At 35.2% G+C, this 243,793-nt stretch overlaps 1 protein-coding gene across 8 annotated transcripts; it reads right to left on the bottom strand.

Annotated features, from left to right (window-relative positions):
- Positions 1-256: 256 nt before the first annotated feature.
- KCNH7 (potassium voltage-gated channel subfamily H member 7) lies at positions 257-222,276 on the bottom strand. Of its 8 annotated transcripts, XM_084524177.1 has the most exons (18): positions 221,558-222,276; positions 219,333-219,563; positions 91,756-91,911; positions 82,933-82,965; positions 76,437-76,865; positions 72,636-72,656; positions 72,110-72,133; positions 68,507-68,721; positions 50,717-51,142; positions 42,458-42,857; positions 41,566-41,765; positions 30,959-31,211; positions 27,254-27,459; positions 24,483-24,582; positions 11,470-11,733; positions 6,616-6,781; positions 3,197-3,389; positions 257-1,880 (listed from the first exon to the last, which is right to left on the bottom strand). In XM_084524177.1, exons 1-18 carry the CDS (start codon positions 221,631-221,633, stop codon positions 1,614-1,616), a joined length of 3,660 nt encoding a protein of 1,219 aa, XP_084380303.1. In that variant the 5' UTR covers positions 221,634-222,276; the 3' UTR covers positions 257-1,613. The 8 variants fall into 8 exon arrangements, with proteins under 8 accessions (XP_084380303.1, XP_084380305.1, XP_084380304.1 ...); XM_084524179.1 differs by lacking the exon at positions 72,110-72,133; XM_084524178.1 differs by lacking the exon at positions 72,636-72,656.
- Positions 222,277-243,793: the final 21,517 nt, after the last annotated feature.

Raw genomic sequence — 243,793 nt, 5'->3', positions numbered from 1 at the left:
TAATGTAGGTAACTCTTAATTTGAGGGTCAACCAGTCAACCACTATAGAATTACTCCACGCTGGTTTAGAGCAGCGGGATTTTTAGTTTAGAATTTCACTGCTCACCCACTAACTGGGTTACATTCTTTTTTGAATTCAGTTCTCTTCCTAGAGGAATTTCATAGTAAAGCTTTAAGATTACAAAATCATGTGAACATTTTTTAATATTTAAAAACAGTAATAAAAAGATCAGTTCCTTCTAAAATAAACACAGCATTTGAAGCAGAATAATATTTTAATAAAATTAAATCTAAGTATTCACAAAGCATTATGCATATACAGTACATACTGTATTTAAAGCCTACAGACCTTAAATCATTTTATTCTAATGTAGTCAGCTTTGGACACAAGCTAAACTTACTTCTTTTGTAATAAGAAAGTTTACAATTGTTCCTCGGAGTGATCTTACATATATACATATATATAACTATATCTATACTCCTACATGTAAGTGTAGGTATATACACACACTTGTGTATATGTTTGTATATAAACATACACACACGTACACACATGTACATAATGTACATATATAATATACACACATGCACACATCCAGGAATGTGTGTGGTATGTGTGTCCACATACAGCTATACCCTATCTAGGATCATTGTAGAGGGGCCAGTCAGTAAAAAGAGAACTGCAAACAACCACCCTTATAATTATAAACCAAGATCTTAAGTATTTTTTAATTATACAGGTTGTTAATAATTTGTATTGAACAAAAGGAACACAGTCTTCTGTATTATATAGAAATTAGATTTATTGCATTTGATTATGTTTGTGTGACACATGAAGAGTACCTGCCTGCTCATGATAGCTATCTTCTTTGATGTGAATTAAAAAAATAATAATACTGGAAACAAACTATTCAATTAATATATTATGTTTTTGTGGATGCAATTTATGGTGATACCTTCCAGCACATGGCTGTTTTTCTGTATTGTTAAAGTACCGCCGTGTTGCTTTAATTGTTTTGGAAGGAGGCTGGTTTCTATGTCCTAATTGTTTTGAACCCAGAAGACTTGGTTACATTATTTGTTCTTTCTTTAGATGCATAATCATTGCCGCTTATAGTAAAAAGCTCACTACAAGAAAGATAATCCGATTTTCAAAAGTGAGCAGAAGATTTTACTTGAATTTTAGATTGGTCAGGTTGGAGTTTTTTCTGTGTGAATTATTGTTATTGGTCTCCTATTTGTTCTGAAAACATATCCACAATAAAATACTGTTTCCATGACAGCAGTAAATAGTCATCTCCATGCAACGTAAACTGTAATTTCAGGACATGCATGTTATTTAAAAAATAAATAAAAATATAAGGTGCCTTGAGAATGCTGGCAGTTTTACGTTTAGAACATACAGTTAGTGTGTGTGTATGTATATATATTTACATCAGAACTGCTCAACTTTACCTTACAAGCTTCAGATTTAGGAAAATATACAGTACTTTTGCATATAATGGTATATTCCTTGTAGCCCCTGAGTCAAGTATAGAGGATTTAAATACAAAAAAGGAAAAACAGCCATTAAAAGCACTTACATTTTTATGTGAAGTAATAGTATAAAAGTATTATTTCCCAGGAAGACCAGGATCGGAAACATGCCTATGAAGACTCAAGATTCCTACAGTGCTTAGTGAAGATTCTGGCAATGAAGGGTGCCTAACTGGCTGGAGATAAGTTTTACAACGCTGTGGGGGATGCTCTACAGACTGGTCACGTTCTTGATCTAAAAAAGAAGCCAGGTTGTCTTCTGAGGCAGTGTTAAGATGCACTCCACTTGAGAGGGATTCTTTGGATTTAAGTTTCGATTTTTCAAGGTCTAGAAATTCAGGACACTGGAAAAGAGAAGAAATAAGATGGCAATAATTGTATCAGTCTCTTCTAGTCTCTTATTTCTCCTCAAAATGAGCACAATCAGATTGTTGGAAAACCATGTTTGACAATTAAGCAGTGTGCTGAAATATTTTTTACATGGTACTGCATTTGCTTTAATGTAAGTGAATGCAATTCTGTTGATTAGTTATAGAATCTGGGAGTTTTGTCCCCTTCTCTGTCATGCTCATGTGACATCAAGAAACAAGTATATATCCTTTCTGAAGGACTAAATACTCTTGAGGCCTAGTCTAAGAGTGGATTTCAATATTCCTGAATTTGTAGTTTCAGGCTGCACCTCTGGAATTGCTTCAATCCAAACACTAAAACCATTTGGATTCGTCTCAGCACTCAGTTCTTCACTTTTAAACTCAGAATCTGTGCAAAGTGTGCAGTGTGCCTGCTGATGTTTGTTTCTAGAGGGTTGCTAGATTTCTGTTCTGACAGATATGTATTTTTTGTGTAGGTGCATACATGGTGGGTAAATGCTTCTGAAAACTGCTACTTGCATGCTTGCTGCCCTGATAATCTTTATGCATGTGAACTGATGCTTTCTGGATGATTGGACTTACTGTGCCTGTATGTGTTTCAGCATATGCATGAGGAATCTGGCACATCCAAGCATGCTGGATTTACTAATTGCATGCTGCAGTGTATCTGCAAATAACATGCCACATCTCTGTTCAAACTGTTAAATTCAAGAAATGCCAAACAAATTTGGAAAATAGAATTCTGTCTGAACAGAATTGGGGTGGAAAACATGTATTGGAAAATGCAGGTATGCAGCAGCTTTGTATTTCCAGCAGTGGCAAGGGATTGTACATAAGATTTTTTCTCCCCTCATGCTTCTATATGTATATAACCACCCTACTGCCTCAGCTGGACTTCTCTGGCCTCTGCCTTCATGAAAACAGTTATGGTGTTTCTCAGGACTTCAAGAACTGGACCTATAACAGATGCTCCTGCACAGGCAGGTCTGATGCTAGGAGAGCATTTGTGCTAGCACTTGCATATAATATTTGTTGTTTCTGCTTGTTTTTGTGAAATGCATGGTAATTAAGTAAATTGGTCTGATTATAAGATCACTTTATGAATCTCTAAAACCCTCACAGAAAACGTGGCCTCTGAAAATACGGTATCAAAGTCCACTGCAGAGGTGCTGGATCAGAATAAGAATTTCACATTCTTTAATGAACAAGCAATTAGATTAGTATGCATTTCTTCCATCATAAGCTAACAAGATTAGCAAGGCTCTTGATTTTTTTAAATGTGTACATACCTGAGATGAAGGACTGAAACTTCTGTCTGTTTTAATTGATGCTACAGGATGAAGCGTTTGTGTAAACCGAATTGCTGGCTGCTGATACTCTGCCCCTGCAGTCACCATGCTATAGGCAGGTGGAATGAGCGTTGACTGCCTTTGCAGAAGCTGCAGGATGGTTTGGATATCAGCAGTCATCTGGGATTCAAGCCTAGAGAAGTTACATAAAATCAGTTAATATGTGGTCAGGAATGGGTATGTTTTAAAATATGGGTTACAGATGCATTCAAGAAGGACTTGCAGCTTATTAATAAAGCAAACTATTGCTTTTTATGACATGACCATGCCTTAAGTAGGAAAGAACAGAAGAGGGAGTACTGAGCCCTTCCAAAGCTTGCTAGCTCTCCCTTTCCTTTGCAGAATGAGCTCATTACTGTCCTTTATTTTTGCAACAAACAGTAACACAGGGGGAACAGTTCTTTAGTTGAAATCAAGAGGAATAACTGTACTCTCTTCATTGAAACTAAATTAATTTGTACTGGCTTAGGGTGGGACTCTTGTTCTGGTGTATCTGTCAATTAATTTTGACATGCCAATGCTAATAGAATGCACCAAAATAAGCAGAAAACTACATTCATGTTCTTCCACACTTAAAAAATGAAAGATACTTTCAAGAAAATATCCTTAAAAAACACAAACAACACAACAACTGACCAAGTTTCTTTACTGTGAAAATTTATACAAACCATAGAATTAATTTCTGTGTTTCTTATGTTCAAACTCGGTAGCTTTTTTCTTTTTTCCAATTTTCATAAATTGTTATATGACTTCTGAAACATTTAAGCTGCTTATGTTCATACTTACAATTGCATAGCACTGAATTGATTTTCAAATGGTCTTACCAATATCATTGACAAGCTCAGCAATAAGGAATGCGTGTTGTTCCTCCCCAGTTCCTAGAAGGCTACAGACATGCTATGATGGACTGTGATGCAGATATACAGCCTTCTGTATTGCAACTCATCCTCTGACAGAATAAGCAAATCTTTGTCAGCAGCCTTTAGTGTTGTGAATGTTACTACTTAGGCTCTCTACAGCAGCAGAATTGATCCTGCTGCTGACAGATCTTTGTGTTTACCAGGATTTTTTTTTTAATATTGAAGTAGTCCATCACCTGTGTCACTTATTTATAAATGCATCTATGAAATTAATCTGAAAGGTATGCCCAGAGGATTTAGGTATTTAGGATGCTGTTTCTTTTTTTTTATTGGGAGAAGCAGGCTTTGTGGCATCAGCTGCTATAATGAAAGGCCCAAACCCTGAGGTTAGTCAGTTCATGCGCTATTTGCCTTCTTGGGTTGCTTGCTACTTGAAAATATGCTGATCTCACACAAGCATGATGCTGATGCCACAGGGGAAAATACTTCAGCAGCAGCATGACACCATCCAGAGAGCTTCTGTCTGCTAAACTTGAGGTTTACTATCTCAGTTGATAAAAGGGATTTAGCATTGGACTTGTATCAGCAATTGTCTTTTGCTTTGAATTAATTCTGAAAGGCTCACTTCTTTGTCGGCACTTGATAGGGATTTCCTAGTACTTCAAATCAAAGAGTACATCTGGCACTGTTTATTCATCTTTTCATTATGGCATGTATATCTTCTCCCTCCTTTCTTTAGAATTTAAAAAAAGGTCCATGTCATGCCACCCAAAGGAAAAGGCATGAGAACTTTAGGCACTTGGCCCAGAGTCTCCATGAAATCCAATGGCTAAAAGGTGAAAAACGGAGATAGTGCTAGGGTCATAGTCCTGCTACAGTGGCTTTCCAGCCTTCTATGTCCATTTAACAATTTGACTAGCATGCTGAGCTTGACATGGAAAAGGACAGGAAAATGTGACCCCCCAGCAGGTCTGATCTGACATAAGCCAGACAGAATATTGTCTGTTACATTCATAGAAAATCCAGCAAGGCCCCAAATCCTGAAAGCATGAAAAGCTTTAAAAACATGTAAAGAGTTAAAGTATAAAATGATTTAATAAAATTCACAACAATTTAAATCTTAGTTTATCAATAACAATGGTATTCTCTCACTCCAAAATATTGGGAACTTATGTAAGATTTTGGTGAAACTGTGGGTAAACTTGAGATATTATTTCAGTTTTAAGAGCTTAAGATTTCAGGAGATGTAACTGAAAGACTGTTAATTCCCACTGTTAATAGGGAACATGCAGATATTTGGCTATGTGACATTTACAGTTCCTTGGATTACTTGACTACTGCAATTAGAAATTATAGCAATTTAGGCTTGCAAGTTAAAAATGTCTTTTTAATGTACTCTATAGTATTCAGAAAAGAAAAATACTGTGTTTTGATTGGCTTATAGTAGATGAAAGAAGCACTATACCATTAACCTGGCTTTAAACTGATTGCTAAAATATACAGCACAGAATGCCAATGAAGACTACTAAAGCACAATTGGGGCTGAGTGTGTGTCATAGTACTTGTCATGGAAAAATATTGGAAATAATAAAGAAGCTAAAGACTTGAGCATAAGGCAATTTAAAATTAAGTGAAATTACCTGGTAAACTATAGTGTATGATGGATCAAAGTTCTGTAACTGTATTTTTAATATGCTATAAACTATGCTGCTTAGCTGCCAAGAAAGAGCAATATATTAAAGATAAGAGAGAAGAAAGAAGAGGCATTTTATTAAGTGAGGTAATAATGTATTCTGATGAAGAAAATGTCAATTTTCTGTTGTAACGGGTGTTAAGTATTTTGCCTTTGCATACTTCCATATCTTACTTATTATAGAGGCAGTTGCAAAAGAAGTTAATGCACCTAAAATGAAGCTTGCCTGTAATGTAAATGCTCTCTTTTTAAGGAAAGCAGTTGGTTTACTTTGGACTTCAGGAAAGAAAAAAATGCTTCAGATACTGAAGATGTTGAAAATTGCTGTTTTGTGGACATGTGAAAATCTTAGGAATCAATGCTGAAGAAAAGGCATTCCAGCTGAGATTTACATTTAGCAAGTTTAGGTGCCTCATTAAGGTTTCTTGGTTAAAAAGTTGGACTCTTAGGCTGCCTGTTAGTTGAGGAGAAAGTTTCTTCAGCATGGCAATTCAGAGTCACTAATGCAGGTACCTAGAGGTAAGTGACATTATTCTGGCAGCAATTTAAAATTTTTTTACTTATCATTCCCATTTTTTTCCAAGAATCTAAAAGGTTGAATTTAGGTGATTTTATGAATTCCTATGAATTTATATGGACAACAAAGTGATATTCCCATCCCACATATTTTTGTACTTTTGAACTTCCAAAGACATAAATGATTCTGGAAACTTTCTGAGCAAATTTATTCCTCCTGTGGTATCATTTGTATCCATTAAATTATGTACCCTTTCACAAATATATTTTTATCATATCTCTGTTTTTACCTGTTGAGTTGTTCTTGAAGTAAATCTAATCGATTCTCCACTTCCCCATATACATAGTCACTTTCAGTATCGCAGATGCCCCATGTAACATGGGGTAATGCTGACTGACTCGGGGAGTCCTGGTACTCCCTGATGTTCTCCTCCCAGTTTCTTTTATCAGCAATATCTGATGAAAACAAAACCCATAAAAAAGTATAGATTTATATACATGCTGTTAGAAAGGATTGGCACTCATCAAACATTCCACTTACCAGTGTTTCCCAAACCTTGGAAGTCAATTTGGTATGGTGACAATTTGCCTGAATTGTCTTTGTTCCTTACCACTGTTTAAGGAAAGATAATAGTGGACACATCCAAAAAATTTATATTTTTAACATAAAGATAGCAACATGCTAGTACTTTGAAGCTGTAGATAAACAAATGCCTCCTATTTCATTAGTTTTCTTTCTATTATTTTACCAGTGAACCCCCAGTTTTCTCAAGATTTTTAACAATTCATTTTTCATTGAAATTAGAAGTGTTTGTTCTAAGCTAACCCTAAATTATTTACTTGAATTTATTTGTGTGTTTCAGAGACCTGGCTAGAACCTCTTCTCTTGCCATTGAATGTGAAATGTATTTACTATTTAGCTTTTTGGTTTAAAAGGAGAACTTGGTGTGTTGCATTTACAGCATTTGATATACATTACAGTGCATTGGAATGTCTCCCCTAGAGACCTCTGCTAGCTGCCTTTCTTACTAGTAATTGTAACACTGCTTCTCTTAACGAGGTAAATGAAGTGTGATACATTTTCTCTGAGACAGAGGCCATCTAATGCAGCTCATAATGCTTGCAAAGGGATACTGGTTATTATTTTCAAAAGGAAATTGATTTTTGTTGATGTAGTTTTAGCATCACTTTTCTCCAACCCAACCCTTACATTGGTGTGTAAAGCATGTTTCAGAGACTCTTAAAGTACTGTGGTGTGAAAGGTGCCAGTTCATTTTGTTTAATAATCTGTGACTCCTAAAAGAACGAAATATTCTGCATTTCTAGGTCAGTCATAGGTCACTTGTAATACTAAATGAAGGTTCATGATAAAAAAAAAAAATAAAAAATATTTTTGAAGTACAGATAAAAAATGACAATGACTGTTCCAGGTCCCAGCCTATACTTGTTGTATGCAAATTCCATCCCTCTTGTCCCTCCCATATTTTAGGTCTCTGTTTTCAAACACTGCAACTTACTATGCACGCCTGCTTAGTTTTCTGGTTTGAGCTATTTTCCCTTCTTCTTTGCTTAATTTACATCTCTGTGCATTTATTAATTAGTTTACATTCCCAGTTTCAGGCTTTTTTTCCTGCTCACCAAACTGGTGAAATGTTAAAAAATTATTTATTGTGGGATATATTAGTTGTACATACCCTTATTTGATATAGAATGAAGATCTTGCTGTGAGCTTTGCAGACCCTACAGGTGGGGTTTATTTAGGATGAACAGTGCTTTCTCTACATATACTACTTCCCATCCTCTGTCTTTGTTACTTTGATTCAATCTGTTGTCACATAAACAGTCAAAAATTGCTTAGTACCACTCAGATTCTCCTCTGCTCTGGAAAAAAAAGGCTGTTGCAACTTTAATACTTGTCCAGTACAACTCCCGTTAGGTTCATATTTGTAATTATTTAACCATGTGAAGTTATAGAATACATTTAAAGTTCTTATTGGGCTTGGACTGGTGCTTCAATGTACAGCTAGAGAAGAACCTTGACTGCTTATAAGGCAGTAGCTTCAGTCGTATGAGCAGTTGGATGTGAATCCCACACGTCTCAGTAGTCCCTTAATGGTTTGCTCAGAGCTTCTCCTAACACTTCTTTTGGCACTGCATGCTGATAACTCTGCATAGGTTACATTCATTTCTCACTCGTGATTTTTTTCTAAGCAACCATAGAAGCCAGAGACATGTTTCAAAGAAAAGAGAAAAAAAACAACAGTGTGGGTGACGTGAGAGTTTTGTCTAAATGCTATTAGCTAATCCTTTTCAAACACATCTTTAAGCAGTGTTATCTAAGTAAAGAAATAGGGGAAAAAAAAAAAAAAAGAAAAGGAAAAGATTTCCTGCTCAGATTTAGTATTTCAAGTAGATTTAGTCAGGAAGGGGAGCTCTTACTACATGATTCCAAAAGGAGGAAGAGACTTTCTCCTCTTTTTAATCAGAGAGGTGCTTACTGCATTATCTGCTCTTTGTTTAGCAGGTGGTAGAAGGTTTCCTGGAGCTGTAGAGAATGTTTGGATTTCATGTGGCATGACCTGTAACTGATTTTATGCACTGAACAGAAGGAAGGGGAAAGAGATTTCATCTTGGCTACACAGAAACCTATTCAGGTTCTCAGCCCACTTAAGCCAACAGAAAGAGGAAAACAATGTCAGAGAAGCATGTAATTTGGATTTAGTGGGCGCACATGGCACAATTTGCAGTGTCCAAGGAAGCTGGAAAGCTCTCAGCAAAGTGAATGGAACAAGCTACAACAAATTCAGGGGTAAATTTTTCAACTGTGGTTGTGGATGTTGTAAATCCAGTGGAATTACTTTTAAGTAGATTTTCAGATTTTCACAGATTTTCAGGATTAGAAAGTAAAATTATAGGCCTTACATTTCACTGCTTTTTAATGGCCTGCAAAACCAAATTGTTGGCTATTTTACACAGTAAATCATTCAGTAAAATCTCGTATTTTCCAATGCTTTTGATTATCCCAGGGAAATCACAGATAGTTTTTGTCTCAGAATATGTATTTGTAGACTGTTAAACATTAAATTTGTGACAAAGCAAGTGATTTGGCACTCAAATTATAAAATTAGTTCATACCCTATAAGAAAGACTCTTGACATCTCTTGTGGGATACAGAATCGTACTGTTCTAAGCATATTTTCAGATACTTCCACATACACCCATATCCTCAGAAAAACTGAACAGCAGTTACAACTCTATAACCAGCTGTGGTCTTCTATGGCTTGAAGAATTCTAGACTGAGAACTAAATCAATACATGTGTAACTTGGTTCATCTGAACAGTTAATGAACCAATCTTATGGCCTAAATAATGACTGAGTGAGAATAGAAATAGCATCTTTCTGTATTTAGATGAGCAGCTATGGAAAAATTATCAGATCTCCTCAAAGGAGGCATATGTTTTAATCATAGTTTTCAGGATTATGAAAAGAAGTTTATGAAGTTTTTGTCCTCATTATCTGATATCAATTAATTATTATTAGTTGTCTTTCTGTTTATCAACAGTAAGGAATGAAGCTTAAAACAAAAGCTTAAAACAAAACTAAAGATAACTAAATATGTATCAGTTACAGTAAATATGTATCATATACAGGTGCATTTATATTAATCTACATATACTATGGTAGCCTTATAAAGATGCATACATATAGTTAGTGTTTATTTCAAAATTTTATTATATTTATAACTACTTTTATTGTACAATATAACCAATCTCTTATAAGAGTAGGAATAACAGTTTAAAACATACATCAATCAAAGCTGACCTTGTTTTGTTTTATTGAAGATTTTATGAAGGTTGCAAGAAGGGTAACAAGCTTCCACACATGTTATCAGAAATGCTAAAGTACAAAATGTGTCTTAATCAAAACATGTAACCTATATACATGCTAAATTTAGCTCAATTAAAATCTGCAATAGGCTGTCTTGGAAAACATTGCTATAGCTACAAGGACACGTTTCTGGCTACTGTTTGAGAAAAGGTAAGCTTTCAAATATCAGTATGTATGCAACAAGTTTATGAGGTGCACATTTATATAGTCCTATAGTCCTAACTTGTGAAGAACAGGCTTCACATATTCATACCTTTAAAAAGAAAAACAAATACTGTTTGGCCTGCTCAATCATTAGGATACTTTAATTTTATAATTTACAAGCTTAAAGTTTATTGGTTAAATTGCTTAAATAAAGTTAAATGGTTAAATTGCCTTAAACGGAAACAAACTTAGAAGGGAGGTAAATATGTAATTCTTTCCTTCAGACTGAAATAATCACAAGCAAACTTTCAATAACACTATAGCTGTATATTAATCTGGAGCTTTTCATTAATTTCCCTTCACATCACTAAGACAATTAGCATTTTAGTATATTAGGTGTAATTTTATATAAAATTAACTTAGATTGCTTAATAATTTTTGATCATTTGTCATATACAAATGGCCAACTATTTGTTCTTATATTTTACTTAAGGAAGTCAGGATTTGTTCTGTGATGTGATAGCATTCTTTTGAACCAACATGTACAGCCAAATGGGATAGAATTCCTTCAGGGTATTATGAATTTCTTTCACTGAATTTTGGTTGTGCATTGTCAATGCGGAGAATGGTAATAATTATCTGAAAACAATTATTTTTTTGGTGTGCATGCATGACCACCTCTAGATTTATTTAACCCTCATGTAGGATTTTGTGCTGTCACCCAACTCAAGAACGTCAAACTCCTTTGGAAGTACTCTTTACTGCTCTGAATGTAGTTTTCATTCATGAGCACTTAGTGAGGTCTAGTACTAGTTGACAATTTTGAAGATTTTGTTTAAAATTATTTTCTATGGTAAGTCAGTTACAAGATGAATACATGAACCTTTGGGAGGTTCTGTAATCTGGTCCCACAGCCATTGTATCAAACTATAGCAATCCTCTTGGGAAATAATATTTTTGATCTAAAATAGTTTTTCATGTTAATCTTTTGGAAAACACAAAAGTAACTATTATGTAAAGAAGCATTAGAACCATTAAGAAAATTATTTTTGATAATCAAGCCAAATAAGACGTCTACTCAAACTCTAGAAAATTGCACCAATTATATTACCTTTGCAAGAATTGCTTCTTTTGTCAATAAGAATTTCTTCTGTTGCATGAACCATTTCTTCAAAGTCCACCTCTGTGGTTTTCTCTGTTACAGATGGGTAGTCAGCTATTCCAGTGAACAGGGGTTTTTGCTCATTTTCAATGGAGGACACAAAGGATGACGAGCCACTTTTTTTCTCCTCAAAGTGTTTCTTAATAGATTGATAATATCTGTTGTTGTCCCCTGAGGGTTCAGGATCATTCTGATCATTCTCTTTGAAATAATCTGTTAGATAGAAATAATTGTATATAATATGCAATTCATGAAACTAAATATGCAGTTTCATGAAGCTAGTGAAACTGTTCTAGATTATTCTGGTCACAGGATGGAGATTATTCATATATCAGTCACAAAGTTCACCACCTATTAGAATAAATTACGTTAAAACTTTTTTTTATATTCCTGTATCAGAGGAGATTTATATTTCTCTTAAATTCCCAGAAGACATTTGCACGTATCTGTCTTCATATGATTATCTCAAAGTAACTTTTAACATTAGCCCAAATTCCTTAACCTTTTGAATGAATTGCAATTCTCTGATTATCCAATCATATGAGTAAGGTATACAAGCTGTGATATATATGGTAGGAAAGTAACAATCACATTCAGAATGAATCTTTCATTAATTACATTCAAGGTGTGGAGTGGGGAACAGCAGGTTCAGTAGTCTTAAAAGGTGGAAAATAAAAATATAGATTTAAAGCCTTTACAAAACACGTTGTAAAAATTAAATAGGATTTAAATGCAAGAATGATCATTTGTGAATATAGAAAACTGCTGACCTCTTTTCAGCATAAACTTGAAGCTAATTTCAAATTCAATATTTGGTCTTACCTATTTTTAACTAAAATGTCAAAATAATTCCAGTTCTGTTATTTATTTAAAACACATTTTAGCAGAGTAGTCTCAACAACGTATAAATACTGTATCTAGTTTGCATTAACTTCCTGGGGAGACAGCATGATTTCCCATCTGCTTTGTGCTAATTACAAATCAACATATTTCTGGAATGTGTGTAGTCTTTACAGACCTCAGTAGTGGTTAATGCAACATTTAGTATGTTCTCTAGATTTCTTCTCTCTTTTGAGACCATATGAGTCACTTGTTTGGTGACTATAATGAAATGAAACTGTGGCATTATCTAATTCTCTTTATTGCACATGAAGAGAATGCCATATCTGTACAGACCACTCTGCAGGAGTCCAGACATCTGTGAGCAGTGAGGGCAGGTGATGGTCAACAAAATAAAACCAATACCAAGGCAGGTCTCTGTAACCGTACCCTCTGGAGTCTCCAGGAGCAATTAACACAACCCTGGACTGAAGTAATTTTATTTGGCTTTTGGTAAACAGGATTACCAGCTGTAAGTGATACTGGTGATACTCTGATACTGCTAAGGCATCAACACAAAAGCAAAGCAGCTGGCAGTGTAAAATACTTGGGCAATGTTCAGACTGTGTAGTTGTCCCATGTTCCCTGCATCTCCCTTCTCCAAAGTAGTACAAAAACAAAAGAAAGCTTAATAAGAAAATTCTAATGTAGATGTCTCCCATGGCTTTTCTTGTGGGAATATATGGTGAAATGCATACAGTCATGCTACAGTAAATTGTCTTAATTACTTACTGCTTGACTGACTTCAACCTGTGAAAAAGACCTTATAATGAAAGCTTGAAATTGCCATTTTTAGGGTAATTTTTTATGTTCATGGGATTTTGTGCACTAACAGTAGCTGTAATGAGCACCCTGTGGAATACAAATCAATCAAATCATTTTTAGGGGAGGTCATTGAGACTCTAATGAAAAAAATTGTATAGTAGCTGAAGTATAGCAGACTGTCTTATCTGTTATACTCATGGAATACTAAAATGCTATCTAGAAACAAGAAGCCAGATTTTGCTAACAATTACACTGCTGTAAAAGCAGGGTAATTCAATTGATGTCCCTGCATTTAGTCTGCATCTATTTCAGAACAACAGAGCATATTCTTTTCCAAATGCTGTCCTGATATAATGAACTCCCTGGCATTAGAAAAACATTGAAGATCTGTTGAATGTAAGGTCTTGCCCATTGAAATCAAGGAATAATTTTTAACCAGATCATCTATTTCAAAATATGCATCTTTTATTTTAGTGCCATTGCTTTATCTGCTAGCCATCTGGATATATTCAGAAAGTCAAAAGTTGCTTTCATTTTTGAAGACTCTTATTTGATGCTAGAGATTCTTCTGCCTGTAGAATAATCCCATTATACTCTGCAACTAGAACAGGAATTAAAATAGAAACTGCTTTTTTTCATTTGACTCTTCAGGACCTGATGAAGGTGCAAGCTCAGCACCTCAGATCAACCAATTAGCAGTGCTCAGTGGAAAGATATTACAAATAATGTCTAGGCAGTGCTTTATTCAGAGTGTGAATTTCTCTATTTTTTCCTTCATTTTCTAATGAAATCCAGTCATTGGTTTGGAATGAATTTTCCAGAAGAGAAGAGTTTTGTATCTGTTTATATGCATGTATGGATAAGTTCATTTTCTGTCACACAGACATGAAGTTTCAAAAGGATTCTCTTCTCCTTTTTTTTTTTTTTGTGTCCAGAAAAATAAATAAATGTGATAATTAAAAAAAAAAAAAAAATCCCTCATACTAGTGCTTCCTCTTTCCTTTTCTAGTAAGACAATTTTCACTCTCTAATTCTGATCACTAGGAAAAACATTCTGCTGAAGCTGATTCTTTTGTAACTTTCTGCTTTACCAAACATGCACAAACATCATTTGCACTCTTTATGGGACTCACGTTAGCCTGTTATGTGGTTTGGGTGCCTGCCAAATTTACAGGCAATGTCATCTGACATTTGCTGCCTGGAAATTCCAAATCCTTCACAGTAATTTTTAGAAGGTCTGTGTCCTGCTTGTACTAGTAAAGGAGGGGAAGAAACAGGGTTGTCATGAGGGCAATGAAATGCAGCTATGACATAGACTTATAGAAATATTGGCATAAAACCTTGCTTAGTTCGATGGTTACCAGCGATCAAAGAAATTTCATATATGTGCTATGGTCAGTCTGTAGTATTGAAGTTTCATGTTATTCAAACAGTTGCAGTCTTCATGAACTTAGACGACTTTCTCTTAACATATTACTCTGCTACAAGTCATATTGGTGAAAGTGTCAGTAATCTATTACATGCCGAGCAGCATTGTTTAATATTACTGTAATTTCATTAACTGGAATTTGTCATACTTAATAAGGCTGGCTATGTAGCCTAATGTTTCAGAAGAAGGCAAATTTTAACTCCTTTTTTCAGCCGTCCAATAAAAAGCCCCATAATATGCCTTGACAAATTCAATTTTGCACAGGAAATGAGGTGAATGACTTCCTCACCCCTGCAGAAAGCAATTTATATCCCAAACCATCAGACACACAATCCTTATCATTAAAATTATCTGTATAACTATAAATCTGTTCAGCAGACATGACATTGTCCTATCCTTTTGAAAAATCCTACCGTATCTTTTTACGTTACACCAAGTAAGTCCCTTGACTTACTTGAAGAAAGAAATAAATAAGAAAAAAGTAAGAAGAAATGCATGCTGTGACTTTGAAGGAGAGATGGTTGATTGTACAAAAGACTTCAGATCTTCAGATTCCCAGCAAGTATTTTGCTTCAACTGTTACTAGCTCTTTCTTTGTGATATTCACAAATGTTCCTGTGTTGGACAATCTGTTTTTCCTATGTATGAACAAAATATTTGCTAGTGAGCAAGACTGCTCGTTGTCTGTTCTTTAATTAAAAAATGTCAGTTATCTTGTCAGAGAGCAGAAAAATGCTGTATGTGCCCACTCGTGCACCAAAGGCAGGAAATATTTGGAGTGAAAAGTCAGTGACCAAACATTTCAGATAGTGTATTAAGTACAACACCACAAACAGGTTGAAAAGTTGAACAAAATCTCAAAGATGTCCAAAAATCAAAAGCTGTTGACCTACAATTTGAACACTGATGTTCAAACCATGCCTATCATACTGTCAGGAAATGCAGATGATTGCTTGATGTAGATGGGGAACAGCCTAGAATCAGACAAGGAAAATGGTAATCCTAATTCCTGGAATTATCATCTTTTTGCAATTTATAAATTGCTGAGTAATAACAATATAGTTGGTAAGTAATATTTATGTAATAAAAAAAATTAATGGTACTGTGGAGCAGTACCAATACATAATGCAGAGCAATTACAGAAAAGTCTGCTCAAGCTGCATTCAGGATGCAGTGCTCTACAGAGTGCCAAACAGGGATCTTATGATTACTAAACTGCTAATTAAAATGCTTTTAATTCATTTTTCTTGCTGTTTACTTCATACTTATTTGAATATGACTGGAATGAAGTACATTGCTAAATATGACTGTGTACCTTCTAATAGATTAGGTATTAGAAGAATATAAAAAGGAGGAAACTGCTTGTGTACATGAAAACTAAAAATGACTCAGTGTCCGGTCATTCCTTTTGCTGTGCTAAAGGTATACATTTTTGAAATCTTTTTCACATATCTAACAAAATAAACAATTAAGATTAATTTGTATTCTTTTAAGATTCAGTATTATAACAATGAAATCCACAGACAAGATGCCTGGCACTATTGCTCATGTTGCCATCCTTTCTTTGACTTGGGTATTTCAGATTGGTTCTTAACACAATCTGCGCATAGCATTTTTAGTTATATATTACATTCGTACAGGGCCTTCCAATAAGATACTTCAAAATGTTATTTAATCCTTGAGTTCCATTAAATCTTTATTGTTTAATTTTAGTGAATTTAAAATCTTCAGAGAAAAAAATGTATTGAATTGCAAACATTACTTTGGGAAACAGTAAAAGAATGTTAGTGGATTTTTTTTTCCAATGGGAGAAGGATGTGATGCCCACAAGCTTTACAAATGCATGACAAGCATAGATAAAATTCTACGCTTCGTTTTGCATGCAACATTTCAAATGAGAACTACTCCAGATTTGCTAGTAAAAACTTTATCTGAAAATCAGTTTTGGCCTTGTCTATAGATTTAATCCCTTTCAACTTTCAAAAAGTACTATAACTTACCATGAATCCCCTTAAACAAACCTAAGGTGTTTACAAATCTTGACTGCTTGAGCTCTTGCCTTCTCAGAACTGACTGGACCTACATTCAGAGTCAGAGTCCTGACACTGCATATCGTGACACCCATGTCTATGTCAAAACCAGCCACCAACTCGTGTCCTGACAAGGACCATGTCCTAGGAAAGGTTATATGAAAGTCAATTCCAGATGAACAACTTGAATAAACCACTCTACCATTTGTCAGCTGATGAGAAATTTGTCCGTTGTCAGGACAGAGTCTTCTATTGCTGTCATGAACATCTCAGGTCATGTCTGGTGATCAGAGAAACTGAGAACTGATGCCCCCATAAACATTTTTGAGTATTTGCAGAAAGCATAGCTTGCTCCAACATCTGCCCATTGCCAATGTGCCAAACATCCCTAAGGACAAAAAGCAAAAACTTTTAAGGGAATTTTAATCATAAAGTCTTCCTAACTAAAACTTGAAGTGGTCAGAATGCTTAAAAATAGTATCTCTAGAAATCTTTACTGCTCCTCCGTGCTCATCATTGATTATAGCACTGTTCAAGTTACCTGAATGTATAATTATTTGCATTAGAAAATTACTTTTTTGGATGGGTTTATGTGCATGAATGCTGAATGCTAAAACCACAGATTTGATGTGCATGAGAGAAGAAAAGTAGTTTGAGCACTGTACAAAACATGTATTGAAAAGCCTAAAAATTCAGATCTAAATATTGCCCAAATAGTCTCAGCTGAAAAAATAGAAGTTGGGTATGGTCAGGAAAATTATCTGTCCCTAAAACTTTGAAAACAAACTTAAAATCTGTAGTGTACTTTGTATAGAAAATCTCTGGAAACTTATTTATATATTACATATAACAACATAATAATGCTTAGTACTGTGAGAGAATTAATATAAAGGCTGCCTTTCACAGACACTTTATCTGCTTTTGCTAATGTAAATAATTGCATAGTATTCTAATATGATGCTTACTTGCATTTGAATTCACTTTTATAAGTGGAAAGTTACATTTGCTGCTTTTTAGTTATAATTAAACAAGTAATAAACCATGCTGCCTATTTAGTGGCAAAGATATTGCTTCACATTTGAAGACCACAAGATTCTAAATTTCAGAAATAAAAAAGAGCAATGTAACGAACCGTGAAGGCATCACATATTCATTAATAATTTAATTTAGCAACAGTTCCAAATTTTCATGATCAGATGAGGACTAGCTATTTTACCACTGTTTTCCTTCTGTCACCATCATATACAGTTACACCCTTCTGCACCATAATTTCCCAAAAACCTTAGGTGAAGCAAAGAATAAGTGAAAATAGATTCTGCCCGTCAGAGATTTTTTAGTTCAAAAATAAACTTTCAAAACAGACACAGTTATATCAAGGCTTGGCCATTTTCAGAATGTGGCAGAGACAGGAGTTTTTAAAGGCGCACACACATTCCTTAAGGTATTTCTTCAGCTGGCAGAAAGAATTTATCTGAAGTTCCACCAGGAACATAGATTTGTGTATCCATAAGTCCTTGCTCTTCACCTAGGTACAGTGGATGTCTGTAGACCTGCCAGACCCTGAAATCTAAAACAATTCCAGAGACTTACAATGGCTCCTGAAACCTGAGGTAAAGCAATCATAGAATCACAGAATATTCTGAAATGGAAGGGACCCACAGGGATCACTGAGTCCAACTCCTGATTCCACACAAGACCCAAAAATCAAACTATATGTCTGAGAGTTGTCCAAATGCTCCCTGAACTCCAGCAGGTCACTGCCTTGGGGAGCCTGTCCCAGTGCCCAACCACCTCTGGGTGCAGAACCTTTCCCTAACCCTCGGCCTGACCCTCCCCTGTCCCAGCTCCATGCCATTCACTCAGGTCCTGTCACTGTCCCCAGAGAGCAGAGCTCAGCGCCTGCCCCTCCGCTCCCCTTGTGAGGGAGCTGCAGGCCACCACGAGGCCTCCCCTTAAGAGACCTATTTCAGTCTCTTCTCTGGGCTGAAAACCAGCTGAAGCAGCAAATCCTGCACAAATTCAGGGTTGGCTAGGAGTTTATAATTCCTACACTCACAGTCCAAATCAAGGCTCTAGAGATCCCAAGGCTCTTCATCGGTGTTAAATACAGAGGGAAAGAAGGCACTAAACATCTCTGCTTTGTCCCTAATTGTGAGGTGATCATCCTCATCCAGTGTTATCTCTAGTCCTCCTTTTGCTGTTAACGTATTTAACAAAAAAAGCACACACTTTTTATAGTCCTCCACAGTAACAGCCAGCTTCAACTCTAATTGAGCTTTGTTTGCATGGGTTATCTCTATACAATAGTGAACAGCAACTCTGTAGTCTTCCCACATTGCCTAACCTCACTTCCAGTGTCCATACACTTTCTTTTCCCACCTAAACTCTAGAAAAGTTTACATTCTTTACATTCTTACATTCTTTACATTCTTTACAGTCTTACATCTTTAGCACACACTTGTTTTTCCTCCTTCTTCCTCATTTCTACTTATTATGGTTCCTCTCAAATATCTATCTTTAGGAACCCCCTATTTACAAAATGTATTGGGAAATCTCTGTGTGGTTTTTGACCAACACTAAAGAAAAAAAATGGTATCTATCTAGAATTGATGGAGGGAGATTCCTATTCCTAGTAAGTAGGCTACTGGTGGTATCTTAGGAAAGTTAAACATTTTCTCCCCTCAGTTGTAAAAAGATCTAAAGTTCTTATTTTTCTATGACTACTTTTAATGTTAGAATAACCCTTTAATTCCAGTTTCATTCATAATTTAAGAACTTTTAAGTATTCAATGGTGAACCTAAAGATACAAACTAGTGACATTCTATCATTATAGCAAATCCTGGCAATTTTACTGAAAGGTTCCAGTAGATTGTATAGTCACAGTAAAGGAACTGAAGTATACTGGAGCTATTTGAGTTGCCGGACTGTCTTGGTGCTGCTTGTGAGAGTTCGGTACATTAATGTATATATCTTCTCCAAGCTATAAAGGTTTGGATGATATGAGAAACAGGGAACAAAACAAAATACTGAAACCTCCCACTATCCTGAACTAAAGATTGGATAACCATTCCATAAGTATCTATGTTCCTTATTTTTTTTAATGGGCTAAGATAAGAAGGAAGGTAGTTTTGAATAACTGAATAAGAAACACATTTAAAAAGCCAAGAATTTTGAAGTTAATTTATTATTTTGTGCCATTTCTATTACAAGATAAATTAGGAATGGAGTGACAGCGCTGTGTCTGAATTTCCTTCCTGTGTTGTTGTATCAACTTTAATGGTATTTAGATAATAACATAAGGACTATTTTTGATTTATACTTCAGGAAATAATGATCAACTTTGAAAATCAGAAACAAAGGTGTACAAACACATGTCTGAAAATGAATTCAGGGCAAAGGCCAAAGAAGTTCTGTCAAATTTAGAATCCTCTTCTCTTCTACAAGGTACACAGCTTTCAGTATAGGACTATTACCTTTTTTTTTTTTTTTTTCAAAGGATTGCTACTGGTATGTATGACTGCATACGACATTTTGATCAGATTTGGCCTCTGGAAACAGCCTCTCTGGGAGGAAACAAGGCTCTTGTAGAAGCTCCCTGAGGTGGCTCCTAGGCACGGTGGTAACAGCAATAACAATAACTATAACAGGAGCAGATGGAAAACTGCAGTGATGAGCTCTCTGATGACCATACACTTTTTGTTAGGGGGTTTGTGCTGAAGGTAAGATTTTAGGGACATGAAATCTTGTTCCAAGCCATATGCTGCTTGCCTAGATATTAGTTGCTCCCTGCTCATTTAACCACCTGACACTCTGGCTGAATATTAGAAACTCTTTTCTAATTAAGCCCAAGTGGACTTCATTAGCAAAATGCTAATAGTTTAACACAGTTAAGTAAGAGCTTCCATTTTTGTCCAGATTCTTACCCTACTTTCTTGCTGGGGACACAGAGCATAGTGCTTGGCTGAGTCATCTATTCGTAAAGTAAACATTTAAATGTCTAAACTGGGAGGAGGGGATGAAAATGGGAGTTAACAATGAAAATAAAATGAAACGTTTGAAAATGAATAAAGTGAAACATTGCAGAATGCATTTTATATCCAATTGCTACAGATTGTGTCAACATGGGCAAGTGCATAAGATTTCATAAGAACGTTCTTTTGTGAGCTTTTAAAATCACATCCATGGAAATAAAAATTCCTTGTTACGAGTTCCCTGAGCCAGCTGGCAAGAAAATTCAAGATTAAGTATTGTTAGCTACCTGAATCTCTGGTTCCTAATATAACAATATAACTCAACTGGAGACCATATAATTGTCTCAGCTAGAGTCTCTGAGATGATGTTCTTGTCTTTGGATTACAGCTAAAAATCCAGAGTTAGGGTTTATTTCAATCAGGTCAACATTACATTCCTAGGTAGTATGTCCATGCTGGTTTATTTAGCCAGTTTTATATTACTGTTAAAGTATTTATATGCTCTGTCAACAGAACAAAGGGCAGATGTGATTTGAGTTTATCACTAGTGTAGTTTTAGCCTCAAATCAGTTTTCTCCTGGGAAAGGATTTCCTATCTGATTGTTTCTAGGGCTTCATAAGAATTAAGTGTGAGTGCTCAGAATAGGTCCAGGGTTTTGATAGTTTTCAGCTATGGGTTTCATAAATTAAAGTTAAATGCAAATAATAGTTTTTCATGAGAATAACAGGAGACAGTCCCAAGAAGGTGAAGCTTTTAGAACAAGCATTAACAAAAAGTTAAACAAGGCACTAATCAGTATCAGTGCTTGAACTCCAGAAAAATTTTTTCAAAGCCTCAAGTTTTCAAGCTCTCAGTGAGCTTACTTTGCTAGGGTGGCACTCTGACTGATACTTTTGCATTTTTTCAGCTGTATGTTTGGATTCCATATTGATGAAACCAACTCTAGTGATGCCCTGTTCAGCGTGGAATATCAGATCTGCAGTCAGAACTAAGGGAGCTAAAGAAACTTCTTGCCTCTATGTAATGTTCTCAAAAATAGCCATCTCCCACTTAACTACTAGAGGAAAATGAGTAATGGGCAAGACAGGGCTGTATTCTGCACTGCTAAACAAAGCATCTGAATGTAGATAGAGCAGTTCATTGCCCCTCAGTTTTAAGCAGGAGACTAACTTGCCAACCAATCTGAAAGCTTTGGTGGGAGCTGCCAGGCAGAAATACTGCTTATTTCAAGCAGTCATGGAGAGAATTTCTTGGCTGACTGTCAAGCATCTATGGCAACTGGCTGAGGCTGCACCTGCACCTGTGCAAGGAATATCATCCATTATCCTGAAAGTCCTGAAATAAATTTATTTTAGGTGAGAGCAAGAATAAGCTGCTATGTAGCGTATGTGTTAATTTTTGCAAGGGACCTCTTGTGGTATTGCAGTTGTTTCTGGAAACCAGAGAACAAGCTGCCTCCTCAAGTGGCCTTATACCATACAAACCCTATAAAAGCATATTATAATAGAGCTTAATGATAGAGCTAATATCAATTTTTGTTGACACAAGTAAGAAATGATGGAAATATGTACAGGTGGACTGAGGTCTTACTTGGAATTGGAAAAGTAGTGGTACTAACTGCAGATGCATGAGCTGTGTTGATTTTCTTTAACCCCTGATAAAACTCCTGCAGGAAGAGTTGTCATGGCAACAAGGTCCAAATCAGGCTAGCATGAACTAAAGGCTGAGATAACACAATCCCATTTTTAGCACTCCAAAAGGGAGAAAATCACTGATGATCATACTAAAGATGAAAACAATACATTCCCCAACTGTGTGATATGTTAGGGGGTCAACAACTGAAATTAAAAATGTCATCAAGAAGTCAATTTTCATGAGCAACATTCTCCCCCATAATAATTACAAATAAATAAGAATTTGGTGATATGTAAAATATCAAAATCTGAAAGTGAGAAATGCTGGATGTCCATTTAATTTGTAGTCTATTCAATTACAGTTCTAAAATCAAAATATGATTGTTAAAAGTCATCATGTGAGGCATTTTTAATCTGTAAGAATACTGTGACCAGAAATGCATTTGCCAGTTCAGGAGCTCAGTCTTTTCTACTCCAGTTTTTCTAAGGCAATCTGCAGCATTATGCCCAAATATTTATCAGTTATAGTCTAACTATGTTGGATCAAAATATGATGCAGCTCCCTTCTATTGGTAGTAAATGTTGAAATAAATAGAACTTTGCATTCCAGTAGTGACCTCTAGTACTCCACAACCTCATACAGAGTGTAGGATAGGACACAGAAAAGTGACATAGAAGGTCTAATGCCTCCTTCAGTTCTGGCAACTTTCAGAGAATCTGAACAGGGACCAGAGAGGGCCATTAAAACAGTGGGCCAAAAGCATACTCACACCTTGGCAAAAGACTCTCATGCTACTATCTTCTCAGGTGGACTACCAATGTACCACACTTCTGTCTAACTCAAAAATTACGAGGTACTATACAATGACTACCAGGACTAAAGCACTTATTGCCAGTTTTGTCCTTTTTTTTTTTTTTTTCAATGGTGCAACTTTATTTTATTTGCAAAGACAAAACTGTGTAAAATTATATTCTTTCAAAAGTAATGTAAATAAATGTCTCCAAGAGGCTGTTTAGCGTAATCTAGTGTGCAAGAAGCATAAAAGCCTGGGGCCTTGGCACCACATTAACACCTGAGGAACCTATTTGTAATTCTGCAGCAGGCACAGCATGGAAGATCACTTCCATCTTATCTGGGTGTTAGCATACGTTTTCTCATAAGAAATGTGAAGGTTGTTCAGGCAAAGCACCTCTGTCAACAGATTCTTTGTGAGGAGCAGATTGAATATTTCATGGGGACATTTTCCTGACAGATTTGTTGTCAGTCTTGGCTTCCTGCCCTAAAGAAGCTTCTTTGATTGAATGGCAATGTCATTGTTCTGAGTAGCCATGCTCTGGATTAAAGTCTTCCTTCATAAAGCATTATACCTGCTACGTACCTCTAAAGTATTCCCATTTATTATCAACTACTCTGCAATGATAAAATTGGTTTTATGTATGGGGTTTAACTGTGGAGTATGAAAGACAGGCATACCAGAAACAATAATTTGTCAGACAAATCATTGGACCCTGAAACTATAAAATTATTCAAGAAATTATGCTTTCCCGTCATAAAAATGAAAATCTTGTGAGTATCAATTTAGCTTTCTTCATGACAATTACTGTCTGACCATAGCAACTGTCTAGAGTTCCTGGTATTTAGGAGTACTCCCAAAAAGTCTCTAAGGTGAATGTAAGCACAGAAAACCTGAACTGTTTCCAAGACAACCATTTACACATTGCCAAATTAATCAAAATCTGACTATGGGAATCTACTGTGTCCTGAAAACAAGTATTTTAATTCCAGGGAGAAACACTACCTAGCATCAAGTTCAGCAAAGCTGAAGGTAAGCTATTACCTTTGCTGAGGATATAAAGTCAACACTGCTAATAAATAATCCAGTAGGCTAGTTTTTCCAAACATTTTAAAGCATGGCGTCACAGAAAATAGATATTGCTTAAGAGGTGATATACATATATACGTGTATATATACACACACATATATGTTTATCACAAGGACAGTGAGGTAGCTTTGTGTTTGAATAGCTCTGCACTGATGGGTGTGAAGTCATAGGAAGGTGAAACTGATATAATCTAGTCATATATAATCATGTAGGGGACAATGCACAGAATGTTTCTGCTGCTCAGCTGGATTCTCAAGACCTGCTACAGTAACAGCCAACATGGGACCCTATTGTACCCAGCATTACCAAGTGAAATACCAATGAATAATGAAGCAGTACTGTCTAATGTAAGACATGAAGTTAATTACCTTTCTCTATTTCACTTTGAAAGGACAATTTCCGTCTTCGTAGTTTGCAGTTCTCTCCATCCGTATCATTAGTAGTTTGTGATCTTATTACAAGGTCAGACTTGATTAATGAAATATGAAACATAATGACAGATTAGTTCCACATAAAAAGAGCAGGTTTTCAATAGCTGATTGACTGTTCATGCTTTAAGAAAGGCAATATTACACAAGTCAGTTTACATCAACCTCTCCATCCCTATCTAATGGTATTGGTCCATGCTAATGCTAAAAAGTTTTTGCAGATAGTGCATAACTGGCAGTGTTGCCACATGATGGTGAAACAAAATTATCTTGATAAATTCACATGTAGAGACACATTTTATCAGCTTCCTGTGTTTTAAGTAAGTTTAGAGAAACTAAATAAAAAAAAAAAAAACAAAAACACCTCCTTGCAATACTATATACATTCTCTGATAAAGTTGTAATGTGCTAACTGATTTGTAATTAGTTTTATTTTTAATTATATGGTAATAATTATAAAGGTTAAATTTTACAACAGGAAATATAAGGTTGACAAGCACCAGGCACTTTATTTCTCATTATTATTATTCTTATTTTGACCCTCCCTTCCTTTTTATCAAATTCAGTTCATTAAGAGACATATTTCATTGTGTTTCATAGCTGAACACAATGGTATCTTTCTCTATACATCTTATTAGAAGATGGATGTGTTTTTTTGTTGCCTTTATAAATACAAGATGTATTTAATTCTTCTTTCTACTTATATTATAACTGCAGAATTTACAAGTAAGCTAATAAAACACCAGTTACACTCTGTGTATGCACCTAAGGAATTCACTTAATCTACTTCCCTTCCCTGTATTACTGATGTTTGTACCGTACTTGAGTGTACCACTCAGGAAAACAGATTTGCATGTGGGAGAAAGGCAGAGGGAAAGGTTTGGTAAGTGTTTGCATCTTTCTCTATTCCTTTCATTGTAAACCTGGTTGGTAAGGTGTCTAAGTGGTGTCTCACTGGTAGAATAACTGCAGAAGGAAAAAGGCACTTTATATAAATAAGAGGACAGAAGCAGAAGCTTAGGCAGAAGCACCTATTATTCAGATAACAAATCTGGATATGAGTGATGTTTTGAAGATCAAAATGTGTTCATTACTTCTTTTGGGGATGATTTTCTGGATTGTGACAGTGGGATGCAAGTGGAATTGCTAGAGAAAACTGTTACTCTGCAGGCTCAGAGGCATGGATGAACATGTCCTTCCTGTCTCTGTGAAATCTAGTGATTTTTTTCTTAGTGGCTAGTACAGCAGTAAGAAATAATATCTGAAAAATTTCTAAGAGATGTGACCAGCAAGAACTTTCTTTGTCTCTTCTACATCACAACGCAATGTGATTTGTTTCAATTTGCTCAGATCTAAAGAAAAAATGATAAAACATTGATGGCAAAGTAATTGCAGGAAATAATTGCTAAGAAGACCAAAGTCATTAATGTGAATTTATCTTCAAGAAACCTTTCAAATATGTGGACCTTCAGTTAACTTAAATTTATCACTAGACTGTAAGTTCATTGTATTGTATTTCACATGTATTTAATAATGATGACCTTTTCAATAAACACAAAATGATACATTTCAAAATAAAGAATAGGATTGGTATTTTTTTCAGATTTTCAGAACAATCTTTTATGGAAAAAAAAAAAAGGCTCAGCATAAAAAGAAAAGAAATGACATTTCTTTTTGGAAGTTATTTTTATTTAAAAATTTTAAACTAAAGATCAACATGTGATTAGCAAAGAAGTTCCTGTCATTTCTAACTGAAAACTTAGAGTTCTTTGTCTCTGTGATTTTCAGACAGCCTTTGAGGCCAAATTCTGCTAGCTGCTTCTCACTGAATTCCTGTTTCTCCTTTAAAGTATGGTAAAAACAAACAAACAAACAAACAAAACACTAAATGGCAGTGTCTCATAAATAATGAAATGTAAGCTGGCCATTCTGTGGGCAGTTTAGTCCATATTTGGTGGTCAGTGCTAGTGTACCCTACAGCTTTCTGGGGAAAACTTTCTAGAGCCCCAGAAGCCTCTCCTCTTTTCTGCTCAAACTTCCTCCTATTTTCCCAATTTCCCAGCCTAACCCCCTCATCATGGTATGAGGGAACACTTAGGAGAGTCACTGTAGGAAAAAGAGACCAAGAAACCCCTGTAAATCTGGAGTGAATGAAATTTTAAAAAGTCCCTTGTACACCTTTAGTCTCCCAGGAAGTAGGGTGCACTTAAGTTAAGAGAATTAACAATTCATGTTTGAAAGGCAGTTAATTTTTTTGTATTATTAGGCACAGAATGAATCTGGATAATCTGATTTATATTTATTTCATGGTGATACAATTATATTTAGTGTCAAAAGTCCCCCTTGTAGTGACCCAGGCTATAGTCATGTTCACTGGAAAAACATACTTTCCATGGCTTTAACAAAAAATCCAAAATCCCCCTGGCTAAAATTTTAATACTATTTAAATATAGAATCAAATCCTGTTAGATTAACATCATCTGGATCATTTCATTGACTTCTTCTGAGTATTACTGACTTCAGTAGGAGCAATCAGGTGAGCGTGTTTTTTTAAAAATAGGATTTAGCCTCAGGCTTTTAGCTTTTGGTTTTGCTAAACTCAGTTTTTCAGTTGCTATTTTCAAGTTTTGTTACTGTGGCATAGATTCTGCCCAATACTAAGAAAAACAAAACAAAACAAAACAAACAAACAAAAAACTTATTTTATGTACCTTTGCAGTTTCATCTCTCAAGTTAAAAGTCAGTTCTAGGTTGGTGAGGAAGAGATCAGAGAATTCAGGGTACATATCCAAAACTTCTAGTAGATCTTCTCGCTGTATCTTATGCAAGTCACAGTATGTTAAAGCTCTCACATCTGCATTTGACTTTCCTGGTTTTGCATAAAGATGTACCATCTCTCCAAAAATATCATTTTTTCCTGCAGAAAGAAAATCAGATATAGAGGATTATTTTAAACATGAATAACCCATTAAATTGGATGATGTATTTCTTTTTGATAACAGTGTAGAATACTTAATTTTACATGAAGTGATACAATCTCAGTACCATTGCATGTATGTTGGTTTAAATCAAAAGTATTCAATAGTAAAAGTAAACTCAATAAAATTATGCAGGCATATAAATGGACTAAGTGAAAGGAAAATCTAGTTTCATCACAGTTTTCCTTCAGTTCTGTCAAAATAGAATGATTAAAGAAGCTTCCTTTGTTCTTCCTAAGAAAAACTTAATGTATTTAAATCATATGATGACAAAGTTTATAATTTCTGACTTTCAGTAGAGTCCAGGACCTGTCTGGCCTAGAATCTCATTTTGTTAAATGTACATGAAGAAACAGACTTTATTAGAAATATATTTTAGTAGAAATTTACTAGTTCTTATATATATATATTTAGAGGGAATGCAAAGCTTCCAAAATGCAGAAGCTATTTTCAAGAAGGTCTTTAAACATAGCTGCTTCTGTTTTGGTACTATTACAATTCTTCCATCAATGTTGACACATTTGCACTACCTGTTTGCTGAAATTGTCATCTCTATTTAGTTGCTTGTTTTCCCCAAATCTTCAGCTAATTGTCATAAATGCAAAGCAATCACAGACTAGTTCAAAATATGCTTTAAATTAAGGTTTGCAGGGCATACCTGCAAAATGGAGGTGAGGTTGTGTATCTAGGAAAGCACTTACGGAAAAGAATACCGGTCATAGCAATTTAGCAACTGAGCAATAGTAGGCTGCTGAGAAAGGGTGCAGGTGATTTTGCTTCTCTGATAAACATCTGTGTTTTTTTATACTGGGTATTGGATTACTGCAAGTAGCTCTTGTTTCTCTCTTTTTTTTAAGGGCACTGAGAACTGGGTGAGCAAGGTGAGCAAGTAGCTAAGAGATTCAAAAAATAATTAAAGGGTAGAGTTGCTCTTAAAGAGCACGGTCTATTTAGTTTCTCAACAGGAAGATTAAAGAGGTAACGATTATATTGCATATATCCTTATGGAGAGGAAAAATTACTCAGTAGTAAATGAGTCTAGAATATAATGAGGAATGCAAAGCAAGAACCAATGGAAAGAAATTGAAGCAAGACAATTTTCTATTGGAAATAAAGCATGTATTTTTAACAGTAAAATGATTCACTCTGGAAATAAACTGCAAAGAAAAATGATTGCTTTTTCATCTTATTATTTCTTCAGATCAAAATTCATTTCTTTTCTCAACATCATGCTTTCATCAAACAGCTCATTAGACACAAAAGATAGTTAAAGATATGAAATGTAAAAGGAGTTTATGATGTAGCAGAAGTTAGCAAAATAACCTAATAGTCCTTCTGGTCTTAATATTTACGAATGGAGAGGTCCCTATCCAAGACATATAATACCTTCTCTGTAATATGACTACATTGACACAATCACAGTATTTTAATATCTTGTCTACAAAGCTGAAAGAGGTGGTAGATTCTATGAGGCCAATAGAAATAATTTTTCCTAAGGACACAGAGTCTTGGCACAGAGTTACTGAGGTCAGTACTGGTAAGACCTTAGCAGCATCAGATAATGCTGAGGAGTTGAGGAAAACTGATGGATAAACCCAATGTTTTTCAGAACCTCTGACTTCTGTGATGAAGTTGGAGTACTTATTCAGGGTGGAAATGTCAACTGTGCTATGGACTGAAGTTTTTCAACCTGGAGAATAAAGAATTGAGAGGTTTTTATGTCCTTAGATGAGGAAATAACTAAAAATGTTTGGCTAAGTATTGAGAACCTTTGTTAGGTTTTGGTGATTGTGTTGCAGGACACTTATTTTTTTAATAAAAACAGGTTCTTCAGAATACCACAATCTCATTGACTAGAGCCAGCTATCAGGCAGGCTTTTGCCTCATGGGCCATGTAACTGATGTGGGACTATAGCGCAGCTCTTTTTGGCTGCAGTTGTGCATGACTGTCTCTTCCACTCTGGACTCCCATTACCTGGGGGAGCAGACCACTGGCCTGCAGACCCTGGTGTGAGGAACCTTGGAGTGGAAGAGATGCAGTGGCATTGCACTGCTGGTGTTCTGCTGCAGGGTGAGAGGAGCACAAGGATCTGATGTGTATAACACACAAAACTCAGTCTGCATCTTTGGTCCAGTAAGAAATTCATGAGTTTGTAAACTTGTCAGTTTTTCTTCATTGTGAGAGCTATAGAAATGTACATGTATTTGATGTAAGAGAGGAAGTCCTCAGTGAATCACGCTGTTCAGAATCTGGGGAAGACAAGTGAGTAAAAATCTCAGTGTTATACTTGCATGGTCCCTAATTTGCTTATGCCTAAAGCTGGCCCAGCTGATGAAATGCAATAGCATGAGATGACAAATTCTCTTGATAACTCTATCTAAACATAGGGAAGGATTGCTGCAGGCAGGCCTTTGTATTTCTGTTCAGGTATCCACTCTGCAAAAGCACTAGCAGAAAAACAGTCACAAGTGAATTAATAGCAACATACTGCTACCAGTCCACATTTTGCTTCATCTACTTCATTGTAGCAAAATCACAGAATCATTAAGGTTGGAAAAGACCTTTAAGATCATCTGGTCCAACCATCCCCCTACCACTAGATGATGTACCTAAGCATCATGTCCAATCTTTCTGTAAACATTCCCAGAGACGGTGACTCCACCACCTTATATATCTATTCAGATGTTCCTTGCATTCTTATTACCTGATTCTAAATTGAAGAAACAAATCAGTAGTTTTATTTAGGTAGAGTTTTAGTTATTTTTCTTTTTAAAATACTATACCTAATATATCTTATTGGTTCCACATAAGAGTCATCACCAGCTGTAGGTAAACTGGACTGAACATTGTTCTTCATTGGTAAAGAGAACAAATAACGCCCCATTCAATACAAACAAGAACATGCTGATAAGAAATACAAGGGAAATTTCTAGTGTTATTACACTTAGGTATCAGTCTTGATCAGGTTAATCTGGTACTCTCTTCCTTTTCTATATGCTCAGGGGATAGAAGCAGACATTTCTGAAAACTTCTAGAAGACACTGCTTAAATTAGATGAATGTACATGTGTTTCTACATATAGTGAGTCTATGGGCCTCAGTACCCTCATACACTGTTCAAGAAAAGGATATCAAAAACTTTGGCTGATGCAGCATAATCAGAACTGGAGTAACTTGACATCAACTTGTCTCAACTTGCATCTCACCATTTACCTAAGGATAAATGTGACTCACTCCTGCTCTTATATTCTAGATTTTCAAATGACTGGAGCTTTTTGGTGCACATGGATTATTGGAGTGATGTAGACTTTGCTCCTTAAATTATTTCTCTGCTTAATTTTAAATAACAGTGACATTCACAAATTTCCTATCCCAGGAACAACAAATGTTTCTTTTCAGTCCCCTGACTTTTAACATGCATTGCAGTAATCTACTTACCAAGAATGGCTACAACAATGTCACTCTTAAGGATTTCAATGGAGCCTCTTGACACAAAATAAAGAGCAGTGAGAACATCTCCACAGTGCACTAGCGTGTCTCCAGGAGGTGCATGTGTTGTCTTAAATTTCATAGCCAAAGCTCGAAGACAGCCTTTACTGGCCCCTCGGAAAGCTTTGCAATTCTGGAGCAAATTTTGGTTGAGGTGCAGACAAATGTCAGCTTGTAAGCATTCTGGAAACCCCTTCAGGACCTGGAAAGGCAAGCATAAGGATTTCATATAGATGCTCTGAAAGCTGTGTTATATAATTGTTTATGTTTTCTTCCTGGATAGGAGGAAAGAAGTGGCATACAAATAGAGGTGGCTCTTAAGGGCTGTCGGAGTATTACAATTCAACAAGTGCATAGTGTAATCTATATTCCAAAAGTTACATGTTATGAATGTTAATAGAGTTCAAAAAGTAGTGATTCCTAAATTCATTATTAAGATTTATTTCATTGCAAAAAATGGTATCAAGATATGTATGACTGAATATACAGCAGTAAAATAGCAAATAATAAGTATTTCACCTATTCAGACTGTATGTATCTAGTTCCTTTTTATCATCTATAAAAGTAATACTTTTAATATAAGATGATTTTGTTGCTAAAACTATGTTATTTTGTTGCTAAAACTATGTTATTTATAAAATCTACCTGTGAAAAGCTATCTGAATGAGATCTGAGATTTTTTTTTTCAGAAGGGGGAATTTTAATGAAATTTTCATGTTAAATATATTCTGTTTGTAAGTGTATAATGTGTATTTTTATCAGAAAAAAACGTGTCACTGAAACAATGATGTTAAACAGATTTACATAGGCAGATGAATAATTCTTTGAACAACAGGGCTAGTTGCTATGGTCCTTGTTCATCTCTACAACAATGGGAATTTGCCTGAAGTAGAACCACAGGCTTCCTCTTGGGTACCATGGTAACATGCTAATTTTGTTTAGAAGAAAAAAAGTAACCTATTTGCAAGGTTGTCATTATGTCTGAAATGATCCTAAACAATTTAGAAAAGCTTACCTCTGTTTCTTTTAGAGTCAATGAACATTTCTGCAAATGACTTCTATGGGAGTGCTGCCCACCTCACTACTCTATGTTCTCTGTTCAGAAATGGTGCTGACACATTATTACGTACCACCCTTTCTGTCATTTAAATCCTATTGTCTTTCTCGGTGATAATGGGTCATATGCTTACCCTGGAAGTACAATGGGACAGACTATATCTGTTGCATATTTCTAAGGACAGAACATGAACTGATGCTACCAGTCATGAATAATGTGAACAGGATGTGACTTTTTGTTATTAAAGCAGATTATCAATTCATTTCTGTTTACCATGTATCCTGCACAGAAAAAAGATATATACAAGATACATTAATTTGTTGCTATATTTGTTCTTACTTCAGCACAATAAAGGTCTGTGCATTCACTCTTCTTGCATAAATATATTAACATCTCTTGCTAATGGAGAAGATGAATACATTTCTGATATGTGGCTTTTGTCCACGCAAGCCAAGCTATGATTTATAAATGAAATATTAGTACCTTTAACTGAGTTTAAAATGTTTCTATGATTGCTAAGGGAAGTCAATGCTGTGAAATAACAAACACAATGTTATAACATACATACATACAAAACTTTTGTGAGTCATAGGGCATTATCACATGAAATTAATACATCCTCAGAAAAAGCCAGCATTCAACAACAATAAGGAAAAGAAAACATGATAAATGAAAAGCTTCTATGTTACCATTCTGTTTTCGATATCTCTTACACTACTAGAAATATATTAGTACGGAATTACTCTGTTAATTTTAATGTACTTATATTTGAATAAAAATATTGTAGATTGTAGCAATTTATTTACTGAATGATAACGAGAAACTGATAACTAAATTTGTCTGGTCAATGAGACAACTGGGGAAAATTTGCAGGTGTTTATTTTGAAATTATTCTCAAGCCATGTCAGTAAAAAAGACCTATTCTGAATTATTTATTTATTTTCTTATAACCCTATCTGAATATCATTTGGAAGAGCTCCATTTTTATAGGATGTAAAATAGGAAATGCATTTTCTATTCAGAGATACTTACAAGAAATGGTATTTGAATTGTTAGGAACTCAGTTTAGGATAAGTTGTATTAATTTTTCACATCAGCTTCTGTTTATCTCATTTATCAAGGGATTGCACTTTACCATTAAGCAAAAACCATGCAGACCATGTGTGTTGGTTTATATTTCTGAAGATACTTTGGCGATATCTTTAAGAAACAATTATTTTCATAACTAATTTATGCTTAATATGAAACTGTTCTAAAATCATCGCATATTAGTTAATAGTTACTTAAATACCAATAACATCTGAAAGATGCTATCCTCTGTTTATGCTTGAAAAAGTCCCTGCTCCATGGAGCTTACACTCTAGAACAGTGTATAAAACAGTCTATACATCAGAGAGGAAGCACATTTACTCCTTAATACTACAACTGTCAAATGTTTGGAATGGTGACAGCCACCCAAACAACATTAATTTTCAATGGAGTTTTGGAGATTACTCTATTAACATAAGTTTGGAAATGCAAGAAAAAGCTGTTTTGAAGATAAATTTGTTAAAACATTGCTATATACTACATTACTAAAAGGAGCTTACCATATTGCTCACATAGAATGCAGTGATGTATTGAATCCAAGTACCATAGCTGATGATATATACAATGTTTCCAAACTAAATTTTATGTTGTGCAGTACTGACAACTTCTTATCAATCCAAGCCTTGTACATTACCAATATTCATTTTCATTACTTTGAGAAAAAAAAAATCTTATTAACCAATTTTAGCTTGTGTTAATAAGGAATTCTCTGATTCTCAGAAATATCTTTGTCTGTGTACAGCAGGAAAAATTGCATTGAAAAATCATGTTCTAACAATGTGGGAATCAACATCAGTATATCGTGTGTACATGCTGACAACTCTAAATATTAGAAAATTGTCCACCCATTCTTCAAAATCATGAGATTGTCTTAAAAATAATGCAAAGCTAAATACTGTATTTCACTTCTCTTTATTTGTTGCAAGCTTTTTGAATTTTAAAACATGTTTAAGTCATATTCCAGTGTAGCAAGAAAAATTTAATACACACTATAAAAAAAAAATAAAAGCCAAAATAATTGTGAAATTATATGAATGCAGGACTAAGTGATAAAAAATAAGAATTTAAAATTTTGAAAATTATAAAGCAAGAAATTTCACTTTAAATAACATTATTCTCAATGATGAATCCAAAATAAATAAATCATTTGAATAAAGATTTATACAACTTTAGGTTTCAATTGCTCCATTCTTTCTTGCCATGTGTCTGTTGTTACAGTCAATATCACCTTAACAGTGGTTCCATCTTGCCCTGGTGAGGAAAGTCTTAGATTCTCATGATTAGAATCAGAATTCATGCATAACTGAAGATACTCAGATGTTCTAAAAAGAAATTTAACAAAGAAGGAAAACATTCTCAAACCACCGCTCACCAAATAAAATAATAAAATAAAATAAAATAAAATAAAATAAAATAAAATAAAATAAAATAAAATAAAATAAAATAAAATAAAATAATGCTGTGACCAAAGGCTCCAGTTGTTTCTCTTTGATAGTTGTGGAGTCCAAGTTCAGTTGCCTCTTCCTTTATGAAATGAAACTTATTCCATGTCAAATAATGTTGGTTTATCTTTTTGGCATGCTTAGAGAGGATAAAAGTATCACTGAGAAGTAAATAAAACATTTAATGTGGAATTAACAATTGAAATTTAGAGATGATAGTAGGGACATGATTCATGTTGCCTTGAGGAATGTAGTCTTTTATATGTGAAGAGGGAATCCAGCTGCATCAAGTATTCTTTTAGAAGATGACAATTAAATATCACTCACACGTGTATCAGACACATTTGTGACACCAGAATTAGAAACATTTATATATATTAACCTCAGACAACTAGCAAATGTTTCTGGCAAAATATAAGATTCATGACAATTTTTATATTTGTCTCTCCTCAGTTCTGGAACAGGTATTGTCCCACAGAAAATATTTAGACAACATCAAAGGAGAAGTAAATCAGAATCTTAACTACAATACTCATCATTAAACATCAAAATATCATCACATCCTATATCAACAGGATCACAGAATGTTTGAGGTTGGAAGGGAGCTCTGGATGTCATTTGCCCCTGCCCCAGCAGATTGCCTAGGACCATTTCTAGACAGCTTTTGAATCTCTCCAAGGATGGAGACTCTGCAACCTCTCTGGGAAACCTGTGCCAGCACTCAAGTTACTCTCAGTAATAAAACCTGCTTCCTGTTGTTCTGACAGAACATTGTGTTTCAGTTTGTGCCCATTGCCTCTTGTCCACTGGGCACCACTGAAATGAGGCTGGATCCATCTTGTTTGCACCCTTCCTTAAGGCATTTATGCAAATGAATAAGACCCCCCTGAGACTTCTCCAGGTTGAGCAGTCCAAGCTGTCTCAGCCTTTGCTAATATTGGAGATGCTCCAGACCCTGCAGTCCAGTAGTCAAAGATATTTCTTGAACTCTGCATATAATCTTCAGCTGTCACCCATTTCCTCTGTTGATACATAGGTAGGATCAAACATTAAATGCCAGGAAGCAGTTAAAGAGGGCAAAAGAGAAAAAAATGTCGTGGGTCTGTTTGGGGCCTGTTGAAACTCATTTGGGCTAAGTTTTTCTTCTCCTAGGATCAAAGCCAGACTTATGAGTGAGCAAGAACCCAGCACATATACAGAATGATAAAGTTAGACTCTCAAGTTCAGATGACAATTTAAAATGGAATAAACTGAAACCCTGGTCCTTCCCCACATTACCTCTTTATTACTGCCCTATGTTGAAATGGTTTGGGAAACTATTCCAACCAAAAACTAACCTGCCAAAAAATTGAACAGCTAAAGGTGCAAAGAAGCTGGAATAAAGATACTTTCTGTCTTCAACCACACGTAATTTGTTCTCTATTTAGATCCCATCTGCATAATACAAATCTCAGGACGCTGGTGCCACTTACAGCTGAATTAAGCTCCTGAACAGTCTGAAGAAGAAATTTTGAGCTACTTACAGGGAACAAACCCATGACTTGGAGAGTTCATTCTAATGAGGATTTATATTCAAAATTAACGTTTTTTTTTTTTTTTGTGTGTGTGTGTTCTGTAAGAATGAGTGAAATTAATTGATACTAATTATTACATTTGGTGAAATAACCTATGTCTCCAGTTTTTGTCTTTCTCCCACCTCATATTAGTATTATCTGAAACTCTTTAGCTGGAAAAATTGCATAGATTTTGAATTAGGATCTCTGTCCTCTAGTGTCTGTCCCCCCAAGAGGGAAAGAGTAGTGCAGGGTTTAGTTCTGTTATAAAGATATGACTTTCAGATTTTAATAGCAGCTTCATCTAGGCAAAGCCTTTATGTAATTCAACCTAGTTGAATTATTATCCCTAGTATTTCTAGGGATAATTTACTATTTCTGTGATAGCTAATTACAGAAATCAAGTATTTCTATAAGCAGAAGGCTGAAGTACTTCCAAGGGCTTTCACCATTTAGAAAAGAATAAACAAGGTCACAGGTGGTGATAATTCTGTTTCAGCAGCTCTTGGACTCCTACAAAGAATAAGAATTATTTCTGATGATTCTTCTTTGTACCAGAAAATATTGCAGAGTCAGAATCTTTTTTTTGTTTGTTTGTTTGTTTTGTTTTGGCAGGATATGAAGTAGGTCCTTACAACAGTCGAGAGAGAAGTTGTGATGATGTACTAATTCACTTTTCAATGAGATTTGATGGCTGACAACCTTATCAAGAATTAGTTTCTTCTGCTTTCACTTATTGCCATGAAAGAGATTTGTGTGAAATTATTGGAGCTGCAGTGGATCATTCTTTATCTTACCAAACTTTCTGAGTACATCTGAAAGGTGATTTCTGAGATGTTATATTGCTGGATAAAGAGGACAGAAAATGATTTCAGCTTCCTCAGAAGTTGACTTTTTAATCAAACAAAAGGTGAATGTCTGCACAAGCTGGAAGTAGGCTAGATCCACACATTTCCAAAAATATGGTGATGATAGTTGGAAAATTATTAATTGCTCGTTTTGAGATGTTAGACCAAGCCATTCAGAGAGAAACTGATAAAAGATCACTTTGCAAATTGACATTCTTGAACCTCATATTGTTTATATGAGATCTTCTTTCCCATAACTTGATTAAATGTAGTCATGCATGTTTTTAAGTAGTCTTGTTACAGAAAAATAAAGAACAGCTTTACATAAATGAACAGCTTTACATACCTCATATCTAAGGTACTTTTTGGAAAGCTTATGTTGTATGATTTCCATGACATAGAGGGAAGTAACAGTACCACTTTTCATCATGATTACATATTCCCTCTGTGTAACCAATTACTACTAGTTTTTGTTCCAAACACTTCTAATTTGGATTACTCTTCTGATGTTATAAGCAACATTGCTATTTTCGAAATTTTAGTTTACTTTCTTGTCTTTCTGTTTCAAAGATACTGCTGGCAGTAGTTGTATTGGTAGATTTGTTTTGGTCTTAAGACCAGTAGTGGCAAAAGCAAGAATTACAAAGTACAGTGGTTTCAGTGACCAGTGTCCAATTTCTTACAAAAGAAGCCTTACCAAAGCAATGATGAACCTGCCTTTATTTGATAAAGTGGCATTGCTGGTTCTGAACTTTCAAGATAGCTGTGTGTTCTGCTGTACTTGTTTAATCGCTGAAGCCACAACTAGTTACAAGTATAAAAACAACCATTTGCCTGGATGCTTGCTAGAGAAAGGTTCCATAAATTTATACGTAAAAATATTGACTTGCTCTCTCCTTTCATACTACCAAAGCCCAAACCAAAAACGTATCTGTCCTGCATCCAAAATTTTAATTAACTTACATTTGGCTAAACACTTTCTAAACTTGTCCCAATTATTTACTTTGAACTTTTAAATTTAATTTAATTTAATTTTATTTTATTTTATTTAAGTTAAAATAAACCAATAAAGCTATTCTGATGCACAGAAGATCCATGGAAAGAAAGGGGGAGTTTATAAAAAATACATGCATAACTTAAAAAAGGATCTCAAACACTAAATATGTTATCTTTTTAAAGAAAGCTTCACAGGCATGCTATTATCAGTGCTGGACTGATAATGCTGGAATGAAGTAGGGAAAAGAAGGCAAAGAGAATTTAGGAAAAACAGAACAGGATAATTTAAAAAAAAGAAAAGTAATTGAATCTTTGAGACTGGTGAGATATTTCACGAAACAATATACACTGTAAATAATTTTCTTGGAATTTAACTTTGCCAGTGTATACCACAGGGATATGATTTAAATTATGCTTATTCTGTAGACTCAAGATTTTTATCCAGATTAAAATAAATCCCAAATCCTGTTTATCCAGTCCATGCATAATTATGTGGAACTGTTTTTTATCAAAATACATTATGCAATGAAACATAATCAAAGAGATGTAGAAATGAAGTGGAGGGGAACAAATGTACAAATAAGCAATGTTCTCAGGATATTTCAACAGCAAATTTTTAAAGCTACTTTTAAGTTTAACCATTTCAAATAAAAAAAATATATTATCTTCTGATTTTCAGTGTAAAGTGTAGGACTTTGTTTAAGAAAACACGGCTATGTAGTCTTAATACAGTATTATTCCTGAATTTATATTTTTTCCACATTTCCTGATTTCTTATGTATACTACTGATGACAATTAAAAGCATCTTTTGAAACATGGTTTCTAGTATTATTTTCATATATATATGTGTATGTGTATACATGGTCTGTACATATATATATAGTAAGTTATTCATGCATTTCATATTTCAAAGGAGAAAGAGGATTGAGTTTTCTAATTTTACTCAATTTTCAGTAATGAAATGAAATGAAAGATTGGATCAAATTCTGCCTTCAGATATTTGTAAAAAACTCCTAGTAAATATCAACAGGAGTCAAACACATTTGTCTGAGGGCAGTATTAGCCCTTTGGTGTGTAAATGCAAATATTTCATGCAAAATTAGGTTCTCAATACCACATGCAAGTCCATTCATATGCACATGGCTTATAGCCGAGAAAACTTCATTGATGCTTGTGCTAACATGCATATATGGTCAGAACTAAGAGCATTCACACAAAGGATAATGCAGAATGATCAGCATGGCAACTTTGTCAGTGACATTCCTACAGAGCAACTATCTAATGCAAACCAATATGCACATGACCTTTTTTGGGCAGAAAAGCATGATTTGAGTTGTGGGGTAAAACAGTGATTAATAAATGTGGTTAGATTAGCATTTCTTAATTCCTAATTTTAGTAGCCATTTTGCCCCACATCTGATTCCACTTGGATTATATCCCTTCGCTAACTACCCCTTCATCATGCAAAAAAATAAAATAAAATAAAATAAAATTAGAAAGCATTGAACAAGCTCTAAACCCAACAGATAACATGGATATTCTCCACACTTTATACTGGAATTAAATTTGATATAAATACCTCCTGCTCTTACCAGTGGGTGGTGTTATTCCATATATTTAGGTATGAAGCAGACAGGAAAGAGATAAATCTTTCATAAGTACAAGGCAAATCAAACAATTGTCATATTATCCTTGCACCAAGTGTAATATATTCAAACTCACATTTTATGAAAATTAAGTGCCATAAAACCTGAGGGTTAGAATTGTGAACTCAGCAAGAGATAAAACATAACAAGATGCTAAACTTGATTTTTTTTTCCACATTTTATTTAAAAAAAAAAAAAAGCCTCCATACTGCCTCACAATCATATTTCAGAATATGGGCTATTAAATCCATTTAGTTAGTCTTTCACATTAATGACAAATCCAAGACTATTTCCATTACACCAGTTCCTGCATTATGCAAAGTTTAACCTGACAACATCCAGTTTTAGTTACTATTTCATGTGAAACAGGTGTTTGTACATCCATTAGTGGTAATGAATTAGTTAAGGCATACATGATTTTGTAATATCTTCAGAAATAATTCAATAAACTACTTTAGGCTTAGGCTGCACCCACCTGCAGCTTAAGGGCCTGATCCTACAAAGTGCTGAGTATCCCATACTCCCATTGCCATCGGAGGGAATTAAGGCCTTTCAGTGCTATGTAGGATGAAGCTACTGTTGCTGCCATTCACTGCAGTAATCCCCAGCAGAGGCTTATACAAATATCCTTATTCTGAGCTGGACATAATATCCCTCTGGGGGGGACACTTGTGGAAGTGGGAGGTGAAGCCCAGTATATTTAAGCTCTTGTCTTACTTTTAAGATCTGCTTTACTTAATGGTAACCATAAACTCAGGCTGTCATTGATTCGGCTTTATAAAAGCTTTAAACCAAGACTATAGTTTCTGCTTACAGCAGAAAAGTATACCACTTTAACAGTCTTATTCACAAATGTGTGTATGGATGCCACACGGAAGCTGTTTGAATTTGTCAAAATTTGCAAGGTTGATTTCTAGTTAAATTGTCACCAGAATTTATAGAGTTTTATTGGTTTTGCCAACTTTTTGGAGAGCTCTGCAAAGTCCTTTTTAACTCAGAAAAGCTCTGGAAAGTATTCCTCCAGAGACATGGATTCACAGATACTTATGATGCTCAGTTCTCTCAGTGTCTTCTAAACTCAGTCAACTTTTCAGAAAAATAGCTGCTATCTTCAGAAAACAAACTAGAAATACAGATGCTTACTTTTGCTCATTAGAAAATTGTTATTGTTTTTTAGCTGGCCAAATATTTCTACATAAGGAGCATTTGCAGGTTTTTTAATCAATCCCTTTTTTAATCAATCCCTAAAATCAGACCTCAGGAACAGAAAGTCTTGTACCTTGCCATTTCCTAGAAATGAGGTTCTGTGGATTCCTGAATGATTAGTAGTATTGTGTTGACTTTCAGTACAAAATTACGTGGTTATGAATACAAGCAAGCTACTGTTTGGAGTGTTTGGATGATCAGAGTATTTCTCTCGAAAAGAGCAGTTGACCCATCTGCCTGATCCTTTCTTCCATCCACCGCCAATTTACCTGACATAAATTACATGGTAGGATTTTGTAAAGGTGTTGATGGCTGCGGGCTTTCTACAAGGGTAATGCTGTAGATACCAATAAAGGTATTCTTGTTTTATACTGGTAGTGGAAAATCAGACCAAAGAACAAACAAATTTCTGAATCACCTATGTATGCAGCAAGACCACTTTTTTTTTTCTTTTTCCTTATCTTAAGGTTATAATAGTCCATTGCAATTCTCATTTTCCTATGCACTATAAGAGTTCAGATTTCTGCTATAGCTTGTAATAATCTAAGCACCTAAATGTTTTAATGCCAACTTTGAAATGGCTTGATTTTCAATAATTGCTATATATACATCTTCTAAAACTCATACTGTTAAAGTTATAAATAATGAAGACTCACGATCACTTTCTAAATTCACATCCATTTATCGGCACCCATGCCTGAAAACCAGAAAAACATACCATGTTCATGTCAATGCCATTGGTGTACGTCCACGCATGCTGGAAGTATTCCTCAAGTCGCTGCCGCAGAGGATTAGGGATTTGATGAAAGCGTATAAACTCCTTTACTCTCAGCATCTGCATGTGATACCGTGCAGTTCCCGAATAGAGTCTTTGGATTATTGCAGATACGTTTCCAAAAATACTAGCATACATTAATGCTGGATTAAATAGAAACAAAATGTGCTTAAGTTCTATCATTGGGTTTTGCAGGTGATGCAACAGTGTACAATAGTGAACGTTGTAGACAGAACAGCTCAGGGAAGACTAGTAACACTTTCAGATGTGGATTTGAATTACTTGAAGCTTTTTATTTATTTGATTATATCAGAACCAACTCTGCAGAAGAAGCTTAAATATTAAATAGTAATCAAGATGGCAATATTTTTCTTTTGAGATTTGTAGCCTTGAATTTATTGTTGTAAGTTAGGTTCATCTGATTTTACAGTCTTTGGTAGAGGTAAGAATTAGAAATTAAAGCTAAGTACAAAGTTAAGAACAAAGGGCAGAAGTAAGAAAGTACACATAAATGTATATCTCCAGGTTTAAAAAGAATATTTAAAAACAGTCAGTTAGTTAGATACATGCTCATAGACCTCAAAAAAATGTAGCTTTTTTCTAATAACTGCTTTAAGTTGGTTCAGCACAATCTAAGAAACATTGATACCTCAGGCTTCCTGACACTGCATGAGTCATCACAACATATTTTCACATATAACAGTTGCTTTCCTTAGGAGTTTGCCTCTCCAGCTGCATGCTTATAATTTTAATAGCTTAGACTTCATTAAGTTATTTGCTCAACACCACGAAATAATAATAACAATAATAATAGTAATAATAATAAACTACTTACAGCCAATCAACATAACACAGATGGAGAAGATTTTCTCTGAGTTGGTGTTTGGAGATACATTTCCAAATCCTACACTTGTCAGACTGCTGAATGTAAAATAAAGTGCTGTAACATATTTGTCCTTGATGGATGGTCCAGAGCTTGCATCACTCTTATTGTAATGCTTTCCTAATTGTTCTCCTAAAGAATCCAACCAGCCAATCTTATGTGCCAGGTAAGGTCTTTCTACATTTCCAATGGCATACCAAATGCAAGCAAGCCAGTGTGCAATTAGTGCAAATATGCACATAAGGAGCATCAGAACTGCAGCACCATATTCTGAATATCTGTCCAATTTCCGTGCTACCCTCACCAAACGCAGCAGTCTTGCTGTCTTCAGAAGACCTATCAATGTTGTTGTCTGTAAAAAAAAGATATAAATTGAAAAAGATTTTCCCTGTGAGCAAACATACAATTAGTAGGCATGAATAAACCAGTGCAAATTCCATTATTTCTGGGGAACAGACAAAAACAGTAGAGTAACCCTTTTCAATGTCATCTTGATTGCATTTTCTTGCAAATTCATTGCATTTTCTATCAAATTCATTATAAAAACAGTGAAGGAAACAAGAACACTAGGTGTGTGACAATTTGATACTAACTTGGAGACTTCTTACAATGCTCTGCCATACATGTTCTAGAAGAGAAGAGGAATAGAGAAGAAATGACCCCAAAAGAATAAATATCTTATTCTGCAAATATTGTTTCTGTCTGTAATGCTCAGAACACTGTATTCAGGCAAAAAAAGGATGAGCCATTATGCAAAGAAAATCATGGAAAGGTTACTGTTGCCACACTCCAGGTTAATGTTCTCTACATCCTTCATTCTGCAACTTGCAGGTGTAGTGGTAGAGGTCAATAATAAAAGTACTACACCTTTTAAAAAAAATATGGGTCAGATATAGGACAGGAATATTTTCCAAGCATTTAAATGCTGATCAGCATCATGATTGATTACAGTCCATTTGGGGTTCTGAACTTTCTAAAGAAATCTAATGCTTAGTAAGGTAAATTCACAATTTTCAAATCAATCTGTGAAACTTTGCAATACTTCTAAATTCCTTGTAAAAGACATTGACAACATTGTAAATTATAACTACTGTATTTCAAAAATAACCTTACCATTTTCTTACCATTAAATCTAAGCATATATTAAAGTACAGTAAGTGTCAAGATACATTTAAAATATTTTTACTTCCTTTTTTAACGTGCATGTATATTAAGTGCAATGTAATATACATGTCTGTATTTTTTGAGTAAATGAGCAAGAGGATAATATACAGTAAAACTGGGTAACACTCTGGTTAACCTAACATCACAAAGAATAATTTCATAGGGAATTTCTATGAAGAAGGCTGTTTTATTGATTGTGATCTCAATAGACAGGTACACCACATATCCTTCAAAAACCTATGCCTAAGTTGAGCTTCAGCATGTGAATATTATCATTAGGTACTTTTTTTGTAAGGTAGGTCAGGCTTTAATATTTATGATCCCTTAATGTCTAGAGTAAACTTTTAAAAAGATAATATTTGTCCTAGTGAGGCTGTTGAAACCATTCTATTACAGATGTAATTATATCTTTACACTATGCAAGATGCAACATTTGCTTACAGCATCCCTTAAAAAGATCTGTAGGTAGATTGTGAATCCCAAACAAGTCAACAATTATGTTAAGACAACATTCTTAAGATAAGACTTGCTAATATTATGTAGCCTCAATTTCAGCTGCATGCTTAGATACTGCACCCGTGTGAGATCTGGTGTATGCCAGAGGTGTGTAACACAAGCAAACTCCAGGTCTTCAGGGTGAAATCAGCACTGAAGGGAACCAGATATGTTTTAAACTATCAAGAAACCAATTGTGAGTTTGTGCTTCCTTTAACTCAGCAGAAACTCTGAAATACTGCTGACAGTAGAGGTGGTAAGCATGATCCACAGTTTTTGGTGTGCTTTTATATGCTGTCCGCTTCTCAGTGTGGATGTAGAGTTCACAAAGTACAGTCTGCCTCTGATGTGTCATTTGCACAGGGACAGACGTACTTGGTGTCAGAACTATGCCTCATGCAGCTTATTTTCCTTGGTGTGTTGGGAATACTTCACTTAGCACGGCACACAAGGAGGCAGAAGTCCCACTCTGTCTGCTTTACCCATTCAGTTCCAGCAATTAACATCTGTAAATAGCAACCTGATTGATGATTCTCTGTTCTCTGAATTGCTTGCTGCCCTGTTTTCATCATACCTGGCTTTATCACTTGAACAAGTTCAAGGGTTGCTGGATACCCAGCATCAGGATTTTTTTTTTTTTAATTATTATTATTATTATTATTATTATTTTCAGTAGCAACATTTACTGTAGGCTGGAAGTATATAAGAATTTCATAACTACTGAAACTGTGAATATGGAATGCTAAAAGATGGAAAAAGGTTCATTTCCCCCTGGTATAATATATTCAGTGCAAACAGCATTCCATTTACCTAATGCACTTAACTGTATATACAAACTGGAATTCATTAAGACCACAGAATATGTTTAAGTGCTTTCAAAATCTAAAACCCCTACAGACATTGAAGAAGTTTTTTCTTTATTGGTAAGATTTATTACCAAGATGAAGATTTTAGGGTAATATCAATTTTAAATAGATTCTGTGGAAAGATACGTTGTAGATTCTCAAATTTACTTATTCACCACAAGTAAACCAAATTGTTGAGAAAAGTAAAAAAGAGCAGCGCTCTTTTATGTTATGTTTACATATCCCATTCTGCTAACCTATTTTTTTTTTTTTAATCAATATAGGCAACTTAATTTTGATATTTTTGTCCTGTTTGGTTATTGCACTACCTGTCCTTTCAAAACACTTTTTTTTTTTTTTTTTTTTTTTTGATATTTTCCAGCTACAGTACAGAATGGAGACCTGGATTAGAAGTGTATATACGTATATAGCAGTAATTCTCTATAACGATTTTCATTCCAGTTACAACTGCAGCTCTTCCATATAAATGTTCCCCAAAAGAGTATAACACTTTTTAATTTTAATTTTTTATTTTTTAAAAGGAATGAAAAATAACTGATAATTTCAGAAGGGTGTGAAAATATATAATCTTTATCTTTTTATTGTGCAGTGAGAAAATAACACAACTTCTTTAAGAAGACACACAAAGTAATAACTGTTTCAGCAATGGCTTGAAAGCAAAATTGTCCTAAATGAAAGAATCCTTATCCACATGTGTTCCTCCAGACGATCATCTTTGTGCCATATTTTGTTCTTAATAACTTTGTTAAGAACAATACTTTAAATTGCAGACTCTGTATAGACTTACAGTAAAGACAGTAAAGATTTTGACCCTATAATTGAACGTATTCATAGTGCAGACACTATAAATATGCAAACAGAACACCTCCCAGTAAAAGAGACATGATGTGCCTGAGGAACTGCTCCTCATTTTTCAAATGTTAATAATTTATAAATAGATATTTTTCCCCTAGTGTAATTTTTTTTTTTTTTTTACTCTAGTAATAGTACAAAAAATAAAAAATAAAAGCCATATATCATGTCTACAATGGTTCTTTGACATCTACATGGTTCTTTGCATGAGTTAAATAACAGCACAGAATACATTTCATGTGATCATAGAATATCCCGATTTGGAAGAGACTTACAAGGATCATTGAGTGCAGCTCCTTGCCCTACACAGGACCACCCAAAAATCAGGCCCCATGTCTGAGAGTGTTGTCCAAACATTTTCTGAACTCCATCAGGCTCATTGCTGTGACCGCTTTCTTGGGGAGCCTGTTCCAGTGCCTGAACACTTTCTTGGTGAAGAACCTTTCCCTAGGAGGAACCCTAGCCTGAACCTCCTCTCTGCAAAAAGTCATTTACAATTGGTGACTTTCTCACTGATGGAGAAATCCTTACTTTTGCTCTAGATTTTTTTTTCTTTCTTCATAACATCCATTATCATTAATGCATGTATCTTTAATGCCCTCTCTTATTTGTCTCTTTTTTCAACCAAATAACCCACTGATGTGTACAAGTAGCTCAAACTGTCTCTTCCAATGTACACTTGCTTACATGGTATTTCATCTGCCAGGGTTCTTTCCATCTTCCTGGTATTATAAGGTCCTCAGTTTCTCAATATTTTCTTGCACCTAAAATTTTTTGGTAAAACAATTACCATCATTCTACCCTTCTTGCAGACTGCAAATAAATCTATGAAGCATGAGTAGTATAGTATCAAGTACAGTTAACTCTTTTCTCTCCGATACAAATCCCTAACACATTCCAGAATTTAGCTTTTCATTTTGTGTGATGGGGGAAGGAGATATTAAAGATCGGTGGTGCTGCAGTTAGGACTCTCAGGTTCAGTCTCCAATTCTAGGACTGCTGGACTTTTCTTTTTGTTTTGCTTTATCAGATACACTATATAAGTGAAGACGTCAAAACTTAGAGAGGAACGTTTGATTTATATGTCTCCCTTTCATCCAAACCCCACCTATTTTCTTGTTCTATTGCTACCAATAGAAGACACTTTCACCCTTACATTTTGTGAGTATACTGGATATACCAATATATATCAATGTATTCAATGTATTTATTTTTATGTCCTAAGGCAGCAGTTTTCCTGTTGATGCGTTTAGTTGTAAAATAGTTTTAATCACTATTATTTGTACAAACAGAAAAAAGTGAAAACCTACATAGTTGTTTTTTTTTTCTTTTTTCTTTTTTTTTTCATATTTCAGCTGTATGTTATATCTGACCTCAAATAAACAAAAAATATGAAAATTATGTTGCTGAAACCATTACCATCATTTGTCAGTATGTTTTAATGCAGTAAGTTCTAGATGAAAGGGAAGAAATTCTGGTTTTCTATTTTTTTTCTTTATCTGTTTTTCTCTGAGATGACCAGTGTAATTAAAAATAAACTACCAAAAGAATATAAAGCAAAAAGTCTATGTATCCATTATTTTATCTTCATAAATATCAGGAATGTCACTTAATATTTAAAACACGCACACACAAAAGGCAGTAGTTTATTACTAGCCATAATACTTTTAAGAGTCTTTTAAAACAGAAAGTTCATTTTAAATTCTATTAATTCTCACTTTAGAAATTGGAAAGTTAACTGTTTTGCTCTGTTGCTTTCCTATGGCTGACAAAGTATAGCTCAAATGGAAGCATTCAGATAGTGCCGCATGTGGTATTTGGATTATTATCTCCTGCCCTTTCTAGACTTGGTTTGATATCAAGGTGTTTTAAAGCTGGGTGAGCACACACAGAGCTCTCTTTGGAGCTTATGCTATTTAATAAAAAGACTGTTCAATACAATTGTTCATAGGAGATCTTATTTGAAGAATCTCTAGATAACAAAAAAGAGCTATTTCATAAAAGAGATAACCCTCATGACAGCAAAAAAATCTATTAAATGAAAAAGGCTTCATTCTAACAGTTTTACATTTGCTTCCTCTAAGTAAACTATCAAAAAAGGATTTCTGTGGAAATATTATAGTTAGCAATATAGGAAGCAAAACTGCAGTAAGTAAAGGCTTAGAAAAAGTGATCGACGTATTTAATGCCATGAATGAGAGAGAGAAGTCATTATGGCATGATGAACTGGTCATAATGTGTATAGTTTCATTGCTGATTAGGTAAACAAACTATTTTTTACGAATAGTGAAACTTCAATTAACAGGTTTGGAGAGAATAAATAATTAATTTACTTATATCTGAAATACTGAAAATGTCATTACAGAATCATAGAATCACAGAATTGTAGGGGTTGGAAGGGACCTCGAGAGATCATCGGGTCCAACCCCCCTGCCAAAGCAGGTTCCTTAGAGCAGGCTTCCCAGGTAGGAACTTGGCCCAGATGGGCCTTGAATATCTACAGAGCAGGAGACTCCACAACCTCCCTGGGCAGCCTGTTCCAGTGCTCCATCACCCTCACCATGAAGCTCTTTCTCATGTTGGTGCAGAACTTCCTGTGCTCAATTTTGTGGCCATTGCCCCTTGTCCTGTCCCCACAAATCACTGAAGAGAGATTACTTTGTCCAATAATTTCTGATAATTCCTGGTTTTGATATTTAGCTACTCATCTGTAGAAATGCACCTGTCTTCTACTAATATTTAATATTATCTTATGTTAAAGCTATCCCTTTAGCATCAGTTTAGCACCTGGCACTGTACTGTTAAGGATTTCTGTAGCAGGGGAGGGGTGGTAGGATGATTTTTAGGGTATGATGATGATCCAAAGAGCAGTCCTTCACTGAACTTTGGAATTGACTACCATTGTAATACATGCCGTTTCACACTTCCTATAGCTGAACAGAATTTTTGGCAGTGATGAGTGCTCACTGATCAGAGAGGGAAGCAGACCACTCTTGCAGGGGCACGATATGGTCCAAGTTAGAAGTAATGCCATTGTCAGTATATTTGTTGTTCATGTGCCTGCACTATCAAAAATGCAGAAAAAAAAATCTAAAAGACTGAGATATATCCCAGACAATGAATGCAAAAGGTGAGCAAACAGTTTCTCTTGAATCTCTGAGCTTTTAAGTCACCTTCTGAATACAAAAGTTTTCTTTTGGTAACTGTCAGCATATTCCCTCTGTCCTTTACTTTCTTTTTCTTCTTATTTCATTCTTTTAAAAAACATTATTTTGACTGCATGGTATTTCCTACTTGCGTCTCCAGATTGCTCATTTACCTTAAGTATGTATACTCATGTTCAAATCAACAGGAATATCACAATTGATTGGAATGTTCTTATTGATTTCCATGACTTCTGAATTAGATAACTTTATAAATACAGGACACAGGAAAACATTTTCATTACAAAATTTTTGAGAAAATGAATTTAAGAAAAGCATGACTGACCCTACTTCTGAATTTGCTTAAGACTGAAAAATCTCAAATGAGAAATAATCTCTCAAGGTGTGTATAGACATGTGCCAATTGTTTTGCATTGACCCTTAACTACTTTCTTAAGTTTATGTATAATTTGTGAGAATAGCTAGTATACACTCAGAATTCAGGTTAGGCTTTTGGGGCAGACGTAAAAAAAAAAAAAATTGCCTTCACAGTAAATGACTTTTCTACAAAGGAATTCATTTTCAAATGGAAAAATGTTTTCATATTTTTTATATTATTACACAGACATATGCAGTCAAAGCTCATGCTAAGAATGCTGATTAATTTGGTGTTTTCACTTTTCTCTCCTCAGTTAAGGAGAGGTACATATGGTCAATAAAACTTTCTGTTTCCTGTAAGTCAATATGTGCAAAACAGTATTTTTAAAAAAATGGATTTCTGTCCTTTGAAAAGAGACAGAATCATATTTTGCTGGGTTTGCTATTTTTTATTTTTATTTTTGAAACTACTTTATTCTATGGATCATGAAAAGAAAAACTGCAATTCTCTACTTGTCAGTTCAGTTTTTATCAAAAAATATGTTATTACTTTAGACCTTCTAAAATTAAATAAAAATTCTTTGGAAGGAGGCAGAACTGGGTCAGGCTTCGAGAATACAGTGCATGTTTTATATATACCTTTGGGCAATTTTGAGATGCATATATTGGGCACTTTGTTAACCCATTCTACAGATAGGGTGAACACATTGGTCATGTGAGCTGTCAGTCTGGCAAGATTAATAATCTTTTCTTTCTTTTGGTAGTCCATATTCTTGATAAAATTGACAACAGCCAAATCTTTTTGTTAACTGGCAATGACTAGCATACTTTGCACTTCAACTACACTGTTCTACACTGAGTAAAGATCTGATCTAAAGATTTTGAACAGAGGTAATTTATTTTAGTACTTAAATGCCAACACAATACTTATGCATTATGGGCAATTTTTACAAAATTAGCAGCAAGTCAAAGGAACAAAAGTTCTAAAATAAAAATATTTAAACAAATCCTTTATACTTGTTATATATGTCATTATTTGTAATGGTAGTATCAAATTTGGTATAATAGAACAACAGAAATGGAATTGTTCAACTTTTCTCCTGCCAATGAAAGGCATTGACAAGACAATATTCTTTGACATATACAATATTCTACATTATTCTACTAAGGAGGATTTAATTTTAGCTTTAATTTAAAAGATGGAACTACTAAAAAGCTTATTAATTGAGTAGCAAAAAATATATTTGGATACACAGATTACTGCACTAATATCAAAACTTAAGATTTAAGATTTCTCATTTATTTAAGCTTACCTCTTCAGAGCCAGAGCCAAAAATCAGCAGGTCAAAAGGTATTGCAGCAACCATGTCAATTAGGAACCAGCCTTTGAAGTAGTGAATTGCTATTTTTGCTGGGTCACTTACCACTTCTTCATTCTGGTTTACATATGTTGTTCTGAAGTTGATTAGAATGTCAATGATAAACATAATATCCACAATTAAGTCTACAACATTCAGTGGGCTGCAAGAATATCCACACTCTCTTCTCTTCCGTTCCTCGCTATCATTCAGAAGGAAGGCAGCTGAGTAAGGGGTGAAGATGGCAGTATATATTACCAGCAGCAAAATGAGCCAGTCCCAGACAGCTTTAAAAGGACTATAGTGCAATATAGTAAACTTGTTGATGCGAGGTGTCTGGAGTTTATATTCTGGTAGAACATCAGCCCCTAAGGATAGAACCTAGAAAAAGAAATATAGCATGTCAACAATCAGGACAGTGTACCTATTCCCACTTTCAGTAAACTTGGCAAATACAGTGACAAACTTAAAAGGCATTAAACTTAAATTCCTTGGTGTTTTGGTAGACTGAACTTCTGTGGAATTCATCATCTCTGCCAGGCTCAATAAATTCATTGAGAATTTTACACAGTAGATTGATTTTTGTTCCCTGTACCACCCACTAAGTGCCATATCTGGGCCATATCTTCATAATTATACACATCATCAAATTCCTTCATCTACCACATGATAACCTTGCCAGTCTGTTCATGGCCAGTGAGAGACTTTTCTTGCTGTGATGTAGTGTTTTTCTCTCAAAGCAAACCTACTATCATTAGCTTAAATACACTCCAAAAGAGTCTGCACACATTACAAAATGCTTATGCAACCAGAAATCAAGCAGTTGGAGAAAGACCTGTTAGTATACTTGACAGCTATCTCCACTTTGAGTTTTGTGGTGTGAAAAACTTTCAAGCATGGACAAATTTTATTCAGGCTACAGTTAGCATAGCTAATGGTGTGACAAAGAGGGGTTCCACAGAAGTACTGCCTTTTGCTTCACTTGAACTTTCAACATCAATGACTAAAGTTTTTATCATTCCTTTACAAGTGTGGATTTGTTATTTGTTGGTGTTTTTTAAGTACTATTTCAATTTTATTTGGAAGAGATTATGTTTGTATACACTGCTTGATTTGCTGGATTTGTAAGTTGAAACGTTTATTTTGTTGCAAAGAACAAGTATAGTGTGGGCATCAGATAAAGTGAAATTCTTCTTGCTGCTCCTCCAGTCTGACTTAACTGACATGATGGAATAAAACCTTTAAGAACAAAAAGTTAAATTACATTTTTGCCTCTGCTTAATGCTTGGACTAGTTATAGAGACCATCAGCAATGATGCTAATTATTGCCTTCTGTGCTGCAAATGCTTTCCAAATCCTATGAGACTCAGATCGTCACTTAATTTTACACAGACTCATGAACAAACATTACATGGTGACAACCTTCAGTTACTTCCCAGTTGGTCAAGTGACATATTCAAGAAATCTTATGCTAATTTTCCACCAGTTACTTCTACTTATTCCTTTTCCCCTGCTAATTAAAAATAATGTAGTTTAGAAAATCAGACCTTTAAAAAGTAACTAAAATGAGTAACTATGCTGAAATGAAATTATGACTGGAAGGAGAAATACCTTGTCAGCAATGTTTTCTGCTTTTATTTTTTATTTAGTAAGTAAGTTTTTATTTTTTATATTATTAAGTAGTTCAGGATTAGAGATTTCTGTTTGTACAAAATTGAGGAATTTCATGCTTCTTGAACATAATCTTGTAAGGTTATAAGGGTCAACACACTTCTTTCTGTTTAGCTTTCTAACTGCAAGTGTTGTATAAACCTTAGATCCTACCCTTGGTAATCCAAGTTGCACTTTTTATTCAATGAAGTTCTACTCTGAAAATGTTGTGAGAACACCAGGGCTAATAACCACTCTCGTCCTTTTAGTTTGTGAAAAAAGAAACAATTAAACCATCCAGAAGATTATATGGTACCTTCAAGCAGCCATTAAGTGCCATGCTGAGGTGATGGTAGAGGCTGTTAATCTATTTTTTTATATTCCAACTGGGTCTTGCATTTAACAAAATGCAAAATGTCAGTTTTTTTTTTTTGTTGTTTGTTTTTTTTTTTTTTTTTTTAAATGCATTAAACACACTAGCTGACAGCAACCTGAAGCAGAGACATTACTAAATCTCTTAAGCATTCTTAATATTTTCAGACCCCCACCATTCTAGTCTAGTTGACTAGAATGTTTTCCTAGTATTTGAGGGTGGAATATGTGGTAAGGCAACTGGTATTTATGAAATTTGTATTCTTCTGCTGGATTTTTAAATAATGAATGAAATGGATTACACAACATGAAAAATAAAGTTTATTTCACATGTTTCTTGTAGTCATTTGAAATTTCCAGCCAGTGTGCTTCATTTCAGAGCAACATATAATGTAAATTGAACTTACTCCCCTGAAACCTGGCTTGTACTTTCAGTTAAATTACATTTATTTTTAGTTTGGTTTAGACTGAGGTAGGTGAAACAGAAAAAATATTCAGGTAAAATAAGAGAACTGCAGTATGAAAGGGATCAGGAAAAAATGGATCCAACTTTTCCATTCTGGTTTCTTAGACACACTACAGGAGAGACTGACTGGTTATGAGTTTCATATTGATAATACAATATAGAACTTTACATTTCTACATTGCTTACTCTCATGCAATGGGAATTAAAGACAAACACTCATTATGTAATTATTCCTGTTTGCTGGATCATGAGAAAGAAGATGGGACGTAGTTTCTCAAATAAAAAATCACAGTTACACATAAAAAAGGAGTACATTATTGGTTTTCTTGTTGGTAATTTCAATAGAGACTAATTGAACATGAGATGAATTTATCTTTTTGCTGTTGTGTGACATCTTTGCAAGGATCAGACACTAGTGTTAACTAGTCTATATTTACTTTGGCCAGATGGAAGACTAGTGTACTTAAAGTTGTTTTATTAACTTTTCTCTTCTGGACAGTGAAACTCTTTTCACAGGTTGGATTGTAATACTGTAATAAGATAATACTGTAATAATGGCTTAGGGACTGAAATGTTTTTAAGAATAATGAGCAGCACTGGGACATCCAGCATGTAATCAAGCCCCAAGTACTGTAGTGTCAAAAGGTCTCTGAACCTTGGGACATCATGTGATGTAAAGCCAAGCTTCCTGGCAAAGAGAAGACTGCAACACTATTGTAAGTAGCAAAAGTCATACTAGCAATAATGGTATTTCTTTTTTAAAAAATTAGGGGTATTCAACCTTGATGAAACACCATTGCACACTTGTTTTATCTGGAGAAAACAGGAATGCATTTATAACTGCTGTTTTACATCTTTTCCATTGCATTCCTGTTTATTACAGTTAAAACAATGCTGCAGCAAGCTAGAAGACTTCATTCAAAAAGATTTTTTGATTCCAGAATCTTGCTTCAGCTATTTCACACAGATAGGGCTGGTGAACATCTTTTACTCTTTTTAGGTTCATGTATTCATTTTTTAAGATCACAAGTTCAAGATGGCACTTACAAAGAACGGCTGCAACCTGTGGATTTATATTTCAGGTCCCATAAATTATGTATGGAGTGAGGTCGAAATAACTGTCATAAATTCACATTTTTAGACAGATTTATCATTCTGGTAATTTGTTTGGTAATTTTTTAGTAATTTTAGTTTGGTAATTTTTAGTTTCTCCTTGATAACAGTGGTTCATTGGAATTGAAAAGAAAAGACATTTAGGAATAACGGGATTTTACTAATGGATGCTGTTCTGTTAATCAGAAGCAAAAGAAGGGGATGCACCACAATTACTACCAGGTGACAATTAATTAAAAAAAAATAAAAAATCCATTCCACCTCAAGTAGTGTGGATCCAGTTTAAACATCATCATGCTGCTTGTGATCACCTTTTTTTGACAGTTCTAATATTTTTCCCCTCAAGAAAACTTCCCTGGTACTGGGGAACAACATTGTGCTGTGTTCAAAAGACTCTGTTTTGCATCGTGTTTCTTGGTGAAGTGTTAGGGAGCCTAACTGGGATGATGTGCAGTATATCACACTGGCCATAAGCTTCACTGGATAACTTGTTTACTCTTGTTATAGGTTCTGCAACGCCACATGCAGCAACAGCATTTGACACTTCTAAGAGAAATACTAAGATTCTTCAATTTTCTTTATAAAAGAGAATATATAGGCAAAACATCAGTCAAGACGTTGGATGATTGGGAATTATACTCTAGTCTCTGCTACCGAGTTTCTAAGTGATCTTAGGCAAACTGACATTTAACCTCTCTGACATCAGACTTTTTTTTTTTTTTTTTTTTTTTGTTACAACTCAATGGGGGCACTTTTCCATTTTTTATTTTCTGTGTGAAAACACTTTATTTTTGTTATCTGTTATGCAAACTGCACAGTTTCAAGGGACTCTGAGAGGCCCATATCACTATGTAGCACATGTATATTCGTAAGAGAATTGTGTTCTGAGGCTTTTCAATCTAAATTTATTAAAGAATGCAAATATAGATAGTCAAAACCAAAGAACTAGAAACACAAAGAAGCATAATACAGATTTAATAAATCATAACAGAAAAAATAAATGATGAGCCATCTGTTATGAATACCACCATGAACTGTTAAAGAAATACTTCTGCCAAACTACTGCACAGATTTTCAATAGGGTTGTCCAGCTATTATTTAGTGCTGCCTGTGAGGATGGACCATGCTGGACCATGACTTTCCGAGTAATTGTAGATTTCTATAAAGCCCATGAACATGGAAGCCAAAAAGCATGCCTGATGCTTTTGAGGAGCACTGAACTCACTTTGTGGACATATTATGATTGCATGGACAAGATGTTATGTTCAACTTATTCAGAAAGCGTTGGACCTTTAGCATTTTTGCTAAGAAGTCATGCAATATTTGTGCTGTGTATTTCCAAACATACAGCAGATACATGATTACAGTACACTTGCACAAACAATGCAAAGCACGTTTGCAGTCCAGGTAAGACTTTACATCGTAGATGGAACTAATACACATTTAGGAAATTTGAACAGAGAAAGCAATGTTTCCAGGTGGCAAAATATGAGGGAGAAACAAGGCACATACAGGGGATAAAACAAAAACAAACAAACAAACAGAAAACAACATTCGTAATGCATACAGAATGCTTCTATTCAAAAGGTGAATGTGGGAATTTAATGAGTGCAAAGCTTAATACATTAGGTTTTTGGAAAGACACTTTCCTATGTCTCATGACAAAGTGTGTCTCATATGAACTGTATATTATGTAGATTTGCTCAGTACTACATACTGTTATGTCACTATTGCTTTTGTCACAAAGTAAAGCTTGTACTAAAAAAGTTAATTCTTACATAGCATTTCTCACTTTAACAGAATTTCATAAACATTTAATAAAGCTCAGAATATAAATAAAGCCCTACATTACTTGAGGGCTAATCCAAAAGCTATTTGGATTACATATTTTCAGCTGTTTTCAACTATAAACAAGTTTAGTGCTGGTGACTAGGAAATCAAATAGCATCTCCTAAATTAAAGTAGAGTGAAGTTACTATTCATGTTTATTCTCTGATGCAGCTCATGGTGCAGAATGAACACTGCCACCACACCACACCCAAACCCTCAGATTTTGGGTACAATCTCTTCCTTTTAACAGGTAGCTTTGAACAGGTAGATTTGACATCATTTTACATGAACTTAATTCCCAGAAAACTGTAGAAATAAAAGGAATAAGAAAAGAATCATGAAGAATATACAGAAGCTAAAGCAATATTCCTGTAATAATTAACCTGTTTTATCATGACCTTAAACGTGAATGGTAAGTGCAGTTCAAAAAATGAACTAGTATTATTTCAGCTTTAAAAAAGGGTATGATTTTGCATTGGATATTTTATTGGATTTGTGGAACTCTCTTCTCTTAATGTAACCTCTTCTGGCTCTCATTTCTCCTGTGTATTAGCTCTACTGAAGCTACTAAGCTATAACTGGAAAGAACATCTTTTCCCCTTTCTTCCCTATTCATAACATTATCATGAGACCCCTACAGATTGGACCTCCTAAAGAGGTCTGAATCTAAAACTCTCTAAATATAAAAAGACCTAAAAATAAACACTACAAAAGCATTAAATTAAATCAACAATTGCTCACTGATGGCAGGCATTATCTAATTCTCCACAAGACTGTTATGGTCTTTCATATTTCAGTTGTCTTAATGACAGTCTTCCTTGATACTGACATGAACAACTGATAAGATTATTCTGGTACTGACAGAAAGTTGAAGTGCTTTTGATTTAGAGCTTTAGAATGTAATCCTGCATTATATTCTCCTTTCACACATCTGCATTAAAAAACATTTTTATATGTTTTTCGAAGGAGAGCTATTAAAGAACATCTTCTAAATCGAGAAATACTGATCATGGGAATGTTAATAATTGTCTTTCTGGTTTCAAGGAACTTGTCTGTTTTAAATGCTTTTAATATTTTTTAAAAAACTTGTAGCACGATACTTTGGATAAAGTGTTGGTATTTACCTTTCTATATCAGAGAGTTTGAAGTATACCTGTGAGATATTATCACGTAGTGTTTTAATGGCTTTCATATTTTGAAAATTAAGCTTTTGTTAAGGAAAATCTGCTGTTGTGTGAAAATATGTGCTCTGTATGCTTCCCATTTGGGACTTCAGGTACCAGAGGAAATAAACCTTTCTAATGTGCTCAATACATTTTTTTATGCAGGATCAGAAATTGCACAAGAGATTTTTTTTTTTTCTTTTCTTTGTAGACTATGTCTACATATTCAGCAAGTATAATTTTAGGTAGGCATTGAAACCATGTTTCTGTTATTACTGGATAAACCTGCAAAACTTGATGCTTATCTGAGCGTATTTGAATCATCTCTGTTCCAGAAGTCAGCTTATAAATGCCACTGAATAAAGCCTCTTTGAGTTAGTGAGAGACAGACTTTGTGTCATTCTCAACCTAACTGAAATACAGAAACACTGGATATTCAGTAAATTAATATTCTGGTGGGGCTGCAGTTTGGGAGGCAATGAGATAGTATGAAAGAAGAAAAAGATGAGTAAGTTTTTATTGGTAAATGGAATCTATCTGATGTAGTGTTAAGCAATTTTTATAATAAATGTCCAAGCAATTTCGGTGAAGTTAAAAGTTAATGCTGTTTGGTATTAAAATTTAAGAAAAAGAAAAATTCTAACAATTCTGATTTTAATTGCCATAAAAATTGCTAATTTGATGTTGGAAAATCAATAGGGAACAGGAATTGACATTGATTTAGACAGGTCTTGAGCACCTATAAGTGTAACACTATTGCTTTCACTGTTCAAATTATTCTTTTCATGACACAAGCAAATAATTAGATAATTCTATTCAGCTAAAGATAGTTAAATATGCAGCAACACAGAATCAACAAATTATCAAGGAAAGTTATATGTACCATGACATTAAAACAGTAGAACAGGATTCTTTTCATGTTTGTTCAGTAAATTGTGCAGGTTTGATAGAATTATTGTATCTGTTGATGTTACTGTCAAACAAAATTGCTTCAACAGACTTGAATACATGTAATAATTTAGAAAACTCACCACCTCTAACCTGTCATTTATTTTCTCATAAAGATAGACATTAAAAGAGAGGGAGTATTTTTATAGTCCATTTTCCATCCATTATTTCCCATGAAGAAAATTAAGAAATAGCTTATAGATCTTAAACTTCAGCAGTCTCCTCCTGTGACTCAGGATGCAATTACTTTCATGTTAGTTGGTAATGCATCATCAGAGCAACACTTGGAAGCATATAGATTTATTGAGTGTGCTTTACTGAGCTTTAAATCTTAACTTAGTGATTTGCAGATTATCAAAGAAGAAATTAGCAACTGATTTTTAGCAAATGTTAATGCCAGAATATGTATTAAAAGTAGTGTAAAGCTTTTTCTGAATTTACTAAGAGGTGTTATTCCAGAAGACAGAAAACACTACCCTTCAAAATGCTGAAGAGTTTGTGATCTCTTCATTGCTCTTCTGGCAACACAACCAGTAAGCTCTAACAAGCATTTATATGTCTGAACAACAAAACACTAAGGGTCACGTTTCTGATAAGGGCTTAAATTATTGCTGTGATTTTGGTCACGTAAAAGATATTTTCTATCATTAGCTCATGACATGACAATGAAACAAAGTAGATTTTGTGCTTTTTGCTGTTATCTCAACTTCCTTAAAGTATTTCTGAAAAATGTACCTTCAGACAGTTTCCTCAGCTTCCAAACACTTTGATACAGTTAAAAAAGAGCAAAAAGGTGGTAAGAGAATATCTGAAGTATACAAGGTAAAGATGAAGCAGCTACAAGCCATACTTCATTTCTATGATTACAGTATTGACTGATGAGCATACTCCAGCCTTGTTCACTTTAAGTTCAAAGAGATTGTCTTAGCATTCTGCCCAGATTGCTATTTTTATGACACCTGGGAATGCTTAGTGTATTACCTAACCTTCTACCAAATCTAATCACTAACATCCCAACTAAAAAGGCATTTGGCAGGGGTAAATAGAATGGATTACATACAATGTGATTATACAGATCACATCTTATTATCAAAACCAACCTATAAAATCACTGTCCTTTTTTCTAGAGCAATCCATCCATTTCATACTGGTTATGCAGAGAAAACGGCAGAGTTGTGAGAGGAAAAAGGCCATGAGGAGCCGATAAGAGAAACTTGTATTTCCTCAATCCATAGCTGGATCTTAGATAATATTTTTTTCTGCTTTTCTAACATAAACACATAGTTTGGTTTGGGGGAAATATGGCAAGACATGGTAGGTGTCTTATGGTGCTTCTCTGCTACTCTGCTACTCTAACAAAAAGATTTTGTTAGTGTGGCACCAGTGAACCAAAATAACTCCAGAAGCTCTACCTCACCTCTGGAATGCTAGATGAAACTCATGTTTGGGAGAGCATAGGACTCTATGGATTTAACCAAGGACATATGGGAATCTTTTTACAGTATGTGATCACATGTATGGTTGCAGGTATCAAAAGCTTAAATCTGGAGAAAAAATGCTTAGGATAAAAGCCTGTCTATAAACTCTCCTGTTCGCAGTATTCTTTGTTTTCTAGACAAATTTATCACACTGATTAAACTGCAGAATGTGTCATTTGTTTCTCAGTTTCCTTAGCTTACTTGGCATTGTTGGTGCAAAAGAGAGAGAAAATAGCATAAAATATCTACAAAAAATTGTCCCATACAAAACTTATTTTTCAAGCTTTGTTTGAAAACCGGAAGGAAGCTGCAGTCAGCATGCTATCCTAAAAAAAAAAAAGTCAAAATAAATTAGCTGGCCTCTAACGTGTTCTACAGGATGACCATGAGCCCCAGGCATGGATTTCTTGCTCACTTCCAAACCCAGTAACTAACATCATTAGAGTCTAAGCTGCAGCAAAAGGTGTTGCTTTCCTTCAGTTATAATCTGTTGTTATCTTACCGACAAACCCAGTAAAACTAAACTTCTCTGAACAGAACAGAGTGGTATAAATAGGAGACCATGCCATGCCAGCTCTTTTGTTTCAAAAGAGAGTAGATTTATTCATAATTAATAGAATTAATTTATAAAGTGAAACATATTCAAAGATGGATACCTAGATTAGAAAAAAGCTGTGAAATGAACATCTTTACTTCCCATTTAATAAATGTTTTACATTCGTTAGTAGTAGTATTCTGAACATACCTGCTCATGCCAGTTTTTAAGATATTAAAAAATAGTACCCACTTCCCTATTGGTTCTGCTACCAGTTACAAGCTGAAAGCATTAACCAAATTCTAACACGTGACTGATAATAGATGAGAAGCATGACCTTGTCATTTTGCTTATTAATTTTGAGGGCATTCTGAAACCATTAAAAAACATGTTGTTCTGACTGGGCTTCATGGTCTTTGTTTTTTCTTGCTACTTCTAATCCAATGTAAAAGCCCCAAACGCTAACAAATCCTGAATGGAAAATATTTTGCTCAGATTTCAACACATCAACACCAACCAATCCCCATGCTTCAACCCACTCCACTGCTCAAGCCAAAAAAAAACCAAACAAACCCAAACCTACAAAAATACTCCTCCAAAACCAAAAAAAAAAAAAAAAAAAAAAAAAAGCTACTGCTTTTCCTTTATATGCATATTTAAACCACCTAGTTTCTAATCAGTAGCAGAAGAAAACTGCCTTATAATTATCACCAGTTATATCATCACCTTACTATCTGCAAATTGCTGGAATATTCTGCTCTCACTTTTAGCTTGTTCATCAATTTCTTTCAGCAGTGATGTGTGGGAACTTAACTATTTCCTTGAGAATGTTATCCTTCAAATTACTGACCAGTTTTTCAGCTTGTGTATAAGCTAGTATTACACTACAAGGAAAATATGTTACTTGCAAAAAATGCTATTAAATTGTTAGCTGAACACAGCTGCATTCCTTGTCTGATGAAAATGATTCCTAATAGGGGTGAATGTGCAATTTCAGGCAATTGCTAAATGTTGTCTGCCCACATTATGGCATTTTGTAGCTAGATCCAACATTTTTACTATCATGCTTACCTGTGAGGTGTCCAGCATCAGAAGAGAGTTCAGAACCAAGCCTGTTTGCAGGTTAGGGCATGCAGGGAGGGAGGAAGGGAGTCCTGAGTCTGAGTTCCACAGTTTCTGCCTTCTTCCCTCCCTGCTTCTGCATGTCAGTTGCTATTGCTCTCTATTGCTGGGTGATTTTATCTGGGAAAATATATGTTTATGTTGACCTAAACAGAGAAAGCATTTCCTGAATTAACACAGTAACCACCTGACTGTGATCTAACTGAAGTTAACTGATGTTTTGAGTAGGAGGTTGGGTTAGATGGCCCCTAGACGTCTTTTCCATGCTACATTTTTGTATGGTTCTAACATTAAATAAAAGACATACTGTGACTCCTTTCATGGCTGTTTTAAGGTAGCTCTAACTATATACATGAAAGGTATTATTTTAGACAGTGCATGCCAAGTTGGTCAAAGGACTCTGACAGTTCTCTGGACCTTAATGGGGCTTGACAGAGGCTAAGCCAGGGCTTGACTTCTTTCAGTTCTGGTGGGTGCCAAAATGGTTGGTTTTCACTGAGCAACTTACAAAGTTTATAAACTTTCAAGGTCAATTCACCATGAAATTCACCAGTCTTGGGGTTTAGAGCTCTAGTCCAGAGAACACAGGTTTGCAAAATTGCTGCCTAAAAGTTGGTTTTGATCAGTTTTGTTTGCTCCATAGGACATTAGTTCTTACACACTCATATTTTCAGAATGAACTACAATGCAGTCTGAAAGCCTATTTCCCCCATATACTAGCATCAGAAGAAGAACATTGCTTTTGAAAAGTATTCAGTTAAAAAAATATATATATATCATACAATCCATTCCACATTAGCATCAATGAACAGATCTTAAAGTGTTTGGTTCAAGACAAGCAAATTGCTCCTACAAAATACTGATCACTTGGAATTGTTAATTCATGGAAGATACTGGATTCTTTTTCCCAACTCAGCAAAATCGGACAATCCCTTTCTCAGAAGAATAGATCAAGGGAGAAGGACATGGACAAATTAGGGATGATTCCAGGTTACTTGCTTCAAAGCAGCTGGTCTTTCCAACTGCTCCATTTCCACCATATGTTGTGAAATCACAAAACACTCCAGCAGTTGAGATGCCTTAGCCTACTCTGCTGTCACAAAGACATGAGGCTCTACTGGAAACAATCACCTTCAAGGAATATGTTATCATTCACAATTCCTGTGAATCTCTAATTACATATGCCGTTTTATTACTTCATGCAACAGCAAGCAGTTCCAATGAAAATGCTATGTTTTTCTGAAATTGATAAAAACAATGGGCTTTATTTTCTGTTTCTATGCTTTGTATAGCTACTTGCTCCAGTGCAAAAGAGCCTGTTCTCCAAATGACATCTTTGCATAGGTATAAATGACTACACTGAGACTGGAGTATTTTTATTGGTTTTGCCATCACAATGATCTTTGCTTTTCTTTTTTTTTCACACACAGATCTGTCATACCTTCTAAATGACAATGAAATTACACACATCTATTCCATTTCTATAACAACATCTACAGTAATTATGAAGCCTAATTATATAACAACAATAAAATTTTATTGTATGAGGTTGCTAAGTATGATTGCAAACAAAGGGAATAATTCCTGTATAAGTTATATCAATTGATCATTGAGAACAAGGATAGAAAATAATTGAATAAAAAAGATTCTCCTTTCAGCAGAATCAAATAATTTACACTTTCCATACAGTAAGTAGGGAATGTTGGCTCTGCTTAACCCCCAATTTCATCATTATATGTATGCCTAACTGAGTAATTGGAAGACATATCAAAGCCATTTGCCCTTAATTCAGAAATTTCTGCTTTATGTCAGCTTATGTTCCAAAATGAATAGCTTTGAAATAATGTTTGTGTGCAAGTTATTTTATGATGTTGTAAATGGTCCAGTATGTCAGCTGAATCAGAGTACCAAAAATATATAGCTCAGTAATTTGGTTTATTTTTAGGTCTTATGTTTCCCATCTTTGTTGTAGATGACTTCTTTTAGCCTGAAAACCTGAAGGTCGGTTTGAAGTCATGATCGTATAACAGTTCTTTTTATATCAACAGCTGAGGCTGGCCTTGGGGGGCACTGTTACTTATTTCTTAATCTTCTGGGACTGACAGAACAGAGTCTGGCCAGATTAGAAAAACATGGAATAATACTACAAGGTCTATCAGTTCATGTGTGACCTGCCATACACCGAGAACTCCACTTTCAGAAGAGCTGTGAACGATCAGCATGTCTGCAGATCAGAACACAATCCTCAAATCAGCAGAGTATCCAGTTAAGGTACATACTTATCATTTGATCAGCCATGTAAACAGGGTATTATATATATTTCAGGTGGGTGGACTGTTTTGAAAATTATTATCTCCAAGAAGTTTGAAGATCACAGTTCTACTTTCCCATAAGTCAGTTATTATGACAAATTATAATCAACGGATACATGCTGAGTCTTTCAATCACATGCTGTATCTGAACAAACTGCTGAATTTCAGGGGATTGATAGTAGCTGAGCATTAATGATGAGGGGCCACAAAACAGCCTTATTTAAAGAACACAGTAAAGGGATCAGTAATTTATACATTTATTAACTGGATGAATCATTGTTTGTTGCCAGTGTTGTTGCCAGTCTATGAGTATTCAGAAATTCTGTCTTTGAAATTAAGTATAGGTACAAACATCTTCACATTGCTCTGAGTCTGTTCACAATGGAGTTCTCAGCTTTGGGCCATATATAAGCATGAACCGGATGTGTAAGAGCACTTTAAAAAAAAAAAAAAGGTTGAAAAAAAAAAAAAAAAGATAAAAATGCTAACTGTTTTGCCTCTATGTGCTGTAATTTTAAGGCCAGAAGTCCTCTTTACAAACTCATCAAAAACGTTAAAGGACAGATGTCAATTTTTTGCCCCACTGCTTTCTTTAACAAAAGTCTACTTTTTGTGCCTCTGGGAAGACTTGCCTCTTTCTAGCAATCAGTGTCAGGACCCCATCTGAACCTGTCAGTGCAAAAAAGTGCAGACATGGGACTGTCTCCCTGAAGGTAGTCGAGGCTCTTCTAGAAGAGCCTGTTCTAGCCAAGCACCTCTGGAAATTATAATGTGAAACATTAAAAAAAAAGCATTTTAGTCAAGTGTAAATGGAAATGTAACTTTAATTTTAGTGGCAGGTATCTACATCGGGATATAAGAATGCCAATTATTAAAAAAGGACTATCTGGCAGCTACTGCTGGTCAACTCATTTCAGTAAAAGCCAATGTTATGCAGAAATAGGCATGCAGTAGAAGTTATGCTACTCTGCATGACAAGAGGAGTTTTGGTCAGTTAAAACCACAGAACATTCAGGACATTATGTAGATTGTAGTTACTATATAGATTGCAGTGAAGTGAGTGACAAAAGTGTTACTGCAAGCTATATAGTAACTGGAATTTTAATCTCCACATAATGTCCTGAATTCTCCTGTTAAGTAGCAAGACCCTATTCAAAAGGTCCTGACAGTAGAATTTATAACTTAGCTCTTTCTGATTAGATTTACTTGTCATATTACTTAAAAGGTACGATGTTGAGAATTTTATTTATTTTGAAAATCTCCAATGAAATCTCATTTTCTCCACCCACATTTCAAAGTTTGTATTTTTTCACTCTAATATCAGCCACTGTCCCATAACTTCTGTTCTTGTGAAATTCTTTTCCAAAATTTTGTCTGCTCCTAATTTATTCCACTAAAACTGTATTTGCCTGTCTCTCTTTCTGGAAATGTTTCCATCCATCTATACAGAATAGCCATGACTATTCTATTATTTCAGTAATTATTCTTCCTCTACCTTGTGAAGGTAGCTATGTGATAACCCCTCCTTTTTCACTATCTAAATTCCTTCTTCAGCTTGTGAATATGATAGAAGTCATACAGCTGTTATCTTTGGAAAGAAGAACTCATTCTTGGATCCTAGGATGCTGACACTTCATTTGCTATTACTGATACATTATAGAAAATCCAGAGTGCATTGATCCACCTGTGAGGCTCAGTGATATGGTGTGGTACCAGAGTCCACATTTGCATATTTTGGGTTGCAGACTGAGAGAAGCCACAGTAGTGGACATATGAGGTTATAGCAGCAGGAATAAATTTCTCAGCAATGCTGAGGTAAGGAGAAGGAGAGAGAGATACAGTGAAGAGTACAAAGAGAGGGATGGACAGATGTTTGAATGGAGCCATATGTGACTGGAAGTGGCCTTCCATGTCACTGAGTCCAGCAATGCCAGAAAAGCACATCATGTTATCTATCCCTTTACTACATTTCTCAGGCTCTGTCTAAAGACACTTGGAATTCCTGCTTTAACTTCTATTGGAAGACTATTTCAGAATGACACTACTCTGATTAACATTGACCTTTTAACTTACCATGGCCATTTTATACTAATTTTCTACTGATATCATCCTATAGGTCTAACAGGTCACATTCCCTCCTGTACATTTTTGATGCTGTTTCACAGAATTACATATCAGAGGACTGTGCCAGCATGAGCATATGCTAATTATCTCATCTGACGTTTCTGCCATATTTTATTCTCAACGCTGTGTTGAAACCTTCCAAAGCCACTTTTCCACTCCTCTGCAGATACAAAATGGATCTATGGTTCTATTACAAGTTTTAATAAGAGATTTAGATTTTAAAGACATGGGCAGACATGCAGTGGAACCTTTACCGTGCTGATTTTAATAAAACATATTGAAACAACAATATTAGAAACATAAACAGCACTAAAAATTTTAATGTCTAAATGTGTTTTTTAATCTAATTCAAAAATAAGTGCTAGATATTTGACTGATGCACATAGATATAGTACGATCAACTTCAGTAGATCTACATTTCTTTATACCTCCTAGAAATTTCTTCTTGTACCTAATCCTACAGTTCAGGCCAGAGCAACAACTGAAAACATTGGTAACTTAATACAGTAAGAGAGAAGGGAACAGCTGTGGGTAATTCCAATTATGATGACTGACATTATCACAATTTGCTACAGAAATTGCTACTCTGCATATTGGTTGATATAGTTCTGGAAAAGGACATAAAGCAATGTCAAATTAAATTGGAAGTGTTTTGTGGCATAAAGATTTTATAGAGTAATTCAAATTCAATTTCAAATGTACTTATTATCAATGTTTTGATAATATGTTTTCGAGACGTTTTAGCTGATCTAAGCAATTTTTACTTGATGTCTCATAGTATGAAGTTTGAAGAATAAAAATAGATTTTAAATATTTTTTTCCCATAATAGTGTCATTAGTAAATAGAAGCTTGGCACTCTGGCTCTAAATATCTAGTCAGAATTTTGTGAAAAAACAAACCAAACAAAAAAAAAAATATGTTTGACTCGTGCTTATATAACTTATAAAAATTTGTCTTTTTAATGTAACTTGACTCTTTGTCATATTATCTGTGAAAGTTTTCTATGTATAACTGCAATGAATAATTGAAAAATATCAAAATGGATCCAGAAGAGATTAAATCTTTCACAATTGACCAGGGAAGAAAGTACAATGGTTGCAGATTCACGTTGGCTATCACAGGCAAAATATATGAAAGATAAAAATCCAATTACATTTTAGGCACTAACTGATCTCAAGATAGAACTGATAGAACTTTTTATCTTCTCTAGGAGGGTGTACAATACATTCATTTTTGTATCTGTCAAAGGGAGAAGAAACACAGAAACTATCTGGCATAGCAGTAATATCAAGAAGCTGCAGTTTGGTCTAGGGAAGGCAGGTCAGTAGCAAGGCAAAAGCTATTTCTAGCAAGATTTTCCTTATGGAATCTCTACCTGCATTATATTAGAATGCACTTCCAACCTTCTTCAGTCTGTCAGCCTATTGACACTTGAGGAATGAACTTCTACTTACTGAGACTGTAGAAGTTTTTTGGGATAAAGACTGATGTATCTTAATTTGTATTTTTTTTTTTTTTTTATTGGCAGCCTGTCCTTCTATATGTCATTATATTACTAATCTAATACCAATTCTGAATTTAGCTGAATAATTTGCTTAAGATCAAGCCCTTAAAAATTTAGTTGAAAATTAGGTATTCAAAAAATATGCAACCCTGAAATCTTTTCCCTAGGTATACAACTAAATAAAAGGTTACATTATTTATACCTTAAAATTTCCATCCACTTAGAAACAGACCTTTCTGTACTTCAGAATTGCCACAGGCTTGATGAAACACATGAAGGTGATGAAATTTGGAGCTTAGCTCACACTTAAAATCGATTTGAACCTTTCATTTATATCCCCAGAGCACTCTACCCACTAGGTATATCAGAGGACATCAGCAACTGTGCTATTCATATAATGTAAACCTGTGGAATTTGCTTTGATTAAGACAAAGTTGCATTAGGTTGTCCAAGAAACCCTCCTGGAAGCATCTAAAGAAAAGCTGCATCCATCAAGCCAGTTAATAATAGTATACGCAATGTGTAAATATGTATATAGCTGATAGACATTAAATATCCTTGTGATATTTTAATTTCATTAGTAAACAAGGAAAAAAAACAACAACAACCAAAACACTGAAATATCCATTGGATTCTTTTGTTTGCTTAAAGAATAAAAATTCACTCCTGCAAACCACTAGCTAGAAATGAATGGCAGTATGTCTATGTTGTCCTTTATGTATCAGAAACCTAAGTAAGTGAAAAGTAACAAAGAAAATTTCAGAAAACATTGAATAGGATACTACTTTATTGTGAAGATCTTTGCACATTTTTAACTGGCAGGAATCACTGAAGTTAATAGACTTCTTCAGGGCACCCAGCGCATAATACAGCTTTTTCCTATTAAAAACTAAAACTGAAAATTTTGATTTGTTTTCCTATTTGAAATGTAACACATATTTAAGCAGAAGTTAAGCAGTAACTACATTGTAAACTACCTCATGTGCAACTGAATTGGAGGCAAAGTAAACAACAGCTCAAACCCTCCAAAGAAATCCAAACCATTTGTGAAATGGGTAACAATCTAATGACTAAATTGATAATCAGCTTCATGAAACTGAAAATGAGCACAATCGTCATTACCTTACCTGGGTAACCTTCTCTGTTACATTGTGCGTTCGATCTTTCACTTTAGGTGCAATAATTGCTTTCTCCGAAGAAGGAGGAGATGAAGATTTTTTTTCACTTTTGATATCTGAAAAATTCAGGGTGAGTTGAGGAATTTTGTTGATTGTACTGTATTTGTTGAGATTTGAATCCGATGTGGATCCCAACAAACTTGACTTGATATGGTTAAAAGGCCCTGAAAAATCAGAACACATATTTAGTATTTGACAAATGCAGATAAGTTATCATTAATATTTATGTGGGATATGTTAGAACTGTACTTAAAAACTATTTTTTACTATGATATTTTTTAATAGTAAAAATTATTGGCACTTTAAAAATAATTCTACTGTTAATGAGAATCAAATTCACTGGTGGATATTAATATGAAATTTCCTCTACTTAAAGCCTCCAATATTTTCTATAACGTCGGTGGATTGCAAAGTACATAACAGGACTGTTCTTACTTGTTTTAATGTTACCAGGTATGCCCCATGGTAATTCTGGCTGAGTATAAACACTATATTCTCATTTTGTTTATACAAGCTCAAATAGGACACACAATTATATAAGTGTCTCATCTGAGCAAAGGCTCTGTTATCACATCTGTACTGTTGCTCATGCTTCCAGGATAGTTAGTTCAAAAATGCCTTTTGGTAAACTGTAAAACTAAGTAGACCCCTGTCCTAGTCTTGTTGATCCATCAACTCCATATTAACCTATGTCTAACACTGCCCTTATAATTTTGAAGCATCAGAAACTCACAAAATATATTGGTTTAATTGTTATGAACAAAAAATATTGAAAATAATAGCAACAAACATATGTAGCATATTAATGGATTATTTAATATACACTTAAACATCTTGCATTACTTTAATGAGACATGATAAACAAAAAATATGGAGTGCACATACTTCATGAGGTACATATCCATTATAATTATTCTCTTCAATATTGTACAGTGATTTGTACAACAAGTATGCGATATAATTGAACAGTATACTTATTTTGTACTTTCATCATACAGTTTATCCAGAAAACAAAAATATATTAAGGAAAGTTTGTTTTTGAGAAAAATACTCGAAAAGGGAGCTGCATGTATGTTTAGACAATAACAATTAATTCCAGTTATGTATTTAAGAAAAACCCCTGGTCTTGCTCTCAGTTACACTGTCTAAATTATGGTATTGAAGGTTTTTTCTCAGATCCACACGAGAGCCTCACTGTATCATAAATTTTTTATTTTTTTTTATTTTTTTAATGTTTTTTTTTTTTTTTAATTCCTAGGAAGGAAACAAAAACTGCCGCTATAATTCATGAACAGCCAGTGGGACAGAATTAGGCTATGGGGTAATTTTGAGTCAACAGAGGAACAGCTGGATTGTACATGCAGTGTGTGAAGGAGTACTATCCAAAGCAACCAGCTGCCTGCAGCTAGTTGTAGGGAAATCCAGGCAGCGCTGCATTCTGTACCTTGACCGCCAGAGGTTTTACTAGGGGCTCAGAGCCCAAAGGCTGTTTTGTGAAGGTCAGTATCTATGTTTTATCTTTTCAGTTACTAAGAAGGCCTCTTTTTCTTTTTTGTTTGTCTGACAAATTCTTCAGGTGAGAGCTGGGCTTCTCTTGTACCTGGCTGAGAATGCTTGCTGAGGAACCTATCTTTTCATTTGCTTTCTTAGCTTAAAAGAATTCATGCACATGGTTTCTACCTCCTAAATTCATGATAATTTAGCAATCTGGTCCAGAGAAAAAAAATCCTTCGCTATACCAATTCAAATTGTGCCACTGTGCAGAGAAGTTTTCAAGATTACAAGGGGAGAGCCCAATGCCCCAGGTCAACAGTTAAGGTGCTCCCCTTGGGAGAGTTCAATCTAGTTTTTCTGCTCTCACGATTCTTTCTGTCTAGTGATCATTTGATGTAAGATAAACAAAATTTATGGGTGAGTGCTCTAGCCACTAAACTACAAAAATCAGTCTTTCTTTTCATCCTTAGACCAATGAACCTCGTATATTATTTGTAGAACAGCTTCACAAGGAAAGGGAAAGGCTAGAAAGATTTCACTGCCTTTCTCCCATAAGGAATTCTGGAAAGCCTGGTACTGATTACACTATTAAGGAAATAGCTAAGGTAGGACCTGAATCCATCTTTCCACCATCTAGTTGTTTCTATTAAAAAGTGGTCTTCAAAATAAAGCAGTTACAGTCACCTCAGAAATTAGCAGAGGGGCTGGTGTGTGATGGGCAGCGCTTGGCTGCATTTCTTCAACTCTACTTCTCTACACAACAGTAGCAATTAATCCTTTCTGAATATTGAATTGGCTTAAACATTAGTGGGGTATCAAGTTGGCCAATCTGTAAGATGGACAAGATTCTTGATTCCCTAAGATAAAAAGGAAACTAGGAGAATTAGGTACACGCATCTACAATTAGATAGCAGATTTTATTTTATTTTATTTTATTTTATTTTATTTTATTTTATTTTATTTTATTTTATTTTATTTTATTTTATTTTATTTTATTTATTTTGATGGTAACTTTAAAGATGCTTACATTGCATTGAAGTTTTGCTTTCTGTGATTTAAATCTTTAATTGCTTCTTTTTGAAATGGAATTACTCTCTTCTTCTCTACCTAATATCCATGCCCTAGCATTTAATACCATATTTAAGTTAATTGCACGTGAAAATAGAACCTTTAAAAAACAAACAAACAAACAAAAAAAAACCAACAAAAAACACCTTCTTTTGCTTTAAAAAGTGGTGAAAGATATATGTACCTCATTGATAATGGTAATTAATTAAAAGACATTACTAGCTTAAGTACAGACCATGATGCTAGCAATTGAGCTGCTACTTGACAGCTAGTGGACTTTTCCTATATTCTCATAGCAGGAAGCAGAAAAAGAGGGCCATAATAAATCAGAATTGACACTAATTGGCACTCTGATTGACACTTTCAGTGGAGCAGCCAAGAACTGAATAAGCAGGGAGAATGACAGGCTTCTGCCTACAATGGAGATTCTTTAAGGTAAGGTCCGAGCTCCCCATTTTTATGGTTGGATTCCATTGTTCCTGCTTACACAATGTACTAGGAAATGATTTCACTCTCCTGAGCTGTCAATCCATCATCTTTCACCAGCAGTAAATATAAAAGCTGTTTTACAGTTCAGTGACTGCATTTCTTCCCCAAGATTTTGCCAACATACACGTGAAGCAAATGCAATGATTTTGGAGTCCATGACTTGCTCTACAGAATCTGGCTCATGCAGTGCATGCAGTTTAGAAAGACAACTTTACCAAGTACACACACTTTTTGTTTCATGCATGAAATCACAAATCAGTTTTCAGACATAGCTAAAATATCACAATTAAACAACACTTTTTTTTTTTTTTTTTTTTTTTTTTTTTTTTTTAGAAATGGAGTAGTTACTAAAGAATGATATTCAAAATGCTTTTAAAAGATGTATCAGTGCTGGTGAAATAGAAGCAATTTTGTAACTGCGCTAAAAATTATTTAAACATGAAATTGGCAATGAAATTCGTGCATGCACATTTTAATACTACAGGAAGCTTGAAACCATACCCCCTGCCATCCAGGAACGTGAAACTGGTTTTAAGGAGACAAAAGAGGAATAAGTGAAGATACTTCCACAAGGCTCCTAATTACCAATTATTTTATTTTAGAGATAGTTGACTGAAAAGTAACCAACTTATAACAGTAGATTGTTTATTACTGGACCAGCCCACCTTTACATCCTTTCACAGGTAAAACCCCTGATTGCTTCTACAGAAGTTTTGCCTGCTTATAGACAACAGCACTGAGTTAAACAACTTGCTCTATGTCCCTCCCTTTAATTTTGAATTAAAGATACTTAAATTCAGTAACTGTTTAACTATGCCTTCACTTTTTCCAGGGATTGGTAGTTAGTACCTTGAGACAATAGTTAAGGGAATAACTACATGTTCAATGTACATAATTTCACTAATGCAGCTAGCCCTTGGGAGGCCAATATGAGAATGTTGCATTTGAACATTTCACAGAGCAGGCAAAGTAACATGCCAAAAAGTGTGGCTGTTGAAACACTGGAATGTCTAGATGTATACTTTACCTTTGACATTGCGACCATTGTCTGGTTTTCAGCATAATAAAAGTGAAGGAAAAGAGAGAAAAACAGACAACTAAAATCTACATCAGAAAACAAACAAACAAACAAACAAACAAAAAACCAGAAAATATTGCTTCGAAATATGCGTGGTTGGAATTAAAATAGTTTTGCTCCTCCTTGATTATATTACATAAAGTTTTAGTCGAGATGAAGTCACTCTGGCAATTGAAAAATAACCTTTAAAACTGTTTGGAGTTGATCTTTTGGTGCTGCAAAAAATGCATAGAATTGGCCCTAGCTTAGTTGCCTTAATAGTTAAATGCTCAAATAGTTTTTCCACAAGTCCAGCACTGGGTTGGAAGTCAAAATAGCCAAGCCACTGAACAATAACTTTGCACATGTAATTATGTGAGACTGAGGCACCCGCAGCTATGGGTGGCCCAGGCCGGCTGCACATGCCGATGGGTGAGCGGGCAGCCTTGTGCAGGCCCTGTGCGCCTGCCCAGGTCTCACAGCAGGAATTAAGCTTCCCAGAACTTGTTTTACCATGGCAGCAAGGTGAGAAACACCTTTTCTGAGTAAGTACTGAGGAAAGACTGAGGAGAAAGATGTATCTTAAACCTTTCTTCAGGGCTTAGATGCCTTTGCGTGAGGTAACAGTGACAAAGGTATCTTCATGAGGTACACCTGAGAGCTGCTCCTCACAAGCACACCTAGCACTGAATCCTCACCTGAGAGAAAATCCCTTCAGAGAGAAAGCAATGCACCTTTTATCATCATTATTTTTAAAAGAAGCTGCATGTGTCTGTAGGTAGACCCCACCTCTACCCTGTACTCAAGGATGTACATGACCCACAGGCTGCCCTCCCTTCATGTAGCTCACCCTGCCTGGCTGCAGCGGCTTGCTGGGTGTGAGAGGCTCTAGGGGCTGGCAGGAGAGTGGAGCCAGGCCCAGGGTACTGCCATGCCCCTGTGTGCTGCTGGCTGCCATGACCAGCTTTCCAGCTTGCACATATCAGTGGGCCTCAAGCTGACATTCACGCACGGTTTCCCCCCTCTGAGAGGCAGCCCCTGAGGCCTCAGCTTGCTCTAGCCCCGTCTGTCCTGTCCATGCTGAGAGCCTGCTCAAGAGAAAGGCTGCGGCCTTCTCCTGTGAAGGGAACTGGAGGTGATGTCCTGTGTGTGTGTGGCACCGTGTGGCACCTGCTGCCTCTCTGGCTTCCCTCAGCTTCCTGAGAGCCAGGGAGTGTGGGACGCAGTGCCAGGCTCAATGGGGGTGTGGGACACTGCTTTTCTCCTGTCAGCCTGATGCCTGTGCCAGGAGCCCACAGCAGCACTGCAGGTTTTGTAGGCTGAGTTAGGCTCAAAGCCACCATTTTTTCAGAAGGCCGCAGAGGTGTCACTGAGAACCCTTTCTGAAGACAGTAAAATTCCCAAAGTGCATGGCCTGCAAAATGTAGATTGATGGTGTTTCAGATGACAAGAGCTTGGCCACGTTTCAGGCATAGGGTGGAAGCCCTGCTGCTTTTACTGTCAAATAGGTAAATTTAAGATTGAATTCAATTGAGTACACTGAAATGAGTATAAAATCCTAAATTATCATTTTTAATGTAATACCTTTCAGTGTATAATTGCCACTAGGCCACACTGGGACCGTAGTTTGGTTTTACTTACTGTAGTTACCTTTAATTAGGGCTTTACCTTCTTCAGTACAGTATCTACAGCTTCTGCTCAGAATCTGTGAGTCCAGAGAAGAAGATTTAGGCTGAATCTTGGTTGCCTAACTTACACAGATAATTTTATCGTAACAATAGGGGTTTATGGCATACCATTCCTTAAAGCATATAGGATGTTACTTGCTAGCTAAATTTAAACATCTTTTCAGCATAAGGTGCCAAATTCTAATATGGGTTGAAGCAGATGGCATCAAAGATGGTTAATAATAATAGTGCAATTCTGAGAACAATCCTCTCTTCTGCTGTACTTTTTTAGAACGTGTATGTATGATCTAAAGTGAGGGACAGATTCTCTACTATTTTGTAGTTTATGCAAAGTGAAACCAGAGTGGCATTATTTTATCTATTGACATTGTAAATGATAACATCATGTAAGAGGCCATAGGAATTCAAATGGAATGTTTACTTCTCACAATAAAATTTATTTTACTCAGTGTAATGGAGCTAAAAATTTTTGCTTCTCTATGAAGCCAATACTAAATTATATGGCAATTTCTGCATGAGCTTTGTATCATCATGACCCAAGAAACTTAATAATCAAACTTATTTTTACACATTTTCTTAGTATAATTAACAACCAGCTGGGAAATGCTTTAATCAGAATAAGTTCTGAAAATAGAAACTGACAAAATAGATATCTTTAAATGTGTTTTATTTGAAAGGTTGATTTATATATCTGGGGAAGTTAAAACCAAGATGAAGCATATGTAATGTTCCAAAAGACATGCCTGAACTTTGGAGACTTTTGGCTCCAGATCCTTATCTTGAAATCTTGGCTTCAATGCGAATGTGACATATAGCAAAGTGGCATGGTTTGGAATGGATTTAATTGAATTTTCAGGTTCATTTGAGCTGAAAAAATCAGAGTCCAAAAGAAACAAAAAAAAAATGAGAAAAGAAGCATTTCTGAATTATATTTAATATAGGAAGAGTTTAAGGAATAATCAGTTCTGTTGTTGTACGAGTTAATCTAGTTGGATGAGGAGCATTCAGATTTATATTTTGGGAGATGTACAGAAGCAGTGACCTCTTGCTACAGACCTTCCAAAAGGCAGGAGAACTTAAATGAATTTTACACTTGGGGTTAATAAATATGAGAAAAACCCATAATCACTGAAAATAAAACCCAGTTTTCTTGCAATTTTATGAATCTGTACAGTCTTCCATGACATGTTTCTGAATTCTTAAAAATATTCCACATACATTACTTGTCATCTAGCTTGAATAAAAATTATGCAATTTAATAAATTATATGCAATTTAATAAATTAGACCATCAGTAGCTCTAATAGCATTGTATATGTGGCACTTTTCTGGGAAAGCCAGTTTCAAAGGTGCTTCTCCATTCACCACAGGGCTTCCAAACCTCTGTTGAGCTGTTTTCCAAGTTTCTCAAACTCTATCTCCAACATGAAGAAACATGGCCCATGCTCTGTTATGTTTTGCATAATTAGGTTGCAAGAATATACTAACACAAAGAGAAAATGACACTTACATTAATTTTACACTAAATAGTTCACTAAGTATTTCACCAAGCATTGTACCAAGTATTTCACTGGAGTTGCTGAGAAAATTTTTCTCCAATGTGAGAGAAAAAGTATGTCTCTGTGTTGAGTTAGTGAATATACAATGAGCATATCACAGCTTTAAGAAAAATAAACTTATCAAGTTCTGAAGTAAGATTTCATACAATCAAAGATATTCTAATCTACGTGAGTAAGGGGCCAGAACATGCATGCAATTTAGCTTGATCAGCTGATTTGTTTTCCCAAATACAAAAATTAGCTTTACAGATGTTGGACCCAGTTTCACTATATCCCTGTACAGAAGGTTGATTGGTACTCATAGAACAACCCCATGATTTCATTGGTCTGCTTAGACGTGAACAGCAGTATTTAGGGCAAAAAAGGCCTGGCATATTTGGGCCCTGAATATTTTCAGTTTGACTTTGAATATGTATAGATGTTTATATTTAATTTTGCTTACAGATTGATCATAGTTACTATGAAAAATTGTAATAATCCCTTTCTTAGGGAATCATAGAATACTGACTGATTTTTCTACCATACCTTCACTTGCATGACGGTCCCTAAAAATGTTCTTGGGATGGACGTTAAAGCCTTCTATGTCATGTACTGAAGACGCTCTCCGTATGCTACAAATGCTTTCCTTTGATCTGGAATGGGTTAGTGGATTGCTTGTCTGTATCATGTCAGGGTAAAGTCTGTCCCATTGCTGTTTAGGCGATGAATGGTCAAGAGGTCCTGATATATTAACCAAAGGCGAACATTTAGTGGGCTGAATCAGTGCTTTTGTGTCATCCACTTCTGAAGGACTACAACTTTCTTTTGTAGGTGATTTAAAGTGCTTCATAGCTACTGAGTCATCACTGTGCTTGGATGAGTCGATTATCACTGCATCAGGGTCCTCCTGTGGTAAGGACTGCTTTCTGTACGTTAAAAGTCTCAGTCCAGGTAACCGGAATCCAAAAAGTTTGCCTATGTGTAAATACATATAGAAAAGAAAAGATGAGCATTAGTTTCTTGTCATGAAAACCTGCTTTTTCACACAGAGTGCATAATGACAGCTATAAATGATAGACCTATTCCTAATAAAGTTTTGCAATGGAATGTTTAATTCTGGAGGTTTGTTAAAATCCAGGTTTGTTAAACTCATTTTTTAGAGGATTTCATATTTCAGTCAAACCTAAGCTACTAAGCTCTGAATAAGGATAACAGCATTGATTCTACAGTCTGTTTTAAAAGAGTTTATCTAATCTCACGGTCCTTTCTGACCTTCTGAAGAGAAACAAAATGCAGGAAAACCAGCAACATAGCTCTCAACCCTCAGTTGCACCTGTACAATACAAGCATCTTTCATGCATTTGCATGGATGTAGGCTTAGCTGGGTTGGTATATTAAATGATAAAGCAGGCTATTCTGAGTTCATGGAAAGTGCACAACTTTGTGTATTGGTAAGAAATAGCAGCAACTGAGAGGAAGTGTAAAATGCAAATAAAATAGCACAAATAAAGAAAACCTAGGGGGAGAAATGTAAAATCGACAGACCATTTCCTAAACAAAGCAAACCCAGTCAGCAAATATTGTGTAATACAACTCAGATGGAGGCATAGGCTCTTCTGATGCACAGAAAACACAGTAAAAGACTTAGAAGTGCTGAAGAAACAATAAGAAAATAACATAACTAAAATGGTCGGATGTCGTGTAAATGGTTTGACTTAATACATGTATATCCCTTCTTGTCACTTATCACTCTGCAACATGAGTGTTTTCTACAGTGGATTGATATCAAAATAATTTCTCAGAGGATGTCACGAATGTCTTGTTGTTCCCTCTTTATCTTATTCAGTCAGTTTTAATCACCAGTGTTTGAAGCTAGCTAATGTTCATTAATATTTAGCACTGAGATTTATCACTTCATATTGAAATGTTTTGAAATATTCTTTTATTGATGCCTGTACACAACAGCTAAAACAGAGCAATTGATGACAGCTAAATCATTTAACATTTTCAAATGAATGTCCTATGTGTTTGGTATTGAATTTCTTTTGAATTTTAAATAGATAAAAGTGAGAGTGCCCTGCTCTTAAAGTAAAAGCTGTATAAAGCCTAAGGTTGCTATACTAGATGACACTGCAGGTCCATGTACAAGACATTGTAAGACCTCTGATAGTGTAGGATATGCCTGTAAATTTCATATCATACTCATATCATATTCTGATTAATTTTATGATATCAGTAAACTCTCACTTTGCCATTTTCACCTTCTTTCTCCTAATATTTGAAAATGTACTTAACAGTAAAGAGGGGGTGGGGTTAGGGGAGGTGGGGTGGGTGGGTGGGGAGGGGCCTACTGATACCATCTTGATATTGAGAAATCTGGCCATTTATTCCAACCCTTTTTTTCCTGTGTTAAAATGTGATTCCATGTAACAATCTTCCTTTTATTTTCTTGACAATTTCAGTCAGGGATTTTCTGAAAAAGCTTGTTGTATTCCAAATGATTAGTACTGAATCTATTACTCTAATGCATAAACTAACACAACAATACAGTGTATATCAGATTCACAAACAGCACCTAAAGGTGCCAATTTTCAATCCGCACACTGATATTCAGTAGAGTGCACCTTGGGAGCATGCATATTTCTTCTGACTATTCTTAAACAGATTGCTCACAGTTGAAATCAGTGAAGTACATACAAAATGATTTTATTATTTTGAATGTACATAGAATTGAGTTGTGAAGCACTTTATAAATCAGTTCTGCAAGCATATTGAATCAAAGGTGAAACAAATAGTAAAAACCCTTTTTTTATCAATTACATTGATCTTAAAAATACCATTCATAAGATTTTCTGGCATTAGACACTGTTAAAGGCTTTTTGCTGGCACTCTCTTTTAGTTATATTCATGGTGGTGCAGATGGTCTTTTCTGCTTCACCAAGTTAATATGACCATGTTATACTGCATTACTGATTCAGCTGTCTAACTGCAGTTGAACTGGAAAGAATACTCAGTGAGAATTTTGCTTCTTGCTATGATTCTTGGGCACGAAATAGAAAACTTAAATGAGTAACTTTTTGCTACTAAACGCTAGTTTACTTTTTACTTTTTACTTTTACTTTTTGCTCGTAAACGCTAATAAATGCTCTAAAAATTAACGTCCCTAGTTCCTGCTTTTTAACTTGAATATTCTGTAGTGGGGAGGAGTATTGCTGTTATTCTTCAGGTTACACATAATGAACTCATTGATGTGTTGAACATTCAATGCTCTCCTACAGCTCTGCTGCTAAAGCTGTCAGGAGGCCCATTCAGAATTTATCTAATTTACATCACACTTCCTTGCTTAGCTCAGTAATAATACAATTTGGCATGAAGCAAAATTCATGGCCCCAGGCCTGATGTCCCAGTACAGACCAAAAGGCTCAGCAGAAGCTTTCCCGTCATATTGTGTATAGGGTAAAATATTTTGTTTGAAAGTGGACAACACCTGCACTCTGTAGGTATGATGTCAGACCATATATATCTTAGCTTATAAGACAAAAATATTTTTGAGATGTAAATTCTTATGTATTATTGAAGATGCAAACTAGATTGCCAAGTTCTTCTTAATGCTGAGTCAGAGATTTGTATAATTGTGGCTTGCTAAAAGCAATTGAAGAAAGCTGTTGAGGCTGAGTCACAATTCCAGGCTTCCACCTCCTCCTTTCAAACCTTGCTTCACTAAATAAGTAATTTGCAACTGACTTAATCTGCTGGTTGTACTTACTCCCTGTGCCAGCCCAGCTAACCCTTAGACTTTCTGAATAGTAGAGCTTGGTCAAAAATACTTTTCCGATAAGAAAGGACACTTCTAAACTGTTGGCAGATGTAGTTATTTCCAAAGTCCCAAATTCAAATAGACTTTTCTTGCCTTCTGAAAGACTTTTGTATTCTGTCTCATATTTTGGGAGCTCAGAGGGGAAGATGTTTAGAATTCATGGAGCCTAAAATATTTAAGCTCCTTCAGCATTTTCAAGGTATAAAAATTTTTATACTCATGACATATACTCATACATGTCATCACTTGATTTCTCTGCCAGGAATCTGAAGTCTTTACAGAGTTAGGGAACTTCTTATTCTTAGAAAATACAATAATTTGTAACATCAGACCTAAAGAATGGCACTGAATGAAAATATCTTGAAAATATTTGTTTCCATGTTAGAAAGATAAGATGAACTTGATCTATTAAACTAGTGCTGTGTCTCCTCTTACATTTAGGACTAATTGGACTTTCTACCCCAAATGTATTTTTTAAAAGGTGTTATTTTATTGTTCTCAAGATTAAGACAAAAGCTTAGTCTTCAAAATTGCTTTGCTTTTATTTTTATTTTTTTTATATTAAAGAATTAGAAGTAAAGTGAAGGTTTCAAATTGATAAAAAAATAAAATGTTTTGATAGTTAAGAGAAAAAAAGTGTAGGAAAAAGCTGTCCTTATATGGAAAAGCAAGACTACTGTTTTTTGAAGTGTTGAAATCAGAAATGTTAACATCAATGAAAAATGTCACTTTTTAAACACTAAATACCATCATATAGAATTTTGTGGTAGGGAAAAAAAGGAAAAAGAAAGAAAGAAGGAAGGAAGGAAGGAAGGAAGGAAGGAAGGAAGGAAGGAAGGAAGGAAGGAAGGAAGGAAGGAAGGAAGGAAGGAAGGAAGGAAGGAAGGAAGGAAGGAAGCTTGGTCCAAAAAGACTTTATTACCAGCTCTGATTATGGTTGCAAATTCCCTGTCCCATGAATACAAATTTCATTCTGAAAATGGTGTACTCCAGCAAAAAACATATCTGAAAAAGAATTTCTTTCATAAACCAATATACTTGCAAGGCAAATAGTTTTCCTATTTATTCTGTGTAGGCATTTTGTGAAGGGAACTATTTGGCCTGAATATTGCCTTGCTGCAGTGTTGTTTCTTCTTAAAGTTCTAGTGATGGAAATGCTTGCTTACATACTAGACACAGTAGTTAAGTCAAAGAAACACCTCCAACTGAGAGATCTTTAGTTTTGCTGTTATTTCTGCAGTGGTTTTAGGGTTACTGGTAGATGCTAGGTTCTGCTACAAAGTCTGTTTATTCCATTTCAATGCACGTAGAATTTCCAATTTCCTACCCTGAGTATTGCAGAAGAGTAACCCCAGATAGCAGCTGGGAGGTCATAATGACTCCTCAAAGGGGTTAAGCTAGATTTTTTAGTATCTCTAGTATTGTTACTTTCTTGCTGATGTAGAAAGGTAGAAAAGTTGGCTTCAGGTAAGTCAGCAAAAGGGAAAATAAGTGGCACCATAGCTAGATTTAGTCTATTATGTTTGTGGCTTTCTCTTTCCAAAATCAAATCAAAGGAGCTCAAATGCAGAAAAAGTTTGCATAAGATAAATTAAGTTGTAGAAACTGTCAGAACTGTTTTCTGGTGTGATGCACAACTTGTTCTAGGCTGAAGAGCCAAACTAAACTCTGAGCTGCCCATGTTAAGGAATAGCATGATACCTGTGGTACAGTGTATTTTACACTGAGAGAATTACAGAAAGAGTCAATTATGGTAGGTTTTTTTTTTTTTTTTTTTTTTCCTTCTTCTCCCCAGTTCTTTCCCCCCAAATGCAGGGAAGCATATATAAGTGGACCATTTTCTTACTCTGCTCATTAATCTTTATAATTTTTATAATTTGTATCTGTTTCTTCTCAGGAAGGAAAAAGAAGGAATAATTATTAACTTTAGAAGCATATATTTATAATTCTCAGGTACTTCAGACACTTTTTTTATACATTGGTATACATTTTATACATTCGTTCTACTTTAATTTTGGCATTTCAGTTATTATCGTTTTCTCTAAAATTTGAGGTTGCACTTGAACTCTATCTGTATCAGTAACAGCAATCTTCTTCATGTTCCCTTGTAAGTGAGAAAAATATTTTATCTTTGTGATAGTGATATCATATTTTTGTCCTGATGCTGTACTTCTGAAAAGTAGTATTGAGAATGGCTAAAAGAATAATATGATTCCAGATCCTCCTGCTTACAAATAGGCCTATGAAATGGCCTATCAAAACATGACTGATAAAGCTAAAAATGGGGAAGGAATGAAGTTTCTGACCACACACAGGGCTATGCTTGGTTGGCTAGTGAATCTAGTCTGAACAGTGTTCTCAGGGTTTTTCTGAAAAGAGAGAACGGTGATATCCTTGGATACTAACATACATTTGTATATTTACTAGTCTGTTTTTCTTCACATTTGTTAATACAGATATCATTATAGTAGATTTTATTCATCTAGATGTTAAGCTTATAGGTATAGGTGTTACAGTGGTTTTGTGAAAAAAGCCATATGAAAATATAATTTTGGGCCTCTCAGAGGTTTTACTACTTGCATTTTTATTTCTTAGACATAGTTAAAAGTGGAAATGAAGAAAAAATTAAATAACTGTAAAGAAACAAAATAGCAAGCATCACACTAGCTATTATATGCAAAGAATTTATTCAGCTAGCACAGTGTTTTGCTGTTTTGCTGTGAGAACATGGTGGTTTTTGGTAGCTGGAAGAATTCATTTCATGTATTAAATAAAGTTCTCCAGAAAGTCTCAACCCTTTATCATGTCACTTACCAGACTTCATAGAACAGATAGTGTTGTTTTTGTCTGAGACAGGAAGCCTGAAGAAGTTCTCTTGTTTTAATAGTCAATTTATATACCACTTCCAAATTCCACAATGTATTTTGTCTCATACATTGAAAGTTCTTGTATTCGGAGCATAAAAAAATTTCAGTCAGTTGTAATAAGCTGAAAAGTATCACTACATTTGAATTTTATATCTCATATAATTATACTAAATTTAATAGTTTAGCTGTTATATCCATAGTTTTGCAGAAATAAGTATCCAGAGAGTGGGAGCAAGAGCCACATTTTAACTTGCACTCTTCTAGAATTATGTAAAATGTAATGAGATCTTGAAGTAGTAGAAACAGAACAAAGCAATAAAAGGGCTTTAGTAGATAGTATTTTAGAAGGTAGATTTACCTGAAGAAGAGCCACTCGAAAGGTTGTTACCATCTGAAATACAATTAAACTAGATTTACAAAACACTTTAGCTTTAAAAGAGACAGGTTCAGAAAATAAAGAGACTATTAAGAAAAAAAGGTTGAATATCAAATTTCCACACATTTTACAAGCAAACTCAAGTATCTTGAATTCACATTCAGTATAGGTAATCTGCAGAAGTAAAAGTACATTGCCTTTTTATTTGGAAAACTTAAGAACTACTCCATAAAGAAGTATTTGGATAATTACTCAGTTTTGTAACATAGATCAATATATATTTATTATATATTATAATATAATATATATTACCAAGTTTTAAGGTTAGCTAATACAGACAGAAAACTAAAGTAGATGTATCCAGACCAATGTGCTATTTCTCATGAAACAGAAATCTTATTTCTTATGGAGCATGTCTTTGCTAGGAAATGCCTGTTTTGTTTGGAAGAAATTTACTAAAAAGTTGAATAATTCAAAATCTCCTTAGGTAGAATATGCTTTATTCACTGACACTTGTTCAGAGTGTGACCTCAGAGAAGTTTCATATCCCTGGCAGGGCTCACTTATTTCATCTCTTCATGGGATGAACTCTTCTCACTACACATTTCATGTCTCTGCCAATTGTTTTCAGGTCTTTGAAATGCCCAGCTTGTCTGTGTACTGTGCTCATTAATAGAGTCAAGTAATCATGGTAGGAATTCTACATATGCGAAATAAGAAGCGATGGTTGTAAAGCTCCTCATTTTTATCTATAGATTTATTTTGTTTGCTTACCTAAAAATATCATCTCCTCCATGTTGAATCGCTTAAATAACAGAACATATTCCTTATAACTATATTCCATCTGAGAGCTTCTCAAATCCTTTTTTTCAAATCCAACTTTTTTTTTTCCTACCTAGTAGTACTTTTAGTCTAAGCTTGAGATATGCTGATAAATGTTAATTTCTTTCTTCAAGATTAAAATATCTAATTCAATTTAACAAAATGCATAGATGTGTTAAGTTCTCTGTACTAATTCTTATTATGAATAATAGAGAAATATGTCTTAATTTAGTTATTCCATTAGAGAATAATACAAAACTGACTACCTTTATACTTTCTTATAATGGGATGATTTTGTAAAATCATTATCCTGGCCTTCAAGTTATCTCACAGAACCCACCTGTTTTCAATATCCTTGAAAAGAACAAACAGAACATCTACTAAAAATATAGGACTGTAAGAGACCTCCTGGACCTAGTTCAAACCAGGAATCCTTTTCATGCTCACTTCTCATACTTACTACTTATCTATTTAAATAGCAAAAGGAAAATTTGCAAGGTCTCTGCGCAGCCTGTTTATTGTCAGTTTGTGTTCCTTTTCCTGTCATCCAGGCTGCACAAGTCACCTCCACTGAAGGCTGTGTCATTCCCTTTGTTTGGTTTGTAATCTCTTTAAGCAGAGATTGCCTGCTTTTATTGAATGTTTGTATAAGATACAGCACAATAGGGCTATGATCCTAGCTGGGAGAGGCTGTAATGCAAACAGCTAATTACAGTGACTAGAATATAGTGAGGCTTCCTTTCTAGTCTGAATCCCAAAAATAACCACCATGAGGAAAGGAAATTTAGCCACCGCACTTGTATTTCTCTGTCCGTAAAACAAGACTTAATACAATTTATTTATCTTAATGAGCATTCTGTTAATTAGGTATTTGTGGAGTACTCTGAAGGTGAAGGTACCAAAGGACCTTCTGTCCTTTACTGCTGATAGTTGTTTGGCTATATTCCTTTGCTAAGTGTTCCACGCTGCCTCAGTTCACCTAGCATTCCCTGTAATTTACCTTGGAGACAAATACACATATTGACATTGGGTTGTCAGAGCTATGCTACTGGTTGGCTAGATAGAAACCTTTGTCCTCCTGGACACAGTTTTTCTTGACTAGCCCTCACTTATGATGAATTTGCTCCCAGTGTTGCAGCTAAAAATAAGACCCTAGACACATTTCTCATCACATTTTGGGCAAAGTCAGGGGGTTACTATTGCTTATACACGTCATGTTCAATGTGTAAAGTGCCTGTGCATCAGACAGTGTACAATATTTCATGACAATTTTGTTGTCCAAATTTGTTTAGAAAATAAATATATGCTTAACTCTCACTAAATTGCTATGTTTACTCATACAGCAGTGTTCTGCATGGAGAAACAATATATCTGTTTTTGAATTAACTCTTTTACTTAAAGAAAAGGCCCGATCTGAATTTCAGTTGTGCTTGTTTTATTTGTAACTACAGTGACTGCAGTGAGCATCCTTCCTGACATGTAGCTCCATTGCTAGGACCAGAACAGAGACAAATTTTTCAAGTATAAGCACCGTTAAGGATCTCATTGGTTGAGAAGTTTTACTAATCATTACTAATAATATTTTAAGCTGTTTTTAGAATATTATTAGCCTTTTTATTTTGTTTGAACTTGATCCAAAAAGTAGGCATTGACTGGATGTATTACAGATCCTCTCATTTGCATAAGAGGAAGAAATACAAGAAATTATTCCAGGGTGTTTAATAGGCTTATAGATTTTGAAGGGATAAAATGATAAAGGAATCCCCAAATAACCATCCTTGGCAGAATGCAATTATATGCTTAATCAAATAACTTTTGGGGCTTTCTCCCATGAGGTAATGAGCAATGTATTGGGGAACCAATATTTGCTTTTAGGTTAGTACTTCAAACTATTCAAAAAGTTTGGAAGTTAATTTTACACAAGTTTTATTCATTTATCTTATCTAACTGTGTTTATTTTAACCTATGTATTAGAAGGATATTTTTTTTTTTAAGAAAGGTCTGGAGTAAATGTTAGAAAAAGTGCTTACAAGTCATTAAAAAAACAGAGTGCTCTAGGTGGGGCAGAGAATGAAAACAGCTCAGAACTAGGATTCTGAGATTTTTTTCTCATCTTGTGCATGTGTGTACATTACAATCCCACAAGGGGTCTACTCAGTAGAAAAATTGCAGTTACATTCTTCATATTGAAGTCAGCCCTCAGATCTATGGCATGCTGTCAGTGGGAAATGGCTGGAGATTTTCTCTGTGTCCATTCTGTGTCATGATTGATTTTGATCTTTTGCAGTTACTAGACTAGCTTTACAGACACAAAATATTCTACAGCTGTGAAGAACAGAATCAAATTCCAGGAGCAAATATTAATTCATGTCACTGGCTCCTTAAATTTCTGTAAAAATTCATGATCAAATTGATGGAGTATATGAGCAGGCCAGACTGGAATGTTTGACAGATTTGGGAATAAAATTGGACACTTACATTCTCTTTCCTCAATGGATGATTTAAAAGCAACATTCATATGCAAAAGCTATCCTAGTTTAACACTTTATTGAAAAGAATATTTTAATGAAGTCTGTACAACACACTTTACAGGAATTCTTATCTCATTTTGGGACTATTTTGGTTAGCAACTATTACTAGTAGACTTAAATTTAAATGATAATGTAAGTGTTCACACAGGCTTTTTGCTAAACTGGTATATAATCATATATCTTCTTGAATTAGTCCATTCTAGAATATCTACAGAAAGTACTGTTTTTCTTTTAAACAGGGAAACTAACAGGAGCAGGTTCTCTTTCTCTGGAAATGTCTTGCTAAATATCCTACCTAATTATTTCAGTAGGAGTTGAAAATAACTTTGTAAAATGATTTGATTCATGAAAATTTATGACCAACAATTTTGGGATTCATTCTTACCATTGTAGTGACAATCAGGCAAATGTTAGCTTATCAGTTGTGGCAGAAAACAGCCCATAAGCACTAACTGTTACAATAAGAATAAAAACAATTTTTTAGGGCCTATGTAGCTCAAAATGTTGATTTTAATGCTCTAACAGCCTAAACAAATATACAGTCACCTAACAAGAAAGTACTTATGTCTTCAAGCACTTCACAAAAATAGTGAGGTGGGATAAAGTTATGAAGTATCTCTCTCTTTGGTTACAGAAGTTAATTTCTGGAATTATAAAACATTTACATTTTCTAAGAAAAAGAACACAAAAAGCAAATGAACTCATTAAATCTGTGAAGTAAGAATCAATAGAATTCTCATATCTGCAAATGAGACAAATATTAGACAGAATAATTGGATGATGAATGGACATCTATAGCAGAAATCAGTTTCTGTTAGTCTCCCCTTAACTGCATATTGTGCAAAAACACCCTCACTGGAAAGAAGGATGTTGTTCAGTTATGCATTAAGTACTGACAGAAGAAATTTCCTTACTTCTCTGAACATAAAAATTGGACGGATAGAGCATTAATTTAAGTTGGTTAGAAGTTTAAACAAAAAGATGACTTTTTTTTTTTCACAAAAAGGAGACATATGAAGAAAAGCTTTCTTTGTTTTCTTAGTGAAATAGCATGCATTAAAAAGTAGAATTGTGGCAAAATGCAGAAACAGTGAAAGAGTGAAAAATCAGTTGGCTATGAATCCTGGCATGCCAGGACTTTTCAAAATTTAGCTATTTCATTATACAAACACTGGTCAGACTGCCATAGAGAACTGATGATAAATTCTTGCAAGGAAGAATAAAGGGAATAAAAGGATCAGCTGAAAGGTTTTTTTCGTTGCTATTGCGAAACCAATATCTTCACTTTTCATGTTACTGCCTATTCAGCTTTTTGCTGCATATGAGATAGGAGCTCTTGAGCACCAGACTAGAAAGAATTCTATTTATACTAGATGTGGTCATCAAACTCCTGGCAATTTAGCGTACTTTTGAAAAAATAATCTATCATAATCTTCCAGGCCCAATGGTGAAGCAGAATTTAGCTCTGTTAGCCATCAGACTGGCACAAAACAAAAGACAGGATCCCAGTCCCAAATAATTTGTGAACGCTGTTTAAAATATTTGTCAGTATTCAGCTGGTAAATTTTCAATTTTCTGCCCATCCAGGACTAAATACAGCCTCTGTGCTCAATCTAGTAAATGTCAGCTGCCTTCCATTGGTCTTTAATTTGTTCACAGAAAACTTTAACAAACTGTAATCCTTCTTTTCTGTGTAGCAACCTTCAAAACCAGAATGAACTGTGTATATGGCATGAAATGCTTTTTCTTAGAATGTATCAGATTTCAGCATGAGGGGCACTGTGATAAGTGGACTTGTTCAAAATGGTTGTCTGCAACTGGCAGGACAGATGCTTTTAGAAAAAGGAAAAGTTTTCAAAGTTGCACTTGATAAATTTGATGTCAACTCTTAATAAATCAATTAGAAGAGGAATGGTAGTATGGAAGAGTTATCTTATTTTCTAGGGTCAGGAAAATAACTGATTTTTTTTTTTTTTTATTTCCTGTACACTTAGTTCTTCTCTCCTGCAATCTGACTCAGTCATTTTTATTTTCTCTCATGTTGAAAAGACACTCTAATATGAGAAAACTCAATCAATGAGCTCTGGAAAGAAATCTTTCATGATCTGTGTCCTTCTGGGTGGTAGATGCTAATGCAATCTGAAATCTTTTGTCTTTTGTCATTAGCTGTTGCTTATCTTGGTCGATTGTCAGAGATGCATTGCACTTGTTATATGGCTGGTTCCTTCTCTATTTTTATTCTCTAAATTGGTTGTTGGATTTGAAGGGATTTTGTTTCTTTTCTTTTGTTTTCCCCCTGAGAACCAGTGCCCATTACTGTCCATTTTGTGTGTCATCCAATGAAAACAGATCACCTGCTTTACCTGACGTTGTATGTTCTAAATAGAGTAAGATGAAATATCAACTTCATCCTAGAATCTGCTGTTTGCCTTTCTTATAGTGGGAACACAACTGAATTAAAGAGAAGAGAAAAGAAAAGGAAAGGAAAGGAAAGGAAAGGAAAGGAAAGGAAAGGAAAGGAAAGGAAAGGAAAGGAAAGGAAAGGAAAGGAAAGGAAAGGAAAGGAAAGGAAAGGAAAGGAAAGGAAAGGAAAGGAAAGGAAAGGAAAGGAAAGAAAAAAGAAAAGAAAAGGAAAGAAAAGGAAAGAAAAGGAAAGAAAAGGAAAGAAAAGGAAAGAAAAGAAAAGAAAAGAAAAGAAAAGAAAAGAAAAGAAAAGAAAAGAAAAGAAAAGAAAAGAAAAGAAAAGAAAAGAAAAGAAAAGAAAAGAAAAGAAAAGAAAAGAAAAGAAAGAAAAAAAGAAAAAAAAAGAAAAAAGAAAAGAAAGAAAAGAAAAGTTGTTTTTTACTAGGAAATGATTCTTTTTTTTTTTTTTTTTTTTTTTTTTTTTGTGACTCCTTGTATTGCCTCACTGGTCTGCCTCTTGTATTTTCTATATTTCAAGGTTTTGTGTTTGTTTGTTTTAATTCAAATCTACCATTGGCCTGTACTCATCTCCAGTTTTTCTGGATAACTTGCATAGATCGACCTCCTGAAAATCCTATCAGCCAAGAAGAATTTTTGGCTATGTAGCAATTGTGTCACCATCCTGCCCACATAACAGTCTGCTCTGAGACCACAACAACTAGGTGGAAGAGCAGCCATGTGCCTGCTCTAGTTTATGGCAGTTTCTGGCATCTGGCTGAACCCACTAGCTGGAAAATGGTTTGAGTCACCTTTTTTCCCTCCTTTTAAACCTTGAACTTTCTCAGTTGTGAAAACTTGGAGCCCCAACTATGCATTTTTAAAGAACTCAGCAAGGAAATTCCCTGTGCATGTCAGGCATAACTACTGTAAAACAAGAGAATGTCTTGACTAAGTGTTTTTTTTGCCGGTGTCCTCTTTAGCAGCTTTTACTTTAAAATATGGCAAGTGTCAAGACTTGAAAGTGTACACAGCAGAAAAAAAAGCTCTTTTTCAGGACATGAAGCTCTTTTTTTTTTTTTTTTTTCCCAATTGGTATGTTATATTATTTTTGTAAATAGTACCACATTATTTGTATTACAAAATTGTATTTTTATTTGTATTACAAAATTGTATTTAAAAGCAGAAGTGTTGAAAATGCACAAAATCGTGGCAACCTGAAATAGAAAGAGAATATGAGTTGGGTTTACTTGGTGTAAGTTTTATATATATATATATGTATATTCTTCTTCTTCTTCTTTTTTTTTTTTTTTTTTTTTTTTTTTTTTTCTAATTGAATTGATTATTTCTTCTGATAAGTGTATTTTTACCATAAAATTGCTGGAAGAAGAAAATGTTTTCTTGAGATATCAAGAAACAATGACCATTTAAAAAGAACAGAATACAGAAAGGAAGCATAAAATAAAAAAAATACAATATGTATTATGAAGAATATTAAAAAAGTCTTTTTTAAAAGCTTGTGATATTTCACAAACAATAATTATTGGCAGTCTGCTAGGTTGCAGTAGTAGTAACTTTTCATAGTTTTACATCTACAGCCACTGCAAAGTTAAACAGATGTAACTGGGATGACTTTGGCCAATATAGATTGATTTGGTCAGAGCTCTTTCTCCATACTGAATGTAACTACTTATTTATAGGCCATCACCATTAATTATAGAAGTAAGCTACAATCTTTTAAAAATGTGAATTATTCAGCAATATTTTGGGGAGGGGGAATTTATGTGTTTTTTTTTTTTTTGACAACACAGATCTTTGAATGAGATGTCATGCATTTTGTCCAGAGGATACCCTGCAGATAGTCTAGATTATGAAGAATAGCAGAGACCGCTTTAATCAAAAGGAACTTAGTAATGCTGTTATGCGGTGCTACAGCCCTGTGTCTCACAATCTCCTCAACATAACTGAACTAATAACTGCATGTCATCACTTAAGGTAGTGCCTAGTGCTTACATTGGGAAAGATTTCCCCTCAGTTCCTGCAGTGAAGTTGGTCTTTGTCTCCTATCCAGAGAAAGCTGAAGTGTTGATTTGACTATCAGAAAATTTAGGTTCCAGGTCCCTTTATCATACTAACATTAAAGATTATTAGAGTGTGAAAAGGCATTTTCCAACTGTTGTATTTGCCAGCCAGACTCTGGGGAGAGCGTTAACATTCACTGTTAGATCATGCTGTGCTTTACTAAGAGCTTAGACAAATGGGGATGCGTTCCGGGAATTCTGGAGTAAGAGCAGAGTATGTGAGTGGAGATGCAAAGCAGAAAAGATCATGTGCTGTTTCTGCACAGAGTGAAGGTCAGCAAAAAAAGTATACGTTCCACATATATATACAGAAAGCTAAATAGTCTAACTGCATAAGAAGAGGACTTTTGTTTTGTGGAAGGATTTCTGACTAACAATACTTAAAAGTAGAATAAAAACAAAAGCATTTCCTGTATATCCAAAGAAACCCACATCCTTCAAGCCAATCCAAATAATTCAATTTGATAAAATCAAGATGTTTAATTTTGCTTCAAATATTTTTTTTTAACTTATTTTGTATTTTTAAATCAAAGTTAACCAAACCTTATTATTTTTTTAATTGGAAAGGAAAATAGAAATATTCCATTTAAAATAGGTTAAGGTGAAATATTTTGTCTCTATCATAATGCTTTTTTTTTTTTTTTTTTCCGTTCATTAACAGTTTTGTCAAGGGTAATGCACTTCTGTGAAAATGTTTTCCTTTTAATGCATTTTTATTTTCTAGCAATACACATAAGATCAATGGTGTTTGTACTACCAAAGATCCGATAGATTATCTTACTAACTTTATAACAGGTTTGCTAAATTTTATTTCCTACTGTCTTGAATTCTATCTTAAATAAGACAGGCAATGGTGACTGCACTGAATTTTTGTTTTTTTTTTGTTTTGTTTTGTTATTGATATTGCTCAAGTTAATTATTCTCTATGCTAAGAGTAGAGGTAAGCAGAGAATTTTCAATGGGTAACTTACGATTTACAAGTTTGGATGGCAATATTGGGTTGCACTTCTCAGGAGACGCAACATTCTCTTCATCTGTTACATACTCAAAGTTAATAATAAACATCATTGCTACTCCCTCTTGATTTTTCACTGGAATTATGTGGGTGTTGCAGATGAAGGTAGATCCTGCAGATGGACAAAAAAAAAAAAAAAAGAAAGAAAGAAATGCATAAATGAAAGGAAACTTAATTATTTTTCATTCCAGTAATTCTAGTTACACCAACAGATAGAATATTTATTTGAATTTAATGATTGAACATCAACCACACTATTCTTTAAATTAAACAGGAGCATTTTCACAGAAAGAAATACATCTTTCAATAATTTATCAGATTATTACCTCTTCCAAAAAATCTCATATTTAAAATGTCAAAAGTAGCAATGTGAACACCATTCCAAACACAATACTAGTGAAGAAAGCAGAACCCCATTTTTCTAAATGTCAAACATTCTTTGAGCTTTTGGTTCTCTTACAACAGGCTGAATCATTCATTAAATATTTATGGGTGTAAATATATCACTATTCTTATTTTAGCTCTCATTCTTTTGGGGGCTGTATAATGTTTAGGTTTGTGTTAACAATTAAATTTGTTATCAATCTGATCCTACAAAGTTTTATATTCTATCACAAAAAAAAAAAATAATAAAAAAATCAAAGTTGTGGTAATAATTTTCAATATTTTTTGGTAGTGTTTGACTTAAGTGTTATATACAAGTTAAAGCATGATTTAAAAAGTACCCTACTTTGCATAAATATGGAGCATACCATGTACTGGAATGAACAGAAGGTGTAATTTCTTAACACCTCTAGTACTCAGGGTGTTCTTGTTCAAATGCCTAATTAAAGATTTAAAGAATGTTTTGCGTTAATTCTTCCAGTGTAACTTTTTATAGAAGTTTCATTTGACAAGGTCATTAGTTTTGATTTAATTCCCTCTTATACTAACAGAATATAGTGGTTCCAAAAATAATGTGATTGCTGTAAGCAATACGATAATGTGCTAAAAGCTTCATGCAAACACAACTGTGAGATGGTGTCTTTCTGTGATAAATGGAGACTGGCTTAATGTACATCATCTGCAATTTATCCATTCAAATGCGGTAATTGCTAAAACTTGACAAGCAGTGCAGTTTGACAAAAACAGATCCTGATCTGGGTTGCACATAATTTTTTATTATCATTATTTATTTATTTATTTATTATTTTTGATAGTGAAGAGATAACAAAGATTTATATGATTATAGCCAAGATCGGATTCTTGCTCCTCATATCTAATGTAGCTCTTGCTATAATGTGGAATGTATAGCAGTTTGAGCTATGTATAAAATTGACGTGCTGGCCTTTCAAGTTTTGCAGCTGTGCCTTCAATCCATTTAATAAAACAGTTAAGCTGTGGCACTTGCCACAGTTTCCATGGTAACAAGCTCAATGTCTTTAGTAAACAGAAAATAGGCAATTTAAGACTGTTCCTTCAGAGCTAAAAATAGAAGTGCTGCAGGCCAAGCATTGCAACATATACTGGTTAAACAGAGGGTCTGAAGAGAATTTAGAAGTAATCTTTGTGCTTCCAGCTAATTGATAAAAATACATATTGAGTTTAAGCAGTCAAAACGATATTTATTTAATCACTTGGAAAGAAAAGCTAACTTATGTTTAAAAAAAGAAAGAATTCCCGATATGGATTGTGTTTTGACACACAGATTTATAGGTTGAGCAGATACCCCCCGACACAACAACCCTGACACAAAGGGCTGGACGTGGGGATAGGCTGAAAAGTGCGCGGATTTGAAGAACATTGAACTCCACTGGATGAAATGTTGATTAATTTTTGCAAACAAGGATGAGAATAAGCCACACACTTCTTTAAAAGCTTGCCTGCCTTTTGAAGGCAAGGATATTTCAGCTTTTGAAATGCTTCCCGCAGTGCTAAGTAATGACAGTATATCCCATTTATTTAGAACATTCTGCACTCAAGCATTTACAAATTCCATTTGGAGTGGACATAGGGATTTGCATCTCTGGACAGATACAGAAGCTGTTTAACAGCTCACAGTAAGAACATGACAAAAAGAGCAAAGGGTTAAAATCACAGCTGTATGTAAAAACATTTTGGGGGAAAAAAAAATGGGAAGAGTCCATATCTGGTACAATTCAGCATGGTTTCTTTGAAGACCAATTGCACCAGCAGGCCAGTGAGTCCAGTGTAGCTCATTAGGCTGAAGTTTTTCCAAGACACTTAGGCTTTTAAGTGGCATGGAATATTTATTTTGTGTGAATAACTGGAATTGGAATTCCGCAACTTGAGCAAAATACAGTGCCTGTCAGTCTTTAGTACTGAAGTGATTATCTCCTATACACTTATTAATGTCTCTCTCTATTGAAATGGCAACAAGGGAATGTAAAATAACAAGGAAAACCTTAGTGACTGAAATATGAGTTAGATATAGAGAAAGCTTATTACTTTGTGTAGTTGTATTTGATGACAATAAATATTAAGAAGTGGCCTGTTTATAAACAATCTTATTCTGCATTTGTACTCTGCCATTCAATAATTATTCATTACACTGACCATGTTTACTCTGTTTTGTCTCTATACTAAAATATTTCAAGGGTAAGAAAGGCTTCTGATAAGCAATAAAAATTATAATGGAGTTTCTGAAATTTGCATTTCTCATGTACTGGCACAGGGCAAGTAGAGAATATGATCAGAATAATAATGAAAAATATACCTTTAATCAGTACATTCAATATCCAGCAATATTTCTGGATTTTCTGAAAACTACCATTGATAAGTAATCATGAAATGTTCCTGTTGTGCTGACTTGACATCATCATTGGAGGCAATGAAGTAGAAAAGCTGGATATATTTATGTCAGCTTGAATTCCATAGTTATAAGGGCTTGTTGTTTTGTTTTGTTTTGTTTTGTTTATGACACTTTAGAGACTACTCTTTCATCTGGTTAATTTAGTGGCAAAATACCAATTTGTGAAGAAAAGGTTCTTCTTCCCTATATTCTGTGTGGACATGGTTCTGTAGTTCTATATTCAGTACTGTGATTTCACAAGACCATACAGGGGCTGTTATAAAACAAACATCAGCAATGATATATATTTAACAAACAAGGATATAAGATATGTTAGGTTTATACAAGGATATATTGCATTATTTGAGCAGTTCTGGTGAAGCCAAGTCCATTTAAATATCTGGCTGCTTAGTGTTTAAAGTTGATTTGCTTCACAGAAGCAGTACAAAGCAGGCACATCACATCAATTAATCTGGCTCATAAAGTCTATGTACCTTTCCAGTGGTTTTCTATAGAGCATTTTAGGACAGATTTGTACCAGGATGCATCTTCTGGATACAACTGCAGTCATTTATTTAAATTATAATAGCTCCAATTATAAGCATTTGGGAGAGTACAATACAAAAATACAACAGCGAAGGCATTCCAAATTAGAAGGGCCTGCATTCCTATATGCAAAACTGTGACATGCAAACTTTGAAATGACCCATCCTGAACAAGTGTTATGATTCAACCTTCCTGGGAACAATGTTTTTACAGGCCATTACATATGCCAAGTTCAGAAGATCTCTGAAAAATGAGACGCTGTGCCTTTTAGGTAATTGTCCTAATTCTGCAAAAGCCCCGTGTTTTCCATAGCCAGCACCCTTGGAAATCTGTCATGGTTCTGCAGGCTTTGTTTGTGTAAAACAGGCAAAGCCTTGTTTTACAAAATGAGTCTGACAGTTCCTAACTGCATCCTCCCCCCCACCCAAAAAAAAAAAAAAAAAAAAAGCCAAGACTGGTTCCAACATGTTTTGGAACCACTTGGCACCCTGTGCCAGAGCATTTATAACTTCTCAGTTGTTTTTCTTTTGCTTGTTTGCTTATGAAGCTGCTGTGGACAACTGAGGAAGGCTATGAAAAGAAAGATGTTGAGTGTGTCCTCTGTGTGCATATATGTATTTCTGGATGGGATGACCTCATACAAGAGTTTGCTAGACATACGATAATGTCTTACTGCTGCAACCTACATATAGTCTAATGTAGTTAGCCATACAATCCGTAGGTACTTCTTCTCATTTAAAATTGAAGGTGAGAAGGAATACATCAAAGCAGAACAGAGAGAGTTGACAACAACAGCTTGTCTACTAAGAAACAGGATCAAAGATGGTTAAAAATTACAGGCAGAGATACTGTGCATGTTTCCAGAGCTAGACAGTCCCGTTCTTGTTTAAAGGCAGATCTAAATGAAAAACATGGGTGAATCTTGCATAAAATCTTGTAAGAATTTTGCAATGTGACAATTTTATGATAGGAACAGGTGAAGGAAGCTGAATATTCTTGTATTTTTATGAAATAATCAGCATGTTTATTTTGGAAATAACTACTCTCCACTTCCCCCCAGTATGATCTCACATTTTGTTATCAAAATAAATGCTTCTCTCAAAGGCAGAAACTTTTAACATATCAATTACAAATGTAGAGCCTCTCTCTTACAATTTAATTTAAGATCTTAATCTATCAGTTATAGTAGAAATGGTATATTCCCTTTAAGAAAGGGCTGACTTCCATAAAAACAAAGAATATCATGTAACCAGTTGTACTGTTACCAGTTCTCTGTTATTCACAGCCTTGGTCTCGAGCCCTTTCCTTATAGCATGGATGATGGGGATTGCCCAATATTAATAAGCAGTTTGGGGAAAGGAAAGGGAGATCATCTGGGGGAGAATGTGGCAGATCAGAACTTCTGTTGGTTTTGCCTGTCCTTCATGTAGTCATTGTCTTTGGGGCAAGAAGCCAAGATATGGCTCTCTATCAATTCCTTAATTCCCCAAAGCCAGTGTCATCTTCCCTCCAACACACTCCCTCCACAGACACAAGGAAGCATCTCTTCCTACTTCTAGATTGTGATTCATCTTGGAAAGTTATCTTTGTTTATTCAGGTCCAGGGCAATACTTGTCCAGCTTTTTAAAGTCTAGAATATTTAAGTGAAAGCCAATTTGTCAAATATTGAGGGATGATGTGTATTGTGATGTGTGAGCTAACCTTGACCAATCAAAGGCTGAAAATGTATTTCTTTGTGTTTCTGTTCAAGCATAAGCCAGGAAAATTGCCACACATAACAGGCAATCTTACTTTTAGTGGATTTGCTGGAAAGGTTTACTACCTTTCTCAAATGAGACCAAGTACGTTATTATTGTAGTGTTAAGCTGAAACCAGTGATGTGCAGATCTTACCAAACTTCACTAAATTTTATGTTAAAGGGCCCCAAATGCTTTTGCAAGACTGTTTCTGTATAAATTACGACTAACTTTTTATTAACAGATTTTCACTATGTAGTCTGCCTGTTTGTATAATAAGAATGAGTAGAAGAGTGACTGAATCTGCCCTGAGAAAATTGCCCAGCCCTTAGTGGTGTAGAATCAGATCATTGGAGATAGATACCACATAGGTACTTGCTCAGTTCAGTAACAACTCCATGAAAGAAACTTCAGATAAATATTTTTGCCTGTTTTTACCTTCATCTCTTTGTATCTTTGCACTTGATGTCATTTATTCAGACCTTTGTAGACGTTTGAGGTCTAAAGAACCTGTCAAAATTTTGGCTCTAACAGAAGGAATCACCCTTGGATGTCCACCCCTCCCCTCTCCCTTCATTTGTTATGTAGTTGCCCACATGAGAAATAAAAGAAACTTAATGCTAAGGCTAAAAATGATAATATTTGCAGCTATAAAGAGCATCTATTCTAGGAAACCCATACTGCATTGCAGAAGTTGCCTGTTGCTGCTCTTCAAATTGTAGAGGTATTATTTTACTTTTTATTTAAGGTGGTGGGACTGAATCATAAAAACAAGTGTCTTATCCAAAGCTGCATCAAAAATGAATGAAGATAATAAGGGTAACACAAAGATTCTCTAAATTCCCTTTTCACAATTGACATTGTTGATAACAGCCCTGTGCTATTAAAATGTGTCTAGTGTATTTCCACACAGAACTTTGGGTAAAAGGTTGTACAATCTACTTAATTTTTTAATTGTATCTTCTGAGCTATGTCTTTATGTCACCCCTTTCCAGTTCCATGTGACTAAAAATGAACTACTTGTGTGGCAAAAATGAGGAATTCACAAGCTTTCCATTAAACATACTGCAGATGTATCTGTATGACTGACTCTTAGATTTATTGCAGAGTAGCAACTAAAAATAGATGGCAGGTTGAAATGTATTGTACCCCTCTTCAATTGAATAGCTATTTTTAAAGAGGGTGGGTAGAGACAAGGCAGAGTGCATTCGGCTGATATTTATTAGTGAGATTTCAGTGATTAAATGGGACCTGTTCCCTTTGACATTTCACTCCACCCTCCATATCAAATAGGTATTCCGTCACTGAAATGGTTGCTGATACTAAGATATGATTAATGTACTGACATAGGTTTGTAAGATATTAACTTATAGTGTTTACAGATGAGGGAATAATTTTTAAACTAACAAACACCCTCTGGAGTCTGTGGACAAGTTCATACACAATTGGAGTGTGCTATATGAATCTCATTTTCTCTCCCTGTAATCGCATTTGTAATATAATTCAATAGCTAGATAAATACTATTCAGCTCCTTACTCCAGCATTTCTTCTATTACTGCATTGGCACAATTAATGCTAACCTTATAATTATAATATCTACACCTACACTAATAGAACTGTGGTCATTAACTGTAACGCTGTACACATTTTATATGGGAGGACAGTTTTCTAGTGCTTTATTATTTAAGCATATATAAACATGTACAGAAGATGCAGAACAATTAAATATATGGAAAATAAAGAAAAGTAAAATGAAAAATAAACAGAGATGTTACATGCCCATGAAGTAGAGACCAAAAAGAACCTAGAGTGAAAAATGTTGAAAACTATAGAAGAAAAAGTAAAGACTTATTTAAGCACCATAGTTAATGCAGCAAATGCAAGATAGGCTTTTTTCTTTCTGCCTAGTTGACCTCAAAACTATATTTGAGTTTTTACAGAGTGGGTATTGCTGGAGAACAGACTGAAATCAGTCTTGAATCCTCTCTCAGACTGACCTTTCTTGTGTACACTCTGGTGTACACATAGTGGGGTGAGAGCTTGGTTTGAAATTGTTTTTTTTGGATGGGTTCTTCTCCATAGTTTACAGAGCAGGTGTGTGACTTGGAATTGTTTAGGCCCTAATTTTAGTTTAGAGCCTCTGTTATGCATTGGCTATTTCTTCCAGAAGAATATAGCAAGTAGTGCTGCTTTTGAAAAACAACGTTTCTGACTTGTTAATGAGAATGTTTCTGTCTCTGCTTATGCAGGTAAGTATCTGGTGCCTGATTCCTTGCATCCCTGAGTGCTCCATACGTGTTACTACATGTGTTACCAGATGCTAAGCAGTTAGACACGGAAGGTCTGGGCAGATTTCACAAAGGGCTACATCTCCGGAAAACCTTATTCATTAGTTAGTCTGTAAACACTTTGCAAGCTGAATCTTGAATAACCAGGGAAGATTTTTTATTCTTTCGTGTTATATATTACAGACCATGAGAGTTATAGAATGGTCTAGGTTAGAAAAGATCTTCAAGATCATCAAGTCCAACCATCAACCTGACCTGCTGAGTACTATCAATAAACCATGTTCCTTAGTGTCATGTCCACACATCTCTTAAATACGGGATGGGGACTCTACCACTTCCTTGGGCAGCCTGTTCCAATGCTTAACCATCCTCTCCATGAAGAAAATTTCCCAGTCTAAACCTTCCCTGTTGCAACTTCAGACCCTTTCTTTACATTCTATCACGTATCACTTAAGAGACCAATACACTCCTCACTGCAACTTCCTTTATGGTTTTCATCTTGTTTTCTTAGCATGAATGCTTGTATACTTGCAATATAGTTGTGGCGATTGCAGGATATACTACACGTGGTGAATTTCATAACTGAACTTTTTATGAGGAAAGAGTGCAAGTAAGAGTGTGCTATTCGTGAAAAACAGAAATGTTTCAGACATTTTCAAAATAAAATAATTAATATTTTTAAAAGACTATTTAAAAGTGGACAAAAAAATCAGGATTAATGGTAAATATAAAATCCATTGTTTGCTCGCCTGCATGATACACATTTGCTGAGAACATATTAAAATAAAAGTTTTCTGTTAGGTACTAAAAAGTGAATATTCTTGACTACAGTTTTATGGCCATCAACAAGAGAAAACTTAAAATGTTATGTTGTAAAGCACAGAGTATCCCAATATGCAATGAAAAAAATGACCAATGTACAAGGTCATTGGACATAGATCAATACCACTTGAGAATGATCAGTACCACTGACTGATGAAGTACCAGATTCTTTTCTGAAGTTGAAGCAGTGGATGAAAAATTGATAATATCTTAGCCCAAGTAATAATAACAGAGCATAATTTATCTATATTATGGAAATGGATTTGTTATACTGCGTTCTGTTGTATCAACAGGCATTTACATATCACTTTAACTCACAGTTTAAGTCATTTCCATTCATTCTTCAGTATTTGTCTAGATAGATAATTTTTAATTAGGAAACGTCATAGTGTTAGAGATTACATTAAGTCATTTGAATTACATGCAATTAAAATAGTTTTGAAAACAACTGGATTTCATAGTGAAAATAGGTTGCTTTGACTTTCTTCATTCACATTTGTAGTAAGCTTATTTAAAGCATAGAACTCAACAAATACCAGATGTTTAGCTCAAGGTGAAAATCAGCATTAGGACACATTTTCTCTCATGGTTTTGTAACAGAAAAATAAAGAACTGCAGAGCTTTGGCTTCTGTTTGCAATATTAAATGATGATTTTAAGGTGAATATATACTTTAAATATAATTAATTTTAGAAAAAAAAAACAGTTATCTGACAAAAAATGATTCTAATTGTTGTAGCTAGTTTGCTAATTTATTGTTTATTTAATTGTACAAGCTAAAATTGAAGATACATTTTTTTTCTTTTTTTTTTTTTTCCCCTCTTTCTCTCTCTCTCTGTTTTTTTTTTTTTTTTTTTTTTTTTCCTGTAGCTATTCTTTTCTAAACCCTCATTAGAAGCTATGCACTTCTGGGCATTCAACTGAGAAATGTCTTATTATCTTCATGAGAAAAGGGAGCTCAGGTTTGTTGAATATTGTCCATCTTGCAGAAAAAGTGCAGATTAAGACATTTATGAAAGTAACCTCATTTTTTTTCCCCCAAACTACATAAGCTATTTTAAGAACTAATTGAATAACCTTACAAAGCAGAATGGAAAAAAAGTCAGAACTCAGTTTCAGTAATTTCATTCATCCAATGCGTTAGACTAGAATACACCATGAAGTAAAGGATTCTGTTCTCACTTACACTGAATCATTCCAGGGTGATTAAGTTTTTTTATTTATTTATTTTTATTATTATTATTATTATTTTTTCAATACGGTTAATAGATATCAAAAAGAAGGCATTAAATGGCCATACAGTACAAAGGGTGATACAGAAAAACAGATAGCAGGAGCAGATCCTGGGGCAAAGCAGAAATCCTGTCATTGCTACAAACTTTCACAAGTGCAATGTGTATCCAGCTCCATTGGCCAAGTGGAAGGAATTGTATTTTATAAATATAGATGCTTTTCTCATGGAGATCATACCCTTGGAAAATCATACTCATGCAAACACACCTTTCCAGATGTTTTATATGGTAAAGATGGTTACATTATAATTATTTGGAAATACACAAATGCCAAGTTTGTAGGGAAAAAAAAAAGGAGTCATCATATACTGATTGTAATCCTGCATAATGTTTCTGAAGGAAGAGAATAGGCAAACAAGGAATGAGGAATTCTTGCTGTGATCATGAGATCTTGGTAACAAACAAAGCAGATGACCTGGAAATTCTCATCAGTGAGAAGGCCAATCCTGAAAAGTGATAAAGTAGTCAAGCTACTGGGATAGTAAAGTAAGTGGATGCAACCTCCCAGGGAAAAGAGGGCAGCTAAAAGAGACATGCTAGTTAAAGGCATGAGGTATTTTGGATTTCTTAATAAAAGGTATTCTAATAATAACTCAAAATCATGGAATTTTCAATTCATATTAATAAATGTGGTGGGAACTGTATGTACTGAAGGCTTGTCAAGCACACGAGTGAAATATTACTATTTTTTTTTTTTTTAATAAAAATACATCATGTTTTCTTATGGAAAGACTCCATACCCCAAATGATGTGTTTTTAATGTAGGATCTCATTAGAATTGATAAATATGAATAACTTACTGGACCAGAAGTTCGTGATGACTTAAGGGTGGTTTTCATGACCTGATTGCCAACAATATAGGCAAACAAAGAACAATCCCAAGCAGTAAAATGGTGCTTCTTCTAAATGGATAATTTTCTATGGATGAGAAAAATGTAAGTAGAAATAACTGGGAGGAAGAATCAGACAAATATATGAATGAATATCTGGAATTCTTAATGAAAATATTACCTAACAAAAGAGTAGTGATTCAAAGATGCTGAAAATCTTAGATGCAATTCCATTTGGTTTCAGTACAAAAGTGAAGCAGATAGGAATTAACAGGTGTGTAGTGTATAGTGAATGGAGAAAGAAGAAAGTAAATACACATGTATATGTTGGAAGAAGCTGAGAGGTATGAAATATAGGTTGTTGACAGAAGAATGTGACATCAGAGCAAGACTAAGGAGCATAAGTAGGTATCTAAGTAAGTTAAGCCTGTAGATATATGCTTATAATAATTGCAATAGTAGTGAAAGCCCATAAAAATCCCAATGACAGTTGCCATAAAATTGTTAATAATTATGCAATGATAATTATGCAACAACCAGACAAATCCACTAGTTAATATTTTTGTTTTGTATTTAAGAACAGCTTGAATAATTTATCACTATAATGAAGTTTTACCTTTCCATTGTAACTATGAAGTGTATCAATTCTTTGCTAGATTCAAATATCAACAAACTTGTAAAAGTGTAATTGAAGGTCTAGGCATTGGTTGAGCAGTCTACAGCTGGCCTGCAACCTCTTAACAAGTCTTGCTGGGCAAAGTTCCAGAAGGTTAGAACAATGGTAATACCATGCCAACATTTAAGAGTGATATAGTTGGATATAGTATATATAGTATCTCTCTCTCTATAGTATCTATCCATATATATAGTATCTATCTATCTATCTATTTAGATATAGATATAGTTAGACATCGTATAGTGATTGGAATGACGGTATGGCAGTGAGCCTGATATCACTCCTAAGGAAAATAATGAAATGTGATATTAGATTACTTTAATAAAGAATACCTGACAGGAATATAATTAATGTCACTCTGTATGGTAATATAGATGTTGTTAAAGGGCAAGAAGTCTGATTTGATGGTTATATTCTTTCTAAAGAAAAATGAATAAGTAGCCATCACAGACATATGTTTTTGTAATGATTTCGCTATATAACTAAACAATAGCATTGCACTGATAAAAACAGTAACAACAACAAAACCATATTACATGGTTTACAACTTGACTGAGATATTCCAAAAAAGATTCCAAAATCTGTGATCTGGAGGATCACAACTCAGCACCGGATTTTCTAGTGAAAGTCCACAGAAATTAATATGATGGTATTCATTTGCTTTGAAAATATCTGGAGACAAAATAAAATAAATTCTGTGAAATATTTGGATGTATAGTGGCTAGTGCCATACTAATAAGGTAAAATAGAATAATTTGGATAGTTCTGTTAGAGGGATATTAAATGCAAACAAATGCATTCTAAAATGGTAAATTTAATCATACAGTTGAGGAACCAGGGCACATAGGCTGAAACTGAAAAAAGGTAGCTATATTGTGGAATGGAATTTCACAAAAGAATTTATAGGATATATAAGAATGACCAGCATGGTTTGCATAAACAGGTAGAATAAGAAGTTGTCCTTTCTTCATGTATATAACACTGGGGAGAATGAAACTGGAATATTGAATTCATTTTGTGGCATCTGAATTCTTAAAGGATACTAAAAAATTGGAGAGGGCATTAAAACAAAACAAAACAAAAAAGCAGAGGAACGGCATGCTTCAGCAAGTTCCTTTGCTGTGAATCTTACAGATGTCAATCTTTGTTAATGAGAAGCAGTTTGAGAAGTGACTTACATTAGAGTCAGTAACTTCATGGAAAGAGTAGTGAATACTAAGGAGCTGTTGAGTCTAGCAGAAAGAACCTAAATGTCTGGAAGCCAAAAACAGATGATTCAGGCTATAGCCTTCTGGAATGAGCCATCAGAGCCATCTCTTTATGTTTTTGGATCAAGCTGGAAGAAGCAGACAAATTGCTTTTATTGACATAACCTATGTGCTATTCGACTTCATAAATTTTTAATGTTTCTTCCAAACACTTCATTTCAATTCAATTGGGAATTCTGTGCTACCTGGCCCAGCTCTGCTGTGGATACACACTGATCTGTAAACCAAGATTCTGTTTACCTCTCCCCTGTACTTGGAAATAAAGTTTCATGTGTTCTGCCTATTCAGCTGGTAAAATTTCAAAGGCCCTCCATGATCTGGTGTGATTCCTATGGTTTGGCCTTAGTAATGGGTAGGGATACACAGCAGCAGACTTTGGCCTGTCCTTGAGCTATGGTGTTGAATTAAATTCCCAAGGCATGACTCCTAACCTCCTCTCTCCTGCTGATGAACATAGCCTCAGAAGGCTGTAGGATGTGCATGCTTCTACTTCTCTTAGTTGCATCAGCAATGCTAGATCAGTACTCTCATGGGCAAGTTGTCTGGAGCTGTTGTTCCTCCTTTCTCATTCACTCCTCATTAGGAAAGGGCAGCAGTTTCCAGCTCTAATCCTTGCAGTAATGGATGCTGGAGAATGCATTTGGCTATCTGGACTGCATCTGCTGCTCAAATAGCTTTTTCCTCTCCTGCTGGGAAAAGTCACAGACCAGATGGTGATGCAGGGTCAAAGCATTGCTGCCAGTGCAAAGTCATTATCACTAACTAGATATCCCCCCAAATAATACATATTTTTTTTTGTGCATGACATCTGCCCTGTGAAACATTAAAACTCTACCTCATAATCATAACTCTCTTTAGCTACTACCAACTCCACCTGATTAACTAAGAACATAACTGTTACCGGACATGGAAGTGGAATTTATTCTTTATTTTTGAAAGTAAATCCAGCTTAACATCTCAACCTTCACAGAAAGCTCATGTTCTTAGGTTGGAATCATGCCCTTAGTATCCATACTTGATGGCTTCACATGATGTCCTGACTACCCATATGTATGTCCATCTGTTGGGTTGGCATGGTGCCCTCCCACAAGTCACTGGACTCCTGCCCTAGGACATGGCTGGGGACTGAATGCTTACTTAATACTTCATGTGACTTCTTGTCTGTGTGGATGTGTGTGTGTGTGGTGTAACCCTCCTGTTTAAAATGGTCAGGATAGAATGTATTTGCCCAATTCACTTCAGGCAAATAATCTAAGTGCGATTCAGAACATCTTTAGGTAGGGGCTAGAAGAATGGTAAGCAAATCCATGGAGTGAATCAGATTTCTAAGCCGAGCATGTAAATCTGAACAGTTTAATAGCAAAACATTGCTTGTTGTTAGGAAGAAGTTCAAATACTACAAAAAAGGATCAACGCTGAATAATGATAATGAGGCATACCATTACAAACACCAAACTAATTGTGTGAGGGTTGGAAAGGTATCCTAACTAGAAGGCTGGATTTTTGAAGGTCCTCACATAGTATTTCAGCTTGTCTTGCATGATTTTATTTTGCCAGTTTTGCTTTTCAAGTGAACACAATTATTGACTAAATAGCTGAATAAAACTGATCTTCTGTTATCAACTGCTTCTGGATGGCATCTAGTTCAGAGTCTACAGAGATGACATCCAGACTCTATCCACTTCATCAAAATGGTTGATTCCAAAATTTTGTCACTGCAGACCCTCCAGCTAGTGACTTGTGCTCTGCGCAATCCAAAGATGCTCGCGTGCTGCATTTCTCTCCTATCACTTATGTATTCTTTCTCAGAGCTTCTATTAGACTGTAGATCCCTTAGCAGCTCATGGAAAATCACTCTTGGCTTCTTATTTAACACCTGGGGACAACATAGGGAAGGAAGAAATATAGTTTTGTAGAGTAATTTCTAAAACACAGTAAGTTACAGAACAATTAAAGCCTTTTGAAAATCGACCAAATTACTCCTAAAAAGATGTCTCGTAATGTTACCTGAAAGATGAAAATTCGTTTGCTGCTCAGAGAAAGACTGTGCTCATGGACTCCTCTTGAAGGCTCTGGCATATTTACCTCACCCATAAACTTTATGTAGACAAACCTAATACTTCAGTGAACTAGGATCCGAGTTTCTGTAACAGTCAATCTGTCTTTCTTGGGCATCTGTTTCAAATGTGTTCTAATAACCTGTTTGAGAAATAACCTGCTTCAGGCATAGTGCAAAATGGAATTCATAATTCAAAATAATGCAGTGGTTATAGCCACAGCCCACTCTTGTCAAACTACATGTTCACTATTTTTGTTCTTAATACAACTTTCATCATTTATTTAGGTATTTATATGGAAAATGAACTCCACTTACAATCTTGCTCTGATTGTACGGCCTGAGCTGCAATGGAACTCTGGCTAATCAAGAATAAAAAGGGTTGATGCTAAGTCATCATGTATCCAGTCTTGAAAATATCCTTTAGCAGAACCCTGTCAAATATGTCACAGTGTATTTCTCTCATAATAGTCTATTTGCTGCAGTCAAACCTTGTTGATTTTGAAGCTTAATAACTCTAGGCATTGATTATCTTTCAAGTTTGTAAATTGATGACCCTCAGCAACTGAGCAACTTGTGTCTTATTAGTATTATCCAAACATTTCATTTTAGATTTGTTGCTTCTATGGAACTTTGTAAGTATGGATACGTGACTTATATGTAGTTAGCTGACTTGTAAATTGGTGAATTTAAATGCTTTGGTATCTTAACTGTACAGTTTCTGAAGTTTATATATACAGAAAATATATGCAGCTCACACATACATGTATGTACAAGCATGAGTATTCTATACATGAAATATTGTCATCAATGGTCAAAATTGTCTGACACCTCTTCTGTAAAACTGTATTGTTATTTTATTTTTTATTTTTTAAGCTTGAGCTATTCAGCTTGATTTTTCATATTGGCTATTTTATACCAAATCTATAATTTTATGGTGGTTTTGGGTAGAATCTACCAGTTACTTAGGAAAATAAGACAAGTGGGCATTTCTGGCAACAGACTGCCGATGAAACTTCAGGTGTTGTTCTGAGTTTTCTGTCTCTCTGCAGATTGTAGATGCATTTTAGGGAAACTTGTCCTTTTAGGCAATAGTTGAATACTCTATACAGTTTCTCAAATATTTCATTCATGATATGCAGGTCATGTATAGCAAGTAAAAAGTGAAGTATAGTAAGATAACATTAAGAAACATGAATGCAGGAAATAACAGTCAAAACTTCACAATGTAGCTTCATTACAACAGTAAGTTTGGTAGATGGGAAAATGAATCATCAGAGTAAAACTCCACGTTCATTTTCTTAAATGGCTGAGTGATATTATTTTTGTGAAAGACTTAATGAGACTGACAGATTTTATAGGCTGATGGTGTTACACTTCAGAAAACTAAAATGTGAAAATTGCATTTTATTCATGTTACTTTTGATGTTAATGCTACAAATTTAAAAATGGTCCATTTATTTAAAGAGAATCATTACTTTAATACATACGCTACGCATTATTCGGTGAAGTGCAACCACTACAGTCCATTGTAAGCTCATCCTTTTCTAATTGCAGTTGTTAAATCTGTGGTAATCTCCTTTGCAAGTATGGCACAGAACCAGTCATAAATACCACAAGAAGGGCAAAATTTACTGTGCAGTAAAGGTCAAAATGATAAAACCCATAAAGAGTATAATGAAGCCTATTGGCTAAGATTCAACTGGGCACTTAAGTAGATGACAATTTTTAGCTTGTGAGAGGTCCCGTTGACTAGCTTAGCAGCTCAGGTGTCCTGCTGAATATTGTCATTTATGTGTGATTTGCGTATTACTTAATCTTCATATTGCTTGGACACTACAGTGAAATTAGTATGCTTTGTCTAGATACCTGAAATGACAGTGGAAGAACTGAGATAGTTGCTAATTCCCTAGTATATAAAAGAAATTAAGTAAAATGGAATAAATTTTTAGGAAAAAAATCCATCTGTACAAGCATGTGATTTGACGTCAAATATGAACTCCTGCCCTGATTTTTTTTTACTTAAAAAAAAAACAAACAACTTATTAGGAGTTCTCCCCTCATATTTCTATTCTACTTACAATAAGACATTGACTTTGAGAGAGACAGAGAATGGTAGCAGAAGCCCTCCACCTTTTTGTTGCAGTAGCACAGCCCTGTGAGACATACTCTCTGAATCAGTGTCACAGCTAGATCCACCCCAAATTTCATTGTGTCATGTTGGTCAGAGAGTACCTGAATTTTATCATACACCTATATATACTAGCTCTGACTGTTTTTCTTATCTTTATGGGAGATATCATATTCCATGTAAATCTGGGTATAAGGAAACTGTGGTGTTCCCTTAACTTAGAAGCAAATCCAGCTTTGTACCCCTGGGCAAAGAGATATCAAAACAAGTCTGCTACCCTCTGTGCTGCAGAAAATTGAATTCAGTTCAAGGTCTTTTCAAATGAATTTCAGTGTCCAGAAGATGAAGTTGATTTTCTTTTCACTAACACAGATCTTGAATGAGTTGTTCTTAGTATGCACAAATGTGAGAGATGCTTTCACACCCATATTGTGCATTTTCAAAATTACTTTCACAATTCCTTTGTATTTGACATTTAACGTTCTAAATTGAACTAGGGACTGGTTGAAAAATTGTTACACAGAAAGTTTTAACTAACACAGAATTTCCATCAAGTTATCTGGGGAGAATTTTTGCCTTTTTATTGGAAAAAAGAACTGAATAAAAAGAGTAAATAATGCACATATTTTATTATTATTATTATTATTATTATTATTATTATTATTATTATTATTATATGCAAATACTCAATCTTTCACATAGGAAATATTAAACTGCCACAATGCCAGTTGTGAGTTGTTGCTCATTTATAGTATACTCTCCTTGTATTTGCTGAATTCTCTGGCCATGCTGCATCTCCCATGGTAGCTTATAAGTAAGTAATTCTAAGAATAGACAAAGTACTGTAGAAATGTTTCAAAACAAATGTCAAATGGCTGAGAAAGCTAAAATAACTCCATCTGCATTGATTTGATTTCACTTCTTCTTAATGGTGAACTATCATTTTGTTATTTCGTTATTAACAGTCAAAATATTCAAAATATTAAATTTCTCATCTCCAAACAGCTTTAAATCAGCTTGCATTACATAGACCTTGTTTCAGTGGTGCACTGTGCTTTTGAGCTTCTTTCAGGTTTATTAACTTTGCATATCTGAGACTAGTTACAAAATACTGATTATAATAGATTGTACCTGTTCTATATAGTTCTAAGTAATGTATCCAAATTCACATACCTCAGTTAGGGAAACAGTTTTGGTGAGGGTGAAAGTACTCTGTCTGTAATGCTCCCAGGTTGTTCTGTTTTCCTGGGCAACTCTGAAGTCAGGCAGACTCAACTCAACTGCAGTATGATTCTAGAATGAGTGTATACCCTTTGGAAGGAACAAATGATCTTTACTTCAAAGAGTGCACTTTGTCCGTGTACTTTTGAAGTTGTGTGATATTATTGTTCCTGTATTCAGGCAAGTTGTGAGTTCTGCATAATCATCTGCTGTTACTACAATGGACTTGCCTTCTCATGCCAATGTTGACATTTGACACCCAAGAAAAGGGGAGGCTAACCTGAAAGAACCATAACTGCAAAGGGAACTGAAGTGGTGGGTGGAAGCAGAAAATAATCCAACATAAGGAATAAAGCAGGAATAGTATATTTTCTGCAAGCAGTTTTCAGGCTTAAAGCAAAATCTAGCTATCATTCCAGATTGAGATGTCTCTAAACGTCAGTGGAAGGAAAGGAAATTCCCCTCTCTTCTTTGCCAAAGCCTGTTGCCTAAAACTGTAAACATTAACCAAGATTAAAGTGTGTCTGAAAAATAAGATTGAAAGTCAGTCTAGATCCAACTAGGACTCTATCCAGGAGTCATGTTAGCATACTAGCATATCCAGCTCTCAATTTTTATGCCTATCTGGAATGTGCTGTTGCAAATTATTATTATTATTATTATTATTATTATTATTATTATTATTATTATTATTAACAAACCATTTTGTAGCTTGATTTTTTTTCCTTGTTTAAAGAAAAAAACATAAAATCCCACTAGGGAAGTATCTGAGGAGTGGTACAGTAGACCACAGCAATATCTTCATAGTTATTCCTCTCTACAGAATCTGAAAAGGATATTATTTAGGCTTTCTTTACACTGTTAGAAAATATGTATTAAAATCCTTACTTGGACACTTGCTGATGCTCACTTGTTGTTAAATTACATTTTTAAATAATATTTTTCTTGTTTAATGACAAGTTTTTAATTGTTGGTACATTAGACTGTGTTATGTTATTGTTCTTTTTTCATGGTTTATCACAGAGGCCTTTAATTGCCTCATGGCAGATTTTTCTTTTTATATTCTCTACTCAGGACCCAAACACGACTATTAGCATGAAATTCTTCTCAGTCATAACAGTAGAAATCATAAAATAAATTCACATCTGTACAGAGGCTTAACATGAGACCTCTAAGTTTTGAATGGCTGGGCAAGGATGACTTTTATACTCACAGAAGGGAAAATGTAGGCAGATTTTAGCATTAAACTATAGTGATTGTGTAAACAAATCCTTAGACCCTCTTTCACAAGGCTAGCAAAGTTCTGGCCAAGGGGCTCTGCTTTTGTCTCTGCAGAGTTGCTTTTGCAGAGTTCTCACTTATGTGGTAACAATACACTTCAGAAGAATGCGAAGGTCATTTTAGCAGTTATTAACCCAACTTAGTAAAAGCCACTTTTAACAAAGTGTTCTTCTTATATTCTACTTAGATTCCTTAGGTGGAAACTGAGTCTTATTCCAGTTATTGAAACCAAGATTGTTTATTTGTTTTGTGAAGTATGTAAATAAGTCTCACAAGACTCAAGAACAATCATATATATAAATAATAATCTTCTGCAGGGAAAAGTGTCTATAACTAAATCCTACCATAAGGTTCAGGAAACCATCCTTACCATGGTGCACATGCTGTTCAGGACATGCACTGTGGTAGGTGTAGAGCAATTATTAGCATGTTTGCAAAGAATGCCCACAGTGAAGTAGGATGAAAGCAGCACTGAGCCCCTGGCAGAGATCGGATGCTTTCCTTGTCCTTAATGGATCTGTCTGTTTTTCTTTGGCACACTAAGATTGGCAGTAGTAATCTGGAGCATAATGAGTTAGCTTTGTCTAGAGTACTTTTATTAGATAAAGGAAAATTTCCATACAGGGCCTTCAAATGGAAGATTCTAGTTTTAACAAATTCTGTCATTTGCTGACTTTAATGATGGATGGGTGCAAAGCTCAGTTCATGTTACTCTGTAAATGTTGTTACAATTTAAAATATGTATTTCTTGTCCACTGTAAGTGCTATATGAAGCACTAGTCCATGCCAAGCTTTAACAATGACTGAAGTACTGCTCATGTCAGTGACACTGCAGACGTGCAACTTCAGGCTGCAGTTGAATTCTTTTTTCTTTAAAAAAAAAAAGATGCCCTAAACAGTGCAAGCTACCAGAGGCTCACAGGTAGATATTGGCATGAGTTTATTTTTATTCTTTTTACCTGACTGACTTGACAGGAGTGTGTAAACACAATGGTATTTAACAATTGAAACCAAAGACAAAAAGTACTATGTGCTGCCCACAGTGTAGGCTGAAACAACATTGATTTTTGGGAAAAAAAAGGTTCATTATTTCCATTTTTTCTACCTGATCTACACTGTTGGAATACACTTACAGTTGAAAGGATACCATAAAATGCTGAAGTTTGTAAACAGGTGGTATGAACCAAACTCTAGTTTTAGAAACCTGTAAATTAGAAAATCAGGATCTGTATTGCTTGTACAGTCTAAAAAGATTATTTATAAATATTTTTTTAATCAAATATAGTAGAAGTGTTTATAATATTTTACAAAATCACTATCAGATACTTTATCCAAAAATAAATTATTTTTTAAAAATAATAATTTAAAAAATAATTAAATACTCTTAAACTGGAATATATAAACTTTGGTTTGGATGTCATGTTTACTGCTAAAGCATTCTGCAGCATCTCTCATAATTTATTAGTGAAATTGTCTATCCAATACTGTATTATTTGATAAAGCTTTTATATACAGACAAATCCAATCAAGCAGCCCTATTCTTCTGATATACAGTGCTGTTAATGTTCAGAAATGCTGAGAATAGTCTTAACACTTGAGGTATAATTTTTTGTTAGACTGTGATCTTCAGACCTGTCCCTGCAAAAATGTCACATGGGTTATGTCTTGATGTAATACTCTAGAAAGTAGAGAAGTGAAGATAGGAATACAATACTTTGCTAAAGGGTTTTTACAATATCCTATCCTATTCTCTGGAGCAAAGTTCATGCTTTTTATTTTTTTTTATTTTATTTTTTTTTTATTTCCCACCCCCACAAAGAGCCAGTATTGCTGTTTTTCAGTTATAAATAAAGTGTTATTGTCAGAGCTACAGTCCAGTATACTGGCTCTGTTCCAGTTTGCAGCTAGAATGCTTTGGACTCGTATAATCTGATGCATATTTCTTTTCACAAGGCAGAAGCAGAGCTCTTTCTAGTTTCTTAGAACTCTGTGGGTGTGAAGCGAAAATGTACCCTTGAAATGGTTTAGACATGTACCTAATTTTGAGAGAGCTGGCAAGGTAGCTAATGCAGAAAAGGACAAATTTACATTTTCATAGTAAACATTCAAGTATATATAACTCCTTCTGGTCCTGAACTAGTCAGACTTTTGTGCCTGTATTGCAGCATAATACTGCAAGTCTGTGATTGTCGTGGGGTAAAAAAGAGTAACTATATGCATTCCCTTTCAGAATCACACAAGGCTGTTGTACACCATCCAGCACTATTTAATGTATCATTATTTCTTATTTTTCCTTTGCAATTCTCATCTACTGGAAATGTTCAGCTTTATCCAATGCTTTTTGCACCCTCAGGAAGCACAAGTAGACAGTTCTAAGCAGTCAAGATACACTGAAATTTTTCCTTATATGGACAGAATATTTCCTAAGGGACAGCGTAGCACCTGTGTTTTCTGCCAATGTGAGAAAACTGGTCATGCTACTAAAGACCAACAATGGTGGCACAGGCAAATTAACTCAGCCTCTGGACCATTTCCATGCTACTGAACAAGGAAATTAAAATTATTTTTTAAATCAGTTGACCTAATCAATTGTCTCTTCTGTTAGATGAGATGAAGTTCAAGATATTTTCTTTAGCTGTCAGAATAAGTCCTAAACCTTGAGAGGAGAGAGTATTTTAGAATAAAAGTATATACTAGTCCTCAGAAAAGTTGGGGTCATGCCATAAAATAAAATACTCATAAAACTAATAATAGTGCCTAGCCCCTCAAAATCCTACATGTGCTGATACAAAGTACAAGGTAGTAGCAAAAGCTTTAAATTACATCCCTACTACTTGCATAGATAATTTGGAAAGATAAAATATCACCTCAGTTGAAAGAGCTCATAGTATTTCTAAATCCTAGAAATTCATTAGAAATGATGTTTTTGTGAAGGGTATAGTTACCCCAGGAGATTTGCCTGAACATATAATCTCATTACAGTTGAATAATTACCATTCAGTGACCAGTTGTTAACTGGCAAAGTGAGTTACCAGTTAGCTGGTAAAGTCAGCTGACATCCTTCTGTTGTCTTAAATTCTTAAATATTCTATGGATTAGTTTCTACTTATTTGTTACACAGCTTGACCCTCTTCTAACACGTTGGTCTTAAACAGTCAATATCCTGCCTGCATGAATTTCTGCTGTGACGTAATATCAGATTTAGCAGCTTCCACATATGAACAGCAGATGGTTTGAGCTGAATATATATAAGCATATGTGACTGTATATTGCCTTCCTTTAATTCTGTTTAACCCTTCATCAGCTGTTTGCCTTTGCCATTTAACAGTCTTGTTTGGAAATGGGAAGGAATTTAGACTGAATATACCAATATTTTTTTCCTGCTTACACTAATGTTTTTGTTTGGTTGGTTGGTTGGTTTTATATATATATATATATATATATATATATATATATATATATATAATCATGATAGTTAAGGGTAATCTGCTTGACTGGTCAGAGGTTATAAAAGTCTGCTTTGTTTCCAGCTGCTTACTGCTCTTCTGTGTTTAACAGCAGACAGATATGGGAAAGGATGGTTTGGTAAAGTCACAACACATCATTTGTGAAACAGTGCTTCCAGTCACAGTTACCAAGTACAATTTTATTTATTTGTAGGGTTCTGCCCAATTTCACTCCAGTATTATAGACTCTTCCTGTTGCTGATAAACTAATGATTTATTTATTTATTTATTTATTTTGTGCTAAATGATTTTACTTTGAAATGTAAAGTACTTATCAAAAGTACTTATCAAAATACTTCTGTTGGATGGTTTTGACATTGCTTCGTGTCTCAGGTATTCCTTTAAAGTGTCAGAAGCAAACAGACATGACTTCTGTGAGCTAGGCCAAGTGCTTAGCAAGAGAAATAAGGGTATATGCTTTCTACCGCTCAGGAACTGACCAGATTTTCTCCAAAAGATAACAGTTGTGGAAGAGGAGCTGCCTGCCATCCTTATGCTGATTCATTAGTGCTTTGTTGCAGCCCTTCTGAAATGTGAGACATGGCGCAGACACACCATAATGTAGGGTAGATTTGTCTCTCTTTAACTGCACTATAAACCAGAACATGCAGTTCAGCTTCTCTTGAACTCTAGACATTTAAACCATATCAGAAGTTGGCTTGGAAATATGTCTGAAATGTATTTGGGGTTGCCGTTGCCTTCCTAGGCAGATATTTATCTTGTTCATCCTAATCCTGTCTTTTAGGATGAGACCCACACATGCAGTAGCTTGTCCTCCCTCCCTCCCAGTGCTCTGGCTTCCACAGATCAGCATAGGAACTCTTTGGTTCAACATGTAGTCTGGGTAAAGACAGAGTTCCTGACTAGGGCACAAATTTAAATAGCCTAGAGTGTAACAGGAATAATGCCAAAATGTAGCTTTATGTGGAAAAAGACTCATGGTTGGTGTTAGTTGATTTGTCTACAAATACAAGAGCTCAGACCTACAGTAACTCAATGAAAGACTTGCATTACACGGTGATTTGTATGGCAGACATAATTATCCTTGTTCAGTTTTGTACATACAGGAATAACCTCCCAATGTATGCTTCTCTGTAAGTATATATTTGCATTAACTGTCTTCATTTACTATATTTGAGCAAGTGATAGCTGTTTGGTAAATGTTTAGTTTTATAATATGATTAAAATATACAAATACCTTTCACCAATCACTGTTAGCCTCTAAAATATTGATCATAGTGGAAGTGTAGCCAGCCAGATAGATAGTGCAATATTTTTTTAAAAGATTTTTAACACCAGCCTGATTAGCTGCCTGGATCTAATAACATCTGCTTTTAAAAAATGCTTTATACATTATATGAAATATTTCTGACTCATTTTACATATTCATTTACTGTAAAAGCCTGTACAGAAAGAGAGCAACACTAGAAGAGTTTTTTAAAAAATGGTAATGTTAGTAGATTAAATGGAATTTGTAATCCTTTCAGACTCTGCATGTAACTATTCAGAAACCATTGGTGCTGAATGACAAGGAAGGAAATCCCTTTTAACATTTGCCTGTCTCTATCCACCTTCACACCTACCCTGCTATCTAAATACTACCCCAAAGGCATACTGGAGGAGGTTTTAAATGACAGAAATGACAATTAGAAATCTAATTCTCAATTATTTTACTCCAGAAGTTGAAGAAAATTAGACACCAAACTGCTGCTATGTATTTATAGCTGTTCCTGCCTGTTAGTGTATAGTATTCAGTGAAAACACATACTCACAGATTGGGCTAACAAATTAAATGTCATATTTTCAATAGACTTCCTTCAATGTATTCCAGTTGCACAGGCTATTGTAATGAGCTGTTATTAACCACAAGATTACTTAATTTAATATACAGAATATTGGGTATCTTCAAATAAAACTAGAACTATTTTCAACAGCAAGCAGTTACAGAATTGCTTGGCAGAAGAGGCTTAGGAAGCACAGCACAATACTGAAGAAACTAACACAGGAGTTTGCCACAAGAAGATTAATATAAATTGACTTTATTTTATTTAAATGCTGTATAAAAGAAGGGCAAGAGCATTTATTCTCATGTTGAATGAAAGATAATGAAAAAAAAACAACCAACTAAAAGACGTTAAGTCTTATGTCAAAATACATATAGTAGATATTGCGCAAGAAAGAATAAAGTCACAGTCTAAATTTTTTCTGTTTAACCTTCACTCTAGTGCTGGAGCAGCTCCATCAGTTAGATGCCACTGAAGAACAGCAGCCTGCATATTATCACTGTAATTTATCTCAGTGCTCAGAACTGCCCTGTACAGCAAAATGAGAAACCCTATGGCTACAATTGCTACATCAGCTAAAGCTAAGTAGGTGCTAGGTTGGTGGGTAATTTTCACAGAAAAATTGATGATTGAGGGAGCCATTGCTGAAACTGATGTTGGGAGAGAAAGAAATGTCAGTTTGGAAGACTGACATGCAGAAACCGAGACTTTAAGGATTTCATTTTTATTATGACTTTTGTCCTGTGATGTTCCCACCACAGCATAGCCTAGATTTACTTTTTTTTTTTTTTTTTTTTTTTCATTCAGTGCCATTTTTACATTCTTTAAAACAGATTTTGCCATTGGTCAAAACTGTGAAACTCCAAGACCACTCTTAGATATCCTGTTTGTCTCCCTTGTTACGTGTAAAATCAGAAATAAGATTCTAGATACAGATTAATAAAAGAAGGAAAGGGAATCCAGTACCCAGGGTCTGCCAGTACAAATTGCAGCCATTCAGGAGTAGGCAGGCTGGTGAAAGTGAATGGAGGAAGGAAATTTCAGGTTGCCTATATGCACATGCACTTATACTGACAAAGCATTGGGATACTCAGTTATCAAATTTAGTTATCAAGTATGGTAAGGTATCACTGTATGTGAAATCCTGGCATACTGAGTTGAAATGATTTATGGCTTCATATAAAAGATTTCCAGAAGTGTTAGTTTCAGTACAAGTTTGAGAAATTTTAAATACAGCAGCAAATATTTGAATGTTTGATCAAGCCCTTTTTTTTTATTATTATTTTTATTTTTTTTTCCAAGGGTGTTTTCACCTTGTAAAGTGCTAAAAATTAAAAGTGTAGGATAAAGAGATGAAAAAAAAAAACATTTCAAAAAACAAGTCACAACAGTTGTGACTTTTCTCATATAAAGCTCAGATTCATAGACCTATTTAGGCAATTTGGTACCTAACACTCACTGTAATCATTTATAGTTATATATCTAGAACACACTTGCTTTGCCAGTTTCACTGAGGAAAATTTCCTTTCCATATCCTTTAAAATCAGATCATAAAGCTGATGGCACTCTGATGGCAGGTGGGTGCTGTGGGTCCATGATGAGAAATTTTCTGCTTGGGTGAGGAACATACAAAAAATACAAAAAAAAAAAAAAAGAGCAAGAAAAAGTTTGAACAGATACAATTTTTGAGGGAGACTTTTATTGCTAGAAAGTATAAGTTTTACAGCTTGATTATTTTTTTTCTTCTTCTTTTTTTTTTATTTTTTATTTTTTTCAAATAAGTCTACATTCCAAACATTCAGAGCCCTGACTGGAATTTCTGTCTCTACCATTTCTAATAATGAGAAAAAGGTTGTATATGTTTTCCAGGGACAAACAGCATGAAAGTATTTGACTGACTGTTTCCTTTGTGCTAGGACAGTAAATATTGAATTCCTCAGGCTACTGCTTCTCAGAACATGAGTTAGTCTTGCAGCAAAGAAATGGGTACCACACACTCTGGTGGTTAGTATATGATAGTTGTCACACACAATATTTGACAGGGAAGGAATTAGATTTGGTGAAATATGCCAGTTGTGTGCATTTGTAAGGTTTTTGTTAATGATAAATAACGATAATGATAATGATAAAAACTTTTAAAATAAGCATTGCTTTCTATAATTACCATTATTATATATGAGTACTTGCTTAGAAATTGATGGCAATTAATACAGTTTCTCATCTTCAGAAGCATTTTCATTACTAAGAGATTTTCCATAAATCAGGTTTTTGTCTGCTTTACAGTTAGCAATTTCAAAGAGCAGACTTTATCTGTATGAACAGCAGTTTGAGGCAGTGCAACCAAAGCTAAAGTTTTGCAGAAACTTTTCATCAGCATATGCCAATATTTTTGTGAACAGAAGCAGTCGTGCCTCATCTTGAACTGCTGATTTTCACTGTTTGCAACCCCTTCCTTTGTGTGTTTACAGATAATTTTATGGCTATGTGAAACCATACTGAACTAAAATTAAACAGTTTTTTTTCTGTCTTGTATTAACTACCCCCCCCCCCCATCTTCAGAGCACTATGGAGACACGTACCCTTTTGTTTAAGGGTGTAACATGGGGTCAAGAATGAACACTTGAAGCAGAATGAGAACAAGACTTTTTCTTTCAACATCAGTGACAAGCTGTTTATAGTTAAAAATTCATTTTCAGAAATAGTCCTAAATACCTTATTAAATAGATTAAACAGGGTCAATTATTTTGCCAGCACCAGGCTAGCAAACGTGACGCCCATCTACAAGAAGGGCCGGAGGGCAGACCCAGGAAACTACAGGCCTGTCAGTTTGACCTCAGTGCCAGGAAAGCTCATGGAGCAGATCCTCCTGAGAGTCATCATGCAGCACTTGAAGGGGAAGCAGGCGATCAGGCCCAGTCAGCATGGCTTTATGAAAGGCAGGTCATGCCTGACGAACCTGATCTCCTTCTATGACAGAGTGACGCGCTGGGTGGATGAGGGAAAGGCTGTGGATGTGGTCTACCTTGACTTCAGCAAGGCTTTTGACACCGTCTCCCACAGCATTCTCCTCAAGAAACTGGCTGCTCTTGGCTTGGACTGGCGCACGCTTCGTTGGGTTAGAAACTGGCTGGATAGCCGGGCCCAAAGAGTCGTGGTGAATGGAGCCAAGTCCAGTTGGAGGCCAGTCACTAGTGGCGTCCCCCAGGGCTCGGTGCTGGGGCCGGTCCTCTTTAATATCTTCATCGATGATCTGGACGAGGGCATCGAGTGCACCCTCAGTAAGTTCGCAGATGACACCAAGTTAGGTGCGTGTGTCGATCTGCTTGAGGGTAGGAAAGCTCTGCAGGAGGATCTGGATAGGCTGGACCGATGGGCTGAGGTCAACTGCATGAAGTTTAACAAGGCCAAGTGCCGGGTCCTGCACCTGGGGCGCAATAACCCCAAGCAGAGCTACAGGCTGGGAGAGGAATGGTTGGAAAGCTGCCAGGCAGAGAAGGACCTGGGAGTGATGGTGGACAGTCGGCTGAATATGAGCCAGCAGTGTGCTCAGGTGGCCAAGAAGGCCAACGGCATCCTGGCTTGTATTAGGAACAGCGTGACCAGCAGGGCTAGGGAGGTGATCGTCCCCCTGTACTCAGCTCTGGTGAGGCCGCACCTCGAGTACTGTGTTCAGTTTTGGGCCCCTCGCTATAAGAAGGACATCGAGGTGCTTGAGCGGGTGCAGAGAAGGGCGACGAAGCTGGTGAGGGGCCTGGAGAACAAGTCCTACGAGGAGCAGCTGAGGGAGCTGGGCTTGTTCAGCCTGGAGAAGAGGAGGCTCAGGGGTGACCTTATCGCTCTTTACAGATACCTTAAAGGAGGCTGTAGAGAGGTGGGGGTTGGCCTGTTCTCCCACGTGCCTGGTGACAGGACGAGGGGGAATGGGCTTAAGTTGAGCCAGGGGAGTTTTAGGTTAAATGTTAGGAAGAACTTCTTTACAGAAAGGGTTGTGAGGCATTGGAACAGGCTGCCCAGGGAAGTGGTGGAGTCACCATCCCTGGAAGTCTTCAAAAGACGCTTAGATGTAGAGCTTAGGGATATGGTTTAGTGGAGGGCTGTTAGCGTTAGGTTGGAGGTTGGACTCGATGACCTTGAGGTCTCTTCCAACCTAGAAAATTCTGTGATTCTGTGATTCTGTGAGTCATTTCTTTGGCAGTATGAAACAAGAGAAATCTCAAGCTCAAAATTTGCCTTCGTGAATGAGCTTGCACCTACAATATGATTACCTTTGTTTTGTTCAAGGCAGTGCTGATTTTTCCTTAAATGATAATATTCAATTAAAAACCTGAACTTGACAGGTTTCTAGGCAAGTATAAAACTTTCACTTTCTAACAAAGCTATTAACATTAATCATGTTTTACTAACAGAAGAAAAGTATGTGTTTTGAATTAAACTTTGCTTGCTTTCCCTGTAAAGGAAACCTAACAGGGACACACAAATTATTCAATGAAATCCTGTTGGGTTTATGCAAGCCTGAAACAACGCTACTTACTGTAGTACAGCAGATTTTGAAAACGGAACATTTACAGCTCATACTGTGATGCTGTTCAAAGATGATTGACTGTGATAGGTACAGACTGGTTGAAATGCATTACAGGACATGCATTATGTATCAAGACTTTATAAATGATGAGAAACTGTGCTGTCAGGCAAGCAATTATGGTAGCTCATCATGCAATGCTAATTACAAAATGTCTGGAAAATACCTTATCTACATTTATGAAGTTTCGTGCATTGATCAATGAAGTAGATACTACAGTGTAAAGAGGGGTGCTACAATTACTAAAACCTCAATTAAATGGAGATCTAAATGGCACTGGAAAATGATTCCCAAATGTTCACTGATATTACCCCGACCTAAGGAATAAGTGGTGTTTGGAAGTGGATTTCATAACCTTGGAACAAGTTTTAGATCCATAAAGTTTTGCTCAGGTCCTTTGGAATGAGAAATATCTTCCCTCGTAAATTGATGATGATGATACTCATATCTATTAGGTAAGTTAAATTTTAGGAAACAAGATGCATAAGAAGAAAGATACTAAAATGCATTTTTGAGGTACATATAAGTGCTACTTCACAAGACACTGGTGACGCTTTATCTGAAATACTATGTACAACTCTGGTCACTCAAGTTCAAGAAGATTAAACTGAAATCAGCATAGGTGCAGAGAAGGGTAGCCAAGAAAATTATAAGCATATCTTGTAAAGAAAGACTGATAAGTAGCCTTGCAAGCTGAAGGTTAAGAGGGCAAACAAGTCATGTACAGAAACACAAGAGAATGAGTTAAACATTTGAGCCAAAGTCAAACCAGCTGCAGCAGAAATCACTATTAATATCTCAAGTACACATCTCAGATGGAGATTAGGTAAAGATTCATAATGATTAAAATAATCAAGTTCTGAAACAGACTTTCAAGCAATTGGTCCAAAACCCCTAATTGTGTGGAACTTTAGAAGTTTAGTAAATATTTGATTCCCTACAACAGCAGCAAGAGGGACTTGATGGCGTAGAAAGTTCTTCCAAGTTTCATATTACTCTTGTAACTGATTTCCCTACTAAAATCTGTCATTCAGCTTTCCCATCTCTTCCAACGCTTTTTATCAAGTGAAGGAATTATTTTTAACCTTCACTGTGGTATTAATAGTAAGGCAATGGTTATTTCCATCTACCTCCTCATCAGTGTGTCAATGATGATTAAATGTATCTGCATTGCATTAGGCAATATCTCTGCTGTTCAGGCTGGAGTATTCTCTTCTGCTGTAATGATTTGATTAAAAAAATGAAAAGAATTCAAAACTTGTGAAAGAAAATTCTATTCATCTGTACAGTCTTTGGGGTGCCAAAGAAAATCTACTGTTATTTAGAAGCTACAGGCTATATATGATTATGAGGACAGTCTCTGTAGGTCCACAGCTTCCCTTTCTATAAATAGGAGGATAAGAGTAGCTAAAGCCATGGCACCACTTAGAATTGACATAGAATAAGTAGAAGTGAGCTACTCCTCATGCGTACTACTAACAGATTAATTCCCCTGCAGCACAACAAGCAATTGTACATTTCCTCCTTGAGGCTTAGAGTGAGCACTCAGTCTGCAGAACTGTAAGATACCCTGGCATGAAGCCCAAGATTTTTGGGGTCTCTAAAGGGGGTAAAGTTAGAAATTTTGGAATATGAAAAATTAAAGCAAATTTGTTAGATTTATTTTCCCTCAGAATAGTATATTTTAAACTGTTAGTCACATCTCAAGATTATTTTTTTTAAATTGGTCTTTTTAGTTTAAAAATGATTTCTTGGTCAGATAATCATACCTACAGAATACATAGATTTTTAAAAAATATGTGAACAGGAGAGGTAGTACAGTACTTGAGAATTTTTTCCATCTAAATTACTAACAAATCTGTCACAAACAATATTGGTAAATTAAAAAAAAAAAAGTTTATTTGTTTATTTTGCACTTTATCTTCTACATTAAAATATTTGCTAGCAGCAGTTGCTGCAAGGCAAGGGGTAGACAGTAACACAGTATTAGCTGTTGGGAATTTGTCAAGAACTGTAAAAGTACCCAAGTGTCATTAGAGTCACAGTGCCATATTCTAAATTACCTGTAATTCTAAACAAAGCTAGTCCTTCTGCACAGAAATACGCTCATGTTCTTGTATATGTATAATCTTTATGGTAGCTCAAATATATTTCATCACTAATTTTATTTAAGCATTTAAATGCAATTATTTTCCAGGAAACAATGTAAACTTTGTTCTCTACAGTTAGAATACTAAAAATAGATTTATTGACTCAAAGAAAATATCACAGGCTTACAGGAGATAAATGAGTATCACGACTGAAAATCTTTTCTGTCACTTGGGGTAGGTTATATTTTTAGCTCTGGGAGAAAAGCCAGAAGGTAGTTCAAAGCCTGACCTTTACTCCTCAATAATCAGACCTATATATAGCATTTTAACAGACAGAACTTCATAAAAGAACTCCAGGTTCTTAGTCTGTCTATCCTGCTGATTGAAGTGAAAGGTTTCAGTTATTGAAACTAGATGTGGTAAATGTTATTCAAAAAGTGATCATTCCTCATCTCATGCTACATAAATTTGCTGATTTTAGGAAGAAGGTGTATTCAGATAAGTAAGCCTATTTTGCTTGTTCTGTCAAAACAGTGTATTCCTGCTTGGGTGTATACTTTTTGGCATACCGTGTCTACAAGTGAAGCATTTGCAGCTTGTACCTGGCTGTATTTCTTCTGCTCCTCTTTTGAAAAGTAAATACTTTATTCTTACTGGAAGGACTCGAGAAAATAAGAATGCACCAATCTCCTTCAGCTATGTAACATTTCTCTGACTGAAAAATGCAAAAATCATTAATTGTCAGAAAGACTCCAAACATGTTATCTTTTTTAGTTTTACTACACCGTAAAGAGCAACATGTACTTGCCTCTAGGACTTACTTGAGCTATGTGCTAAGTTTGCTTGCTGTAAATGTGTTATAACTCCATAACTGTCTAAAACCAGAAGAAATACAAAGCTCTGTGGTAGAGTGGAACACAAAATTTCAGAAATTCTCCATTTCTATGAGTAGTTTCATTACATAGTTATCATTTCCTGTCTCTCTTTAAAACTTCTAGTAGTGAGCTGATACAGGATATACTTGGTTTAGTAATATAGAAAAATTTTCTGAGTAAAATCACCTATCTCATATCTTTGCTCTTCCATCTATGGCATGAAGTCTTTTGTCTGGAATTAACATCAAAGTAGAAGCACAAGGTAGTCATGAGTCAAATGGATAAACCTTGATTTGACTGGCTCTGGATCCATGGCTTATAATTCTATACAAAATAAATCATAAGATTATTTAATAAATTTAAAGAGAGAAATAAATAGTCAACCTCTTTCATAGGTTCAAAAAACAACTGCAATTCTAAATTATACTGTGTTTGTGTATATAATATGTTTTATAAGAATTAAAACATATTTACAATACACAAAGCACTTGCTCACATGGAAAAGATAAGGAAACAGAAAACACAGACACGCCTACTAAAAGGATTGCTCTATTTTCTGAAAATGTTAGCTCTTGTCCAAGCATAATTTCTTTTATTACAAAAGTATGTTACTTGTAAATAGGATGGGCAGATCAACTTTGTTCCACTTTGCCGAAGAGAATTTTGCATTTTCATTAAAAATACATAACTCATGGGACTCATCTGACAAGCATGGCCATCTTTAAAGACTGAGGATTTGCCTCTATGTCCAACCTGGTGTTTGTGTTCTTTGGCAGCTCCTTCTTTCATTAATAATTTATGTTGGTTCTCAAATGGTTTGAGAAAGTACAAAGTTCTAATCATATATTAAAGGAGAATCATGTAACAGCTATGGTCAAATTCTAGCACCATTTGTAATAAAAATGCTTACAGTTGCTTAAACATTTTCATGATCTTATAAAACAAAGATTTGTTTTCAAAGTAATCCCTGCCTGATCACCTCAAAATCTTTATTACAGATCAACATTAATAAATATGTAAATGCTGTGTAAACAACAGTAAGAGTGGGCTAATATAGAAACATATGTCTGGACAGGATCTTTTGCTCCACCTCCTCCAAACGAGAATGACATCTTAATTAGAAATACCTATGTTTCCCGAACATCTTTGCCAATGGAGATGTGTGACTACTGTAGTTCTTGATGATAGGTATTTTCAGTAATACCCTGCCCCTAAATAATCTTATTTTTAAAATGAAATTTGCATATATATATATTTTTTTCTCTGTGTTGCTAGAGTGCTAGAAGTTATATCAAGGACTTAGAAGGAGACTTCCTGATGTCAGTTACAGATTCCCCAGCAATTTCATAAACAAAACTGAGCAAATAACTCTGCCCAAGTTATTCAAGCTATTCATGACTCTGAATCAGTTCATGTGTTTTGTTTTGAACAAAAATGGATGGGTGCTTGCCTGGCTTTGCTGCTATCCAAGAATATCTTGTAGAAGAGGACGCTCTAAAGACTACTGTGGCCACCCTGCTAGCATGATTTACTTCTTGCTACATACAATATCAAAAAAAAAAGATGCTATGTGGTTGAGGATCTGACCCTAAGTATTCACAATGCAATATTATGACAGGATACTTACAAGAGAGATGCAGAGATAGAGAACATTAAGAAGATGGTGTTAAAGAGTCATACGGTATCAGACCACAGTTCATCTAGTGCGGTATATTGATAGCAAGAGCAGGAAAAACTGTAAGACCAGGGCAAATTGGTAGGGATAATTACCTTAGAAGGGGTAAGGCAGTAGGCCAGGCATTTCTTCTTGATGTCTGGTGTATAGTGATTTTTATCATGCTGGGACAAAGCAAGCAGAACCTTCACTTTGGGACCTGGGGCTCAGCACTGAGATATTGAAGTTAACCATTGCTCCTGGAGGGTCTCTTTAGGAATGTAACCCCAGTATGTTCCTTTAGCACTTGACCCTTAATTTTATTTTTACATAGGCTTATAAATATATTCCTATTCTGATCATTAGTTTACATATGCAAATCAGTCTTAAGTCAAATTTTATTTTTCTACTTTTTCCACTGAAAAATTCAAATGATATCCTGGAGCACTCTGATCTCTTAAAGACATAGTTTTCTTGCAAGTTTTACAGAAAACATAAGCTTTAGTCTGATATGTCATGTATTAATATTATTGTTTCACTGTTTGTATGTAATAAGCAGTCTAAATTCTATACCACAGAAGGAAATTTGCAATTGGATGTACTTTGTTTGTCCTTGAAGAAAATGTAGAATTTTAAAACTTCCGACTGGTTTCTATCTTGATGCTTGAAAAAAGACACTATTACACAGCTGTGACCTTTCTAATCAGAAAGGAGGATGAAAAAAAATAGTCAAACATGCCATGTGCACACTTTTAAAATAGACATAGAGCAGTATTTGTAATTACGCTTGAAAAGTGGATGCAAATGACAAGACATTCCGATATGGTTATTGTATCTTGTCAACACTAAGAAGACAAAACTACGAATAGGGAAATGTTAAATAATTAATAAAGATGATGCCCTTAGTTTCCAAATTAACTCAAAATTCATTTTTTTTTTTTTTCTTTTTTTTTTCATTTAAAACTTTTTAAATGGGGAATCTATGTGACTGAAAAAAATAGAAGATCCCAGCATTCTGATTTTATTATTAACAAGTCTTGGCTTTTAGTTATTTTAAAAACTTGTTTTTATAACTGCTCTTTACATTATATTTGGTTTTGACAAACATGCTGAGAATCAGCTTAATAGAAGGATCCATTTAGATATGCGTACATCATTTTAGCATATCAAACAGAGCCCATGTTTTTTTTAACTATTTGTCATAGTTCAGTATCTCTTTGACATGCATTAAAGACATCATCGTATATTTCAAAATGTTTTGACAAATCTTGTCTCTGTATGTACTTTGTGATAACTTAAATGCAAACTCTTTTTGGCAATATTGCCCAATAGAAAATGGTGTAAATTCTTTGAACTTTTATTCTGGAACATGAAAGACCTATTCCATCATAGGCAATCGCAGTAACAAATGCTGAATTTTATTAGTTCATTTTTATTCAGCACTATTTCCCAAAATCTGGCAACCTGCTTTGTTCTTCAGGAAAACAAACCTATTATGCCTCTTTCCTGCCTGTGAGATGTATTAGCTGGTATTAAAAAGCTACTCAGATATAATGCTCACAATAGAGTTGTCTGTATTCTTGTGTTGACAGTCTGAATCGGATGTATTTTTCAGTCATAGTACCTTATCTGAGTTAGCTTAATATGATTGAATAAAAATAGTCAATATTCACACTGTCACATCTGATGTTCTGTAGATCTATTTTAATGTAGGGTGATCTTTAGCATTTGTGTAGTTCTCTATTGTAGTTCTCTGCAACATTTTCTCCCTTTTTCTTTCTTTTCTAACAGTGAAATAGGTTTTTTTATTATTGTCACTGGCCTCTGCCAAAGAAAATGGGAGTAGCTTACTCCCTTGTCTATGGCTTTGTAGTTTCTCTGGATTTAGGAAGATATGTCTGAGATATGTCTGCATAATTTAGTCAGGATACATTAAAAAATGTTTTCCAGTAATCTCAACAGTTAAAGACTAATGAGGAGAAGAGAGGGAGAGGAGAGGGAAAGGTGATGGGAAGGAGAGGGAGAGGGAGAGGGAGAGGGAGAGGGAGAGGGAGAGGGAGAGGGAGAGGGAGAGGGAGAGGGAGAGGGAGAGGGAGAGGGAGAGGGAGAGGGAGAGGTGATGGGAAGGAGAGGGAGAGGGAGAGGGAGAGGGAGAGGGAGAGGGAGAGGGAGAGGGAGAGGGAGAGGGAGAGGGAGAGGGAGAGGGAGAGGGAGAGGGAGAGGGAGAGGAGAGGAGAGGAGAGGAGAGGAGAGGAGAGGAGAGGAGAGGAGAGGAGAGGAGAGGAGAGGAGAGGAGAGGAGAGGAGAGGAGAGGAGAGGAGAGGAGAGGAGAGGAGAGGAGAGGAGAGGAGAGGAGAGGAGAGGAGAGGAGAGGAGAGGAGAGGAGAGGAGAGGAGAGGAGAGGAGAGGAGAGGAGAGGAGAGGAGAGGAGGGGACAGGGAGTGCTGTGAGTCTGGGAAGCAAGGAAGGACCAATCTTATCAATCCTACTCAACTGTGTGGTCCCTTGTTCTTCAAATTTTGGAATTGTCTTTGTACAGGGAAAAGTTTTCAAAATTTTAACCACTGGTTTCTTAAACATTGGCATCACACACCATTATTTCTTTGTAAATGAGTAATTCATTTAACTGTAGTTATATCAAGTACATTGTCAAGACAAATGCAGCTTTATGTTGAATGTTAGGCATAGGCAACTGTCACAGGCACAAACATGCATGTACTATTTGGGATGCTAATAGAGACCTTCTACCTTTGGTTCTGTTTTACCTAAGTAGTAAGAATAATCCATTGTACCTGACCTGTCTGTAGTCTAATAGCTGGAAATAAAAATGTCACAATACATTTAGTTCATAGACATAATATGGAGTTGAGTCACCATCCTTGGAGGTATTTAAAAATATGTTTAGATTTAGAGCTTAGTGATATGGTTTAGTGGAGAACTTGTTAGTTAGTTAGTTAGTTAGTTAGTTAGGTCAGAGGTTGGACTCAGTGATCTTGGAGGTTTCTTCCAACCTAGATGATTCTGTGATTCTGTGACATTGAAATTCAACACAGTACTATTCTACAATAGGCTAGTATAACTTAATAACAGGACACAAGCTTCCTATTAACTCTATACCATTGACATCAGCTGACTTTAAACTAAAGACTGAGTTTGTTGCATTCAAAAATAATAAAAGAAGTTTCCATTTGCTTCAAGCAAAATGAAAATTAAAGCAACAGGATAAAGCATTTTATGCACGAAGAAATACATGTATATATACTAATATAGATAATTAATCATTTTATAATATTTCTAATTAAATGTACTGTTATGTAATTAAAACTTTGCAACTGGGATAAATTCATTTAGAACAGATTTGGAAGGACCTCTTACATCACCATGGCTAGTTTCGTTCTATGCAGGCAGACATGCCCCACAATTTGTTCTATTGCTCATGTTCACTTTTGCAAATGGGATCCAAACTTTTCAAAAATATTTTTTTCCATTTTATTTTTACCAAAAAATGACATTGTTCTTCCTGCCTGCTCTTTCTTAAATTAGAAAAAAAAAAAAAAAAAAAAAAAGCTCAAATTAACCAATAATTGTATTCTCAGAAAAAGTTTTCCTACAGGAAATTATTTGGTGTGTGCTATTTGAAAGATTTATTGTGATGCTGATTTCAGGAATGTGCTATGTATTCAGGTATTCCATCACAAAGGAAGGTTGGATGATTACAAAAAATGCAAGACAATCATTTAATTCAGTAATATTTCAGAGTTTTCACTACTAAAACACCAAGTCCCCACATGCTAAACATATTTTTTGACAGAATCCTTGCTGGGAATTGTAAGTGCTGATCATCAGTTAGAAGATAACTTAGCATTAATGAGTGAAAAAGAAAATGTATTTATATTCATTTGACAAACATTTAAGGATTGGATATAATGTTTTCATAAGAGCACTGTATTTTGGAGAAATTCAACTTCAGATCCCCTTTCCCACACATTAAATCATCAAATCCTCTACATAAAGATAAGCTTATATGACTAGTTACAGAATCACAGAATTTCTAGGTTGGAAGAGACCTCAAGATCATCGAGTCCAACCTCTAACCTAACGCTAGCAGTCCCCACTAAACCATAGCCCTAAGCTCTACATCTAAACGTCTTTTGAAGACTTCCAGGGATGGTGACTCCACCACTTCCCTGGGCAGCCTGTTCCAATGCCTAACAACCCTTTCAGTAAAGAAGTTCTTCCTAACATCTAACCTAAAACTCCCCTGGCGTTTGATTGGTGTTAGATGTTGGAATCACTGAAGATACAAATCTGCTACAATTCTTGGCTAAAAACAAACCTTTTATTTGAAGCTTTAGAGTTTCTGTTGTAATAAATCCCCTGTTCAGCCTTGCTGTAGCAGTCCAAATGACAGCTGCTATACTTATAATGTAAGAAAGGTATAACTATGAAGCATTTTCTGAAGTCATATGCAATGCACAGTCATTGTGTTATAGATTAGTGAGTCACAGGGCAAGGACCCCTGCTCCACACTTAAAAAAGACGCAGTTTCATCCTGAAAGAGTTTTTGTGCGTCAAAGCCTTACCTCATTATTTCCAGCTACAGTCTCTAATACACGGTATTTCCTTCCCATGCAAACCATGATTTGCTTGTATCTTTAGATGAAGTTATCTTGGATAATAATTGTATGAAACATTCCTGAAATGTTTTTTGGCCAAACTCTTCTCAAAGATTGCTAGTGCTGGACTCTTCAGTATATTTGTCCTGGAAGACAGCTGAAACAACATACATTCTTGTATGTAGAAAATAGTCTTGGAGCAATCTCTGAACTCAAATAAATGGGAGAAGGCTTTGTACTAATAGGGCTGAAGTCCCCCCAGGCTTAGGGACACTCCACCGGTTGGAGGAGTTTTATAAGGCTATCTTATGAGGCTAGCTTGACTTCCTGTAACCAGTGCAGCACTCCCTGAAACATCCTTTTCTTCCAGCCATATGTTCAGGTTTGGTAACTGAAATGTTGTTGTCATGGCAACCACTAAGAAGACTTTTCATTGTCCAGTGTTATCCTAAATAATGGAAAATATCATAAATGAAGTCTGAAATAAGTTCTTAGTAGAATTCAGGGAGACCTTTGCTCCAGTGGGGAAATGCATATGAAAGAGAAGATGCGCTGTAAAAGTCTCTCCAGTCATGCTGAAACATTGAAGAAAAGCTATTTTTGAGTAAGGATGTAAAGCTAATAGAAAAAAATGATACTTAAGTTCAAACAATGAGAGATGGTGTTTCTAAATCAGAAGCTTAAGAGAGGATTAGTATGGTGTCTGGGTATGTGTCCTGCAGAGGTAGTTAAATCCACTGTTTTTGCCTACCACTGTGGTCTTCCAATTTGTTTCTAAAAGCTACCGTGCTTTTGCTGGTGGAAATTGCTTTTTGCCTTCAGCAAAATAAACAGATCTGAACAGATGGAGCATCACAACACCAAACCAATGTAGTTGTCTAATTTATCTTTACTTATGGAACTATTATGTACAGTCAGTCACGTCTCCACACAGGGGTCTCTTCTGCTGTTAATTCATAAGCAAAACACCCATGGAAGCCAGTCAGCACTATACACATGAATACCAGGGAAACTAAGAGAAAAATATTTAGTAGGAGTGGGCTAGTTTGGGTGAGAAAAAATTTAGGTAGATAATGCGTCATTTGTGTTTCTTTCTTTCCAATGTATTGCTTACATTCTTTATTTGCACAAACTATAGGAGGCAGATAAAGGAGGCATTGGACAGATAAAAGAGAATTTACAAATATAAATTTATTTAAAAACTTGCAGATGAACATTTTGAATGCTAGGTTTCATGCAGTATCTGAAATAGAAGCCACCCAAATATTATTATTATTTTTTCTTTTTAAAAGTAGTTGCAATGTAGTTTATAGTAGTTGGATTTAAAATACCAAGGGAAATTCTATTCCAATTAATGTATTCAAAACAAATTTGAAAATTTAGAGAATGTCTTGCTTTGCTCTCCCCCCCCCCAATGATTTTTTTAATGCTTCCTTTTTATACTTCTATTACCTAGATTAAATAGAAACCTCTTTCTCAGCCTCTCAGGTTGACATCTCAGTTTTCACTGCAGAGCTGGTCTAAAAATCAACTCCTTCCCCACTTTTTTTTTTTTTTTTAAATACACAAACTTCCAATTCTAATTTTATTTCAATTTTTTTTTTTTTTTTGAATATGGATATGTAATGTTCTGAGACTGATCAACAAAATATCTATATATTAATAGATGATGAACTGCTTGTATCATCTATCGAGTAATTTTTATTTCTTAGGATTGAATGATTGTGTTATGGTATTACATTTCCCCCTTCCTGCTCAGATGAAGGTAACCATTAGTTTTATAGATTAATGAATCAAACAGCAAATAAAGATTAATGAACAATGAAAATTAAATGTTCTTATTTGAAACCAGATATCACCACTGGCTGATATGGATGCAATTATTTGTAGAATATATATTTTCCAAACATTACTTGTGAATAAAGCCAGTTTGCTTACTACTGGGAAGTAAAAAGCCTACTCATGTGATTTCATTTATGCTTGAATATTACTTCTGCATTAACCACTCTCTTTGAAAAATAAATATGAAATCTGAATCTTGTGAGCACCCTTTCTAAGGTTATAAACTATAAGTTATAAACAGAAACCCCACATATTCAGCATGCTGAACTAAGCCAGATATTAGTTCTGTGCAAATAATGATTGCTGATTCGTGTAGTAAGATAAAATACTCTGCCACATTAAATGGTTGAGGCAAATAAATTGACAAATTGCTTTAAAAATCCTTTCCAAGATTTTCAGAAGCAAAAACCGGGAATCTTTGTTTTGATTCCTTCATAGTTTGCATTATATGTACTTATGCATTTAAAATACCTTTTACACATCAAATGGGGAATTTGAACTTTTATTTTTTAAATTAAAACAATAATTACTTAATTTACAAATAAAAGATATTATTTTGCGATGGCACAGAATTTGGTTAGGGCAATAATAAAAACATGTATCATAATGTTGTTTGCATTGAGGAATTTAAAGATTTTCCACTACATACTTGCTGATTTTGGCTCGATAACTTCCCATTCCAATTCATAATTCATAATACAATTTTAATTTATTAACGGAATTAATATAAAATGAAATTCATGTAACACAAACAATTTGCAATTAAAATAAAAAAATATTGTGATTAGGCTCTATGCAGAGAGTATATGAAGCAAATGTTGCCTGCTTCTTGTTGGAAGCTGGCTTTTAAATCTTATTTCTTTCAGAAATATCTATATGAAAATATACTTATCACATTCAGATGCTGATGTTAACATGGTAATTTTACCTTTATTTATTTATTTATTTTATTTATTTATTTTTCAGAAATAGATGTTATCCTTGAAATCTGGGCCCTGTTTCAGCTTACTGCAGACACTCCTGCTTCTGATGAAATGCTGGGCCATGGACACATATGCAGTGTTAGTCAAGCTCCATGAGTGACAGGGTGAGTCTCCATTTTGTTAAGTATAGGTAGATAATACTATTAAACTTCATTTTGGTTTACTACTAAAACAGGGGGCATAAAATAGTTAACTACTGTCAGATTGTTGGAAATATGTGATTTCAACTTCCTTAATTTTGATATGAGATCTAAATTGCCAATGCACATGGTGTGATTTGATTAATATTAAAAACCTTTTATGGCTCACAGCCTTCAAGTGGGATATCTTAAAAATAGTAGATATTTTCTGCAGGCACATTTTGATTTACTGCATTTACTCATTTTAATATTGGATGTTCTGTGATAAGCCTATGAGTTAAGTCTAAACGTTTATAAAATGGAAGTGTGATTCTTACCCTCTGATATAACACTGTACAACCAACTGTGATGTTTACCTAGGAATCGGAAAAATTATAAGAGTTTTAATCATCTGCCTTACTGTGTGTGACTGGGAAGAATGCTTAGATACAAGTGCTTGTTAAGGTTGCATTATTCCTCCGAAATTTATGGAGAAAAATACTGAAAGACTAGTGAATGATGTATGTCCTGTAAGGAGATATTTGCACCTTATGCATAACAGATACCCATATGTTTCATAACAGAAAACCAGAATTCAGGGCTATAGAAATTGATGTATGTTATACTAGCATTTCCCAATGTTCCTACTACAATTACGAGTCTTTACAAACATAAAGAAAATGAAAAAACAATTCAAAACAACTCTGAAAGTTAAAGAAATTATATTCATTTCTACTTTACAAACTGCATTTCATTGACTTTTAGTGAAAACTGTATTTCTGAGTGCAAATATGGTCAGTTATGACAATGTATTAGAAGATGACATGTAAATGAGCATTAGGGACTAACCTAACAAATTACTTTGAGTGCAAAACCTGTGTTAGTGCTTATATTGCTAACAGACCAGATGTTAAAAACAGTGCTTACAAAGGGCTAGCTGTATTTGTTCTAATATGACAGTTTATAAGAAATGCTAGGAAATGGTTGTTTTTAGTGATGAACCTAGTACTTGTTCAACAGAGTCTTTGATCAGAAAATTATCCTTGTTCGTGACATAAAGAGAGGATTAACTCTAGGAGTGTATAATTGATTTGAGTGAGATTTATTAAAAGTGCATGCATGTACTTTCAATTATTTGGAATTTTTACCTATTTAACTCTTTAATTTAAAATTATTTGGGTAAAATAAAAGGATTCATTTTAAACTTTTGATTTATCCACTGTTATTTTTTTATAAGAACAGCATAAAACAGTAGATTGTTCTTTTTTTTTTTTTTCTTTTTTCTTTTTTTTTTTCCCCAAGTATTATCTCTTTAATCTTAATACTGTTTTTAAACACATTCGTAGCTGAAAATAAAATATGAAATTTCCTAGGTTGGCATTTGTGGCAGGATGATAAACCAAATTAGAACCTTGAGAACTGAACTTGCTCTATGTTACTATACTAACCAATGGGCTGTGTTCCTCTTCTGATGCAATTCTCCCTAGAAGGCTCTCAGACTTGCTTCCAGTTATATTCATAAGAACTCAAGTGGCTCTGCTTTGTTTAGAGTCTGTCACCCCAGAACCAGGATATGATCTCTAGTTCACAGCTTTATAGATTGATAAGTTAACTTTTTTTGCTTGTTTCCATAGTAACAGAGTAGATGAACCAGAATTATGCTGAACATATCTTGTTTCAAGGGTATGAGGATATCTTTGCAAAATCATTTTTGGTGTGTTCAATTGTAAATTGCATTTCTATCATGAAAATCATGTTTTGTCAACCAGCTGTTTTGTACATTGTGAAATTCTATATTAAATTTCAATGCTACTCTTACCTCAACTTATTCTGATCAGGTACATGACAAATCTGTTTATTTAAATGCAGGTACTAGACAATGCTTTTTTCCACTTAAGGAAGTCATCAGCCAGTCGCATTAAAACAGCTTGTTAGATCAAAGCTAGTTCATTCTAATTCAATTTCTTTCTACATACTGTCTTACTTTCCTTTGCAATCATTAATACTTCAGATCTTGTATAGTCTTCTGTTAAAATGTGTTTTACCATGTTTTGGTCTTTTCTCTCAAGTTCTGTTAAGAGACATACTACAGAAGCCTTCTTTTTGTGCCAGTTCTTAGTAACAGTTATAATAGCAAAAATGTTAACAATATTGCAGTTTATAGGGGGACTTTATCCCCCTCAAGGGCTAACCCTTTCAACTTTTCCACAGCATGCATTTATAGCTTGTATTCTGGTGTACACATATTGGTGTTTCAATAGCTTTTTACATAACAATCTTTTTTTTGTGCATAGTAATGATTCACATGTAAGCTCCTGTTCATTATTTGATTGCACATTATATTACAAAATGTATAGATAAAAAGCTCCAACAAAAAGAAGTGTGGGTGGAATATTCTCAAGGTCATTCATTGTTATTTATTTTCATCACCACCAGTTGTTGCTACCATATATAATTAAATCTCTGAAATTTTACAGCATTATCATTTATAATATCTGAAAATGTCAATGGAAAAAATCCTCTCCTAGATTTTACTTCTCAAATTTTCTTACCAATTTATCTTCTCCTATACTACAGATTTGTTATTTTAAAAGACAAAATTTCAATATTTGTACTAAATAGTGACTAGAAGGCTGTCAGAACATCTATAGCCCTAACACCTTCAGCTTGGTGTCAGATCATCAGATTACACAATGAAAATAATGCCATAATCTCTTGCAATTTAAAAACAAATATAAATTCAATGAGCATTCAAAATTTTCATTGGAACAATAACAAAAATGAGTCTTGCAGATACTATTTTTCTTCTCTGTCTCTAGAGTAATAATGCCAAGCACTGGTAGTCTCTCCTGTTCTGCCACATTCATCAAAACAACACAAACAAACAGAATCCAAAAAACAGTGTGAATATTCACAGAAACACCATTTCTGCTTAAATATCATTATTCTCAGCTTTCAATTAGGAAATTATTTAGGCTTTTTTTTTTTTTTTTTTTTCCTCTCTTCCTCAACATTTAAAGGACTTAGGCAGTAAAATCATACTGAAATTAGGTGGAAATTGATCCCTTAATTTGGTGGAGTGTGGAGTCTTTCCCATTCATTCTTTCAAGCCTTTTATAGTTAGTGTACCATTATATATAGGCAAGGTATATTTACAATCATAATCCCATTTAGGTATTTTTTTGGACAAAAGGGGTGAATATGCCTGTTTTTTATGAACTAATGAATTCTTGGCCCATTCAATTTCCATTGTGGGTTCTGTTTTTTCCCCAAGACTGAAGAGCCCTTCCCATGCTGCAGGATTTCAGAAGTGTATGGACTTCTCCGGCTTTACCAACAAAGGGAAAGAATCTGCAGCATTGCCCCTCTGTGCAGTAACATTCACAGCTTAGCTGTCATGCCATGAGACATGATCTAGCTACACAGAGGTGGATATGCAAAGACCTAAATTATGTTACTTCAGACACTCCATTATGCACTGTCTTTAATTCCTTACTCCCATTACACTGTACACAGAATCTCAGAGCCTCTGCAGAAGTGTAGTTTCATCTGTGTGATCTGGAAGTACTGAACTATCCAGTCATGCTTATTCCTATCAAAAGAGATTCTTAGACTTCATTCTCAAATATGAATCTGTTGATAAGTAAATCATTATAATGCCATTAATATCAGTGGAGCTAGTCTGGTTTGTACCAGCTGGGCTCCTCTTAAGAAAGTTCTCCATTTAGCAGGGATAGTAAAGGAGGACAGGACTTTGCTTCTGGCTAGAATTTCCTTACCTCTTAGATATGCAGAAAAGACTCAGTCACTCCGAAATATATTTGCATATGGTTAAAATTAATTTTTTACACTGCGTGTCCTGAAGTTTATTTTCCACTATCTACAGGATAATTCTGATACATTCATTGAAAATGAATGAGAAAACACTTCAATTTGCGCTTGATTAGCTGTATTTTGTCTTCTGATTTCCTTCTGCTGCTTTCCTGTTTCAAATTATCGATCCTTGGATGTGTCCAAGGAAAACTGATCCAGTACCTAAAACCATTTCCACTGGTTTTGGTAGAACCTTGCTCCTCCACTTTTGCAGAGAAGCGTCTTACAAATTTGTATTCTACAAATGTATGTTTCTCAGATTACTTTGCAAAGTGCCGTGTAAAAATGCAACTCTAACCAGAGCGGTTGCTGGTGTACATGCCAATAAATATGGCAAATGGCAAGTTTATTCTGAAATGTATTCATTCAGAGTGTTGATATGTGCTCTGATCATATTGTAGATATTATTGTCCACACTGGCAGTTTTTGTGACCTCTGTAACTCTAAGTACTCCATACTTTATCCTGATTTGTCAAAGAAGCATAGTTTATACAACATTGCCATCATTATACAACATTGCCATATACCCTCCTGAATATGTTTTTTCTTAATCCATTGGCTAATTTCAACCAAATCTGACAGAAAGTATGAGTCTTAGGTATACAAGATTCATATAGTTGAAATGGAAAAGGAAAGTGGAGCAAGATGGGAAAAGCTTGATCCTCTAGAAGCAGCCAGGAATTACAAATGAAGGACAGATGTTCTTGATGTGTCAATCTCAGGAAGAAATTTCAACTAGACTAGAGTTTTCATGTTAAAAGAGATTTCAATCCAGAGTCTACAAAATTGTTCTTTCAAACATTCACCATTTTTGATTAAGGAAGTTTATTCTTCAACTACTTCTCAAATCAGAGAAACCTTGTTCCAAGCATATCGAACAAGGCCGTATAAAGCCAGTCCTTTCTTAGGCACAATGAAACGTCATTTTCAAGCATATGCAAAAGTAAGATATGTTTACTAACCTAAACTGACATCATTTATTAAGGATTTGGAAAATGAAAAATGGAAAGGAACTGGTATCAGGATATTTCTCTTTTCAAACATTTTAAAATAATTTCTGCTTTTCTTAAAGCAGCAAAATGAGAAATGAGAAATTCCAATTACGTTTTTTCCAATATTGGTGAAAAATATTTTAACTATGAAACTATGTAACTATGAAAATATTGTCATGATTAACTATATTGTAAATATGAATATGAATACTTTTCGAAGGAAAAAAAACACATTGTCATGCTGTATATGAAGTCAGAAACTGAATAAATATTCTACCTACTATTAAAAGTGTATCAGATGCACTTATATTTGATTTGTCATTTCAATTACCAAATTAGACCACTTGTTTCTTTTCCAATGTATGATGTTAAAAAGGATAGCTGTGCTACTACTTCTGTAGTGTTTGCTAGATATTGTGTGTTATTTAGAGCACTATTTAAGGAAGGAAAAATTACTTTTATTCATGCTAGTATACTATATGAAATTATATTTCAAATTTACTTCAGTGTCCCTGATCTGAAAGGAGCCAGACTTAGTAAATTTCTATTCACCTTAAGAAAGAAAAAAAACCCAAACAAATCTGTGAAGAGCTTTATGAATATGTGGAGGCTATTGAGTTCCTTTGGTTTTAGCTGTAGTTTTTCTTTTAAGCACTGTTAAGGTAATTACTTTCCCTTTTTTGCTTATAAGGCTGACATTTCCAATTTACTCATTTTACTTCTGACCTCCAGATGCTTGCCACCAACCTGGTAGGAATGGGTTGCATTTCAGTTCTGTAATAGATGTACGTGCTGTAGGGTATATTTTGCACTTGGAATGCTTCTACAGGGCTCCTAATTCTAGATTAAGAAATGTTCATGTTTTCTAGTGCTTTCTGGAGTTAGGAGTTTCTAGAAGTGCCTCAAACTAAGCAATAAGAGATATTGAAAAAGAAAACACCTGACTATTTTGGCATATAAAGTATTTAAATGAACTGATTGGTCAAAAATGTTGAAAATATTTTTTATGACATTTGTACATGCACACATACATGTTGTTGACATGCAAGTAATATAACCGCTACAATAACTGACTGAGGTGTTTGACTTAGTATAAATATTAGAGTAGACTATTGATTACTCAGGGTAACAGGTGAAGAATTATCTCAGTAGCAACCTTGTGTAGTCAGCCATGGAAGAGCTTCGCTGTCATGGAAAATTAAACGGAGCTCTGAGATCTCTGTGACTAAGGAGGTGTAAAAAGCTTGGACAGAACACCTGCTGATATGGAATACAATATTCACCATAAATTGTGTATCTGTAGTCACAGCTGCACTGCTGTAAACCATATAAAATTACTTTTTGTATGACAAAGCTGTTACAAAAGTTATCATTACACTAAGTCTTCTGGAAGTATTTGATGTGACTGCTTTAAAAGATCTGTTTCTAGAGGCACCTGCATACTATTAATCCTACTGAAATCTATGAAAAAAATCTGTATATGTAGTAAGAGGGTGACATGCTTGAAGCCTGAAATTAGATGAGAAATACTTTATTAGGAAACAACAGATTTGTTTTTCTCATTTGTACTTCTCAATTAACTTATTTCTAGAAAGATGGGATGCTAATGGAATTTTGAGATACAAAATGTCTGATTGAGAAGAGAAATGATTATAATGGTTACAAAAATATATGCTATTTTATTAAAGTACTGTCTGTTGCAATCAAATCTCATTATCTGCTCTTACACCCATAGAAGATGTGGGAATAAACCAGTTTTATATGCGGTCCAATAAGAGATTCAAAAGCAATGACTCTCATAAAGTGTATTTCATTAAGCAGCCCAGTATAAATTATTGCTATTATCCCAAACACTTGACTGTTTACAATTTAGACTTTACAATTTAGACTGTTTAGAAGTGTATCTTTTTCAACCTCCTTATGGCATGTATGTAATACATCCATTTGTATTCAAGATATATTACATAACCATACAAGGTATATGAAACTGTAGTGTTTAATACTAACAGCATTAGTGCCTGTTTGAATTTAAGAAGGCTCAACATCTACATGAGACTTCCTGTATGATATAGAAAGAATAAAGGATGGGCACTACAGAGAAATCAGTTTGCTCTCATGTGTTCGGAGTTTCTGTCTCTATATATTTACTTTCCAGCCCCAAATACTTTAAATAGTAGGGAGTAAAAGGGTTGTGGGAAGTTTGGATAGGAGTAAATTCTGTGCTTGTTAGGAGGGTTTCTAAGACATTTGCTAGCAGCAGCCCTTAAAAGATTTGCGAAGAAAAAGATGAATATAGATTGGTACATTCTGATTTTTCTTCCATAGCAGGGCTCATCTCTAATGGTGCTTCCCTACCTGCTTATTCTGTGTGCTGTTGTGGAGGTATACAGCCCCTATGCATACAGCATTGGCTTCTCTGTTTCCATTGGGATTTTCAGGGTTTTATCAAAGAAAAAGCGGATTGGCTGTTTGTATCAAAGTAGGGAACTGAAGGAAGCTGCCAAGTCAGGTATTAGCAGAGAAATGAATGGCAGTATATATAGAGTTCATGTTTCTGGATGATGGAAATTTCATTAGAGTCTATTTCCACTATCAATTATTAAATAAATTCACTGGAGTCATTTCCTTTCTTGCCTTACTGAAGACAAATACACTCTGAGGAAGTGTGTACTAACCCTTGTTATGCATGAGCAGATTTGGAAATAAGAGGTATTATATCCCTTTTGTGCTCTGGGGATTTCCTGGAGTGCCTCACTAAAATTCCATGTCAGGTACTTGTTCATGCTTTTCAGGAATGAACTGATGTCAAAAGACTAGAAAACTGCATAAAACTTCTCAAGAAGAGTTTCAAAATATTTAGTAGGGAGTAATAAATACTTCAATCCTCAGGCAGACATTTTAGAGAAGTGCAACTTAGTAAAAGGTATGAAACTGGGGATTTAAAACTATTGCAGTCTCTGATATTGGGAGTTACAGTAATTTTACTGCCTAATTGGAAGGAGAATATTAACACTGAAATAGTCTTCAGATGTTTTTTTGTGTAATCCTGAGGCACTATGTGCTTTTCTGAAACTTTTCTTCAGAGTCTGAAGACAGGCCTGTCTTCGTTTACTTGGGTTTATACAAGAGCATCAGAACAGAGCTGTATGTGATAAGTAAAGGTATGGACAAAAAATTTACCCACAACTGGAATACATACCTAGGAATTTTTACTTGGAATAAGTCATTCGTTGAAAGAGACCTTGTGTTGTCCTGTGTAATTTTATCACAGAGGCTAGTCATTCTGTTTCTAAATTTTATTTTATTTTGAATATTGTACATACCCACTACCCTTAGTGCAGTCAGCTAATGTAGCTGTATAGCTAGTAACTGTAAATAGCTTTGAAAGGAAGAAGAGGTACTCTAGGATTGAACCCTTTGCCTGCAGTCATTGTAAGAATCTAGGGGAGTTATCTCATGGCTGTGATTTGGCCATGACTCATGCTGTTCTTTATAACACTGCAAAGTTAGAAAGTTTTCTGACAAATAGTCTACAAATAGCCTTGATTTCTTTTAACATAATAATAAAATAGCTTTCAAATAGTACTTAGGGAACAGTATTCTCTTCGGAAGCATCAGTGCAGGTCTTATGAAGGTAGTGGAAGCATTCAGATTTAGACCAGTTTAATTTGTAATTACTAAGTAACAGAGATCAGCAGGATTAAAATCAGGCAGGCTGAGACACTAGGTTGTATGGCTGTAGAGTCTTCTCCACAGGATGTTATTCAAAGCAATTCATTTCAAGCCTTTAGCAAGCTGGTACATTGCACAGAGTTTTAAAGAACAATACAGTAGAATTTCACCCTGAGAGTAAATACTTGCAAGGACTCCAAACATTTACTGCTGTCATAATTACTGTGTTTCTCGGGAAAAATGAACATACATTAATCTCCTTAAAAATATAGATAAAAATAATTATGATAGGATGTACATGGTCCCTATATCAAACAGATCTCTAGGAATCCCCTAAATCTTTCAACAGTTAGAAAGTAAGCTATGGTGTGAGGGTTCACATACATTCTGTGCTCTTCATGTGTTAATATGTTAATGCACTCTACAAACACCTGTTTGGATTTTTGTAAGCTGAAGAGTCCTTGGAGCTCTGACACACACTTGAAGACAAGCAGGCCAAACAGTGTTGTTGCCTAACAAACAAATCTTCAGAGAAATCAAATGCCAAAGTCAGTCCTTTAGAAGTTTAGAGAGTAGCATGGATGATTTTTTTCACTGGAGCCTATACCAGCTCATATTCTAGCTTGTTGGCCTAAAAAATCTCTCAAAGTCCCCTGCTGTTAGTGATACTGCCCACTTTGTTGCTCTAGTTCAATAAGATATCAAATCACTACATGGAAGCCAGAGAAAATCAATATAACCCCAAAAGACAGAAATGCTGTAGCCAAAGGTCACTAATACTACCGAGACTGTTGCTATTTGGGAATGAAGTTTTAAGAGACAATCTAGAGAAATAGCCATAGATGGGAAAAGGAATGTCCAGTTTGCAGTTTGTTTTCAGACATATTGTACATATGCTTATGACAATACATATCTTTCACTCTCTCTCTTAAACCAGAAATGGGCTGAGACTAGTAGAAAACAGTGGTACTAGCTACATTGACTAGAGCTAGACATAGCTGCAGTTAGGATGAGGAAAAGAATACAGTTCTGCTTCTACACTAACTCTCAACCTGCAGAACTCCATGTACTTTGTTCTCACTTGCTGGGCTAAGGGCTTAAATGATACTATGACGGATATTTCAGATATTTGGAAATCCTGTGACTGCAGAAACTTTTGAGCTGTGTTGTTGCAAAGAAAATGTCTGTGGAGATGGATGGAGAGGATCACCATAAAGCTGCATTTGCAAAGTTTTACTAGACACATTGACGGTCTTTTCAGCTGAAAGCAACCTGTTCAGGACTTTCATTTTAAGATTGCACTCTATTCTAACATTAATCAAATATTTCTGTCTGAACTGTCTAGACTGATAGGTAGACACTATAGTGCCTATGTCTTTTTGAAGAATTCCAATGTAATCTTCAGATGGTTTTCAATTTTCACATGGAATGAGCTCAGAGCACATTGAAGTTTCTGATATATGGGCAATATAATGAATTGCTCCAGCTTATCCTCTAGTTGTAATTAATTGATGTGGCAGAGATCTGTGTTTTTACCTCTTCAGACCCAAAACTCAAATCCCTGTTGTGTCAGTGGGAAAACTTATATTTAATAATAGCATCCTTTCTAGTGTTCATCAGTACAGATTTATCATAAAACCACTGTTCAATTTCATCATAACTTCAGCATTGCAACACCATTATTTGGGGTGCTGCTTAATACCAGTGAAGTATTGTAGCTGAATGGACCTCAAAAACATCTGGTTTGTCTTTATCTCACCTCTCCTCTATGATGGAATAAGACATATATCATGTATTTCGTGACCAGTCATGGTCACCTCTGAAGTCAGTGGGAGCATTTTGGTTGATTTGACTTGGTACAAATTATCCTGCTGATTCTCCCATTTCATCATTTTATACATTCCCTGTTGTTAGTACATTAGTGCCACTTAGCAGAGCATGATTGTCATCTGTCAAATCTGTTCTCCTGTTCTGGATTTATGTCCCATCCAGGCTTGTTTGAGTAAAGTCTGTCTTGGAAAAAAGCCTGAATTGGTCCTTTTATGTGTTTTCACTATGGACAGTGAGGGAAACAGTGCACACTAGCCACTGCAGGAGAAAGATACCATCACTACCAAGTAAACAGAGCTGTCACATAAGGAAAAACAGAGTAAGCGCAATGGCTCAAGGAAAATTATTTTTCACTGACTTAATCTGAACTCTTTTAACATATTCTAACTTTAATTTATGTCCATCAGCATGTGAAACTTAGTTCACCAGGTTCTGTTAAAAAATAATCTTTATTATCTGCAGTACCTTGGTTAACTTAATTGCTTACAAAGAAGAGCTGAATTCTAAGCTTGTCCCAAAAGGCTGTATTTCCTGTTGGAGAAAATAAGGTATACTCATCAAAAGGAGATGCTCTTTATTGTACTTTCAATGCAATTTGTATTGATTAATACTGAAGATGAAGATCCAGTCCACACCTTTGTATCAAATTGTGCATATACCAAGTGAAAACAGGAGAGTGGCCACTGAGCAAAGCTTAGTGAATGCTACTGCCAAGCAACATACTCAGTCCCTACTTTTCAATTTTACTTCTTCAAGCACTTATGGAAGAGAAAATTGTGAATGACTTATTTTCTCTCTTTAAAATGAGGCATTTTCAAAAGACCCAGAAAAGGAGCTGATACGATTTTTGTCTCATTTTAAACAATGTCAGAGAAAAAGCCTTGCAAAGTTATGTTTTGACAGTGAAGATTGCTGATTATTTGGGAAAGATGTATTGTTTCTAAATGATTCATTAAACTGGAATTTAACTCTCATTTTATTCTCCTACAATTCTTTAGTGTCATGTCTCTGAGTGCAAATCACAACTCCAGTATCTAATAAATTAAAGGCACTTTTGGCTAGGAAGAATGTTTCCTTTGCTCTTTAGGAATACGAGAAAAGATCAGATTCTGCAGTTCTACTGTTAAGTGGCAAAATATTTGCACAATTTGGAAAATCTTGAAGAGTATTTGCCAGAATAAAAAAATGAATCAGCAAATTAAAGGAACATTTTATGCATATATTTCAGAGAGTCCATTGAATGTCCAGCATCAGAATTGATATCTGTGTTAAAGAAAATCAAAATAGATTATGAGAACAAGAAAATAATGTAAAATGAATGCTCAAGGAAATGAAAAAGCAAACAAAATACAAGCGAATGTGTGTACTGCAGTTGAAACAATTGGACATTTATAATGTCCTTATTAATATGTCCCTATAATTATCCAAACACATAAAGGAAGAAAAAACCTAAAGAAACTGAAAGCCTTGAAGAAATACATGAAAAATGCCCTGTTTCTGAAGGTAAGTAAATGTAGAAAAAATGTCCAGTCAGCCTCATTATTTTTTTGTGTCATTTGAAATTCAGAGTTCTTGATTCTTTATACTCTTGATGCATTTCAGTCATCACTGGGTGGTAATTTCTGTATGCACACCTAGCAAGGACTTATTTAAGAAGAAAAATATGAGCATTTATATCAAAGACACATAATCTTTTACTGGAAAATGTCTTGTAATTAATAACTTCAAATGTATAGAGAAACTAATTATTATAAACAATAAATTTTGAGTATCTTGGTGGAAGATGTTCATGAGGTAAATACTTATTACTTTGTGGGATTTAATGAGCATTTGGGTTTTTACAATTCAGCATTGAAAGCATGGAACATTCCCAAACTGCTAGTTCCTTTAGAAAACATGTTCATAACTGGCAGGTTGTTGGCCTTGAGTTTGTAAATACGTAAAAGAGAGGGTTTTCTCTTCAACACTTCCTACATGTGCCCATAGAGCACACTATTTTATGTAATTTTCCTGGTAAAACACTCTTTGAATGGAATTCCGTTAAAAAGCACTGACTACCTGTGAAAGCAACTTCTTACCCAAGGGGAAGGTGAAATTTTTTAGACTTCAAATCTGTTTGAAATCTTGCTGAGATATGATCACTGTGCTTTTACTGAGTTCAGCAATTATTAAGTGCACTGTCTGTTCAGTTTATCTTTTATGTTTGTATACATCTAAAAATATCTGTTGCATGTATCATACAAAGAAATGTCTCAAACTTGTTAATGAAATCAATCTCAATAATGATGGTTATTGGAGGAGGTACGCCTTAAAGGTTCTAGTGGTTTCAAATTGAAAAATAAGAAGTAACTGTTTTCAAAGGGCAAAGCAAAACAGCTTGCTTTAGAATATTTGCCTTTTAAGTTTTTGTGAGGTTTTGTTTTCCTTGAATAAACTTCATCTCAGATGTGTCTCTGACATGTCTCAGACATGACACCAAGTGTCATGTTTTTAGTACAAGAAATAGTTGGAATGTAGAATTCCACAAAGTTTCATCCATGTATTTGATACTGTAATTAAGTGACAATTTGTCTCCTTCACCTATGGTCTGTTTACTTTCCTCTATTTTTTCCATTTAAATAATGGATTTCTGTTGGCAAAAATGGGTGGCCAAGCTCATGAGAAGCCCAGAGAGATATTCCTTGTTTTTTTAAGAAAGCGCAGGAGAGAAAAGATGTTTGATTGTTTGTTTTGTGGTGTTTTGGAGTTGCTGTTTTGTTTTGTTTTGAGATGCTTCATTTGTTTTGTTCCTTGCTAGAAAGCCTGGAGTTGTGAGATACGGGCAAAACAGGAGTTCAGGAACTGGTTTGCCTTACGAAAAAGACAAATTAATCACAAGAAACAATATTGCTTGCCTTTAAAGGCAACCTACCAGCAAAAAGTAAGGTGAAATCTGAGAAGAAATGGGAGGTGAGATTGTAGTTTACAGTTTTGATATGGTCTTTTTAGAGAAAAGATTTCTTTTTATTGCCTTTTATACTGGTGACATTTTCCTGCTACAGGAGTCTTAAATTAAAAATTGGGGATTTTAGCATTTTGCTTTAGGTTTTTGCTTGATGAGTGGGTGTTGTTGGTGGTTTTTTTTTTTTTTTTTTTTTTTTTTTTTTTTTTTTTTCCTGGAGAGATGTCAATTAATGGAAGAAAGCTCCTGCTCCAAAATCTGCTAAAATTAGTTTCACATACTTCAGGTGAGAAACAATGCCTATGTGGTCACTATGATTGTTATTTACTTTATGAGGAGAAATTCCTTAAATCATGAAAAGATTTTTCCCTCCATGGAGAATTATGTTCTATTTCTCCTTTTTGTCCTAGCAACTTAATTTTAACAGTGTGGATGAACTAATTTAGAAAAGCAAAAATGTTGGTTGGTATCAAGTATATTGTTGAACATGTCTTCTCTGGTGGAGAAATAGTTTATAATAATCTAGCTTCTTACTAATATGCCACAGACATTGTGAGTGGTATGTCATCTATATCTGCTACGGGTACCTAACTGCTTAAAGAACAATATGTAATGTTCTATAAAAGAAAATCAAGTCACTTCTCTCATAGAAAATTTGGGACCAATAAAGATATGCTTAGTCTTGGATTATTGCTACTAATCAAATCATGAAGATGACCTTACTCTTTAATATGCTTGATTAAAACAAGAGCAAAATGTGTTTGCATTATCTTAGTTCTGAGAAAGTGACACATCAGTGGCGGTGTAGAAGACTAACAGAATTTACCCTTTGTTTTAGAGATATAATTGAGGTCAAAACTTGTCACGTTATTTACATTGGAAGAGGGAACAGGTTGATTCTTTTTCTTGCTTTCTACTATAAACTGATTCAGGGCTCTAAAGTTAATGTAGTGCTTTCTGATTATTTCTCATGGTTTGAGTGATTTGATGTTTCACTTTGCTGGAAAAGGGCAGTCTTGAAAAACAAAGAACCTGACACAGTAATGACGGTGAATCAATGAAATAGCAAAATGCTGTGCTTGCTCTTTTTTTCTAACTTGCTAATCTATATTTTCTAAACTCAGAAAAGGTTACACCATATATAATGACTATGCCTATACCTACGCACTGCTGTTGTGTATATAAGGATTGCAATGTTGTGGGAGTATAAGCACAATTCTGTTGCATGACTTCATAGTTTATCTTTAAAGTGCTTAAAAATATTTTCCTTAAGTCTGTGTTAATAGTATTATATACAATATAAAAATATTAGTAGTATTTCAACAGTGTGCTGTATTTGAAACTGGACTTGGTGCACTGGCCAAGGGAATTAAAATCTGATTTTCATTCTAAGAATTTTGTCTGCATCATTGGCAAAATACTAACATATAGCTATTTCAACAGAAATCAACTACTTGGGTATCTTGTATCCTCTCACTTGCTTCTGAATTTGGTGCCCAAGTTGTCTGTGGAAACAAATGTAGATCTGAGGGAAAAACTAAACTACATATGTGATTTGAGGACAACAGATGGTCCAGAATGGGGAAATCAGTATGAAGATTTTTTTAGATCTTAAACTATTGATATGTTAACACATATCACACACGATAGCACCACGAAGCTACAGAGAATTCACTAGAATGGAGATCTGCAATCCTGGAGTTATGTTGAGTCCTGGATTACTTACAGAAATAGATCTATTAAATTGATGCCCTATGGTCAAGGTTGTCCATTAAAAAGTAAAACAGAACAAATGACAGTATTTTATGTCCTCTCTCCAGCAATGCGACAATACAAAGAATGTTTATGTAAGCTATGAAATATCATGTGTTAAATTTACATTATATGCACATTATTTATATGCGATACTTACATTATGACCATAAAAATTTCAAGCAAATTTTTGAAATCATAAAAAAATTTCCTAGTATTTTATATCACTTTGCAAACTTAGAATGAGTTTAACTATGGTCACTGGAAAGAAAATGTCAGCAAAAAGTCAAAATAAAAGTTTGTTAGATTACCAGAAGCAAGCCTAAGAGAAATCCAGAAATAGACACTATGGATTTATGAAAATGTAAAAAAAAATCACAGAATCTGTATGTGGAGGCCTTATGGTTTATATGTCCACTGTTGTCGAAATATTTGAACTAGGAATTTTGATTCAAGTGTTTCACAAAAAAGGCCAAGTTGTTTTCCGGCAAGGGAAACTTCAAATGACCCACACATGAGTACTCAATCAAATCTACATTTACTTGACTTTCAGATGAACATGTTTTACTTTTCTGGAGTGGCGTAGTGTGTTTGAAACCAGAGAAATACAATGTAGGGGTTTCAAACCAGATTGTATTCTGGCTGTGTAATTTTACTGGTGATGTAAACTTCTGTCTAATCTGTCTGCTACAATAATAAGGTCAGGGGAGCAAAAAAGGAGCATATATGTTCTGGATAGAAAGGATTAGATAGTGGCCTGCACTCAAGATCATTTCAATAACCTGCAATTGAAATATTCTTATTTTCAGAATACACTGAGCTTCTGGCTGTTCATGATATCTTGCAACCCACACAGAGAATACATACACCCACTCTGCTTTGTGAGCCTCCGCTGGTTTGATTCATCCAATTTGTTATGTCATTTCATGTGTTAAACAAGAATTTTTTTTGGGGGGTGAGGAGAGGGAGCGAGGGGGGAGGGTGAGAGAGAAATATGAAGTCTAGTTTTTTCTACTTTATTAAAAGACACAAATTTAAGTTCTCCAGGAGGTGGTTTTTGTTTGTTTGTTTGTTTTTTTTAATATGAAGTCACATACAAAACATGGAAGCACCTGAAGAACTTTTAGGACCACTGTAAATGTAAAAAAAAATAATAAATTCCACATCTAGAAACAACATTATTTTAGTTATTAAGACATATTTGAAGAATTTCTCTCTTCTAGTGGAACAACACATTACTTTGGACACTTTAGACTACCAAGAGCTTTTAGTATCATTTTTCTACATATGCTCTCATTTTTCTTTTTCTGATTCAAACCCTAATGATTGGGTCATCATATATAAGTAAAACTCAGCTCAGCTCACTTTTAGGACCAAATTAAGTTATTAGAATTGAAAAGTATTCAGCTCTGGGACAAAACAAGCATTATTGAAAACCTGAACTTAATTTATGTGCCTGAATATGAATACCTGAAACCAACTCTAAATTCCTTGCAGTGAATTGTCCCTTTGCCTCTGTATTGTGTTGTGAAATATCGCGAAATATAAGATGATCACACAAATAAAAGGGACATTGAATCCTAGATAGTCAAGGTACATTGGATCATCTCTGGTATTATTAAACACATGTAAAATGTGAATATGGCCTCTCTTGTTGTTGAACTTTCAAGAATCTTACATAGTATTATATTCTCTTTGCTTATTCTCGCAATCCATTTAGTGTAGTTTAGGATTATTGCAGTATTCACTTAAGATACTTAAGACAATTTAAGAACTGTATGTCTACTGAGCAGAGATTTTCATGCTAGATGTGTACTTCTGGCTTTCGTGATTATTACATCCTAATTTTTTATAAGGCTCATTTACTGGGGTCTGTAGATACTCATGGTTTCAATCCTAGCCTCCTGGTTCTAATCAGCATATGGAGAAGAACTGAATAATACTTACAAAAAAATAATCAGTGCTTCAATACCTATATTACAGTATTTCATAGGCAGCCTGAGTGTGTGAGCTCTTATTATCAGTTTCACAGAAGTTAGCCTTTAGTTTATTAAGGATTAAATATTTGCAAGCTGCAAACATGCCCAGCCAAAGTATTTTTCTTACCCAGAAACTGTCCATCTTTTACAGCTATTTTGGGCTTTGGGAAGCTCACAAATTGAATTGAATGTGATCTATTATGAAACATGCTGTTAAAAATAAAACGTTAGAAATAGCACGTTTCTATCTAGCAGGGAATGATTGATTATTGCAGCATGTAAAAATCAGAGTGTTAGCAGGATAATAGTGAGGAACTACATTAGAGTTACTGCATATAAAATCTTCTATTGCTTAAAAGGATGTAGACTTTCCAAAACACTGAAGTGGCTGCCTAGAAAATATTTTAAGATGTAAGTACATATATGGTGATATTTCTTATAGCATATCAGATTCATTTGTCATTTTTAGACATATTTACAGCAGTCAGTTTTTCAAATACGCTGAGGAATATCTACTCTGTTATTTATCACCTGCTGTTGTGAAACCTTTTGTCATCTTAGAAGTGTCTGCTGACAAAATGCTCAGAAAATTATTTTTAAAAGCCAGTTTTTTTACCCTGATATTATAGTAAATCTGTCTTCCTTTCCTTGACATTAAAAAAATGAATTAAAACAGATAGCACAGTTATTTTTAGCTGGTTCAGTTAATACCTGCCTTTACATCTGTGAGGATAATTATGCTCTTTATTACAATTTGTTTGTTCTAACTCTATTCTTGACATCTTAACAATATCCCCAGGACAAAATCAATTTAATACTGGTGCATGCACCTATTAGAACCTAGTACGACTGAAACTTGAATTTAGGTATCCTGCTCTGCTGCTGCTCTTATAGCGATGTTACTAAGATCTAGATGTGAAAAACTAAAATGCAGAAAAGGTTCATCATGGAAGTGGAAAAAAAACACACCACAAACATCACCTGGGTGGACATCATTTTACACTTACTTCCTTAAGGACATCCTGTCTTCATTTTTTCTTTATCTGTACTAGCTATACTATTGCTAAATATACATCTCAGAAATATCTATGGAATATTTGAAAGAAGCAGAACATAAAGAGTGAAGAAGCTACAAAACCTGACTTTTACATTATCTGCTGTTTCCGTAATGAGAATAATAATAAGTGCATGATCTCTAGTACAGCTGATCAAAACCTATTGATTTCAGTCAAATATTTCTTTCCCAGGTGTATTTGACCTTTTATTCAGTATGTGACATTATGCAGCCACACAAGTTGTTGTAAAATGCATATAGACAACCATGTTGACTTTCTGTTAGACAACACTCATAAGCTTTTTTTTTTTTTTAATGGAATTTTATTTGTATCTTTCTTTACTCTTTTTTTTTTTTTTTTTTCAAGTTGTCTAGCACAGAAAGTAATGGCTAGGAGAAAGCTTCTTTGTATTTTCCCCAGAAGTATGGGATGAAAAAGACATTTGTTATTCTGATCTGAAATTGTTCTTCACATATCTGCACCTATAGACACGGTTCAAAGATCACATTTCTTGCCACAATCTCTCATAGGCATTGTGATATATTTTATCTCTTTTTAAAGTTGAAAAGTAGGCACATGAACTTATTCAGTTCCTACTGTATCCCTTTTTGCCCATGGATTTATGAAACAAATTGAGTCCAAGATGTGGAGGATTCTACTGTGGCTATTTTTAAAATTGAAGCTACCTATGTTGGGACCATAACATCTTGTGTCTGATGTCTGTGGTCATGCATATTAATCTTAAAGGAATCTGAAGAAGGAGTGTGCTTGGATCTGTTCTGAGAGAAGTTAGAATATTCCAGACAAAACAATAGTCAGAAAGCCATTCCTCAGTAGTAAAGGAAGAGCTCATTCTATTCATTAATCCAGCACATTTTAGATTTCTTTCCACTTGACAGAACTGTTTAGTTAGAGCCTTTTCAAGGGATGAGGAAACACAGGAGTGACAATAGTCACATGTTATGAATTACTGCGAGACACTTAGCTACAAGTGTGTTGAGCACAATCTAAAAACCATAGTAGAATAAAACAGACTCATGAGCTAATTGTAATAAGCAGGTGGCCTTTAAAAATATAAACCAGAACAACTAATCCAGAATTTGGGAAGTGACTAATGCCTATGTGCTCAAAGTGATAAAACTTACAAAAAGGATTTTCAGAGCACAAGAAATGAGAACTTTATTAGTCTGACACTTTCAAGAAATGTAGAAGCTCTTCACCAATGTATTTATTTATCTTAGGAATCATCAGTATTAATATCATCATAAGGACAAAGGTTTCATCAAAGTGTTCTTTCACAGTGTGCTTTCTACCACATTGCACCTTCTGAGCCTTTTTTCCTAACTTGATTACTCCAATGTGCTGCATTTTTTTTCACTACATCCTCAACAGACTAAAACAATAGTAACTAGAGATGGATGGAAACTTCACATGCAAACTCTTTCTACTGAAAAATGTTTTTAATTGGAATTGAAATATTTTTCAATAGAGATGAGGTCAATTTTGCTAAAATATCCATTAAAAAGTTTGTCATTTGAACATTTTCTAAATTGCAAGTTACATCTGTTACTCTGGAATGACTTTTCATCTCAAACTTTTAATGAAATATAGTAAAAAATATGGAAATTAGAAGCCTGAGGTTGAACCAAAGCAGATCAAAAATAGCTAAAATGTTTCTACACATTTACACTTATTTGAGATTTGCAGTTTTTGTGAAGATCTTTACTTTTTGTCCTGATTTATTGTAATGATTTTTTTTTTTTTTTAATTTCAAAAGTGTTCCAGAATTGGAAAAAATATTTCCCACCTGGTTCTAATAATAACATGTATGAGTGGGTTGCGCTTACAGACCTACTGTGTCTGAATGCTTTGTCAACAGTTAAATCAGGGTAACCTACCTTAAGTTCTTAAATTGCCTGACTCTTGTATAAGTGCACCAGAAAATGATGAAAAAGAATAAACACCACATCTAGTGAATTGTCCTCCAGTGGCCAGACAGGACTGAAGCTTAATTTGCCCGTTAGATTGAGTAGGGCATTTTCTAAAGCCATGGCAGATGCATATGATCCATGTGACAGGTCTTTCTTTTTCTTTCTTTGTTTCTAATTTCCATTTTAAAATCTGCTGAATTAGGTACCTGAGTTTCTTATGTTTTACACCATTGCAGTCTAGCCATTTCTGAAGTTTCTGGAATTGCCTGCTCAATGAGGAGTACAGAATATTTTATGAGAAAGATCTACATATAGAGTAACTTCACCTCCAACTTGAAGACATAGATGGTTGCTGAGCAAAGACTCAAGGTTGTGTGGGTGAGAAACAACGGGGCTCTTAAACTGCAGTAGTGGCTCCTGGTTTTATGGTTATACTTGTGGGTACTGAGTGGTTAAATAAGAAGATATATGAAACAGAGAATCCTATTGAGCCTTCAGGTCTGGAAGATGTCAATCAAGTGCAGATCCAGTGTCACTTTCTACTTCAGAAGGTCAGGGACTATTTTGTTGTGGCAGAATTAAGAAATAAAACAATTTGGTTAGGGAAATTAAAAAAATAAACACACAAACTCTAGCTCTTTTTCTTGTTGATATCTATTTGTGTATCTTTGTGAGAGAGAAAACAAACCTTTCGAGCTTCTCTTTTTAAGCTAACAAAATCTGTTTCCTGATGATGGTATCTGAAGTATTTAAGCATAAAAAAGAAAACTGTTTCTCTCTCTCTCTCTTTTTTTTTTTTTTTTTTTTTTTTTTTTTTTTTTTTTTTTTTTTTTTTCCCAGCATTTGAAAGTCTGTTTCTTTTTTGACTCTGTCAAAGACTTTTGGGGAAAAAAATTAAACTCTTGTTCATCTAAGCACGTTTTATTTTATTTTATTTTATTTATTTTATTTTATTTTATTTTATTTTATTTTATTTCTAATTTCTATTTTAAAATCTGCTGAATTTCAGGTCTCAGAGTCTGAGCCTATTGGACAAGAATCTTTGACTTCCAGACAGGGAACTGAATGAGCCTTTCCTAGAATCCCAAAATCCCAGAATGGGTGAGGTTGGAAGGGACCTCTGGGGGTCATCTAGTCCCACATCCCTGCTTAAACAGGCACATCTAGAGCAGGTTGCCAAGGACCATGCCCAGGCAGCTGTAGTGGGTTTACGTGGCAAGGTTTTGGTAGCAGGGAGCCATAGGGGTGGTTTCTGTGAGAAAGATCTAGAAGCTGCCCCATGTTTGGGAAGGGCCCCATTGTTTTCCAGATCCGAGCCAATAAGCGATGTTGTTTTGCGCCTCTGTGAGAGCATATTTAAGACAGGGAAAAAACGCTGCGCCACACAGCAGCCGGGAGAGTCAAGGGAGTGAGAGAACAGCCTTACACATGCCAAGGTCAGTGTAGAGGGAGGGGGAGAGGTGCTCCAGGCGCCGGAGCAGAAGTCCCCTGCGGCCTGTGGTGAGGACCATGGTGAAGCAGGATGTCCCCCTGCAGCCCATGGAGTACCACGGTGGAACCACGACAGCAGCTTTTGAAGATTTCCAAGGAGGAAGACTGCATAACCTTTCCGGGCAATGTGTGCCAGTGCTCCATCACCCCTACAGTAAATTCTTGTTCTTACAGACAGAATAAAAGATAGGCTCCAGGAGTGACAAAAAACATAGTATACTAGCTAGTCCTTTCTCATTGCCTGCCATATGTTACCTAGAGCAGGTTTTTCTTTATATACGAAAGGAAAAGTGGATTTGAGAAGCATGATTTAAATGCTCATACTGATGAGATCTGAGGAAGTTTTAACAGTGTTATAACCTATAAATTTGTAATTGTGTAATGTAGCCATGGACCAGGGCCTCATTGCTCTGAACATTTATTTGAAGCTGGGTTTTATTCTTATAGTGCACTGGCCAATTGTCAAAAAATTTTACAAACACTCTAATAAAAGTGTTTGGTTATTCCTTCAGATTTATTTAGAAATTTTATCTGTTAATGAGCAAACATGTATGACAAAAAATCAGGACAGAGGAACTTCAAATATATGTAGACCCAGATAAGCACTTTTGGGATTGCTCAGTGACACTCTGGTATCACACATGGACTAGATTTTCTTATATTACTAGGGTACTGTGAGAAATGCACCGTATTCTTTTAAAAACCTAACTTTCATATTGCCTTTTCTTGCTACAGCTGTGGCCCTCTCTGACCCAGTATTAAGTAGGAATTTAGTGTTAATTTTTATTGCACCTATCCCATTTGTTTGTGGAAGGTGAACATTTTTTAATATGTCCATCCACTGAAATATAAATTTTTAGTATTATATATTGGTAAATTACTGCAAAGTATGAAAAGCACAGAGATTTCCCTTGAAATTATTTAAGACACATTGATAGGAATCGTCAAATAATATAAAAATTACTTATGTTACTTACTCTTATCAGTTATCAGTTATCAGTTCTTGCTAGGCTTAAGCTTCATGTATTTGCAATCATGCTCACTCCATGGAAATGGAGTTTGTCTCTATTATTTGTACTTTTCAAGGTCTCAGAATGAATAAATTATCTCTGGGTTTGCAACAAGTTCATTACACAAGGTGCCACGTTCTACCAAATTTCAGCTATTTACACATTTCTACCAGGAGAAAAAATATTTTAAATAAGCTGCCCTATATGTCTATATGCCTTTATTTTAGAGTAGTAGATGTTGGGTAAATATTTTTCTGTACATTTTTTTATAGAAGGACAATCTGAGAGCATTTAAGAACTTGTCTCATTCAGCTCCCTGAATGAGCAGGATCAGCTATGTCAAATCATTCTTAAAATTGTTTGTACAACGTGATTATCCAGTGCTGAGGGATCCACAGTTTCCCAAGGAGCTTCTTTCCTGGGTTAATCTGTCACAAGACTTACTGTTAGATAGTTTATTTTTAATGTCTAACCTAGATCTTCCATAGCACTTTTGAAGCCTATTACAACTTCTGTTATTACATCTTTTGCTACTCACAGTCTACATAGAGAATAGCTTATTACATGTCTTTGTAGCAACATTTACATATTTGAAGTCTGCAATAATTTATCTTGAGTGAGTGAGGAGAAGAATTAGTCATCCTCTTTCTCAGGGAGACCATCATTTTGTTATATTTGTTTTAATTTCCTTTGTTTTTTCTTGATGATTTAATTTTTCTCTTCATTGAAACTTCATTGAAACTTGCACTGTCATTTGCCTAAGGTCCTGTAGCCTGGTGTGAACCCTGTGAGCTCTGAAAAATCTTGAGGAAACACCAGGCTTACTCACATTGAGGCATAAGCCCATGGGCCTGTCCTGCTCCACAGAAAGATTTTCTGCCTTGGCATGTACTTCCAATATGACAAGCATGCTTTGCCACATGCAGATACCACAAACCAGAAGTGCAGCTGATCTCATCAGAGATACTGAAATGTGAAGTCTGACTTTTAAATCAAGACCATTTGTGTTGAGTGGGTTTTCTTAGCATTCTAATTTTATCACAACATTAATTCCCCAGCTGGAAGCAATGTCTGACAGTTGATTTGAGGAAATTTTATTTTATTTTTAAACTCAGAACAGAATAATTGTAGGCCTTCTCAGCCAAGGTTCTCATAAAGATTTTAAAGACAATATTTATGGAGGGTTTTAAAGCTTAAATAGTTCTGAATCTTGAGAATGTGTGGTGGTGTTTCCTGGGAATGCTGTTTCCTACGACTGTTACAAATATTTGGTGCAGTGTCCACTTGTGTCACATTATCTACACTTTGATTTAAAAATGATTAAATAAGTTATGTTAAAATCATAAAAAATCATATTCTGAAAATCATATTTAATAAGATTTTTAAATTTATTCTAGGTCATGATTATGGAGTCTCTCAAGGCATCAAACAGTAGTCTTGGACAGAAATTACTGGAATAATGGATTATCTACATAGTATTTGTTGAGTTTGTCCAGTACTGCTTTAAAAAGAACACTTTGTTCTCAGACTATGGATCATCAGCTTGGAAGCTGAACTTATCATTTAGGACAGCTGGATTAAAAAAAAAAAAAAAAAAAAGAATTATAACACTGTCCCTGAAATAAATTACCTAACAATTAATAGTAATCTTCTACAGATTATGCAAAGTAGAGCTCTAGCACACTATGTTATTGATATTATCTGAAGCTAATGTTTTTAATGGATACACTGGGTCACACTGAGCTGTACAGGGAATGAAACTGCAGGGTTTATACCTCCAGAAAAACTCAACATAAAACAATTTATGTAGTATGCTTGACAGAGTCAGTGTATATGTAGAAATCAGACTGCAGTGTACCACCATTTCTACCTTTTTACTTTAAGGAAATCCCCATTTTTTTAAGTTGATCTCAGTTGGCAGTCTCTGGACAACTTCGTAATTGTCTTAAAACCTAACAAGTTGTCAAATTTTCTAATGGATTTCTCCCCAAGGGCTGTTGACAATCTATTTCTATTCATTGCTGCTCATCGAGGAAAGCTATTTTAATTCTCTTTTTTTTTTTTTTTTTTTTTTTTCAGACCACTGTTTTGGAAAATGATTGATTCTTGATTTGTCGTGGTAAAAATATAGAATTATCATTGTTGTAGTTAGTGAAATTACTCTGCAGTAAACACTGCAAATGAATGGAGAATCAGTTCCAGTTCAACATCTTCTCGTAACTACTAAACTTTCTGCATCATAACTCTTGGATGGTTTCTGAGTTTGGGAACATCTTAGTCTATACTTTGTCTTGTAGCTTGGACCACTACCATCTTGGCAAGAAAGTTTTACCATTCCCCAAAAAAGTATCCACAGCCTTGGCTATAACCTCCATCACTTCTGAAAGATAAAATGCAATTACACCCTGAAATCTCTCCTCACTTAATCTTTCCACTCAGCTTTTCACAAAACTTTGCTATGGTTCTTTAAACAAGTAGGGGCATGTTTATGGAAGGACTAGACTAAAAAGGCTCCTAAAAAAACCCATAAACTTACAGAGCTACATGGAAACACAATGCTCATTTTTGAAGAGAACTGAAGAGAATTTTGAACAGAAAGAATTGTAGTAAAAAACTGTGATTCAAGAAAGTATGTTGTGCTGTTCCAGCATAGCATCAGATTCCGTGAATATTAACAGAACTATACTCAAAATGAGAAATAAAATAAAGTAGAAACATAACATTTTTACTTTCTTTCACCTTTTTCTTTATGGTAAAATTTACATAATACTCAAGAAGAAGTCTCATTAATGACTTAGTGAGGGAGCAGTGAAAGACAGAAGATACTGTACATAACGTTTTATTTGCTAGCAATTCCACCTCTGGATTGTCTTGAAAAGTTCACAGAGATCAGAACAGTTTTCTTTCCAGATACTGCATGAAAACTCTGTTGAAAGCTACCAACAATTCTATACTTTAACGTATAGCCTGTTTTATCTGACTTTACAGCCAGTCGGGAAAAATATAGAAGAACTTCATAGCCAGTTCTTTCATTTAAAGAAACTCTACAATTCCTGAAGCTCTTAATTAGAATCAGATGAGCACTTCAGTCCTTGTAGAAAAAGCAAAATTATGGAAGCCCCTTCTACATAGAGGCTTTACACTTCATGTTCTGCTAGCCAGTCTCATTTTCTCCTAGTTATAGGTGAACTATGCTGCTGTTCTCTCACACAGGGGCATAGGCAAGCCTTGCTTTCTTTCACATGTGCAATCTCTAAGCATATGCCAAGGAATGGTCACTTTTGACAGAAAGTCCTTAATACTCTCCATCTCATCCAGAATGCCTGTGAAATCTCATCCACAACTCCTCAAAATATTTTATTTATGCTCCTGTCTAATACTAACTGGCAGATATGTGTGCAAATGTGGGGAGGGAAAGGTCATTCCTTTCACAAAAGGAAGAGAATCACATTCTAAAACACCAATTGGTTTTGGGGACAAATGATTTATAATATGTAAAAATAAAAATAGAAAGAAGATACAAATACTAATAGAAAAATTCATCAGGATTGTTTGTAATTTTGCATAAACATTCAGTTTACTGCTCACAGAAGTTAAATGAATCTATGGCTTTGTAAGGATTTAGTGTTCTATCCAAATGAAATCCTTAAAACTGAAAAATGATCTAATGGACTTTAGCTAGAAAATGATAATCTCAGTACTCATATATATAGAAGGTAGGCGAGAAATTAAACACTTCTGGGAGGTAATAGCAGAGTTAAGAGATGAATTATTCTATATGAATAAAGGTAATCAATCTATAAACAGTCACACACACACACAGCAGAGAGATGAGAAAAATGTGTAGAAAATTAGAGCGAAATAATCTGCTAAGGAAGGTTTCTTAGACAACAACCCTGAGGTGCTCAAAAATGTATTAAAGAAAACACTTAAAAGAAAACACTTCTAAATACTTTAATTTCTGTTCTGAAATTGAGCTCTTACCACTCTTATCTGCTGTACGAGTCTTTAAAGTCTAGAGTACCTTTTATTGCATTATTATATATTTCAAAATGCATATTTGTGTGCTTGGATATTAACAGAGTTTCTTTAAATCTCTGTTAGAAAACTGAATTGGAATGACAACAAGAAAAAGTTTAACAGGGATATATAGAAAAAAAAGAATTTTCATATTCTAGTAAAACTCACAATTCAGTTCTTGAAGAAATGGCTTTTGTATAATTACTAAAATACCTCTCTCAGTGGAAACTAATAAAACAAGTATATCTAGTTTGACAACAGAACCCATAAATAAGGTAACAATATTTTAGGATAAGACCTGGCTGAAGAATGTAACACTTGCTGTAGTCACAGATTACTATTATGTCTTTCAAGATCAATTAACCATCACCTATGGATGATGTTTAGCCTTCCTAACATTTAGGTCATGTGGCCAGAGTTCATCAAAACTCTGAAATATATGGAAATGAAAAGCTCTTCATGAGAGCTCCCCAAAGCTTCCACTTCCTTCTGAATTCTGGTATAGGTGGAAATCTCCAGTGACAGGTTCCTTTGAAGACAGGCTTGTGGGGCCCACAGCACAAAAAAGATCTGGGGACAAATAGGTTCCCATATTGCTGGCTGAACTGGACAGAGGCTTTGACCAAAACTAGTCTAACATTTACAGAATGTTGACAAAGACAGGATGTCTTTCAGTACCACTCTACTGTGGATCATTTGTTGACTGACCTTGCTGCATTTTCGTTGACTCTGGCATGTGTTCAAACTTTTGAAAAACTAGATATAAGGAAGAGTATTCTTTTGCTACTTTGTCCTCCCTTTGCAAATGTCTCTTGTACCTTCCACACTTTGACCTTAAGTATGTGTTGAATGGTGACTGATGTTGGCTTACCAAATAGCTGCTTTTAGAAATGGGAGACAATAGTTTTCAAGATGATAATGACACCTACCAATTATGATACAGTCCCTGTGAGTTAAAAAAAAAAAAAAAAAAAAAAAAAAAGGCTGATTCTACTTACTTGTCTTGTCTGAAAATATCGCTTAGAGAGACCATGTCTATCTGGAAATGTTCCGACCCAGCTTTGGGTCTGCTTTTGACAGCTGACTTTGACAGCTCCCCCATGTGTACAGAGCTTAGTCAGAAAAAGAAAGACAGAAGAGCCAATGGCAGGGTCCTAACCATAAGTTTTTACTACCTATATACTTTGGAACTAGTTGCAGGGTTGATCTCTTTGGCAATGCATGAAACAAAGTGAGTATACAGAGATTAAGGGTTTAATGGTGGGACTGACATCAATGCGGATACATGGATTCAGCATCTGCTGTGAAAGCAAAAAATACACAGAGATAGAGGCAGAGTAATTATTGACTTAGCTTTTATATTTGAGAACAGGAAGAACATACTGCACTAGCCTGATTCTGTGATACTCTGTTAGCTGGTGATAGGTAGACAGGCTAGGTGTGTGATTCACTTCACACCCTGATCAAGACAGTGTTCAAATGCAAAATGAATTCTTAATGATGTGTCCTTTCTCACTGTTTAACAACCTTGAAGAAAAAATATGTGCTTAGCTCAGTTTCTCAGATCATATACTGAGCCTGGGATTTGCACATTATTTGTATTTTTCTAATTAACATTGCAAATCTGCAGAGAATCTAATAGCTCACTGACTCTTTAGGATATGATTCCCTGTGGGAAACTTAGCAGGGTGCTTCTGAACATTCATGTAATTTAAAAAAATCTGTTTGTTTCATAAGTCCAGTTTTGCTGACTTAGTTAGCAGCTTTGCTTTATTGTGCAGATGAGAATTTACCCTGTTTTACAGGCACACTGACAAAGGAAACAGAGACAACATGCCCTGTGAATCCAGCCACAGTTTGAGTCTCATTCAAGTCATGAAGTGCAGCTTCGTAAGTTTAGCGTTTCTAGTAACTCTGGAAACATTGAAGTACATAGTGTAGGAATTCATTGAGGCAAATGTCTTTTATTTGAGAATTTATGGTGAGAATGATTCCATACATTGCTTCTGGATCTGAACCTGTAGGACTTAACATCCAGATGGACTCAGGAAGGACACTGGAGAGATCATACGAAGGTGAAGTAATTATAGTAGCTTCAGTATTTCATGATCTTTTGTGCAATCTGGTATCTCAATAGCACATAGTACCAGGAATAAAAACAGGCTGAAGAAAATAACCTAAGAGAAAGAATGGAAGATCTAAAACCTCTGAGAAACACTAAATGTGAGAGATTAAATTTAAACTCCAGTAATGGGAGACCAGTGGAAAAAAAAAATACAGTCCTTTCACTCTCTAACTGCAGATAGAGTTTGCCAGAAAGAAGGTAGTCTTAGTTTGTTAATAGAATATGAGTTTCACGTATTTCAGTTAGCCTAGGCAGGAAAGATGGTTGCAAATTTATATTATTACAAAAACATAGTCTGTGTAAAATGAAAATACACAAGAGAGTTATACCTCATTATCCTCATTTTCATGAGCATACAAAGTGAAAATGAGTTTATACAAATACTTTGAAGAGAATGCTAATCAAGTCTCTGGTAAGATTTGGATTTGGGTCTGGAAGTGAAGTCAGAAACTGTCAGATTACTGGGAGATTCTGACATGAATTTTTCTAATAGAGGAAGTATTTTGGATTTTTAATCTGAAATTAGATAATAACAATGTTATTAATAAGAAAAAATACTAAAGATAGTCATGAACAGTGGTGTAAGTTCACAACCCCAAAAGATATTGGCAGACTATGTTTATGCATAAATAAGAAACTACTAAAGGCCTTAACTAGTAAACACAAGATTTGCAATAGTGCTATTGAAAGAGAACTTGTTATTAGATTAAACATGCGTCCACCTGTGATTCATCAGGAGCATGCTTCAATGCCTTTCAGCAAGGTACAGAAGTGTGGGCAGTGAACTGCTCTAATACAGTGACCCTGCTCCTAAGTACAGAAGTGCCTATTCAGTGATAGTGCATGCATCTGTAACAAGCATGGTACAGATATACTTGTTGAGTGAACAGAGTAATAAAAAAGATGGTTACTGGAGAAAAACATGATAGGTCCTTTAGGTTTCTATCCAAAATAATTGAATAAGTATGTTATAATAAATACTATTTTCTGCTGTTTGAAAAGACAAATATTGAAGACTAAAGGGTGGTGTGTATTTGAAATACTGCCCTTTCCCTTACAGTCTATTCCAACAGCAATACTGACAGATGCGCAGTTTATTCAACAAGCAAACATTTTGATTCTGAGCTTGACTGCACAAGGCAGTGGTGTTGCCAGTATAAAGAGAAATCTGTGCCTCTTCTCCAACTCTGAATCTGAGATAATATTGAATGTATTTGCATACAGTATGAAAAGTGTGAGCAGGAGCTGATTTGACTTTGATGAAATATTTAAATGTTCTGGTGGTAAAAGATTATTAAAAAGCTGTGGAAGAGTAAATTACAAACAATAAGGAAAATGAAAACATTTCCTTCATATTCTTTTCCAAATATCTCCTTTTTACTGTTTTTTCTTTACAGTAAATTTTCAAAGTGAACTACTTTTACTGCTTGTCTTTTCTGGGAGACTATGGCAAAAAGAAATTTTACTGACTGTTGCCTCCATATCCTCATATATTTGTACAATACCAAAACCAGGGAATTATCTTACACTGTTTAATCTCAATTGCATTATATACTCCAATACTACTATTTTAGTCTTCCCATGCAGTACATTTTGAGGAATATAGATTTGACATGTATATTTCCTGCCCTAATTGCAAGCCCCTGGGATCTCCCTATTAATGGAATATTACAACCCAAGACTGGTTTCAGAAAGCAAAGTGTTAGCAGGTATGAAACTCATTGCTACTGTGGTACTTATTCGTGTTTCCTTGTGAAATCCTCAAATGAGCTAAATACAATTATGCTTTCTTTTTGATTTATACCAACAAATAAACTCTCTCTAATTTAGGGAACATGAAGTCCTATTGAAGGTTTCTAAAATAAATCTTTAATGACAATTATAGCTAAGCACACCACCAAAAGAGTCAAGCAGAATTGTCCAGAGGACATCTGTTAACCAAATGTTTGCAGGGGTTATTTTTAAATAGGAATCTCTGGGTTAGTCACTTAATAACAAAACATTAAGGCAGCCTACTCCTTTTAATTATTTGGTTATTGATAACTGTGCTTGTAGATATATCCTACCTGAATTTGCTTTCAGTGCTTCCCCTCTCTATACTTGGTAATAAATAACGTCTGCATATGTGGTTTGTTACAAGGCCATTTATATCATTCTCTGAACTGGTGGATATTTTTAGTCATGTTTAAAATACTAAGAGCTGTTGGCTACTGCCAGGATAAGTAAGCAGAGAATACTGTCACTGTAGGGTTTACTTAATCTGTTGCTGCTTAGAAAACAGTCACAAGTCAAGCACTGATTGACAGGATCTCACTGCAACTCTTGAAAACTATTGGGAGGGTTGTCACGTAGTTCAGATTACTTGCATAAAAAAGGACCAAAGAATGGGGTTTCATTATTCAAAGCTCTTCGGCACTAATAGTAACCTTTGGGCTTTCCAGCAAAGCTCATAATTAAGGCTGTGGAATTTTTCCTATATTTATCCAAACATAACAAATCTACAGAATAGTGAACATATAACTATTCTAAAAACTGATATTAGGAAAAGGGATCAAAAATGGTAGTAAAAACAGCATGGTCATAGGCACTGGTCCAGAAAAATGAAGGAGATACTCCTGCCCAATTTTCTGCATATCCCAACTTCCACTTTAAAACCATATCTAGCTTGGAGCAATTGAAGCTAGTGCTTACTCTAGACTCATGCCTCTATAGAGTAATTCTCTTTGTCTTGTTGGGGAGACACTCTTTAATGTTCAAAAATAAAAGCTAACACTCAACAGCTTTCTTGGCCATGAGACCTATCCACTCCCACAACTGGCAGCACAAGCCTGCCAAAGGCATATGCTGCTCATTTTAGGAGTGAAAGAACAGCATAACCCATTCTGTCTTCAGTGTTTCCCCATGGAACCCAGCTCTGACTAACAGAGTTCCTGCAGAGGAATAAAGTTTCCCTGGTCTCTGTAGCAAAATATGATCTAAAAGGAGTGATGTGCTGGTGATATTTCACTGATTTGAAGGCTGTTAGTACAGTTTTTTTGTAGCAGGAGGCAGACTGTGTAGCAGCAAATAGCACTTAGCGAACTAAACCCAGAGTTCATAGATTTCAAGCTCATAGATTGGAAATTTTAAGAATTGTTTCTTCTAGTTTGTAAGATGTGATTGTAAAAGTGAACTATAAGATAGTGATTCTCTGTAATGCACAGAAGTGCTGTTTTAACATGACAAACTGTTAATGAATCAAATCGTAGCATATTTGTGCCCATTGTATGTAGTACTTTGATAGACCAATAGACCTTAAATAGACTCTAGATAGAAATGAATAAATCAGAGTCACTCACTCTCAACTAGCTTTTCACTAATCTTAACATGCAGATAAAGCTATCATTAGGAGTTCCTTCAAACAGACATTTTCTGTTGAGCCTTACTGCACCTCAAGAATGTAGGAAAACCACATGGAAGCAGCTGGCTCCCAGATCATTGTAGTCCCAGAGGTACATACCATACCTGGCTGCAACAGATGACTAACTACAAATCAGTTAGCTAGTTACGTCTCCTTAGCAGGGCATGGCTATATTCTGAAAACTCACAAGACAGGGAAGCAAAAGGTTTCTGATCTTAATAGCAAAAATACATTATAGTATGAAAATAGAATTAGAGGCACTGAAAAACAGAATACTATAAAGTACTGCCCTTTAGGAGCTCCAAAAAACACCATTATTTTTTTGTTTTTCTTAAAGCACATTAAACCTTTTGATGCTCCAAGTACCTGGTAAATTATTTTTCACTTCTTATTTTGCTCCATTCACTAACTCAAAACTGCAAAACATTTCTATCAGAAAAAAAAAAAAAAAAAGTCTTTATTTTTTCTGAGTGAAATCAGATGTGAAGGATCAGGGTTTTTTCAGAATACTCTCTCATGAGGTTCTCAGTCCAACTTTGAACACCTACTAGGTTTTGATAGTTATAGGTTTTAGGTAAACATCTAAATCAAGCATCCTTCCATTAGAGAACCAGTAATAGGTACTCTACTTATAGGCTTTATGTCTTTTCCAGTTAGTCAACTTCTTTTTAGCCCTCACCTTCTACCCTTATGATTCCAGAAGTGCATGAAACCAACAGGTTACGAGATCAGTAAGTTAAGACATGATTAAAATATTCAGACATTGTAAGAAATGACAGAGACTTTGAGGCTGACAGAAGCTATCACAAGGATCTTTTTAAGAGTTATATTTTATATCAGATTTTTCTAACTCACGCATTTAATTTTACCTAATTCTATCAATATACTTACTTGAGAGCATTTTTATTACTTTCATAGTTATATCTTATATATGTCACAGACCTTTGAAATAGAAATAGTGCAAGAATTACAAAGGTTGCCTTGTGGAGAGTTCGCAGAATTTCTCATTCTTTTTCTAGTGTATACTTAATGCTTTCTCTGACCATCTATGTTAGTTATTTGTATCCTAGTTGTTTTAAAAAATCTTTCTCATTTCTGCAAAAGTTGCTGGTGCTAAATCAGGTAATTATTTCAGTGGACTTAAGAAAGGTAATAAGAATTTGTACCAAGTCAGATAACCAAAATGCCTTTGAAGCCCTTGGACATCAGATGTTTTTGTTCCTGAAGCTGTATTTGAGTCACACATGAGATGTTTATATTTATTGAACACAATACTATCAATATGAATGTGGCTGCCTTTTTTTTTTTTTTTTTTGGGGGGGGGGGGGGGAAGGGGAGACACAGTGCTTCACATATGTGGGTAGATATGACAAGAAAGGAGCAGGCAATAAAATGAATGCACTAGCATTAACTTCCATTAGCTCACTATTCTTCTCATTGCTATAAGCACAGCAGCACACAACCTGATCTTACACACCAGCCTGTGGTGCTCCAGTGAACCTGAAGCATGACTTGAAAAGCCAGTAAAAATTGTCACTATTGAGAACTAGAACTGTGTATGTGTACAGTCACTGTGTGAAATGTGTGTATTCTTAGAGGAAGGGCATGGAAAGACTAGTATATATTAAAGAAGTGGTAATTCTGGGGAAATCTCCCCACAACCTCTCAGCATTTGATGGTACATGATTAGCACATGACAAAAACACAGAATCATGGAATGGTTGGAAAGGAGCATATGAGATCTTCCAGTGAACCCCTCTGTTGCAGAGAAGTCAGCAAGAATACGTTGCACAGTTCATTGCCCATTTGGGTTTTGAATACCCACAAAGATGGAGAAAGCTCCAAAGCCCTTCTGGCAACCTGTTGCAGTGCTTGACCACCCTCCCAGTAAAAAAGTTTTCTTTTGATCAGATGGGATGTAATGTGTTTAAATTTGTACCCATTACCTCTTGCCCTACCACTAACCATCACTGAAAAGAAACTGGTTAGCTCTCCCTTACTCCTCCATCTGTTGTATGTACACACAGATAAAGTCCCCCTGAGCCCTCTCTTCTTCAGGCTAAACAGTCTCAGCTTTCTCAGCCTCTCTTTGCATGTCAGATGCTCCAATCCCTCAACCATCTTCTTGTTTGTTTGCTGGACTCATTCCAGTATGCCCATGGCTCTCCTGTACTGAGGAGCCCAGAGCTGGACACAGTATTCCCTGATCCCTAAAGGCTTCTTAAATCTATGAAAACACAACAATTGACCTAATTTTTATGACCTAATAACTATTTTATTTAAATGATATTCCATGCAGTGTGTGTAAACTGAGCTGAGATAGCTACTCTCTACTGCTTGCTTTGCTACTTAATTCTTTTTCTAATTCTTTCCTGTCTCTTGTATTCTTAGAGAGCCAATAGTGACACAAGAAAGTAGCTTCAGAAGTAAGAAGAGTAAATCTCCACTCAAGTAGAGAGGAGTTGCAAGGCATCAAAAGGCTTAGTAAATCCTCATGAGTGCACCTGGAACGGTGCCAGGAAATGTGGTTATCAGTATCACCTGGAAAACAGTCAAGGTTTTATATACAAGTAGGATGGTTGGTTGCAGAAAAAAGTATAGCTAGTGGGCCTTTCCTGGAAAAGGCAGTGTGATAGGGAGAAAGCTTTGGTGCTCTTCTAGAGCACAAGCAATTCTGGGAAATGCTCAGGTTGAAGATCAAAATTCAGATCTGGAGGAAGTTAAAATTCTGTGAGTTCATGGAAATTTCTTAGGGTTCTTAACACTGGAAGATCTGTTACCAAGTAATTCAAAGGAGGGAACACAGCAGACCACGAGAGATTTCAGGCAGAAATGGTATCTAGAAGAGGGTAAACATCTGTTATGCTAGAGTTCAACAATATTTATAGCTTTTTTTCTCTGCTTTTACTGTGAAGGAAGTCCTGCATGCTGTTGCTTGTGATAACATCTGTAGATTCCCTACCAAGGATGAGTCCTAAGAAAAGGCAAGTCAATTGGAAAGCTATTATATCTTTTGACTGGGAATATCATTGTAGTAGTTACACAGTGCCTTACCATAAGGAAATGTTGCATTTGTTGTGTTAAATTTCTATAGCTGTCTACTGCTAAACATATTTTATTGCAGTAGTCTGTTTTATTGTATAGAATTCAAGTGAAATGTGATTTTTACTTCAGTGTCATGTCTGTAGTCCATTAATGAAGTCTTCACGTGGCAGTTTTTAATGTGCTTTTGTAAATCTCCAGGAAATGTCTTTTCTTAGAGCTTTGAGCTCATAGTTGTCTCTTTCAATCAAGACTGAAAGATTAAATCTTGGGGAAAAATAAAAGGGGGGGGGGAAGGGAATGCTCAAACCATACATTCTATGAGGGCCTTAGTTTGTTCCTTGACTCATCAATTGACTTTCATACAGAAAGTTTGAAATGTGAAATGAGTTTGTGTGTTGTCCCTGAAGAATTAAGCAATTTACAACAAAACAAACAAAATAACAAAATAACAACAACAACACAAACACACCAAAGTGACCTCACGGTTCTCAGCCAAAGAGAAGCAAAAGATCCTGATGTCACTAACATCTTACTTTCCCTCTGTATCCTCCATAGTGACTATAAATATTACATAATAAGAATGTACATTAGGTTCGATGTGTAAAATTTGCTTGTGCCCCGCTGTTTCGAGAGATTTTTGGTTATTGTCATGGTGGCAGTTCAGGGAAAATGAGCTCTAATTAGTCAGACAAATAGAAAAAAGAATAATGGTACTTGCTGTAACACTGTGAATAACACTGGATGAATCTCTCATAATCAAACAATGCTTGATTACCTGACCCTGTGAACACCTGGCTGCACAATGGACTCCTACATAATAAATGTGTACGCAAACATCTGTATGCAATGAATTAAATAGACCTGCAGCTGGTCAGCCATCTGCAGAGGAATTGTTCTGAAACTGCCTGCTTGTTCAGTTAAATATTTGCTTCTCAAAAATCTCACAATTGTGGCGGGTTTTGTATGTCTACCTCTTAGTATACATTGTTTATTTTATTCTGATATTATGGGCTTCCTATCAAAACATAACTGAAATATTGAAATGGAGGTAGGAAGTGGAAAAGGAACTGAGGGCCAAATCTTCAAGGTAGATCCTGTGACCCACAAACACTAAAGGCAATCAGAGTTTTGGGCAATTGTCACAACTGGTTTTATAGATGTATTTCTAGACTAAAGTTAACGAGATACTACTAAATATTTGGACTATAGTACACAGAATGACAAATATTTACAATGTTTGCCATTTAACAATTTAATTTGTTTGTATTGTTGCCTTTGTGACATGTTATTGTACATCACCATTCAACTTTCTACAAAAGATGTGAGGAACCATTTTAAATACATATAGATGACATCACTGGCAATCAAATCAGATAAGAACCTGAAATAGCTATGCTCTGCAAATCCTCAAAATCTGTTTGAACACCTATGAACTGGGAGTTAACATTGGCATTCATTTCATGGCTTGATTCCATTTTATTGTATAAAACATCTCAAAACTTTAACTGGTTAGGATTTATGGTGCCCTTATGGTATATGCAATGTATTTTAGAGTCCAAATAGATTGTCAAGGTACCTTTAAACCAGATTAGACGGGAGATCTGAGAGAGAACAGCTGTAGCATTACAGTTACAGGAAACAACTCTTTTCCCAATATTTCCATGGGAGGTTTACTTGTTGTCCTAATTTTCCCATACTTTGTAATTAAGCTCTCCCTAGGTCAGCAATGCTCCCTTATGAGGCAGTTATTCTGAATTTCACGAATGTTAATTATCTTGTTTCTCTTGACAACTCTTTCTTCTATACCTAGCATGCATCTGGGTTTTAAGAGATTTCATAGTTTCAACTCCCATTAATATGACTTTAACTTTTACATGTTATGTCATAAGCACTGCAAACAAGTCTTCAAACTCCGATTTACACTTGGGACCATATAGTATAACTTCAGTGCACTTAATAAGATTAATTCTTAGTCTCAATGGCTATGGCTGGCTATCTACATATTTTTTTTCTGCAATTCCCTAATGGAAATGCATGCATTTTACCTTCTTTCAAGCTTGTTAATATACCAACACTCTGCAGTGACCTACATGTTTTATCTTCATTTTTGACAAATCTACATTTTACATTGGTGGAGGAGCAGAGAGAAATCTGGTTTAGATAAGCTTGCCATTCTAAAATTCTGCATCTAGGATGTTAATCTAAATAACTTGAAATAAATCTGAGGCATGTGGATGCTAATCTTATGTTGGCAATACAGACTTTTCAAAATGTCATTCATAAACTAGGAGTGAAACTGATAAAGCAGACTAGCAAATCCAGCAGCAAAGTCAAGTCTCCAGCTGAGTGAAAATATGCTAGGTGATAATTTCCAGTCTTGTTTCTGAACCTGTATGGAAGGACCAAGAGGTAAATTACTATGACCCTTGCTTGTAGTACAATTTCCTTAGTAACTGAATCTCTGAAGACTCATCTAGAAATAGGTGGTGTCTGCCCATTTCTATTCCGCATGTGAAGCACCAAGAATTGGCAAAACAAGTGGTGGAGGCACAAACAGTGCATGGCAGCCTGAGTCCACTGTTTGTTGAAAGTGAAATGTGATTTTCATTTCAGTGTCGTGTCTATAGTCCATTAATGAAGTCTTTAGGTGGCAGTTTTTAATATGCTTTTGTAAATCTCCAGGAAATGTCTTTTCTTAGTGCTTTGGGCTCATAGTTGTCTCTTTAATCAAGATTGGAACATTAAATCTTGTAGAGGAAAAAAAAAAAAGAATGCTCAAACCTTAGCTGATCACAGCTAAGTGGTTTAAGTCTGTTCTGATCCATCTCTTAATCTCATGCATGCTTGGAAGTGTATACTGTAATGTACCCTTTTAATGATTGTGTGCTACATATGTGAAAGAGTGAGGAAGAATGGTTTTTCCTTAACCGGCTTTTGTGCACCAATTCTACTGGCAGAGATTCTGGGACTCCCTTTATTGGAATTTGATCTTCACTTTTTAGAGAAACTTTGAAGTACAGAGCCTTCTGTTCTTGAGAATGGGAACTTGACACTTTTCTTAGGTCAAACCTGTGTTAAATTTTTGCCAGGAGAATTCTAGGTTAGGATTTTGATTACATAATTGTGTACTGGCAGAAGGCCTAGTATAGCAGCACCTACAGGAGTGAGCTGAAAAGATTTTTACTGTGATAACTTCGTTTGCTTGTGGCAATAGTCAAAGTTACAAACTACTCTGAAGGAAAACTTTGTCAGGAAAAAGAATATCTTCACTTGAGGATATCAGGCTATGCTTAATACCTTGTAATGTCAAGCAGGATTCCCTAGTACCTGGAGGAGGGAAGATGTTTGAGTGCATTAAAAGCTGGAACACTACTATAAGTAGTGGGAGTACATCAAAGATGAATTTACACATCTGTATATCCACAGTTGTTTAAAAGCTGTGGACTGAGATAATCAATTTATAAGTGATAGGTAATAAGAACCTGAAGGACAAAGAATCGACACTTTTCAGAATTACATGCAAATTTGAAGACAAAATTGTTAATAATTTTATTTTCTTACAAATGCTGATTGTAAAATATTTATCTCTTTTGTATTATGTAATTTAGTATTGAGAACCTATGGCTTAGATTGACCTTCTATAATTTATGATAAAGCCAGCAAAAGGCCTTGCAAGTAAAGAAGCTGCTGAGAAGTAAAGCGATTCCTTATGAATGCAGTTGGGCCCATTAAGTCTGAAAGGTCAAGCTGGCAAAAATCTAGACCTAGAAAATCTGCTGAAATGTGAGAAGACATTACTGGGAGGAAAACAAGAGTTCAGTCAAAGTATTCTTGGAAAAAAAAAATGATTTGGTTAGTGAAGCAAACAGTATTATTATGCTGTAATGTTCTTATTTCAGAAAGATTCCTGGCGAGAGTCTCTATTGGGTTTGTGTGGCAAGGCTTTGGTAGTGAGGGGACAGCAAGAGGTGGCCTCTGAGAAAAGCCCAGAATCTACCCCATGTCAGACTAGAGCCAGCTCCAGCTGGCTCAAAAAGGGACCTGCCAATGGCCATAGCTGAGCCAATGAGTGATGCTGGTTGTACCTCTGTGAGAGCAGATTTAAGAAAGGGGAAAAAACTGCTGTGCAACAGCAGGTAGGAGAGAGGAGTGAGGAAAATGTAGACAGAAACAGCCTTGCAGACACCGAGGTCAGTGAAGGAGGGGAAGAGATGCTCCATGTACCTCTGCAGCCTGTGGAAAGGTCCATGGTGGAGCAGGCTGTCCCCCTGTAGCCTGTGGAGAAGCCCATGCAGGAGCAGTTGATCTGGTGGGAGCTGCTACTTGTGAGGGATCCATACTGGAACAGTCTGCTTCTGAAGGACAGACCCCATGGCATGTACTCATATTGGAGCAGTTCTTGAACTGCACATTGTGGGAAGCTCATGTAGGATCAGTTGGTGAAGGACGGCATCCCATGGCAGGGATCCCACGCTGTACAGGGAAGAGAGTGACCATGAAGGAGTGGCAGATAATGAAGGGTTATGGACTGACCACAACCTCCATTCCGTTGTGCCATCTGGGGAGGAGATAGGAAGATGGGGTGGTTTTTTATTTGTTTTCAGTTTCTTACTCTTCTGCTCTTAGTAATAGGCAATAAATTATAGTGACCTCTCTATGCAGAGTCTGTTGCCTACAATAGCAATTGGTGGGTAATCTCCCTGGCCTTATCTCAACCTTGAGACCTTTTCTATTTTATATTCTTCTCCTTCCCTTTGAGGAATGGGGAGGGAGAGAGCAGTTATGATAGTGTTTAGCTGTCCATCAGGGTGAAATCACCAGTCTCTTCTATAGAGAAAGGGCTGGAGAACTGTTGATGTTTCTGAGAAGTCTGGAAGGAGGATTCCAGTAAGAATCAAAACAAAGCAAGAGACCCATTGCAGAACAACTAATAACAGTAGCGAAGATATTCACTATGATAGAATACTATGTTCAAGACTTTCTTCCAGGTTAGGTATGGCAGAAATTAGGAACCTTGGTTTCCCATCTATAAAATGAGCATTTCCGTTGATGGAGGAAGAGGGAACTGGAAGGGAGGGGGACTTGAAAATCTGTTAGATTTCAGAAAGATCTAATGGGCAAATATGGACCTTGTCAGATGATTTTCAAATGTATCAATAAAGACCCTGATTCTTCTGATTCCTTGTTTTACTCCTATAAATTAAGAATACTTTTGGAGGAATTGGTGGGTTAACATAAAGCAAGGAGAAAATAAGCTTCAAAAGATGTTTGTATAGGATTATAGAGATTGTAGAGACAGCAAGAAATTAGATGTTATAAGTGATTATGGAATTTGTTTCCATTAATTCTGCAAATAGAAGATTTAAGATTATTTCCATAAGAAAACTTTTCTTGTTTGTAAATAGGATTTGTTTTTAAATTTAATATTCATTGACTAAAGTTACTCTTCCTTTTACATTCCACTCAGAGCTCACAAATAACCCGTTCAGTAAAACTGCACATTTCTTGGACTTCTTACAAGTTGCACAAGAAGCTGTCACCCTTAAGAGTTAAGTTTTCTATCATACACAGTGGATTGTTCCATGCCTAATGTGTAGAGCATCACGGGAATTGTCTTGAGGTATGTGCCTTGGCTAGGGGGACTGGAGTGTATCATCTGACAGCATCAAGGTCAAAATGACACTATACATTCAACTTCCTACAAGGATGGTGAAAATGCTCCTTTTTATGATGGAAAACAAATTGTCAAAACCACAATATGAACTTGTTCATGTCACTAGTATTTGTACTTGAAGCCTTAAGTGGAACATTTCAGCCTTCTATAATAAAATAACTCAATAGACTTTACTTTTTGTTGCTTTTTTAAGCTTTCTTTAAAAGTTAAAAATTAAAAGGTGGAATAGGATGGAAAACCACTCTATTGTTTAAGCATACAGTAAGCACAATAATACATGCTTTCACTGGAACAATATCAGCTATTTATGTAAGGAAATGATGTGCTGAAGTGCTGTGTGTGTGTTTAGAATTGAGATGTGAACAAGTGAACAAGTTACCCTATTAGTTATGGAAATACACCAAGAAGTCTGGGCTAATAACATAAATCAGTAAACTACATGAGAAACTAGGCTGTGCATCGTCCTCTGTGATTTAAACACAAGGGCTTGTCCCTGCATTTGCAGTAATGCTAATGATCTAGTCAAGTATTTGAGTTGAAGACATCAGACCTAGCTGAAACAATTTATGGGTTGTACTCCAGCTACATCTGACCTTTTGTAGCTTGTCTGCGTGCTCTTTATGTAATCATCAGAACAGCATGTTGTTTAAATATGCCTCACAGATAGGAAGCATGTTTGTGTTCCTATTAGTTTTATTTGGGGAAAAAAATATATTCCCAGTGGATAAATAATATCATATACTTCAAGTACAGGATACTATGGTTTTCTGTCTTGGATGAGAATGCTAGTGCAAGCTTTTTCTGTGCTAAAGTTTTTTTTTTTTTTGAGTGTGACTTTGAACATGTGTTTGAAGAATTTACAGATGCAGTTACAGTACAACACTTGAGCTGGCAGGGGCTGCTTTCGGTGCCTTCGGTGTCTCACTAACACAATACTTTGCTCCTTCCATGATCAATGGGAACTGTTCTAAGGATGTAATAAATTACTGTAGCTTATTCTGCAACAGTCAGTTTTGTGATGTGTTCCAATTGTAGACAAACAGCTTTTATACATGCCAGAAATCAATCTCTTCTGAAGCACAGATCATACAGACAACTGACCTGAGCTGTCTGTATCTCAACATACAAATTAAACTACCTTACATCAATATATGGATATCAATATATGTTCATTCTTTTCCTGAGGAAGCATTTAAATTTAAAATATTTTCTCCATAATTTGAGTTTTTAATTTGAGTTCATAATTTTTGAGTTCATAATTTGAATTTTCTCCATAATATGGATGGAACTTAACAATAAATAAATAAATAAATCTATCCTAGTTTGTGTTTATAGCTGAAGAAAAGGGAAGGGAACAAAGTGAAGAGCAGTATCCCTAATTTTTGAAAAAGGTTATAGTATTTTACATTACCTTTTTTTCTTTTTTCTTTCTTTCTTTTTTTTTAATAATTTTAAATTGATTGATTTTAAGATGTTTTGTTGTTTGTTTGTGTTAATAGAAATAAAATAGATACTAGGTTTTCCTTTTTCTGAGGAAAGTAGTGATCCTCCCCTCTGGAGCTGATCGGGACATTAGACCTGTTCAGTATCACAGGGACAGGCACAGCAATTTTGCACTATAATAAAATAAGTGATTCACTAATGCTATGTATTCAAGAGTATCAGATCACCTTCCTTTATTTTTGTCACATAATTTTTAAAGGCTAGAGAAAATTCATAATTCTAACTGATCTGTCCTTGTGCAAGGCAAGCTAGAAATTCTTAATACAGATAGTAGTATAGTTTATTTTTTCTTGGTCATTCCTGTCAATTGGATAATTAAGTTAGACAAGCTGAATGATGCAGACTGTTAGACAATCTCTTCTATCACTAACTTCCTGAGAGCCATTTGAACTAAACTTTGAGCCTGCAAATCCAGTTCTTTAGCAGAGCCCTGTTAAAGTGATTTAAGGATGCTTTTGTATCTCTGTAGTAACTAATTGTGCAGTGAAAGCAATGTTTTGCCATATATTGCTACAATAATGAAATATTATCCATGGAAATTTATTACTTGGATTACTAAAGATTGATGTTTTTTGCCTTTCTGTTAATACACTTACATTTTTCTATGCTGCCTCTTACACTATATTTTTAGATATGTTATCAATGAAGCAAATATACATAGAATAAAAATAACATGCAGGCATACATTTGTATTCTTGCTATATTTGATGGCATGTACTCATGAAGTCTGGTTTGTATTTAAAACATGATTTCACACTTTACAGAGGCTTACATTTTAGGAAAAAAGTACCAGTTTGCATGGAATATCAAGAAGTACCCAACCATAGAAAGAGCTTATTTACCCAGAAATAGTTTTAAACACTCCTCGGATGATCAATCTCATGATGAGGAAACCCAAAGCATTATTTGCTCGAAAACAGCAATTCCTCCTTTGCAATGGAATATCCATTCTCCTTTATCTTCTAAGGAATGGAGTTGCATAATAGAAAGATTATGCTCGCTTTGTTCAGATCTGGAGCAAAGAGAAATCAGAGGAACTGTGATTTTTTTTTTATTTTTATTTTTTCCCTGAGACTAGGTTGTCTGCAGCTCATTATAAAGTTTGTCTAAATAGGCAATGTTGCAAAAATGGTGTGCTTTGGAATTCACGAATTCCTGGAACTTCTATTGAATTTCATATTTACCAAAGACTTTATCAGATAACAACTTTCCTTTTCCCATGTATAGGCTCTCTATAAATTGTAGAATTTTACAGTTTTACAGAATACATTTGTTTGTGGGAATGTTTCATTAATCTTCATTCTGATGCACATTTCTGTTTCAACATTGAATATAGTTTATCACTTTTCTTCTCTCTAATTTGCTTGTCTCAGCTTTCATGATCTAGGATGTTCTTTTTCCCATCGCTTTATTTTAACAGTGCCCATAGCTAGAAATGTTCTTTGACATCTGTTAGACCACAGAATAATAGCTTTAGGCAAGCTGGAATTCCCACTACTGAAGACTCAATCTAAAACAAGAAGAGGCAAAACACCAGCATGTATATGGAGAGAAGCCTCTATCGGCAAGGTCTTGACTTGAGAACTTTGAAAATCCTTTTGAACTGTGACTTTTTTGGTTGACTTTTTGAAAAATTACCTTAGTCAATGAAGCAGGGTTGTAGTAAACATAGATAGCTTGAGTTTTTGCCTAGTGTGTCTCTGTCCTTAGATTTCTATCTGCCAGTGAGGATTGGAATATACAATGTTTGGCTTGCCTGTAGTGTACAGGGCATGAAATAAAGAAGCTTATCATGGGGGGGGGAAAAAAAAAACAAAAAAAACCCAACTTAATCCCCAGCCAAAAATCTTCTGTTCTGTTATTTAGTATGTGCCTGAGAGTAACATGAAGGTTTTTTTTTCTTTCTCTAGTCAAACTGACATTTCAAAAAAAAAAAAAAAAAAAAAAAAAAAGTGGGTCTGCTCCTGTACCTGCAAAAGTTAACAAGAGTTTTTTGTCACTCACTGAAGTGAGTGAAAGCAAGCTGAGATTTAAGAGAAAAAATGTGAAATCCTGGAATGAACTTCAGCTCTGATGAATAAAGTGTTTACTTAAAATTTAGTTCTTCTTAATGGGAGACTTATCCTTTTTATTTATTTATTTTTTTTTAAACAATGACCACTTGTTCCTAATCAGATAGTAAATGCCTATATTAACCCAGGAATTGTCCAAACTTAAAGAAGTAGATTTTGATTGTGATAGCTACAGTGGTATTTAACTTCTAGCAAAAATTCAAAGCTAGAAGTAGTATGCTTAAGACTAATTACACTTTTATTGATTAATCTTTAAAATTATTATAGTTTTTCAATAAACTGCTTATTTACTAAAGCAGCTACAATACTATTAAGCTTTTTTTATAATGTTAATAGCACAAGTGATATGTCTTAGAGCTAAGGAAAGCTAATTGAAGATTACTATTTGAAAATATGAATTCAGAATCCAAACAGCTGGATGGCTCAGTCATGGTATTATATCTCCAGCTTTGAATATTTTCAAGGATTCACTAGAACACTTTTGTCTGCAGAAATGCTTCAGGAAGAGCTAGTCTTTAGGAACTCCTGTATTTATTTTAAATACAGTGTGTTGATGCAATGACTCAGCGGGTATTCATGACTAGATATTCATTATTTGCTTCTTTTCAAAGTTCCAGACATTAAGATATGCAGCTAAGAGCTATGCCATGTGACTTATCACTTGTATCAAGACTAAATAAAAAATAAACTATTGTAATACAAGTAAAATACTTAAGTAACCAAGAAACAAATATTTATCCAAATAATTTGGTGAACTTAAAGTTTAAAACAATTAACGGAAACAACATGCACATAGCCTAAAATTTGTCAATTTTTTAGTGGTCACTGGGAGTTTGATTATTCTAGAAAACATGTTGTCTTAGGGAGGTATTTGTATAACTTCGAAACTCAGAGTCAAATATGTCTAAGAACAAAGTAATGACCAGTTCTCGCAAACTTTGATTAATGTCTAATTATGTAGAAACTCAGTTAAGCCATCATTAATCCTAAACTTAGTTATACTGACATCAAGGGACTGAAGAAGTGGAAAAAAAAGGGTCTCATTATAATAGATTCTGTCTACATGCAGCTTTTTAAACTGCAGCAGAACATTACAATTCATACAACCTCAAGGTCATTGAAAATGACACTAATTTTCAAATGAATTACAGGGGAAAAGTTTGGTTATATGCATAATATAACCAAATATAATTCTCTTATCTATTCAGACTAGAAGTTAAAAATGCCTTATGTGTGAGTAATCTATTCAACTTTATTCAATAAGTGTGGAAAGTCCACTTCAACTTGCAGATGACACCATGCTAGTAGGAGCAGCAGAAGGCCAGGATTAGAATTTAAAATCCTTACCAAGTAGGGCGCAGGTCAGTGAAGATGAGTTTGAAGGTCTACACCTAGGTAGGGATATGCAGCTGAAGAAGGAATGACTACTAATCAGCACATTATGAGCAGGAGCATCACTGTAAAGCCCAGGGAGATTGTTTAGTTTGTAAAGGACTCTAAGGGTCATGTAATGCTGTGGGTCTGTTGTGGGAAATGGTGTTTAAAACTGCATATTTTACTTCAATAATAATATGGACCAGTTGAAGATAGTCTAGATAAGATAGTTTAAAGATAATTAGAAGTAGAAAAATATGACTGCTGTAGAAATACTGAATTTGTTAATCTAGAGAACTAACAGGAAACCCAATTGTTTACATATGTGAACTGTGACCAAACAAAGTAAAGGAATAAACTGTTTTGTGTCCAAAGACAAGAAGTGATGGATTGAATCTGCTTGGAAGAGTGAGTTTAGCTGTTGTGGAAAAAGCTTTTAAAGATGAAGATGATTATGTGTGGGAAAATACTGTAGAGGGAGTTCACAAAATCACTATTTCTCTTCTCAGTTTTTCTGTTGTATTTATTCACATTTTAAAGGCAAGTAGAGATGATAATGACAATAAAACCAGATAACTAACTTGCTAACAATTATTGAAATAGTTTAAAGAAAGATAACTAAGATGATTTGGAGAAAGGTCGGTCAACCATGTTCCTTGAAAATAGCACCCTGGGGCCACTTTTGGATTTTACAGTTTGCTGTGAGGATTGTTTATTCTCTGTAAATAAAAGACTGAATCTTAGAATAAAGACTATCTGTTGACTTTAACAAATTGTTAGGGAATTCAGATGACATCTGCCATGATCAGGAAGACTTTAACTTACTGGTAGATATGGAGCTTCTGGAGATACCAAATATACAAGCACACATACCTGTAAGAAGGTTATGTAAGGGACATTTACTACCTCAAGCAAAGATGACCTCATAACTTTTTTTTTTTTTTTATAACAGTCATTCCATAGATATCTACAGTTTGGCTTTAAGACTTAGATTCACATCCTTTGTAGAACATCCTCCTGCACTTCTGTGCATTTTTTTTCCAAGTTTGGCCTATCATGTCACTTCAGGAACAAGTCAAGGAATGGTGGCCAAAGTCCACCCTTCTCTACTCCTGTGCAGGGTAGCAGAACTGATGGGTCATGTAACAAAATGTACATAATTAAGATTAGAAAGAACAAACTAATTCTCTCCAATAGAGACAAATGTTTTTCCTATGGACTAATGGAATTTCACATTTCTTCTATATATAAACTGCATGTTAAAAGCATTGTCCAGTTTTAAATTATGGAATACAGCTCCCTCATCTGTCCAACTTGTGCATTAAAATATGTCAAAGGCCAAATAAGTTCATTCAGTGATGCATTTTATCTTCTATTCAAAGTTTTTGTCTGCTTAAAGACCCATTTCTGGCATACACTGGTAGAGTAACTTAATTATTTTCTGATTGAGTTTCCTGATATTTTCTGCAAGAGTTTCATAAAGATATGGTTAAGATGCTCATTACAGAAAGAAAATGAGACTGAGGTGAAAAAGCCTTTGTGTTTCAGTTTTAAAAACCATGAGACATTGAAAACTTGCCCTGTTTTGTGTAATTCCTTCTAACTGCAACTTTTTCTTATTCGCTTCTGAGTGCTACCTGTTTGAACTGGTGGAGACTGGGAGCCTTGTCTCTCTGTAGAGGAGTTCTAATATTAATATTTCCAGCACCATCAATGTAATATTGCTTAGTCCTTTCTCTCAATATTCAAATATCAAAAATGTTCAGCAATCATGCTAAGAGGTGCCTACTATGATGATGATGTTCTGATTTCTGACTGGACTTCACGCTGCAAAATCATCTCATGGATCAGCAAGTCATTTTGCTGTCTTCTGTGTTACAACTCCAAAATTTATGATTTTTAATTGGAAACTGAAATGACTTCACTATGACCCTTTTACTGGATTCTAAGAATGTCTATTTCCAGCCATTAATCTTTCTGTTTTATACAATTATCATATATTCACTACTATGTTCTATTTTACAATGTTCTTTTCTTTCACTGAGATCTTTCTGACTGTCAAAATTAACACTATCGTTTCAGTTTGTCAGTGTTGCATACCCATCTCACTTGCTGAGGGTGGGTGTTCTTTGGCTTGTTTTCCTGAAAAAAATACTTCCCTGAAAAATTTCAGTGATATACCACCCAAGAAAACCAAACCATCAGGGAATCTGTAGTTAGTATCATGCTAAAGCACGTTGAATGCAAACTTAATTTCTTTATTCAGCATTGACATTTAGAGGGTAAAAAATTTACCTTGTATGTTGTATTATAACAATATCACAAGTGAATGAAAAGTAAATGAGACATTCTGATAGAAGAGTTTGAACTTAAATAATGAACGCTACCAATTATATGAACTGCTTGCATTGTTTGTTTTTAAATCTATGTAGTTTACAGTTGTCTTCCTATCTAGTTGAAGTAGTACATGAGAGATAATGAGATATATTGATATGCTACAGAATGACATTTGGATGACCTTGCATTCCCAAAACTGTTTACTCAGTTATCATCAATGCTGTGATTTTGAGTGCTGGCCATTACTTGTCATTGCTGCTGTAAACATTCTTGCAACTTAACTATGACTTAAATGTTGACTGTCAGTTTGGCCCCTTTGTATTTCACCTGTGGGCAAATCAAAAAGAAGTACCAGACTTTTTCTTTGCTTATACTGTTAAAGAGACAAAACATCAACTGACCATACATCTAGGGTGTGACAAATGGTGACAATAATAGAAAGAATCTTCTTACCCTCTGACTCACTGATGGAAAAATGGCCTTTCGAAAGGCCTGGAACAGGGACGTGAAGTTAAGAACAGATGCCTAAATATGAAGCTACACAGCTGTATACAGTGATCAATATACTATGCTGATTGGTGTTAATGTTTAACAGACTTCCTTTAATTGGTAAACATGAGACTCACCTTGAACTAATGGCTCTAGGCTTTACTGTCTCATATCCTACAAATTCAGAGAACTCCATACTTTATTTTCACTTTTTCTTTCATTAAAGTGAAAGTTAGGTAGGGATGTAATGGCAAAAAAAAAAAATAAAATAAAAATCTGATATTGTACTTGGGGCTAACTTTGTGGCAAACATTTCTTTTTGTCTTGTTCTGTCTTCACTCTTCCTCCACCCCAAAATAGTATCAAGATAACAGAAGATCTCAGAATTTAAGTATTGATATGCTGTGACAAGTTGTTTGGATACTCCAAAACCCAAATTTAGGAAAGCTGTTTGTTTCCTAGCCATTAGAAATTATATATATATATACACATATATATATATATACACATATATATATATCCAGTACATCTGGAAAATGATAGATGAAATTCAGAAAGTTACCTTGTGTCCTGTCACGTTAAACTATAACAATGAATTCAATTTATTTTCCAGAGCTTTAGGAGTTCGGCATCATTACTATTTCCAAGTGTAAAAGTTCAAAAAGCCTTTCACATAACATAGGATATAACATTAGGTTATCTGGGAAACACACTAATGATGTGCTAACATTTTGTGTTTCAGCCATTTGTACAGTAAGTCCTAACAGCACCAGTTTCCTGCATGTAATGCTAGCCTGAATGTGATTGATTATTCTAATTATATTGGACAAGGAATTTTTTCATGACATTTAACTAAAGTGAAATGTTGGTGTGTGCCTTTAAATAATAAGTTTAAATAGAGTTTGCTGAACCAGCTTTTGGAAAAGCTTTTAAAAGCTATCATTGACCAGCAAGAAACAAAAGGTATTGGGAAACAGTCAGTTGATCCATTTTTAGTGCTTTCGTAATGGTGTCTGAATTTTATTATTTTATATTTTCATCCTGTTCCTTTAAATCCTAGTTACATGGTAAATGTTCACGCTCTAGTTTGCATAAAACAAAGCTCAGTTTCAATCTTTTAGCCAATTGCAACATCTGCCCTACAAGGTTTTTTCCCATTTATATACAGCCTTTCCTGAAGATATAAGTATGGTCTTTTGTAATAAACACATTTAAAATATCTCCTTACAGAGAAGATTCCATGAAGGGATTAACATGTGACATTATGAGACTTGCTAAAAATGTGTGATTTACCTTAACATGAGAAATGAAGCTCACCATGACTTTAACATCAGCCTAGCACAAACAGGAGTTGCAGAGTGTAAATAAGAGCAGAATGTGGATCCTAATCTCTTCATAGTAATCTGTTTTAAAACTAAAATTGTATGAGATTCTGTCTAATGTAATGAGAGGCATACTTCTGAGCAATATTCCCGTGAGCCAATAGCAGGGAAAGCAAAGTCAAGCCACTCTGTCTGACAGTATATCAAGGGGATATCCTGTCTTTTCAGCAGTTCCTTTGAGATACTTATCACAGAAGTAAAATATGCGAAAGTAAGCTTGTAAAAAGGACTGGATCTTTTGATTTTAAAAATCAAACATTTTTTTGTTACTGGGGTCTGTTATTGTATGATAGGACAAATGTTAAGAAGCTCTTCTGATCCATCTTTCCGATTAGAAGTATGACACTTGTCTCTTTTATTGGTTTGGGTGAACACATATCACTGTTCTATATCTGATTTTAAGAGGATCCTTGGCCATGGTCAACCTTCTTGGTACAACCAAAATACCACTTAAGCATCTGTGACCTGTTCGGCCAGTTACAGAGCATAAGCAGGATACTATGGTGATGTATCTTCTGTAGGAAGCTGATGGGTATTTTGTAAGCTTGGATAAAAAGCTATTAGAACAATGAATAAAAATGAATGAAATAATAGTCTATTTGGGGGGAAGTGTAATTTCGGAGCTGTAAGGGGCAATTGGCATGCTATTTAGAGCACCCAAAGCAGTGACAAATAAAAAGTTATTTTTTCTTTTATGTTTATTCTGCTTCTCCATGCACTTTGTTTCTGTATTCACTCTGAGTATATTTGATAGAGAGTCTAAAGTTAGAAATGCATCTCACCAAAAAGCAAGCTTTGATACCCAGTTAGAGATGCCATCACTGATGTCATGCTCTGAAGCAGTGACTGGCGATTGCATATTCACTGATCACAAAGCCACACGTGAAATAAAACCATTCTGAGGTCCAGGGCTTAGGAGGATGTGTATTTTTTTTTTTTTTGTCACCAATAAACTTAATGAATTCTAAATTAAATTCCCGTGGCATGGATCTGTTCTAAATTCAAGATGGCACTAGAGAAGCTAATACTCAAATAGGTTATTAAAATCATGGTCTCTCTATTTTTTGTACATAGGTATGTTATGATCATACCTAAGCAAAAAAATCAATCCCTATCACTGGGGTGAATATTTGTATCACAGACATGATAAAATCATCTAGACCAAGTTTTAAGAGTGGCTGCTGAAAGCCCGCTGCAAACACTAGCTCTGACTCCACTTTGCCTTTGATACCTGCTCTAAGTAATACTTTAGAAGAGTTTTTCATCCTATAAAGATTTCTCAGGAAAGGACCTATTGGAAATCATGAGAATTAAATTAATATTTCACTGATTCCTTAGAGTTTTATGTATTAATGGGGTGATCATGTAGCTCAGGAGGAAAAGGAAAATTGGAACATTCACTTCTAGTTCACTGGTTTACACCTAGTCAGGATAATAGTAACACATTTTTTGTGATCTCATGTTAACTAGATGGTCTATATGAAGTAGTTAAAGGTTCCTACAAATCCATTTCATCCAGCTCTGCAAATGTACTGTAAGGGTTTGAACTCACTGTCTTTTTCATAAGCATTGTAATTTATTTCTAAAGGAAACAGGTCAATGACATCTTAAAGATATTGATGCATAATAAAATGAAGTGCCTATGGTGCCTCAAATTGTCTGGACAGCCAGCTTGTGTTATATATTTTTTAAAAACAATCTCTTACCTTTAACATAACAAATTAGTAGAGTTGCATGCTTTCTAATGATGAAGGGAGACAAGCTAGGATATTGTTTCTTACACAGCTGAGAACATTTTGGTTACAGCAGCTCAAATTGCTGAAACTGATCCTGATGGCAAGGATACTTGATTATCTAAATTTTATTGTATTGTACCTTAAGGAGTGTCTGAGTTTAAGAAAATTTTGGATGGATAAGCCATCCTAAAAATCTAACAGTGGAAGCACATGCTGTTGAACTTCAGTGTTTGTGTTTAATCAAATTGGAACTAAGTAGATTTAGGGATGTATTTTAAAATTGACAGCAAATGCTGGTACTTAAAGTAAGACAATCTACTATTGCCTTTCAGTGGAAATTAGGCATCTAATTTCCATCTCAAGATATCCGTCACAATTATGTTTATAAAAAATATCACGACTGAGTACATGAGAACTTCTTGAACAATATTGGTACAGAGGATGACATTAATACTGCATTGGTAATATCCATTTTTGTTTTTTGTGCCTCCTGATAAGCAGAGCTAGTCAGAGGCCGGTCCAAAAATGCATAAATAAAATACAGAAATTGCTCAGAGTATCAGTTTTCCTAGATGCCAGGTTTTGACATGGTATTATCACTCTTCCTACCAACAGGTCTTGTGATGGCCTGGAAAACCTTTTAAATATCAGCCAGGGTCAGCGGCTTATTCTTTTTCAGACAGCGCAATGTTTCAGTCTTAACATGTAAAAAAGTTGTTCAGTAAAAGCTACGATTCCTCCCATGAGCTAACACTACTATGATGAAGTAACATATAGCAATAAACTCAGATTTTGAATATTTCTCTATGGGTTTGTCGCTGATAGGAACCATCAATTTAAATGAGACAATGAATTAAAATATAATCTTTTCATGCCTCTGACAAGGAGTCTTTTCACAATGCATTAAGAACACAATGTGGGATTTCCATTTATCTGTGAGAATCCAGCTGAGCATAGGAATCTCTCAATCATGTTGCTCAAAAGTTATCTTCCAACTTCATCAAAATAAAGCACGTTCTATTTTTAACATGATTTATACATAAAATGTTGCATGAATTACCTAATGCTAATTACAATAGTTCTATCACAGTTTGGCCAGTTACAAGCCTGCAAAACCCTATGCATTTATTAGCTCATAGAACTGAAATACATCCTGTGATGTTCTCCTTAGCTGGCTATATCAGTACAACTCTTTATGTTGTCCAAAAGGGAGTGAAAAGCACCAAGTTGCCCCCGTGGACAGGCAGGTCAGGCTAGAGCTGTGCTGGCTGCCGGGGGGGAGCTCTCTCAGGGCTCATAGGTTGCTAAGGGAACTGGATCTGGTGTTTGTATATACTGGAAGCAGCTGCCTCCCTTGCAGGCCCTGCATGTGCTGCATAGTGCTGCTGGCGGCGGGAGGCAAGTGCTGACCTCACCCGAAGCAGGTTTGGTCTGTGTGGCTTCTGCGGCATACCTTGCTCCCTTGTGTCTTTGGCATGTGATTTTTGGGACAGGAGACTAGTTCTCGTGAATATACATGTATGATACCTGCAAGATACCAAGTCCTTATTGAAAGAAATAGAAGGCAGTGTGAAACAGGTCAATTTCTGGGTCTATATTTTTGTATACCAGAAGCATGGGGCTAGTAGTTTATAAGCCTTGAAGTCAGAACAGCTTATACTTTAAGCACATACTCTTCAGGTGGTATTACTGGTACAGTTTAGTGTTTGGTTTTAACAGCATCAGTGTACAATTCCCTTATCCTGTAGATGTATGAGGACACTGTCTTTAATTCAGCTCTTTTTACCATACCATTCACATTACAAATCAACAGCTGAATAGTCAGTAAACCACAAAACAAACAAGATTCTATGTTCATAAAGGATGAGTATTCAGCTAACTTACACTAGTACAGGCCCCATAGAACTGTTTTTGAAGGCAGTGTTGAGGATGGTCATCAGAGTTATGTGCCCTGTCACACCTGTATCCATTGCTGGAATGCCCTTTTAAGAAAATTTGAATAGATAAAAATACGATCACAAGGAGCAAACCAATATACAGCAAATTACTTCTCAGTCAAGCCAGTCTTATCATGTAATAATATTTGTAAATAAACAAAAGTATTGCAGTTAACTCAATAGCCTTTAGGGGGCTGACAGTGATACCCACTTTGAGCAATCAGGCTGAAAATTTATGGAATATGTGCACAATATTGATCAGTTTTGCCAGAGACCATGTGACCTTCACATATTTTCACCTTCACTGTATGAAGCACCAGACAATATGATTGATTTTGACCAATTTTAAGACCTTGAGACAGCAATAGGAAAGTCTGAAGGTGATACCAAAAGAAATAGATCATGAATGCTTATTTAAATAAAAGCCTTTCAACTTGACAGTACATGGAAGTCCAACTATAACTTTTTTATTCTCATTTTCCAAAGAAAACCTATTGACCCAAGCTAAAATTACATTAAAGTTTCCTACTAGGATTTCATTACAGTTACTTATGGTGAAGAATGGTAGTGTACAACTAGAAAAGGATACAGAAAGATAGCGTACCACTCTACTGAAGTACTGATCAGGCTATTAAAATGCTTGAGACCTTACAAATGAGAGAGAGAGCAATGAGATAATGTAGCCAAACTTTCACTGAAAAATCCTAACTGTTGTGAATAACCCGTTGATCCAGCCTCCTTGCAAATGAAATCAATTCTAGCTAGCTGAGATTGTGATAAAGATGCACAAATGCATCATATTGAACGGTCTCTCAAGTAGAGGAATCAAAACCATGAAACTCAAAATTAGCAAGCCACCAGAGGAAAAGTTATCCTTCAGATGTACCTGGCTCCTTTTTTTTCTCTCAGTTCTTCTTACTGTTCCTGAGATTGCTGTTTTCCCTGAACCTGGCTGATTGACCCATTTTTTGTTTGCACAGAAGCTGTAGGTTTTTAATAGTACTTGACTTGTATCTACTCGCCTTCAAAAAATTAAATTAAAATATGATAGATTTTAAAAATGAGAATGCTCAAAGTAGTCTGATTATACTCATTCTACTTGTATCATCAACCAGCTCTTACCATATTTGTGATATACCTCCTACAGTGACTTTCTAAAGATAAAAGATGAATGAATACCTGAAGTAGCCATTGTCACAAATTTTTGTTTGTTTCAGTTAAGTCCTTAAACTTCAAGAACTGTTTAGTAGTTTTTTTTTGTTTTGTTTTGTTTTGTGACGCTAGTGGTGCTTAATCCATGAGACTGGAAGCAATCAGCCAGTCATGTCAGAAAGTGGATGGAATCAACAGGCTTGTCATTTTAGTCTCCTAAGAGACTATCTTTTCCTATAAATAGAGTGTAATATTTACGGTATTTTTAGTAATTTCAGTCTTTTCCATGACTACAGAAAAAAAACAGTGAACTGTCAATCAGAAGAAAAAGCTCTATTACTATTGGTATTCAATGTTTTTAAAATTTTCCCTTCATTATGCATTCTGTTTTTAATTACTATAATTTGCCCTGTTTTTTCTTCTTTTATTTTTTCAAATGACCTTTTAAAATTTGTTGACTATGTTCTTGATAGTGAAAACTTCAGTTTAAATTTAAAACAGAACAAAAAATAAAAATAATAAAAAACAAAACAAAAATACAGTACAGAAGTTCACCAATACTTTTACAGCACTGTTCATTATTTAGCAAAGAACATAACTCTCACAGAAAATCTACTGAGCACATCCTAAGAAAGAGACTAGTGCAGGGTATACATTACAGTAAAGTTTTACATTAATAATACCTTACTTTTGATACCTTTGGTTAAAAAAAAAAAGTTACCACTATGATCTGCAATATTGTAAATTATTAAAACTTAACAAGTACCATAGTAAAGGAAGTAAGTTCACATCATCAGCCGTTATTCTTTGGTTTTAATCACATGTGAAATTCATTACCCTGTGAAGGGAAAACACAAAGCTCGCTTCAGTGGCATAGAACTCAGATAGAACTTAATCAGTACATTAGTGTTGGTTTCTTTGGACTATTACTCTCCATCATTGTGAATTTGGAATAATTTTCTAATTCACGGTATTCAGTAGTTCCCAGGGGGTGGATTATCCCAATGAGTTCTAGTGCAAAAAGCTAAATTCTTGCCCTAAAAGCTGTCAATAGTGTGATTTAGACCAAGGAGAAACCCCAGTAATGAAATACATATTTTGTTTTTCTGCTGTTTTTGAACCCCATTTCTGTATTAATTATTAATTAGCACTTAAAAGTAGAGACAGCAGTACTAAGTGGATACAGTTATATTTAGATCACAGCTGCCAGTAACCAAATTTGAAGTGGGTGTCTGGTTTCATATTTTTGTAGGATAAAATGCTGCACTCACAGGAGGCAAAAAAAAAAGTTCTCATCCTGAAATATTAAAGCAGAAAACTAGTACAGTGAGTGTCTGCAGAAAATAGCAGGCAAAGGAATCCCTCTTCACCTCTGAGAGAGATGATGGGAAGGAAGGGGAGCACTTAACCCTCTTATGGGAAAAGGGGAAACAAGGAAAAAAAAAAATACTTTCCAGTGCTCTTGGGGAGAGAAAAGAAGCGTCATTATGAGCAAAAATAGCAAGGGATTCCCTCCCTCTGCAGAGAGAAGACAGAAGGGGAAGGGAATTCCCTCTCTCCATTGGGAAAGAACAGAAGGGAAGGGAAGTCCCTTTGTTGCATTTATACTTTGAGCTCTAATTAGTCTTGAAGGTTTTGCACTTCTGTTAACATCAAAGCAATTGTGTATATCAGGCAAAACCTGCTTTCCTTGAGCTGTGGGAAGTCAGTCTTGAAATTCTGATGGAATTTAGGGATTTAGATCATTATTGTCATGTGGCCAGATGTGGTTTATAACTTTTAAATGTAATCTACAAGGGGTCTTGGTTGCTTTAGCCTTGGGCTTCTAGAGATTTCTATTACTGCTTGAGATTTGCTTTTCTATGATTTAATTGTCACTTCAGTTAAAGGGCAAGCAGCAGAGGTGCCAGTAGAGCAGCGAAAGAGAGCCAGGAACAACATATGGGACTGAAATTCCTTATAAAGTAAGGATCACATGAACGCAGTTGCCTGCAGGGGGAAGGTTGCATAAACAAATATTTAACAAAGGAAAACAGTGAGGTCTTTGCAATAATCATACAAAGATCTAAAAATAGATAATGAAGACATATAAAGCATACAATTTCCCTGGCATGCTACAGTCCATGCGCACATGCTTTAAATAGCATGTAGGGTTATGCCTCTGCAGAGAAGATGTTTTGAGTTATGCAGTTGTAGTGTAGGATGAAAAGGGGGCAGTGCTGGGTACTGTAATCCTTCTAGAAATCCACTTGGCTTCTCTATTGTTAAAAGAGATCTTGTTAAAAGATCTAATTTTCTGAATGGTTTATCTACTGGAAAGAGTGGCAATGGATCCGGTGCAGTTGTGATCATGTCACAAGGGGAAGGTTACAATGTTCAAAGACTGTTTTATACATATTTCATTGGTTAAAAGGTTGGATTTCTTATCCTGAAGGAACATCAGGACTCTATTATTTCTGTTGCCTTTATCTCCTTACTTTATGTGCTAAGGTAATGCTAATTAATGCTTGGATGGAAAAATCACCTAGTGTATCACCACAGATAGCAAAGAAAACTTGTATTGGCAATTTTTCAATTTTGTGCCCAATTTTGATGTTAGTGGCTGTGGCATCCACATACTTAATTGCTTTGGGACTCGATATAGTTAGCTGGGGATCCAATCAATTTCATGAGTATATAATTTGCTGCACAATTCCCAGAAGATACAGCTTATTTCCACCTGCAGTGAACTATATCTTAAATAACACTCAGCATAGGCAGAACAAAGTTTGCTTTACTCAGCTGCCTGTAACTAGGTTGTGGTCCTAGCAAACCTTAAAAAAGGACAGTGGGGAATGGAGATAAGAGGTTTTTTGAAAACACAAATTTCCAGTGTATGTAGATGTGAGTAGTGTATATATTTTTACCTATTTTAACTTATACAGTCAGTGTTTGAAGCAGTGCGGGGAAATCCCTGCTCATGCTGCCATTCTTCAAAGTGAAGACTTCAGGTAAGAATGCCAAATATATCACCCTTTGACAATCTGTCAAATGCAGCTGCTTTTTTATTATTTGGTCTTTGCCTGCAGAGCAACCTCTGTCTGAGAAGCTGTTCCCAGGGTAAATAAGGAAATGCATGAAAAAAATTTGGATGAGACACCAAGACTGATCTTATCTTTTGTGTCACTATGTTTTAAGGCACTGAAGCTGTTGAGAGGAGAATACTTCATAACAAAATTGTAAGATTATTTTTCTCTCCCTGACACATCCCAGAAACAGTCTTTTTCTTTGACTTGGAAATTTGCTGTGTCTTTATACCTGACTTCTGTTCCAGAGTATGACAGACATTTTAGAACAAACCAGATCACTAAAGGAATGCTCTTATTTTGTACCTTATAAAACATAAACTGGAATACATAAAAGAATAAAGAGCTTTCTAGAGTTTCATCAAACATTCGTAAGTGCTGCAGTAATTCTCTGAATTAAATTTATTTTTTATGTGGAAGCACACTTCACCACAGTACTTGTACAAGAAACTAGTGGCTCATTAAAAAGATCATGTCTTACATATTTTAAATAAAACTCCTTCTACTTTCATATTTTCCACATGCCTCAAAAATATACTGAAAATTATTATCTAAAACAGGGAAATTACACTGTTACTGCAGGTTCAGGGAAGAATAGGTGGGAAAGGGAAAGGGAAAATCTTTGTGACCAAAAATAACATCCACTGATGCTGAACTTGGGGATAAATATTCACAGAATGTCTGAACATCTCCAAATGACCCTTGATTAATCATAGTTTAATCATAAATATGACCAGTCAAGAATTCAGGTATTGTGATTTAGGTTAGATAACATTGAGAATGTGGGAGAAATACCTATGATCCTGCTAAGGGAAAATAGGTGATATGAAAAGGAACAGTAATGTGGAAACAGCAAACATAGAAAAAGTCAAAGGAAAAACAGAACAGTTTCAAAGTGAAATGTATGCATCAGAGAAAGGGAAGCAATGACAAGCAGTGAACCAGAGGAATAGCTCTTCTGCCACTTCCTTTATGAAAAATCACTTGCTGTGAAGTCATTGGGATCTGAAAGGTGAAGTTTGCTACACATCGATACTGAAAAGCTGTTTGCAAGGAAACAGTATGGCATGACAGCCTGGAACCAATCTTCTCACGCCCACCCTAAAGTGCTATTTACAAGCAATACAAGCAATTCACCCACTGCAATATGGTTATTTGAATGTAACAGAGGCCATGGGAAATGTGTGTTTTGCCAGAGAGAAGTGACACTGAGGTTGCATTAAATATCTGTAATAGTATATCTAAATAGAAACAAAAGGTCAGCTCTTCAGCTTGGGTAGGTTAGCATGGCCTTCTGAATTGAACGAAGGTAGTCTAGCTAAATTCTGAAGGATCCAGCTTGCCAACTTTGCATTGTTATAATAAGTTAATAGTAACCATCATTGTAAGCAGAGTTCAAATTTTTCATCAGCACGTTGGCATCTCAATTTACTCGATCACATCCCAAGTTTTTGGGAAGTTGGACTAAGATGCAAGACTGATGTTACGCAGGATGAAGAAGGTAAATGTTCTGAGTTCATCAGTGTTAAGATGCATTATGGCAGAGGTAAACTAATTCATGTAATATACAGATGAGAGGGAGAGGACTGCAGAGACAGTATGTGATTATCAAAACTCATCTGTTATTCAGAAAATGCATGTAGTTAACTTACTGTCTAGTAAGTAAAAGCTTCTGGAAATAAAGTTGCATTTTGCATTTCTGAATTTTGATGTACTTAGTTTGCCACAAATTTGTGGCTTACTTCCCAAGGTCCCTGTCGTGGGTTTATTAGTGTTGAAAGAGGGAATTGTCATTCCTGTTTATTAGAAATACTCTCAGTAGCTCTAGCAAAAACCATAAGCTGCTGTGCCAGTTATTTCATTTCAATCTCTTTACCCATTTTTAATCATTTAGTCTGTAGTTAAGGAGAGGAAAAAGAAGAGAATTAAATAATGAAAGCACAAAATTAAATATATATATATATATATATAAAATAAAAATATTGACTTCACCCTTGCGAGAAAGAAAAGTTTTATATGTATACAAATCTATTTCTGGACAACTAGGGAATATTAATAACACATGGGCAAGTGAGAAGTCTTTGAGACAGTGTACTTCTGCCACTTTTTTTTTTTTTTCTTCCATGTGGTTGAGAGGTCAGATAAACCTGGGCAATATATAAAAATTAGCACTGACAGGTTCTTGAATAGCAGGAGAAATCAAGCAAAGTTTAGTTAGGATATCCTACTGTTACACCTTTATATGCTTTTTACAAAGATCTGTCCTGAGTCCCTTTCCACATGAATTCAAATGTGCTGAAAGCTATCAGATTTCTCCCTTCAATTTTGTATGAGTAACCTTGCCATAGCATGGAGAGCTGATGAGCCAAACAAAGTACAAATGTATCACAGTTTGGAAATTCTTGCTTGACTCTTTGATTTTGAGCCAGTCTACCGCAGTATCAGAAAAATACAAATATGCCTCATTTCTAATTTCTTTTCAACTGATCCTTGTGCTTAGTACATTAAAGCAAAAATTTAGAAAACCTTTCCTGTAGTATGGATGTGTTCCTTGACGCAAACATAGAAATTATTGGCTTGTAAGAATCACTCGGATGCCTTTTAAATACCCAGGCACAAAAATACTATCATAACATTGCTGCATTATGAAACATACAATTAGGTAATAATCTGCTCACTTTACATATATTTTTTGTGATGGGGAAACAGTAATCCTCTGGCTGTCTCAGATTTTTTGGTGTCTGTTGTGCTTAATGTTGCATAATGTGGAAAATAAAGGCAAAATATAAAATTTCAGAGAACAGACAAGGTTTACGGTATGTGAGAATAATGTTTCAGTGCCTGGACCTCAAACAAAGAATGCAAGTGAGCTGATATCTCTAGGTTGGCAAATGAGGAAAACAGAAAATTAAAACAAGGCCTCATGTATATGTTTCTTAAAAAAGCATGTTTTCTGCTTTGACCCAGGAAATACTGCTTGAGAGTTAGAGGAATAAGATATTTCTTTTCTTTTTAAAGAATATTTCCCTTCTCTTTAGCTCAGATATTTTCAGTCTGTTTTGAATGGGATGGGTGAAGACTGCCAGGGAGGAGCAAGAATTGCCATTGAAGCCTAACTGGAAAGATTAACCCTCATACAGTCCAATTCATGTGGGTTCATGGTGAACTTAAAAACTAAACAAACATACAAAAACCAAACTCTAGAGGGACTGAATTTGTTAGACAGTTTGATAATGCAGTACATAGCAAGTTTTTAGCCATTGGTTCATTTCCTAATTACAGAAAACATCCTTCAAATATACCTTGGAATGCTCTTAAAAAAGTGGGAGCAGTGAATCTAAATGAAAATGTTTCCAACAAATTATAGTTTAGGAAGTATAAATTCTCTGAATTCTGAATCTATTGATGCCAAAGGAAGTATCCATAGATTTTAACAAGGAATTTTAGCCAAAGACTTCTGAAAAAGCATTGTTTATATTCCATTCTTATTAGTGCTCATACTGGCACTAATAATACTGGTGTTGGCATAGATGATAAGTTGTGTGGCAATGTCTTTGACATGAGAGGCAAAGACATGACAGGGAATCTTCCAAATACAAATATTATGATAAATCACTAATTCAGTAACATCAAACAAAACTTGCTACTTTGCCAGGCATGGTATTTTATTTTGAACTGGTCTGCATGCTTGGTTGTTGGGTTTTAATTTGTTTGTTTGTTTTTGTTTTCCAAATGTCTTCCATTTGAACTAAGATGTAGAAAAAGTAGTGAATGTCATAAATAACATCCATATAGGGATGATGTAGCACTTCAGCCAGTAATGAGAAGCAAAAAGTGATTAAGCAAATTACTTTTTAACTTGTATTCACCCTGTTTTCATGGATGAGTGCTTCTATCCCCTTCCACCACATCATTACAATTCAGTATCAGCTATCTTAAACTAATCCCATTCCAGGCATCAATAATGGCAACTGATATCAAGTCCTTCTGGGACTTCAGTTGTGTTCAATTGCTTTGCTATATTGTGTTTTAATAATTGGTTTCTTTCATGCTAAATTCGTCAGTGGCTCTAAATGTGAAAGATCAACAGAAACTGTGTATCTGAGTGAAAGGCTTTTACTGTGGTTCATTCCTGCCCATAATCACACATTCCCTGTAACACACCCTCACTAGTAAAATCTGAGTAGATAAAATGGCTCCCTGTCTGTTTCCTTCAGACAATCTATTTCATAGCTGAGTTTCTTCATTCTATATATTTTCAGTTTTGGTACTTTGAGCAACCAGAAGTTGATCATAACACAAATTAAGAACAGAATAATCAAATCTCAAGCCAAAGAATAGTTGAAAACTCTACTGTTCTCCTTGTGCATTCCCGTTAAAGTCAAAGAGACTACACAAGTAGAAGACAGTTTGGAATAGGCTTTGACCCATAACTACTGGTATTATGCAAGGGGGATTTACAATTTCTTATCCACTTTGTATAAGAGCACATAACACTTGCTTCAGTGGAAGATATCTGGTTCATTAAACTGAACAATTAGCCGCAAGAAAATCTATACATTGGATTAGTTAAATCATTTTTTTGGAGATACAGAAGTACTCATTAATTAGTAGCAGGACTAATTTGTGCTTTACTGCAATATCAATCAAGATTAAATCTGTTATATAATTTAATAATTAGGCAGTACAATTATGCTGCAGTTAAAAGGGAAACATGTTTTTTCTGTAACTGAACAACATAAATTAAGGAAAATATAGTTATGTTGATTATAACACCACAAGAAATCATTACAGATGATACAACTAGGAATCTATACTGTTGAAAGAGAAGGCATATTTTGCCTGCAATAATTTCCTTGAATTGAAACTGTCTGGAACATTTGAATAGTTGCATCAGCAATTTTCTTTCATATTTTAAATACTTAAAAGTTTATTGTAGCTATTTCTTTTCATTATTCCAAAAATCTTCACCAAATGGTAAACCAGATTTCTTTTAAAAATCAGAATACAGGAAAAACATTATAGCTTTGCATAAACTTAAATAAAAATGCAATAACTAATCTAGTCTGAGATTAAGTGGAAACATCAACAATGGAAATAAGGTGAAAAATTGCAAGAGTTTAGTTCAATTTACATCTGTGACACTTCACCTCACTGATAAGCAAAAACAAATATGGCAATTTTAAACAAAAACATCTTTATTTTCCCAATTTCATAGTTAGAAGTGAAGAAGTGCATCGGTGTCAGTCATGGCAACCCCTGTCACAACAGTGTTCTGACTTTTAAATACCAATCTGAGTTGATTTAAAATGCGCTTTTATACCATTTTTAGCCAAATCCTAATTCAATTTAAAATGATACACACATCTGGAGCAATTTTAATGAAGTGGAGTTAATGTAGCTGTATGTTCAAATCAGAGACATGCTGACTGAAACAGGCCTACAGTTGGATATCATTGGTTCTGGGCTTATATCTCAGAACAAGATGATCAGAACTTAGAGGCTTTGATTGGAAATGATACCTGTTGCTTAAAAGTTTAAAAGGCTTGAAAAGTTTTATTCTAAGTTTTTTCCTGTCATATTAAAAGGCCCCTTCTCTAAGTAAATTCAGTCTTTTTTGGATGAAGCTAATCTTTTCATCATCCAAGTGATTAGTCTCCAATTGTGTGCATTTCTTTATCTAACAAAGTCTGTTATGAAACAGTTTTTCCAAGAAATTTGAAAGAAGACATATGAAGAGGTTTGTTCAAGACAGTAATTTCAATCACAATTGCAGTTAATGACTAAGGAATCAAACTTTCTATGTGGAAGCAGTTTTACTGTTATTCCTCTGATCTTCTTGCCTGCCTGCTGGTATGACATCTTTAACACTTTGCATTTAGAATCCTCGTATCTAAAGACCTAGTTAACATGTATTGGGCAGGATTAGCAAGAAAAAAAAGGCAGCCATTAGTTATTTAGGTAGTCACTGACAGTGATTATTTGCCCTTAGGCCAAAGATATTTTTAAGGACCAATTTAAAAAGTTTTAAATTAAAATTGAGAAAAAATAGATATATTAAAAAAAAGCTAAGTTTGCAGTAAAACTGAAAGCAAAACATAAACTATTTCTGACTTTGGACTGAATTTTGGCAAATTTTTAGAAGGTGAAAGCATTTTATTTAGACAGCTTCATGGTATGCAATTATGAATTTCACCACTAAAAAGGTAGATTGCAGCAGAAAATATTTCTTTTGACACACACACACAAATCTACTTTTCCACTTTGGAACAGAACTTTGGGGATTTTTTAATATACATATATATTTTTTTGTCTCATTTGTTTTATTGAACATCTCTACCCAGCCCATTATTCCTGTTTTGAGTTGACTTATAGCAGCTTTTTTTTTCTTCATTTTTCACCAAAAATAAACGCAGATAATGGTTCACACCATTCTTTGCACTCATTCATAATAAAGCCAAGAACAGAACAAGTGCTTGACTCCTGTGAGCTCAACAAATGCTTTCCATTCCTCTATGCATGTCTGAAAAGTAGGTAGGGAATGCAAATGAAAGCAAGCTACACCATCTCCTTGTATCTGAGAAAGCTTAGGAAGAGCAGAGAAGGTTTCAAGATAAAAGCTCTCCAAGCTCTCTTTTTACCTCTTTAGCAATTGATTATCAGCCCATTTCTTCCACTGTTACTATGGGTTTCTAGCTTGTGACCTTTACTCCATTTGCTTCAAGGGATTAGCACTTAATTGGAGTCCAGTAGAAGTAGGGTGTTTCTCCAATGTTTCCATAGCTGTGCATACTAAACACTTACTAATGGTGTGTTTATCAAGCAGCTTTTGGTTGTGGCTTCTGCACCCGGGGCAGCCTTCAGAAAGGAGCGATGCTGAGAGCTGCCATTGCTAGCAGCTGTGGAGAAGCCTTTCTCCATAGGATACTTGGAGATTTATTGGAAAAATGCAAGAGGAAGGATCTTGGATTTCAAATATGATTTTGATCCTTGACACTTTATTAGAACTGGAGAAATGGCACACTAAGGTTTGTGCTGCTCCTTCATCAGCTATTCTGATGAAGAATAGCCCTTTATGTTCTGAGTCTGCAGTCAAATAAACCACTACAATACCTGTAGTCTTTGTAAAATTACATTTATCTCTTCATTTGGATGCTGGGATGCAGAGCCAATTATGCCTCTATATTTAAGTAGCTGTTAACAGTCATAACAATTTCCCTAGAACTCAGAATAGTCATCCTTTACTGCAAATAGAGCGTTATTAGCCACACACTACAATTGAAGTCCTAGGGTAACGCATTAGTTATGCCATCCATATAAATATTTAGCTCTTGAAGGAAGGCTGCTACATTATAAAAGAAGCATTAAATTAAATATTAGTATTACAATTTCAATAAAATGATTAGTAACTCTTAAGATTAATGGGTCTAGTCCTCTGATTGGAACAGGTTATAAGAAATTGTGTAAGTATTATGTAGATGTAAAAGCAGAATAAAAGAGAATTTAGTCCATTCTACTTCGTATCTATTTATATTGTTGCAGCAATACCACAAATATTTTTAAGAGAAATGAAAGCAGTGTATGTATCTTGGACTTTACATCAATTTTCTGTATCATTATGTAATAATAGTATGTATTTTCTGCATAATTAAAAACAAAACAAATGTCTTTATGGTTGAGTTCACGGTAAGTTTCTAAGCTGGACAGGAAGCTGTGAGTTCAGTCCTACACCAAGACTTGGACAGAAACCCAGAAGTGGTACCGCAATGCAGTATTAGAGATGATACTGCATTTGTTGTTCATTCTTTAGGATAAAATGTAAATCTTGTGTTTGCTCCATTCATCCTGAAGAGTGTTTTTGAGGAAGTGTTTTTAAAATTATGTTTTTTAAAATGAACGTATTGTAACCTTATTTCCTGGTCAGCTGTCATTTCTCCTCCCACTCAATATTTAAAAATTCACTTACAAGCTGTCAGTGAGCATACACTAGTTGTTCTTTTACACATCTGATAGGTATGTCACTATTTTGGGAAGTACTCAGAGCTGAGCATGAATGTATCGGGTCACATCCTAGTTTTGCACTTCTAACGCTCTTTTTGGGTTGTAGGGTTTTTTAAGAAAAACTGCACTCTGAAGCAACTGTTAAAAGAGTTCTGGTGATCTGGGGCACTGCAGTAAAGGCACTGCCATCCTTTAAATGGGTAAAACACTTAACACTGTGCTGATAAATAGGCAAGCTTGTATTACCGTTGAACAACTCTTTGCATAACGCTACAAAGGATAAAGATTCTTGAATTTTCCATCTTCTCATTTTACATGAGTGGAAGACTGGAAAAACCATTAACATGTATATAGGTGCCTACTTAGATTTGGCCCTCATCTCTGAACTATCTAAATGCTTCATACAGACTTTGTTTCTTAATCTGCTGTCCACTCAACTTCTACTACATTTTTTTACCTAAGTATGGCATAAAATATTTTTATCCAGTGAAAAATATTCTGGGGCATAATGGGTAATTTAGTTTCTAAGGAAAAGTAAGTTTGGAACTAAAGTTTATCTCTTTTTAGTTGTTAGTGTAAAATTGAGCTTGAAATTTTCCATTAAGACAGCTATGTGTAAACACTTGGTTTTTTTTTTGCATTTACATCTAAAAAGTGATTGCTCTAAGTTGCAATGAAAAGCTTTTTCATAGGAATCTGTGCTCAGTCTTTTGTTTTTGTATATGTCATTGAAATAATCATCGCAGCTGGGTGTATCTCAACTATTGGCCTTGAGATATTTTGTCTCAGTAGCTCATAGATAAAAGTTGCAAGGACAAATCAATATCTCCAGTGTTAATTAAAAAGTCAGATTTGTCCTCAGCTTCTGCTTACCTGTCTAGTTACCTGACATGCACCTGGGAGCATGGAGCAAAGGGGCAGCTGGAGAAATAGTGGAGAAACAGTAAGAACTACTTTTACTATTAAAGCAGAAGCACAAACAAACAAACAAATGACAAAAATGAAAGGCAGACTACTGGGAAGATAACAGAGGAAATTGGAAAGGTTAGTCTGAAGTTGGTTTCCTCTTTGTGACACTAACAATGCCTAAAAATAAATAAATAAATAAAAATAGAATGGTGGCTGCAAGAAAGATATTTAAATTTTCTAAAATTTCATTAAATTGTAACTTGTTTAGAGGTAAGCCATAGGATATTCCTTAAATTTTTGACTGTCTATTTTTATAAGTGTATTAAAATGAAAACACCATATTTTTTTTCCCTCTGTATTTTTATGTAATACAAATTATACTACAAGATCCTACAGTAAGTGGATCATAGATCTAAGTATTTTTAATATTCCTTATAAGATATATTAAAATCATATGACTGTTATATCCTATGCAGAATAAAATACAGAATACAGAATAAAAATAAACTATATGGCCATATTTCTCTCAATTATGGGATTTTTGAGATCAATATTTGGGTTCAGGTATAGTTTTTTTCTCCTCTTTGCAAATAACATTAATTATAGACTGTGTTAATTTTGGCAGTTTGAAGCCAAATAGTAGATACACTTGGTAGACTTGGTAGATAGAGCAGACTTCTCCATTTTGTGATATAATACTTTTTCCAAGTTATGTTTTGACTCCTTGTTTTCACCCAGCATGTTTGCTTTCTTCATAGATGTCTTCAGAGAGAGACGCACTTTGCTTTCAGTACTTTTGTAGCAAGAGTTTGTGAAAGTTGGTCTTTGCATTATAAAGAAGCAGCCAAACTGCTGTTTGTTGCATTTTATTGCCCACTGCAAGGCATGTCCCTCCCTGAACCTATCTTTGCAGAACCTGACTTAGGTACCCTGTGGAAATATATTTAGGTTAATACCTGTATCTGAAGAAAGTTTGTATATGGTATGACCAATTAAGTGATATTGTTAACAAACAGATAGAGATGAGTCCTTTAAATGGCAGTAGTAAAAACTTTATTTTAACAAGTATCTGAAAAAAAAAAAAAGTTTATCTTGGTGATTTTATTAGTAGCTATTTTTTGTTTGTTTGTTTGTTTTGTTTTGTTTTTGAGATCAATCTAAATGAAGAGATGCTCTTCAGTTTACATCAAATGGAAGTCTATATTACCTTGATGCAACAGAGAGATGACAGGAAAATTTAATTCATTTTTAATATGAAGAAATAAAACAGTCTTTCAGTGAAAGGCGCTTCCAAATAAAATATCCCTGAGATGGTTATGGTGAGAAGGGTTAGAAGGTCTTTTGGAGGTTTTCAATAGATTTACTCTCATGTTGTGCTGATAGGAGTAGCTTTTAGTTGCAGAGGATCCAAAGATTAAGACTGGGTTTGAGACTCTTGAAATTTGTGAGTGTTATCAGATTCACACTGTTGTGAGTTTTTATTTCCATTGCCACACACTGCAACCCCCAATTTTCCACATAGGGAGTGCTTAGGAATTAAGTTTACTTCCAGTTCTGTTAACTCAGTGAAGGTTGTTCATTTTTTGCCTCTTATTACTTCACATTCATGTCTATATATATGAATGTGTGCTGGGGATCTAGGTCATACTAGCACCTGTGTACTGTGGATACAGCTGCACAGCCAGAGGCAGAACTCAAAGTGTTTCAGGCTGGTTTGTAGAAACCAGCTGTGAAATTTGTATCTGATTCCCAAACCAGCTGTTAGCATGCTCTCCAGCACACCTAGCTTTACCATCTCCAGGAAGTCCCTGTCCTGTTTGTGTGTCCTGCACATGATGGAGAAGCAGTAGCAGAAAAGAGAAGATCAAGAACTGTCCACTGAATTTAACTGAATTTTCGGGCACTACTCACTACCGTACCTATCATTCTTGGCTCAAGAAAACCTCAGATTTTTTTCAGTGATTACTTTGACTGGGAGAGTGCAGATGTCCACAGTGACACTTCTGCACAGCTCCCTAGCTTCATAAGTGTTTGTTATTAGTGTGTGATCCTTTCATGCAGAAAGAGATAACGGAGCATTCAACAAAAGTTATACAAAACTAACAATCTCGTACTGTGTAATTAAAAACCTGAGTAAATAAGAGCCCTGGCCCAAATTACAGTCACACTGCACAGTATATATCATAAATCAGACCTTCAGAAATATCTAACTAGGTAGCATCAAAAAGTCCTGGGTAATTTCCTTCCACTTATTTTAGCCACAATTGATTACTTTTGGAAAAAAAGATTAAATCTAAATATGGTGAAACAAAAGCACATCAGGAAAACTTCACGTTCAAAGAGACTATCTACAGTTATCTTCTTACCACACTACTTCACATCTTGTATTTTTACTCTGCTACAGAATAATAAAAACAGATTAATATGACCTTTTGCTATCCTAGAAGTAAATATGTTTTTATCAAGGTTGAAGAGTAAGCAAATCTAAAATACTTCCAAGAGGGAGCCTTGACTTCCAGTCAGTCCTCTGCTCTATTGAGTCTGTGCTTGTTTCAGTTAAGGTAGGTGAGGGGAAAGGGTGTTAGCTCACCTTCCTACTCTTTTTGTAAGCCTAGATAAAAAAACAAAAACAAAAATAGCTTCAACCTGAATTCTGGCATTTCCAACAATTCCCATGCAATCAATGTGTTAGTTTTACTGCAGAGTCTGTATTTTCTATTGTCCCACCTGGTGGGACAATTTTGGCATCCAAAATTTATTTCTGTAGCCTTTTTGCATGCTTTCTACCTGCTTTGCACTATTTTGTAAGTAGGTTATATGCCCTGTATGTTTACAATAATCATTGTAATGAAGATGATGTTTACTGACACAAGCTTAACCCCAAAAGTGTAATTTTGAAGATGTATTACAATTTCCAAAAGCACACAAATCTGAATTTCTCATGGTAGACCAAAAATGTCCAAACCAGTGTTCCTGCTTTGAAATTCAGCTATTTTAAATATGGGTACAGTGAAATTCAGCATTCGCAGAAATGACTCAGTTGAAACATGACATGAAAAGTTAGTGGGGTGGAGTCTGAAAAAAAATATTTCTGTTGTTGCTATCCCACAGTTCTGCCAAGGACTAAAATACTTCATGTAGGCTCATACAGTCATTGCTGCACACTTTCTTATTGTGCTTATATTACGGTGCTTATATTTACATTCTCTCCTTCTGGAGTGCTCTATAATATACAGCTTCTCCAGAAAAGGTGTCAGATTCTAATGCTACATCAAATTTTCTGTTTGATTTTTGGATTTTAATTTAATGCAGAGCCAAGCTAATTTCATATGGTAATATTGTCTATATTCTTGTTTGATAGCTAGTGTTAAGCATTCAATTTGATTATAATTATGTAATTATGAGTAATTACAACCACGATAGTAAATATATCTGAAGCTATTTACTGCATTTCACCGAAACAGTATTAAAGCTAAAAATAATGTTGGTACTAAAACCACTAAGTGCAATATATTCACTGCTGAATATTGACAGTTTCTCTAAAGAAGTAATTTGTAAGATAGTAGTGAATTTGTAGTTTGTCCCTTCTGCTGTGTTACTGTAGCAAGGATATTTGTTGTGGACGTGACATGAAAAAGATGTGTAAATAAGCCTAAGTGGTAACAATGAAAAGGCAATGGTATATTCTTTGCTATTATCCTTTGTAGATATTACTGAATGTAACGTCTGAGTTTTAAAATTACAGTAGATCTCTATGGCATAAGAGTAAAAGAACCTATTCAAGAAATCAGATTTATAACTTAAATCTTAAATAACCTAACTTTGCAGTTTGGGACAGATTTTCAGAAAAGATCAACCCTCATTTAGGCACAGAATGCAGGCCATTTTCATACATACAACCCATACATAACCAAAATCAAAATCCTCACAGATCAAAGAGTCGAGTATTCTAACACAGTAACTTTTCTTGAAAACCTAGCCATGCATTGTAGTGCTTGGCCTGTAGGAAAGATGAACATATTTCATAATTTCATCATATACAGGGTTAAAATTGTATGCCTCTTTATGAATAAAGATAGTATAATTCCTGCTAACTATCGAACTACTGAAATGAGTAAACAGCCTATTGCCAGGTGTGCTCAGCTGATTCATGTTCAGCATATGACCATACCAGCTGCTTTATTTATGTTGAGTTGGAGGAGAGTCTCAACAGGGGAAAAAAATATTCTGTGTATGCTTGAGAATCTACATTACCCTTCAGACCTTTTGCTCTTCCTGTCCCCCTCAAAGCAGTAGTAATATTAAAGCTGAAATGAGCTTTATGCATGGAGCTAACTAGGAACTTATCCAGCAGATTTTTACATGTTCTTCTTCCATTTGTTCAAAGACACAAGCTTCTCAATGACTCAAAGACTGTGTTCCTGTGATCCTAAAAGTACTCAAAATAGAACTGATATGACCACCACTGATTGAAGGCTGATAAGATTGGCACAAACCCACCCACCCACCCAACCAACCAACAAACAGATTTTAAGTTGATTCAACCCTGTAATTTCTCCTTTGCACACTGCTACCACATAAGGGAAAAGAACATTGACAGTTTGCTCAAAATATTGGTAAACCAGCAAAGAGGACAGACTCAACCCCCCACTCCACCTTTTTTTTTTTTTTTTTTTTTATTTTTTTTATTCTACAGTGTATAGATCATGTGCCCATGGCAGGTGATAATGAACTTTCATAATAATTCTTTAATCCCTTTGGAAAGGTTCCTTTACCTATAATGACTAAGAGATAGCATGATGACCTTGATCCCTGCTCTTGGTTCAGTATCACAGTTCTGGTATGTCATTTCCACGCACTGTAAGACACTTTCAAACTCGAACACAGATGTGCATGAAGGTATCTATTCTGTCTACAATTTTGAAAGGAAAGTTTCTGTCTTACATCTCCAGGGTAGTAGCAACTTGGGGTGATGCACAGTAGCCTTTAGCCAGACATATGTCTGGCTAAGTGCAGCCTTTTTACTGTACTTCAGAAAGGCTGATTAGGCAGACTTAATGGAATTTTCAATCCTGAACTCAAAAATTGCTTAAATTTAGCATTATCACTTTGAAAATAAAACACTTATTTCTCCCAGCCAATAGACCTGGGCAGTTCCATGGCTGAATTAACTGCCTTGATCCCTAAAATTTCCTATTATATTCCTATTATATTGGTTCAGGTCACAGAGAGAAAATGATAATTTCAATGAATAATAAAAATGCCATAACACTACAGATTAGGGCTCTAGTCAGTATGAAAATCAATTTTAAAATATCTTCTGTTACTTTGCTCTTGTAATTGCTTACAAAATGCATTCTGAAATATATTTTATATCTAAAAAAAGGATCATTCACTGATGATCTGTTCAAAGAGGTCTCAAAAACAAACAAACAAAAAAAAACCACCCCACATACTTCTAAAGCCTTTATCAAATTTCTAATTTCTAAATATCAAATATATAACTATCAAATATTTTCAAGTATTTCAAATCTAAATGTACACATAAGCTTTTCAGTTATTCAAATAGCTTTTCAGAAATGAAACTTTTTAGTTTGCAGGGAGTTAGGTTTGCATTTCATTTCATTTAGATAAAGACAATTCTGAAGTTATGTTAGTCATAAAAGTAAGTATGTTTTGTAATATCTGTTTAAAGATAACTGCATTCTTCTGCATAACAGTATCAGAAACAAGGCTTGGAAATGCCATCATTTTGGCTCTTGGTCACATTCTGACTTTTCACAAGCCTTGTAGGGCCAAGCGTCTTTAACCTTTCTTGACAAAAACAAGTCAATATTTGTAATCGGCTATTAACTGGCAATCTGGCAATGACTATTTGGTCCAGTCTGAGAATGATAAATGATTTGTATATTCTCATTCCTTTAAATTAAAAATATGACATATGTCACAGTGCACAGTACACTAAATTAAATCTATGTAGAAATGAACCACATAAAATGGATACCCTGAATATGACACTGTATCTGTCACATGCAGAAATGATTGCTGCCAGTGTGTGAATCTCTCATTGACCTCTGGAGAAGTAGGAATGTATTTGAATCTGAGTTAAAAATAAAAAAACACACTTAAATTAGAAAAAAAAAAAAAAAAAGTAAAAAGACTGAATCAGAAATCCTTACTACACTGTAATGCATATGCTAAGTATAAACTCTTTTGCATCACCAAAATATTTGATTGTAGGGGCAACCAGCCTTGGAAATGTAACCACAGAACTGCTGTTGTACACCCTTGAGATAGTTTTATCTGTCGCAAGGCAAGAGAGTAAGCTTCTTTTAAATAGTCAGTGAAGCAGGTTTTATAGATGAACTTTTTAACATCACCCTAGGATGAGTAAAAATAAAAGCCATCATGAAACAAACAGATTTGAAAGTGTCAAATATGCAAGCAAGGAGGAAGAAAAAATATTTTAATAAAATTAAAAATATCATCAGTGCTGTTTTAGTCAGTGGAAGTATATTTAATGAATCTTATCAACACCTTCAAACAGCAGTTGAATTCATCATTAATAATATTAATTAAATATGCTTTAATTGTCACATTGTGTTTGTTTAGCAGTCCTTGTCTCTATATAAAGAACTGAAAGAAAACAAGGAATGAGTTACAGATCTGAATACTCTGGCAGGCCACCAAGCTGGGGTGACTTAACCAGTGAGATCATGTCTCAGTTATCTTTTCTAATATGCTCAGATGGAATCACATCCCTACATGATGAGTATTTGGGGGGAGCACTGCTTAAAACCATGTATCTCACAACACCAGAGTGCCACAAAACCTGCAGCATACCCCACACTGTTGCTGACACACGGTGCTCCATTTGTTAGGGTCCTACTCTGGCAGGGTGCTGAATGCCATCAGCACTGGCAGCTGCAGGTGCTGAGGTCCTGTCAGGAGGCAGTCAGCACATGGGGATATTGATTGTGGTGGTGGTTGCCTGCATCAGCCTAAAGGGAAGTTCGGTATTAACCGTTAAAGAAAATAGAAGATTTTTATCTCACTAACCTGGAAGAAAGAGCATAAGGCATATCAGTTAGAAAGTATATACATCATTACTTGAAGAAACAAAATAAAAAGTAGCAGAAGAGAAATGGAGAAGAAAGTGCTGTTGTTCGTTTTTTTTTTTTTTTTTTTTTTTTTTTTTTGCCATGTAAGTGCTGTCTTTTACTGTGTTACCTATGTAAGGAGATGTTGGCAACGAACTTTTTCTTCCAAAATGAGAAAGTGTTTCAGTGGTGTTGCCTCACTACTAAAAGCACTACAAGAATTCCACACGATGTGAAAAATATTTCTCTCTTGGAAGATCTGTTTTCTGCACATCTCTAATGATGGAAATGGAGTGCTGAATAACATATGTCAGGGATGCCTTAATTTTTTGCCAATGGCAGTTGCTTTTATCTCCCAGTATAAGACAGTTGATGAACTGCTTCTAAAACTTACAAGAACTCCATTGCAATTATCTTTAGCATCAAGCTAAATGATTGGCGATGATTGGCAAATGATTGGCGATGATCCAAATGATTATCTGTGGTAAAGTAAGCATTAGAAGATCTGTTTTCTGAACTTAAACACATTTGTATGAAAAACAGACAGGTGCCTAATAAGTCAGGCAGATTGGACACTAGTACAAGAAAACACATATACCACATATAGTTACTAACAATATAATGGGTATCAGCATAGGATTCATACCATGTAACACATTAGTAATGACATTTGTAAAAGGCATTGTGGCAAATAATATCTAGGTGGCAATTTCAGCTATTTTTAATGTACAACATACACAGGATTTCCTAATGCATGCATAAGTATACTTAAGTTATGCCAAATTTAATGTATAAAACTTGACATAATGTTGAGTATTCAAGCAAGAGGAGTCTATAAAAGTAGTACAGAATGCCAATTAGTATAATAAAAGATGTGGAAAAAAACACTTACTGAATTAAGAAAAAATAAAAAAAATATATGGCAACTAACTCATTAGTTATCCAAACTTTCAAGAGGATATAGCTGAAACACCCTCCCTCAAGCACATCAGCAGTCCATCTGAATACTCAGAAAAATGAGTAAATGTATCAGGATACCAGCTGGCTTAGTAGGGAACTCATGACTACTCTCCAGTGCAAAAAGAACATATAAAGGAGGAGGAAGCAAGGGCAGTCTACAAAGGAGGAGTATAGAAGCATCGCTCAGGCATGCTGAGATGGTCTTGGAAAAGGAAAAGCAGAGCTAGAAACTCTAGGGATATCAGGGGCAGCAAAAAGAGCTGCTGTTGCTAGCTGTGTTAGCAGAAAAAGAATAAACAAGAATAATGTGAGTCTGCTGCTGAGCAGGGAGGATGATTTATCGATAGTGGCTGCAGATAAGGCTGATGTACTTAATATATTCACTGCCCCAGTGTTGTCCCCAGCTTTGGGACTACACTGGTGTGGGAGACATTTGTGTTATGAGACATAGTTCAAAGATGGGAGGAACTACTGATGAAAGAGGACTGACTCGGGGATCTCTTGAGAAATCAGTCTAGCCATGTCCAGGCCAACAGCATGCAGGGTTGGACCATCAGGCACACAGCCAGTAGATACCAGAAAGAGATTCCTCCCCTTTCCTCAGGCTCATTAGATCATACTAAGAACAGTGTGTCCAGCTTTGGATCTCTAGTAAAGAGTGCTACAGAATGCTTCCTGAAAGCAAACAGCTGAGTGATTGTTATTTAAACACTCCCATGTGAAAGAAAGCATTACATGTTATACAAATTGAACCAGTTTCTAAAAAGTGAACAAACAAAAGGTGAGATCCAAGAGAGGAAAAGGTTACAATCCAGACTACATTATGAGAATATCCCTGGTTAATATATCAAGTTTAGAGATGAGCTAGCTGGATCTGAACAAATGTATTTTGCAGATATGTCCATTGTCCCATTGGTAAATTTATGTAACTCACAAGTATACAGGATGGTGTAGGAGAGACTCCATTATACACACTTATAAAAGCTGAATAAAACTAGAGTCTGATGAAATTTCAGTTATTTTAATGGGTCGTTTGGAGAGGGATTTGTTTGTTTTGGGGAGGAAATATACCCTTGTTAATTATATGATACATGAAACACCAGTTAAAGACAATAATACTCAGATAAGATAAAGATTTGCTTTCTTTTATTGATGTGTAAGAATGATTCATAGGCTCTGTATGACTGATTCATGATTCCCCTGAATAAGTGCTACAACTATCACAACAAAGTCCAACGTGAAAGTTGCAATTTTTTTTTTCACAAAAATGTGAGCTTAGCAGTCACTGAACTTTCTTAAGCAAGCCTCCTACATTTTTTTTTCTGTCATTTATTTGGCAGTTCTAGTTTCTGTATTAAATTTGGAAACCCTGATGTCTCAGCTTGATACAGGGTTTACATGAGGAAAAGATGAACAGACTTGATTCCACCTTTGGTTTCCCTGTGGAAAGAGTAGAAAATACTTTGGCCTCTTCTTCAGTTGAGAACAACCCCAGCAGTCTCTAACCTCATTACTGCACTTGAAGATCATTACAGTATGTATATTCTCTAGTAGAAGATGTCATTTATCTATAAGTTCTCATTTTACACACAGGACAGAGACATGTCAACAACTGAATCACCACTAGGATGTCTCTTTCTCAGACCTGGCCTGCGGTCTGAAATACTGCCTTAAGAATGATCCCTATTCAATGCAATTCCTAAAAAAGATTGCTTTTCAGATCTATCCCCCTGCTTCATATCTTTTTTCATTCTTGCTCTTCATATTCATTTCTTGGACTCGGGCAATTGGGGGTAGTTTTGTTTTGTTTTGGTAGTGGTTTGTTTCTTTGTTTTGATGCATTTATTTTTATATACACATTCTTATTTATACTGGGAAATACTACAATACCACTTTGGTGTACTGTCTTAGAAAAGAGAGGGGGATAGTGCAAAAATTCAGTAGAGAATGACAGTTTGGAACTATAAGCTTTTCAAGAATAATCATCCTCTTTCAAAGTAACAGGCACTTCATTAGTCAGCTCATTAGGAGTCACTTTAATTTGCTGTTCACTTAAGACTTCCCATGATTTAGCATTTACTAAGAATGTTGCTTTATTTCTAAAACTGTTGTGAACTATAAAATATCACTTTTTGATGGGGCAGGGAGTAATTCTGGCAATTCCTAAAATCTGTTAAATGTCATGAGAGGGAAACCTGTCCTTACATAATATATAGATAGATAGATAGATAGACAGACAGATAGATAGATGACACAATAATTATAATTTAAAATCTGATCTTAAATTTGCATTTACATGTAAAAGTTTATGTTAGTCATTTCTCTTGCAGTAGTTGTATCTCAGTGTGACCTTCATAACCATGATATGTGAAGCCTGATATTTTTGGACCTGTGACAAAAAATAGTTTAGATAATATACTTTCCAGGTAACAATTAAGGTGAAAGATAGATTTTTTCCTCTGTCATTTCATCTCAGTTGATATATTTTCTTGAATTCATCAGCAAGTGGAAATAAAGTGTTTTATTCATAAGTTTTTATTTACAGGAAAATGATCTCAAGGAAAATGGATTAATACCAAAGTATTACTTAAAAAGGAATCAATTTACTTTGTTCCCATGGAGCAGGGATAATAACTATTGCACATAACAATGTGAGAGAAATCATGTTTGAAAGAAAAGCATCCACACAGAATATATTTATCTGGATAATAATTTTGTTTTGCATATGTTGGGTTCTGCAGAGACAGTAACACTACTGGCAATTCAGCTGCCACGGTATCTGATTCTTTATAAATGAAGTCAAAAAAAACAACCAGAAAAGAATGTAAATAGACCTGCATGGTCTACCAATAACACTTCTTCAGCTGGTTTATTCTTGGTTTGTGTACTTGTTTTTACAAAATAGAATCATATGCCTGTCTGCTAGGGAGTTATCTATGGACCACATAGAAACCTCGTTTCCACTCTAAATAGACAGAACCAGAGAAGGAGGATGCTACCTGCACCTAGCACCTGAACTAAAAACATCACACATGACAGACACTAATTCTGTATGTAGCTGGAGCAGCAGTTAGCAGTCTTTAATTAACATTTTGGTATTTGAGAGCAGCTCTTTAGACCCCGTTTCTGCTTATAGCATGGGAGAATGGATTTCCTGGTTTGGAGACAGAGAGAAACTACGTCTTTATACAGCTTTATGGTCACCCAAAAACAGTGCGCAAACTCTATCACTCTTCAAAACTTTTCTTTGAGAATCTGTGATTAAAAGCACTAAAGCCACTTCTGTGCCACCTCATATTCTTGTTGCCATAGGCAATCAGTGTAATTTACAGAAGCACTAATGATCCTCTAAACTGTGGACGAACACAGACTGGGTCAGGATTGACATTCTACATAGGGTGTCTTTTCACACCAGCTTGTGAGCTGCTCCATTAATCCACAGGCAAGGCTCAGACATTGATTTATAGATACCTGGTTTTGTACTTCAGGGCTGTTATTCTCTCACATAACATGTTATGTTGTCTAAGGGATACAAATGGGCTTCAAAAATAATCCTTTTGGGAAGTGTCATTTCTTTTTGATGGACTTTGGTGTTGATTTTTGTTATGCTTTATCAAGCAGAAATGATGTTATACATTTACTATGGAAAAAAGGATCACATTTTCCTTTCTTTTATAATCATTATTAAAAATGACCTGCACTTAAGGTTTCCTTCCATTCTCATTTGTAAACTGAAAGCATTTTTTCAAGCAAGTAGATAAAGCAGCAGCAGTGTTTTACCTTAAATACTGTGACAATAGGATTTATGGACTCTGAGACTTATAGTCTTCTGAAACTACGAAAAGAAAAACTTCCCTGTACAATAGCCATAAACATGCAAAATACTAATGAGATTATCTAGCATTTTTTTTCCAGAGAGGAAGGAGTAAAGCAGATTGGCACAAATGAGTTTTGAAAGGAGGAAATTTGCAAGCTATTTTCAGAGACACACTTGCATTGATTTCAATGAAAAGCAGCAGAGAATGCTCTTAAGAAATAAATATTCTTACAAAGGCACCATCTCTGAAGTCTGAGAACATCTGGGAATAAATGCTTTAAAACATGTGTTAGTGATGAAGCATATTTACATGATGATTAACTGTTTTTCAAGTAACCTAGGTTTAAGAAGCAGAAAAAAAAATTATACATATCTATCCTTGGTCTGAAGTCATCTTTGCCCCTTATCCTGTGGATTACGGTGTAGGCATGTACACTGTAATCCACAGGATATCTTATAATTTTATTTATTTATTTATTTTTCCTATTCTTGCTTTGTATGTAGAAACTCAAATCCAGCTGATACTACTTATCAGTGGTATAATATGTCCCCACCAGCTTTGGTTTACACCTAAAGATCAGGATTTTTAGCATTGCAAAAATTAAATGTAGCAGTTTAATTCTGTGAAAGCTGTAGGTACTCAAGCCAAGTATTTGTAGGCATTGCTATCTAGCCCTCAGGTCATTAGGAGAGATTCTAGGTGCAGAAATAATCAGTTACAGTCTAGTCCAGTGTATTTGCTTTAAAGAGGCCAACAATTCATGATCTGATAATATTAAGGACTGGTGTATTTGGGTGTTGTAATAATTCCACATTATATGAAGGAAACTGTTGTGTTTTTCTGAGATGAACATTTTTAGGCATGTCTTTGTTTTCTACTGCAGTCTCGTGTGGCAAATCAGGAATTTAAATGAGGTCATGTCAGAATATAAAATAAATTATTTTTATTGACTTTGTGATACTAAGAAAGAACAAGAATGGGAAAGCAAGAACTTTCAGTAAGCAGGGAAGTACTGAAGGCAGCTCTGATTTCTGGCCTAAGCTTTCTTCTTGTAATTTCCACTTAATTATCAGCAAAAATATAGTTAATAATGTTGATATTTAATCACCATTTTTAGGTTTTGATGATACATCTCTTCTTTGTTAACAATGAAGCTGGAATATATATATTTTTTCTTTCTTTCTTTCATTTCTTTTTCCCCCCTGGATAACATTTCAGTGCTACAATAGGGGGCATTATCAAGAGTAGGTATAATGAAATCTGTAACTAGAGTGTGGTTGATGAAACAGAAAAAGACAAGAAGATCTCCCCTTTGTAATATTTACTTGGACTTTTTTTTTTTTTTTTTTTTTTTTTTTTTACTGCATTTTGGTATTCTTTGTGGAGATGTTTACTGATAAGATTTCACTGGGATTACAAAATGAAAGAAATTAAGAAAAGCAGAAATGAAAAGAAAAGCTGTATTATACCAGGAGGTTAGTGAGGAACCTTAAATAGGTCACTTAAGGAAATATTGGAGGTCCAACAGCTTCTTGTGACTAGCAATGGCTGGAATTCTGCTTTTAAAATATTTTAATGAAATTTCTAAAAGATTGTTCAAACATATATGTTATTTTCTTAAAAATAAATAAATAAATAAATAAACAACAAAAACAAAACAAAACAAAAAAAAAGAAACAAACCACAGTATACTATACTGAAAAATTAAAAGTATACAAAATTATAAGACCAGTACTTCTCACCTCAGATGTGAACTTTCAGCTACGTAGACTATGAAAGCAGCTGTAGCTGCTTTCAAGCCTAGATTCCTACCACCACTGTCATGCATCTACTCTGCCTTGATATTGGTTCTCAGCTACAGTTCTGATTGCTTTTGAGATACGTGGTTTCCAGAGTGAGTTAGCAATTTCCACAGTCAGCTTGGTCTTGGTAAAGTGCTTCCCATGCTACTTGATTAAACTTTTTCATACTTGGTTGAGAAGCTGGAAACAGTATGGACTGTCTAGCATATAAACTGAGTCATAAACTAAGTCAAATATGTAAGGAACACTTTAAAACTGGACTTAAAACCTCTAAGGTAGAATCCAGTCCATACCACTATTCTCTTTCCATTCCATAAAACCAGAGAGATCAGCACCAATGTCAACATTGGTACTGTTCAAAGTGAGACATTCTGAAGTTTGTATAATACTAAGTATGCATAAGGATACTGTCAGAAAAAGTTACTCTATTTCCATGTCTCTAGCAAGGTCTGATTTGCTCCCTACACCTCTTTCTTTATAATATGTGATCAAGTTCAGTTGAGAAAAGAATTAACACAAATCAGGAGTACGGAAAAACTCTCTCTCTTATTACAGTGTGACATTTGAATATTGACACAAATTAAACATAGAAACATATTAAACATAGAGGACACAATAAGATTATGTCAAACCACACCAAAACAAACAAACAAACAAACAAACAAGAAAACAACAGACTAGCAGCTCTTGTCTCATACACCAAAAATAAAATAGCTTTCACTAAAACTGAGAAGAGTATATTCAAAGCAGATAAAAACTTTGTTAGGCAATGCCTAATTAAAAGATTAAACTAAACTCCACTCCATAGGAAATTATTATTTTAAACAGTATAGATAAATTTTAATTTTGAATATGTGTATCATATCATAACCTTATAGTGCTATTTGACTCCAAAATGTGACACCTGTCTTACTATTGTGGGACTCTATTTTCTACAGCCACAAACGATTAATTCTGTATAGCTCAAGCAAGGGAAATCTGTCCCTTGATTAGTATAAATTCACCCTGTGACTTTCTGAATCCTGCCATAAACCTGTGCTAGTCCAGTCCAGTGCCAGAAGAGTTCCCCCTAGACACTGTACTGAAATGAAATACTCTTCCTGATTCATTAGCCTGCAGGTTTTTTTATTTGTGCCATAGAAGAACTTAAAACTGTCAGAAGAGATTTTTCCAAACCATGTAGGATTTCTTTTTCTATTAAAGATGCAGATGCAGTAATAATAGTAGTTGTATTCTTATTTGTTAAAATTAGATGTATCTAAGCATACCCTTAACCCTGATATAAATAGAATAACTTTAAAGACAGTTTAATTTTTGTTCCTTTTTAGTTATGTAATGTCTTTCATTAGTAGGAATACAAGAAAAGGGGAAAACAAAATCTTCAAGGCCCCCTCCTTATTGAAAATAAATTAATCTTAACTTGAGAAGAGGAAAAGAATTTATTAGAAAACAAAGTAATCAAAAAATATGGTTGAAATTGGTCCATACATTAGCCTACTCAATATTTCTGAAAGCTGATTAAACCATTAGGTATCCTATGTGAAAAGTGAGCAAGAAGTGACCCACAGTTCTGGGCAGGCACAAGAGCCATAGCTAGACTGGGATGGGTGATCGCTGAGTTGTCAGCTTGCTGCTTATGAGGCTCCCTGCCACAAAACCAGCAATGCTGAATGGGACAGGCAAAAATTTTGTCTTCTCAGGACAAGTATTAAAACCTACATTACTCTACAGACACAACAGAAGAGCATCTATTTCTAATAGCTCAATGCCTTCATAAATATTCTGGATTTGTTCCAATAAATTTTATTTTTAAAAATGTTTGGAAAAAAACCTTGCATTAAGACAAGGTTATTGTAGACAGGGTTTTGAATAAGGGGAAAAATGTTCTTTCTGTAATAACTTGCAGCAGCAAGTTATTACAGACTGACTTGATTCATTCACCTTTCATATCAGCCATGGCTAACACATCAAATCTACAGTCAAAACTGCACTGTCTTACCCTCATGTCAGTTAATCTAAGGGGACTTGACGTACATGCAAGGTTCTTCAGTTTTGGTAGCTACCAGTTGATTGGTAGGTTCACAGCATTTATGGAACACAAAAAGGTGATAACAGGCCTGTGCTGGCTGAAGACTAGATGGTGAACTTCTACATTAAGTCCTGATCTTTATATTTGAGAACACTTAGTACCATTTTCACTTGGTCAATATGTTTACGTTTTTAAAAATTTTATTTTCCTATCCTCGAAAAAGAGCTTAAAAGGCCTTAAAAATGTTAGCTTGGAACCTTAATGTGTTTTAAGAATACAATTATGTTTAATTTGCAGTTAGTTGCAGCAAATTACATTTCTAAAACTAGGTAAGTGGCAAGTAATTTGAGAAGATTATAAGCACCCTGCAAATAATTGCTTAATCTTATATTTGCTCAAACCTATATCCTTCTGTAGTGCATCTAGAATATCTGCTGCTTATAGTATAAGCATACATGATGTCCTTCTGTCTAACAAGTATACTTTATAAGCATAAACATTTAAAACACAGAGTAAGAAGTAACAAAGTATTCAGTGGAATACAATCCTTTCTGATTATTATATATCTATTCTCAGTCCCAACATAATTATACTTTTTGTGTCAAAAGCTTTACAGCTTTACCACCTCAAGCAATATTTTACAGCTGTCAAGACTGATTTATGCAATAATGACTTAAACTGCAAAATGGAGTCCTCAAAGGAAGAGCTGTCAAACATTTTCACTACAAATAACTTTATTAAAATAAGAATTGATATTCTGTATAAACAACATCCTACCTTTAACTATAATACAGATCATATAGCTATATAACTTGCGGAAATTAAGTTGTGAGATAGTGAAGAATATTCTATACAGTTACTTTGATATCAGAATATAATTTTTGGATTAAGCAGATGTAATGCCTTATAGGTAAGATTTAAAAAAAATGTTTCAAAAGAATATTTCTTGTTATTTATCTGCATTTAATTGCATGGTTTTTATTTTTATTTATTTATTTAATTAAAGGACTATTTACATTAAAAAAAAAAAAAAAAGAAAGAAAGAATTCTTTGAGTCCTTAATCCCATAAGCAGTTCCAGTGAAGGCTTCTTTTGTGATGACAAACTATTAATTTGGACCGTTAGTTCTGGCATCCATGTATTCTTATTAACTGTTTTTCTCAGTAGTTGTTAATTCTTTTAATAGCTATGTAATTGTTTACTGTGACTCTAACAGGACAGAGTATCAGAATAATCTGAATAGTCTAGATTGTGCAAATAACCTTCTAAAAAGAAAAACGAGTGAGAAGAAATTCAAACCAAATGTAGGCTATCAATCTCATTCTGATAGAAATACAGTAGTAAGGCTGTTAGCTGCAAATATTAAAAACTTCCGTAAATATGGGAAATCAGTGTGGTTGGGACAGGGCCTGTTGATTCTGTAAATAATGCTGCCATTCCAACTTCATGCCACTGAAACAATTATACGAAGCTCTCACAAATATTCTCCCTGTTATTTGCATTTTACTGGGCATATATTGAGGACTCTGTAATACGGTCTTCAGAAATGCCTGTCGGCAGAACCTTAAGCCATTGACAACTTTGTGAGCTGCCATTCTCCACTATATGCTTAAGTATTATGTAAAGCACACTACACAATGGGTGGCTATGAAATATATATGTATATAATGTTCAAAGCAGTGGGCAGTTCATTAAAGTAACTTGAGTTACTCACATAGAAAAAATTAAACTTGTGTGTGTTCGTCTTGTCTTGTGTTGGTACTGAGCTCTTGAAGAATTCTCATATTCACCCATACAACACAATACAAAATAAACAACTAACCAGACACTAAACTCTCAAATGTTTAAAAAATTCTTTAAATTTAATCTGCTTCAGAACCCAGAGAAAATCCTTATTAGCTGTCACTACTCTGTATATAGTTCTATATAAAACACATTTCCAAATTTTAGATGAAAAGCGAAGTGTATCTCTTTGGCAATTTAGAATAACTATTAAATATGTTTACTGAAATTTATTATATCAATCATACAGGTAGTTTAAATTTTGTAATACCACACAAACTTCAGAACTTTTTCTCACATTTTTAAAAGAAATTTAACATTATGTGGAATGAAACAAAAAAGTCTGATTGAGTTGTCTGGGAGTTATAAACTTGAGTGTCAAACCTATCTTGCATTTTGTCAATATTTGCCTATAATCAGTGACTCAAAAATTTAAATATATAAATTTTTAAAAGTCACCTGTTTGTTTAAATTTTGCAGTGTATATAGTGCATGGTAAGTCATTTTGAGCAGCATATTTTTCAGACATTCAACACACATTTGTCTAGAAATACTGTTCATAGTTTTTGAAATTCCTTCACCTTTGAACATACAGTCATATATAGTTATCTTTTGATTTAAGGAAACTATTCACAGCAGGGAAGTTACTGAAAACCTTTTATGCATGAGAGTGTTTACACTGAATAATCCATAACTGTCATTTATAGTGTACTTCAAAATTCAAAACTATTTACAAAGGATATAGCAATTTTTGTGGTCAGTCTGGCTTTGGCCTCAAATAGATTATGATGTGTTGCATGATGCCAGGATTAAGCATTTTAGAAAAATACTTATTTAGGGTAACTGACAGATAGCTATGCAGTAGTTAAGATAGTTAAAGTGCCTTTCCTACCTCCCATTATTGTGGGAGACTGAAGCGCTTTTAAATAACCAGATCTCAAAACAGTGCTCCAGGCTTGTGGCTGTGAAAGTTAGCAATGACATTCTCCTTTTGCAATATTATTTTTAACACACGCCAAGTTAACGCAAACACGGGCTAGATGCGTACAGACACACAGTGTCAGGACTCCTGATAAATCTATGTTTAAGGCACAACTACTACAACCAGTCTCGAACAAAATCTACTCCAGACCACCAAAACAGATCTAAGAACAAAGGACTGTAATGAGAATGTGCTAAGAAGAATATTAAATATTGGCAGTGTGGGTAGAATGGTTGGCCTGAGTCCTATCTGAATTATACCAGCCTAAGCTAAAAATAATATTAAGTTTCTCCAAGATAACAACAGAATTACTAAGAACAGGGTTTAACTCTGTGACTTTAAAATGACAGAGCATCCATTACATGTGATTCTAAAATTGATGCAAACAACACACTGCCACTTCTCCAGAACTAATTTAAGCTCAGCATTTGAATATGAATTTCCTTTTCCTTCTCACAAGAGTATATACACAACAAGTGATGGAATAAGGTACATCACATATTCATAATTTGGATTTGTTTGAAAAACAGGTTTCTGTAAATAACACTGGGTAATCAAAAAAATAATAATAAAATCCAACATGTAACTATTAGGTGTCATAATTAGATTTCAAGTATGTGCATTTTCTAATCTACAAATACAGTCACTTATTCACTTTATGCTCTCTTAATATGAAAAAAAGCACCAGAATTGTAGATTTAACCACTCTTTCTTATATCAGCAATAGTGTTAAAAGATTATACTGAATCTTCACTGTAAAACAGGGATACTCTTCATAGTTTAATCGTCCCAAATTTGTTACTGTGACAACATAATTCTAGGACAACTTTTGTGATTCAAATGTAGATACTCCACATTATCTCATCTTTGAGAAGGATTTGCCTCTTTCTTTATAAAGCAATATTGTCTTCATTATGGGCCAGTATTTGCTACTTTCAATCCCCTTGTGCTTTATCCAGTAAAATATTGCATTTAAATCAAACTATAGTTCCAGGCTGGCAGAATTAAGTTCTCTGAAATGGATACATCATCCCTACTTTCTCTGAGATGAAACAGTTCCTACAATTGAGAGTCCTGCTCTGTGCTTGTGTTATCTTTGCATTGTTGTAGGACTGTTTACTGTAGGAGATTTACATCTGATTTAAAGCTGAGCATACAGTGAAATACTCTATATAGCCACTACTTCCAGGGCAAATTCCCTTACTGATACATGTAATTGTACATCACTGGACATCAAAGGAGATACACCCTACTCCAGTGAAGGGTCTGGCCATACACACTTTTACCAGAAACACAGAAAGTTTTGAACATAAAAATGGACTTTACCATCTTTGTGGTAATAGGTGACTTCCACTTTCCTCTCCTCTGACCCCAGCAGTGCTTGAGCAATTTGAGCAATATGATGTCTTTTAGTCTCTGGTCCATGAAGAAAATCACAGGTGCAAGGTTTCTGCATGACATCTGGCCTGGAGAACCCAGTCATCTCACAGAATCCATCATTGCAGTAGATGATAGCACAATTCTGCACTCTAGCATTAGCAATGATGAATTTTTTATCTGCAATAAAAGAAAGCGATGCATTTTTTAGTACTCTTTCAACTTTTCATAAAGTGTCAATTGCATGGATGGCGGCTAAACAACCACTCATTTCACTGGGATGCCTGAAATACAGAGATTTTCAGTCATTTAATGGAGTTAATTTGATCCATAGCTTTTAAAGATAATTCAATAAAATTGGAATACATTAAAAACAAAGACAGTTGTCTTTTAAGGAAATAAAGCTAGACTGTGAAAGTCTTTTGCAAAACTTCTTTTAACATTTTTCTTTTTTAGCTTCACTGAAACATAGGTGCTAAGTATCATGTTGTCAGCCATAACTCCATGGAAAGTCCTTGAAAGTTAGTAGCTTCTTTGGGTGGGGGTTAAAGGTGGAAGAGAAGGGGGTTCTATGGTGATAAAGCCCAACCAGCTGAGGCTACGCAGTAGGGGCTTTCATGGAGTTGAATGACATTAATTCCATAGTCAGTATTCTAAGAAAACTATCTGGGGAAAAAAAAAAAAAGATAAATGTTTGTTCTCTGTGACTGTTTTAAAGTTACATTTATGAAATAAAATATGCCTTAGTAAAACCATGAATATGAAGGTACATCAAAATTGAAGATTGTGGTGTTTCAAACATTTTTCTGTCCACTGACGTTCTCTGCTTTAGTCTAGCATGCTTTCCCAAACCCTCACCTGCAAGAAAAGTTTAAAAGTTGTCTTTGAATTGTTATTTCATTTGTCTCCGTTTACCACTATAACACACTATTCCAGTTTTAATTACAAATGTACAGTTTTGATATATTTACTGATAATAACATCAATTTGTGCTTATGTTAATCACACTAGTAAGCCCCTCACTTTTAGAAAGACTTTTTGTGTGATACCAAGTTAGCAGTACAAGTCTCCAAAATTTTAAAGATGTTCAGTCTTTGAGCACAGTGCAATATTTGGAGAGAAAAATACGGATTTCATTCTTGCTATTTTCTACTATCTTTCAATCATGATGAATTTTCACTATCACTTGACTATCTAAAAGGTAGGGTTTTATATTCTCAACATAAAAACAACATAAAAACTCTACTAAAGTAGCAACATTGACTTAGCATTTGGTTAAGTCAGGACTACAGTCTATATATTATTCTCAAATAACAAATATTAAATTGGTAATGTGTGTATGTCTAGGTATACGGAAGTATATAAACTGCAGCTAGCTCTAAGAGTTTGCGCTGAACTGATACTAAAAATATGCTAAATATTTAAATAAATGTACATATATCAAAACTACTGTTTCTAAATTAAATTAATTTTAAGCATCAAGTGTTCCTTCCTACTGTTAACAGCAAACCAGAGTTCATCCAGGAAAAACACTTCAGCTTCTCAGCCTCCTCGACAGGTAGTAAAACTGCTGCATTGGAAAAGACCCCAGAGTCTCTCCCTGAGGATGCATTTGCACTGGTTTGATAGATATTTTAGGCTTCCATAAACAAAGCAGAAATATTTAACAGATATATTAAAATGCAGTCACGATGACAAGGTAAGAATATTTTCTGTTTAATAGCTCCTCTGCATATTATTTGGTTCCTTTAAATCAAAGTCTGCCTGTTATGCTTTATTTTGAAAAGACAATGATAATTAATAACAATAACAACAATAATAAATCTAGCCGATTTTCTTAGCCACCATATGGATAACAAAATTGTACACTGTTTCAGAGACATCTCACTGGTTTAGAAGGTAAGAAATATAACTTCTGTAGCTATACAACATGGATACAGTCAAAGATAAAAACTGTTCATTGAAATAGGGGAAGAAAAATGAAAAGCTCAATAATTCAAGTCAGTAATCTGCATTCTAGATCAAAAACAACGTTACTCCTGCGAGGGATCCCCTCCTCACCTCTGGGGTTTTCTGCCCAAGCTACAAACTTAAAATAGTCCGGAGCTGCTGTCCATTTAGTCACAAGCAGAATCAAACTACTGTAGCAAAATAAATAGAAAGAGAGAACTTACTTTGCCCTTCAAATTTTCGTATGATTGTGCCCAAAAATGTATTTTGTGGTGCCACATGACCTCTGCGAACAGGCATGTTTGTACAGATCTTCGGCTTTCTGTGCACAATGACTTCTCCAAGGATCTCCTACACGGCTCCAGCCCAAAGCACAGAGCCAGCTACCCTTTGTGACAAATCATCGTCCTCTGGAGCTCGGAAATCTCTTCCCATTAGCACCACTTCTAGACACACGCTTTTCCTATCGGAGTCAGATCCATCCCCCAGTTTCTTTCTTTTTCTTTCTTTCTTTCCTCGCTTTCTTTTCTATTTTTTTCCTGGAGGACCTCGGACGCTATTGTCTGGGCGGGTAGGGGTGGGGTAAGCAGGAGGAGGAGGGGGGGAAGATTACAAGGGTAATCGATCTCTAGCACCAAACATCGCCAATTTTCCAAAGCAAATGGCTGTGACCCGGCAGTTTCCGACGCTGTAGCGGTGGTTGCAGGGCTGGAAGACTAATGTTGCTCCGCTGCCAGAGGGAGTGACGTTCCCCCCCTCCGGGCTTCACCACGGCGCGCAGCAGCTCGGATTACTCAAGCGTGGCTTAGCAAGAGCCAGCCAATAAATCTCTTCAAAACTCGGCGACAAACAGCGGCATCGGGAACGAGCTACACCCCAGCACGGCCGCGGCGCGCTTCAGCCCCCCTCTGCCGCAACTGCAGGGGGGCAGCGGGGACCCGGGGCGCTGACGGCGGCAGCAGAGGGGGGTGTCCCCGCTACCTCCGGCCGCCCCCTGCTTCCCCGCCCCACCGGCCCCTGCACGGCTCCCGAGCGCGGCCCCAGGCGCTGCCAGGGCCCGGGGGAAGCAGCCTGGTGCACTCCCCGTCTGCAGCTGAGGGAGGTGTGTGTGTTGGGGGGGCGTTGGTGGGGGTCACTTTGGAGTGATGGGGGAGAGGAGAGGGACCAAGGGACCACCGGCGCCCTCGGCATCCTTCCCCGCCCTAATATCCGTCCCTTCCCATTCCGCAGCGCGACCTAGGCGGGGGCTTCCCCTCCATACACTCCCCCTCCTGTCGAAACGGGGGGAACCCTCGGCGCGGGGGGGCGCCGCTGCCCGGCCGCTCGGGGGCTGCCTCCCGGGGCCGGGGTCCTGGGGCGGGCCCGGAGCTGGCCGCGGTGCTGAACCCGCCCCGCACCGAGGCGGGCCCAGGGAGCGCCTGGGTTCTCCCCCAGCCTGGCTCGGCTCGGCCTGTACCAGCCCATAGGACAGAGCGTACTGTTTTGGGGTTGTATTAGGGCTTCCCGCTCTACCCAGCAGGTGGAAACGGGGCGCGCTCAGCACGGGGGAGCCCGGCGAGGTGATACGGGGAGGGAGCTGGGAGCAGCCATGCGGTGCTGGAAAGGCATCTCCAGGGGAGCACAGAGCAGCGGCGGCTTCTTAATAAACTCACAGGGAAAGGGAGAGGGGGGGAAAAAAAACAAAAAACAACAGAGGGGCATCTGCTCTCTGTTCTTTGTAATATCAAGCACAGGATATTGAGCCAGCAAACCACCGCCTCCCACCTGTTCTCCCACAAGACAAACAGGTGTTTCCTTATTCCCGTGGGTTTTTCTCAGGTGTGGCCTTTGTTTCACTGTTACCGCACATCTTCCTCTATATTTATCAGGGGAGGGACACAGTCTGTTGAGTATGTGGGTACATTTCTTGACTAATTTCATTTAATCTCAGAGGAATCATTCTAGATTTACACAACTGTAAATAATGCCTGAAAATACCACTTATATGCACATAAATTGTATTTAGAAGGCTGCATAGTAATTGGCTGTATACTAATTACAAAGCCTCAGCTAGATTTAGTGGTATGTAATCAGGTACATAATCAATCTTAGGAAGTGAGTGTTGCTCATTTACAGAAGCAAATGTTTAAATGTTTTAATCTGTATACTCAGATGTCTGAATCAAAGGAATAACAGCCATATATATTCTTTGTCATGCTATTTGGAGAACTGTAACATCTTTGTGACTTTCTGATCAATGCAAGAAAATGAAATTCTGAGGATATTTTTATTCACACTTCATGTAGTGAATTATGGATGAGGCTGCAGGTTAATTTTTTCTCTTTCAGCTGTTTATTTTGACCAAGAACACCCATATATTCCTCTGAAAATGTATTGAAGGTCCCAAAGACAGCAGCTGAACTTGTGGACATAAAGGGAGAGGAGCATTTTTATTTTAACATTGTATATAATACCTAACATCTTGACAATTAAAATTTGACAGGAGTGAATTAATTCTGATTTTTACATAAAGAAATTGTACTTTGGTGTTTCTAAAACAGCAACAGAGAATAAGCACAATAAAATTGAAACCTGTACCAAACAATCAATGTTTTATTTTCAGTATTCAACAATTAATAGCAAATTAGGTCGACTGAGGAACCCCACAGGCTACTAGAGTCTAGAGCCCTTTAGGTGCCTGGCTGGCACAAAAATACATAATTAAAAAACAAACAAACAAAAATCCACACAGCAAAACAAACAACAACAACAACAACAAACACAAAATAGAATTGAGAATACAAATCTCACTGAAGCGTCATCTTTTCATGTTGTTTGAGCATCAAACTATATGTGCCTGAAATAGCAGAAACTAAGATTCCATTACTCCAGAAGTCCTTTTCCATACTGTCTCCTGATATTTACTAGAAGTTTGATGTTGATTAAGTGAATGTACATCAATCAGAGTCCACAGACTCCCTCCCACCTCCCTTTGTCGGTTTAGGAACCTCAAGGTAACCCTGGCCAAAACAAGATAACTGCTGCTGGAAGACATGATCTGAGACGTGCTTTTTGTCAGGGGAGGAATTCACAAGAATGATGGCATGTAATAACTGCATAAGCAATAGGTGGCATCAGAAAATCTTTCATCACAGTGATTTACACCCCTGCAGTCTCATAGATGCTGTGTTACTCCTGGAGTGTTTAATACTCATTGTGCATAATATTTTATAATTTTCTGTAACAAGCCAACAGTGAGAGAAGTTCAAGATGAAAATATATTAAAACTGGACAATTTAGTAACAGAGAGAAAAGTGATCATTTGAAAGGATTTGCATTTGAGTGGGAAAATATGCATGTAAGTGACAAAGTTTGAATTCATCACAAACATGCCTCTCTAGTATGATGAAAGAAATGGAGAATGCCTTGGAGTTATATGTTTTATCTATAAAGTTGTACGGTTGCCAGCTCTGCAAGGGACAAAAATGCCAAGGGAGGGTCTCTCCTGAGCTAAAATGCATCTAGCACGACCGACCCCCTCATTCTCTGCCCCCTTGTGGCACTGCCCCTCATGGCCCAGCGATAGTTCCCCTGTGAACACTGCTGCTCTGCAGCAAAATTATATATGGCATTTCCTAGCCTCAAGGATTGAAGTTGATTTTGAAATTTCAGTTTCATGAGATTTCAGTGGCTTTTCCAACACGTTAACTACTTCTCTTTCAAGTTCCTTGGGAGAATTCAGAGGGATATGTGACTGGAGATATGTTATTGAGCTATTTTGACATTTTAGCAGTTACCAATTAAATCTCTTATCATGAGGAAAATATATCTCTGTGGAAACGTCTCTAATCATATTTCCCATTCATTTTGGGAAAAAAGTATAAAAAGGAGTCATTCAGTTTTAGACCAGCATTCTTATCATCCTTGACTATGACTTTATCTCTTTCATGCTGCAAGAGATTGACTCCATAAGAGAAATTCCTTCCTTTTCCAGCTCAAATAATCTTCAGCTGCATGTTGTTCCTTCTCAAAGTCTTACTTTCCATTTCATTGTTGCCCTGATTCTACAGTTTGCCCGCTATAGAGAGAAGTTTATTAGCACAATCCCATTTGAATAAATGCACTGGAGCAGTATACAGTTAAGTCTTGATAGTTTTGATTTTGTTTTATTTAGGTTTTGGTTATTTCACATGTGTGTGTGTGTGTGTTTCATTGTTCCAGCTAGCATGAGGTATCTGTGTTGCTTTGGTATCTGTGTTACTTTTGCACTGTATATAATGTGTGCCCTGTCATTTATTCATCCATCTGTGCCTCCAATTTTAAATAAATCTGTGAATGTCTTCAGGGTTGTCAAATGAAATAATGAAACTATTTGAATTCAATTTTGTTCTAAGATGGCCTTTGTGATTCCTTGAAAGATTTATGTCTCTTAATGAACACCTCTTCTCCTCTCCTCTCCTCTCCTCTCCTCTCCTCTCCTCTCCTCTCCTCTCCTCTCCTCTCCTCTCCTCTCCTCTCCTCTCCTCTCCTCTCCTCTCCTCTCCTCTCCTCTCCTCTCCTCTCCTCTCCTCTCCTCTCCTCTCCTCTCCTCTCCTCTCCTCTCCTCTCCTCTCCTCTCCTCTCCTCTCCTCTCCTCTCCCTAAAGTTTCAAAATATAGCTCTAGATTTTATTTTAATCCCTTGTGATAATAATGATAATCAATTAGGTTATGGCCGGCTGGGATTTAGGCCTACAGGTAAAGTATACAGTTACCTGGGACAACAGGCTGCCAAATTACATCTGTTGGAGAAGACAGAAATCAGCTGTTTGAAAATCACTAGCAGCAAAACAGCAAATCTCTGCTGGTACTTCTGAGAAGATTTTAGGGTTCATGTGGCAGCAGTTTCTGCTGCTAGAGTTGGGTCCATCTATTAGTAGCTTTTCTTTACTTGCACTGTGCTGATACTCCATGGACCAGTAAGTCTTTCATAATCCTACAGCCATGTAGCCTACACAGCTGCCTACATAGTGAAATAGAAATACTTCATTGTTGTTGCAAAATTCATCTTGATTTATTTCACTTTCATTGTTCTCTGAAAAAAACTCTTATTTTTAGCAAGACCTTTGATATTAATGAGATTGCATGAATGTAATTTTTCTTTGGCCTAAAGGTTTAATTCTTCACCATGTCTGTGTATGGTTCTCATTAGTATTCAGGACTTCAGATGTTTCAATGGGAGAAAAGATATCAAGTATTTAGTATTGCAAAATGACAAAAGAAGTTTCCACACTACATTATGCTCTAAAAAGTGGTTACAAGCTTGTTAAATTTACAGCCAGCTGACCCCCAGTAGTCATGTGTTTCCCTGCCTCCTTTCCCCCTCAAAAAAAAAAAAAAAAAAAAAAAAAAAAAAAAAAAAAGTTATTTGGGATTTTGTTCAATGTATAATATGTTTTATGTGGAATTCCCTCTCTGAGAAACTGTAACTTGATGACAAGAATATGAATTATAAATGCAAAATCTTTAATTGTAGAACTTCTGTGAGCTTAATCTTTTAGGCTGATAAAGGTAATGCCACATGGCAAGAAACTAAGATAGCAAGTAACTTTCTCTGGAAGGATTTGTGAAAAGTTAAGTTTGTTATTCTAAAGTATATGTTACTCTTATTACATGCTATGTTGGAATGCCTAGGGATTCAAAACCTCATGACCTGAGATTGTTTTGGATGTCGTATGTACAGGTCATGAAAACAGAATTACAAAAAGCATCAATATATCCATCTACTTTATGTCCTGCCAGTGGATTGTTCCCTTCAGTATATTTGTGTTTGTATTATTCATTTAGGATTTAAATTATTCAAGCAATGAGGCTTCCACTTCTTCCTCTGAGAGACTCTTTCAATATCTCTCTGTCTCACCACAGGGTTTCATTCCCTCATATTAAGCCACGGTTTTGGTGTGTTCTCTTGCTTTGGGAGTTTACATTATTTAGATGCTCATCTGATTCCCTGGGTTCTTGCCCAGTAATGGGTGCCTCCAATTACTCCTTGCTGACCCTCTCTGGCCAATTAAGAGTGACAGAAATGACCCCAGCATGTTCTGTGCCTCTTGAAGATTTTTTAGTTGGATTATATTGCTATGTCTGTCATTCTGGCAGCAGTCATTCCAGACAGAACACTGGTAATAACTAGGTAAGACATAAAACGTACTTTTATTGATTTATTCTTTTCCTCATACAATATTGAAATTACAGCAGCATACAAAAGCAGAACCCTGCTCTGTATTTTTGTGAATAATTATTCTGTACCAAGGGAAGTGTAATTGAAGGTAAATATGTGCATTTTCTCTAATCTGTCTTCCCTCATAACAGAAATTCAGGCATAATATTTTGGAATAATAGTTCATGTAAAAACTATCATAATTAGATCACAGCTTAAGTTTGGTCTCTTCAGAAGTGTATGCTTAACAAAAATGGAGTGAACTGGGAAAAGGAACAAATTCTGATCTGTATGCATTCATTGCTAGAGTATGAAAAGGGTAAATCATTGACTGTAAGTTATTTATTTAACTAGACCTATTCATTTAACTATTTCTAAAACTACTTCTCTTTGTACCTGAGTTCCCCCAACCTTGTCTACAGAGTATTCACACATTGGGTGATAAGACTGTTATTTGTCAGGCAAAATTCCTTCCTTTTCTTAGCTTCTTCCTCGGATAAACTGTAGTTTGGATTTCTTTTGTCTGCATATTCTGCATGTCTTTTTATCAATAATAACGAAAGGTGTATGTACCTTGTATTTGGAGCTGGCTTAACGTGATTCCTGGCTCTCAACCTAATGGTGGTGAAAAGTATGGAAGTGGTGTAGAGCTTCCTGAGCTTGCAGGCTTTATGGTTTTGCTGAAATTGCTCCTACTTTAACTGCAGCAGGCACACAGGGTTTGTGTCCTCAGAGAAAACCAGGAGGTGAGCTGGCCTGAGTTGCGATCTTCCGGGCATGTAGCTCCAGCACATTCTGTGCAGGCAGAATTTCCTTTCACAGAGAATTTCAAACTGCATTTCTATGCAATCATAAATAAAAACACACATTATCAAAATCACTCACGGAATAGACTCACTCTTCCTAACCAGCTCTGTGTAAAAATGGTACGTCTCTATGGATAAGGTTAACTTCAGAGAGGTCACAAGATGAAGGAGCTCATTTCTATTCCTCAGCCTTTTTCCTAGCATCAAGCCATAGCAGCTGAATTCCTGATCTGGTAGCATTTCCATATGCTGCTAGCTTAGCAAACAGTAAGGTATCCAGAGCTCTTCCTTTCCTTTCCTCTGCCCTGCAGCACTGACAGTGAGGCACAGCTGCGGGGGAGAAAAGGGCAGCAGATACTCTGAAGGAGCATGGTTCATGTTTGGGATTTTTCTTGGGAGTGACCAAGGTGCAGTGAGGCCTTTTACATCCTTTGGATCAGACTAGATGTGTTTTCAGTCAGTAATCACACATAAATTTCTTCCTATTACAGATTCATTTTAAAATCAATAATGTGCAGTTTTGAAGCATATAAAGTGTTCTCATTTGGGCACCACTGTTATGGCAGTACAGAGTGTCCTTGTAGATTTTTCATTTTAATAGATAAATATGGATTTTGTTTTGCTTCCCTTCCTTGTGCTGATATATTGTAATTTTGCATAGATCTTGTACCCTTCCTCCTTAAACTGTGAACTCAACAATTTTGGATATGGTGTCCTAGAACCATGGTGTCCTGTACATAGGAAATAAATTCCAATTTCACTGAGAAGAGAAAAAAAAGTAGTATGAGTTTGTTGTGTCAATGTCTCCATACTCATTTGATGAAGGTTATATTTTTTGCTCCAAAATATCTTAGTAGTAGTACATTGTGTTTCTATGTTAATCAGAAAACCCAGACAAGCAGAGTATGCTTTTTCATTTTTAGTGTTCTACATGTATACCTTCTTTCCTCTTTCTGCATTCTGTTAACATACTTTACACGGTCACTTCATCTAAATAAGGTAACTGCAGTTTCTACACTGTGCTCACTTAGTCATTAACAATTTTATTATTAGCATATTCTAACACTCAGTTCTGTAGGCGAAACTTTCTCCACCTGGCATATATATTTTCTTGCTACAACTGTCTTTTTCCACTTTTGATTTTTTCAGTATTATTCTCACAATAATCATATTTCTCTGCAATTATACAGAGTCCAGAATCAGATAAAACTAATTATTCCTGACACTATAGTTCTCAGTGCTGTTCTAATTGCTGTCAACAATAGTCTGCATATATCCAGGTCACATATTTCTATTCCAGTATTCCCACTTTTCTTTCATAATATCGTAGCATGAGATCACAGCCAATTTTATTACAAAAATCCATGTTTGTGTAATTCATTTGAAGAGACATCCATATCCTGAAAGAGCAATTTCTGTCACAACTGTAGCATATGAGCTGATCTGCTGTCTCTGCAGATAAAATACATGTGATGTAGGCCATGTTTTCAAACCCAGGTGCCTGTCTGAAGCTAGCATCTCTAGAACTATATGGATGCAGCTGCAGATGAATGGCTGGATTTTTCATCAATGCTAAGGACTGTATTCAGTAATACTACTGAAGCCAATATGAACTGCAGGTACTTGGCAAATGAGAGTTTTGCTCATAATCTATAATGACAGAGAGAGATAATCAAATGACATATCTTGCTTTTTTGAAAGGGTCATTTGCTGCCTAAGATGTATTTTATTAAAATAATCTCTCCTAGATTTCCTCTCTTTGCCATTATGTCTACTTCATTGCAATACAATTAAAATATATACTATCATGCTCCTCCTCCTGGATTTTCCAGTACTTATCTACCATCCAGTGCAAGTTGTTTGGCAGGATGAATAATGACAGTCAATATTTCTGCTTTGAAAGAGTAATAAAAACAGTACTATATCCCAAAATATATTCAGAAATAAAAGTTTTTGTTCTCGAAATCATCATACAAATTCCCGTAATTATTTTGCATATTTCCTATTTATTGCTTTTCAAGTTATTTAAGGCAGGTGCGTATGGGATCACATTAGAGATACTCATTCTGTTGATGAGTATGATGATTTTTACTATTTCTGTACTACTTATTTTCATAGTATAATATCCAACTATTGTGGTATGTTTTTTTTTGAAAGACAAGGTCTTTAGTATGTTCTGTAGCACCCAAAGCTGTAACTCAAAAGCGCTATGCTTTAGCTTGGTAATGGTGTTTTTGAAAGCCTAGTTTCACATCTCTTGGTGGTGCTGGAAAGCAACAACAAAAAAGCAACCCACAACTAACCCATATACTGTTTTTTTTTTGTTTGTTTGTTTGTTTGTTTTGTTTTTTTTTAATCTATCCAAACTAGCCTGTAGGCTCTCACAGATTCCAGATTTCCAGATCCTTGCAGATCCAGGGGCAGATTCACATATGAAACTCTACTGCTGAAAACATTGATCTCATTGTTTGTTGTTGTTGATTTTTTTTTCCCCTTCAGTCCCAAAGAAACCGAAACATGAAATAAAAATGAAAAACATGAAGTTGTCCTCAATATTGTCAGGAAAGTGAATTTGAATTTTTCAAACTAAAACCTGATCTTTCTGGGGAATTTTGGGATGTTGATATTTGCAATCAGGATGCTCTTCTGAGGGAGAAATTGTAATCAGCTCAAATAGTTATGATTTCACTGCATTCCATCCTGAAAGCTCAAGACTGCTGTGATTCACTCAAAAGTGAACATTGTTTTTTTTTTTCAGACCATGTCAAAGTTCCCAGTCTAGGTATATACATCCTTTGGGGCTCACACATGCCAAATATATCTTCAATTTAGGACAAAAATATAATCCCATTTAGTTGTGCCATAGTAATTTTTCTGTTACTGTCACATAGATGTGATGATTGCCTGGAGAAACTGTTTAGTCCTCTTCCTCAGAAGTTCTCAAGACCAGACAAGATCAAGCTCTAAACAACTTGGTTTCACACCTCATCACTGACACAAATTTGAGCAGCAAGTTGCACTAAATGCTTCCTGAGGTTCTTTCAAAACTACAATATTATATGTTCCTATGATTTATTCTCCCCCACCTCCCCAAGATATACTAGGACTGTATTTCAGATTATTCATGGTGTGCAGATGAGATATAAATAGTGCTACTTGAGCTTTCTGCCTATATCTATGTGTTGGCATCACATGGCTCCCTGAAACACATGAATGCATTTCTATCATTAACCAAAGTTCTTGTACTTTCTATTATCAGTGGTATGATAAGAATATAATTTATGGGGCTTGAGATGTTCCATAAGCAATGCTTTATTGATTAACACTTTAGAAGGCTGTCATATACATGTACACGAGCAAGATACCAGTCTGTGACAACTGAAACCTTTTCAGACTAAACAGCAAATGTAAAACCACAGCCTTTCCTTGTATCTTTTGTAATCTTTTCAACTATCCAGACAGCAAACACATTTCTCCTGGATCTCAGAGCCCCTCTGTCTCAGTACTGCTTTCACTAATGAGAGCTAGAAGTTTTACAGGGTTCATCTGCCTTAAAATATTTTCAGATCTATAATACTCTTCTTACGTTCAAGGAATAAGACCTTTATTTCTTCCACAGCTCCCTTGTGCTTGTATAACTTAGGAACTTCGTTGATCCTTCTCAGAGGTGGAGGTTCACGGCATCACTGATTGCCTACCAGATTTCCATCTTCCTCTTTATTGAGTCTCTCTGTCCTCAGCACTGACTTATTTTCCTTTCCAGTAGTCATGTGAGCAGGCTAATTTGAATAACCGTTGTAGAGATAATACACAAGGAGTTTGATTTAATTTTGTTTCAATTTTATTATATGAAATGTAATTTGATAGTGAGTAGTACAATCATAGTACAGATGGCAAGTGTTAGGCGTATCTTATTACCTGGAACACTTGAGCACTGTCTGCCTTCTATAGTTTTAATTGGCCTTCCCTCATCTTACAGTAAAAAATTGCAACATTGTTCTTGATGAATACTGAAAAAGGACAATAAACTAACTTAATTCTGATCCAGTTCCTATGGTAGGCAGTGGAGGTGTGGGCACTAACCAACACCCAAAGGAGGTGGAAGCCTGGACGAATGCTCAATAACTAAAGTATGAGTCTCAAAATAATTTGAATATACATATTTAAAAGACTAAATAGTCATAACGGAGCAATTTATTCACAACATCAATTCTTCTGAAGAATCAGCATAGCACTCAGCTTCTGTCATTGAGCACCTTCTGGGATCAACATCTCATTTGTGTCACTTGCTTTAAAACTGATTAACCTCAGGACTGTGTTTTGTATGTTGGGCTCTTTGTTGGTCTTCTGGTGAACATTTCACAGTCAAAGAAACCTTGAAAGCAAAAATGGAAAAGAAAAAACTACCAATAATATGCCTTATATTAATATTTATAGACTTATAACTGCTGCTGGTTGAATTTACACACTTCATTGGGTGAACTTCAGACAAGCCAATTAATATCAGTTAGTAAAAAAAAATGATGTGTTTATGTCATGAGAAAGTGGACATTTGTGTTTATAGGAAATGTTATCAATTTATGAATCCAAGCACATATACATCATTAAAGTCCTCCTGAAATAGTTCACATTTGAGACGAATCATGGGTTATGTTAATCTGGCAGTGGAGGCTATAATATTGTCTGCTTTTCCTATGTGAAAAGGCCTTGGAAAAGACAGTAATGTTACAGTAATATTTGACAACAGCTGCCAAACCGCACATCTACTTCAAGTCAAAATACTTTATATGAGGAAACGTAAGGAAAAGAAAAAATGAGATTAGGTACTTTTAGTCCAAAAAAAAAAAAAAAAAATTTACTTCTGATCAAAATAAATGTATTAGCATTACATGCAATCAGTAGTGTCAATAATAATATTTTACTTCTTATATAGTTTTCAATCTTTTAAATCTCTAGATAAATAAGAATAAATTGCCAATCAGTTCATTGTTTAGTGATTAAAATACATTTTTAACATCTGCTGCCTGATCAACATCTACTAGCCAAGTGATTTAGTTTTACCTTCCTTTTTACTCTCTGTGGTATAGTATCTCCCCACAGTCGCTGTTTCCTATGTTAATCAAAGTTGATGAGATACTTGGGATTTTATAATATTCTTCCAAGGTAGAAAATTTTTGAAAAAATTGAAAGATTTGATATTTAACGATCATAATTTTACTTTTATTTCTATTAACTAAATTCTTGTGAGACTGATTCAGCAAAATCAAAGAAAATGATAGGGCTGTTTTTTCATAAATGGAAAGGTATCTACCTTCTTCAGGGAACCTTAACTTTATAAGAATCTCTCTGGAACTCTCAAATTCCCATGGATAAGTATCCCTCTTCTCCCCCATTCCTTCTGGGTTTGATATGTCAGTCAGATTCTAACAAGCACCATTCAAGATTTTGTCTAGCCTATGTTCATGTAGCCTTTTGCAGACTACTTTTAGATGGGAGATATTTACATGATTTTCTTGACATTATTTTTTCCGATTCTTTTCTTAAGCAGCAGCCTGTTTTTAATATATATTTATTATGTATATAAAAGTGTAGATGTATACTTCTTTACTAACAGCATTTTTAGCAAACATGCTTTAGGAAGAATAATGCCCAAAACAGTAAGCACACAATAGACTTCCCTGTAACCCAGTGGTTCTAAAACACTTCAGTACAATGAATCAACAAATTTAAAGCTTGGAATATTCTCCCCTTTCTAGTGATTTCTAATACTCTTTCTTTCTAGAAAACTCCGTGAACCGAGAGTAATTCTGCTAAAGTCAATACTGCCACATCATACAGAATTAGGGTCATAAAAGGGAAAAATTGTTGTCTGAACCTCTGGTGAATTGAATAGTGACTTGTTAGATGGGATTTGAGATTAACTGTTTTATACATATCCAAGATAATAGACTAGAAATGCTTTTTAGCCTACAGCAGTAATGAGGCATCCAGGTCCACCAAAGAATTCTGATATCTAGCCCAGTTTTAAAAACTTGCTTTCTAATAGTAAGGCACCAGCCAGTTTTACCAAGGATCTTGGCAGCTGTTTAAATACCTGCTTAAGTGCTGAGCAAACATAATAAAAATCATTCTCAGTTCCTAGAGAATTCTATTTTTGTCTTTAAATTGACATTAAAGAGAAGGTAGAAGAACCCATCTGAGATGGCAATGAGAGGCTGAAAAAATACCTAGTAAGACCTGAAAGTTCTGTTTTGTTTATTTTTTATGGATTACCTACATATCCAACTTGCTGCTGTAGTGATATTTTCTTTTGCAATTACCTGAAACAAATCAGCAGGTTATTAAGAACAGATGCAATCCTTTATCTTCATAGCCCAAACACTGAACATTAGAATTAGATACATATGCTTCCCTCAAGGACAGTATTTATTATGTAATTTCTGCCTACTTTTGGACATATAATCACATGTTTTTTCAATGTCCCCACTGATCACAATGACATTATATTTGTTTTGCTTTCAGGTTTCATATGATAAAAGGAAAAAACTGCTAGTTATACAGTAATTAATCCTTGAATGACAGAGTAGCTATGATTACGATAGCAGGAACAAGTAATCTACAAGAATGTAATTACTCTGGGCTGTGTTCGTCAGAAATCATCCATGAAAGGCCGTGGCAGCTACTGAAGGTCATGGATCACAGCTCAGTCAGGCTATTCATTTAAGTTTGGCCAGCTTTGTATGTTTTCCCCTCACCTTTTGCACTGTTGTATGCTGAGTGTGTACACTTGACAGCAGTAAAGATTTCTATCCCTCTTCTAAACATTTGCTTAAATCAATGGGCTCTAATGTGTCCTACTGATAAAATAATTATTTTATTTCAAGGACAGCTTATGAATGCCAATGTACTTTATATATGTGTTAATTCACATTCATATGTATACATATTCAACTTCTTATGCCCAGATTTAATTTTAAGTAACCTGGACAGGAACCAAAACTTCAAGTGCAATTTCTTTTGGACAATGCAACAACAACAACAAAAAAACTTTATGTAAAACATGCTTCTCTTAAATGTTCATTTCTTTAACAACGTACTTGAATTGGGTGCACAAAAGATCTTCATCTTTGAGAGAGGACCTCATTAATGTTTATTATTTTGCCTATGTTATAATCCATCCAGTCTGTCTAGAAAAAGTGGAAATCCTTGCCCCTGGCATCCATACTATTTTTGCTAAATCTATGTCTGCCTTCAGATTGTATCTGCTTTTGAAAGATGCAGTAGCAGACCTTCTAAATAAAAGACCTACGCCATAACTTCTGTTTGTCATTGTTTAGTTAATATTGCCCCAAAGGTGCATGGATAGATATGGGCCATTCATACGGCAAGTAGGTTTTCCACCTGAGCACTTTAATGCACTGCAGACACCTCAGATTATGCCTTTCATCCATGGGTGCTAGTACTGGCACCAACAGTGTTCCTGTAGGATAACATCATGGTCAGACAGAGGATCTGGCTTTAAGCTCAGCTTTGGAGCCACATCTGCATAGCAGCAGAGATTTAAATTAAAAGACTATTTGAATTAGGATTTCTTTGAATTATAAACTTGACATTATTAAAATGACAACAGAGGTGCTGAGTTTTGTCCAGGTACATTGACTCCCCTGGCATGAGAGAGCATGTTCCTTCAATGTTGGTTTTGAATCCTCATCTTTAAATAGAAATCCTATTGATGGAGGGAAAAGCTGCTATCAGATTGCTATGCTATCGGTATAATCTATTTACTGTAAAATGGAAAATGACCCAGGGAAATAAATGTGCTATGCAAGTCTTGGTAAGACAGCTCCAATAGAAAATATTTATCTAAAGACAAACATAGTTTTCCTGCATGTGTGTTACAGATTTTTAAACAATCTAAAGCATGATTGTATTATGGAGCTGCCAATTGTCTGTGCTGTCCTTGCTAATGTGAAAGCAATTCTAAAGAGCATGTTGATCAAAATCCTTGTATGTTTACATCACATCTGCTAGGTGTTTATTTTCTTAAGTGGCATGTACCCAGGAACCTAAAAAGAAACCAGGCAGTGATAATTTAACATTTTGGAATAGAGTGTGTAGGATCTGCACTTAATGGTAAGGCTATTGCCAGTTCAGTCAGTCAATTAGAGGCATTAGAAATAAATAGGTATGAATAAATAGGAAATATGAAGAATTTCATTTTCATATTAATCTTGCTTGTAAATAGACTCACTTCACTAAACAAACCACAGCAACAAGAAGTGTACTGCTTTGGAGGGTGTAAATATTTTTACTTCATGACATCATTCTCATTATTTAATATGTCAAGAAAAAATGAGATGATAGGGCTTGCACGGTTATTTCTATCACTTACTTGGGCCATCAGAAATTAAATCTTTCAGGTACTTGTTGACAAGTAGTTGTGTTTGACCCAGATTTCTTTTCTTTTTCATGTCAGCACTGCCTTGGTTCTTGTGTCGTGTTGGCGTAGGGCACTGCAAATTGGAAAATAGATATAATTTTCGTTTCTAAATAGGTAAATCATTTGGTAGATAACTAAGTAAGAACTTGAAAATTATTCATAAGAAACTACATTACTGTGGAAAGAGTACCAATATTTTAACCACTGAAAATGCTTTGTGGCCTTGATCACATTTTGCCCTCTAAACAGTTTTAAAAAAAATGGATCAAATGCTTCATTTTCAATAAGAACACTAAAAGATCACCCTTTGCTAAATCATGCTAACTGCTATGAAAATACAGTAAATAGTAAAGTGTAATATGAATAAGACAGTCTTATTCCTTATAAATGATTATCCCCTAATTATTATTTGAATTTTGTAATAGTGATGCAACATTGAACAAGAAAGTTTTATCTACCTGCAGAGTTAGGTATTAGCTAGAAAATTTGCATAAAGATATATGCAAAAGATTACATTTCATTTTTAATCACAAAATGAATATGTAGCAATTGAGTAAGTAAAAGTTAAGGTGTGCAGTTAGCGTTTCACAAAAGAGGAAGCATAGAGACATGGGATAAAAATAGACAAAATGGGAATTCCCTGGGCATATGAAAAGAATATAGGGAAGAAAAGAGTAAAATTTTCAAGAAGAAACATCATGCAGATAGACAAAAAATTAAGTGACTTTTTCTATCTGACATTATTTCTAATAAATTCAGTTTTATTTTGTGGTGTCAGATACTGCTAAAATGTCCAAGAGCATAACAATCAATTGAAAACTGTGACTTATTAAGGATTTAAAGATATTATAACCATTTTTCATGCTTTTTTTCCTTTGTGGCCACCCAATTTTGCCATTTCTTATTGCTATTAACTCTTAAATTTTAGAAGATATTTAAAGAATAATTTTATAAAGAAGATACTTGTCTGAAATAAAAGATCACAGACGTGCTGTGATCAAGGCTGTGCGAATTCACATTATTCAGATAAGTCACCCAATTCTTTAATTTTTATTGAAATATGAAACTTTGGAAATGTGGCCACCTGAATGCTGATGTAGTGTTGACTCTCACAAGGAGACTGAAACAAGTCAGTGTTCTAAGATATATAAGTGTACATCGCCCATATGAACCATCTGAAGACAAAAATTTAGGAATGTCAGTACTATGACTCTGTGGTACCATATGCACTGAAACATAATTAATTCCAATCAGATCTTTATATAGTGTCTTTTTAATATCCAGTTTTGGATTAAGCCAATGCAATTTTCAAATTTTGGCAAACCATAATATTTAGGAATTATTTAAATTCCTAAAATGTGCTAAAAGTGTCTCATCCTTCATTAAATTAGCATAAATATTTCTTCTTTATAGTAGCTCTGAGATGATTCCAGGGCACCACTGCTTTGGGGTGTTAACTTTAACATCGTGGCTTCAGAAGCTGGCACTAATTGCTTCCAAAAAACCTGGCCTTTCTCACCTCTGTCTCTTTGTTTTGCTCCTGTGCCGCCTACTCCCTTATGCCAGAACAAGTGTTCATGTAATCACAGTCCAGGTTGAAATCAAAATCAACCTAGAAAAAGGGACAAAACTTTTTTTTTTAAAAAAAAAACAAAAAAAAAAAACAAAAAAAAAAAAAAAACAAAAAAAAAAAACAGGGATGCCAGGTTACATACACTTAAAATTTAAAACTACCATGTTACTTAAAAAAATGTGACTAAGACACTGGGGAATTCTTATCAACCCATCAGAAGATACTCTCTGCCATGTTACAAGAGCTGGAAAAGCCTCCACACTCGTGCTCTTTCCCTTGTCTGCTAAGCTGCTGTGGCTGCATGGGATAAGTGTTAGAAATAGAAAGGCTAAAAAGGCTTGTTTCTTCCCCCAGTTTCTTGGGGGGAGAGGGGGGGGAGAAAGTTTTTGCATTCTTTGAGAAAGAATAACGATTCTTTCCCATAAATGCATAGATATCAAGTCTTTTTGCCTTCATCACAGCATTGGACATAGAACCGCTGTTTGAGTTGAATTGAAAATGTAGCACAGAGCACCCTGAACAAATCCCACCTAGCCTGGAGTGGCTCAGGCCTGGAAACAGATTTAATGACATACTTTTAAAGGTCTGTAACTAAGATAAGAATATGGCTGGCTGGAAAACACGCATTAAACAACTTTGAGGAGAGAAAGTGTATGATGCATGATGTACCAGAAAGTAGGTAAATGCACCAGATTTCTGTTTGCCTTGCAAGGTATGCTTACAAGCAGTATTTTTCATGGGATTGAAGTGAGATGAAAACTAAGGAAAGAATGGTTGTAGAATGTTTGTTAGATAGAAATAAAGAAATATGACTGTGGATCATCTGCTCTGAACCACTACCTGACTTCAGGTAAGAAAGTGAGATTAAAATCATGTAACTGTGGCACATAATAAAAATATGTAACTGGATATTAATTTGCTTAGGAGGAAAGGAGCTGGGGAAATATTGAACATATGCTCAAGGGGACATGACAGGTAGTAGAGCTGGTTAATTAAACAAATATTTGTGGATAATTTATCAGAAAATAATTCAGATAAAGGATGTCAGAAAAGGATGATCTTGACTCTTTTATTTGATTACTATGATGTACACCAAATTTATGGAACAGTGAAAATTATTAATAATTTACTCAATGATTTATGGGGGAATAATTACTGATTATATTATTGGACATTATTACTTGACTAGCCCTGACATAATAAGTAGTCTTTTAACAGTCTTGGTTATCACTAACAAAGAATAAGCTATTTGTAACCATGAAGACAAAAAAAAAAAAAAAAAAAAAAAAAAAAGAGATTTTGTATAGGTATAAAACCCAAGATATTTCATTTCAAATACAAAATGAGTCTTTTTTTTTACCTTCTTTTTTTCATAGGGCACTAGTCTAGTGCTTCTTACCTGAAATGTTATATCTGTCAAAGGATACATGATAATACAGAAAGCACTTAAATCGGTAAAAATTGCCAGAATTCATGCAAATTTATGTAATATATTCAAAAAATATTAAGAAACACATTTAGCAATGAAGAAATATGGATGGGTCATGTGCTTATGATGACAATTTTCCTGAATATGTGCATTATTTTCCAGAAGGAAATTTATATTCCTATTGTCTTGGGAGTTCTCTGACTCAAAGTGTACAAGCCCTCTTTAGGATAGGACCATCTGAGCTGAGCTTCTGCCTCATAGCTGGCTGGCATTTTTTATTTTTTATTTTTATTTTTAAATTGTGTTTTAAGAATGAGGGAGGGATAATGAAAAGTCAGCTACACCAGACATTTACCAATCCAGAATTTCATTATGATACCTTTATTCCTTAGTGTCATGGCAGAGATGAGAACAGAAATATTTATAAGCACAAACCTCATGTCTCCTCTGATTAATATTGAAATAGAAATGTGATTGGGTCAGGAGAAAGGCATCTCCAGTGATGAGTTACTACCACTTACTGTGTAGTCTGCCAGTTCACCTCTGTGTCTAATGATCTGCCTCTAAGGAGAAAAGACTACTTACTATGACCAGTGCCTTTAAAAAAAATCAGATGGTGTGGAGTGGATGAAGAAGATGTAGCCATAATGTCCAAGCTTTTCTGATAGAGCATGTACATTGTAGAATGTGTGGGGAGTGGCTGTGCTGCTGTGCACCATCCCATACACATTCCAGCTGTGTCAAGGCCTCTGAAGATGTTGGCTTTGGATTTGACAGACTTGCATTCAGCTATCTGTAACCAGTGAAACCAAAGGCCAGTTATGTGTCTGTGCATCTGTATTTCCTATTAGTAAAATGTTTGTAATGAAAAAATAAGGAGGCATTTAGACACCCCACATAAGACAGCTATGGAAGTCTTAGTATGTATGTATTTATTTATTTATTTTGTATTGTTTTGCTAAATGCTTGGTAACTACCTAGAAAATTAATGTAGCACCTCTGAAGTTAAATGCTCCCTGTCTACAAGTGATTGTGTATTGCCTTCAGGAAGTGATTCTGATGTCTCTTAATGGACTCTACAAAGGAGATACCATTCCTTATACTTCATAATAAACTATTAATAATTCTACAAGAACAAGAATTAACATTTTTGACTACTATTATTCAATGGATTTTAAAACCTTTGCTGTGATGAGAATAAGTGGAAACCTTCAAATGCTCCTGTGTAGGTTTATATTCACCAGGTTCCAAAGATCTCTTGAAAAGGGAATTTTTTCTTTAAATAATTTATCACCAGGGTCATCATGAACTCTACATGTAAAACGAAAGTTGATTACAACTTGCCCATCTCCAAGCATTCAAAAAGATGACTTAGGATCCAAAAAAGTATGTCTAGCATAAAGAGAGAGAGAAAAAAAAAAAATTAAGATAGGTTTGTGTTTCTTTTATATTCTTACTTTTCTGGAGTTCTAGACAATGAACTTTTCACTACTAATATGGTTAACTACATTTAGCTGTCAAAATGCATCCAGCATTCTGACATTTTAAAGTTCTTTCCATTTCATGGAGTTCAGGACTGACCCAATTATTATTTTTGTTTTAATTCACTATTTTATCAATACAGATTCAACTATTTTACTTTCCATTTAACGAGAAGGCATATTTCAGTAGAAAGATAAAGCTTCTAATGCATAAGGATTTTAAAAATATGTAAAAGGTGTTGAAGAAATTGTAGGAAAAAAAAAAAAAGAAAAAAAAAAAAAGAAAAAAATCTTAACATGAATAACCCATTTGTTTTTGTTTTTGTAAAAAAAAAAAAAAAATTAAAAAAAAAAGAGAAGATATCCTGTATGAAATAGATCAACCAGCACTGGAGATAATGCCTGCTGATTATGTGTTTCCTTACATTACTGTGGGTCTTTGCAAGTAAATATATGAATGTATTCTTCTAAAATTTATTTGCTTTGCTGGACAACGTAACTATGAGAAAACTTCCTCAATCTGAGAATTTAACCTCTAGAAAAGAATATGTATCCCCAGAGATGAGTGACTTTCCCCTTCCTCATGATGATTTTCCTGTGCTTTGTTCAGTTATGACATCTCTTTTCATGCATCTGGACCTTCAGTCCAGCCTTCTGCTCCTTCATCTCACAGAGAAATAAAGGAAATGAAATTGCACAGTGAGACAAACCTCAGTGATTTGCTCTCCATGAGGTGAAGCACTGTCTCTGGAGAAAGATCTTCCTGAGCTATGTAATGCAGACTTCTGATCAAATAACAGTTTAATGTGTGTCAGTCAACCTGAGGTACTGTAAAAACTCTCAAAGGTACAAAGAAATGTTTCTGAATAACAGTTGAGGTTGGAAGAAACCTCTAGAGGTCATAATGACCTTGTTCAAGCTGGGTCATCTAGAGTGGATTGCCCAAGTCCATGGCCTTTGAACATCTTTTGAACATCTGCAAGGGGAGAGAACTACAACCTCTCTGAGAAACTTGTTCCAGTAGTCATTCTTTCTCACAGTACAAAAGTGTTTCCTGGTGTTCAGAAGGAACCTCTTGTGTTCTGTTTTCTACCCATTGCCTCTTGTTCTGTCACTGGGCACCACTGATAAACATTGCAGTGCCAAATTTCTTCTCCGTTAGGTCTTACAGGCAGGTTAATGGATGTCTGGTTAGATTCAGATCATATTGTCTGGTAGGTAGCTGTGGATTTATCAGTGTTTTACAAAAGTCCCATTTCCACATGCAGTTCTATGTTCATTACTATACTTCTGATAAAAATACTAACTTCAGAAGGTCCTAGTCACAGATTTGTCATCCTGGATCAAGTGAGGATAAACACTAAATTCAGAAGTACTGTCAAACAGTATAGACCCATGCCAAGTCATGTCCCCACAGGCTTCTCTGATAATAACTAATTGCTCAAAAATCATATATTCAAAATAGAAAATAGATCTGATTCCACAGAGTGACATCACTTAGAGGAAGATATGACACACTACATCTCCCTGCTTTGGTTACTTCTACTTGCCAGCATCATGTTTATTCTTGTTTTAAATAATTGAAATGCTGGAGCTTCTGCTGTTTGAGAGAGGAGGTTGTTTCTCACCTGAATACAGCTCTCTCTTAAGTGATTCCTACAGAGATGAATTTTCTTCTGATTTTCACACTCCTTTGTACTAGACTAAATCACATTTGACTCCTTCTTAATGCCCTTTGATATCTTTGAGCATTTATAATGTGTTCAATTAGTTGTATAATGGCAAGCTATACAAATGCTGGGGGAGGATCTTCTAAATGCAAAATGGGAGTTAGGCATTGATTTTCTGTAAAAGCAGAGCACTTAACTGCACAAAACTCTGCTTTCCCTGGGCCAGATCCAAGTAAGGATTTAGGCACCTAAGACAACAATTGGGTAGACACAAATTATCTAAATCCATTCAGTCCCAATTAACCCTTGGGGAACCTAAATTCAGTAAGGAACTCCCTGTTCCATCCTCAAATTTCCAAGCACATAGAGTTGTGCTTCTGTCAATGCTCAGACCAGCTGAAGTCTATCTAGTCAGCTTATGCTAGTCAGCGTTTGCTTTCCTTCCTTTTAAGTTCTACTCTGAATTTATATATATTATATAACATTATAATATATTTATATATTATGTATTTTCTGATCATTTCAGCTAGCAAAATGCATTGATTTTCTGAGTTTTTGATCATATTTAGGTATCTTTTTCTGGGACATTTATTGCTTTTCTGCATACATGTGGTATTGAGTTTTAACATAAATTGAACATTTTAATGTACTTGTTTACATGTATACACGTATTATGCTAAAACAATGTTTGATTTATTCAGTCATGTCACAAATGTTTGTCTTCACAGACTTTTCCTTCTGACATATATATCTTTGAAATGTCTTATTTTAGGCTATTAACTTGTAATTTTATAAGGTAACCATAATTGTTTTCATTAATAACTACTTCCTCTCTGTAGGTCAATATACATATACACTTTCTTTATGATTTTGTGATTCTTTAG

The sequence above is a fragment of the Aythya ferina genome (assembly GCF_964211825.1).
Source record: "Aythya ferina genome assembly, chromosome: 6".
Taxonomy (NCBI): domain Eukaryota; kingdom Metazoa; phylum Chordata; class Aves; order Anseriformes; family Anatidae; genus Aythya; species Aythya ferina.
This window is presented reverse-complemented; position numbering and strand designations above follow the sequence as displayed.

Coding starts and splice junctions, on each gene's coding strand:
- KCNH7 (XM_084524177.1), bottom strand. CDS start 221,633: ATGCCTGTTCGCAGAGGTCATGTGGCACCACAAAATACATTTTTGGGC. Junction 72,657..76,436: donor GGACCGTCATGCAAGTGAAG/GTATGGTAGAAA, acceptor GCTGAAAACCAG/ACAATGGTCGCAATGTCAAA. Junction 51,143..68,506: donor TAACAGAGAAGGTTACCCAG/GTAAGGTAATGA, acceptor TTCTTTTTCTAG/GTTCTATCCTTAGGGGCTGA.